This window comes from Sus scrofa, chromosome 17 (assembly GCF_054392235.1).
Source record: "Sus scrofa isolate SSC_HxYL_T2T_F1_AM1 chromosome 17, Sscrofa_HxYL_maternal_Yorkshire_Landrace_v2.0, whole genome shotgun sequence".
Classification (NCBI taxonomy): domain Eukaryota; kingdom Metazoa; phylum Chordata; class Mammalia; order Artiodactyla; family Suidae; genus Sus; species Sus scrofa.
Window position 1 is genome coordinate 63,042,618 of NC_139399.1, and position 288,358 is coordinate 63,330,975.

The following is a 288,358-nucleotide window of genomic DNA, read 5'->3' on the forward strand; positions in this document are numbered from 1 at the left end:
GTGCCATTTATTTACTGTATATCACAGAAGATGGAGAGTGTTGATAGATAGTTTCTGTATAAAGGAGGTCAATGTGAAGAATTAAATGATTCTTATAGAGTCTGCCTTTCCACTGGTTTCCCGTTCTTCTTCTAAGATCTCAGCAGAACTTTCATTGACCCCCGTTGGCAAGATCATTGCTGTCAGGCTCAAGGCCGGTGTAGACAGAATTTACTGGCAAAGCACCTGAAAGTTCTCTGGATTCTAGAACTGACCTTGAACTAGGTTCTCCTTCCTCTGACCTTATAGTCCCCGCGTGCCGTTCCCCCAATTCTGTCCACCCCGTAACTAACATTATAAACTCCCTCCTGCTTGGATGTCTTGTTGTATGGCCCTCTGGGCAGTCACAGGCTTATTCACCCCGAGGGAAGCAGCTGCTGCCAGCAGTTCCCCAGGAAGCTCTGGGAGACGGTGGCCCCGTGAGACCGGGAAGGCAGGAGAGGTGCAAAGTGTGCCTTGAAGGGCAGCTGCCACTGTGGGCAGCTGGGGCTCGATTCTGCCCGGAGCTGGGGAGATTGTACAGAACACAACCCAGGGTTGTCCCCGAGAAGCCAGGAGAGAGAGGTATTGTTGGAGGCTGTCCCCCCGAGAGAATCCCTTCCCTGGTCCTTCTGCTCTGTCTCGTGTGCAGTTAGCACCCATCCTGGCCACAGAAGTCCATCAGGCAGAGAAGACAGTCAGTTGCAGGTGTGGACCGCAGTCGCCTTCACTGGCCGGGGTGCCGGTGCCATGGGTGGGGCGTGAGCAGCAACTGCTCAGGCCCTTTCTGTCATCACCTTCCTTCATCTTCCCAGTGACTATATGAGCTTGGTCGTATTGCCACCCTTTTACAGAAAAGCAAATCAAGGCGGGATGAAAGTCATCTGCGCAAGCGTAGCAGTCGAGACTCAGATTTAAGAATGTCTGATTCCTGGAGTTCCCGTCATGGCGCAGCGGAAACGAATCCAACTTGGAACCATGAGGTTGCCGGTTCGATCCCTGGCCTCGCTCAGTGGGTTAAGGATCTGGCGTTGCCGTGAACTGTGGTGTAGGTCGCAGATGCGGCTCGGATCTGGCGTTGCTGTGGCTGTGGTGTAGGCCAGAGGCGACAGCTCCAATTAGACCCCTAGCCTGGGAACCTCTTTATACTGTGGGTGCGGCCCTAAAAAGACAAGAGACCAAAAAAAAAAAAAAAAATTACCATTTATATATATATGTATATATGTATATATTCACACATAATTATTAAAGTGAACACATGTAATAATAAAAAACTTTATTGTTAATGAAATAAAATTAAATGGTTAATTTATATTAAAAAAAAAAAACCAGGCATTTCTGTTGTGGCTCAGTGGGCCAAGAGCCTGACTAGTATCCATGAAGATGTGGGTTTGATCCCTAGCCTCGCTCAGTGGGTTAAGGATCCTGCATTGCTGCAAGCTGCAGCATGGGTTATAGATGGGGTTCGGATCCTGCATTGCTCTGGCTGTGGCATAGGCTGGCAGCTGCAGCTCTGATCGGGCCCCTAACCCAGGAACTTCTATATGCCATAGGTGTGGCCATAAAAATTTTTTTAAAAGTCAAATTAAATAAAGACATGATCCTCCTGTGTCCCCGTTTTGCCTGGACCTTAGGCCAGAATAGCTGGGACTGAAAGCTTGGGCTTTGGGGTCGGATTCATCTGTGGTTCAGCAGTCTAGCCAGTCCCTTCCCTTTCTGTCTCCCTTTGAAGCCCTTACACACAGCAGTCAAATTTCTTCTTCTTCTTTTTTTTTTTTTTTTTTTTTTTAGGGCCGCACCCTAGTCATATGGAAGTTCCCAGGTTAGAGGTTGAATGGGAGTTGCAGCTGCTGGCCTAGGCCACAGCCACAGCAATGCCAGATCCTTAACCCACTGAGTGAGGCCAGGGATGGAACCTACATCCTCATGGATACTTGTCGGCATCTGAACCCCCTGAGCCGCAAGGGGAACTCCCATCATCTTTATTTCCACCTTTCCGATCCTGGCAGATGCCCTGCCTGACCCATTTCCCATTTCTCACTCGCCAATGCGTCAGTAGTCGCAGCACCCCCCTGACCGTGAGCACATCTAAGGTTGTCACTGGAGTTGAGATCAGCCCAGGGATGTTCGTACCCAACCCACGTAAGTCGTATAGAGACGTTTCTGGTTGGTTTTTCTGTGAGCGACTTCCTCCCTCAGCAGAGCTGAGCTAATTTGTTTGATCCTGTCCTCAACTGCACCCGTCAATAATTAAGTTATCCCCCAGAATTTTGCATCTTTGGATTCTCTTTTTAATTCCTAGAGGGAGACGGCATTTAATGAAACAGTCAAATACAAGTCACTTGTCCTTCAAAGTTGCATTTCAAAGAGACTTTGAATGAGTGTCTGCAAGACCGCCAAGACAAATGAGGTACTTGGGGAGATGCGGTGATCGGATTCGGCTCCTCGGATTCTACATAATGCATTTAGCTTCCCGCACAACAAAATACAAGTTGAAAAATAAATGCAGCTTCCCTTGTGAGAGGTGAGGTGACTATTTTTGTTCCATCAAGGCTTTCTGTGACTATTAAAATCATAGTTGTATTTGTCAAGACAAGCTATGTTGTGCTGGAGTAACAAACACACCCCATTCCAAACCTCAGTGACTGGAGTTCCCGCTGTAGCGCAACGGAAACGGCAGTGTCTCAGCAGCACCAGGACCCAAGTTCAATCCCCAGCCTGGCAAAGGGGGTTAAAGGATCTGGCGTTGCCACAGATGCAGCTTAGGTCGCCACGGCAGCTCAGATCTGATCCCTGGCCTGGGAACTCCATATGCCACAGGGAGGCCTAAAAAGAAAAAATTAAAAAAAAAAAACACCTGAAAAACCTAAAAGGCAACAACCATAAAACCCTCAAAGCTGGGTGACTTAACATGATACAAAGTTGTGTGTTACCCATTTCATAGTCGAATGCTCGTGAGGCAGGATTCCTGCTTCTGGATCGTAGGGTTGCAAGGTTGCTGGGCTGAGGCAGAGCAGGAGGGAGAGGGAGGGGGCACATGGCTCTGAACCGCACTGGCCTGGAGGCTGAATTCATCACTTACGCTTATGCCCCAACCCATCTGCAGGGACCGTGTCTTAGGCTTGAATAAGATCATGCATCCTGCTTTGGGGGACAAGGGTGGAAGCAGGGACACTAGCTACGAAGCTGTTGAAAGTGATGAAGGCAGATACAGTGGTGTTAGAAGCCTTGCCTGCGGTCAGTGCCCCGGAATGTTCTCGGTTGGTGGACTGCCCTCACCAGGAACGTCACTCATCTCTGCCCAAGATAATAGTAATTGTCCTTGTCCTTTGGCCTCACTTCCTGCCTCTTTCCCCTAACCCATTTCCCAGCATTTGACTTGGGCTGTATATTTATATCCCTGACCGGGAGCTGCCTTTGACCATCTCCAGAACACGTCTTAGTTTGCCTCTGCCAAGTGACTTGGGTACATGTCCCACAGTTAAATATGATGCCACAGATACGCTGTGCTTCAAATCTGCGCTGTACACACGCATCATGGGATTCATGTCACTGAACACGTACGACTGTAATTTCAGCACCATATGTTTACATATCATATCGGAAAGTCAAGCTGTTATCATCTTTGTGATAGCTCAAAATGATCTGGCGTTAAGTCAGGCCTCCCACATGTTTCTGGTATTAAAACTTTCTTGGGATGATCCCGTATTTCAATCTCCACCAGGAAGGACTGCTGCCGTGGCCTGCTGGGCACTGGAAATGGGAGAGTGACGTGTTTATCTGTCTATGTCCTGCTCCCGAAGCAGCGAGCATTGTCTTTTAGCTGGACACCCTGTGAAGGGTCAGCTTTTTTATTTTATTTTTTTATTTTTAATTTTTTTGTCTTTTTGCCATTTCTTGGGCCTCTCCCGCGGCATGTGAAGGTTCCCAGGCTAGGGGTCGAATCAGAGCTGTAACTGCCGTCCTACAGAGCCACAGCAACGCAGGATCTGAGCCTCGTCTGCAACCTACACCACAGCTGACGGCAACGCCGGATCCTTAACCCACTGAGAAAGGTCAGGGATCGAACCCGAAACCTCATGGTTCCTAGTCGGATTTGTTAACCACTGAGCCACGACGGGAACTCCATGGTTCGGCTTTTTTAGCACAGAGAACCAAACCAACAGTTACAACAAGTGATTAAATACAGCACGGGGGTGCCAGCCATGGGTCAGTTCATCACAGCGGAGGCACTAGGGAAGACAGCTTTACAATCATGCAAAGAAAACATTAGTCTGAGAATAAGGAGACCAGGATTCTGGCTCCTACTGTGCAGCAAGTGACTCTGTGACTGCTTCTCTCTGATCCTCCATTTGCTCATTCATTTGACATGGGGAGAAATCTGGGAAATTCTAAAGACCCTTTTACCACTAAAATGCTGTTATTATATACAATTCACAAAACCTCTTGGGAGATTAGCCAGCTCCTCTGAATGCATCCAAAAATAAAGAGATGGAATTGCTTTGGATGAGATGTTATACAGCCGCTAAAAAAGGGGTTTTAAAAGAATGATGACATGGATCACTGTGTAGGAAAAAAATTGCCAAAACACTATGATCCCAACTTTTTTTAAAACAGAAAATATATGTGGGCAGGAAAAGAGGGACAAAAATTTTAGCAGTACTTATTTCTGGATGATTAACTTATGGATGATTCTTATTTTAGTCTTAAAAATTTTTCTGTATTTTTCAAAATTTCTAAAACCTGTCACACATTCTCCGATTCCTTCTTATTGCCTCTCAGATTTGAATCTTTGTCACATGTTCAAACCTGGACGTCATATGTGCAGACCAAAGCTCCTTCTCCCTCTTTACATCATATATCTGTAAAATCCTCATGAAATTAAATTCATAAATAATATAACCTAACTATCCACACAAGATAAATGCATTGATTTAGCTAAAATGAGGGAGAAGTAAAAAAGCAAAGTAGGAGTTCCCGTCGTGGTGCAATGGTTAACGAATCCGACTAGGAACCATGAGGTTGCGGGTTCGATCCCTGCCCTTGCTCAGTGGGTTAATGATCCGGCGTTGCCGTGAGCTGTGGTGTAGGTTGCAGACGCGGCTCGGATCCCGTGTTGCTGTGGCTCTGGCATAGGCTGGTGGCTACACCTCCAATTAGACCCCTAGCCTGGGAACCTCCATATGCTGCGGGAGCGGCCCAAGAAATGGCAAAAAGACAAAAAGACAAAAAAAAAAAAAAAAAAAAAAAAAAAAGCAAAGTAAATAATGCTAAAAATAGCATGCATCGAAAAATATAAATGCTTGAATTAAATACCCTAGAAATCACAGTGAAATCTCTTGACACTTGTATCATAGGTGGAAGCATCATAGAATTGGCAGCTTCCAATATAAGTTGATTCAGGTGTGGGTACAGCAGTTCAAGTACCATGATCTTCATGATTATCAGGGATAGATAGGATTTTGCAAAAGAGCAAAAGTTAGTAAGTTTCCACCAAAGCAGAGTACAGGCCTCTCTTGATGGACACAGTAGTTTTATATTTGGGAAAGTCACTGAAGATTAGAATCCCACAAAAATACTTTGTATTCCTATGTAGATAAAGTTTAGGTGAGTTTTTGTTTGTTTGTTTGTTTTTGTCTTTTTAGGGCTGCACCCTTGGCAAATGGAATTTCTCAGGCTAGGGGTTGAATCAGAGCTGCAGCTGCCAGCCTGCACCATAGCCACCGAAACTTGAGATCTGAGCCGCATCTGTGCCCTACATCACAGCTCACGGACACACTGGACCCTTAACCCACTGAGCGAGGCCAGGGATCGAACTTGAGTCATCAAGGATACTAGTTGGGTTTGTTCCCACTGAGCCACGACGGGAACTCTTAACGTTTGGGTTCTAATCTCAATTCATTGTAAGTGGGTTTTTCATTTGTGTGGCATTAGAAAGTTAGGCAAAAGCTAAGACAGTTCATCCTTGGGCAAGACTGTCTTAGGCATTGCAAGATACTTGCATCTCCAGCCACCTCCTGTCTTCACTAAATGCTTAGAGAACTCCCATTAGTAGACAACTAAGAAATGCCCCCATGTATTTCCACAGTTTTCTTCGGAAAAGTACCAGTGCTTTTCGTGTTGGCACAGAAAGTTCAAACCCAGGTTGGAGTTCCCACCAAATATGTCTCTGTTTGACCTGATATGTGCCTTTCACACATATACAGAGATATTCAGGCACTCTGAACCCCTGGCTTCATTAAAAAGGCATATACATGAGGTGTGGTGTAAACTCAGACATGTCCAAATAAAATTGTAATTCTCAAAAAAAAAAAAAAAAAAGAATCCCTGTTGTAGCCCGGTTTTGCATTTGCACATGTGCAGCTTCAACTCTTACCATGGTCCACTCATCTCCTAAGTCAACTCCTTGTTCCCTGGGTACAGCACGCCAGCTCACGCCTCTGTATGTACTGGTTCCTCTTTCTGGAGGGTTCCGTGTCCTTAGCTTCCTGCCAGAATGCCTTCTCATTTCATCAAATCTGAAATGGCTTTGATGCACCATTATTTGTGCCACCAGGAAAGGAGAAAAATGCTGCCAAGAAATCTATGGCATGTGTGTGGAATGTTAAGATGCATCCCAATTTCTGGGATGGAAAATGTGAACAAAAATGTACCTTAGAAGGGTGAGATCTGGTCTTTACCAGTCAAAGTCAGGCTGCCTGAGGGAGGCTGTGTGCCTGAGAAACCACGATCCAGCTTCAGAGCCAGTGACCCAGCTCAAACGCTGGCTCCACCACTTAGAGCAGTGGGGTCCCCCGCCTCTATCTTCATCCTTACACTGAGGCTGGTGAGTAGGTTCTTGGAGAGTGAACAGGATAGTTCATGGAAGGCACCAAGCTTAGTGTCTGGCCCAAGAGTGAGTCCTCAGTGATTGCTGTGCATTGTTACCAGTAAGGGGCAGTTGTAATATCACCTCCCCTGTGAATTTGTCCTGGGTTCTCTGAGTCAGAAGTATCTCTTCCTATTTGGGAAGGTCTTGAGAATTTTGAATCCCCCGTGCACTATAGGCCCAACCTTACTCGCCAGGAAGCAGTTCACCAGGGTCCCTAGAAATCTTCAAGACGCCTTTGGAAGAGAATATTGACATTTGTGTGTATGTGCATGTGTGTGTGTGTGTGTATACACACACACACACACTCATGCACAATGACACCCCCAAAGGAGAGGTACCTTCTTCAATTTCTCGAAATAGTGGCTAACATTTACTCACTGTTGACTCTGGGCCAGGTCCGCTGCGAGCACTTTCCAGTCATGACCTTCAATCCTTGTGACAATCCTTTGAAGTGGGCAAAGCCTATTCCTAACTCGCAGAGGGAGAAACGACAGATTAGCTCACGCAGCTGATGGAACAGAGCGGGGCTGTCATTCCAGCGTGTCTGATTCCAGAGCCCCCCAGTCTGAACCTCTGCGTTACCTTGGACTCATCAAATCAGTCTCAGAACCGAGTCTCTAGCCAGCTGGCTTGTCTTTCAAGTTGGTGTGTCTTCTCCCCCCGTCGCCCCACTGAGAAGGTTTACTTTATCATCCTTCACACTCAAGGGGATTTTAGATACAACAATATTTGATCATTTTTCAGCAGCTTCTTATGGCTGCACAAAGCTGTGTTTGAAAGGAAAGCAGATTTTCTCTCTGTAATTTTAGTCCCAAGTAGTGAGGCAGGTAGAGAAGAGACAGGGAGAGGAGGTGGGATTGTGTTAAGGCGCCAAGCCCCGCACTGTTTGGGGATGAATTTCTGAAAAGAAACGTGAACTAGCACTCTGATAAAGCGAGCATGTGGCTTTATTGCAATAGACATGTGGTTCCTCCAGATAAACAACCGAGCTCTGGTTTCTCTCGGAGGAGCAATACAAGAGTGTAGTTTTACATTCGATGGCTCAAAGTCAGGAAACCAAATGCTCGATTTTTGTGGGGGCTTTGTGGATTCAGCCCCTCTCATCTCTCCGCTCCCCAGTGAGGCATGGTCCTGAAAACAGAGCAAAGATGATGACAATTGCAACCAATAGCTTAGTAAGTAGGCAGGTCATTTTCCCTTTGAAAAGATGGAATTGCAAATTTGCCAACTCATTTTTTTTTCCCCCCCAAGGCAGTGAAAGCAGAACTATGTGTTAAGAAATGCATGGAGCTGCCAGAACCCTGCTGAGCAGCCCCCAACATCTGGAATTCAAACTGTTACAAATGTGGGGAGTAAGAAAGCTATTCTCCTGCTGTTCCAGGCAGATAAAGTCATGCTCATTAAGGCTTAGAGTGATGTCCAGGGGTTTACTCTGACTGTGAGAATGCCTAGCATCTTGTAGAAGTCTTGCCTCATGTTAGTGAAATCTCATAAAAGAACACCAGATGCTGTCTAAAATAGGGGCGATGTTTTCCTCTGAATGTACTTTCTCAATTAAAGGTACTTTTATTTAAACACACAGTCATTTGATATACAATAACTGTTTGCTTACCCCGTACTCAACCAAACAAAAATTTGATTGATCCAACAATTTTTTTCGTCATGATGAGTCTGTTGTCTTAAAATATCTTTACATTTCCTTTCAGTCATGAAAGAAAGCTTAAATTCTGTCGAGTGTATATTTAGTATTTTGCGCATATATTTGAATTGCTTCATATGCTTTAACTATTTAAGTCCAGGATGGCAAATGCTCCCTTCAAGCACACTGATGGCCTTAGCCCTGCCCAGGTGCCAGTGACATCACCCTTAATAGATGGTGAAGCTCTTGGCTCCAGATCTCTGGTCTGGCCTTATCATCCAAGCCGCTGCTAAAAACTAGACCACACTGATGCTAAAATATGGAAGAACATTTATCTGCCATTAAATTCGCTGACAAGATTTTGCAAAAGGAATATTCATGGAGTTCCTGTTGTGGCTCGTTGGGTTAAGAACCTGACTAGTGTCCGTGAAGATGCAGGTTCAATTCCAAGCCTTGTTCAGAGGGTTAAGGATCCAGCATTGCCACGAGCTGTGGCATAGGTCACAGGTGTGGCTCAGGTCTGGTGTTGCTGTGGCTATGGTGTAGGCCAGCAGCTGCAGCTCCGATTCGGCATCTAGCCTGGGAACTTCCATATGCCACAGGTATGGTCCTAAAAAGAAAAGAAACAAAAAAAAGGGAAGAAAAGAAAAGAAAATTCAGTTAAGAGCTAGATAAACTTGATTCTGTTGACCGTATGGGAAATTGTATTGCATGGATTGCATTTCAATATGTTCTCCCTATGTCTTTTATATGATATTAGGTATTTTCTTCCGTGTATGTAAAACTGAGCAAAAGTATGCAGGCTGCTGGTGAACGTAGGCTATGTCAGTAACATAAAGTAAAAATGTACATATTTGAAAGGGTTAAAAATGCAATTAAAGGAGTTTCTGCTGTGGCACAATGGGTTAAGGACTTGGCATTGCTGCAGCCATGGCTTAGATCGAAGCTGTGGTTCAGATTTTATATGGTTTCCTTCATGTGCCATGGGTGCGACTGAAAACAAAGAGAAAAAAGCAATTAAGTTAACTTGGTGTAATATGTACAATATAATAATAATATATAATAAATATTCTATGTATCTATTATATAGACATTATATATATATATAAGCAAGAGACTTTATCATAATTAGCGATAGTAGCCAACAAGTAGGAAATATATGTTCCATTTAGGCAACCACATGTCTTATTATTTTTAATGGACTATAAATATTATAAAATGCACTGATCTGAAGAGTAAAATTCAGTACATATATTCATATAACCCACAAACCTATTAATTTATCAAAATGTGGGCTCTTTCTGTCACTTCAAAAATTTCCCTGTGCCCTTTCCCAGGCACTCCCACTTCTGTCTGCAAAGAGCATTCACTATCTGAATTCCATCACCATAGATGAGTCTTGCCTATTCTAGAACTTTGTATTAATAGAATCATACAATAGGTACTCTTCGTGTCTGGGTTTTTTTTCACTTAGAAAAAAAATTAGATTAATACATTCGATTGCATGTAGCAATAGTCTGTTCCTTTTTCATTGCTGAATAGTAGTCTATGCATTGGTTTATCTGTTTCCGTACTGATATATGTTTGGATTGTGTCCAAATATCTATATATCTATATCTATATCAAACATATATTTGCATTGTGTCCAGTAGTTTAGGATTATTATAAAGTTGTTATGCAAACATTGATGCAAGTCTCTTTGTGAATTCATGTTTTCCTTTCTCTTGGATAAGCATATAGGATTAGAATCAGTAGGTCGTACAGTAGAGGTACATGTACATTTATATGAGATTTGCAGGCAGGTTTCCAAAATGTTGAACTACTTTCCCATCTTTTTTTTTTTTTTTTGGTCTTTTTGCCTTTTCTAGGGCTGTACCTGAGGCATATGGAGGTTCCCAGGCTAAGGGTCGAATCGGAGCTGTAGCTGCCGGCCTACGCCAGAGCCCCAGCAACTTGGGATCCAAGCCTCGTCTGCGACCTACACCCCAGCTCACAGCAATGCTGGATCCTTAACCCACGGAGCAAGGGCAGGGATCGAACCCGCAACTTCATGGTTCCTAGTCGGATTCATTAACCACTGCACCACTTTCCCATCTTACTGCTAATGTTTGAGACTTCTAGATGTTCCTCATCCTTGCTACTGGCTTGATCATGTCCATCCTTTTAGTTTTTAGCCATTCTAGTGGCTATATAGTCATATCTGCCTGTGTTTATAATTTGTATTTCTCTGATGACTATTGATAATGAGCAGTTTTTTATGTGCTTATTGCCATTTGCCTATTTTGCTTTGTAAAAGGCTGATAAAGAGTTTTTCACCTTTAAATCAGGCCGATTGGCTTGCAGGACTCCAGTTGGATACTGGATGCAAGTCTATTGTCAGATATAACATTGACAGATATCTTCTCCCAGTCTGTGCCTTCCCTATTCTTATTCTTTATATTAGCTTTTAATGAATGGAAGTTTTCCATTTTGAAGAAGCCTAACTTAGGATTTCTGTATCTGGCCATAAAAATTTTGGCCTCTACCCCAGGTTATTTTCTGTGTCCTAAGAAATTTTTGCCTCCCTCCAGGATGCAAAGATATTCTTCTGTGTTTTCTTCTTAAACATTTATAGTTTTATTTCTCATGTATAGGTTAAGACCCATCATGATTTTTTGGTTAATTTTCATCTATGGTATGAAGTAAAGATTAAAGTTATATTAGATATTCCAATCACCATTTTTGAAAACACTCTTTTGGGGGGGGCGCACACCCGAGGCATATGGAAGTTCCCAGGCTAGGGGTCAAATCTGAGCTGTAGCTGCTGGCCTATACCACAGCCACAGAAACATCAGATCTGAGCCGCATCTGCGACCTACACCACAGCTCATGGCAATGCCAGATGCTTAACCCACTGAGTGAGGCCAGGGATCGAACACACATTCTCATGGGTCCCAGTCAGCTTCATTAACTGCTCAGCCACGATGGGAACTCCCCACTTTCTGTTTTTTAATGATTTGCCTTGTACCTTTGCAAAAGTCGTTTGACCATACATGTACAGATCTCTTTATGGAATTGCTATTCTGTTCCAATGATCTACCAGACTATTTTTATGCAAATACTACACTTAATTTAGTTGGGTTTTTTTTTTTTTCATATAAATTATATGAAGAACCACAACATGGAACATCTTAAACTGACATTGAATTTAGTTGACGACTAAGTATGTTTTGCAAGAACTGGATGTTGAGCATGGGCTCTTTTTTTCTTTTTTTTGTCTTTTGTCATTTTAGGGCCGCAGCTGCAGCATATGGAAGTTCCCAGGCTAGGGGTTTAATCGGAGCTATAGCTGCCGGCCTAAGCCAGAGCCACAGCAACGCCAGATCTGAGCCACGTCTTCGATTTGCACCACAGCTCATGGCAACGCCAGATCCTTAGCCCACTGAGCAAGGTCAGGGATCGAACCTGAAACTTCACGGTTCCTAGTCGGATTTGTTTCCACTGTGCCACGACGGGAACTCCTAATTTAGTTTTAAAATGAGTCTTATAAGACCAGAGAGTGCCCATCTTCCAGCTTGATTTTTTTCCCCCAAATTTTATTTCTCATGTTAGCAATGGAGAATTGGGAAATAAAATGTAGAATAACAATGCCAGGTACAAGAACATCAAAAAGCATAAAATACCTAAGGATAAAGTTAATGGCAAATATGCAAGACTTGTACACAAAACGATGCTGAGAGAAATTAAAGAGCATCTAAGTAAGAAAAGGCATGACATGTTCATGGACAGAAAGACTAAAAGTAGTTACGATGAACATTCTCCAAAATTGATCTGTAAGTTAAATGCAATCCCTACCAAAGTTCCACCAGAGGAGTTGCCGTTGTGGTTCAGCAGAATCAAATCTGACTAGCATCCATGGATGCAGGTTCGATCCCTGGCCTCGCTCAGTGGGTTAAGGATCCCACATTGCTGTGAGCTGTAGTATAGGCCAGCAGCTGCAGCTCCATTTCGACCCCTAGCCTGGGAACCTCCATATGCTGTGGGTGCAGCCTTAAGAAGACCAAAAAAAAAAAAAAAAAAAAAAATTCCAGCAGAATTTTGGGGGATAGAAATTGACGATCTGATTAGAAAAGTCACCTGGAAATACAAAGAACCTGGAAAAGCCAAAACAATCGGCTGCTCATTCCCTGGATCCCATGGAATCTGAGGCTGAGCCTCCCTGCTGGATGGTGCTGCTGGCTGGACTCCATGTTCAGGGAGGGCAAGAGGCAGGGTCCATAGTTGCACCACAGGCCGTGCTCTGTGATCGGGTGAGGGCACAGGCCGGGCCTTACAATTAGATAAGCTGCTGGTTGTGAGCTGCTCTTGGGCATGTTTGCTGGCTGGGCTGCCTGGGCAAGACAGGCTCCAGCTACCTCCTGCGGTTGGGTGGGGCTCGAGACTCTATTCCACGGTAGGTGGCATCACTGTCCTGGCTCTCGTTTTGGGTGGGGCTGTAGGCTCTGCTCTGAGTCTGGGCTGGTCTCGGCCTGGGTGCAGCCTCAGATTATGATCAGCAACTGGGCAGGGCCAGAGAGTGGGCCTCGCAGGGAGTGCCCTGCAGCACTGGGGGACTAGGTGTTGCCCTTGGCCTCTCTTTTCCCAAAGGGGGAAGCGGTAGCCCAAGGGGGCCCCTCCAGGTGTGATGCTCTGCTAGCCTTGGGGGCGGGGTGCAGTGTGGTCAGAGTGTAGCTGTTCCTTTTAGCCTTGTGTTGTGTTTCCTGTCGGTCTCTGTGGTCCAGACAGTACGTTAGCCTCATCCTCAGGTTCTGGGATCTGCGCAATGGTGTCTTGTGTATGGATAGTTACTAGTTGGTCTTCTTATGAGGGGGGCTAAAGTCAGGACCAACCTGTGTCACCATCTTAGTGACATCACCTCAATAGCATCCTTCTATAAATGTCACATCTTTTCCATAGACTAAATTAATGTTTTGACAATTTCATTAGGCAAAGCTTTAGGCATTATTTTGTTATACTACCTAATAATCTGATGAAAAAGGAAGATCATAAAATTTGGAGTTCCCGTTGTGGCGCAGCAGAAATGAATCCGACTAGGAACCATGAGGTTGAAGGTTTGATCCCTGGCCTCGCTCAGTGGGTTAAGGATCTGGCGTTGCCGTGAGCTGTGGTGTAGGTCACAGACGTGGTTTGGATCTGGCGTTGCTGTGGCTCTGGTGTAGGCCGGCGGCTGTAGCTCTGATTGGACCCCTAACCTGGGAACCTCCATGTGCCGTGGGTACAGCCCTAAAAAGACCAAAAAAAAAAAAAAAAACGGAAAATTTCATTTCCAGGTCACAGATGAGGAATCTGAAACACAGAAAGTAACTTCTGCAGAATGACTGCAGGTTACAATGTATGAATGTATTTCTATATGGCTTAACTTTTTAAAAAAGAATGTAGGTCATTACCAAATGTTCATACATGGAGGCTTCATATAAGAAAGTTCAATTTTAAGGATGTCCACGATTACAATAGTATAAGAAAAAAGTACAGTTTATAAATACTAGAATATAGAGGGTAAAATTATGATTATATTCACATTCATTCTTTCTTTTCCTAAAAATCCAAGGGAAGGAAATTAAAGTAAGTTAGTTCCAGACAAGGCCCATCAGATGCATTTGCAGAAAATCGGTAGCTTTTCCATGTGCTAAAAATCAGCGGTTCAGAAATAATGATGCAGTATAAGATCCCATTCACCGTAATAAAAATTTTTAATTAATTAATCGATTAATTTACACACACACACACAAACCCCTGGGAATAAATGTTTTTAAATGCAGGACCAAATTTTTAAAAAAGCAAAACTTTTTGGAGACACATAAAATGAAACAGGAATAAGGAAGAGTCTTGGTTATTGAATGATGCAAATTCAACGGAGGAAATACTTAGCTGGAAAAGGCAACTCATGAGAACCTGAGCTGCAGTCTGCTTAGCGTCTCGGGGCGATTCACTCAGCAGCGTCCCGGGTAAGGAGGCCCGGCTCTGCAAGGTCGTTAATAGGAACGAGGTCAGAAGAAGATGGGCAATAGGGAGCGTGGAAGGGGTGCGACTCGCAGGGTACCTTAGCCTTTTTCTCAGTCTCTCTCAAGGGGTGACCTTCTTCGTGGATGAAGACTGCACGTGTGAAACACTTTTTCTCCCATGGAAACAGGAGAAACTGCAGCTCTGGCCTCTAAGATACTGTTGAAGCTGTGTTTTTATGCTCACAAATAGGAGATGATCAGTCTCACGCTCAGCCGCCGAAGTTGTCGCCGCTGCTGCCGTTGCGCTGGAGTGCGTCGGTTTCATCACTGGACCAGTTCCTTCGGTTTTTCTCCTAAGTGTTCTGTTGGACCGAGATTCCGTCGCAGTAGTGTGAACACAGCTTCTACTCACAGCAGCCCTGGGACAGGAGCAGAGACCAGCAGCCCTGCTCTTTCTCTTGGCTTTGAACAGAAGCAGGGCTATTTTTAAACCTAAAGTGAGGAAAATGGCAAGTCCAGCTCCGCCTCAAAACAGCAGGCACCTGCAGCTGTTATGATTTTGGGGGGTCTAAGAAGGACAAAGCACCGCGTCTTTGTTTTTCATCATTCTGGACGTTTTATTTCACAGAGTTCTGACTGTGGTACGCTGTCCACTGAGGCTTACTGTCCTCCCCAGCTCAGAGGCGCGGAGGGGTCAACATCAAATATTACAGGTTCTGCCAGGAGGAAGTATTTGATGTGTTGCTGGCAGGACGGCCTCTATCAAAACCCCCTCCAGTCTGCTGTGGTATCGCCACAGATCCTAAGGAAAGGAATGAGCATGACTGTCCCAATAAAACTTTATGTCAGCTTCTTATCATTGACATGTCACATTCTCCTTTTGATTTTTTTTGGCCGACTGTTTAAACTGTAAAAAGCAAACAAAACAAACAAACAAAAACCCCCATGTTTAATGACTCACCTCCTGCGCCGTATGAGGTGGAAACCCAGATTTAGCTCACAAGCCCTTGTCTGCCAGTCCCAGGATGGTGGCATCCACTGATCAGCCTTTTGACAAAAACTATTGTGGCGGCTGCGTATGGTAGAACATAAGTTGTCAGAAGCCGGGCACGGGCGTTAGACCAGCGTTATCGCCTTGCTGTGCCCCACCTCCCAAAGTCAGTTACTTAAACTTTCTACCCTCGGTTTCCTCATCGGTAAAGTGGGGATGTTAATAGCACTAACTAACTTGTTTATTTTGTTTGTTTTCTTAATGAATTCTATTACATTTACGGGTGTACAACAATCATCACAACCAAACCCTACAGCATGTCCATCCCAAACCCTCAGCACATCCCCACACCCCCCCAGCCTGTCTCCTTTGGAAACCATAAGTTTTTCAAAGTCTGTGAGTCAGTATCTGTTCTGCAAAGAAGTTCATTCTCTCCTTTTTTCAGATTCCACATGTCAGTGACAGCATTTGATGTTGGTGTCTCATTGTCTGACTGACTTCACTTAGCATGATAACTTCTAGGTCCATCCATGTTGCTAAAAATGCCAGTATTTCATTCCTTTTAATGGCTGAGTAATATTCCATTGTGTATATGTACCCCATCTTCTTGATCCACTCCTCTGTCAATGAACATTTAGGTTGTTTCCATGTCTTGGCTATTGCAAACAGCACTACCTGACTTGTAGGATTGTTGTAAAGATTCAGTAATACAGGTAGGAAACAGCACAGTGCCTGGAATGTGGGGGAGGTTATTCAGTGGACGCCTGCATGTTGAAATTGGGTGGGAAGGAGGCATGAAGGAGATCACGTGGACCAAACTTGGACTGTGATGCCCACCAGGTCAGGTGGTGACTGGAATAAATTCATCCACTATGTGCAGATTGTTTTGTGAGAGTGGCGTATGCATCCTACGGCTATTTCCCACACACCCAGCCTAGCCAGCTTTAGCTAGAGGGTCACTGGCTTTGGGGCGGGGGGGCTTGGAAACAGAGGACCCTACACTTGTGGGTGAATTCTGTTTTCCTTGTTAGGTTGATAAGCATCATCTGGGCTTTATCAGCTCATCAAAGGGGTACACAAAGGAGGGAAGGTCACGGCTGACTACAAATACTCAAGGACTCTGTGAAATGCTGCAGCCTCATCTGGCTGCTTAATAGCCTCTCAGAGCTTTTGCACTACAGCTCTTGACTCACATCCTTGAAGCCGGGCTGGCCATTTGTTTGCTTAGAGCTGCAAAGCAAGGGAGCTTAATCATTCGCCTACACTCCAACTCCAACAAACAGACATGTGCAAGGCCATAGAGGCGCCAAAAGGAGGCTAAAACTGGTATTTGAGCCAAAAGGAGGCTAAAACTGGTATTTGAGCCAAAGAGGGATAGACTGATGGGGGCCTTTAAGAAGCTCTCTTCAGAAGCTGCCCTGTGGCATAGTGGGTTAAGGATCCTGCACTGTCATTGCTTTGGCATGGGTTCGATCCCTAGCCTGGGAACTTCCCCATGCTGTGGGTACAGCCAAAATGCAAAAGAAGAGAAAAAAAAAAAGTAGCAGCAGCAGCAGCTAAGAAGCTCTCTCCAATGTGATTTGCCAAGGAATGCCTCTCAAGGATGGTGTGCCGTAGAGTTTCCAGCAGGGCAAATGGGCACAGGAACTAAGCTGGAGTATCTCAGCTCTCGGAGTTCCCGTCGTGGTGCAGTGGTTAACGTATCCGACTAAGAACCATGAGGTTGCGGGTTCGGTCCCTGCCCTTGCTCAGTGGGTTAACAATCCAGCGTTGCCGTGAGCTGTGGTGTAGGTTGCAGACGCGGCTCGGATCCCGCGTTGCTGTGGCTCTGGCGTAGGCTGGTGGCTACAGCTCCGATTCGACCCCTAGCCTGGGAACCTCCATATGCCGTGGGAGCGGCCCAAAGAAATAGCAAAAAAAAAAAAAAAGACAAAAAAAAAAAGAATCTCAGCTCTCAAGGTCAGCCTCTACCTGCAGAATTGCTGGAATTTCCTCTCCAAATTGCTCACTCAGGATCCCAGGGGCTCACTGGGGTCTCCCACCCTCCCCATGAATGACTTTGGCTGTTGTGCTTTGGAAGTAATTCTCAGCTGCCAAAAGGTGTTTCTGCTATTAAAGTTCCTAGGAGCTCCTTTTGGCTCCGCAAGCTAAGGATCCAGTGTTGTCTCTGCTGCAGCTCGGGTGGCGCGGGTTCGATCCTCGGCCTGAGAACTTCCACGTGCCACAGGTGCAGCCAAAAAAAAAAAAAAAAAAAAATGTTCATGGCAGTTTGGGTCATAGAGGATGGCTTTAGCTGCCTTTTAGATTTTTCCCCATGAAGTTGTATGTTTTGCCGTGGGTGCGCCCTCTTTCATTTCAGTGGGCATGGGTTGCTGTCTGTGGGGTGGTGGGTGGTGGGCACCTCCTGCCGCGGGGGACGAGCCTCACAATTGTGCTTCAGCTCAGTCCTCACAAACACGAGGGAACAGACTCCCAGACTTGCTTCCACGTGATCACCATGGAGACGCCAAGATACCCTGGGAGGCCGTGGGGCTCTCCGGAGAACTTCCGGGAGGAGGAGTCCCTCTCCTCCAGAGTCAATGACAAAAGAGCTGCTATAAATACTACCAAAATTGTTTTGTGATCTTTAGCTAGGTTAGCTCAAGGCTGCAAATTGAATGTTTGGCAAATTGATTTTCGGTGTATGAACCTGACGTGGTCCCCTTTCCCCGCTTCTGGCATTGACTGTTTCCTCTGTCATTCTGGGTGCTGCTCCTCCCGCTAAAACTCTTCTGTCCGACTTGGTATCCTGCGAGGTCTTTCTGTTCCACTCCAGGAGCTGTCACATGAAAGCAAGAAAGAGTCCCCTTTCCGACTGTCATACCCTTGTGATGATTCCTTTCGGAAAATGATTCCTTTCGGCGCGTGGTCCCCGCTTACAAGTATTGTGAAACAGCCGCAGCCCTCTGGAAGCACACACAGCCCGAGGAGGACAGAAGATTGGCTTTCCTAATTCATGCAGTTCTTCCCAGACCTGGCTTTTCCCACTCTCAGAATTTTGTGGTACATGTGTCTGAGGCCTTTGACCAAAACATTTCCCTTTTTCTGCTGGAGAAGTCCTGCAAACCAAAGGCATTCTCGACTTCTCCCTGTTTGCAAATCTACTTTTTTTTCTCCAGCCATCATTTTGGGGGGTTTCAACAGGCATGCGAGGCTGTAAATACAGATGGAAGTCAGAAGATGGGTTAACTATAGGTGAGAGTGAACGTGTGGACACGCTGGGTAAAAGCAGAAGTCGGACCTAGGGAGAAGGCGAGCGTTCAAATCGGGACTGGAAATATTTCTCAGAAATTGAATTTTGCAGCTATGGGCGTTTCACTAAACCGATAAAGGGGTGCAAATCATCTAGCTCAGGGATCATCAGACTTTTCCAGTGAAGGACCAGCCAGCAAATATTTTAGAGTCCACATAGTCTCTGTTCCATTTACTCTACGCCGCTGTTGCAGCAGAAAAGCAGCCACAGACAACACATACATAGGTGGGTGTGGCTACGTTCCAATTAAAGTTCATGTGCAAAAATAGGTCTAGGCCAGATTTGGTCCATAGACCATACTTTGCTGATGCCTGATCTATTTTATTTCATAGAAAGCTGAAGATACTTGTTTTACCCCACAGTCTGAAAAGAAAATGTCTACCTTTAGCATCTATCTACTCTCTTATTTCTTGGACACCCCACAGCTTATAGAAGTTCCCTGGCCAGATAGGTCCTGCTGTGGCTCAGCAGGAGCCAGACTAGGCTCCATGAGGATGTGGGTTCAATCCCTGGCCTCAGTCATTGGGTTAAGGATCCCGAGTTGCCGTGAGCTGTGGTGTAGTTCACAGAAAAAGCTTGGATCCCACGTTGCTGTGGCTGTAGTGTAGGCCAGCAGCTATAGCTCTGATCTGACCCCTAGCCTAGGAACTTTAGGGAAGTTCTTAGGGAAGTGCAGCCCTAGAAAGCAAAAAAAAAAAAGGAAAAAGTTTCTGGGCCAGGGATTGAACCCCCATCCCACCTCGACCCAAGCTGCTGCCATCAGTTCCTGAATCCACTGCGCCATAGCAGGAATGCCGGTATCTGTCTACTCTTAAATTTGCTCAGTAGCCTACGTCATCTTTGGGTCTTTGAACACCGTCTTTTAAAGGGACTCAGCTCATTACACTGTTTTGAAATTGGCACATTTGCCTTGCTTCTCCTCCACATGCAACCCTTCCATCTTTCTAAGAACTGCCAACACTCCTAAGACAGATTCTTTAATTAACACCTCGCTAAGGAACTAGTCAACTTTCTCTTTGAAAAAAAATTGCAGCAGTGGCATTAAGAACTCTTAGCTGGGGGAGCGAATGTTAGAAAGATTAAAACTTTTAGTTGCACCAGTAATGATGTGTGGCCTTCATTATGGGATTGGCACTCCTAAACCTTTGTCCCTTAGAGGAGAAGGGTATTAGCATCCCCACTATAAAGGTGAGGGAACAGACTTTTGAACATCTTAAGTGATGTGTGTGTAGTCCCCATACAGGCCTGGACAAAAAGTCCAAGAGCTTAGAGGTCATGACCATTGTGGAGGTGGCTTTGGATGTCCCTGAAAAAGCAAATCAACAGCTCACCTCACTTTCTAAATGGATAAGTAAAGGGTTGACCTCACTGACCTTGACATCCCTTCACATATCCTTGTCTGAGATACTATGCAGTCATTCAAAAAATAAGCGTGGAGTTCCTGTTGTGGCCCAGCAGAGATGAATCCAACGAGGAACTGTGAGGTTGTGGGTTCAATCCCTGGCCTCAATCAATGGGTTAAGGATCCGGCGTTGCCGTGAGCTGTGGTGTGGGTCACAGACCCTCGGCTGTGGTGTAGGCAGGCAGCCACAGCTCTGATTTGACCCCTAGCCTGGGAACCTCCATATGCCACGGGTGCGGCCGTAAAAAGCCAAGAAAAAAAAAAATGCCAAACATTGCTAAACGCTGGTGACACATATTTTTCCAAAGCATTTTCTTTGTACAAATTAGAAACTGTTATTTCTTATAGAATACAGGATATACTTGCCTACTCTTTAAAGAAAAGAACAATTATTATAAGGACAAAAATATTATTAAAACATACTGTGGGTGACTGGGCTTGACTGTAACCCTTAACTCTTGTACGTAGCAATGTAGTCATAAAAATCTCCTGAATTTTGCATAAGGGATTTCACTTATGAGGAGAAAGCCACGGAGCTCCTGTTGTGGCTCAGCAGGTTAAGAACCTGACTAGTATCCATGAGAATGTGGGTTTGATCGCTGGCCTCGCTCAGTGGGTTAAGGATCCAGGGTTGCCTCAAGCTGTGGTGTAGGTCGCAGATGAGGCTTGAATGCTGCGTTGCTGTGGCTATGGGGCAGGCCGGCAGTGGTAGCTCCAATTCAACCCCTAGCCTGGGAACTTCCATGTGGCTCAGGTGTAGCCTTCAAAAGAAAAAAATAAAATCAAAGGAGAATGATATGGAAGCACTGCAAATATTTAATTTAAATGTGAACGTTGAAAACAAAATTCCAGCTAATGCCAAAACCAAGCTTGACTACGATCGTGAGCAGGAAGCAATAAAAAAATACACAGACGTATGTGCCCTAGAGCCAGTCTGCACAGGGGTTTTATGAGGCCAAGCACCAGAGACCAACTATGGCAAATGTAAACCACGGAGAATCTATTAGGACATTGTGGGGCCGTAGAATGGGCAGCCTCGCAGACTTGGAAGGACACGGATACACCAGGCTTGGGAATGACCCGGAACCTAGGATTCAGGAGCGCCAGCACCGTCTTATATCCAGAATGACCTGGTTGAAGAGGCCAGCGGCAATGTCTTCTCTCTTTTTATCAGTTATTAAAATTAAAATCCTGGGAGGGAGTGCCCAGTAGTGGAGGTTTATTCACCAGCACATCTCTTTTTCATGCCCGGAAAAGAAAATACTTTCCTCATCCCAGCTTCCCTAGGAAAAGGTAACCCTTAGGCTTATCCTACATACAAATGGGGAGAGAGGACACCCCCCGCCCCTTCCAAAAAAAAACCAAAAAAAAAAAAAAAAAAACACCCAGAGATATAATGGGCAGGCAAAAAGTAGAGTGAACCCTATGAAGAATATTACCTTAAAAGATCCAGTTTATAAATGAGTTCATGCCCAATTCTTGGATTTATTCAGACAAATACCAGAGTTTATTAGCAAAGGAGAACCAGCTTATTCCACGTGGCCACGTCTGATCTTAGACAATTAGCTTTTCTGCTTCCAAATTATTCCTAAAATGCAAATTGGATTTCTCATTTCTCTGTCCCAAACAGTAGTGAGGTATAATTATGTGCTATTAAACACCTGTTAAATTAAAAGGAGATGGGTGGCAGAAACAGGGAATGCAGGGTAGTTGAAGGTGGCTGTTGTGAGGGTGTGAAATTGGTTTTTACTCTACGAAACCCCCGTCAGAACTGGGGGTTTAGGCCTCAATTCCAGGAGAGCACAATTAGACAGATGCGAGGTAGAATTAGGCATTGTTGTTCTCTGCACTGCACTTGCCTCTCTGATCGTGGATGCTCTTAATGCTCTGCAATTGACGTACTCTCTGACCACGACTCAAGAACTTTCTTTACTGCTTCTCCCTCTAGGTAGTAGTCTTCCTTTCATTTGACATTTGATGCGTGCCTACTGTGTGTGAAGGGCCAGGCTCACCCTGGGGCAGATCGGGGATGAGAAGTTCATGGTTTCAGTACTAGAGAAGTATGGAAGTCTGGTTGGGGAAACAGATGTGCTAAATGTTATGATGCAAACGAGGTGTTTGTGATGCATACACTAGGTGTGTATTAGGTGCTCTGGAAACAGAATAAGCTCAGAGCCCAATTGGGGATTCCAACATAGCATCAAACATGCTCCCCCCCAAAAAGGGACAGGGGTTTCTAAAATATGATCCCCTGACCAGTGGCATATGCCTCACCTGGGAACTTTTATAAATGCAAAATCTGGGTCCTTCTCTAGGCGTACTGACTTAGAAACTCTGGGGATGGGGCCCAGCAGTCAGTGTTCCAGTCAGCCCTCCATGTGAGTTAATTCTGATGTGTCTCAAGTTTGAGCTCTGGCTTTCCTAGTAGACCAGTGGATCTCGATTCTGGCTGCACATTAGAATTGCCTGGGAACCTTTTAAATTCTTTATGCTCAAACTAAATCAACTCTGAAGGATTGAGACATGTGCCTCTCTATGTTATGTACATACATATATATTTTTTAAAATGTCCAAGTGATTCAAATGCTAGATCAAATTTTGTTACATTCGACCTTCAATTATTGAGTATCGTCTAAGTGACAAATCAGTAAGTTGAGAACAGATGTGAACACAAAAAGGAAAGAAGAGAAAGAATATGCCTGTTGAATATTGCATTCCAGACAACGAACAAGGGGCTAGAAATACAAAGAAAGAAAAAAAGGAAATAATAAAGGAAAAGAAAGGAGTTCCCATTGTCGCTCAGCAGGTTAAGAACCCAACCAGCATCCATGAGGATGTGGGTTTGATCCCTGGCCTGACTCAGTGGGTTGAGTATCCTGCATGGTTGCAAGCTGCAGCTTAGGTTGCAAACGTGGCTTGGATCCGGCATTGCTGTGGCTGTGGTGTAGGCCAGCAGCTGCAGCTCCAATTCAGCCCCTAGCCTGGGAACTTCCATATGCTGCCAGTGCAGCCCTGAAAAGCTAAATAAATAAGTAAAATAAAATAAAATAAAAAGATACATTAGCTATTTAATAAAAGGAAAAGAGAACTAGGGGGGCAAGAAAAAGCATTAGTGAACCATGGGCCAGACAATCTTATTACCTCATTTAGTTCCCATGATAACCCTTCCAGGAGGCTGACATTAGGCCCATTTTAAAGATGTGAAAACCGCAGAATTGCCTGGAGGCTCAGAGGGTTAAGAATCCAGTGTTGCCCCTGCTGTGGCTCGGGGTTTGATCCCTGGCTAGGGAACTTCTGCCTGCTGCATGCACGGCCAAAAAAGAGAGAGAAAGTTGAAATTCAAAACCACTGAGTCATTTCTCCAGGCTGTGAGATGAGTAAGCAGCAGAGTCCATAACTGAACCCAAGTTATCCACCTTCTAGTTCCCAGGCCCTTCTTTGCTCATGGAAAGGGGGTGGACAGGCACCTGGCTCCAGCCAGACATCCTGCTATCAATTCCCAGCCCTTTGTTTCACAACTGTGTAACCATCAGCAAATGACTCAGCCTTTTTCTGCCTCGGTTTCCTTCTCTGTAAACTGGGGACACTAAAGGCACACAGATTCCTGTAATGTCAGAGGAAGTGACAGAAATAAACCTTTAGAACAGCAGCTGTTTAAAGACAAAAAAAAAAAAAAAAAAAAAGGAGTTCCCATTGTTGCTCAGCAGGTTGCCAACCCGACTAGAATCCATGAGGATGGGAGTTTGATCCCTGGACCCGCTCAGTGGGTTAAGGATCCTGCATTGTGCAGCTGTGGTGTAGATCTCAAACGAGGCATGAATCCCATGTTGCTATGGCTGTGGTGTAGGCCGGCAGGTACAGCTGATTCATCCCCTAGTCTGGGAACCTCCATATGCCAAGGCTGTGGCCCTAAAAATACAAACTCCCCCCAAAACAGCATCTGTCTTGATGTATTTGGTAGGCTAATAAATATGATTTTAAAAATCACGGACTGTTAAACAGGCCCCTGCCGTCGTAAAATCATTCAGTAAAAGACATAAATAAAGCAAATAAGTTGACTACAATGCGACTACTTTCATACAAGTACAAAAAACGTAAGATGAAATAGGAGTTCCCGTCGTGGCACAGTGCTTAACGAATCTGACTAGGAACCATGAGGTTGCAGGTTCGATCCCTGCCCTTGCTCAGTGGGTTAAGGATCCGGCATTGCCATGAGCTGTGGTGTAGGTCGCAGACGAGGCTCAGATCCTGCTTTGCTGCGGCTCTGGTGTAGGCTGGTGGCTATAGCTCCGATTCGACCCCTAGCCTGGGAAACTCCATATGCTGTGGGAGCAGCCCAAGAAATAGCAAAAAAAAAAAAAAAAAAAAAAAGACTGAATATGAAATAACAGTTGTGTATACTGCCATTAAAATTTAGGAGTTCCCTTGTGGCACAGTAGGTTAAGGATCCAGCATTATCACTGTGGTGGCTTGGATTGCTGCTGTTGCACAGGTTTGATCCCTGGCCTGGAAACTTCCCCATGCTGCAGGCACAGCCCCCGCCCCCCAAAAACTGAAGTATAACTCTTGACCTGGAAATCCCATTTTTGTGAATCTTCCTCAAGAGAAGGAGGAGGAGAGTAGAAAGGAATTAAAAAAAAAAAAAACAAACAAACAGAAAAATCTTTGGGAACAAAATAACGTGAATGTCCCCCAATTACGGGATAGTTGAATAAGGTGTGGTATATCCATAAAGAGATCACTATATAGTTATTTAAAAAGTTAGATTTCTCCATATATACTTACAAATACTTCCATATAATATTACTAACCAAAAAAATCGAGTTGTAGTATATATTATGCAGTATGAGTCCATTTAGAAAATAAACTGAAGTCTACATCAGTTTTTATGCATTTATAGAAGCATTAAAAAAAAGATGAGGGTCTCTCATCATGTGGACACACAGTACCAAAAAGTTTGTCTCCCAAAAGGGAGTTCTCACCCATCCCTGATCTCAGACTTCCAGCCTCCAGAACTGAGAAAAATAAATTTCTGTTATTTATAAACAAAAAACCCCCAAACAAACAAACAAACAAAGGTGCAGAAGGGCCATACCAATTTTGTTTACTTCAGGGTTTGGAGCTAGATGATTTGATGGAGGTTGCTAGCTTCTTGTCCATTTGTTTTGGGGTTTTTTTGCTTGTTTGTTTTTTGTTTTCAGTCATACCTGCAGCATGAGAATGTTCTTGGGCCAGGAATCGAACCCCTGACATCGCAGTGACCTGAGCCACAGCTGAGCCGCAGCAGTGATAATGCTGGATCCTTAACCTGCTGAGCCACCAGGGAACTCCTCATTCATTTGTTCTTGTTTCTGTTTATTAAATCAGTAAAGGAAAATTAGTGCTTGAGGTCGAGCTGAAATTTTGATATGTTTAACTCTGTCTCTTCCATTGGGTTAAGAAGTTCTGTAGGGCAGGGATCCCATACAGTCCTCTTCCAACCTGCAGGCACAGTGCAGGTGAGGGCACAGGGTTAATGGGAAATCCTGGGTGTTGGGTTGAGCCGCACTGTCGACAGATCTCTGAGCAGAGAGGTGATTCAAGACGTGGAGGGAGAGGGTTTGCTTGGTAATCGCCGCCATGACCAGTAGGTTTAGTTTCATTTTCTACTTCCAGGTCTTAAAGACCCAGTGATGAGAGAGAAAAATCAGTCTAGTCCGGGATTATTTAGGTTGCGTGGGTGAGGACCCTGGGCCAAACGAATCCCGCGGTTTGTGGAATGAGATCTTCACTTGCACCACATCGTGATCTGGGTCAGCCCATCCTTTTCCACCCTGGGAAATTACGGAGATAAACCAAGAGAAGACACGAGTGTCCTTGGATTCCTTAGAAATAAGCTGGTGCCCATTACGCAGCTTGCAAATAACGTGCTGTGATTGAATCAATCAAGTGTTGGGATTCAGCTGAAATCAGAGCTCAGGGACTTCCAAAAACATATTCACTTGCATCTTCCCACTACAAAAGCATCTTGCGGTACCTACGCTTTGGCAAAGACGTGCTGGCCCCCCCTCAGTCATGGTCACCTGATGATTTGATCCATAATGGACTAGAGTGACGATGACATGAGTAACTTATTCCAGGGCGATGAAGCGTGCTTAAAATTTATCACCTCTGTCCCAGCAACTGATACAGGCAAGCTCCTTTTGTAACACGTTGACAGCATTTCAGAGGTAATAGATTGGCCCGCTTCACTTAGCACGCAAGCGGTGTTGATCATTGGCCACTTGCAGGTAGGCTTTTTCTTCCCTTGTCCTCATGGTCCCAAGAATGTGGGTGATTTAAGGAGAGACAGGCTTCTGGGGTTCCTCTTCACCCTCACAGGCTCTGTAGCTTGTCCACCGCTGGGACCTGGACGACTGTACACAGCTATCAGGTTTGATTTTCCACAGATGGTGCTTTGGCCATGCTGGCAAAAAGTTATCTTCTGCGTGCTGAATCAATAGTCCAATCTGGCCTCCTGGCAAAGTTGACTTCAACCTACAGCAGAAATTCAGCAACAACCAAAAAAAAAAAAAAAGCAAATAAAATAAATAGAATTGAACTGGAAAAACTACTACTTCTAAACTTACATGTTTCTTTTGAATGGCTACCAAGAATATAACCAGAAGGAAAATCGACAAGAGTTGATCTCCCTTTCTTTACCTTTTTCCTTTCTCTTTCTTTTTTCTTTTCTTTTTTTTTTTTTGGCTACACCCCAAAATTCCTGGTAGATCTTTCCAGATCTTTTTTTTTTTTTTTTTTTGTCTTTTCTAAGGCCTCACCTGCAGCACATGGAGGTTCCCAGGCTAGGCGCTGCCAGCCTACACCAGAGCCACAGCAACACGGGATCCGAGCCACATCTGCAACCTACACTGCAGCTCATGGCAACGCCGGATCCTTAATCCAGTGAGCGAGGCCAGGGATTGAACCTGCAACCTCATGGTTCCTAGTCGGATTTGTTAACCACTGAGCCACAATGAAAACTCCCTCCAGATCTTTCCTAAAAGGCTAATTTCTTAATAGATCTTCCTGAAAAGTCCCTTGGCTCTGTCTGAATGCTGTGGAAATCCTTCTCTAATGTGAGCATTGCCTGGCCTATTCCAGGATTCCAAAAGTTGGGCCAGTGATGATCAGACAACCATGTTTTATATTTGTCGGTCGGCTGACAGTTCTCAAAGACAAAAAAATATGACTCAAACTATTTTCAGTAATAATTTACCAGCTGATGTAACAGAAAAGTTCAGGCCTAGCTAAATTCAGGTGCTTAGACTTTGTCGTTAGCAATCAATCTGTAGCTCTTTGGTTTATTCTATTTTGGCTTTTGTCAGGCACTTGATTTGTCATCGCAGAATGGCCTTGAGCATTTCTAGATATCCATCCTATTGCAATATCAATGCCACCATAGAAAGAATTTCCTCTTTTTGTAATGATTTCATCAAAAATCTTGAAGTTGTGTCTTATTGGTCCGGCTCATGTACATTCCTGAATCGAGGGTGGTAGCCAGGTAACAGAGATGTTCTGATTGGACGTGCCTTGGTTGTGTGATGAGTCGAGTCCATCCCACCTAAACCGTAAGGGCTAAATTGAGGAAGATTTCCTTCCAATGGGCAGAAGATGAGCTATTACTAAAGAGCAGAGAATGGGCGGTGGGCTGTAAAAACCACCCAACCAACAAACCGAAATATCCATCTACTGGGAATGGAGCTGGAAAGACCACTGACGTCAAAAATCACTCACATCCTCAACCTTTTCTCTACTGGGGCCTCTAGTAGAATAACTGGACTACGACCACTGTACCAAGCCTTGGAAGGTCCATTATTAAGCCGCTTTCCTATCCCATGCCATCTCCCATCCAACGCCTCCCTTCCAAAGAGGTGCATACAGTTCAACTCAGGATGCATCTTACATTGAACGTTGCTACAAGGTCTTTGCATTTTATGCTTGATGACAACACGGAAAGTTTCCGGGGATTCCCGTATTCTAAAGGAAAAAAGAACTTCCAGGGTTCACATGAGGCATTTTGAAACTGGATGGGGTTGTTTAAAGGGAGCTTGGGTATAAGAGCGCTTACATTTTTAAACACCAAATGGAAACGAGGAGAAATGCGGGCGTTAAATTTTAATGTTACGGAAATGGGCTCTGTCAGGAGGTCTAGGGCTGTTCAGCTTGTAGAGGAATGTGAGTGCATTCAGCCTTTAAATTCCGCCTAAAGGCCACAGGGACCATTTTACCTCAGTGACTGTTGAAACTAAAGAGGAAATAGTTTAAGTTCCAGAAGGAAAACTGCAGCTGGAAGTTCTGCCTTCCCTTCCCCATAGAGATTCTATATTGCGAACCTCAGAAACCAAAGGGTTTATTCCAAAGACTTGTGCCCATGCCACGGAGCTGGAATTTTAATCCCGTCTCTCTCTCGGGAGGTGAATACAAAAGTAGAAAAGGTTTGAAAAAGATGAAAAGACCGAATGAGTATCGGAGAAGAAGGTGACCCTAGAATTGAATACCTTGGCTCATCTTCTAATTAAATAAGGATCCAGATGTATGCTTCCTGTCAATGAGGACATTTCAAAGAGAGATGCCTCTCCTGGAAAGGTGGGTAGAGTTTAAGAAATCATCTGTGTTGTGCAGGTGCTTTGCTGGGGGATAAGCATCTTTGCAATACGTGGTGGCTGGGACAACTGGATATCCGCATGCAAAGAATGACATCGCGGGGGTTCTCTGGTGGCTCAGTGGGTTAAAGCTCTGACATTGTCACTGCTGTGGTGAGGGCTGGATCCCTGGTCAGGGAACTTCCACATGCCAGTGGTATGGGCAAAAAAAAAAAAAAAAAAAGTGAGGTTGTACCTCTGCCTCTCACCATACACAAAAATTAACTCAAAATGGATCATAGGCGTAAATGTAAGAGATACAATTATAAAACCTAGAAGAAAAAATATATGAATGAATAAATCTTAATGACGTTGGGTTAGGCAAAAACCTTCCTAAATATGACAACAAAAATACAAGCACTTGGGGTTCCTGTTGTGGCTCAGAGGGTTAAGAACCCAACATGGTATCGATGAGGATGCAGGTTCAATCCCTGGACTAGATCAGCGGGTTAAGGATCCAGTGTTACTGCAAGCTGCGGTGTAGGTCACAGATGTGGCTAGGATCCAGCATTGCTGTGGCTGCAGCATAGCTGGCAACTGCAGCTCCAATTCAACCCCTCGCCTGAGAATTTCCATATGCCGCAGGGGGGAAAAATATATATATATATATATTTTTGTCTTTTTGTCTTTTCTAGGGCTGCACCCGTGGCATATGGAGGTTCCCAGGCTAGGGGTCTAATCAGAGCTGTAGCTGCTGGTCCACACCACAGCCACAGCCACAGCAACTCAGGATCCGAGTTGAGTCTGCAACCTACACCCAAGCTCACAGCAACGCCAGATCCTTAACCCACTGAGCAAGGCCAGGGATCGAACCTGCAACCTCAGGGTTACTAGTCGGATTCGTTAACTACTGAGCCACGATGGGAACTCCAAGGAAAAAAAGTTTTTAAAAATTACAAGCACTGAAAGAATAATGGATAAATTGGACCTCGTCAAAGTTACTTTTTTTTTTCCTTTTTTTTGCTGTTGAGGGCCACACCAGTGGCACATGGAAGTTCCCAGCCTAGAGGTCGAATTGACCTACAGCTGCTAGCCTACACCACAGCCACAGCAACTTGGGATCCGAGCTTCATCTGAGACCTGCACTGCAGCTCACGGCAACGCCGGATCCTTAACCCACTGAGCATGGCCGGAATCCAACTTGCATCCTCATGGATACTAGTTGGGTTCGTAACCTGCTGAGCCGCAACAGGAACTCCAAAATTAATAACTTTCATGCTTCAAAGGATCTCATCAAGGAAGTGAAATGACAACCCAAATAATGGGAGAAACAGGAGAAAATCATTTATCTAATAAGAAATGTATCTAGAATATATAACAAGCTCCTACAACTTAATAATTTAAAATGTTTTTTTAAGCGGCAAAGAATCTAACATGGACGTTTTCTCCAGAGATACACAAATCAATGGCTCAACATCATGAGCCATCAGAGAAATACAAATAAAGACCACAATGAGATACCACCTCACACCCAGTAGAATGGCGAGAATCAAAAAGATAGACAATGAGGAGTTCCTATCGTGGCTCAGTGGAAATGAATCCGACTAGGAACCATGAGTTTGAGGGTTCAATCTCTGGCCTTGCTCAGTGGGTTAAGGATCTGGTGTTGCTGTGGGCTGTTGTGTAGGTCGCAGATGTGGCTCAGATCCTGCATTGCTGTGGCTGTGGTGTAGGCCGGCAGCTACAGCTCTGATACCACCCCTAGCCTGGGAACCTCCATATGCCGTGGGTATGGCCCTGAAAAGCAAAAAAAAGAAAGAACAATGAGTATTGGCTGAGATATGGAGAAATTGGAACTCTGGAGGGAATGTAAAATGCTGCACCACTGTGGGAAAATATGGAAATTCCTCAAAAGTTTAAGCATAAAGATAACCTATCGCCTGGCAATTCTATATGTGGAGAAATGAAAACAAATATCCATATAAAATATATGTGTATATAAAAACCTGTACACAAATGTTCACAGCAGCATTAATTGTAGCATCCCCAAATTGGAAACAAGTCAAAAGTCCATCAGCTGATGAAGAGATCAATAAATTATTTATTGTGGTACATACATAGGATGGAGTATTATTCAGCCTTAAAAAGGAATGAATACAGATAAAATGTGGACATAAGCCACACTGCAAAGGAACCTTAAAAAACATCATACCAAGTGAAAGAAGCCAAAGAAGACCACATGTCTCATGATCCCATGTATACGAGTTGCCCCAAATCGGTAGTTCTACAGAGGCAGAAATTAGATTATTGGTTTCTTAGAGGCTGGGGGGATTAAGGGAAGGTGGAGGGCGATTCCAAGGAGTAAGGAGTTTCTTTTTGCAGTGATGAAAATGTTCAAGAGTAAAATCCCCTGCATTATGCATTTCAAGTGGCTGGATTTTATGATATGTGAATTATTTCTCGATAAGCTATGACATTAAATAGATCGGCAGCAGTGACGGCCAAATGTTCACGTTTGTTAAATCTGGATTTGTGGTGTGTTACACTGGTCCTCGATGATACTGTTCGGAATGTTTGTACTATTTCAAATACAATCACAAGAGAAACTTGGCAGAGATACACGGAGTGGGGCTTGCTGAGCTGTGAGAGAAGTACCAGGCTTCATTCAGAGTGGGAAAGGAAAGTACAGACCTTTGGCTGGTCAAAGAATGGTGTAGCTTGAGTTGCTTGGCAGCGTTAAAAGAGATGGTTGCAGGTGATGGGTTTGGGGGCAGGAGGAAAGAGGTCGGGAGGCCGGTTAAGGGGCTGCTCTTGCCTAGAGGAAAGCTTTGCTGGCTTGAACCAGGATGGTGGCCATGGTGATGGCAAGGGTTAGAGAGTCTGGGAACAAATGCTTGGGAACAAATGAGTCCCTCGAATTCATCTTAGAGTCAAGTACACATCTTGGAAAAATGACCGACCGAGGCGGCAAAGGTGACTGAGCATGACGAGCCTTAACGTGGCTCAGCAGGGTTAGGCGCTGGAGCCTGCTGTGTGTACGGGTTTTGTTAGTTTCCTGTGGATGCCTTAACAAATGGCTACACACCTGCTAGCTTTGCACAACGCGTATTTACTATCTTCCATTTATGGAGACCTGAAGGCATAACTAGGTCTTTCCGGACTAGAAATCAAGGTGTTGGCAAGGCTCTGTCCCTTCTGGAAGGTCTAGGGGAGACTCTCTCTCCCTCCAGCATCTACTGGCCCCCTCTGGCCCGGGTCTCATGGCCTCCTCCTGCTTCAAAGACATCCAGGGCCTGTCAGGTCTTCCTCATAATGCATCACTCTTGACACGGACTCTCTTCCCTCCCTCTTTCCCTTATTAATACCCTTGTGACTCCACTGGGGCATCTGGACTGTCCAGGATTCCCTCTCCATCTCATGGTCAGCAATTATCGACCTTAATTCCACTTGCAACTTTCATTCTCGCTTGCCCAAGAACGTGTAACGTAGTCACTCTTCTCTGCCATGTGCAGATGTTATCCTAGCTATGGTAGGAAATGGAAACAGGAAAGACAGGCTCTGTCTTTAAGGACCAAGGTGGAGTAACAAGAAATTTACATCATGGGGAAATCAGGACCAAATCTAAACATCACGCATAAGTTTGACAAAGGAAATATAGCAGGATAGTCAGGGTGGGCTCCCTGTAGGAGGCTGGTCTTGGTGTGGATCTTTGAAGGTGGAGTGGGGTGTCAGTACACACTAGATAAGATTTTTTTTTTTTTTGTCTTTTTGATATTTCTTGGGCCGCTCCCGCGGCATATGGAGGTTCCCAGTCTAGGGGTCCAATCGGAGCTGTAGCCACCGGCCTACGCCAGAGCCACAGCAACGCGGGATCCGAGCCGCGTCTGCAACCTACACCACAGCTCAGGGCAACGCCGGATCGTTAACCCACTGAGCAAGGGCAGGGATCGAACCCGCAACCTCATGGTTCTTAGTCGGATTCGTTAACCACTGCGCCACGATGGGAACTCCCTAGATAAGATTTTGTATTAAGTTTAGGGGAAAAAGAATCTCAAAGAAATGAATTGACTTACATATTGCACTTTTCTTAACTGCAACACTGGTTTTGAATACAAACATAGCAAAATACTCGGAATACAGTAGGTGCCCACCATGACGAAGGATTTTATCCTTGGACCACTATAGCTTTCTTTCATCAGAGCTCTGTACTTTAGTCGACAAAACACTTTCCTAAATAAATTATTAAAACCAAGTATATTCAAAAGCTGAATAAATAGAAGACATGTTATAGGATTGAATGCCAGTGTTAGAAAAAATCGAATAAAGAGGTTTGTATTTTCGAGACAGATGACATGAATATTAAACCAAAACATGATTATCACGTCTAAATGAATGCCCTAATTTCATTAAAAACTTTGCATATTGACATTATTCACTCATTAAATTCTAAATCGTTTTTGAAACAAAATAGGGCATAAGTAATTAAAAATATTTCATGCGACAGAGCTTTATTGGGCATCTACGTGCCAAATACTCTGTTAATTCTGGAGATTAAGAAAACACGAGACATAATTGCTCTCCTCAAATTTTTCGTAACTTTAACACATTTTCGATTCACACAGTGGTTAATAGCTCTATCACTTACTAGCTTAGTGATCTTGGGCAAGTTAGTTAATGTTTTTGTGTCTGTTTCCACTCTCCTGTGAGTGTGTGTGTGCGTGTGTATTCTGTTTTACTGTGGTCAATTTCAACCATACACAGAAGTACAGAGAATTGTCTCTCGACCCCCCCATGCATCTATCAGCCCGATTCAGCAATTTTCAACCAATGGATCCAATCTATTTTTTTGGTCTAAATGTCCTTCTTTTGCCCCCTACCTCTTAACTATTAGATTATTTTGAAATCCGTCCTGAATATCATTCTTTTCAGCTATCAGCACTTCCTCAGATACCTCCACATTTTAATGTAGCCATAACACCATCATTACACACACAAAAAATAATAATTATTTAATTTTATAAACTAGCCAGTTGGTATTCAAATGTTTCATATGTATTTTCTTTTTTTCTTTTCTTTTCTTTTCTTTTCTTTTTTTTTTTTTTTGTCTTTTTGCCGTTTCTTGGGCCGCTTCCCCGGCATATGGAGGTTCCCAGGCTAGGGGTCTAATCGGAGTTGTAGCCGCCAGCCTACGCCAGAGCCACAGCAATGTGGGATCCGAGCCGTGTCTGTGACCTACACCGCAGCTCACGGCAACACTGGATCCTTAACTCACTGAGCAAGGGCAGGGATCGAACCGCAACCTCATGGTTCCTAGTCAGATTCGGTAACCACTGCGCCACGACGGGAACTCCTGTATTTTCTTTTCAGATAATTTTTTCTCCAAATCAGGATCCAAAGTCCACACATGGCTTTGATTGCTATTTCTTTTTTTTTTTTTTTTTTTTTTTTTTTGCCTATTTCCACATGGCATATGGAAATTCCCAGGGAGCTGCAGCTGCCAGCCTACACCACAGCTACCGCCACTCGGGATCTGAACTGCCTCTGCAGTTTACACCAGAGCTCATGGCAATGCCAGCTCCTCAACCCCCTGAGCAAGGCCAGGGATGGAACCCAAGTCCTCATGGATACTAGTTGGAGTCATCGCTCTGCACAGTGACGGGTCCTCCCTGTCTTCCAGCTGGCGAGTTCACCCTCACTTCTTCCTTTCTCTTGCTACTGATTGGCTGGAGAAGCTAGGCGGCTCTGTAACATTGCTTTTGTGGATCCCGTGAATTGCTTCCTGTGGTGTCCTTTAAGAGGTCATTCTGTCATTGGATGCTTTTGCGAGCGGAGTGGAGTTCTCCCTCCCCAACCCAAGAATACAGCTGGGAGGGGCTGCTGCCTTGCACATCCCACAGGAAGCACAGAATGTCTGGTGCTCTCGGCGTGAGAGTCGTGATCAACGCATCCATGGTAGTTTCTTATCAGCCTTTCACCTGTTGGCATGAGCCATCCTTGGCACATTATTTCAGTGGGCTTCGCAAGCGGCAAATTGTCTTATCTGATCAGTCCTTCTACCTGCCTTACCTGGAATTCCTCTGGGCTGAACACGTTCCCTGATCTCGTGTATGGTCACACTGAGAGGCAGTCCATGCAGGCCTGGTAGGAAGGATGCTTGATTGTTTTCCCCCTGTGTTTACCAGCGTCCCACAGAGACAACCAACAAGGCTTTCTTGTTCTGTTTGATCATTTTTAGTATTGTTATGAATATATTTTTCTTCTATTTGTTTTTCCGCCCATTGTCTTTCTTTTTTTCCTTTATTTTTTTTTTGGCGGGTGTGTCTTTTTAGGGCCATACCCACAGCATGTGGAGGTTCCCAGGCTAGGGGTCAAATCGGAACTATAGCTGCCAGCCTACGCCACAGCCACAGCCACGCCAGATCTGAGCTGTGTCTGCGACCTATACCACAGCTCATGGCAACGCCAGATCCTCAACCCACTGAACGAGGCCAGGGATGGGACCCACATCCTCATGGATATTCGTTGGGTTCCTTTCCACTGCACCACAACGTGAACTCCATCCTGAGTCCTTTTGACATAATTTCAAGAGCCTTTTACAGCTTTCTTGGTTTCTTGCACAAGATGTTCCTAAGTCCTCATGTACTTCTCCTGTCCCAGACCTGGAATCTGCCACTTCTCCAAAGAGCCCTGGATCTTAGCATCTAAAGAGCACAGTCTGGGGTGCTGGGATTCCTTAATCACACCAGGCTGGTCTTTGTCTCTTGGCCTTTCTGTGGACAGAGATAGGATATATGATTAATCATATGCATGCAAATGATATATGTGCAAATCATATATATGCAGGTGATAACATTCTGACATATATGTATTTATAAACATGATGAAAATGAAAGAAAAGAGGTAAATTGTGAAAAGTTATTTCTTAAGAAAAAAATAAACTATGACTTTATACTGCTATTATCCATTTAAATTTATGGTTACAAGATTTTTGCTTAATTTCTTGGATTTTGTATTTGAATATCTTTCGTTTTTATGCTGAAAAATCCTGGTTCCTACTGATAGTAACATAATTGCCTCTCTGCTTTAATTTTAATCGTGTTTATAAATACATGTATGTGTCAGAATATTATCATTTGCATATATGTGATTTGCATGTGTATCAGGTGCATGTATATGATTAATCATGTATATGTTTATCTGTGTGTGTCTGAGAGAAAAATAATACTCCTATTATTAAAACAGTTTTGCCCTTATAATGTATCCCACTAAGGATATACTGTCAAATTACTATGTTTTAAAGTCACTTAAAACAACTTCTGTCTGTTTGGTTAAGCCACCAATCAATACTTATTAAGTTGCTTTATTTTATTTTTGCTTTCATTATAGGGGGTTGCTTTTTTTTAAAAGAATTTGTTTGATTTTCATTTTATAACTATGTAAAAGTTAAATCAATAAATCGTATCCAGAGAATTTTAGCTTTAATCCCTGCCCCCTCAACCTGTTTTCTCCTTTGCTTTATGGATAAACTTTTCTTTTTAACATTTCTGGTTTATCCTCCCATTGTTTATTTATAATATAAGCAAATGTGTATATATACTAGTGTAATGCTCATTTCTTAGATAAAACATAGAAAGTATATGTCCTATTTTATCCCTTGCTATTTCCACTTAACAATACATTCTGGAAACCACTCCACAGCAGCCTATTACTGTTGAGAGATTCCTTATTTTTTCCAACAGTCACCTTGTCTTCCATAGTGTCATGCATGTTCTATTGCTTCTGAAATCAAGACTCTGCAGATGGACATTTGTGGTGTTTCCTGATCTTCTCCTGTTTCAAAAGAGGCTGAAAGTGATAACCTGGTGCGTGTGGGAGTTTTGTTTTTTGCGTTGTTGGCTTCCTCCGGTTTTAGTTTCTGCTGGCATATCTTTATCCCTAGAAGAGGAAGTCCTAGATCAGAGAGGATGCTGTGTGTCCTCCATTGCTAAATACCACTCATTACTTTGTTTTCCTACCAGCAGTGTACAGATGTGCCTCTTGCCCCACGGCTACACCAACACTTTTTTTTTTTTGTCACCCTAATAGATGAATGAAAGTGATGACTTCCCAGCAAAATGTCGCATGGTGAGAGGTGACTCAGGCAAACCGTAGAGCTTCCCTGACACCCGACTCTACTAATAATTCACAATAAAATAAAATGAGTAGAAGCAGAAACCCCACCTGCTTCTCTGGAGGGACCCCAAACTACCAGATGCAGCTTCCCAAAACTATTCCTCTCACCTCCACTGGGATGGATGTGTGTCAGGGTCAGAGCAAGAAGAATAGCGACCATGTGTGTGCCCAGAGGAAGCTATCTCAAGTTTGGGGCTTCTTGGCTTTTAGAGTCTGTTAGGGATGCACAGACTGTCTGTGTGACTCAGCTTCCACTTTCCAGCCTTCCTTGCGCCCCACAATAGTAAATTCCAGGAGTTTGTTTTTGACAAGCAAATTCAGCTAACCAGCTGTATCCTGGTAAAACTGTTAGTCTAAAAAGCAGTCTGCTGGAGGTAAATCCAAGAAGAGGCGAAGGAGCCCTAAGTCTATTGTGTTCCTCACGTTATCTTGGCCATTTTCTCCTGAGTCAAGGTTGAGCACCCTGACTTCTGTTTATGATCTATTTGCATTTTCTCCTATGAACCATCTATTCATAGTCATTGCTTATTTTTCTAATAATGTACATAGTTGAACTTTTTTTTTTTTTAAGAAACTCTGTAGATCTTAGGGTATAAGTTGAAAACTTCTTTTTTCCCCCCCGTTTTGTAATTTATATTTTTACTTTGCTCACAGTACAAAAAGTTTCTTTTTAAGTAGTCAAATTAATCAGTCTTTTTCCTATTGTATCTGGATTTTGGATTATCATAAGGAAAACTTTCTGCCAACTCAAGTTAGAGAGATTAATCTTTTTTCTTTTTAATTTTTTTTTTGTTTTTAGGGCTGCACCTGTGAGGTGCATGGAAGTTCCCAGGCTGGGGGCTGAATCAGAGCTGTAGCTGCTGGTCTACACCACAGCCACAGCCACAGCAGACCCGAGCCACATCAGCCACCTACACCACAGCTCACGGCAACGCCAGATCCTTTAACCCACTGAGCGAGGCCAGGGACCAAGACCACGTCCCCATGGATAATAGTTTGGTTCTTTACTGCTGAGCCACAACTGGAACTCCCAATGTTTTTTTCTAATATCTGTATTGTTGCTTTTTTGTTACCATTTTTTTTTTTTTTTACTGTCTTTGACCATTTGGAAATAATTATTGTGCGGCATGTGCGGATTATACTCAATTTTCTGTTTTTCTTTATAGCAGTCTAGTTATTTGAACAGCATGTATTAGAATGTCCATCTTTACCCGTTTGAGTTGCAATTTTGAATTTACTGCATACTAAATTTGCCTATACAGTTGGGTCTATTTCTAAATGATCCTTCTGATCCATTGTTCTTTATGTCCATTCATACACCAGTATCATCGCATCATTTTAATTTTAGAGGCTTTCTCTGTGTGTCATCATCTGGTCGGGCTAGCTGTTCTCACTGCACCATTATTCTTCCTTTTTAGGGTTTTCTTGCCTTTTCTTGCTTCTTTGTTCTGCTTTATGATACACTTGTCTTGCTCAAAAAGGTGCTTTTGTCTTTTTACTAGGATAATGTTGAATTTATAAATTAAGTTGCTGAGAATTGTCATTTTTATGATGCCGTATCTTCCGATGATGCTGTGTTTCCTTTTGTTCATATTAATTTGCGTGTTCCTTGGGAGTATTTTAGAGTTTTCTTCATAGCTCTTGAGCATTTTTGTTACCCTCACACCTAGCTATTTTATTCATAACATTCGTTTTTATTTCCCTTTTCTTCCATTATTCTACAGTTTATGGTCTTATATATCTATGTAAAGGCTCTTGGTGTTAGTAAGTTGGTTTTACATCTACTGCTTTAGCAGATGATCTTATTATCTGCAGTATTTCCTGCAGATTTGTTTAGGTTTTCCAGATAAATAAATATGTCATGACAAAATAGGGACAGCTTCACTCTTTTTCCCCCTACTTTTTGTACGTCTAATTACCTTTTGTTGTTGTTGTTGCGCCATGGTTCCTTACATTGTAAGATGAAATAGAAATTGTATATGCCTCGTGCTTTTGTTGTGTTATTAAATGACACAGAATGCATAAAATGATTGGAGCAGTGCCTGAAATGTAATAAAACCACAATCAATATCATTATTATACAATTTGTTATTAAATTACATTTATGTGTGCACACACACACACGCACATCCATGCATTTGATGAAACATTTCAGGGTTAAGCAGTTCTTTCTAAGAGCAAGCAATTACACATCCGCCATTTGGAGTTAGGTGAGTTAAAATCACTTTCTGAGAGATCAGTATTTGCAAAACTTTGATCATATGTCACCTTCACAGCTTTTGCCATAATATGTGTATCATACCACTCCTCTTTAGTATTTTTCTTTAATTTTTTAAAATTATTTTTATTTCTTCCATTTTAGTTGGTTTTAGTATTTTTCTTTAAATGGGAAAATTTTTTTTCTTTTAAATATATATGTAAATAAATTCATATTCCATATAATGCATCTTTATCTCTAGATCACATATAGTAAAGGCATGTTGTTTTGTTTTGTTTTGCAGTTTAACACCTGACTGAATTTCTTTTTTGTTTGTTTGTTTTTATTTCTTTTTAGGGCCGAACCCTCTGTGGCATATGGAAGTTCCTAGGCTAGGGGAGGAATCAGAGCTGCAGCTGCCGGCCCACACCACAGCCACAGCAATGTGAGAGCCGAGCCACATCTGCAACCTACACCGCAGCTCATGGCAATGCCATATCCTTAACCCACTGAGCAAAGCCAGGGATGGAACCTGCATCCTCATGGATACTAGTCAGATTCATTTCTCTGAGCCACAAAGGGAACTCCTTGACTGCATTTCATATCCCACATTTCCGGAAACATTAATGAATTTCAGCTTTAGACAGGAGTTCTCTTTTTACCACCTTAGGCAGCAGACAAGCTTATTTTTAAAGACCTCTTGAGTAGGTTTAATAATCTCCCTTTATTACAGCTAGACTATTAAACTCTGAAACCATGAGCTCTTTGGTCTGATCCACTGATCCCCGCGTGTTCTGGAATCATTTATTCATTCACTCACTTATTCCATCTCTTTCTTCCTCTCCTGCTCTGGGGCTGAGATGGGACTTGTCACGGTAGGTTTTTCTGCTATGGTTTACAGTTAATGTGCATCCTATGGGAAAAATGGCAGAATTGGGAACTTGGTGTCCCTTCTAGAAAGCTCATCAAAAAATAAAGAATCACATTGGTTTTCTGCAGCTACTTGTGATTTTAAGAGCTCCTTCCTCAGGTATTTGATTTTGTTGCTGGGCCACGTCCTCATTCACACATTCCCCCCCCCCCCCCCCCGCTTCTGGAAGTTTCCCTATAGAATGCTTTTGAGTCATGAGGTTTTGAACATTTGCGGTGGGAAGTGCTGATGCTATCACAATATAATTAGAAATTTAGAAATATGGGGTGAAATCCAGCTAGGGTATATTTGGCTTTCGTTAGATCTGCAACTTATATAACCAGCAATAACTCAGTCCCAAATGCTAAATGTTGCCTATAATTAGAAAGGCCCACTTTTATAATTGATGGTTAAAATGACTGTAACTGGTACTTAATGGGCTCACTGTTGGTATTCTTATAATCAAGAATGTGTAGGCAACCTGTTTACGTGTTTCAAAGTCTCACAAAAATTGTTTCTTTAAGAAAATAAGGTCACTTGATAAAAGCGTGATCCTCTTTTGTTCTACTTTGTTAAGTGACACAGTTTGTAAGTTTTCAAAGTGCCATCTGCGTTCTATAATTAGAGCCGTGTGTTTTTCTTCCAAACATTTGTCAAATTAAGGATCCCAAGGTCTCAAACATAACTTTTCACAGCATGTGCATAATGCTGGAAGCTTCTGTATATACCCGTTCAAGATGAGGATAGGCTAGTAACAGGAAAAACAAGATTAAAAAAAAAAAATAGCTAGACTTGGGGTAAAAAATCTGTGCATTAAATCACATGGCTCAATAATTTACTAGCTTGGGGAGGTCTCGGAATTTCTCTGGCCCTCTGTGTCTCCCCTGAAAAATGGGGGTAACTAGGAAGAGACGTGTCTTAAAGGGAGGAAGGTTCTGCTCAACAAACCCTTTCTGAGTGTGCATCGCATGTCAGGGTGAAACCAAAAAAAAAGGATGAAGGCCTGCCTTTCAGGAGTTTGGAGTCTGTTCTGCAAGGCAGGAGCACAGGGGTAATTACGACGTAATCTAGCGGGGGAGAGGGTCAGAGTGAACGTGGTGAAAGGGACCAGAATTTAACTAGATGATCGTTTCTTCATTCATTCCTCCCTTCGCCAAATGTTGGTTGAGTTCTTCTGATGCGCCAGAGACAGAGGATACAGCAGTCTCACCCTTGAACGAGACAGCGCCTGCCTTTTCATTTCGTGAGCCGCGTGTGTGGGAATGAGAACTGAGCAGGGAAAGCAAAGAGAGAAGGAGATTGGGGTAGGAGACGCGGTGCGCCGCTGTTTTAGATGTGCTGCCTGGAGGGGCCTCGGTGAGAAGACGATGCAGAAGCCAGGACCAGTGGGAGGCGGGGGACAAACCGTGTGGGCCCCGGACGTGAGACCGCAGGCCTGGAGGTGGGGTGTCCTGCGGGAGCAGCCAGGAATGGAACACAGGTATAGTAGGGTCTTATAGGCCGTGGCGAGGATTTCAGATTTTACTGTGTGTAATGGGACCACGAGGTGATTTTAGGCAAAGTGTGATATGATCTGACTTAAGTATTTTGTTTTAGTTTATGTACTTTTTAAATTAGAGTATAGTCGATTGACAGTGCCGCGGCCATTTCTGCTGTACAGCATGGTGACCCAGTCATACCTGCATATATATATGTTCTTTCCTCATACTGTCTTCCGTCATGGTCTGTCCCAAGAGACTGGATAGAGTTCCCTGTGCTGGACAGCGGGACCTCATTGCTCATCCATTCTAAGTGTAATCGTTTGCATCTAGCAACCCCAAACTTCCCGTCCATCCCACTCCCTCCCCGCCTCCCCCGTGGCAACTACATGACTTACGTGTTTGAAAACGATCCCTCTGGCTGGTGTGTGAGGCAAGAGGATGAGCAGGGAGAGGAGGTGAGAAAGCTGGACAGACGGCAGATGCTAGGTCTCCCAAAGGAGGCCGTGGTTTCACAGCAGGGTGCAATGCCACGGCCTGGCCGGGAGAGGCGACAGGGAGCTGGGGAAAGACTGAGCCATCCCTCCCCCTGTGGAAACGGGGGATGGAAGAGACCCGCTCGGTCTGTAGAAAAGCAGTGCTCCCGAAGGAGAGGAAGAGCGGGTTGATTCCAAGGACTAGAGAGTGGGGGTGGTGAGGAGGTAGGTGGAGGAACTAGAGGGGAGTCAGGTAGCCGTGTAACGCCCCCCCCGCCAAATCGCAAGGGTATGGAAGGGAGCGAAGTGGAATTTTCCAGTCACTGGTAGGTGGATGAAAAACCGTTGTGCAAGGAGGGCTGGCCAGAGGGGCTTCGATTTCTCAGTAACAATAACATAGAGCTGGGATGCAATAGCTAATCGAAACTGGTGGCGACACTGGTGGTCCTGTCTTTGTGTAACGCTAAGGAAGGGAGTTGGCAACGGCAACCTCTTGGTGATTGCTAATTAGCAACCGTTCATTTACAAATTTTCTTACTAGGAGTAAATCCTTCCATGTGTTAATCCCTCTTCTAGAAACTGATTACCTCAGAAAGTTAAGGATATGTGCAGATGTTAACTACAAATATGCAGAGTGCAGCGTTATTAATAATATTTACTTCTTGGAATCCAAATGTCCAGTATAGGAGTTCCCGTCGTGGTGCAGCGCAAATGAATCCGACGAGGAACCATGAGGTTGAGGGTTCGATCCCTGGCCTCGCTCAGTGGGTTAAGGATCTGGCGTTGCTGTGAGCTGTGGTGTAGTTGCAGACGTGGCTCGGATCCTTTGTTGCTGTGGCTCTGGTGTAGGCTGGCAGCTACAGCTCTGATTCGACCCCTAGCCTGGGAATCTCCATATGCCTAAAAAGACAAAAAAAAAAAAAAAAAAAGTCTGGTATATACTGTTAGAGTATGTACTCACAATAGGATGTTATATATACCTTTGCAAGGATGTTGCACAAGGATATGTGATAATATGAGCAATACACATGCTACATTGTTAAGTGAACAAAGCATGTAAAAAACAATTGTTCCGTATTATGCCATTTGTAGATGGAGCGTCTTTATTTTCTAAGATTTCTTTATTTGAACTTTGTGGTTCAGGAAAAAATAAACATTGTTGTCGTAAAAAAAAAAAAAGTATCGATTAATCAACTACTTCAAAAAACAGTCCTTGCTTGAATATCCCTCCATGCTCCATGTCAGTGTCCCTGGCACTGGGGGTCTAGTCGGTACCGAGTTGATTTGGGGATATTATAAATATTTGAAAATGGTCAGAAAAGGGATCAAAGCTGTTTACTGGTTATTGTAAACAATAAAAGAAGCTTCTACTCCTCACCCGTTTCAGTCCCGGAACAAGATGCTAGGTATCTTCTGTCTTGGATGATGTGTGTGGTTTTTGATGAACAGGTTGCTAAGGGAGTCCTCTGGGACCTGGCTCATCTAAGGGCTCCACACTGTTCCCGTATCAGGGACGTGCAGAGGCGTGGGGACGAGTCTCGAGGTGAGGGCAGAACAGGATGGATGCAAAGCCCGCGGTGGCAGCCTTGCCTTGTGAGGAGGCTGGAGATCTTCCGAGTCACGCTGGACTTCCCTTCCCTCTTCCCTCCGGAGAAGTGGTGTAATGTGAGACTTAGACTTAAGAGCCCAGCTCTGGAGTCAGACTTCAAATTCTTTTTTTTTGTCTTTTTGTCTTTTGTCTTTTGTTGTTGTTGTTGTTGCTATTTCTTGGGCCGCTCCCGCGGCATATGGAGGTTCCCAGGCCAGGGGTTGAATCGGAGCTGTAGCCACCGGCCTACGCCAGAGCCACAGCAACGCGGGATCCGAGCCGCGTCTGCGACCTACACCACAGCTCACGGCAACGCCGGATCGTTAACCCACTGAGCAAGGGCAGGGACCGAACCCGCAACCTCATGGTTCCTAGTCGGATTCGTTAACCACTGCGCCACGACGGGAACTCCCAGACTTCAAATTCTTATCAGTCAGATGCCCTTGGGCTGTTACTGTCTTCAGTCATCTATAAAGGGGGAGTAAAAATATTTAGCTGTTTTCTAGGATGGATGTGAGTTTTCAACGAGATGGAACGTGTCAGGTGCTGAGAACAGGACAAGGCACATACTACGGTCCAGTTGTGCGTTAGGTACCATCTCCACCCAGCCCCGACCCCACCGATACCGTCATCCACATCACCCACCACCCCCCAGCAGCAGCAGCATCCTGTCGTCCTGTCAGTGGTGTTAAGTGATAACGCTGGCTTTCAACATGGACTCTTCTAAGTGATTTTCATTGTTGGATATATTTTTAAATTGCCTTTAAGCTTATCAGGTGTATCATGATCTCTGGTATTCTAGTAGCATTTGTGGTCTCGTATAACTTTACCATTCAACATTTAGCATTCCCTCACCATTATCAGTGGTAAAAATGGATTATAATTTTACCTGCTACCTTATTCTATTTTCATCTTTTTAGGAAAAAACCCTGATTTTGGATGTTTAATCCTTCAGAGAACTTGAAAATAGACTGATAAGGATATATGGATTGAAGGTAAATGAGTCCATATCAAGAATTTTATCTTCCATCTCTGAACCTGTGTATAATCTTGTATGTCTGTCCTTTAAAACTAAAGGAAGGTGATGCTTATATTACTTTATTACGGCAGAAGTTGCCTACCCAGTTTTTCATATTGCTTGTAAACCAGCGTGTAGTTTCATTATTTTGCTCTCAGCAGCCAAAGCTTGAATGCTGCTGCGAAGTTGTGAAAGACCTCGCCAGATTTTCCCTCAGATATTCTGGCTATGTATTATTTGCACTTAATATTTGGTAAGAATCAAGCCTAAAATACGCTTCTATGGGACATCATGATGTTTAAAAGTCCTTCCCACCCCCAAAATGCCATTTTCAAACGATAAGGAAAATACACTTTCTCAAAAAAGTCATTTATCCCAAAGTCAACAAAATAAAACATGTTTTTCTACATATTTTGTGGGTTTTTCTCAGCCTACCATGATGCCCTTCGATCCTTACGATGTTTTAGCTTCCACAAGGACCTGAGTCCTGGTGGGCACAGTTGTCAAGGGAATGTTTTTGATTAAAAACAACCTGTCTCCAGGATATTCTCTGCAAAATTCATGAGAGCTACCTTTAAAGCTGAAAGAATCCCCTCCATATAGTATTTGCAAAAAAAGTTAAGATATAAATATTGTTTATAAGCCACTGAACTTTCCCCAAAAGACACAGATTTGAAAAAGGATTGAAGATTGTTATTTTGTATGGCGCATTCCTCTCTTGAGACATTAAATAACTGTAGACTTTGGCTTCTTTAAAATCCTGATGATATAAACATAACATTCACTCATTCACTTACTCATTCATTCAACAAAAGAGCTAGATGCGAGGTGCTCCTTTTGGTGCAAAGGTTATAGCAACTAACAAGGTAGAACTCACAACCTGATGGAGCGAGGAAAACAAAAATTAAATGCCTAAGTAAACAAACATGATAATAATAGGAAGTTCTATGAAAACAGAAGAAATAATGGAATAGACAGAATCTTGATAGAGTGATAAGAGGGTCTTTCCAAAGAAGTATGTCTTCGTGCAGATCTGAATAATGAACAGTCGTGAGCTACATACAGATCCGTAGAGAAAGCATTCCTTAAAGCAGTAACAGCAGGTGAAGGTGCCCAAATATTGGAATGAACTTGAATTGTTCAAGGAGCACAGTGAAAAATGGAGATTGATGAACTGGGCTAGAAAAGTGCACAGAGATGGAAAGATGTAAGGTCTTAGAAATCCCAGGTGGGATTTGGTGTGTGATTCTAGTCTATTGGAGAGCTTGGGAGCAGGAACTTCCCAACTTGATTTCTGGTTTCTAAAATGCTCTTCTGGCTGCTTCGTAGAAGATGAAACAGGGTGAGAGGACAAGCAGGGAAACTGGTTCAGGGACTGTTGTTGTTACATAGGAAAGAGAGTGTGGCACTGGGTGTGGGAGGAAGCCATGGAGATTGTTTGCTTACAGTGAGTTACATGTGGCATTTGTGCTTCAAGAATATTAAAACTAACATTTTGAAAAGGTACTGTTATTCTTCTGATTTCTCAGGTGATAAAATTGGAGCTCAGAGAGGTTAAAAAAGGCACACATAGTCATATAGTTGGAAAATGGCAGACTCTGCATTGAGTTGGTCAAATTTCAAAGACTATGCTCTTGAGTGCTGTAATAGCATGACTTCAGGGAAGAAGTTGCTTTAGTTGTTCAGGGGAAGAAATGATGGGAGTGAAGGCCATAGTCTGAGGATGCAGGATTCACCAAGGGGACCGTTTTGATCCATCAGGCTGTTGACAGCTGTGAAGGGTCCCTTGCAAGTGCAGTTTGCTACATGCGGGCAGGAGACATGAGGTTCTTGGGTCAGAGACAAAGGACTTGAGCTTCATGCGTGGCTTGGCTCCCATGGCCCTCTACGTCCCATGGGAGGTGGGGGGAGAGAGGGGCCCAAGAGGGTTTGCATTACAACCAAGGAACCTGCTTTTTGTCTGGGAGAGATGTTACCTATCCCTCAAGGTTGCTTGCTGTCAATAGAGCCCTAAAAAGTGATCTGGGTAAAGAGCTTTCAGGGCCTCACATTGTTGGCACACCCAGCAAGAATAGGCAGGAAATGCTGAGGGCCCATGGCAGCTGACTACTCCCCCACCCCTCCTGGGCCTACAGCTTTCCCAGTGGGAACAGAGTCATCTTTGTAAGAGCCACTTCTTCAGGACTGATGCAGGAATTTGTCCCAAAATTTAACCCTCATACTATTTTAGCAAGATCTGAAAGATGCATAAAACATCAGAGTATCACTGTGAGAATTTTGAATGCTTTGGGCTGCAAGTAAGGGAATATTCACTTTTCAGGATCTAAAGGAGGGTTTCACTTTCTCACATAAAATGAAGTTTAGGCAGGAGTGCCCCTTCTGTCTCAGTGGGTTCAGAATGCAAGTAGTATCCATGAGGATGCAGGTTCAATCCCAGGCCTTGCCCAGTGGGTAAAGGATCTAGCATTGCTACAAGCTGCAGTGTAGGTCACAGAGGCGGCTTGAATCTGCTGTGGCTGTGGCTGTAGCCAGTGGCTGCAGCTCCAATTCAACATCTAGCCCAAGAACTTCCATGCACTGCAGGTGCAGCCCTAAAAAGCCAAAAAGAAAGAAAAGAAAAAAGACGTTCGGGCAAGAGGTGATTTGCTGATAATGGTTCAGTGAGTCAGCAGTATCAAGGCCCCAGGTCAGCAGCCCTGCAATTTTCTAAACTTTCCACTTGGTTATAAGACACACCTGACTCACCGGAACAGGCTGTCCTTACCCACTTGTTTCTATAGTAAGAGTAGTTCTTGTCTAATGCCATTGTCCTATCAGGGATGGAGGCTCACTTTTTCAGGGGCCCCCAGGGGATTTCTGCTGAGATCTCATTGGCCACACCCAGGTCCCATGACTGCCCATGGTTTGGGGCCGGATGATCTCTTTCCCAAGGGGCCTCTCCCAGACATTTTGAATAAGACTGAGGTTCTGTCACTGAAGCATAAAGGAGTTTTGAGCCTTTGGGTTGGCCCACTTGTACACCAGTTACTTTCAGGCCTTTAGACAAGGGCTCCAGGCAAGAAGGATGAAGCGGAATCCCATAATCACTGGGCGGTTCCCCAGGGCTAATAATGAGGAGAGAGTTTGCCAGCCTGCTTTGGCAGTGGATGCAGAGCCTGCCAATTAATTTGGCAAAGAACTCCACTTCAGTGAACTTTAAATAACGAGCACAAACGGGGACAAATGGGAATTATTTTCTAATCTGACTCAAGCCTTGCATATTCCTGAGTCACTGAATAGAGCGAGGAGTAGGTCTCCTTGGCACATGCTGCCAGCGGGCCGAAAGCAGAAGGGGACAGAGAGAAGGCTGTTCGGATGCCTGGAACCTGTCACAAAAAAATCCCAAGCAAGCAAAATGAATGCTACGTTTCTCGGTGGGTAACACGGCCCAGGATTCAGCACGGTCTGTTTGCAGGTTTAGTCAGCTTATTTCCCCCCCTTGTAATAACGGTCACCATATTGACAGTAATTTGCAGGTTTGTAAGTTCTGCATATGTTCCCACTGAAATAATCCTCTTTTGCTGCCCTGAGACCTTGTTCAAGAAATATCTGAGCTAAGCAAAAATAATAGATAAAGAATGATGTTAAAGCCATGCATTAATCAGAAAACGTCTTCGGGAATTTCTTCAGGCTTTTGCACGTAAAGTGCTGCACCCCTGAAATGACGATGGCACCGCTAGGAGATTTATTGCTGTGAACTGGAACCATAATCACAGGATATTTTTCACTGAGAATTATTTTACACTAGTAGGTCTGTAATATATTTTTTAAAGGTTTTAAAAATAACTTCTTGGTTTTTTTTTTTTTTAACTAGAAAAACAGCACATTTATCACACAAAGAGTTTATGATTGTAATTTATTAGCAGTCTTAAGTGTACGGGAACTGTGAATGTTTTTATATGGACAGCTCTGTGCGTGTGTGGGGTGGGGGTGTGTGTGTGTGTGTGTGTGTGTGTGTGTGGAGGAAATCTTAAAGTGACATCAAGGAGGGGTGGTGTAGATCACTGGTTCAAATACTGGCCCAGGAGTTCCCAATGTGGCACAACAGGATCGGCAGTGTCTCTGGAGCCCTGGGACACGGGTTCGATCCCTGCCACAGTTGCAGATCGGATCTGATCCATAGCCTGGGAACTCCATATGCCGCGGAGTGGCCCAAAAATTATAATAATAATGATAAATATAAATAAAAATGAAAACAACGTAGTGATTAAAAATAGAAAAAAGGCATTTACTTAAGAAAATAATACACGAGTGCTATGAATAGCACTAGCAACAATGATAACGATGGTAACGATACTAGCTAATAGCTACTGTGTGAGAGGCGCTGTGTAAGTACCTCCATGTAGTCTCTCATTGGCTATTATTAATATAAGTAATTATGGAGGCTCATTAGAATAAGATGTAGTGCTATGTGCCTAGCACACTCCTTGTTTTTTTTTTGTTTTTTTTTTTTTGCGAGGCCAGGGATCGAACCCGCAACCTCATGGTTTCTAATTGGATTCATTAACCACTGAGCCACGATGGGAACTCCAGTTATTTCATTTTCGAGGCAGTGCCAAGGTGTTCTGGGCAAAAAATTTTCAAAGTATATCCTACCCTGCCAGAATTCACAAAACACATAACAGCAAAGGATCTCTTGTCTAGATTCTTTTGAATGAGACCCACATGTTTGCATGTAGATTTGGATATTTCTGGCTCAGATCTCGAAAGTGTCAACATTTGCACAACAGACTTCTTCAAGAACGTTTGGGGAGGAAAGTTATGCCACCTGCTGCGATTCCAAATCAGCTCCTCATCACCCAGTCGGTGGCTTCCTTTTCCGGGTCTGGCACACAGCACCCCTGAGCATCACCCAAGGACACCCAGCGCTCAGTGCAGGAAAAGTTCTGATGGGCTTTCTGTGCCTCCCGGTCTCCACAGAGAGATGAAGCCCTCCCTGCTGACTGTTGAATAATGAACACAGAAACCCGGCTGCCACCGTTCATTCTTTCATTCATTTACTCACTCATCCATTCTCCAGAGAGCCCCCAGAGACACCTATGAGAGAGTGAAGCAGATCACAAACATTCTGAAATGTTTAAAAGCTTCAGCAGTTTCTCATGCATCTGAAGGAAACGCTTGTCCCCTTACCTTAGCCCGTGAGACCTGGCCTGATCCACCTTACCTGGCTCTGTCTCCTTTTGAGTGAGCATCCCTGTCTCCCTGCTTCAGTCCTCCCATCTCACTGCCTTTCATCGAAGGAGCCAAGCAGAGACAGCTCAGAGGCTTTGCTCTGCCCGGCATGCTCTGCTCTGCCTTTGCCACGACTGGCTCAGTTCAAACATTCCATTCCAGCCAGGCTTTTCTTATCAACTCTACTTAAAGGAATTCTCCCTTCCGCAGTGTCTGAAACAGGGCCAAACGTGGGATAGGTGCTAGTCGTTAATTAATGTAAATCATGTGAAGGATCCTTCTACCATGTGCAGATTGCTCTCTTTTAAAGAAAATGGGGAGATGTATAATTAAACTCAGGTAGGACTCATGAGATAGCAGGTGATCTCTTGGAAGAAAGAGATTAATAGTAATGCTAGCATTTGGAGCGGTGCGCTCCAGTTTAAAGAGCTTCAGGAGCCGGGCAGGTAAACAGTATGTGAAGTCAACCTAATTTTAAGAAAAAGAGAAAGGGTGAGAGCTGTAGCCCAACTCAAGCACCATACCTCACCTGAGATAATTCAAATACAATTAAAATATAAAAACAAAAACTGTAGACTTTGTCACTCTTTCAGCTGCCTGGTTTCTAATCCTTTAAAGTTTTTTGCATTTATTTTTATTGATTTATTTTGGCTGCACCTGAAGCATATGGAAGTTCTCAGGCCAGGGATTGAACCTGAGCCACAGTTTAACCTATGCCACACCTTAAGCCACTGTGCCATAGCAGGAACTCGCTGGTTTTTAATCCTTGCTGCACTGTTTACTCTGCTAAATGCTTCGCTACATACTCTGCGTGTATTCTTTCACTTGATATCACCACAGCTCAGTGAAAGAGGTCCTGTTATTGACATCATTTGTATCGGTGGCTTTTGATATCTGCTGGTTCTGCATCTGTGGATTCAACCAACGGGGCCGAAACTATTCAGAGGAGAACAGGTGCGTTCAGGGTGGTGTGGCTACGGGCAGAGCTGAAAACTATTCAGAGCAACAACAACAAAATTCCAGAAAGCTGCAAGAAGCAAACTTTGAATTTGCCACACCCCGAAAACTATTTACATAACATTTACATTATATGAGGTATTACAGGGAATCTAGAGATGACGAAACATATACAGGAAGGTGCATGGGGGTTATATGCAATGACTACAGGACCATTTCATATAAGGGACTTAAGCATCCCTGGGTGTTGGCATCCATGGGGGTCCTGGAAGCAATCCCCTGAAGATGCTGAGGGACTACAGTAAATGAGCTTTCCTGAACAGGGCAGACTTTTTCTGTGAAAGGCCCGATAGTAAATATTTTAGGCCTGGTGGGCTATCTGGTCTCTGTGGCTGTTGCTCAGCTCTGCTGTTGGAGCTCAGAAACAACCACATAAACAAAAGCATAGGGCAGTGTTCCAATAAAACTTTTTTTATAAGAACAAGCAGCAGGCCGGATTTAGCTGGCTAGAGTTTGCCAGCCTCTCTTATGGAGGGCACATAATTTTGCTTGCATTTAAATTAGCTAAGTGGCCACTAGGGTTTGAACTCAGGTTGTCCTGATGTCCAAATGTTAGATGCCGAGTACTGTGTTTCCTGCCTCTGCTTACTGCTGGCTTATCCAATAGGTCCAGGCCACCACAGTTCTCAATAACTATAACCCACATTTACTGACCGTTTACTACATGCCAGGAATTTATGTATATATTTAATGATTGAATCCTTATGGTGTTGATGGAAGAAGCTGTTACTGAACTCAGTTTGGGCTGGTTGCCACTCAAAAGCCAATAATTCAAGAGACAGGTGTCAGTAGAAAGGAAAGATGCTTTAATGAGAAAAGCTGGCACTCTGGGGAGCAGGTGGACTCAAGTCCAAAGACCAGCTCCGAAGATCCTGCTCATCCATGGCCGCTTTTAAAGTGAAAAATGAGAGGTAGGGAGAATCTCAGTGAATCATCAAGGCAGGAGAGGGGCCTTCATCATTCTCCGTTGCATGCAGACTGGCTGACTCTCACTTAAAAAAAAAAAAGTATCGAAGTATATATAGTTGATTTATTATTTTTCTTTCTCTGGCCACACTTGTGGTATCTGGAAGTTCCCGGCCTAGGGTTTGAATCAGAGCTGCTGCTAAAGGCCTACACCACAGCCACAGCTACGTCACACCTGCAACCTGCACTGCAGCTTGGAGCCATGCCAGATCCTTAACCCACCAAGGGAGCCCAGGAATGGAACCTGCACCCTCGTGGATACTAGTCAGATTCTTAACTCACTAAGCCACAAAGGGAACTCCTCCACTCTCACTTCTGATGTTATCTTGCCCAGGCGATCTGCCTGCAGGATTGCTAAAGGGGCTTTTGGGAGCGGAGAGCTAGCCATCCTTTACCGCATTCCTCATTCTTCCTCCTTTTTATTCAACAGGTTAGACAAGACATGGTGTACATCAGGGAAGCATAAGTCAGGAGTTAGTTTAAACTGCCTCTTTCTTCCTTCCTTCCCTCCTTTCTTTCTTTCTTGGTTTTTTATCTTTTGGGAGCCACACCTGAGGCATCTGGAGGTTCCCAGGCTAGGGGTCCAATCAGAGTTATAGCCGCCAACCTACACCACAACCACAACCACAGCAACGCCAGATCCGAGCCGTGACTGCAACCTACACCACAGCTCATGGCAACGCCGGATCCTTAACCCACTGAGCAAGGCCAGGGATCGAACCCGCAATTTCATGCTTCCTAGTTGGATTCGGTTCCGCTGCGCCATGACGGGAACTCCTGATCTTATTTCTATAAAAAGGTTCTTTCAAGATGAGAGGGGGATGGAAATGGACCAACAGGGAAAGGGCAAAAGAGCTGCTTGCAAAGCTCGCTCAATATCCAAAACAAAAAGCTTAATTTCTTGCTTGTTCAGGAGACAGAACTGTTCTGGTTAAGCCTTTCTTTGAATAAGCAGAGAAAAAGCTGACCTTTTGACAGTTTGGAGAAGTGTGGACTCCAGGATTGGTGGGCTTTCAGAGGCAGAGTTGAGGGTGGCTTGCCAGCTTCTCCAGGTCCCTTTAGTGGCCTGAGGCTGCTGAGAAAACCCTGGGTGGGAGTGGGCGGGAGGGAGCAGCATAGATTAGGGTCAAAGTACCGTCAGCATTTTTCTCTCTTTAATTTGCATATTAAGGACTTTTTAGAGTTCCCATTGTGGCTCTGCGATAAGGAACCCGACTAGTATCCCTAAGGACTCAGGCTCGATCCCTGGCCTTGCTCAGTGGTCAGGGATCCCAGTTGCCATGAGCTGTGGTGTAGGTCACAGACATGGCCCGGAGGTGGAACTGCTGAGGCTGTGGCTGTGGCAGCTACAGCTCTCATGTGACCCCTGAGCCTGGAAACTTCCATATGCCATGGGTGCGGCCCTAAAAAGCAAGCAAACAAATACCAGCGGTGCTATAAGGAGGTTCGCATTACCTTCAACCTGACGGAGGGATGGAGCTCAGGCGCTTACGTCTGGTCAACAGTACAGCCAGGATTTTAAAACGGAATATTCTGTGTCTTAAAATTTTTTTAAAAAATTTTATTGAAGCGTGTAGTTGATTTACAATGTGTTCCTTTCTGCTGTACAGCAACGTGGTTCAGCCCTGTGTATACACACACCCATTCCTGTAAAGGTTATCGCAGAATATTGAGTCGGTTTCCCAGTGCTGGACAGCAGGTCCCTGTTGGCCATCCGTTCCATGTGCAAAAGTGTGCATTTGCCAGTCCCCAACCCCCCATCCATCCCTCTCCCCTCCCCCCATCCTCTTTGGTACATTTGTTTTCAAAGTCAGTGAATCTGTTTCTGTTTTGTGACTAAATTCATTTGTTTAGCTTTTTAAAAAATTCCACCTATCAGTGATCTCATACATATGTCTTTCTCCATCTGATTCACTTGAAAAGCATCCCTCTTCTGCCTCTCATGTCATGTGTTTGCTTTCTTCTTTTTTTTATTACTCAATAAGTTTATTACATTAATAGTTGTACAATGATCATCACAATCCAATTTTATAGGATTTCCGTCCCAAAGCCCCAGCCATCCCCCCCACCCCCCAACCTGTCTCCTTTGGAAACCATAAGTTTTTCAAAGTCTGTGAGTCAGTATCTGTTCTGCAAAGAAGTTCATTCTGTCCTTTTTTCAGATTCCACATGTCAGTGACAGCATTTGATGTTGGTGTCTCATTGTCTGACTGCCTTCACTTAGCAGGATACCTTCTAGATCCATCCATGTTGCTAATCATGTGTTTGCTTTTGATGGGACTCACGAGTCGATTACTTGCAGACATTGAAATTCATTCCTGGTTTGATTCTCTATACATGTTATTCCTTTTAGCGCATCCTTTATCCTCATCTCTGTTCCCCCTTTTAGGTAACAAATGGCCACTTAAAAAAGACTCTCCACGTGACCAAGTTCCTTGATGTGAAATGCAGTGCCATTAAAGGTAATTGTTCCTAATATTTTAACTTTTAACCAAAAAGTCAGGCTTGCTTTGGCCGAAAGGTTAATAAGCAGAAATCTTGAGTTCACAGTTCATCAGGACGGAGAAATGATGACATGAAAGATAATGCAAAATTATAGCCTAGTTTATTTAACCTCACTGGGTTTGTTCTGGACTCTTAGACCAACCTTGCGAAAGGTTAAATGGAAAATTAAGGAAAAGACAAGTTTATCTCTCTGCAAATTGATGTTTCACCTTCTACAACTTTGAGGACACAGTAGCCAAGGCCAACATTTATGGCAGAACTGGGAGAATTATGACTAGAGGGTTGCAATTGTTTGCTACTTGACTGCAGGCTGACTCAGGGGCAGAAGACTTAGTGCTGTTTTCATCAATAAATTAGATGCAAAATCCCGAGAGTTGGGTTGGGCGGAGCTTATCCGTGTGTACACATTTCCTAGGGCTGCTGTACTCCAGTACCCCAACCAGTCCCAGAAATGTATTGTCTCATAGTTCTGGAGACCAGAAGTCTGAAATCAAGTTACTGAAACCTCTAGGGCGGAGTCTCCTGTGGCTTCTTGTAGCTTTTCGTGTTTGCCAGCCATCTCCAGCCATTGCATGGCTTAGAGATGCTTCACTGTAATCTCTGCCTCTGTGGTCACAGAGCTTTACCCTCGTGTGTCACTGAGTCTCTTCTCCTTTTCTTGTAAAGCCACCAGTCCTGGAGTTCCCAGGTGGCACAGCAGGTTAAGGATCCAGCGTTGTCACTGCTGTGGCTCAGGTTGCTGCTGTGGTGCAACATCGATCCCTGGCCTGGGAATTTCCACGTGCACCAGGCACGGCCAAAAATAAAATAAAAGAGCCGCCAGTCCTATTGGGTTAAGAGCCCACCCTACTTTATTTGGACTCATCTTCACTAATTACACCTGCGGTGACCTTATCTCCAAATAAGGTCAGGTCCTGAGATACTGGGGGTTAGAATTTAACATCTTTTGGGGGGGCACAATTCAGCCCATAACACTAGCTTCCTGTGTTCTTGTTTGTTTTATGATGTTAACATTACCGTCTTCAGGAGTTCTCATGTGGCTCAGAGGGCTAAGAACCCGACATAGTGTCTGTGAGGACACGGGTTCAATCCGTGGCCTCGCTCAGTGAATTAAGGATCCAGCATGGCCGTGAGCTGTGGTCACAAAAGCAGATCTGGCCTTGCTATGGCTGTGGTGTAGGCTGGCAGCTGCAGCTCTGATTGGACCCCTAGCCTGGGAACCTCCATATGTTGCAGGATTGGCCCTAAAATGGGGGGGGGGGTTTACCTTCTTGATGGGAGTGCTAAAGGGAAGATAATGAAATTCAGGTTTTTTGAGGAAAAAGTCCTTTGTGGTTATTAAACAGATCACTGCCAAATTGATCCAGAAGATGAGGGCACATATGCAGGACAGCCTTCATGGAATCTACAATTCTTTGGTTACACACCCAGCCAACTTCCTTTTCACAGGAGCTAAGCTTCCCGTGGCGTATTTTTACGAGAATAATAAATAACTTCAAAATAAGTGAGATCGACACAAAAGGATGATAATTTCTGACCTAGATGTGATTCTGCAGCAAGTCTCAGAAATTGCTTTTTTTTTTTTTTTATTTATAAACAGGACATTTCTTAAGAGAAAACCAGTTTCTCCCCAGAGACACAAAGAAGTGTTTCTTCTCTTTGTTCTGGAAGAAAAGGAAGTTTTCACTGGCACAGGCCATCTATATTTGGCTTTTTCACTGAATTCATAGAAAAGAATGTCAGTTCAGACAGTAATTTTATCAAGATTGCAGGAAGTTCTCTCAGGCCGCTCAAGAAGTGAAGTTCGCATGAAATGGGCAAAAGCTCCCATCGTCTTGTTTTGGGCTTATTTGCTCATTTACTTATTTATTTAACAAATTACAGAGCCTACTAGACACTCGCAGTGCAGAGACGGAGGTGTCTTTGCACTGGAGGTGTCTGGAGGTGCAAAGATGTGTAACTTGTGGTCCCTGCTCTCCGAGAACCCATAGGTGAAGGGAGAAAACATGTCAGGAAATAGCCAAATATGGTAAGTCCCCTTGAAGAGGTGTTTCCCAAATGCTGTGGATGCTAGTGGTGCCACGGAAAGAAAGGAAGGAAGGTTTTCCCGAGGCAGACAAAAGCAAAAGCAGGGAGTGTGATTGTGCAAAGGCTGAGGGGTGTAGGTCCCACTTTATTTCCTCTGTGTGGCTGGGGTGTGGAGTGTGAGGTGTGTGTGTAGAGAGCCAGACAGTGGGAGAGGACGTCTGATTGGTCAGCCCGAAGAATTTGAACTCTGTCATCATAGAGTAATAGTTTTTTCATTTCCTTAGTACCAATGTTTTAACTTGACCTCAGCATGTTATAGAAAATTTAAGGTATAGAAAAGTATGGAGTTCCCTGGTGGTGCAGTGGGTTAAGGATCTGGCATTGTCACTGCTGTGGCTTGGGTCACTGCTATGATGTGGGTTCAGTTCCTGGCCTGGGAACTTGCACAAGCTGCGTGTGCAGCCAAAAAAAAAAAAAAAAAAGTGTAGAAAAGATTAAAATCGCCTTTAATCTCAATATCTAGAGATAAAGCTTTTTGTGTGTTCTATGTATATCTTTTGGTTTTTTAAATAATTAAGTTCAATATAATGTATTTGAATTTTAGTTTATTGTAATGTTGAAGTGGGTATGGTTTTTGTCTCTCTCTCTCTTTCTCTTTTTCCACCTGACATTATATTGTGGACTTAGTCCTGAAAGAGGTTTAACTCTGGCAGTAAGAAGAGATTCTAGAATAATATCAAGGTAGCAGATGTCAAAAACTTGAACTCTTTCTAGTCCTAGCTGCAGAACTGATTCAGTCTTGACATATTTCAACTCATCATGTGATTCACAGAAGTAAAGTAAACGGGAGTTTCCACTGTGGCTCAGCAAGTTAAGAACCTGACTCGTATCCATGAAGATGGGGTTCGATCCCCGGTCTCGCTCAGTGGATTAAGGATCCGGTGTTGCTGTGACCTGTGGTGTAGGTAACAGATGTGGCTCAGATCTGGCATCGCTGTGGCTAATATTCAGTCCCTAGCCCGGGAACTTCTAAATGCCACAGGTGTGGCTATAAAAAAAAAAAAAACAAGAGAAAAGAAAGTAAATGGCTGAAATTTTTATGAAGGGGAATTTTGAGCAATAATGAAAAAAGTCTTGAAAAAGAAGGTGTACATGAAGAAAAATGGCAGGTATTACGCAGTACATTTATGTTCTAAAAATAATCATTTCTCTTTATTTAACCTTATGGTCTGAGTATGCTAACTATGTAATGCTTTAAGCCCGAGACTTCCATCAACTGCAGCCTTACAAGACACATAAGCTTTGCGGACAACATTACAACAATCTCAAATAGTCTGTCTGGAGAACAACACTTAGATCAAAATAGCAGCACACATCAGATTTTTTTTTTTAATTTATCCTTGGAACTTAAGCTTAGTATACCACTCGAAGGGATCCACGTAGGCTCAATGGGCATGAAATGAAATAACTGCGCGGGAATGTGGGCTTGTCCGACGTCTCCCGGGCTTCGTCTGACTCTCAAATGATGTGATGCTTTTAATGTGAAAAGTCAGTAGTTTGTTGCATTTCACTGATATTCGATAACATCTACGAATTCTGCTAAACCAGAGAGTTCACAGCTACAGACAATCCGAATGATGTTCTAAAATTTTGCTTTACGTTGGAGGCTGTCAGGTATATTTTTTTACTTTGCCACGTCAAAACCAACAACATTCATCTATGATGAAACTTTCTCTCTTCAAGGATAAAGAAAAAGAGCACGTATCTAGAGGGAAGATTCAAATAATCTATAAGGAGCCAAAAATCAGGCTAACTCCAACGTTCTCTTCTGGGAGAGGGAGAGTTAGACAGCCCTGGCCATTATTGAAGGATAATTTTCAGGAAGAGCTAAAATCATGGCTTACACACAGATATCAAAATGAACATGTGTATTAAAGGTTTTTTTTTAACTCCTGTGAGGGACTGAGGCTGATGGTATAACTGGTTCAAAGAGAAAGTCAAAACAGCACAAATTTATCTGGAGTAAAGGAATGTTGAGATGAATTGCAAGCAAAGGCTTGTGATGGAACATGATGGAGGATAATGTGAAAAAAAGAATGTATGGCTCGGTCACTTTGCTGTGCAGCAGAAATTGACAGAACATTATAAATCAACTGTAATAAAAAAAAAATTTAGGAGTTCCCATGGTGGCGCAGCAAAAAACAAATCTGACTAGGAACCATGAGGTTTCCGGTTCAATCCCTGGCCTCCCTCGGTGGATTAAGGATCCGGCGTTGCTGTGGCTGTGGTACAGGCTGGTGGCTACAGCTCTGATTGGACCCCTAGCCTAGGAACCTCCATATGCAGCAGGTATGGCCCCCCCAAAAAAAACAAAGCTGAGAAAGGAGTAAAGATAGTTTGAACCTCTATGAGATAAGACGAACTCGGTATATCTCTCAGTTATCTTTGATGTACAGAGATTTACAGAGTTGTTACAGAGCTTAAAGTCAAGGAGCAGAGCTGGGTTCTGATAGCTCAGAGGGTGTGCAATAGACATGAGTTGTCTTCCACTGAAGCACTTTAAAAAAAAAATTCTTATGGCTTCACAACAGGCACATGAAAAAATGCTCAACATCACCAGTTATTAGAGAAATGCAAATCAAAACTACCATGAGGTACCACCTCACACTGGTCAGAATGGCCATGATTATTAAAAAGTCTACAAATAGCAAATGCCAGGAGTTCCCATCATGGCTCAGTGGTTAACGAATCCAACTAGGAACCATGAGGTTGCGAGTTCAATCCCTGGCCTTGCTCAGTGGATTAGGAATCCAGCATTACCGTGAGCTGTGGTGTAGGTCACAGACGCGGCTCAGATCCTGCATTGCTGTGGCTCTGGCGTAGGCCAGCGGCTACAGCTCCAATTGGACCCCTAGCCTGGGAACCTCCATATGCCACGGGAGCGGCCCAAGAAATGGCAAAAAGACAAAAAAAAAAAAAAAAAAAAAAAAAAGGCAAATGCTCAGGATAGGGTAGGTGGAGAAAAGGGAACCCTCCTACACTATTGGTGAGAATGTAAATTGGTACAACCACTATGGAAAACAGTATGGTGGTACCTCAGAAAACTAAATAAAGAACTACCATATGACCCAGTAATCCCACTGCTAGGCACATATCCAGACCAAACTTCCATTCAAAAACATATGTTCATTGCAGCAGTATTCACAATAGCCAAGACATGGAAACAACCTCAATGTCCATTGACAGATGAATGAATTAAGAAGATGTGGTATACATACACAAAGGAATACTACTCAGCCACAAAAAAGAATAAAATAATGCCATTTGTAGCAACATGGATGAAACTAGAAACTTTCATACTAAATGAGGTAAGTCAGAAAGAGAAAGATAAATACCATATGATATCACATATCTGGAATCTAATATACGGCACAAAAGAGCCTATCTGCGTGAAGAAACAAACTCATGCACTTGGAGAATAGACTTGCGGTTGCCGAAGGGGAGGGGGAGGGAGTGGGATGGACGGGGAGTTTGGGGGTAGTAGATGCAAACTATTGCATTTGGAGTCCATAAGCCATGAGATCCTCTTGTTTAGCACAGGGAACTATATCCAATTACTTGTGATGGAACATGATGGAGGATAATGTGAGAAAAAGAATGTGTATATGTGTAACTGGGCCACTTTGCTAAACAGAAATTGACAGAGCATTGTAAATCAACTCTAATAAAAATTTTTAAGAAACAATAAAAGTACTTACTCATTTCCTTAAGCTGCTTTCTAGCCATTTCTAAGCATCCGCCAGCTGGTGTGCATGAGCATGAGAGTAGGGGCTGCTTTTTTATTCCTCTTTTCAGCCTCCGTGCCTGCAAAGTATTTTGCTCTGAGAAAGACGAAAGAGACATCACTGGCTGGCAGCAATGGCTGCCCTGACGTCTTCCACCTCATCCTCTGCTTAGTTCCAGAAACAAACCAGGTTTCTCCAAAGAGATAAATCATGATGCCCTTTGACGCTTCACAGGCATTGAGCAGCAGCTGAGGAGTGGGATGGACTGGGAGTTCTGGGTTAATAGATACAAACTGTTTCTTTTAGAAGGGGTAGTCAATGAGCCTGCTGAATAGATAGCACAGGGAACTATGTCCAATCCTTTGTGATGGAACATGATGAAAGCTAACATGAGAAAGAGAGTGTGTATAGATGTATGATCGGGTCGCTTTGCTGTACAGCAGAAATTGACAGAACAATGTAAATCAACTCTAATAAAAATTTTTTTAGGAGTTCCCAACATGGCGCAGCGGAAATGCATCCGACTAGGAACCATGAGGTTGCAGGTTCGATCCCCGGCCTCGCTCAGTGGGTTAAGGATCCAGCATTGCCGTGAGTTGTGGCGTAGGTCGCAGACATGGGTTGAATCTGGCATTGCTGTGGCTGTGGCTGTGGCTGGCACTGTAGCTCTGGCCTGGGAATCTCCACATACTGTGGGTGTGGCTCTAAAAGGCAAAATAAACAAATAAAATAATAAAATAAAATAAATAAAAATTTAAAAAATAAAATTAAAATTAAAAAAGAATTCTTGTGGCCGCACTTGTGACATGTGGAAGTTCCCAACCAGGGGTTGAAGCTGAGCCGAAGCTGTGACTGACACCACAGCTGTGCAGGGCTGGACCCTTTAACCCACTGTGCTGGGCTGGGGATTGAACCTGAACCTCCACAGCAACCCAAGTCACTGCAGTTGGATTCTTAACCCACTGTGCCATAGCAGGAACTCCTGAATCACTTTTTTTTTTTTAAGTGCCATAATGCCAGTCTACTTCTCATCGCCCTATTATCTTCTGTTTCTCACCCTGCCAGTCTTTCTACAGTACTAAAACCCAGAATTAAATGAAGTGATGTCTACAGATTTAGGAGTCAAAAAAGATTAAAAAAAACCCAAAAATCTAAGCCAAACAATCACTATCACTGTTAAAGGGCATTGGACAGACACTTTCCCACTGCAGTGTAAGTTCCATTAACTCGGTAACTTCAGCTGTTTTCTGCTTGTGGGGATAATCCTATTTTGCCCATGGCATATGGAGGTTCCTGGGCCAGGGATCAAACTCATGCCACAGCAGTGCTCCAAGCATGTCAGTGACCACACTGGATCCTTAACCTGCTGTGCCACAAAGGGACTTCTCGATCCTATTTTTTGAGGCCTGACCCTTTCATCATGAGTAGAGTCCTCTTTAAAAAGAAAAATGTATATAAAATTATGAAAATATATTTAGAGATACGGCAAATATTTACTTAGAATGAGAAAATAAATCACGAAATAAATAATAAATCATTAAATAGCATGACGATTTTAAATGTGATTTTAAGAACCCACACAAGCAGTTCCCATTGTAGTGCAGTGGAAACGAATCCAACTAGTATCCATGAGGATGCAGGTTTGATCCCTGGCTTTCCTCAGTGGGTTAAGGATATGGCGTTGCTGTGAGCTTGGTGTAGGTCAGCAGCTACAGGTCTGATTTGACCCCTAGCCTAGAATTCCATATGCTGCAGGTATGGTCTTAAACAAACAAACAAACAAAATTTTTAAAAAAGGAGAAAAAAACACCCCACAAAACCCTGCACTTGTCACAAAGTCAAGAAAAATAGTGTATATATATATATATATATATATATATATATATATAATTATTATTTTTTTTTTTTGTCTTTTTGCCTTTTCTAGGGCCGCTCCCGTGGCATATGGAGGTTCCCAGGCTAGAGGTCTAATCAGAGCTGTAGCCGCCAGCCTATACCAGAGCCACAGCAACTCAGGGTCCAAGCCGCGTCTGTGACCTACACCACAGCTCACAGCAACGCTGGATCCTTAATCCACGGAGCGAGGCCAGGGCTTGAACCCGCAGCCTCATGGTTCCTAGTCGGATTCGTTAACCACTGCGCCACGACGGGAACTCCAGTATAATTTTTTAATTAACTGATTCATACCTCTGTAGTCTCCTTTCCCTGCATTTTTTTGCAGGTGTCCCTTTTGATCATTCTTTCTTTCATGTGACAGAAATTTCACGATATTATTTCCTAGAGGGCAAATTGCAAGATCAGCCAGTCTTTTACTGTGGTTGGTTATTTCTGTCTGGGGAGCAGTTTTGTGTGCTGTTCTGTGTGGATTCACATTAGGACAAGATGTGGTCAGAGGAGCTGAGATGTGATTTAATATGCTGCTACTCAATTTGTACACTATGAATTCAAGAATTCTGAAATTCTCATAATTCCCGTCAAAAGAGGAATGAAAGTGTATGGTGCATGTGTCATTATTTGTGCTATATATTTTTTCCTTTTTAAATTTTTTTTATTTTTATTTCTTGTCTTTTTGCTATTTCTTGGGCTGCTCCCGCGGCATATGGAGGTTCCCAGGCTAGGGGTCCAATCGGAGCTGTAGCCGCCGGCCTACGCCAGAGCCACAGCAAGGCGGGATCCGAGCCGTGTCTGCGACCTACACCACAGCTCACGGCAACACTGAATCCTTAACCCACTGAGGGAGACCAGGGATCGAACTCGCAACCTCATAGTTCCTGGTCGGATTCGTTAACCTCTGAGCCACGACGGGAACTCCTTGTGCTATATCTTTAAGTAGCTTCTCACTGTTTGAGACCTTTGGTGTTAGGATTTGCCTCACACTGACACCTGACTCGGAACATTCCAGGCCTTTTTTCTCTTCCACAGTCCATATTCTTGTGAACTCAGGGCCATGTCTGTTTTGTGCTACTTCTGTCTTTGCACTTTTACCAGGAGAGTTAACCCTGGAGGCACTGGGAATTTTTCAAGAAACAATTCCTACTCCAGAACTGTTCTCAAAAACATAATTGAGTACATCAATGGCTGTGAATCACACACGTATATACCAGCAAAACCAAAGTCAGTTTCTTCTAAATTCATCTTTCCCTCAGATGCAAAAAAATATTCCCCACCACTCTAATACCCTTACTAAAAGGGAAATGTCACGAGCTGGGATTTGGTGGGAAGGGAAGCAGCAGTCTAAGTTAATTATACGGGAGTTCCCGTCGTGGCGCAGTGGTTAACGAATCCGACTAGGAACCATGAGGTTGCGGGTTCGGTCCCTGCCCTTGCTCAGTGGGTTAAGGGTCCGGCGTTGCCGTGAGCTGTGGTGTGGGTCACAGACGCGGCTCGGATCCCGCGTTGCTGTGGCTCTGGCATAGGCCAATGGCTACAGCTCCGATTGGACCCCTAGCCTGGGAACCTCCATATGCCGCGGAAGCTGCCCAATAAATAGCAAAAAGACCAAAAGAAATAAAAATAAATAAATTAATTAATTATACGTAAACTTATTCTCTCACAATTTACGGAAACACAAAAACATGCCTCGGAGTGAACATGTTACTAGTTACCTTCCTCCTTTCTTCCTGTAGCCCCAGTATCCTGCCCATTACGCAGACTGTCATAGGCGTTTAATGAGTCCATGTGTAGTGATTAAATTGGTGCTTGATGAGCAACGTGAAAGGAAGGATATGTTTATGTAAGGATTCTTTGGTACCCTCAAGGGATGCTTGTACATACAGAAAATACTCTTCAGAATTATTTTATTAAAAAAGGATTCAATTTATTAAAGTTACAGTTGTAGAGGAAAACCTAGCTCTCTTTCTTAGGCTTTAAGCATAGCTCAGAAATCTATTATTTTGTTTTTAAACCCAGCAGATATTGGCAATCACTTTTAAGTGATCTTTGACAAGTATTTATTTCCCTTTCCAAGGTTAAACACCTCATATATTTATATATATATAGTCTTTTTAGGGCCACACCCACAGCACATGGAGGTTCCCAGGCTAAGGGTCAAATTGGAGCTGCAGCTGCCAGCCTGCACCACCGCTATAGCAACGAAGGATCTGAGCTACATCTGCAACCTACACCACAGCTCACAGCAACGCCGGATCCTTAACCCACTGAGAGAGGCCAGGGATCAAATCTGCACCCTCATGGATACTAGTCAGGTTTGTTACTGCTGAGTCCTGAAGGTAACTCCCCTCAAATATTTCAAACAGCTTTTATAAATTTAACATATTTGCTTTCTCTAAGTTCCCCAAGAGACTGAGTTAATAAAAGCAACTCTCGGATAGTCATCCAGTCTTTTTCATTTGCTAATGTTTAAACTTATAAAAATTTAAAGTTTTTGGAAGTTCCCGTCGTGGCGCAGTGGTTAACGAATCTGACTAGGAACCATGAGGTTGCGGGTTCAGTCCCTGCCCTTGCTCAGTGGGTTAACGATCCGGCGTTGCCGTGAGCTGTGGTGTAGGTTGCAGACGCGGCTCGGATCCCGCGTTGCTGTGGCTCTGGCGTAGGCCGGTGGCTACAGCTCCGATTCGACCCCTAGCCTGGGAACCTCTGTATGCCGTGGGAGCGGCCCAAGAAATAGCAACAACAACAACAAAAGACAAAAGACAAAAAAAAAGAAAAAAAAAATTTTAAGTTTTTATTTTCTGGAAATGTTCCAAATGCATTTGTATACAATGAGTACAAATTCAATATTTACAGAAGAATATTAATACTACGATTTTATTACTCTCAAATTTTTATACTTAAAGTATAAGAATTGTATTCATATTTAAGGAATATAGTTATCATTTCAGTTAACTGGATTTATTCATATTTAAGGAATATAGTTATCATTTCAGTTAAGTGGATTTATTCATATTCAGAAGTTACATCCAGGAGACTGCCTGGAATTTTAGTGACTGCCCTGCTGAGACTCACTGAGATCTATTTTATAGTCTCTGTGTTTTATATTTTATATGTCTCTATAACTCCAGGACATGATCAGTTTGCCTGCTTCCCCAAATTCAAGTTATACATATTTGCTAATTCATGTATCTATTCACAGATTCTGTAACTTTCACCCAAATCATTGATTTGATTAACTTTCGCTTCTTTTTTCCCATATCTTGAAGCACATTGCATTGATTTTTGTAACCTCAGACTTAGGAATTTGCTGGAATTTTAAATGTACGTAAATATAATTTGTACCCCAGGATAAAGGCTTGTCAGTTTGATGACCTCATTTTTAAAATATATATTCTCAAACTCATGTAACTAAAGAGATGTTGATAATGATAGCCAAAAGAATTTTTTGAGCTTCATGTGGCCTCTGTCAGATTTGCATTTCAACTCATGAGGTCATTCTACTGGCAGGAGAATGTAGGTCCTCTTTCTAAAAATAAAACCAAAGACACCCTTCTGTTCATCAAAAGAATGGATCATAGAATTTCAGAGAAGGAAAACGACAGTATAAAAAACTGTCAGTGATCAAGAAACGGCCACGTAATAATAGGGCTTAAATGTGGTAGTAATAGTAAATTTCAAAAATAATTTTTGCACAAGTAGCTTCAGAAAAAAATAAGCAATAGATCCATGGATTGAAAATCTCACATTCTGTATAATAGATGCTGGAAGAGGTGGGATGGAGCTGTTATAAAGCCACACATGCTAAAATTTCCATCGTGGATGTTTATAAATTTATAAAATCTGGAGTTCCCGTCGTGGCGCAGTGGTTAACGAATCCGACTAGGAACCATGAGGTTGCGGGTTCGGTCCCTGCCCTTGCTCAGTGGGTTAACGATCCGGCGTTGCCGTGAGCTGTGGTGTAGGTTGCAGACGCGGCTCGGATCCCGCGTTGCTGTGGCTCTGGTGTAGGCCGGTGGCTACAGCTCCGATTCGACCCCTAGCCTGGGAACCTCCATATGCCGCGGGAGCGGCCCAAGAAATAGCAACAACAACAACAACAACAACAAAGACAAAGACAAAAGACAAAAAAAATAAATAAAATAAATTTATAAAATCTAATACAAATGTCAAAAATAATTTTCAAAAGAGCATGTGTAATGTAAAATCATCATTTTTATTGCAATTCCATTTTATGTCCCGATACATGAGCAAAAACTAGGGAAGGGGGGTCAGGTTTAGGCAAAATGAAAACAGCTTCCATTTTTATCTTCCCCAAAGATTTGGACTTCAAAAGTTTTTTGACAGAAACATGAAAACTACATGCATAGAATTATAAAATTAACTGCTTTGGGAATACAAATAAGATAGGGTTGACGGTTGACTCCCCGAAGAGATCATCAAACTGACTTGCAGTTCAAGCAAAGCCAAGTTTACTGCTTACTGCAGTTGGAGTGGGCAGAGTCTTAGTAACATCTCTAAAGGGAAAGCCCAAGATAGTGTCCTATCCATGAGGTTTTTGTGATCTAAGTGAAGGTACACCTTTCAATGCAAGGACCTGATTGGGATTTGGCGAAGTTTGTGGGATCGTAGTTGAGGACTGATGAATGCGGAGAGGTCAAAGTTTGAATGGAGACTTTAATGAATAAACAATAATTTCCCAAATCCACTTGAGCAATCTGTTCTTTAATAGCAAGAAGGGAGTTTTGTTCTTTGTACTGAAGGGAACAAAGTGAATGGTCTGTTGTTCAGATAAATGCATTTTCAGCAGGTTCCTGAAGGAAACAATAAAGTTATTGCAACTTCATTTTTCTGGGCAAGACTTTCCTGGCGTAATAGAGTAAGTAAGCTGTGTTGATGTCGATGGTATCAGTTGTCAGAGACATTGTTTTAACAGCCTTGTTAAAAATTAAAAAGAAAACGTAGCTTGTATAGGCAAAGGGAGGAAACATGAATAAGAAAATGAACATAAACTCAGAAAACCGAAATTAAGAAGAAAACCATAAAATTAGGTTGTGATGATCATTGTGCGACTATATAATAAAATTCACTGAATTGAAAAAGACCAAACATCCCAATAAATGCTACTGATGAAAGTGGATTCAACTATGTTGGGGAAAGATACATTCATTCCTGCAGTGGCTCAGGGGTAGCGAACCCTACTAGTGTCCGTGAGGGTGTGGGTTCAATCCCCGGCCCCGCTCAGTGGGTTAAAGATCTAGCATTGCCGTGAGCTGTGGTGTAGTTCACAGATGTGGCTCAGATCTGGCATTGCTGTGGCTGTGGCCAGCAGCTCCAGCTCCGATTTGACCCCTACCCTGGGAACTTCCATATGCCACGGAACAGACCTAAAAAGACCAAAAAAAAAAAAAACAACACAGAGACATTCAATTATATATTAATTGACTAACCTACTTTAAAATGAGATGTAAAGATTAGAAATAAAGGATGGCCAGTGATGTCTCAGGCCAACGGAGAAACACTGGGGGAGTATGTTAATGCCTGAATTCAGAATTCAAAATAAAAAGTATGAACGTTGTGAAAGAAATTCATCTTATTTTGGTATCACACAGCTCTGCACACATATGGTCATGTGTCCTCATGCATAAAATAAAAAGGCATCAAAATACATAAATCAACTGTTGAAGAGAGAGAATATAGAGGGAAGAAGAATGAAGGGTGAGTGTGTGATTTGGGGTTAAGACAGCAAGAGAGGTTGGTAATTGAGAGAGTGAGCTCAGGTCTGGGGTGGGGGGGATGGGGCCGGGGTGGTTTGGAGGGGAAAGATGAAGATAAGTTTGGAGGGGGGGGCTGTGAAAAGAGTCAGGAGAAGGACCCCCCACCTCCACTCCAAGTAAAAGTGATAATGCAAAGGTCAAAGGGAGGTCATTTTGAATATGAATAAGAGCTGTGTGGTCCAAGGAAAGAAAGTATATGCAAAAGTTCAGAAACCCTGAGAAACCCACCATACGCAGACTGTTACAGATCTCAAGGGCCAGCGAAATGCACATTCCGGTCACCAACGGGGCTGCACATGTCTGGGAGTAGACCGAAGAACTAGGATCTTGAAGGTAACATGAATCCAGAGATGTGGCATCTGTGACCTTGGCACGTCACCTTTGACCTTGGCACATTCCCTGGTCTGCCATCCAGCAGCCTTAACATAGAGTTCACCAGGACTCCAAGCATAGCCAAGAAGACCCCGTCTGTCAGCCAGTGCTCCCTGCCTTGGGAACCGTGTTTGCACACCCAAAACAGGGACCCCCCCCCCCAATTGAATTTGAATGTTAATGACAGCAGTTTTGTTTTAGTTGGTGGTTTCAGGAATCTCAGCACCCAGTCTCAGCACCTTCCTTAACTAAGGTGATGCTCATCTTACTAAATTCTGTGCCTCCTGGAAGCCAAAAAGTTGACATTTGAGTTAAACAAGTTCAACAGAATCAAAACTTCAGTATTAAGGGAGTTCACTTTGTGGCTCAGCGGATAACTAGGATCCATGAGGATGTGGGTTCCATCCCTGGCTTCGCTTAGTGAGTTAAGGATCTGGCATTGTCCTGAGCTGTTGTGTAGGTCACAGGTGCAGCTCAGATCCAGCGTGGCTGTGGCTGTGGCATAGGCTGGCAGCTGTAGCTCTGATTCAACCCCGAGGCTGAGAACTTCCAAATGCCTCAGGTGCATCCCTAAAAAGCAAAAAAAAAAAAAAAAAAAAAAAAAAGCCAAAAACAAAAAGCAAAACCCCACAGTACCAACACTTTGTTACTAAAACATTTAGTTTTTTGCTAATCTACTTATAAAATTTAAAAGAATTTGGCCTGTTTAAGTGAAAGTTTCATAACTATGAAACAAAACAAAAGGTAAATGAGGAACTTATTTATTTATTTTTTATTTTTGTCTTTTTCTTGAGCTGCTCCCGCAGCATATGGAGGTTCCTAGGCTAAGGGTCGAATGGGAGCTGTAGCCACTGGCCTACGCCAGAGCCATAGCAATGCTGGATCTGAGTCACATCTGCAACCTACCCCACAGCTCATGGCAACGCCGGATCCTTAACCCACTGAGCAAGGCCAGGGATGGAACCCACAACCTCATGGTTCCTAGCCGGATTCATTAACCACTGCGCCACAACGGGAACTCCTCCAAAGAACTGATTTAGGCTTAGATTTACTCAAGATTTGACTTAATCATGATTTAGGCTTAGACTTACTGAGCATTGAGTTTAAGAAAATTTTAGGCTCACAGTATTTACCTATTTTAAATTCATAAAAATTATTTGCTTTGGGGAAGATTCTATGTGCTAAGGTAGGCAGTTGAGATCAATAAGAAGGAAATCAAGTATATTAAATTTATAAATACAGTTTAAAATATTAAAAGATATTTAAGTTTGAAAATGAATCAAATGTCATTCAGAACCTCCTTAGAAGTGAAATCACATTTTGCAAAACCAGTGAACACAATACAGTTGTTTTTAGTGGTTGAAGCTAAAAGGAATAACCAATTTTAAAAAACATTTTATTTTGAAGTACAGATCTACATGAAATTACAAAAATAGTACAGAGGGGTCACCTTCACCCAGTTTCTCCCATTTTTTTCAAACAACTAGGTTTTTAAATTTGTAAATAAAAAACAATATTAACAAAATAAAAAGCAAAAATCTGAATTTCTTCTTTTTTTCTATTTTTACGGCCATACCTGCAACATGTGGAGGTTCCCAAGCTAGGAGTTGAATCCGAGCTGCAGCTGCTGGCCTACACCACAGCCACAGCAACACAGGATCTGAGCTGCATCTGTGACCTACACCACAGCTCATGGCAACGCTGGATCCTTAACCCACTGAGTGAGGCCAGGGATTGAACCCACCGCCTCACTGACACTATGTCAGGTTCTTAACCGGCTGAGCCAGAATGGGCACTCCTGAATAATATTTTTTCTATAAACGTATGCTCACGCACAGGCGCGAGCGCGCGCGCTCTCTCTCTCTCTCTCTCTCTCTCTCTCTCTCTCTCTCTCTCTCTCCCCTGTTCAGGACACTGAAAAACTAACAACGATGGTTCAGATTGGGAGTTCCTGCTTTGGGTCAGCAGGATTGGCAACCCCTTGGGAGCCCTGTGCCACAGGTTCAATCCCTGGCCCAGCACAGTGGGTTAAAGGATCTGGCATTGCCAGTGCTGCAGGACAGGTCACAACTGTGGCTCGGATCTGATCCCATGTGCCTCGGGGTGGCCAACAATGAAACAAAACAAAAGAAAACCAACAGTTCAGATTTGAATGCACTGAATTTGAGATGTCCTGCGGGCATGTAGGGACAGCTGCTCAATAAACAGCATAGAGGTTGGGTGGGTGCTCTGCCCTGTCCGGAGTTCCCAGCCTTCCATCCCCACACTCACTGGCTCTGAGACCTTGAACAAGTTTCCTAACTCTGTATCTCATCGTTCTCACTGGGGCACGGTGGGTAGTGGCAACACTGCCTGCCACACCGGGTTGCCGGGTGGAGGTAGATCTGTGAGCCAGGATACAGCGAGCTCCCGGGTTGTGCTTGGGCACCGTATGTTCTCTACATTGCAGGCTACTCTTCCGGTATGTGTGGTCATGGACCTTGGGAGAGAGGCTGCAGGTCAGACGTGGGCTTGGGGAGCACATACTTATAGTTGGCAGTGGAATGTGTGTCTGATGAAGAAATAAGAGAGGACTTCACTGAACCCCAAGGGAGGTCAGCATTTAAGGTAGAGCCAAAGGACAGGAGCCTGAAAAAAACAATGAAACCAAAACACCAAGATGCAGCTGGCTTAGATGAAGGAGGAAAAAGGGTATGAAACTCTAATCACTAGGGGATGGGTACAGGCGTAAAGTTAACTATCCTGAAACTGAACGACGAGACCTTGTAGTTGAAGCAGAAAGAGGGCTAGTGCAGTGGTGTCCACATGAAAATGAGTGAATTGGATCCCAACCTCCCAAGGCGTCTTTCTCTCCCAATAAAATCATCACTCACAATGAAATGAAGACAAATATGAAAAGCAAAACTTGAAAACTGGAAGGACATACGGAGGATGAATGACTTCAGCATACGGAAGGAGTTTTTGAGACATGAAAATGACTCACCCTCAAAAGAAATGATCCATAATTTGACTCTGACATGAATTTCATTTCATTGAAAATGAAAACTTCTGTTTATTAAAAGATGCCGTGAAGAAAAATAAAAGACCACCCCAAGCCAGAAGACTTTTTTTTGTCTTTTGTCTTTTTAGCGCTGCACTGCAGCCTATGGAGGTTCCCATAATAGGGGTCGAATCAGAGCTGTAGCTACCGGCCTACACCACAGCCACAGCCACGCCAGATCCAAGCCATGTCTGCGACCTACACCGCAGCTCACGGCAACACTGGATCCTTAACCCACTGAGCGAGGCCAGGAATTGAACCCGCAACCTCATGGTTCCTAGTCGGACGCATTTCCACTGCGCCACAATGGGAACTCCCAGAAGACTTTTGTATCACTTGCAACTGACAAAACATTGTTATCTGGAATACATTAACAAAAAACTCCTACAAGTAACAACAACAAAACAAGTGGGCAAAAGATGTCAACAAACACTGCACAGAATATAAAACATGTGTAACTGGGTCACCATGCTGTACAGTAGAAGAATATATATATACATAAATAAATGATCAATAAATAAATACATTTTGAAAAAAAAAAAGTGAACATGTGACAGTGCTCAACCCCTTTGTCATCGGAAAAATGAGCGTTAAGAAAGATCCCATGTTGCTATCCACAGGGAGGAGCTTTCTAGCCAGAGGAGGTGCTTGTCAAGCAATAGCAAGAAGGCCAGGGTGGGCCTAGAAAAAAACCATTATTTTTCTTAATCTCTGCAGTAATTTTCCATGATTGATATTGCTTGTTGCCAAATTACAGCTGAAAAAACTGGGTACAGGCAAGATGAAGGAATCTGTTTAGATCAGAGTTTCCCCACCTGCGCGCTGTTGGCCTTTGGACAGGAGGGTTCTTTGTTGTGAGGTTGTCCTGTGCCTTCTGGGAGGTTTTGTAGCACCCCGGGCCTCTCCCCAGTCTAAACAGGGAGCTCCCCACCCTCTCCAGTTGGGAGAACCCAAACAAGTATCTCCTGGGTGACAGAATCGCCCCAGTGGAGAACCACTGGTTCAGAGGCCGTGAGGAGTGGGGCGGGAATTCAAACCAAATCTGTTAAGACTCCAAAGGCTGTGGTTGTTGATGGGTTTTACTTGTTGTTTTTACTGGTTCAGATCTCTTTCTCTCATGTACAGTCCCTTTCTGCATAGGTCTAGCTTGAGCACTGTCCACTCATGTCTAGTTGCATTGATTTAATGCAGTTCAGTAAGGCAGGGGTCTTTAGCTACAAATGGCTCACCTTGGAGGAAGATACATGTGAGACGATGCTGCAGATGTTATTTTAGTTCAACATTTTGGGACAGGTGTCACATCAAATAATGGCCTGCCTTCGTTCATTCACTCATTCATTTATTCAGCAATGCCGAGCGTTCTACTAGGTACCGAGTGAGGCTCACAGTGGACGAGTCGGGACGGTCCCCACTCGAGCTCAGTCTAACGGGAGACAGAGCACAGAGAGGAGGCAAGTCAGTACATCATACAACAGGTTATTTCAATCCATGGTACATGTTTGGAAAACAAAACCCAAAAAAAACAGAGTTTGATGGGGGCAAGTGACTTGGTTGGAAGAAGGGAGCTAATTTGAAGTCAGGTATCCAGGAAGGCTTCTCAGAGGAGGTGACACAAGCTGAAACCTAAGGGACAGGAAATCTGAAGGAAGGGTGTGTGGCAGAGAGGAATAAGCGGACGTTAAGATGCTAAGAGGGGAGTGGTCTGATGTATTTTGGGAAGGAAGGAAGGCCTTTGTGGATGGTGGTGGGTGAGCAGAGGCAGGAACCAGATGGCTTCAGGGAGGTGGATGATGACTCGGGTTTATCTGACCTTGTAAGGCCAATGGATTTTTTTTCTCTGAGCAAATGGAACTTGATCTTGGTGAAAGCCACTTCAAAAGGAAGACCAAGTACTGTCTTTCTCAGAGCTAAAATACTAATGCAGTGACCTGCGTGCTCTTGCTCCCACCATTCATAGTTATATGTTGGCTGTCATTTAAATGGACCAATGTGAGGCTTAGCATTTGAAGCTTACAAGGGAGATCAAAGAAATATTCAACATATATTAGTTTAGTTTTTATTCTCGCTGCAGAGCTTCAGCAAAGCAGACTTTTTTATTGCCCTGGCTCCTTAGAAGGTCTGTTGAGTATTTGATTTCATTAAGAAGAGCCCACGAGCATCTGTATTCTCTAAGAATTCTGATATTGAGCATCAAAGGCTGTCAGTGACTTTAGGTATTTTTTTTTTAAGAAAGATATTATTACTATGATGATCTTATTTCATATTTTAGGCATGACGATTTAATATCTATTGCTTGTAATGGGATAAAATAGAAATAATTTAAATGTCCATCACTGGAGAAAGGCGAAATGCATTGTGTTATTGTCGTATGTTGGAATACGATCCAGTCATTTAATGATTAGATCTGAGTGAATCACCTGGACTGGTCTCCACAGGAAGAGTTGAAGGAAAAGGTAGGTTGTAGTAAAATTGGTGTAGAAAGTACGTTTTCTACACCAATGTATTGAGATATAATTGAGATATAATGTATCTCAATTATGTATTGAGATATAATTGAGATATAATTGACAGCTAACATTGTATCCGTTTAAGGTACACGTCTGTTGGTTTGATACATGTATACATGGCAAAATAATGACCACAGATAGTGATGGTTGAGATAGGAGGGGCATGCGGAAACTTGGGGGGGTGGGTTTTGTTCATTATCTTGATTTTGGTGACGATTTCACAGGTGTATACGTTTGTCCAAACTTATGAAATTTGACACTTTCTATATGCACACTGGAGGAATGTCAATTATACCTTAATAAAGCTATTAAAATTATTCTGGTTGGCCATTGGCACAAAAAGTTAAGTTGGTAGTCATTCTTCCTCCTGATGAGGGCATCAAGTGGCAGCGTACCTAAAAAGTAGTGGCATCTTAGGCTTTATCGCCTACGTCAATAAATGCCTTTCATCTGAGAGTCCAGTGGCTGAGCTTTGTGCTCTTTTCAGCTAAAAACATGCTAACTGAAGAGGTCTCCTTGTGGCTCAGAACCCAACATAGTGTCTGTGAGGATGCGGGTTCAATCCCTGGCCCCCCTCAGTGGGTTAAGGGTCCCGTATTGCTGCAAACTGCATTGCAAGGTGTTGCCATGGCTGTGGTGTAGGCCTGCAGCTGCAGCTCTGATTCAACCCCTAGACCGGGAACTTCCGCATGCTGTAGGTGCTGTAGGTAAAAAGAAAAAAAGAAAAACAAACAAAACGTGCTAACTGATATAATTTGGAAATACTAGAAGGAGATAATGTTGGAAAGACTGTGAATTTGGCTTTGGCCATGTTAAGATTATTAGGCTAGTGAGAGGACCAGTTGTCCCTGGTAGCTTCCTAGCTACATCTTCTCAGCTTTTCTGATCCCTTCCCCACCCCAGCAGCCCTTCTGCCTTTGCTGTAGATGCCTGCCCTTAGCCCCGCTCATGGCTGCCTTGAGTAAAACCTGCATTTCTCCACTTTCCCTTCTCTTTGTGAGGCCAAGGTCATGTGGCTAGGCTCTGGCCAATGAGATACAAGTGGCATTGATGTGAGCAGCTAATTACCGTCATCCATCTAAGAAAGGAGTTCCTAAAATTGCAAATGGATCTGCCTGTCATATTTTATTGTCAATGCATCTGGGTTCTTGCTGCCTTATGATTCATCGACACAGACACTATGTTTTCAAAATAAAAACCTCCCAGACACAATTTAGTTGTATTTTACGACAGATGTGAAAATGCTGCTGCTTTGGTTGCCAATGCTGCCGGTTGCTCATCCCTGTTCTCACGCAGGCTCCTTCTGTGTCCCTGGACAAGTCCTTTATTCTTTCTGCTTCGGGTCCTTCAGCCTTGAAATGTGGATGCTATTACAGGGCTTGGGGTACCGCGAGGACTAATTAACATTGGCAGAACCCTTTGAACTCAAGACTGCCCTCTTTGTGCATTTTATCAAGGGACGTCAGCAGACCATACCAATAAGGCTGGTCCCATTTATCTCTGTTTTCCAGATCAGGTTATGAGGCAGGAGAAATTAAAGGCTCGCCAGTCACTCAGTGCACTAGGGGAGGGGCCCTGAGGAGAACTCCGAAACGTGGACTTCTAATCTCTTGCAACAACTGCTGGCTATGGGCTTCGCTTTGGCAAAGCGCTCTGTCAATGGCAGCTGCCACTATCATCTAGTGACTTCTCTCTGGTCTTTTCCCCTTGTGTTGGTTGGTCTGGCTCTTCCTGGGTGGGCTTTGCGTTGAGCTGCAGAGAGGAGGGCTCTTCTCATCAGAAACGAAACTTGAATATCAGGGAGACGCCTAGCGATCACAAGACTCCAAAATTTGTATCCAAGTCAAGTTCACAAGAGGTTTTTGTTCACTTTGGTGTCCTTGGTTCTAAAACGTAGCATGTGAGGTCCAACTGTTAAAAAAAAGTCCATTTGTTAAAAAAAAAAAATTGCATTTGGAATTTATTTAAAAGCAAAACACACAGGAGAGAAATAACACCTTCACTCCTTCACTTCTGCCCGTAAATAACCACTGCTAATATTTTAGTGTAGATACAGTCTACCTGGTATGTATATATGTACATGTATATACGTATATATGGGTATACTTTTTTAAAAAGAGGGTCACATTGCATAGATCATTTACAATCAATGTATAAGAAGCCCTTTTATCTCCTCTGGCCCCATCACCCTCTACCTGCTTCTCATTCTTCCAGCTCCAGTCACCTTGACTTTCTTTCTGCTCTAAATGTACCACGTGCTCTCCTGTCTGGGACACCTGCACACAGCCTACTCCCCTCCTGCATCCTCTCCCTACCCTCAACCAGGTAATATCACCTTCTCCTTCCCCTCTCAGCTCCCTGATTTCTCTATCCCCCATCTTCCACAGGGGTCAGGTCCAATCTCTTGTCCTAACATCATGTCCCTGTCTTTTGTGCGTAATTTGACAAATTTGAATATTTTCTTAACGTCTTGTGATCCCCTTGGACTGTCACCTCCGCGAGGGTAGAGTCTGGTCTCTTTCTATCCGCTCCCCTGACTCCTCAATGCCTGGCAAGCCTGGCTCGTATGTAATATTTGGTGAACAAACACATAAGAAGGGGCCTCTTTTACATCCATTTTAAGGGTTGTCATATGGATTTGGAGCAGAATGATAAAGTGTGACCTTTCCCTCTGACTCAGTTTCAGCGGAAGCATCACAAGCCCAGGATAAGTGTGGGGGGTGTGCATTAAAAAAAAAAAAAAAAAAATTCCAAAGCAAGGTTCTGGGCCATCTGTGCAGAAATTACAAAAAAAAAAAAAAAAAAAAAAAAAAAAAAGTAGTTCAAAACCATTTTGTTTGCATTAGCTGATCTAAATAGGCCTAAGTGGACATTGTGGATAAAGCAGTTAGAGAAGGAAGGGTCCCTGGCAGAGAGACATTCTGGGATCTTCTGCGTGTTGTGGGTGTGGCCAAAGAAAATTAAAAGAGAATATTTCCATCAAGAGGAGCTTCTGGAAGGGCAAAGGGAGCCCAATGGAGGCCTGGAGCACTGGAATGAGGGAGGGAGTAAAGAAGAGCCAGACTGGGAAGGGATTGAAGGTGCGTCCTCAACAAGTGTGTCTCTAACGAGTTCCCGAAAGCTCCAGGAGAGGAGGAGCAACTGTTATGTGCACATCTTTCTCTACCGGCAGCCCAGAGGGCCTCCATCCCAAGGCAAACCTTGGAGCACCAGGACTCTGTGTTCCAGCCTCTTCTTTTCCCCTGGACTCCAGTCCTGGGGGTCTTGGAAGCCTGTAGTTATTCCATGGAAGGGGAGGCAGAGCGAAACATCAGTGAAGACTCTGTTCCCAACCCCCACCCCACCCAGGCCTGAACTGGGCTAAGTGATAAACCCTAAATTGAAAGGTCTTGGCATGACATGGTTACAAAGCTGAAATGGACTCTTTATTACCCAGGTACAGGTCAAAAAGGCCAGAGGATTTCTGGAGATTTCATTCAGGCTTGGAGAAAGCACTTCTCAAGAAGCAAAGTTTAGTGGGGAATGATTACCTCTCGGCAATCCTAGCTTCTTTGGAAATTCGGCTATATGTATATGCACACTTTTCCATGTTAAAAAATGCATTTTATATATATATATATAATTATTTTATAAATATGTATATATAAATAAATACATATATAAATATGTATTTATGTATTATATATATAAATATGTACATAAGCATAAACCACACTGCAGTGCATATTCTTATAACTAAATATTTCCGCCTTTGGATACATTTCTAGAACTGGAATTGTCAAGGACCTAGGGTAAAGCAATTATCAAAGTTTTGAATTTTTAACAGATATCATTACTTAAGCTACAAAACAAGTATATCAGTTGATAGCAATTTATCTTCTCATTGGAAGCTTCATTTCTCTTTACCTGGGTAAAGGTTCTTAGAGCTAGGTTTTTATATGGTCTCACAATTTCCAGTCCAATCCTTTCTCACCAGTTTTTCCTGCTGCACCTGTGGCATGTGGAAGTTCCTGGGCCAAGAATGGAACCCATACCACAGCAGTGACACGAGCTACAGCAGTGACACCACTGGATCCTTAACCTACTGAGCCACAAGGGAACTCCACTTTTTATTCATCAGACAGAATAATATTTTAAAAATATAAACCAGCAGCCCTTTCACGATTCTCCCTTTTGGGTAGGATGCAGTCCCACTGCTGCCGCCGTGAGGACGAGGGTTGGGCTGTCTTGTCCTTTCTCTGGGACTCCTCTTCCCACCACTCCCAGGAGGAAGAAGGATGCTGAACTTGAGACGCACTCTCCTCTCAGCTCCTTGACCTTGTCCAGCTCTTTCCTGCATCCTGGCTTTTTAGGTGCACTTCGCTCTGGCTGGAATGCCCTTCCCCTGACATTTCACACAGCTGCTGCTGCTTCTCTTCCCGTCTTGGCTTCAAAGCCACATCCTCAGAGAAGACCTCTCTGACTCTCTTACTTAAAGGAGGGCTGCTGGTGAGCTCCTACGTGGACCGCCACTCGTTCCCTAGCACCATCTGCAGCTGTCCACATCGTGTGCTTACTTGTCTATTTGTTCTCTTATATCCTTCTGGGGTATAAGCTCCAGGAGGACATGGACTTGTGTGTGTGAGAGAGAGAGAGAGAGAAAGAGAGAGAGAGAGCTTAACGTGGACGCCGTCCACTCGCAGCAGATGCTCAGTCAGTATCTGTCCAGTTCAAGAAGGAAGCAGGGCCAAGCGGTGCATAACTGAAGCAGACCTGCTCCCAGGCCTTCTTCCACCTGATTTTGGTGTCATCGCCCACGCCATCTTTCTTGAGCTGGTTAAGAGCTGGTGATGGGAACCGGCCACAGAGCACACAACCTCTCTCCTCAGCCACGGCCTGATCCTTCTCATTCTCGCCGTCTCACCTTGCCAGAGGAAAGACTGCATATGCTTCTGTGACACTCCCACGGAGAGCAGCAGGCGACAGGGCCAAAGCTCAAGTTATTTTTGGTAAAGATTTGGACAAGTGCCATTTCTATCTCTGCCCTGATCCTTTGTGGTACTTGGTGAAAATACAACCTCCTTTGATGAAGCTTGGGCACCTGAAAACTTACGGAAGCTTCTGGATTGCCTGTTCTAAAGCACTAAATAATAATAATAGTAACAGGCTGAATGGAATGCAGAGGGCAAGGCATGAGTTGTTCATGTTTCAAGCTAGAGTGGACGTCTGCTCTGAGCATCCTGGACTCAGCAACCTTTAGGTTAATGCCTGCCTCTGCCATGCTCTGGTTATAAAGTTCTAGTCAGTGCATGAATCGTTTTATTTCAGAACAATAAGATGTCCAAGTAAGAGAAGCGTACTCTAAGATGTATTCCGTTTTAAACTGACACGCCTTTCATTTTTATTATTACACTTGTGGAATTCCCATTGTGGCGCAGCGGAAACAAAGCTGACTAGTGTCCATGAGGATGCAGATTCGATCCCTGGCTTCACTCAGGGGGTCAGGGATCCGGAGTTGCTGTGAGCTGTGGTGTCGGTCACAGACACGGCTCGGAGCCTGTGTTGCTGTGTCTGTGGCGTAGGCTGGCAGCTGTAGCTCAGATGTGACCCCTAGCCGGGGAACTTGGATATATGGCCTTTCTTTCTTTAGTTTATAATCAAGATAGAGTTTATGGACTGAAGGTTTTTCTCTCCCCGCCCTGTTCATACATCGAAGCCCTACCCCTCAGTGTGATGGTGTTTGGAGGTGGGCCCTTTGGGAGGTGATTAGATATAGATGAGGTCATGAGGGTGGGGACCTCGTGAATAAAATTAGCGCCCTTATAAGAAGAGAAAGAGACCAGAGCCCTCTCTTTCTCTCTGGTATGTGAGGGCATAGCAAGGAGGCTCCCTGCAGAAGTGGAATCTGCAGGCACTTGATCTTGGGCTTCCCTGCTTCTAAAGCTGTGGGAAATAAGCCTCTGTTGTTTAAGCCACTCAGTCTGTGTATTTTGTTACAGCAGCCTGAGCTGGCTCAGGAAGACAGTAGTATCAGGGTCAGGACTGGAGGGGACAAGAAGCTCTTAGAAAGGATGCTTAAGGAGCACTCACTCTCAGCATCTTGCAAATGGAGGTTCAGCACTCAAGCAGCCCTGCCAGTGAGTGCCTCCTTAAGTCTGGCACTGTTAGTGCCCCACTTGCCTCACCCTAGTCCTAGCCCTGGGAAGCCTGCTCTTTATAACCCAAATCAACTGGGCTCAAATAAACCAGACAAAACAGAAAGAAGAGATCATATCCCTGAGCCATGGAAGAGGTAGTTCTGGCTTCAGGAATGACTCTCTCTCTAGCTCTGTGTTGAATCTCATTTTCTCCTTTCTTAGCTCTATTCTTCAGGAGACTCACATTTTGGAAACAATACCGCCAGGTAGCTGCATATCTCAGCCTTTTCATCTCTTCACCCCGGGGAAGATTTGATTGGATCTTCTAGGTCACATGCCCATCTCTGTGCCAGTTCCCATGTCCAAGGATGGTATGTGTTGATTGGCTGGACTTGATCCCGTGTCCAGCTCTATGGAGGGTGAGATAGTGGCTGTCTCCCTCTACTCCTCCAGAATCGTTCAGAGTTGAGAGGGTAGTGATTCCCAAATGACAGAGATTAGACTGGATTAGACCTGAGCTCACAGTCACCTTTGCCTATAGCTTTATGGGAAAATGCCATGAACATTTTGGGAATTTTCTCAAGTAATCTGTGCCTAAAAGGTGTGTCTGTATACCAATTCATTGAGATTCTTGAGGCTTCAGATTGCCTCCAGGGTGCCTTCAACAGGACTCTTTTGATTGCAAATGACAGAATACCTCAGTCTGAGCTAGTTTAAGCAAAAAGGGGAATTTATTTACTGTGCGTAATTAAACAGTCCAAGAGTGGCCCCAGTAAGAGAGAAGATGCCCGTTGACCCAGCCAATACTGATGCAATTTTGTTCTTTGAGAAATAGAGCCAGGCCAGAATGGAGACTACATCCCCCATTGACCCTTGACCACAGATGTGGCCATGGGACAATGACAACACACTGGTCAGTGGAACACAAGAGAAAGAGAGGTTTGAAATATCTGGATGAAATTTATCTTTGGAGGCTGTTTTCCCTCCATGCTCTCTTCTCCCATCCTAGGAAGTAGCAGTTAACTACCCAAGGATGGAAACCGTGTCCAGAGCCGACCACCAGCTTGAGTCCCTGGATGACTTTATGGGACTGAGGTTCCCATCTGCCCACCTGAATTGTTTCGTGAGATATTAACAAACCTAAGTCATTGCATTTTGGAGTCCTATTGTTACCCCAGCTTCGATGTATTAGACAGTTAGACACAACTGGGCAGGGGAAGGGCTCCTTGCTGTTGCTGAGCTTCCACATCTTCTTGACACAGATGGCCCTGCAGGTTGGCAAGTAGGTGGCCTGGCACTGCCCACCATGCAAATATCCACTCTACTGAATTTATCATTTGAGGTCTGTTATACCAGTTTCACCTATATAACATATTAGGTTCCTGGGGTGCTGGATAGAGGGATTCAAACAGTACTATCAGGATTTGGTTTGCTTCCTTTTTATTTAAAAAAAGAGCTTTTTTTTTGGCCTGGCCCATGGTATGTGATTGAACCTGCACCACAGCAGTGACCATGCCAGATCCCTAACCCACTGAACCCCCCGGGGAACTCCTGGTTTGCTTCTCTATCTCTTGGCTCTGCTTCTTCTGTGTGGCCTCCATTCCCAAAACTCCTGGGCTGCATCCATCCACTGGCAGACTCCACTTCAGCCAATGACAGTGTGAACCTTTGCCCTGATATTCAGCAAAAGTCATGTAATTAACTCTTAATTCATCAACTTAGGTCATGTGTCTGGGTGTAAACCAATCAGTACCTTTGAGGGAAAGCAGGGTACAAGACTGGGAGCAGGGGATAAGTGTAGCCCAAGTGAAAATGGTGATCACTATTGGAACCATCATTGGACTTTGCATGCTAAGGAAACAGACAGAAATGGATACTACATACAAATAGGAAGTTCTAAGTATTAAAAATTGAGTTAAAAATAGGGATTGAAATGATTTTTGTGTCAGACTTATCTCCAGTGAAACAATTTTGTGTGATTGGGTATCTGTTTGGCAACGCATGGTTGTGCAAGTTGTGCACTGTGCAACTCTATAAGCACTACTGACATTGTGTATCTTTGTGAATTACTCCTTTCCCCTTCTGCAACAGTTGTGTAGAGCACATTTTGGACAAGCATAAGTGGCTGTCTGTCCTTGAACAGCATATCACAGTTTGTGTATTTTGCAGGTGTATCAGTTTGACTTCACCCAAAACAAGCAAAACCATACATTGGATTTCATCTTGCAAATAAATAAGAAAATCACTGGTTTCTTCACATCTAGTCTGATATTTTCTAGTTTGATTCTAGTTTCCTCACTTTTCACTTCTAGCTTAATTATTTATGGATGTTGATAAAATTCAACATTAGCTATCAGGGGGTGGATTTCTTAGTCAATTTCTTTCAGTAATTATTTCTGTTATCTCGAGCCATTCGCTTCAGACGCCTTATGCCTAAATTCCTTTATTCTTTGCTTCTATGATACTGTGTGTTAGTCTATGAACGATGTGTTGGCTAAATGCCTTCCATGTCTATTTCATGGCAACCATGGACAGTAATTTTTTTAAAGGTCTAAGCCTTCAAAAAGAACTCTTCAAATGATTTTTTTTGTATCATTTCATCCTCTGTTGGTGAGAGATTTAAACTTAAAACATCATTTACAGTCAGTGACAATAGGATGACAGAGCTAATGGTTTACTATATAACAAGAAAGAGTTCTCCCTGCCAGAAGATTTGCTTTTGATTGTCCCAGTGTAGCCTCAGTTCCCCTATGGCACATTCTTGAGTGATTCTCTTCTTGAACTGACACCCATCAAACCAAAGTGAGAAAAGCTCATGTTGCCAAGGGAGAAAGGAAAGATTCATATAATCTTAGAGATGAAAAGCCTTCAGATGTCATTGGGTCAAAGAATCTACTAAATAAATGATTCTTCTCAGTAGCGCCGAGTCCCCAGCCTTGGTTTGGTCACCTCCGGTGCACAAGAACTGTGAAATTTCTGATGCCGTCTTGGCCTTTGTGGATAGTGCCGTTGGTTAGAAAGGGCTTCCTTGGGAACAGCCAGTAACGTCCCTCCCCATGGCATGTGCTCTTCAGAAGGGGCGTGGGACAGTGTTTACCAGGAGCTGGTGTCAGTCAACACACCTCCCTTCCTGCAGGACCTGAGACAAGTCTCTTAACTCTTCTGAGCTTCAGTTTTTATGAAAGGTGGATGATGGTACCTATCTCGTGATTCCCTTTACAGGATTAGCACAATGCCTAATGCCTGATGCCACTCTACGTTAGCTGTTCTCAATTCAAACATGTTTCAGGGGCAGGTGCCTGTAAAATCCAGTGTCTTATTCTCTAGGCAGTATCCTGCAATGGCTGTGAACAGGAGCTCTATTGCTAGGCTAGGAAGGCATAAATATGATCCTGGTATTCGCATAAGGTGGGGGTGTACTTTATAGGGTACCGGGGAGTTTAAATGAGCCCACGCAAAGGGCCTAGAGGATGCCTGACACCAAGGATGTCTTCACCACCTGCGCTGGGGTAAGGTTTGGGGGTACACTTGTTAATGAGGTGAAGGGTCGGCCCTGGGAAACTCGCATTCAGGCGGGAAAGACAGGCTCAGACAAGGAAAATGTGGCAAATGATATCATCGGAGAGCTGGGTCCAGGATGCCAAGGAAACCCAAGGAAGCGCAGCTTAAGCCAGGGCAATATCCCTCCCCTCATATGCCAAGGTCAAGGCAAACCTTGGCAACACCGCCCCCCTAGACACACGCACCACAGTGGTCAAAGCCAGTCCTTCTCAGGGAAGAGATGGGGCGAAGGGAGAGGCGAGGTAGGCGGCGGCTGGGAAAAAAAGTGAAATTTCCTCTCCATCTAAAATAAGCCCGGAGCAAGAAGAGATTGAGCCTCATCTCGGCGGGTGTGGGCGAGCTGCGGGGGGCGGGCAGGAGCAAGTCGGGGTCCCGGACGAGAGGAGGGGTCGGAAGGGGAGGCGGGTCGGGCCAGGTGGGTGGGGAAGGGGGGAGGGGGCGCGCATTTCCGTGTGTCTGCCGGCGGGTGGCACCGCCGGGCACCCGGGCCGCGCGGCTCCTCCTCCTCGCCCTCCTCCACCCCCACCCCTTCCTCCTTCTCTTCTTCCTCCTCCTCCTTCTCCTCCCGGGCCCCCGGGAGGAGGCTGGTCAGGATCCCTGAGCAGCCGCCGCTCCTCCTCCTGGCAGGCTGGCAGATGAGTCAGCTGACGCCGGCGCTCCAGCCTCGCCTCGCGGCGCTGCGCGCTCTCTGCGCTCCCCCAAAGTGGCTGCAAGCCGGCCGCCCACTTTCAGGCTTTGGGGGACGCAGAAAGTGATGTGCGCCTTCTGAAGCCCCGCCGGGGCCGCCGCGGTCGCCGCTTCACCTCGTCCACTTTCTCCTCCCCCACCCCAAAGCCTTCTCTCGCCCCTGCCCTCCGCCCTCCCCTGCAGCCGCTTAGGGTGCGTGCGCTTGGGTGAGGGGGGTCACCGGCTGTCCGGGATGGCTTCCAATTTTAATGACATAGTGAAGCAAGGGTACGTGAGGATCCGGAGCAGACGCCTAGGGGTAAGTATCGATCCTTTTTTTCCCCCCTCCCTACTGTTCGCCGGTTCAATTGTCTTTATCCTTAGCCAGCATCCCCGAGGGTGGAAGGAGATTCCAGGCAGCGCGCTGGGGAATCGCGCTGTGGTTTCTCAGCCGAAACCCACATCTGCTGGGGCTGCCCCTCTAAGGCCGGGTCTAGGTGTGTAATGAATCTATCTTTATCTCTCGGATGACTTGGCTTTCTGATGGTGGCCGCGTGTTCGGCTTCAGTAGCCACTGGAGCCCATCTAATGGAAATAAATATTTCTCGGTAGCCATGGGAGTTGGAGCTGAGAAACCCAGGAGGGGGTGCTGAGCCTGCCGGGTGCCCCTCTTCCCATTCGCTGCCAACTTAACTTTTCCAGGGGATGGATCGACTGGCTGAGAAAGGGCAGACGCTCTCAGTGTGAATAGCCCCGTGACCCTCTGACCCCAAGGGGAGGTTTCCGCCAAGTTGAAAGGGTTTCGGACTCCGGGGTCCTGGACAGTGACCCAGCCCCCGCCCAGGTGTTGGCAGAGGCGCGTTGTGGTTTTGTTGCTGGAATACGCACTGGCTGCCCGCTGGAAGATTATTTAGGGCGGAACATAATCCCTGGCACTGAGCGAGTGCTCCCTCCCTAAATAGGTACTAAAAGGAAGCATGAATGAAGCGGAAGGTACTTGTAGGGCGCAGAGTTGGCACGAGGATGGCTCCTCTCTTAAAACCCCCTCCCTTTTGCTCCTTGTCCCTTTTGCACTTTCACTGATCGACTTCAGAAAGAACTCACCCTAATTCTGGGGTGGGGGTGGGGGGGAACCCTGGAATGATTCTTTTTGTTGTTGAAATTTCAGACTCTTTTCTCTTTGCCTTATGTCAAGTGCTGTTGCTGTGTGTGTTTAGTGTGTGTGTGATTTGTTTATTTGGGCGAGGGAGTGAGGGAAGGAAAGTTTACTTTTGGAATGTCTGAAAAAATATCAGCAGGGATGAGGAATGGCCACAGTGGGAGTAGAGTTATAGTGATAAAGTGATTGTCTTTCTTTACAAATATATGTCACCCGCACCTTTCTCTTATTTGCTCTTTGGGCTTTTTGTGTGCCAGATAATTTTACTGAAAACTAAAAGAAAATTCTCTGTGTTAAACAGCTAGAGAGGAAAACCTGCTGGTGGGAAAAGTCTGTATTTATTAAAAACTCCTGCCTGTTTTGTTTTGGTCCTCCCCCCCCCCCGCCCCCCCACCCCCCGGCTGCCTTGGTACCATGTTTTAGCAACTATGCCCTGTGTTATTGTGAATATATAAATATATAATTAGGGAGACCTATAACAGAATGAACCAATCCCTATTAACCCTGAGTTTCCTTGGTTTTCTTTTACGTTATGTAAATATTCTCATCAATAGGAACAACTATTGCTTAACCTAGTGACTGTCATGCAAAGGGCAAGAAATAGTAAGAATTTTGTATTTTGGATAACCTATGGGCCAGCCAAGTGTTACCGTTTTAAAAGGAGCATTGAAAAACACCGTTCTAATTTTAGATTTACTCCATCATGTCAGTTGAGGAAATTGGTAAGAGACATCCATTCTTGTGCTAGAGAGCATTCCAATAGAAAGAGGGCATGAATTATTAATGCACAAAATGTGAATTATTCATAAGGATCAGAGTTGATGCCAAATTGTGACACATGGTGATTTATTTGAAAGACTGGTTACCATAACTCTCTAGTTTATAGTAATTGAGATTATTTTTCTATATTTTTACAGCTGACACAATATAGTCCTATGTGTGTGCCAATGTTTATGGACAGATATTTGAAGCAAAAGGAAAGAAAATATAGTTTACTTTGCATTCCTTTTATATTTTACAGCATTTTGGATGCCAACCAGCAGTGTACTTTCCCAACTTTCCCAGGATTTATTCATTTTGTCTGTATTAACACTTGAATAGGTTTTCGACCATCTCTCAAATGATGGTTATTGCTCATGGAGAGAAAAGGTCAAAACTATAATCATCCAAATCTGGTTTTATTTGTTGTTAAGATTGGTTTTATCACCAGTTAATTTTCAAAAAGTGTTCTAATCTATATTATGTCTGCTAATATGTAATGCATAAACTGAGGAAGCTGATGACGTAGTGGTCAGAAAACACAGCAAAGTGAAGTTCCAGTGGAGGCCTCAAGAGGAAGGCTTCAAGGAACTTACACAGGGACGACCCCCACTCCAAAGTAAGAAATGTCAGCGGCATTCTAGGCTGCGGATAGCCTGGAACATCATGTGCCATGTGTAAGTCTCAAAGAGTGGTTGGCCATTACGTTTGGTACACAGCAGGCACTCAGTAAGTGCGCATCATCTATGGACTGAACTACACAGTGAATGCCTAACTTTGCAATTCAGAAGCCTCTTAAGGGACTAATATAACAGGATGGTTTTATTAATGGACTCCAGACAAGTGTCTGCGGATTAGAACCATGTTTGGGAGGGTTTATAATTAAACAAGAAAATAATATGTCATGGTAAGCAGTTGCTGTGCGAGGGCGTACCCCTCAGATTTGGAAAAAGAAGAAAAGGGAACAAATTCTCCTTCTGTTACTCATTAGCTCTATGACCCTTGACCTCTTGGCCTCATTTTTCCTGTCTGTACAGTGAACGCTATTTAATGATTATGAGTATTGTATGAGATAATCTCTGTCAAAATGCAAGGAAAACATATCATGCTGATTCTGATAGTATTGTTTCTTTGGTATAATCAAGGGTGAGTTAGGATCGGTGGAAGGATATAAGAGTTATTGATTTCATTAATCCTTCTGTCTAGAAATGTCCAAAATCATAAACATTTATGCAGTTCTAGGATATTTTCACTGGATGAAATTTTTACACATTATAGACATTTAAGTGATTTTCCAACGGGCCATGAAAAATTCTAAGGCCGTAGCCCTTCAGATGGGTTGCAGATACGTGATCACCTTTAGTTGAGATCCTAAACGATGTAAGTGATTAAATAATCAGACTTGCTTTTTTCTCCGTAAACATCTAAAAGCGTAATGAAATTCTGCTCATTTAACTTAAAAGTCTCAGTGTCTTCACAGGTTCATTCTCCAGCTTCATCTCCAGTGGTCCATGGAGGTCTTGAGCTGTGCCCTGGGTGCAGTATTTGTTCAAGAATGTCGATGTTACTATTTGGGGGGCTGTGGAGGGGGAAAGGCGAACAGCTGCCTACAGTTATCTGACAAATCCACAAAAGGCACTCAAAATGTATTGTTAGAAGAAGTGGATCTGGCAGTTTGCACTTCATTAACCTGACTGTGTGGCTTAGATGGCATATTGTATAACTGTTTCTCACTTGGTTTCTTCCTTTGCAGTGGAGAAAATTTCCCTATCAGTAATTGCTATGGCTCGTCCACTAGGCAAGTCTCGGTTTAAATTCACAGCTATTCACTTTATCGCCGTGCAGTCCCCCCTCGATTACTTGCCTTTAAATATCATCTCTCTGCTCTTGTCTACCAAGACCCTCTTCTCCCGGCGAGCCCGCATCCTCATCTGTGCATTTTATGTGTTGGTTGCCTCTATCGCCAGCTAGAACCTCTCTGTCTTTTGTTATTATTATTTTTATGCTCTTCTTCAAAACATTATTTTTCATCATGGTCTATCCCGAGAGATTGGATATAGTTTCCTGGGCACTGTACAGTCGGACCTCATCACTTGTCCATTCTAAATGTAAGAGTTTGCATCTATTCACCCCAAACTCCCAGTCCATCCCACTTTCTTCCTGCTCCCGCTTGGCAGCCACAGGTCTCTTCTGTATGTCAGTGAGTCTGTTTCTGTTTTGTAGCTAGATTCATTTGTGTCATATTTTAGATTTCACATATCAGTGATTTCATATGGGATTTGTCCTTCTCTTTTGGATTTCACTTAGTATGATAATCTCTAGTTACGTCCATGCACTGTCTTTTAATTAGAGCCGAATCCCAGTGCCTGGAACAGTTTCCAGCTTGGAGAAGCACTTGATGAAGACTTACTGAATGAATGAAGGATGAATGAATGAGCGAATCCATCCTTGTGTACTGGTTTAAGACCATGGCCTTGGACATTTTGGTGGCCGGTTATGTGATTATTGGTGCGTTATTTAGCATTGATAAGGCACAGGCTTCTGTAAAAATAGGGAGACTCACAACAGCCACCTACAAAGTGATCTTCATAAAAGGCTTAACACAATATTTGATGCACTGGAAACCCAATTAATGTTTCTTCCTGCTCTCCGTCTTACTATTAGGGCTATTAGATTATGATAATGCTCTGGGTGGTTGTTATTCTAACCTCTCCTACTTCAATAGGCCTCATCCTCAAAGAACTTGCTGTTCATTTAGAAAAACAAACTTAGTATCTATGAAATAATTAGTATACAAGACCCCTAAGGTTATGGGAGAGATATTTGCCTTCTTCTGATTTTTCATGATCTCTAGATAAATGGCAAAGATATCAAGAGAAACTCATCTCCATGTAACTTTGTTATTGTTTGGTTTGCTTTTTTTCTGGGGCCACACCTGCAGCATATGGAAGTTCTCAGACTAGGGGTCGCATCAGACCTGCAGCCTCCAGCCACTGCCACAGCCACAGCAACACCGGATTTGAGCCGCAACTGTGACATACCCCACAGCTTGCTGCATCTGTAACCCACTGGATGAGGCCAGGGATCGAACCCTCATCCTCATGGATACCAGTTGGGTTCTTAACCTGCTGAGCCACAATGGGAACTCCCCATGTAACTTTGGTTTGAGCAAGCCCACCAGAGCAGGACATAACTCTGTGAGTTTGGGGATCTTTTTCTTGGGTGGCAGAGAATAGATATGTAAAATGTTTAATTCGTGGCCACATTTTAGGCAGACGTATTTTCTTATGCCTTTGCTTCTCTGTTTCCCTTGACCCACTATGCCAGAGTGGTTTAATATTTCATTTAGGGTTCTTGGATTTAGAGATGATCAGGCATCTGCGCATTTTTTTAGGGTGCCATGGCAAAGTTAGGTTTGTAACATCAAAATTTTAGGAATAAAATAAATTCATCATATACTCTCAGTCCATGAGTGTGTATAGACATGCACATGCGAACACAGGCAGCCGTTCAGTAAGACGCGTGAAGCCCTCTTCTCCTTCCTTCCTCGAGGGAAAAAGACTTTGGGGGTAACTTCCAGTAGTGACATTTATGGTCAGTAGACTGAATACAGGTGCCTGAGTCAGGTCTACTCAGTGTGTTAGCCCCATTTGAATCAGCTTCCCTGGTTTCCGTGTCAGAAATGCTTTCCAGCTGGTGTTTTAGTCATCTTTATTCAATGGTCCTTATGGAGGGTATGGTTAATTATGCATAAAGCCAACCTTTAATCATCATCCCCAAACTGATTTAGGCAAAGAATGGCCAATTTAGTGATTTTTGTGTGTAGACATAAACCACATTACTGATGTGATTTTTCCCACATCTGCCAGGATAGGTTTTTTTTTTTTTTTTACGATATTCATTAAGTGGCTAGAGATATTTATTTTTTAAGGAGCTTTGTGGTTTTTGTGAGTGTGTGGAGGGGTCATTATCTTTGGCATTTTAAGAATTAAGTTTTCATTCAGGATATATTTGCTTTCATTTATTTTATCATGCATCAGATATATATTAAGTTGAATACTCGTGTTAAGAAGCTCAGAGAAAACCACCTTAAATAAGACAAGTATAGTCAACAACCTCAAGGAATTGACAGTCTATTTTTGGACTTGTATTGTTAACACAAGATTAATATATTCACAATAGTTAAGGATGAATTAGTTTGAGTAACAGCTCAAATATTGAAGTGAAAAGACATCTGCAGATACTTCCCTGTTTCATTTTTGTGAAATGAAGAAGGGGAAATTGGATTTTCTTCTTACTCTGGAATTTGATTCCAGTCTGATGGAAATAAAATCTTTGGAAATTCTAAGCCAGGAAGAGATTATGAAGTCTTCCTCCCACAAACCCCTGTTCTATGAAATTCAAGATGAAATTGGGAGTTTAGAAATGCCACAGATACATGGCTTCAATATAGCTTATTTCTAGAATGCAGATGTGTATAGTTTGGATAAGTACCCGGAAGCAGCTGGGGGGCTGTGTTTGCTTTATGAGTGTTTTAGAACAAAGGCTTAGGCCTTTGTTGACGCCCTGTGTCTCAGAGAATGTAACTGTTGGCTGTATTTTTCAGTGGAACCCTTAAATGGTCTCTGGAGAGAGGAGGCAAATGATTTTTTTCTGGTGATGCTTCATAGCTTTTATGAGATTCTTAGAGAGATCCAGACTTCAGTATCCCGAGCGCTCTCACCTCCCACCCTCTACAATTTTCAAAAAGGTTAAGAACCACTGTCTCATGTTCTTAAATTAAATGTTTAAATTTTAGATAAAAGTAGGTGTGAGGTGTAAGAAATAATTCAGAGAGATGCCCCACACCCTTTACACAGTTTCCCCCAATGGTGCCATCTTTCACATCCATAGTCAAGTATCGCAACCAGGATACTGATATTGATGCTATCAAGGCACAGAACATCCCCCACCACAAGGTCCTGCGTATTTTTCTTTTGTAGCTGCCCCTCTGCCCCCCACAGCCCTAAAGCCCTGACAACTACCAATCTGTTTTTCATTTCTGTAGTTATATCATTTCAAAAATATTATATAAACTGAACCATATAGAATGTAACATTTTTTTAACTCAGCGTAATTCCCTGGAATTGTCATGAGTAATGTGGGTATCAATGGTTCATTCCTTTTTATTGCTAGGGATTATTCTATGGTGTGAATATGCCATAGTTTGTTTAGCCATTCAACTATCGAAGGCCTTTTGGAGGTGGTTTCCAGTGTTAGGCTGTTATGAATAAGGCCGGTATAAATACGGGGTACAGGTTTTTGTGTGAATGTAAGTTTTCATACCTCTAGGAAATGCCCAGGAATACAATTGCCATTGTTGTATTAGTAGTTGCGTGTTTTTCACAGTGGTTGTACCATTTTACATTCATGCCAGTGAGGCATGAATGATTCGGTTTCTCTGCAGCCTTGCCAGCATTTGGTGTTGTCCCCAGTTTTTGCTGTCTGTTTGGGCTTAGACGTTCTGATTGTGTGTGTGTTGGTATCTCCTTGTGATGTTGAGTATTATTTTGTGTTCTGATTTGCCTTCTGTACATACATTCTGGTAACTTGCCTATTCATGTATTTTGCCCAGTTTCTAATTGGATTGCTTGTTTTTTAACCTTTGAGTTTTGAGAGTTTTTTGTATATCTTAGCTACTAAGCCTTTTCAGACATGTGATTTTCACATATTTTCTTTGAGTATGCACTTAGCTTTTTAAAAATCCTTTTCACAAGGTCTATCACAGAGCAAAAATTTTAAATTTTGGTGAAGTACAATTTATCAGTTTTTAAATTTTTTTCCTCTTGTCACTAATGCTTTGTCCAGCCCAAGATCCTTGGTTGTTTTGTTTTGTTTTGTTTTTTTGTTTTTGTTTTTTGTCCTTTTAGGACTGCACCCACGGCACATGGAAGTTCCCAGGCCAGGGGTCAAATCAGAGCTGTAGCTGCTGGCCTATACCACAGCCACAGCAACGAAGGATCTGAATCATGTCTGTGCCCTACACCACAGCTCACGGCAATGCCAGATCCTTAACCCATTGAGCAGGGCCAGGGATTGAACCCAGATCCTCATGGATGTTGTCAGGTTCATTACTGCTGAACCGCAGTGGGAACTCCTTCCCTGCTTTTGTGGCCTAAATATTTTATGGTTTTACCTTTTACATTTAAGTACGTGATCCGTTTTGAGTCAGTTTTTAAATATGGTGTGCATTTTAGGTGTAGGTTCATTTTCTGCCTATGAATGTCCAGTTGCTCCAGGACCATTTGTTGAAAAGGCTGTCTTTTCTCTATGGAGCATATTTACATGTATCCATTCCTAAGTCCTCAATTCTCTTGCATTGTTTTGTGTGCCTCCACTGTGCAGTGATGTGTCTGTCCATGTAAGTCTTGAGATAGGGTAGACTCCCACTTTATTTTCTTTTTCAAAATTGTTTTAGATGTTTTAGGTCCTTTGTTTTTGATATGCATTTTAGAGTAGTCTTGATTGTAACTACTATGAATCTTGCTGGGTTCCTTCCTTCCTGCCATTATTTTTAACGTGGTGGACATAACATACATTTGGGACTCACACTTTAGTTTGGATCTCAACTTGACTTTGGATCTCAACTTGGCCACTTACTGACTTTGAAGCCTTGGGGAAATAGCTTACTCTTGCTGAAATTTAGCTTCCTCGTGTACAAAAATGAGGGTACTAATATGCTTCTCATAAAAATATCAGACTCAAATTCTTTATTTTTATTTTGATTTTTTTGCTTTTTGGGGCCACACCCACTGCATATGGAAGTTCCCAGGCTAGGGGTCAAATTGCAGCTGCAGCTGCCAGCCTACAGCAACACAGGATCTGAGCCATGTCTTCAGCCTACACTGTAGCTCACGGCAATGCCAGATCCTTAACCCACTGAGTGAGGCCAGGGATCAAACCTGCATCTTCATGGATGCTAGTTGGACTTGCTACTGCTGAGCCCCAACGGGAACTTCCAATATCAAACTCTTAATCCTGTGCCTAAAGCATAGTAGGAACTTTGTGAAAGGCTGTAATGTTGATCTTTATTTTTAACTGCCAAGAGATTGAGTTGATATTTGCTGTTCATTGTTTGTAAGAACCATACATAAACTGGTTGAAATTAACTCATTCATATCACTCAGTAGACGAGCCATGGCTTTGGTAATGAAAAACAGGTAGCATTGTACATTCCTCTCGCTATTAGCTTGAGTGATTCATTTTTATAACATCAAGTTTATTTAGGAGCCACTGATGAAACGCTAAATGAGAAAGTATGAATATGTTAGCCCAAATGGCAGGCCTTTGATTAAAAGAGTGATAATTATGCTTTTGCTTATTAACTCTACAAGTGCTCCTCAAATGTGAAAATCATGTGTTTTTTTAAACTTTAAAAAAAAGCTGAAGTATAGTTTGTTTATAATGTTGTGTTAGTTTCAGGTGTTCAGCAGAGCATCCTGTGTCTTGAGAAACCCTTTGAGAGCCATAAACAACATTGAACCATAAAATGAGTTCTGATTCAACTTAGCTCAAAGAGCTGTGGGCTAGTAGGCCTTTTCATAGAGAGAAAAACCATACTTAGGTGCCAACTTCAATGGTAACTTATTTTATTGTATTCATTAACATTCTGAGGTATTACATTCTACATTTGCCTTCACGTGATACTGGTTTTCCCTTAAGACAAGAATATGTAGTGTCCTCTTTATATAAATTTAATTTAAACAGTGAATTTTTTTAAAATAGATCATTAAGTCCCAGTGCAGGTGTTAGTTGGCAAAAGCTGGAGGTAGGTGTTGAGAACTCAGATGCAGCACAAATCCAAATGGTGGCACAGCATGACTGAAGTTGGGAAACTCAGCATGATTGGACTTTTAAGTAAGTTCTGTAAAAATGTCTTTCCTTGCTATTGCCATATGGCTTGATTTTATCCAAGTATCTTACAAACCGATCCTAAGAAAAAAATATCCCATGTACTCAATAGCGTCTCCTTAAGGGATGTCTATCTGCTCTCGCCAAGGGTGTCTGTGTCCCCTCTCCCCCCATAAAACCTACAAGCTTCTGGCCAATTTGCCTAAGATTTTACCCTCTCTTCCCTTGATTAATTTATACAATGAATACTTTAGCGGTTAATGGAAAGAGAAATTAGCCTGTCTTATGAATGGACTACTAGCTCAAGTTAAATTAAAACACTAGTTGTGCTCAGAGCTTTTCCGCGACACAGATTACACTGTTGAGGAAAGTCCTTGAAGTCGTGAAATGCATTTTATTATGTTACCACTGCACATGAACGCAATGAAAGAGAATTCCTTTTAGAAAACTTTAAGAAAACATACGTTTTGAATCCCCTAGCGAAAGAATTCATCGACGCTTCCTACAAACAATTTCTTCAGATTTCCAAGTTCCTGTTTACCAAAATGCAGATATTTTAGCTAACGTGACAAAGAACCACCGTTTGAACTTGGCTTGGATTCCACCAACAGTGGATGTTTTGAAATAATAGGGCAACATTGTTTCATGACAAACTGGATATCGTGAAACTAGACGAGTCCTCAGCATCCATTAATTCCTATGCAAAAAACTGCATAAAGTGAGAGGTATGAAAGGAACATTTCCCAGGGATTTTCGGCCCCAGAGGGGGGGATTCTTAATCCCTTGGAATCCATCTTCTCTATTAATAGATGATCTTTTCTCTGTTTTTTTTTTTTTTTTTTTCCTGGCTGCCTCTCTCTTGGTGTCCAGATTTCAGCTTTATAGTTCCTGCCTCAGACCAACCTACTCTCATCATCACGTGTCCCTCCAACACATTGCCTTAATTTAAGAGTATGCATATGCTTTTTTAAAGATTAATTTTCCTATTTTTGTGCCAGATATATGTTTCTTTGTGGGGTATGTCTTCTCCCACTAGGATCTAAGTTCTGTGAGATCAAAGACCTTGGCTGTCTCATTCACCGCTGTTCCCCCGGCTCTTAACCTGTTATAAATTCTTACTCTCCACAGATTGAATGATTTTGCTACAGGTCAGAATAATAGAATGGGACATTCAAATATGAGAAGACACGTAGAAAACTGGGACTGAGTCCCACTTGACTTTGTTGTAGATTCTATTCTTGAGTGTTAGGATGTTCTAGAATTTCTCGTCATTGCTAAGAGTGTGTAACCTGCATATTTAGCATCAGGGAATTTAGCACTTAACACTGGAAGTTTGGATTGGCCCCGTTAACACAAAATTAGATTTGATTTTTTTGGGGGGAATAGGTAGCATATATACGGGGTACAAAATTCAAAGGTACCGCATTTCTACATTGAACAGTTGGATTCTTTTCATCCTTGTCTCTAGGAATCATCTGGTTCCCATCCCCAGAAACAACCCCTGTGGATCGTTCATTCCAGAATAGTCTGTGTATAAAATAGTGTATGTGTGCATGTGCATGATATGTAATTATATACTCATCCTGAATCACGTTTTTCTTATTTGGCATCATGCTAAATGCATCTTTTTTTTTTTTGTCTTTTGAGGGCCGCACTGGCGGCATATGGAGGTTCCCAGGCTAGGGGTCTAATCAGAGCTGTAGCCACCAGCCTACACCACAGCCACAGAAACACCAGATCCGAGCCACGTCTGCAACCTACACCACAGCTCACGGCAACACTGGATCCTTAAACCACTGATCGAGGCCAGGGATCGAACCCACAACCTCACGGTTCCAAGTCGTATTCGTATCCACTATGCCGCGATGGGAACTCCTTATCATCTTTTTTATAAGCATCTTATCATGCTTTTCAATATTTGGACAGAATTCTTGTGTATGGATGTATTTACTATATTTATTTGCTTATTAGTCATTCTTCCTTTCCTTTCTTCCTTTTATTCATTATTAAATAGGTGCAAGAAGTAGGTGTTTTTTATGTCCATTTTATTATTTTTTTTTATTTTTAATTTTTTTGTCTTTTTGCCATTTCTTGGGCCGCTCCCGCGGCATATGGAGGTTCCCAGGCTAGGGGTCGAATTGGAGCTGTAGCCACCGGCCTACGCCAGAGCCACAGTAACGCAGGATCCGAGCCGCGTCTGCGACCTACACCACAGCTCACGGCAACGCCGGATCTTTAACCCACTGAGCAAGGGCAGGGACCGAACCCGCAACCTCATGGTTCCTAGTCGGATTCGTTAACCACTGCGCCACGACGGGAACTCCTATGTCCATTTTAAAGATCATGAGACTGAGTCAACTGTGATGCTGTTTTTGTCCAAGTCATACAGCTGATACGTGGCAGAGTTTAAATTTGAGTTCAAAGTGCTTTCTCTCTTGTGGAACATTGGAGTAGTTCTTTTTTCCCTGTTACAGACAGTGCTGCAGACACCCTCATCTGGGTGAGTAAGTTCCTAGAAGTGAACTTATTATCCAAAGCATATTCACGTGTAAATGGTTTTTTTTTGTTTTTTGTTTTTTTTGTTTTTTTGCTTTTTAGGGCCACACCTGCGGCATATGAAGGTTCCCAGGCTAGGGGTCAAATTGGAGCTACAGCTGCCGACCCACACCACAGCCACAGCAACGCGAGATATGAGTTGTGTCTGCAACCTACAGCACAATTCACGGCAACCCTGGATCCTTAACCCACTGAGCGAGGCCAGGGATTGAACCTGAAACCTCATGGTTCCTAGTCAGATTCGTTTCTGCTGCGCTGCAATGGGAACTCTTCACATGTAAAATTGTACCAAAGTCGCTGTGGAGGATGTGCCCAGCAGTCTAGAAGGACACCCCTTTTCTCTCACCTTTCCAAAGTGTGCTTTGAGAGCTTTTTCAAGATTTTCCTAATCCAGTAGGTTAAAAAATGGAGCCATTTGTACACAGATTTTCTCAAATATGAGGCAGCGTTCTTGGCCATTTTATAATTAGAATCTTTTCAGTTTTGCAGTCTTTTTTTCTTTTAAGAGTGACGTTTACTCAGAGTTCCGGTCGTAGCTCAGCAGAAATGAATCTGACTCGTTTCCATGAGGACACAGGTTCGATCCCTGGCCTCGCTCAGTGGGTTAAGGATCTGGCATTGCCACGACCTATGGTGTAGGTCACAGACGTGGCTCAGATCCCATGTTGCTGCGGCTGTGGTTTAGGCTGGCAGCTGTAGCTCTAGTTCGATCCCTAGCCTGGGAATCTCCATATGCCATGGGTGTGGCCCTAAAAAGCAAAAAAAAAAAAAAAGACATTTACTCAAAAAAGAGTTATTAAATAAGAGTTTAGAAACACAGAAAAAAATAACATTTTCTTAGAAAAGCACTTTCCTGGAAAATGCAATGTCAAAATCTTTGACCTAGAAGATGTGATAAATCATATGCTAGCTTGATTATGTTTGTTATTTTTATTCTAAAAATACAGTAATGAGGAGTTCCCGTCGTGGCGCAGTGGTTAACGAATCTGACTAGGAACCATGAGGTTGCGGGTTCAGTCCCTGCCCTTGCTCAGTGGGTTAACAATCTGGCGTTGCCGTAAGCTGTGGTGTAGGTTGTAGACGCGGCTCGGATCCCGCGTTGCTGTGGCTCTGGCGTAGGCCGGTGGCTACAGCTCCGATTCGACCCCTAGCCTGGGAACCTCCATATGCCGCGGGAGCGGCTCAAGAAATAGCAACAACAACAACAACAACAAAAATCTCAAAACCAAAAAAAAATAAATAAATAAATTTTAAAAAATTAAAAAAATAAAAATACAGTAATGAAACTGAAAATTTGATTAAAATGTATTGGGTGAAAAGGTTTTTTTGTTTGTTTGTTTGTTTTTTGCCTCACCCATGGCATGCAGAAGTTCCCAGGTCAGGGACTGAACTTGGGCCACAGCAGTGACCTGAGCCGCAGCAGTGACAACACTGGATCCTTAACCCACTGAGCCACAGGGGAACTCCAAAAGATATGTTTATTGAATCAAACAAATATATGGTAACTTCTGTTGCCTAACCAATATTTTGATTAACTCGCTTGGTCTTAAAGATGCTTCAGGTGGGTCTAGCTGGGAAGGGGGATGATCCAATAGTGTCTTGCCCCATATCAGGTGCTCAGTGAACCTTACGATAAAGGAATGAAACCCTTTTTCACATTCAGTTATGAATGAGACAGTGACCCTAGCCTCTCATAAATCCCAAGACATTCCAAGACTTCTGTGGAATTCTGCAGGGTGATGTTTCTTGGCAGCCCTTGGGCAGTCAGTCCTCAGCACAGGCCAAACATGTGGTGAAGCGAAACCTGGCTGGAATGAGAATGGCTTGATTTTTACCCCGTCCTGCTGCTGGCCATCTGCTGTGACCAAAGCCCGTCACTGAACTTCTCACACCTCAGCATCCATCGCAGCCAAACAGAGACGTAGACATCTGACCTCCGTCTCTCACCACCTGTCCAGCCCTGAGCCAGACGCACGAGAGTGGATGTGAAGAGCATGCCAGGCGCACAGAGGGGTCCACCGAGGCCCAGGTTGATCTCCCCAGTGCCCCACTCTCGGCCTCCTGAGTGGGAAATGGCAGCCAGAACTTTGAATGTCACTGTGCTGCTGCGACTTATGTCAGACCACAAAACAAGAACAGAAAACTTGAACATTTTTTATTTTTTATTTTATTTTATTTATTTTATTTATTTTGGCTTTTTAGGGATGCACCCATGGCATATGGAAGTTCCCAGGTTAGGGGTCAAATCCGAGCTCCAGCTGCTAGCCTACACCACAGCCACAGCAACGCCAGATCCGAGCTGGGTCTGCGACCTACAGCACAGCTCACAGCAACGCCGGATCCTTAACCCACTGAGCGAGGCCAGGGATCGAACCCACATTCTCATGGATCCTAGTCGGATTTGTTTCTGCTGCACCACAATGGGAACTCCAAACATTTTTTAAATGTATTGTTTATGTTGGGTTCCAAAAGGCAGTGTTGACTTTCTGGCAAAAAAGGAAAGAGAAATGAAGAAAAGAAGATGACTTTTACAAAAATTCTTTTAAAGTTTCTCGTGTTTTACATTGCGTGTACATGGTAAAGAAAACAGTGCAGAAAAGAGTAGAATGAAGAGGAAGTTTCCCTCCCACCCACGCTTGCCTCTGTTTCTAGGCAGATGCTTGATGTTTGTATGCAGATGTTTATATATAGGTATATATAGAAATGCACGTGTTTGGGAGTTCCCGCTGTGGCTCAGCGGGTGAAGGACCCGATGTTGTCTCTGTGAGGATGCAGCTTCAATCCCTGGCCTGGCTCAATGGATTAAGGATCCAGCATTTCCACAAGCGGTACTGTAGGTCACAGGTGCGGCTTGGATCGGGTGTTGCCATACCTGTGGTGTAGGCTGCAGCAGCAGCTTCGATTCGATCCTTAGCCTGGAAACCTCCATATGCTGCAGGTGAGGTAATAAAAAGGAAAAAAAATGCGTGTGTTTGTGTACAATTGTTTTTTGCACATACGGGTTCATATTATTTGGTACTCTTCTTTTATGTTGGGATCCCTTTTAGACGTTTTTAATGGATGTCCAAGATTCACTTATGCGGCTGTTCCAAGATTTCTTTAATTAGTTCACACTAATCATGCACATTTAATATAATTTCTAGTTTTTGATGATTAAACAGTGAAGCAGTAAACATCCTTGAGAATACACTTATGCATACATGATACTATATTTCTAACATAAAATCTAAAAAGGACCTTGCTCTTACAAAATTGCATATATTTACAATTTTGGTAAATAGATCTACTTTGCCTTCAGAAAGGTTGTCCCAGGGGCTCGGGAATACTTGTTCCTGCCAGTCTTAACTGGGGCATGTTTAACCCTGTGTGTGTGTTTGTGTAACTTTAAAAAAAAAAAATATTTATTTATTTAGGTCTTTTTTTAGGACTGCACCCACCCCCTGAGGCATATGGAGGTTCCCAGGCTTGGGGTCCAAGGGGAGCAGCTGTCACTACCGCCACAGCCATGCCAGATCCAAGCTGCGTCCGAGATCTACACCACAGCTTATGGCAACATGGGATCCTGAACCCACTGAGAGAGGCCAGGGATCGAACCTTCGTCCTCATGGATGCTAGTCAGATTCGTTTCCACTGAGCCCCGACGGGAACTCCTGGGTGTGCGTACCTTTTGAAGGGTGTTTTCCTGCCTCTGTTCCCTGGCTCAGTCCCCTACTCCGCAAATGTATTTTACTTACAACAAATTGATCACCTAAAAATCTAGTCCAGTCCTATCCTACCTGTATTTTCAAACTCTCGAATCCTTCTCTTGCATATGAATATTCTGCCGTGTACTGAAGACACTGATGTGATCTAGGCTCTGCCCTGTCTCCTCCCAGCCAAACCAATGCTCCAACCAAACCTCCCTACTCCGCTTCCCCCAGGGGCCAAGCTCTCTTTGCTCGGTTACTGCCCTGACACATGCTTTTGCACTGACTGGAAATGTCTTGCTCGTTTACTCTCTCTACTTCCATTTCATCCTGGAAATCTCAGCCGGCATGTTAGTGATTTGGAAATGGCTTTCTCAGCGCCATCCCACTTGTAAAGGGCGAGAGAAGCCAGTCGCCACGGGTGTGTCTTTAAATTTAAATGAATTCAAATTGAATCAAATTAAAAAAATTCAGCTCCTCCATTGCACCGGCTACTTTCCGAGGCTCGGTAGTGATGCTTTGTTAGTGGCTCCCGTGTTGGGTTGGGCAGTGCGGATGCAGAGTATTTCCATCCTATTCGAGAGTTCTGTTGGTCAGCAAGTACCCTCATTTCTTCATAACAATCATGGCTGTTTAAAAATATGTGATTGAGGAGTTCCCATCATGGCTCAGCAGTGAACGAACCCAACTAGCATCCATTAGGATGTGGGTTCGATCCCTGGCCTCGCTCAGTGGGTTAAGGATCCGGCATTGCTGCGAACGGTGGTGTAGATCGCAGACACGGCTCAGATCCCACATTGCTGTAGCTGTGGTGTAGACCAGCTGCTACAGCTCCGATCGGACCCCTAGCCCGGGAACCTCCGTATGCCATGGGTGCGGCCTTAAAAAGACACACAAAAAAAGAGAAAATAAGATAAAAATATGTGAGCATGTGATTTGATGATTTTACCCTCATGAATCTGTGAGCTTCACAAGGGTATGGCTTGTTCTTCCTTCTTGCTTTTCTCATATAGTAGGGGTTCAATAACTGTTTGTTGGATGAATGAATGAATGAATGATGAGTGAAATAAAGAATTCCTCTAAACTCTTAACTTTATTGCTGTGTCTTTTTGGTCAACAGGCCTTCTGGGAAGGGCTGGGCACGCCATGCTTCTGTCTAAGTCTCTTTCAACATTCCAGTTAGACACCTCAGCAGGACCTTCATTCCTTCAACACTGTCCTCTGGGAGAATTTTCTCTCATTGGGCTTGACTTTTCAGCATCCACTGCCCAACTGTGACAAGGTTGACAGGGCTTGGCCTGGGCCAGTGGACTGGGCCTTGTGTTCTTCTAGATCTCTGCCCATTTCTTCCAAGACTGAGGCCTTTCTTCCTCCAACTGGGCGTGCTGGGGGTATCATAGATGGACAGCTTTCAGCGGAGCTCTGCGCTGATGCTGGAGGGAGCTACCTGGCCAAAGCCAAGCCCTGTCCTGGGGCACAGCCTGCTGCCTTCAATGCCTGTCCCGGTTTGACAACTCTGCCGGCATCCGCGGTCCTGGGAGGGGCTGGGGGATCTTCAGAGAGCGTTGTCGAGAGTGTATCACAGCCCACCTGCATCCCTGGTTACTGCCTGGGTGTTGCTTTTGAGAACCTTCTCCTTGACACTTTCCGAATGCAGATCTCCTTCTTCGAATCTGCTTCCTGCCAGACTCAGCTTGCGCAGCAACCTGACTTGTAACCGAACATCTGCAGCCTGAGCTCAGCCTTCCAAAGAGGGAGCTGAAACCTTTGCGAGAATGTGATTGGTTTGATTTGCTGGCCCATGGGCTCTCCCTGTATTTTACCCAGCGTTCTCAAAGCCAGATTGGTTCCATAGTTTACTTTTCATAAAATGAGTTTGATGGCCTCTTTCATTTCTTTCTTTTTTTTTTAATAGTTTTTTTTATTTTCCCACTGTACAGCAAGGGGGTCAGGTTATCCTTACATGTATACATTACAATTACATTTTTCCCCCCACCTTTTGTTCTGTTGCAACATGAGTATCTAGACAAAGTTCTCAATGCTATTCAGCAGGATCTCCTTGTAAATCTATTCTAGATTGTGTCTGATAAGCCCAAGCTCCCGATCCCTCCCACTCTCTCCCCCTCTCATCAGGCAGCCACAAGTCTCTTCTCCAAGTCCATGATTTTCTTTTCTGAGGAGATGCTCATTTGTGCTGGATATTAGATTCCAGTTATAAGTGATATCATATGGTATTTGTCTTTGTCTTTCTGGCTCATTTCACTCAGGATGAGATTCTCTAGTTCCATCCATGTTGCTGCAAATGGCCTTATGTCATTCTTTTTTATGGCTGAGTAGTATTCCATTGTGTATATATACCACATCTTCCGAATCCAATCCTCTGTCGATGGACATTTGGGTTGTTTCCATGTCCTGGCTATTGTGAATATTGCTGCAATGAACATGCGGGTGCATGTGTCTCTTTTAAGTAGAGTTTTGTCCGGATAGATGCCCAAGAGTGGGATTGCGGGGTCATATGGAAGTTCTATGTATAGATTTCTAAGGTATCTCCAAACTGTTCTCCATAGTGGCTGTACCAGTTGACATTCCCACCAACAGTGCAGGAGGGTTCCCTTTTCTCCACACCCCCTCCAGCACTTGTTATTTGTGGATTTATTAATGATGGCCATTCTGACTGGTGTGAGGTGATATCTCATGGTAGTTTTGATTTGCATTTCTCTTATAATCAGCGATATTGAGCATTTTTTCATGTGTTTATTGGCCGTCTGTATATCTTCTTTGGAGAAATGTCTATTCAGGTCTTTTGCCCATTTTTCCATTGATTGATTGGGTTTTTTGCTGTTGGGTTGTATAAGTTGTTTATATATTCTAGAGATTAAGCCTTCGTCAGTTGCATCATTTGAAACTGTTTTCTCCCATTCTGTAAGTTGTCTTTTTCTTTTCTTTTGGGGGCCTCTTTCATTTCTTATGTTGTTAAAATGCACCAGTCTCTTCAGGGACTCATTGAGTGAATGAATTAGGAGAATACTGTAACTGGTTCATTACATAGAATTTGGACTTGGTAAATTATCAATATCAACCCTGGTTTTCTCTGGGAGGAAGAAGCTCCAGAAAAACAGTAGGCACGATTTATAGACATATGATGTTAGCTTTGCTTGCTTGAAGGGCCTGATCACAGCTCTTTTTCCTGAGTAGCTGTGTATACCATCCCTAAAAGGAGAATTCTGGTTAGAGCTTGTTGTAGCCAAAGGGAAGGACTATCCTTTTGCCTGTGGGTTTGACTCCACTTTTGCCCTGAAGGGTGTTGCCCATCAAGTAGCCCACGCACTGATTGGATATTTTCCCCTGTCAATTTCATTGGGCAACTGCGAATTTCGGAAGAACATTTGTAAAATAAAATGGAGTTCCAGAAGATATCCTGACGAGCAGATGTTTCGAGATTGTTAATAAAGATTTAGAAAGAAGTACAATTCTCCAGTCTGCCGGACTGCCTCTTAATGAGATTGACAGTTTTACACGTAGAACTGAAAAAGTTCTTTCTCGTACAGAAAGAAATTTCTTAAGCGAGATCCATTTGAGAGAGATGGATTCAGGATCAAGTGGTGTGAAGCAGATGGGACATTTTACTGGGCTTTGACTTGGAAGCTTATTTTTCAGAGATAGATAAAGTTGGATATTTCAAAGATGGAAAAAAAAATCATTTTGTTAGACTAATTTCTCTCATATTAACTCAAAGCATGGGTCAGCTTTCTACCAGCTAAGGTCACGTATGCCAGGGAATTTTTAATCATGATTTTAGATAGGCATTAGGCCCAGGAAGTTAGAAATGCGCAGCTTTTCATTTTATCTTGGAAAGGCTCAAATGGAGAAAGGCATTGACATATTAGTTAGAGAAATGACTAACAAGGAGAATGTAGGGGTTATTGAAAGAATATTGCTAACTATTCTCTGGCTTAGCTATGCATACAAGGAAAGATTATATTAAACTTAAGGGATAACATATAAAAGAATAATATCACTTCAAGTTTTGAAACCAAGGGAACGAGAAGGGGGCCAGAATAATTAGACATTTGCTGTTAACTCATTTGATTCTTCTATTTTACTGATGAGGAGACTAAAGCTAGGAGAAATTTTATGGCTTCTTCAAGGCCCTGGCCCCTCAGAAATCATATAGATAGATAGATAGATAGATAGATAGATAGATAGATAGATATAGATATATACATTGTCTTTTTAGGGCCACACCCATGGCATATGGAGGTTCCCAGGCTAGGGATCCAATCGGAGCTGCAGCTGCTGGCCTATGCCACAGCCACAGCAGCTCAGGATCTTAGCTGTTCTTAAACATATACCACAGCTCACAGCAACGCCAGATCCTTAACCCACCGAGTGAGGCCAGGGATTGAACCTACGTCCTCATGGATACTAGTCGGGCTTGTTACTGCTGAGCCACGACAGGAACTCCCAGAAATCGTATTTTTCAGCTGTGAAATCTACAACCTAGAACTGTCCTAATATATTGTGAAATGTGAAAAAAAAAAAAGCAAATGGCAGGGGAAAAAAATGAATTTTGGCACAGATGTGTGCACATAAATATTCCTACAGGGGCGTAGAAAAATGAGGAAAGGAATAGCTTCTGGTCCTAACTCTTGCCAAGTAATTGCTTTCCTTTAAGAAGTGGGACATTGGAGGTAAAGTGAGGTGGGTGACCATTTGCTTTTTAAATGTTTTGCTTTTTATCGGTTTGTTTATTTTTACGAGGCGCATTCACACCTTTTGTAGTACAGTAAAAAATAGTATCATGATGCTAATTGGCCACAGACAGAGGAACGCGTCTGGAAGAGAAGAACTTCTTTTTAATGAACTCATTTTATTACTTATTTACTTACTTACTTACTTATTTATTTGCTTTTCTACGGCTGCACCTGTGGCATATGGAGGTTGCCAGGCTAGGGGTCGAATTGGAGCTGTAGACGCCAGCCTACGCCAGAGCCATAGCAACGCAGGATCCGAGCCACGTCTGCGACCTACACCACAGCTCTCCCAGTGTCGGATCCTTAACCCACTGAGCAAGGCCAGGGATTGAACCTTCAGCCTCATGGTTCCTAGTCGGATTCATTAACCACTGCGCCACAGTGGGAACTCCTATTTTTATTTATTTATTTTGTTATTATTATTTTGGCTTTCTAGGGCTGCACTAGTGGCATATGGAGGTTCCCAGGCTAGGGGTCTAATCGGAACTGTAGCTGCTGGCCTACACCACAGCCACAGCAACGCCAGGTCTGAGCCGTGTCTGCAGCCTACACCAGAGCTCACAGCAATGCCAGATCCTTAACCCACCGAGCGAGGCCAGGGATCGAACCTGCCACCTCATGGTTCCTAGCTAGATTCGTTTCCACTGCGCCACGACAGGAACTCCTTTAGTGAACTCATTTTACTGAAAATATATTGAAAATTCATTTTCTGCATGACAAATACCCTCTTGTCCTTAAAGACATCATCCAGTAACATCAGTGACCTGTTCTCTTGTGTATCTCTTGGGACTTGGGACAGCAAGAGATTATGTTCATTCATAGGTAAAGTCGTCACATATGGCTTTCACTTATATTTTCTTTTTCAGGAGAGGAAACTAGGCTCCATGATTTTCTGCATCTGGGCATAATTATTATGGCTTTGTCCAAAACACTAAGACATCCTCACAATTCGAATTAAGTGTATTTTCTTTCTTTCCTTCTTTTATGGCTGCACCTGTAGCATAAGGAAGTTCTCAGGCTAGGGGTTGAATCGGAGCACAGCCGTTGGCCTATGCCACAGCCACAGCAATGCGGGATCCGAGCCTCGTCTGCAACCTACACCACTGCTCAGGGCAATGCCGGATCCTTAACCTACTGAGGGAGGCCAGGGATCCAACCCGAATCCTCATGGATGCTAGTTGGGGTCTTAAGTCTCTAAGCCACAGTGGGAGCTCCAAAGTATATATTCTTTCAGTGATCCCTGTCAATGGTGTTTTAATCAGGGGCATTGTGCGCTCAGAGTTTGAGCAGCATCCTTCTCAGGGTCATAAATTAGAGGATTAAATGATCTTTTTCCATATCGTATTTAGTTTATCAGGGGAACAACAACAACTCTGGAGTGTGTCAAGAGAGAAAGATGGGATTTTGGTTCCTTTACTCAAATATTTCAACCTGGCAGCTTCAGCAATGGGAGATTGTGCTCAGATTGGACAGTTGGGAGAAGGAAGTTGGGTCTGAGTTTCAGAACAAATCAAGCTGGTGTGGAATTTCAATTTGTCTTGATAATTTGTTCTCTTCCAACGTTCTGTGTCATTTTGCAGTTGTTGACGTTTGCTTTTAGGTAGCAAAATACATCTAGTATTTAAGAGCCATAGTCTGGGTGAGTGGTATAAATGTTTAACTAAAATACTTTGTTTCAGACAGTCAGTGTCATGCCAGGAAGGGGAGAATCGTGTCCTCTGGTTTTATAAAGGTTTGTTTCCAAAAGCTAGTATTTTTATAGGTTTTGGCTCCTCAGCCAAATAAAGATTTTTCTGTGGAAGAATAAAGACGTCTCATTACCATGTCAGTGTGGTTGGTTGTAATTTGGATGTAGAAATGCAGAAATATTGACGGAAATTACCGGGAGCTCTATGAATCGGGTTACTGAATTTGGACCTAGCAATAGTAGGATACTTAATAGCTGATGCCATTAGGACTTAGTGACAGTAAGACACTTAATGATATAGTTGGCGTCAGTAGGCAACATACAGGGGAATTAGTTACTACTTGTGACCCCAATTTATAGATAAATGAAATAAGGGTCAGAGCAGTGACGTAGCTTTTTCGGGGGCGTATGGCCAAGCAAGATGGGTGTTGAGCTGGGGCATATTTAATTAACTTGTAATTTAACTCTTGGAACATTTAATCGTTGGTGTTCCTCCCTTTGGAGGAAGAGTGAAGAGTCTTAAATGCCATGCTCGATTCTCTGCATCCATCCTCGTTTTGAGTCTCTCTTCCCACACTAAGACATGTGCTATTAGCTTCATTTAAAGGTTCAGGGAGTTTCCGTCGTGGCTCAGTGGAAGCGAATCTGACTAGTGTCCATGGGGGTGCAGGTTTGATCCTTGGCCTTACTCAGTGGGTTAAGGATCCGGCCTTGCCATGAGCTGTGGCATAGGTCATAGATGTGGCTCAGACCTGGTATTGCTGTGGCTGTGGCGTAGGCCAGTGGCTATGGCTCCGATTCGACCCCTAGCCTGGGAACTTCCATGTGCTACAGGTGCAGCCCTAAAGAATAAAAAAATACATACATACATACATACATAAAGTTTCAGGAAACTCAGGATCAAAGAAGTTAGAAGTTGTCCAGAATCCCAGAAATGGTAAATGACTGAGCAGAATTGGAACTCATATCTGTGGTACTGCTCTTCCTGCTGACATAGCAGGGAGATTCTATATGTGGACTCTTTGGAAGAATTTTTATAACCAAGATCATCTCACTCAATGTAGTAAACTGAATTTGAACACTGGACACAAAAGAATCAGAAAGACCACAGTCGATGTCAATAAATGTTTTTCCTCCTTTTGTTGTTATAGTTTTGCTAGGTTTTTTTTTTTTTTTTTTTTTTTTTTTTTTTTGGTCTTTTTGCCATTTATTGGGCCACTCTTGTGGCATATGAAGTTCCCAGGCTAGGGGTCTATTCAGAGCTGTAGCCACCGGCCTACGCCAGAGCCACGGCAACGCGGGATCCAAGCCGCGTCTGCAACCCACACCACAGCTCACGGCAACGCTGGATCTTTAACCCACTGAGCAAGGCCAGGGATTGAACCCGCAACTTCATGGTTCCTAGTCGGATTCGTTAACCACTGTGCCACTATGGGAACTCCCCCAAATTTTTTTCCAGTGATAAAATTATAGAAACCAAACACCCCAATCCAAAGTTGTCATTTTAGGCAGTTCCTGTTGTGGTTCAGCAGACTGAGGACCCGACATTGTCTCTCTGAGGATGCAGGTTCCATCCCTAGTCTTGCTCAGTAGGTTAAGGATCTGGTGGTGGCATGGCTGTGGCGTAGGCTGACAGCTGCAGCTCCGATTCCACCTCTGGCCTGGGAACTTCCATATGCCGCAGGTGCAGCCCTAAAAACAAAACAAAACAAGTTGTTATTTTATATGTCTTTCTAGTTCCCATCTATCTTCTAAAATTTTACCTGGTTGCAATTATATATTTACAGTATCATATCCTGTGTACATTGATGAATGTATTTTGTTATATTGTAAACATTTCCCCAAATAGTTACATAATCTTTCAAAGCATAATTTTAAAGTCTATGAAACTCTGTTGAGTAGGTACATAATTTATTTGATCGTTAAAACAGTTAAACTGTTTCTAATTCAAATAATGCTCAGGCTTAACACGTTGACTGTTTTGGATTATTCCCTAATAATCAGTGTGATTATGAGGCTGGAGAGTTTGCATATTTTTTGTGATCCTTGATATACATGTGAATTAACTTCCCTAAGGGCCACAGAAATTTACATGCTGTCAGCAACGTGTGAGGGGACGAAGATCAGATTTTAAGATGAGAAATCTCGCAGCCTGCTGCAGAGGAAGCCGCTGTTCTATTTGTTTTGCAGTCGTCTCTTCAGGGTTGTACAACTTGGCTCAGGATCGCAAAGTAATAAAGTCGCACCTACAGTCTTCGGTGTATGTTCCCACCTGTAGCATGAAGATATATACAGTGTTTTGTGACTTCCATAATTTGGACACTCTGTAAATTCTTTAGCTCAGGAATTTCAATATAACCAGAGACAAATTAAATACGCTCTTTGCGATGGTGCACGATGCTGTCTGCAGCCCACTAATAACTGCTGCCAAGTGAGTTCAGTGACTCTTTTGGCTTCGAATGTTCCCAAACTAGAGAGAGGGCCCATGATATATCTGTTTCTGGACTTTGAGCAAATTTTAGAAACTCGGTTCATACTCTGAATGTGACTTACTTGTTATCCTTGCTGACAGCGGAGAGCACTGGATCGGGTTCGGTGGCTTATGCCCTTTATTAATTAGACGTCATCAGTACAGCGGTCTGCGTCTTTTGTGAAGCTGGGAACGTTCATACCCACATTAGCAGTCGAGACCTGTTTAATAATCATTACCTCCAGCTGACCGGCACATTCTCCTCGACTCATTCGGAAGGATTGAGACGACACAGGGACTGTCTTTCCCCCTGGGAGGTTCCACGTCCTTTCCTTTCCCAGTACGGCTGCCTCCATCCTTCTCGCGGTTTAAGGATTGTGTGGCGGTGAAGGGAGGGGGTGCTCTCCTCTCCTTTGCTGCTGCTTCAGCGAGGGTGGTGGCAAAGGGGGAGGACGGTGTGGTGGACGGGAGGGAAGCGAGCCCGACCACATGGGATCGTATCACCTGTAGACCCAGCTCGTCAGCGACCCGTCACGCATCAGGGACAAAGCGTACCTGCATCACAGGCTTGTTGGCTTTGGAGATAGTGGGAGAGAAAGGAGCACAGCCTGGCTCCGATCTCAGAGGAACTGGTGGCCATCCTGGTACTCACTCAGGAGTGTTGGGTGTCTGGAGAAACCTCATGACTTTGAGTCTCTGGGGGACCTCCTTGTAAGTGTGGTTGGAAGGAGCCAGTGGCTGGCTTCTCAAGGAGATGCTTGCATTTCCTCTTTGTCCCATTGGTGTTCCCCAGGTCTCTCTTGGCATCCTTGAATTTGCCCCCTCCCCCACCCCTGATGACATTGGTTCTCATTGGTTCCGCAGTTGACCAGCCAAGTGATCTCGATTAAGGCACTTGAAGCTCCTGATAAATAGGTATATTCCACTTCCCCAATCACTGGGCAGTTGTGAGATTTAAATCAGAGGTTGGCAAATAGCGACCCATGGGCCAAATATGCCCTTTTCTCCCCATTTTTCAAATACACTTTTATCAGAACACTGCCTTGTCCATGTGTTTACGTATTTTCTATGGCTGCTTTCACAGAACTCTGCAGGGTTCAGTGGTTGTGGCAGACACTGTGTGGCCCACAGAGCATAAGATATTTAATGAATACGTGCACTGACTCCTGGATTAAATAAGTTCATACATGTAGTTTCAACTCACAAATGCTTAATGGTTACTACGTTGAGGTGTTGGGCATACAAGAGCAAAGATATGCAGACAAAAATCCCTGTCCTCGTGGAGCCTAGAGTCCAGGGAATGAGTTAGACAACAAAGCAAAAAAAAAAAAAAGAAAAAGAGGTAAACTGTATGCCCAGTGGTGATCAGTGCTATGGAGGGGAAAATCAGGACAGAAAGAGAAAGAGTGTGTGTGTGTGTGTGTGCTCGCGCGCGTGCGTGTGTGCATGCTTGCGTGTGTATGGGGTGAATTGCAATTTCGATTGGGGTGATCAGGGAGCCCTCACCGAGAGAGTGACTGGAAGAGGGCGAGGAATGCAGCCATGTGGACACCTGGAAGGAATGTTCCAGGTAAGGGGAACAGCAACACAAAAGGACGAAAGCTCTGAGGTGGGAGTGTGTTGGGAGTGTTTGGGGAGCAGCAGGGAGGCCAGGGTGCCTGAAGCAGAGTGAGCAGTAGGAGACAAGAGTGGCAGATAAGGTCAGTGGGGTTGGACTTCCTCAGCCAGCGTGCAGATGCTGAATTTGGTTTTGAGCATGAGGCGAGGCGTTGAATGGTGGCGAACTCTGGAGTGACATGCATTGGGCTACAGTTTCTTTTTATTTATTTTTCTTGTATTTTTTTTTCATGTTTAAAGTTTTATTGGGGTGGTGTAGTTGATTTACAAGGTTGTAATCATTTCTGGGGTACAACAAAGTGAATCAGTGATACATATATACACATCCATTCTCTTTCAGATTCTTTTCCCAGATATATTATCACAGAATATTGGTAGAGTTCTCTGTGCTATACAGCAGGTCCCCATTGCCCGGTCATTGTATATGCCTCAGTGTGCATATGCCAATCCCAAACCCCCAGCCCATCTCCCTCACCCCCACCCCCACTGCCTGTCCTTATTGGGAACCATATGTTTTTCAAAGTCTGTGAGTCTGGGTTACACTTTAAAAGCGTCTCTCCGGCTGCCTGCAGAGGCTACAAGCAAGTGCCAAAAATTCATATGGTGGCTATTGCAGTGCTCAGGGCTCTTGGACCGAGACTACAGCTGTGGAGGTGTGAGAAGCAGTCGGGTTCTGGATCTATTGTAAAAATAACAATAAGAGGATTTCCTAGCAGATTGGAAATGCAGTGGGAAAGAAAAAAAGTCAGGGATGACTTCAATACTTTGATTGGGTCAACTGGAGGAATGAGATTATCATTAGCTGAATGTGGGAAAATGGGCAGCAGGAGAGCAGGTTTGGGAGCAAAGATTCAGAATTCAGAATTCAGCATGTTAATTTTGAGATGTCTATTAGACATCCAGGTGGGAATGTAAAATGCTTAGAACAGTGCCTGCCGCATAGTAAACAGTCAGTAAATGTTCATTGTTAACATATAAACCTACTATATGCCAGCACTAGAAAACAACAGTGAATGAGTTCCCATCCTTGTCTTCATGGTCCTGGCTGAAGAGACAGACATCCTCGGAGTTTGTATGTGAGATCGATGGTCTGGGGCATTGCAGCTTTGGGCAAATCACACAGAGTCTCCCTGGGTCCAAATCATTTCTGTGCAATTAGCCCCTTGCAGCTTACTTAACCTCTCCATATCCCTGTCCTCTTCTATAAAAGAGAGACATCAACTTTATTTTTAGATTGCATCTAAGTGCTCCATCAACATTACCTTAGTGTAACAGATGCTGTAAAAATCGTGCATTCATTTCACAAATATTTCTTGAGTGTTCACCATGTGTCAGGAGCTTGGATGGCATTGATGGTGTAGTGTGAATAAGATAGATGAAGACCCTGCCTTTAAAGAGATCCTGGGAACACTGGGCTGAGGACAGACGCAAATAAATGAAAATGGAAGTTAAGCTAAAAATTACGTGGAAAATTAAAATGAAGATATCCTAGAGCTACACTGTCCAATAGAAATATAATGTGAAGGTACATTAATAAACAGTCAAATGACACAAGTGCAATTAACTTTAATAATATATTTTATTTAATCCAGTACATCCAAAACGATATCATTTCAACATGCCGTAAATGTAAAAATTATTAATATATTTTACATTCTTTTTTCTACCAAAGTCTTCAAAATGTGGCCTTTGATTTATTAGAACACATTTCCATTTGGTCTAGCTACATGTCAAGTGCTTGAAAGCTTCTTGAGGCTGATGGCTGCCATATTGGACCACATAGGTTTTAGAGTGACTGATGTTTCCTTTAGATTGCGTGGTCAGGGACAGCTGAGACCTGTGACAAGAAGAATCCAGCCATGCAGAGATGTGTGGGAAGTCCTAGAGTGTAGAAGATAGAACTAGGCAAAGAGCCTAGGTCAAGAATGGGATTCCAGTGGTAACTAAGAACAGATCAATAAGAATCGTGTGGCCAGAGCCCAGAGGACAAAGGGGATATCATATGAGGTTGGAGAGCTACATGGGGCCAGATCTTGTTGGTAGAGTCGGTGGTGAGATTCCATTTATAGTGGATGAAGTCTAAGTGTGTTGAAATCAATGAAAAGGTTTAAGTAAGAAGTGACATGATTAAGCTGCCACTGGGTGCTATGATGAAAGATGAAAATGGAAAGTGAAGAGTCAAGAGTGGAAGCAGAACAGAAGGCTGCCCTTGGAGAATGGAAGCCATTGGAGATCTCTCCAGTCAGCTTTGGAGGGTCCAGGATGGCTTGGAGGAAGCATATCATAAAGGACACTTGTCCAGGCAAAGCTGGGCTGACATGGGATTGTAAGACACAGAGGGTGTGTCAGACCCATAGTCTTCAAGCCTGTTTGAGTACATAAATCACTCAATTAAAAACAGCAGCTCCTAGTATTTTAATAGCCATACCTTATACATGTGCCATACTATCAATTCATATGCTATTACATTTTAGAAAACCTTTTCGTTCTTTTTTTTTGTCTTTTTGTCTTTTTAGGTCCACACCTGAGGCACATGGAGGTTCCCACGCTAGGGTCTAATCAGAACTGTACCTGCTGGTCTACACCACAGCCACAGCACCACCAGATCCAAGCTGTGTCTGTGACCTACACCACAGCTCATGGCAACACCAGATCCATAACCCACTGAGTGAGGCCAGGGATCGAACCTGTGTCCTCATGGGTACTGTTAGATTTGTTTCCCCTGAGCCATGATGGGAAGTCCTAGAAATACTTTTCTTATTTATTCCAGACACACGTAAGTAAATAAAAGTTTGAAAATCTTTTCCTTGACTTAACTGTGCCCTGGTTTGAAAATGACTGTTCTGGGCCCAGGCAAATGCACAGGCAGAGGCCTGAAGATGTAACAAAGCCCGATGCACGTGGGGAATGGCAGCAACTCAGCCCATCTGGAGGGACGAGTGTAAGATGGGAGTGAGCGGGGTGGTGAGGGAGTGTTCAGAGCTGTTTCTGGAGACTATGCAAAGGCTAGATCACGAAGAGCTTCCAGGCTGTGGGGACCATTTTGATTGATATCTAAATACCTGTATGGTGGGAGGCCCCTGGTGGGTTTTAGGCTTGACAGCATTTTGGTAAGCACTATCCATTCATTGTCTCATCTCATTTGTTTCTAATATGTGCAACGCAAGGACAAAGGGAAGGGTTTATGGCAACGTGGTGACAAGAACATTTATTATTAATTAGAATATTCTCCTTTCTCTCTTCTCCACTTTCTCTGATTACATTCTGTAAGTTGAACTCATGCTGGTAAAGACCACAGCTTTGATCACAGCGAGAAATTTCATTCCAGGACAGACCGCTCACCAGCTCACACTGACCCCCACCTCTGTGGCTCCAGAAGAAAAATGCTGCCTAGGAGCTAATGCAGTAAAAACTGTCCCGTTATACTGAGGCATAGAAGTGTCCATCGGAAGCTTTAGAACAAGGATATGCACCCTTTAAAAAAATTGCTGATTTAGGAGTTTCCGTCGTGGCACAGCGGAAACCAATCTGACTAGGAACCATGAGGTTGTGGGTTCGATCCCTGGCCTCGCTTAGCGGGTTAAGGATCGGGCGTTGCTGTGAGCTGTGGTGTAGGTCGCAGACACCGCCCGGATCTGACGTGGCTGTGGCTGTGGTGTATGCCAGCAGCTGTAGCTCCTATTCAACCCCTAGCCTGGGAATTTCCATATGCTGCGGGTATGGCCCTAAAAAGACAAAAGACAAAATAAAAAAAAAAATACTGATGTACGTTTCCTTTTATTTTCATTCTTTGCTTACCCAAAACTTCCTGGAAATGATTTTACAATAAGAAACAGAGCTATTCCTTTTTCTTCACTGGCAGCTTCTCTTTTCTGTCTTCCTTGATTAGGCAGGCTGGCGTGAAAGGGGCTGTTTCTCTATCCACAAATGCTTGGTAATTAATAGTCACACTTTATGCTTAATCCTAAAATATATATACACGAAATAACATTTTCTAGAAAGCCTATTTTAAACTTTGTCCTTGTGCAATTTTTAGCTTCTGATAGAAAGAGAGAATAAGCCCTTTCCTGTTGTTTCTAGTCATGGTGAAGAGAGAGGTGTTTGATGGCTAATCTCTTTAAACCACAGCCAGAGATGTATACTCAGAAATGCACTTTATAATAATGACTAATTGGAAAAATGGACAGTGCTCTTGGAACACTGAGAGAAACCGTAGCATCCGGAAGGGTTTCAAAGCGGATTCAGCACAGTCAGCCGTGGCTTGTTTTAAGTGGGGGCATTTCTCTGTCCTGATCTGCAGGACTCCAGTTACCCCAGCCCCCTTCTGCTTCGCCCTAGTTCACGTCCACTGCCCCGGGTTGTGCTGGATGGAAAGGCTGCCTGGCTTCGTGCAGTCCCCGGGCCTGAATTACTCTCCTGTTCAGCCCCTGGGAGCAGACCTCTTCTACGGGCTCATCCTCTTGATTTTACTCCCAGCCTTCTGGAGTTGAACGAGCAGCTGGTTATACTGGGAACGGGCCAGAGGGCTCAGCAAGGCTGGCCTAATCAACACTGGCCATGGTATCCATGTCACAACACAGAATAATAGTATTTGTGTCTAAGGACAACCAGCGCCGTTGGACTCCAACACCAATAATAGCATCAGTCATAGCTACCATTTAATGGGTATTTTTCTTTTTTTTTTAACTTGACATATAATCGATTTATAATATTGTATTAGTTTCAGTGTACAGTAAAGTGATTTGGTTATATACATATATATTTTTTCAGATTATTTCCCATCGTAGGTTGTTACACCATATTGAATAGAGTTCCCTGTGCTATACAGTAAATCCTTGTTGTTTATCTGTTTTATATGTAATAGTTTGTTAAATCCATACTCCTGGAGTTCCCGTCGTGGCTCAGTGGTTAACGAACCCGACTAGCACCCATGAGGACATAGATTCAATTCCTGGCCTCGATCAGTGGATCTGGCATTGCCGTGAGCTGTGGTGTAGGTCACAGACATGGCTCAGATCCAGCATTGCTGTGGCTCTGGTGTAGGCTAGCAGCTTTATAACTCCAGTTCGACCCCTAGCCTGGGAACCTCCATATGCCATGGATGTGGCCCTAAAAAGACACACACACACACACACACACAAATCTGTACTCCTAATATCCCTTCCCACGTTTTTTCCACTTTGATAACCCCAAGTTTGTTTTCTATGTCTGTCGATCTGTTGCTGTTTTGTATATATTAGACCTCACATATAAGTGATATAATATTTGTCTTTCTCTGACTTATTTCACTAAGTGTAATATTCTCTAGGTCCATCCATGTTGCCGCAAATGGCAATAATTTGGGTTTTTTTCATGGCCGAGTAATATTCCATTGCGTATATGTACCACATCTTAAGCCACTCATCTGTTGATGGACAGCAGTTGGGTTGTTTCCATGTCTTGGCTATTGTAAATAATGCTTCCATGCACATTGGAATGTGTGTGTCTTTTTGAATTAGAGTTCTTGTTTTTTATGGGTATGTACCCAGAAGTGGGATTGCTAGATTATATGTAGTGCTATTTTTACTTTTTTAAGGAGCCGTCATACTCTGCTCTATAGTGGCTGCACCAATTCACATTCCCACCAACAGTGTAGGAAGGTTCCCTTTTATCTACACCCTCCTTAACATTTATTATTTGTACACTTTTTGTTTTTGTTGTTTTTACGGCCACACAGGGGCATATGGATGTTCCCGGGCCAGGGGTTGAAATCAGAGCTGCAGCTGCCAGCCTACACCATAGCTACAGCAACGCGGGATCTGAGCCATGTCTGTGACCTATACCACAGCTCGTGGCAATGCTGGATCCTTAGCCCGCTGAGGTCAGGGATCGAACCTGCATCCTCATGGATCCTAGTTGGGTTTGTTACTGCTGAGCCATGACAGGAACTTCTTGTAGACTTTTTGATAATAGCATTCTGACCAGTGTGAGGTGATAACTTCATTGTGGTTTTGATTTGCATTCATGAGTATTTTCTGTGTCCAGTGCTAAGCTAAGCATTTTCATGTAGGTTTTCATGAAGCCTTGCCATGACCTTAGGTGCTAAGTGGCGTGACTCTGGAGGATGAGAGTTCTTTTTCTGAAGTCACACATTTCCTGGTTATGAAAGCTGTGTGGACCCACTTCCTTGCTATGTGACTTTTTGCGAATGGTTTCATTCCCAGAGGCTATTTCTCCATCTTTAAAATGAGGATAACAGTAGTAACAACTGTTGAAAACAGCCATATTTTAGCAGATTCTATAGTGCCTGGTACATAGTAGGTGCTTAATAAAAGTTAATTGTTGACTTTACTTGGCTAACGAGGATGTATGTTTTTTTTGGCTGCCCTCATTGCATGCAGAAGTTCCCTGGCCTTGATCAAACCCAAGCCACAGCAGCGACAATGCTGTATCCTTAACTGCTAGGCCATCGGGGAACTCCTCTAACAAAAACATTTAGGTATAGAGAGGTGAAATAACATAACTTGTCATGTTATATCCCCTGGCCTTACCAAAAGATGAAGCCACAAAAAGTAGCATAGAAAAATGACAGGTGGAGGATAACTTTAAAACATTGTTTTACCAATATGCTCCTGGGTTATTCATAGTTCTATGGGGAATTTAACAACCTTCCTCTTGGTTCTGATCAACTGTTGACCAAGATTAGGGACAGGTTCATAGCTGGGGTTTTTATCAGTTATGCAAATGGCAGAAAATCCAATTAAAAGGAAGGCATTGGCTCATAAGATTCAAAGGCCCAGGAGTGCATCTCTCTAGAGGGATGGGTTGTCACAGGAGGCCAAATGACATTGAACTGATTCTCTCTTGAGGTTCCAGGATGACTGCAGCAATTCCAAAGCTCATAGCCTTTCAGATTCTCGACCACTGAGAGAGAGAGTTGCCTTTTGCTCTCCTAACAGTGGAAGAAACATTCTGAGCCTGGCTCTCACTGGCCAGAATTAGGTCATAGGGCCATTGTTGAACAAATCATGTGACCAAGATGCTGGGGCTGCTGGTTGGTTGGTTAAGGCTGACTAAGCAGGTTGCTCTCTTGAACCTGGGGATGGGTCTACCTTCCACATACCAAGAGAGCAGAGACAGTTTCACCAAGGGAATTTGGATGCTGCTTGCTGGTGGGAGTGAACTGATGCCAAGTGACAAAAGAGGAAGAAATCCACTAGACTACTCAGTACACAGTGAGTAGACTCATCTATGACATACAGTCTAGTTCTTTATTTTTCTTCCCTGTTCTTTCCAGAATTATACTTATTCAGGGAATGAGGGGGGAAAAAAAAAGATTTATCACCCTGAAGGGAAAACAGCCAAGTGTAGTGCAACATTTAATATTTTTTTTGCCAGTCCCCTGAATATTGTAGCACCTCAGTTATACTCAGACCATTATGATGTTTAATGGTAATTAGCAGAAATTCAAAAGGAACTGACCGGCCTGGACAATTATGGTTTATAGAAAAATAGGAGTCATGAATGTCATCATTGCATGCATCAATTTGGGAAGTTGATTCTGCCATTTATATACTGTTTACTTCATAATGGTAATAGCAGCTGATGAAATCTATACCTACTAATTCTTTACCTTTGGGATAGTGAGGGTGTAAAAGTGGGTTTGATGAGAAAGTGGCATTTTTAATAGTTTTCTTTCATGTTGAAATCCTGCACTTTGCTTTACTATTTCAAAAAATGCACAGCTTTAAAAAAGAAATGTGGGAGTTCCCGTTGTGGCTCAGTCGTTAACGAATCTGACTAGGAACTATGAGGGTGCAGGTTTGATCCCTGGCCTTGCTCAGTGGGTTAAGGATCCAGCGTTACCGTGAGCTGTGGTGTAGGTTGCAGATCTGGCTTGGATCCTGCATTGCTGTGGCTCTGGCATAGGCCGGCAGCTATGGCTCCAATTTAACCCCTAGCCTGGGAACCTCCATATGCCATGGGAGTGGCCCAAGAAATGGCAAAAAATAATAATAATAAAAAATAATAAATAAATAAATAAAATATTAAAAAAATAAAAAAGAAATGTGAAGGATAAACTCCATTTTAGTGATATAGACTTGATTTTGGCCTCAGTCATTGTATAGTTATTGTAACATGGTTCTGGAAAAGGCAGTCAGGAGGGGATCTGCAGTTGGAAGTGGAAGAACAGGATGTAAAGTGATAAAGGAAGGAGAGAGGAGCAAGAACAAGCTTTTGTGCAGTGCCGAGCATGTTTCAGAACTTTTGCATCAACTATTTGTTTCTCATAACAAGCCTGTGATGTAGGTTTGTTTCCTAGACCTGGCTGCACATCTAATTGGTACCCTCTTCTCCCTCTTATTTACTAACAGATCCCAGTTATTTGGGGTCCTGATATACCCAGCTAAACTAACCACACTTTTTGGCTTTTTGCCTGGGGCTCAGTCACCAGATGGAGCCAAGGGTAAAACCTTTTCATAAGGGGCAGAGTCAGTTGGGAACTTGTCTCTTGCTTTTTTTCTCAGAGTAACAAGGTGACATTACTGGAGGTTGAGCAGCCACCATGGGACGAGGAGCTAACAGCCACAGTACTTGATTTTCTGTTACATTCAGGGGAATGCAATTCCCAATAAGTAAAACAATAGTAATAGGAGCTTATTGAGCTTTCACTGAGTGTGTGCTGTCTGCCAGGCACTGTGCCAAATGCTTATATTCATGATTCCATTTACCTTACCCTATGACCCCTACTGCAACCATAGAGTGAGTGAGGAAACTGAAGCTTAGCGATTGTAGTTACTTGTCCTTGAGTGGCTAAGTGTGAACACAGGTCTATTCCACAGCAAAGCTTCTTAAGAAGATTTGTAAACTTTTTATAATGTGCTCCTGTTACATTGGTAAGCAAAATGTAATGGAATGATAAGCTAAACAAATCAGCAAAAACTCTGCCTCCTAGGGCATGTTCAGACCTATACTCAATTTCAGAAAAAACATGGACGTCCTATATTCCACTTGACAAAGTAAAGAACAGAGAAGTCAGTTAAATTCCTTTGTCCCAAATCTTACAACTGGTCAGCATCTGTCTTTAGCCAAGAATGGTCTCTAGAATTTGGGAAATCTAATCCCAGTCCTTACCACTGCTTAACTCGTTATGGACTAATACACTAGCAGTGGAAATTAACTGAACTGCTCCTTTTTGTTGTTCATCATGACCAGTTTATCACTGATGACCTTGTGGGTCTGTCCTTTTCACCTGCGTATCAGGGACAAGCGAGAGAGATGGCTCAACATAGAGGAAATTCATGCTTTGGTTTCAGAAACGTATGTTCACATCCCATCCTTGCCACTTCACTTTGTAATTGAGTTACCCAGCCTCAGAACAGCAGGGCTATAAAGTGGGAATAACCGTGAGACCTAGCCAAGAGGACTGTTGGGAGAATTATGGGAATGAACAGGTCATTGATGACCTAGTAAACATTAAGTCTAGGTGACTGTCACATTGGAAGTACTAAAGAATGAACTGTGATTGTTGAAGACATTATTCCAGAAAGTCTCAAAGGCTCTTGGAGCAGCAAGTTGCTGCATAAGTCAGTGAAGAAGGCTGGGTAGAGATTATAGTAAAATTGCACCTGCCCTGCTTCAGTGAAGCAGTCATTTCTCATTTTCAGCCTAGGGAACTGGCTTTGTCAGTTCTTTCAATTTTTAAGCAAAAAAAAAAAAAAATTCAATTCTGTGAGAAATTTGATCATAACATATTAGCTTATTTATATATTTTTAAATGCTCTGTGAGGAGAAAAAAAAAAAAACCCTCCATCTCTATGTGCAGGCTGCCATTTTGCCACCACGTCATTCAGCAAGCCATGGAGAGGTTAATGGTATTTCAGAGGTGAGTCACAGAAACGACTGGCGAATGAGACGTTCCAAGGAAGATAAAAGATACTGAGATTGTGAATGTTGGAGAAGAGTGGGCTGTGGGTTGGCTAATTAATCGTTTCCAAATACAGCAAGGGGTTTTAAACAGCTGATGTTGACTAATTATCTTTTAGAGAGTAGTACAAAAAGAACATGGATTCATTTGAAAGGAGAATCGTTATGAATGAATCTGAGAAAGGTGTTCTGGTTCTTAGGACCTAGCCAGTTTTAGATAGAACAGGAGAAAAAGCTATGGACCCTTATTTTGTAAAGACTTGTAAACAATAGGACAGGTTGTCAGAGGGATTTGTTTGTAGGGTTTGAATGTCTCCCCCACCCCCACCCCCCAATCTGGAATTCTGAGGCTGCGATGACTCATTCTGAAGGGACTCAATAGCCAAAGCCACCCGTTGGCACTCATTTCACTGCAAGGTGCAATTCAAGGGAAGAACTGCTAAGTCCTTAGGGATTTGGGGTTCCGATGGCTCGCAGGAGTCTTCTGCTCCTCCTGTGCCCTAACTGCTCCAGTTCCTGCACAGGCACTTTGCATAGAGGGCTCCTTTGGGGGTTAGAGAAGTGACGTTGCCCCAGGGGAGGTCACATCTTCCAGCTTGACGTTTGCCAACTTGACACTTTCCCCCTCTTTCGTTATTCTGAATAATTTTGCAAAGCCCTCCTCGTTCCAGTACTGTATCGAGCGTGAGAATTCGCCTTTTCCACTTGTCAGAAGATGTCAAGAGTTTCCCGGACTCTATGGTCGTGCTTCAGTTTGCAAACAGAAGAGGAATTCCAAGGATTCCAGAAATGGCAGTACAGCTCTTTTACTCACTTTAGTTCAGGTGTGCGTTTAAGAATTCGAAGCTTAACAGGGTCTTAAATATTCTCTTTCCTTTTGCTGAAGTATTTCAAGTTATTTTAAATATATGGAGGGTTGCCTAGTAACCACAGCTTCACTATCTGTGTAAGAGAGGTGTGCTCTCTCTCTCTCTCTCTCTCTCTTTGCTGCAAAAGGGCCATCAGGGAAGAGTAATGGGACATGGGGTTCATCAAGAAGTGAATGAAAAATGAGGTATCTTTTGGGGGTTTGGGATCACATAAAACTGTATTGGAGGGAACATGTAATACTAGTTTCATGTCTGAGGCAATGAACAAGTTCAAGGGAATCATCTACTTTATCTTTGCTTCTGCTGAATAGTTCGAGTGAAGTGCATTGTAGGGAGTTGAATTAGGAAAATATTCTCTTTTCCTCTCATCTCTCCCTTCCTCTTTCTCTTTCTTTCTCCTTCTCCTCCTCCTTCTCAAGTGTATTGGTCTGCTTGGGCTTCACACTAGAATACTGCAGCCTGGGTGACTTAAACAGTAGACCCTTACATTCTCACAGTTTTGGAGGCCAAGTTCAAGATCCAGGACTCCCTTTGCTTGTGGATGGGCTTCTGCTATGTCCTCCCTTTGCTTGTGGATGTGTCTTCTGAGTTCACAGGGAGAGAGGGATCTTTGGGTGTTGCTTCCAATCCAGTTGGATCTGGGCCCCATCCTATGACCTCATTTAACCTTCATCATCTCCTTGAAGGCGCTGTCTCCAAACAGAGTCACATCGGGGATTGGGGCTTCAGCATCTGAATTTGGGGAGGACACAGTTCCGTCCATAAAAAAATAGTGTAGAGAATCTTAGGGTTCTGTGGACTTGACTTTAGGCTTTGGGATATGGGTTAGTTATAACTATTTTATTTTCTTTTTTTTGTTTGTTTTTCCATCTTTTCTAGGGCCACACCTGCGGCATGTGGAGGTTCCCAGGCTAGGGGTCCAATCGGAGCTGTAGCTAATTTTCCCTCAATGCTGAGCCAGCATTGTCACTGCAGTTTGGGTCATGGCTGTGGCGTGAGTTTGATCTCTGGCCCGGGAACTTCTACATGCCCAGGCGTGGGCCAAAAAAAAAAAAAAAAAAAAAAAAATTCTACCTAATGGATGCCTCCTCCTTCTGTCTTGGGAACATACGCTGTTGTAACGCTTTATTATTCACTTTAATTGTGTGAATTATGCATAGGACATTCTCATGTAGGAAGTTAAACTATTACAAATAAACGTCAGGGCTAATGTCTCTTGGCAATATTTTCCTGCCTTTAATTCCTTACCAAAGGTTGTCAATCTGCCTAATATTATTACATATGGTTTCTAGGCATTTTCATAAGTAAGTACATCCCTAGAAATAGAATTATTAAGTACATGTCTTTTGTGTAATAAACGATATCCTATAGTGAGTATACTGCAAGATGTTTTATTTACTTACCTAGAAAGGAACACATGTGCATAAATAGAGGTATAGTAGGATGACTATTGCGTCGTGGCTTATAGCGGTATACTTTTTTTTTTTTTGTCTTTTTGCCTTTTCTAGGACCGCTCCCATGGCACATGGAGGTTCCCAGGCTAGGGGTCAAATCGGAGCTGTAGCCGCCAGCCCACGCCAGAGCCACAGCAATGCAGGATCCGAGCCGCGTCTGCGACCTACACCACAGCTCACGGCAACGCCGGATCCTTAACCCACTGAGCGAGGCCAGGGATCAAACCCGCAACCTCATGGTTCCTATTCGGATTCATTAACCACTGCACCACGACAGGAACTCCTATAGCGGTATACATTTAAAACAGCACATAGATCCATTAATAGAGGAGTGGCCAAGTAACTGTGAGTTATGCATTATGTAGAATTCTGCGCAGTTTAAAAGAACAAAGCAGATATAGAATGAAATACACACACCTATACTGACATGGAAAGATCTTCTCTGGACTCTTTGCATCTTATCCATGTTTCCATCAAATTATTTATGACACAATACTGAAATTGTTGGCACGTGGTCCTCCTGTATGAGACTGGGAGCATCCGGAGCTCAGGCCTTGAAATTTTCATTCTTGTCTTCCTGATCTACCTTGGTTCAGGGTGGGCTTTCAATATAGTTGTTGAACAGGTGAAAAAAATGTTAAATGAATGACCAAGTGAATGTGCGGTACTGAAACAGCAAAGGAGGAACGAATACATAAACATGTTTTTAAGAATTGAAAAGAATTAAGTCCCAAGGATTCTCATATATAATGAGTTCTATTTGGATTCAATTTTCAGAAGTAGAGATTAATACCAGAAACATTTGTCCAAAATTATACTTAAAAAAAAAACAAAATTTGAGGCGTTGGCGTCGTGGTGCAGCGGAAACAAATCCAACTAAGAACCATGAGGTTGCAGGTTCGATTCCTGGCCTTGCTTAGTGGGTTAAGGATCTGGCATTGCCGTGAGCTGTGGTGTAGGTCTCAGATGCGGCTCAGATCCTGCATTGCTGTGGCTGTGGTGCGGGCAGGCGGCTTCAGCTCCGATTGGACCTGTAGCCTGGGAACCTCCATGTGCCAAGGGTGCAGCCCTAAAAAGACAAAAGACCAAGACAAATTTTAATGGTACATATGTTACTTTCCCATTGCTGTAGTAACAAATTATCACAATGTAGTGGTGTAAAAGAGCACACATTTAGTAAGAACACACATTTAGTTTCTTACAATTCTGGAGGTCAGAAGTCTGAATTGAGCCTTCTGCGGCTAAAATCAAGATGCCAGCAGGGCTGTTTCTTCTGGACACCTTAAGGAAAATCGTTTCCTTGCCTTTCCCAGATTCTAGAAGCGACTTGCCCTTTTGGACTCATAGCCGCTTCCTTCATCTTCAAAGTCCATCCCTCCAGCCTGTTTCTAGCCTTACAGCCCCTTTTTCTGATTTGCCCTCTTGCCTGTCTCTTATAAGGACACAGGTGACTACATCGCACCCATCCAGTACTGCAGGGTCATTTCTCTAGTTCAAAATTCTTAGCTTAGGAGTTCCCGTCGTGGCTCAGTGGTTGATGAATCCGACTAGGAACCATGAGGTTGCAGGTTTGATCCCTGGTCTGGCTCAGTGGGTTGGGGATCAGGCGTTGCCGTGAGCTGTGGTGTAGGTCGCAGACGCCGCCGGATCCCGAGCTGCTGTGGCTGTGGTGCAGGCCAGTGGCTGTAGCTCCAGTTAGACCCCCTAGCCTGGGAACCTCCGTATGCCGTGGGTGCAGCCCTAGAGAAGGCAAAAAGACAAAAAACAAAAACAAGAACAAAATTCTTAGCTAATCACATCTGCAAAGTATCTTTGCCAACTAAGGTAGCAGATCCTGGGCATTAGAATGTGGACATCTTTAGGGGGACTCTGTGTGTGTGTGTGTGTGTGTGTGTGTGTCTGCCATAGTATATCTTGTTGCTATTGATTCCTGACTCTCTTATTTTGAAATCTTATAAAGGGGGCCCTCCTACCAATGTCACTTCAGATGCAAATTACAGCGTGTTGAGCTTGGGCTCTCTTTGGCTTAATCCATTTCAGAAAGTTAATCTGTTTACCAAGGAGAGAAATCGGTTCTCATGTAGCCCATGGAAAGAGGCATCGCTCAACCAAAGAGAGCATGGATTCTGTACCTCCCAAGGAGACAGGAGCTACTCAGAAATGTATGCTCTTAAGACAGAGAAGTCAAATGGCTGGCAATCAGCCAGCTTTGTCAGGGGATGGCGGAGATGTCTAGAATGTGCTTTCATGCAGTTCTGTGATGCGGGAATGGGGTAATGCATTAGCTGACAGCAATTCCTGACACAGTCCATCTCTTGCTAGCTCTCATTCCTTGTGCCTCTTAACGTGGACATGGGAAGCAAAAAGAAAGGTATGTATAATAGTAAAATGTTAACCTGTAGTGTGGCACGTACCCTTAGGTGAAAGCTAGGCAGCATTCCAGGATCTGGCTCCCATATTCTCATTTCCCTGCGTGTAATTCCTTAAGTGGGCAGACATGTGTCTGGTTATATAACCCTGTTATAGTGGGAAGAAGAGCTGTATTTAAATATGCATGTGGAGAACCCATTGTCAGCTTCAGATACATACTTAATTACTGTAAGGGGGGAAAAAAAAAAAACCAACCCAGGAATTCAAATATGAGGGAGAGGCTGATTTTATTCAAATCAGGGTTTAATTCAGTCTAAAAAGAACTGAGCAGTGTTGTTGAAATGATTGCCTCTTAGGAGACAGTATGTGTATATATATCTATATCTATAGCCCTGCTTTATTTAAAGAGGCTGTTAGAGCAGATGGAAAGACATAAGTAAGAGAAGAAAATCATTTAAATTTAACCCTTTGGAAATACTCCAGCTTTGGGGACACTGTACTGCCCTTGGCTCTGGTAGAGTATGCTGTTGTGTCTGCGCTGTATTGTCCTCTTCTAACATCCTGGGCTAAGAGCTTTATCGGGTCCCTCCCTGTGATGAGATGGGACTCCGACTCAGATGGCTTGGCTCCGGATGTGTGTTCTACAGGCGCCGCTCACTCTTCAGGTTTAGTAATTTGCCTGACAGCTCACAGAATCCAGGAAAACCCTTTCCTTGCATCTATCAGATTATCATAAACGACACCCTTCAGGAACAGCCAAAGGAAGAGATGCCTGGGGCAAGGTATGAGAAGAGGACTCTATGGAGCTCCCGGGGCCCTTGGGAAGGTCCTGCCACCCTCCCAGCACCTTGACATGTTGGCCAGTTCTAGAGCTCTTTGAGCCCTACCATTGGGGGTTTCTAAGGAGGATTCATTATATAGGCATGTTTGATGAATTCATTGGCCATTGGTGATTGAACTCAATCTCCAGCCTCTTCCCCTTCCCCAGAGGTGGGGGGGGTGGTGCAGCTGAGAGTTCCAACCCTCTCATCACACACTTGGTTCCTCTGACCCATCAGAGTTACTTCATTAGAATGCATTTAGGTATGGTCGAAAGAAGTCAGTTATGAATAAGAAAAGATGCTTCTAAACACCTCTGTCTTTCCCATCACTCAGGAAATTCCACAAGTTTTAGGAGCTCTGTGCCAGGAACCAGAGACAGAAACAAAACACAGGTTTCTTCTTATTCCCCACCTGCTAGCTTACTTCCTACTTACTGTGCTTAGATGTTTGTCTGCCTGCACCTGCTGGGCTGAAACCCCACTGCCACTCGCTACTCTTGTCGGGTTTTGTGCCTGTTTTTATTCAGCACCCAGAACAGTGCCTGGCACCCCATAGACAATCCGTACTTATTGAATGAGTTACTTAATTGAATTAAATTGAACATTAGTTAATCCAGTGGTTCATGGAAGGAGACCGGCGATAGATGCAGAGATGAGGAAACACATGCTCCGTGGGACTCAGCACCCAAGAGAGAGAGGGAGAGAGAACAAAGTGATTTTCTAAAGAGCTTTCTAGTTTGAATTTCAGTCCTTCCTGACCCCCTGACACTGTTTTCTTTCTTTCCCTTGGTAAGTTCTTGAGCTTTGCCTTTGCCTGAAAATAACTCCCCTCATTTTAAGGCATGGTTTCAATGGGTTTTCCATTTGTTGAAACCCAAAGTACCTTTGCCAATGCAACTCTTTTTTTGCTTTTTAGGGCCATACCTGCAGCATATGGAGGTTCCCAGGTTAGGGGTAGAATCAAAGCTACAGCTGCTGGCCTACACCACAGCCACAGCAACGGGGGATCATAGCCGCATCTGCGACCTACACCATGGCTCATGGCAACGCCAGATCCTTAACCCACTGAACGAGGCTAACGATTGAACCTGCATCCTCATGGATACTAGTTGGGTTCAGTAACCCCTGGGCCATGAAGGGAACTCCCAGGCAACTCTTTATAGAAATAGAGTAACAGCAATGTGCGTGGCACATAATAGATGCTCAATAAATATTTTGTAAAGAATGATTGATGACTAAAAGGGGAAAGGCCTATATTTCTTATGGACCAGAGGGAGAAGGCCTCCATACATCTACTTGCCAGTAGTGTGGTGCTGAAATCAGAAACCCAATAAGCACTTGCAAAGGAGACACCAACCATGGCCTCTTGGAAAGGCACTTAATTTTAAAATTCCAATAAAAATGTTACAGGGATTAATTCAATAGTTGTCTTTAAGGTCAGCCTCAGGGATCAGATTTGCTCTGGTTGCAGAACAGGAGCACTGAGTCGCCGTCCTGCTAGTCTGCTGCATACCAGGCTTGAAAACTGGTGCGGGCCCAAGGGCTGTGCAACAGGGTTAGCCATGCTTCACCCCCTTACCTCTCAGCTGTGCCCCTCTGCTCCTTCCGGGTCCAGCCCAACTTGAGTGCCCTCCTTTCAAGGTGGTGGAGGGCTGAGGGGAGGAGAGCAGTGTCGTGGGAGGGAGGAGAAAGGATTGTGAAAAGGAAGTTTAGGATTGAAGAAGCGTTGATGCTAAAGCAGAAAGAAGAGAAGGGGCAGCTTTGCTGCAGGTAAAGGTGCCACTTGGAGTTTTCGTCTCTGTGTCCCTTTGTTCTCGTGTATCAGTCTGGTCTGCTTGCAGACATAGGCAATGATGCGCAGGTGATGGTCCCCAGCAGATGCAGTGAAAATGAACAGGACTTACCTTTTGAAACTCCTACAGCAACCAGAAACCCACATTCTGCTTTTCTGATCACGTGATCCCCTCGAATGATCTGATTTTCAGGATATCCATCACGGTAACTAACACTGATACAGAACCTGGTATGCTCTCTGCACCTGCCCGCCCGCCGCAGCTGTGCTGTGGGGGCAGTGAGGGTGTTGGTTGGTTTTCTTCATTCTTCAGCAGGGGAATCTAAGACTCGGGGGCAGGGGGCAGAGAATTTATGTGCCGGAGATCACCCTTTAGAAGGAGGGCGGGTTTCCAGCCCCACACGCTGTGATTCTAAAGCAAATTTACAACACACGTCATTTCTCGACATTCTGCTATTTCCCCTCTGCTGCCTTGTTTTATCTTTCTTAATAACTCATTTTCATTAAGATAATTAGCATGCTGTCGAGCTTGCCGCTGAAGTTTATCTCTCTCAGATTAAAAATCAGACCCTAAAAAGAGAATGAAAAAGACAGCTTTTGGCCCCTCACTCTATAGCTTATAATTTGTGGGGGCTTGGCTGCAATTCGTTTTCAGCCAGAGGTCAGCCCTTTGGAGAGCCGTCGGCAGTGGTCACTGCCGGGAGGAAGAGTCAAGTTCTTGCTGTGCTCACGTGTGAAATATTCTAAGTGGCACTGAACAGCCAGGTTATTTCTAGTGGGTCTAATGATGGCTGTCCCTGCCTGAAAAGGAAGTGTTTTCCCCCGAGGGTGGAAGATTGACTAATGAACCCCTGAGCACAGGCAGAAGGTAGAATCCCGCTCTCCGGGTTGCTTAGATGCCTTTTGTATGGGCCATCCCGTTCACTGTGGGATGCAGAGAAATATTACAGAGATCGATGGAATTTCACCAAACAAGCCAGAATGAATTCTCTTTTGGCCTCAAGCATTCCAATTCTTATTTCATTTTCATTCAGCTGTTGTTGAATGTTTTCATGCAAGGAATAAGTCCTTTTAGAAAAATAACATTCCTTGAGACGCACCAAAGAGCAGGTGACGTGTTATGTTTTTGTTAGTTGCATTGTTTTATCTCTTCAGGGCTTGTAATCATGGTGGGACCCCTTTGGCTACAGGTGAGAGGGACTGTGGAAAAACCTGGGTGCTGATCTGGTTTCAGGATGTCAAAGACTGTTAATTCACCTTTGGGGAATTACTTCATCTGTGACAAGGAGATGATTATAACAGTGGCCTTGTTGGAGGAGTTAAATAAGCCTACGTTGATAAAGAAACCCAGAGTTTAGGCTCCCATTAAATATTGGCCCTTCCCATCTATGTGAAAGTAAGTTCCTTAAAAATCATGCTGCCTATTTTTACAACTTCAAAACTACTATTGTAATAATTTAGGCAGTAATAAAAAGATAATAATTTAGGCAGTCCTTTCATCTTTCCTGAAATTGTAGAGGGGGCTTTGGTAACGCTTCTAACCCTTGCCGTTTGGTGATTCGATTTATTTGAAGATTTGCCTGCCGATTTGGGGCCAAACACGAAGAACTGAATCACTGTTTTGTTTTCAGTGTGTGCGCATGAGTGTGCGATTTTTTTTCACACCAGTGCACTCCAGCTACAGGCTGCATTGTTTCCTTGCTGCTCTACCCACTTGCCCTCAATAAGGTGTACTTTTAAAATAGGGCCACTTCTCGCAGTTACAGTCCGCTCTTGAGAAGCCTGCGGAAAAACCAAGCCAATGATTTTTTTTAAAAAACCATTTCCCCACATTCCTCTCTTTTTAGGTGTGTTGAGGTCAGATTTCAGAATTGCCAACCTGACAGTTTTCTCCTCCTTCTCCTCTTAAGTTTGGATAAAGAGAGGCTGTTTGAAAAACCCTCTGCTGTCTGAGAGGCGTTCCTTTCTCTGCTTTGTAAAGGGCGAGGCCCCAAAGCTGGGACCCCGACAGCCTGGCGCCAGGATTCATGGAGTTCTAACTGGTGAATATTCAGGAAAGAAATGAATTTGTTCCCTTTGATCCAGAGCTGGCTGCCGGCTAGAGGGGGGCCGGGGGGCCACCTGGGAAGGGAGAGAAAATGTAGAGGTTGTCGATTTGGGTATTGAGAACGTTAGAAATAATGATTTGCTCTTGAGGATTCGAACTTTGTTGCTGCAGACTTGTGGCTTGATGAGCAACCAAGTGAAGATTTGGCACAAACCAAGTACACTTGGTAAACACACACACATAATTTGAAAATACCAAAAAAGAAAAGATGTCCAAAGGCTGGATACTTCTTGAGCCACATAATTAAACTGTGTTTTTCTGCAACATATGGAGCGAGTCTATTTTCCAATAATAGATATCTCTTCGTACACATGGCTGTGTTTGAACTCCCAGAGAAAACTGTAGGGCTGCCTGTTATCAGAACGCAGCCTTTCCCCCCCACTTGCTTTGAGAACACCAGTGTGAAAGGCAAATGCAGTTTCTTATTCAGAGGCAGAGATGTTTTAAAATCAGTTGCTTATCACAAACACGTAATGTGTATGAAATAAGGAGATTTTATTTATTGGAGACGATGTTTATTAAGGTGCAGTTTGCCTGGTCTTGTATTTTACTGAGAAATGGTTCAAAATAGTTGTGGTTTCTGGGTAGGTCTGATAAGGACGCTGAAATAATTGTGCTTTCAGCAGAAAGGGCAATCTTGAGCATTTCCGTGGTTAATTTTTCTCTAAAATGGAGAGCTTCAGTAACTTGCCTGAAAACATGAATTTCGTCTTTGAATGATATATGACATGTGTTTTACCTAAACAATTGCCATTGTAAGTCCAATGGCAAAATTGAGGCTCTGTGGTTCAGAAGCTGCCTTCTTGGGGGGAATAGCAGCTTTGAACATTCTTTAAAAGTTTATTTTACTCTCTGACAATTAGTGTGGTTCGAGGAAGGAAGGTACATTTTCAGTGTATATTCCTGTGCTTAGAATTTCACGGAGCTTCTTTGCACTTGCAATTCCCTGGGCGGCTCCAAGATGAACAGCCCCGAGCTCCCTTCCTCTCACAGAACCTATGTTGTCATGGCATCCACGGCTAAATTCACATCCAAGAGCAGACCTCTCACGTTGGTGGTATTAGATGGTCTCCACCCCAGCACTGGCTATGGGGGCTGCTCATCCCAGAGGGCTTTTTGTTAGTTCCCCACATGGCAGCTGGGAATGCTTATCTATGAAGGAAATAAAACTCAGCGTCCTGGGAAGACAGAACTAAGTAGCAATAGATTTTTTTTTCTTCCCAGAAAAAAGAAGGCATTTGAAAAAAGAATTGAACCAAGTGGCCAAGGGGAAGGGGTACAGGGGAACAATTTGAAACTTTGAGATACACCGTCATGGGGCAGAGTTGCAGTGGGAAGCTACACATCCACTCAAAAGAAAGAGGGCCGTGCGTGTGGAAGTGCAAAGGTGCCTGTGATTTGTCTTCAAGGGGAACAGTGGAGGAGAAAGTGGTGGCATATAACACTTAGTGTGATCTTTATTACAAAACACACAAGTGCTCAAATGTAAATGGAATGGTAGACTGACCCATACAGATTTATCTTCCTGATAGGGATGGAGTAGGCACAGGTAGTTGTAGAAGTTGCAATAAGGGACCAGAGATAGCGAGGGAAACCCAGGGAACTTTGGGAGACCACCGTAAGTCAATAACGGCTCAAGAGCCCCATCAGAACAAGGCAGGCTTGCTTGACCGGTGGAGGCGCGAGATATGCCTCAGGTTATTGGGTGGCGGAATGGGGTGCATTCAGATTCAGACCTGGGGCAGGAGTTTGAGGATTTGCTGATTTGAATAAGTACCATGTCCAGATCCCAAGGGAGGAGCTACGACTTGAAGAAGGAGAAAGAGGTAGTCTTTTCTGACCCCCGCTCCCTTTGGGTGAAAAAAACTGTAGCCCACGGAATCCTGGGGCAGAGCTTCCTTGCCTGCCCGCTCACGTCTCTCACAAGCGTCCTATCTTAATAGATCTACTTCTTGTCTATCGCCTTGCCTCTCCCTGACTTCTGTCTGTGCAGAGGCATAAAGAACCTGAACCTCAGTCAATCCAGACACTGGGTGAGTGATTCTAATTTAAAACTGTGGGTTCAAGCCCCAATCTGGGTTTAGATGGGGTTCAAGTCCTGGCATTTGGATTCAAGCCCCAATCTGGGTTTAGGCTGGGTTCAAGTCCTGGCACGTGGGTTCAAGTCCCCATCTGGATTCTGGCGAGGTTCAGGCATTAGTGCTGTCAGTTTCATTCCTGTATCTGAAAACTCAGCATCATGGTAGTTTACTAAGAGGAAGTTTAGTTTTCTTTCCTAGAAAAGAAGTCAGAGTGTGTGTGATTGTTCCATAGTCATCAGGAGACCCGGCTTCATCAGTGTGTCTACACCACCGTTCTACTTGTGATTTCCTGCCTAAAGGTGACCTTACAGTCCAGGGTGGCTACTGGCGCTCCATGCATCATATCTCTTCCAGGCCAGAAAAAGGAAGAAAGGCCAGAAATGCAAAATAATTTTGATGCTTCCATTTTAGAAGCCTTCCTGGAAAACCAACACAAAACTTCTCCGTCTTCAGTCAGTATTTAATCACCTGGCTTTACCTAGAAGCTTAGAAAATGCAGTCCCTTGGGTGACACATATTTCCAGGATTTTGTTACTATTGAATGGGAGAGAATGGTGATTGGAGCAGCAACGCGCTAGAACGGCCAAGTAAAAACCTCCTCTCCTTTCTTATCGATGGCTTACGATAAGCATTTTTTATTTAAACAGTAAAAACAAAACAAAACAAAAAACCCTATGAGAATTGCATGTTTTCCAGAAGAGGAAATAAAACATAAAGGGGTATGTGGTGACCCATCAGTCCACGATGAGCAGCAGGATAGAAATGAGGAGCCCCCGTCTAATGACTGGCATCCATGAGGACGCGGGTTCGATCCTCAGCCACTCTCAGTGGGTTAAGGACCCGCCGTTGCCAGGAGCTGTGGTGTAGGTCGCAGACGCAGTTCAGATCCTGTATTGCTGTAGCTGCGGTGTAGGCCGGATGCCTGGGAACTTCCGTATGCTGCGCGTGCGCCTTAAAAAGACAAAATCAATAAATAAATGGTCGTTCTCCGTCTTGTCGGACCTCTCTGTTAATGTTAGAGCATCTTGGTGTGTTTGAACGGATCCTCTGTCAAGGCCCAGTGCGGGGCCCCAAACCGTGTCAGATGAAAGGCTGTTTGGATTTCAGCTCAGGAGAGATATCCTCATTTTCTTATCTGTATTAAACCTGTTTTCGGAGATAGAATTCTCATGACAAGTACAAATTCTTAGCTGCCACTTAGCCTCCTAATAGCTGCTCCAGCTTTTGGATGTTCAAGGCAGGAGACGTAATTACACAGTTGGCCTTTGAACAACACAGGTTTGAACCGCACTGGTTCACTTACATGCAGGTTTTTTGTTTTTTTATTGTTATTGTTTGTTTTTTTTTTGTTTGTTTGTTTTTAAATGAATGTACTAGGGTATTGCACGATCCACAGCTGCTTGAAGCCATGGATACAGAAGGGAGGATTTGGAAGGCTGATTGTGAAATTAGACTTAGATTTTTGATTGAAAGGAGGGCCGGTGTCCCTGATCCCAGAGTTGTTCAAGGGTCAGTTGTCACAGTGAGATGTTGGGGACTGAACGCTGTAGTGAGGCAGCATTGTCTAATGGACAAGAATATGGGTTCTTGGACCAGAGTGGCTCTTTATTTCTCCTCTAAATATTCCTCACCTCCATTTCTCCCCTCTAACGTGGTAAGAAAAAGAGTTCCTCTCTAAATCATGGAAGAATTTAAGAAGAGAAAGCCGATGAATAAATGCTCGAGGTCAAGATGATGCTGTTTCTGTTGCTGGCACACTGTGTGTCAGGAATTCTGTAATCATTTTGAATTTTTCCCCCAAACCCTGCAGGTCTACAAGGATAATACTTATTTTTTTTAACAGCAGCTTTATTGAGATCATATTTCCCATATCATAAAATTCAGCCTTGTGAAAAATGTACAAATTAGTGGTTTTTAACACATTCACAAGGTTGTGTAAATGTCACCATGATCCAGGTGTGGAACACTTTGACCACTCCATAAAGAAGTCTCCAGTTCCTGCTGTGGCTCAGCGGGTGAAGACTCTGACTGCAGCAGCTCGCGTCACTGCAGAGGTTTGGGTTTGATCCCCAGCCTGCATTGGTGGATTAAAGGATCCAGTGTTGCCACAGCTGCGGTAGGGGCTGCAGCTATGGCTTGGATTCAGTCCCTGGCCTGGGAACTTCCATATACCATGGATGAGGCCATGAAATTTGTTAAGGAAGGAAGGAAGGAAGGAAAGGAAGGAAGGAAGGAAGGAAGGAAGGAAGGAAGGAAGGAAGGAAGGAAGGAAGGAAGGAAGGAAGGAAGGAAGAAGGAAGGAAAGAAAGAAAGAAAGAAAGAAAGAAAGAAAGAAAGAAAGAAAGAAAGAAAGAAAGAAGAAAAAGAAGGAAAGGAAAGAAAGAATACCTACTCATTAGCAGTTCCTCCCAGCAACCCCACCCCCCACCCCCAATCCCTGGTAACCACTAATCTACTTTTTATCGCTATGGATTTACCTCTTTGGGACATTTCGAATAAATGGAATTCTACAATATGTGGTCTTTTTGTGTCTGGCGTCTTTCACTTAGTATAATGTTTCCAAGGTTTGTCCATGTTGTAGCAGGTAGCAGAATTGCATTCTTTTTCATGGCTGAATACCATTCCATTGTATAGATATACCACATTTTATCTCTTCTTCAGTTTGGTGAACACTCGGGTTGTATCCACCTTTTGACTCTTTTGAATAACGTTGCTGTGAACATTTGCGCACCAGTATTTGTGTGGACATGTGCTTTAATTTCTTCTAAGTTTTCATTTTGCTTTTTCACTGGGCGATCTTTCTTGGGGGAGACCAGTTCATTTTGATGGATTCAGAGTGGCCTCAGTTTTCTTAACTTCATAGTATTTTATAACATTCTTGTTTTGCTCTACCAGTCCCCTAATGAAAGATATTTTTGTTGTTTCCAATCTTCCCAGCACTACAATGAATACTCTTACTTAGCTATGATTTCACACAGGAAACTATATAAGGGTAGGCTGAATTTTCACAAGTGGAATTGCTGGGTCAAAGGGTATGTACATTTTGGGGAAAGATCTTGCCAAATAGCCTTCCAGGGAGATTCTCCAAACACATTCCCATCTGTTATGAAGACCCTGGGGAAGCATTTCTGTCTGAACCTAGTGTAAAGAATTGTGACTTTCCTTAGCAATTGGTTTGTTTTTATTCTTACAGAGAAAGTGACTCATAACTCATCAGGTTTGTGTTATATTACTTGCTTAGAGCCAGTTTTGTGGTCCAGCATTAATAAATATATGCAGTTGTATTATGGATTTTTATGTCAGTGTTTTCATTTTTTTTTTTTTTTCCCATCTTGTGGGACTGGAAAAGCATGACATTGGATCTTATCATTCTCGTTCAGATGAGTCTTGGGTCAGCTCAAGTCAAGTCTAGCTATAGGTCCTCAGAACTCCAAAAGAGTGAAACTGTAACAGAACCTGGCTTATTGGGCAGGGAAGCTATTAAATTTGGGGTGAGTTTGAGTAGAATCTACTGTAGATACAACACCTAAGGATAAATAGATATTACAGGGGAAAGAAGTCATCGGCTTTGCTTCATTTCCTAATGCACCAGGGTGAGAATACCATTCCAGGGTCTTGTTATACCCCGTAGCCTCACACAGCTGTCTCCTGGCCCAGAGTACACGGAAGATGAAAGCTGAGACTTTTACCTCCACATATTACTATTGGAGACAAAATCTTAGGGGAGTCGGTTTCCTATTAGTTTCTAGGGGAAAAGCTCCCCTTTTCTTCATACTCTTTGTAGAAGCAAGGGCACTTCCAGTTAAACTTAGAGACACATTTCTAAGAAAGTGAAATATAAATGCTATTGGCTCTACCGACAGTCTTATTTATTGTTTTTTATTTTATTTTTACGGAAGTAGAGTTGATTTATAATGTGTTAGTTTCAGGTGTACTAGCAATTTGGGGTTTTTTGGCAGATTATATTGCACTGAAAGTTATTACAAACTATTGGATATAATTCAATGTATTTATTCTTTAAGTTAGACATTTGTTCATTTCTTCATTCCATTTGGGAATGGTTTTGATATGTGTTCACCATGATCCAATAATTAGAGTGGTGTATAAAGCAGGCACTGCCCCTCACAGAACTTAATAGTCGAGAGAGAGGAGGGCAATTACCTTTAAGTAGAGGTTTTGTTTGTTTGTTTGTTTTTTGTTTTTTGTTTCTGTTTTTGTTTTGTGGCTGTGCCCATGGCATGAAGTTCCCTGGGTTAGGGAACAAACCAGTACCATGGCATCAACGTAAGTTACTGCAGTGACAATGCTGGATCCTTAACCCACTGCACCACAGTGGACTCTAAGTAGGATTGGTCCATGATGGTGAAAGGTTAGGGTGTTCTGTGTATAAGAGGGGCCTCTGGCAGTTCATTTACATAGCATTTGTTTACTGAGTTCCTCCAATATGGCAAGCACCGTGCTAGAGCTGAGAATAAAGCAGCGAGGAATACAGACAAATATTCTTTACTCATGTCCATTGCATTCTAGTAAGAGTGTCATTTATTAAAGATTTATCATGTGCCAGGCATTGTTCCAAAGTGTTTTAAATATAGTCACTCGTTGGATCCTCTTGAAGGCCCAGTGGAGTAGGTGCTAGGACAGTTATCCCATGAGGTACAGAGAAGTGAATAGTTTACCCAAGACCACTCAGCGTGTGTACAATTTAGAATCAACACTTGAGTCTGGGCAGGTTAGCGTGAGGCTGTGCTTCTGGCTTTGGTTGCATAGGCTTCTTAGTTGGGCCTGTGTGTGTATTGGCTTGAGGAGGGGTGACAGGAAGTGACGTTTTTCTAGAGGCACGGCCATGACCCATGGAAGATAAGGATCCAGGTGGAAGGGTGGAAAGTTGGAAAATTGATCCTCGTGGAGGCAGTCCACCCAGGTGCAAGAAAGAAGGTGGGGGTGGTTTGGGCAAAGAAAGGAGCCTGGTGATGGGGAAGGTTGTAGGGTACGTGCCCCGCTTGGCAGAAAACTCCTGGGCCACCTGTACCCTTGAGACTTCAGGTCCCCGAATTGTCGCTGTCCACAGCCTTTGCTGTGCTGCTTTTCTCTCCGTTGCCAGTTTTCCTCTTGTTTGCTCTGTTTGGACTGGGGACGACGTCTCTAGCCAGGCTTACATTTGGGCAGGAAGCCAGGAGTTTCAGAGACCTGTGGTCTTGTGGTCTAAATGAAAGCTCCTCAGGCTTTGTCCACTTCTCCTGGCCCAGAACTAATGACCGTCCCCTGATTTCAAAACTTCTTTGAAGTTGGAAACATCTTGTCCTGGGACTACAGGCAAGTCTCGGCTTGTTGAGATCTGTTTTTTTCTTTCTTTCTTTCTTTCTTTTTTTTTTTTTTTTTTTTTTTTTTTTTTGCCCTTTTGCCTTTTTCTAGAGCTGCACCCGCGGCATATGGAGGTTCCCAGGCTAGGGGTCCAATCGGAGCTGTAGCCGCCGGCCTGCACCAGAGCCACAGCAATGCAGGATCCGAGCCGTGTCTGTGACCTACACCACAGCTCACAGCAACACCGGATCCTTAACCCACTGAGCAAGGTCAGGGATCGAACCCGCAACCTCGTGGTTCCTAGTGGGATTCATTAACCACTGAGCCACAACGGGAACTCCCTGTTGGGATCTGTTTCTGCCTGTCCCCAAAGCGTCCTCTCACATTAACAGAAATGTCCACTCACCTTGATGTTGGGTTTCCAACATGACAAATACTTGGTGTTACTGCATTTTACAATTCTTTGAGTGTACCTTGCCTCATCAAATAGACTTAACTTAGTCATTAGTCTTTTTTATTTTATTTGCTAAAAAAAAAAAAATGTTCTCTTGGCCACACCTGTGGCATATGACGGAAGTTCCATGACCAGGGATCGAACCTGTGCCACAGCAGCAACCCAAACTGGAGCAGTGACGACACTGGATCCTTAATCCACTACACCACAAGGTAGCTCTTGTAGACTGTTTATGTAGCAAAAGGCCATTTTACAGTATTTTAGTAATCTGAGATTCAGACATTTTTTCTCTCCTTTCTTTTTTTTTTTTTTTTTTGGTCCTCTTAGGGCTGCACCCACGGCAGCATATGGAGGTTCCCAGGCTAGGGGTCTAATTGGAAATGTAGCTGCCAGCCTACACCACAGCCACAGCAATGCCAGATCCAAGCCGTGTCTGCAATCTACACCACAGCTCATGGCAACGCCAGATCCTTAACCCACTGAGCAAGGCCAGGGATCGAACCTGCAACCTCATGGTTCCTAATTAGATTTGTTTCTGATGTGCCACAATTGGAATGCGAAGACATTTTTTTCTTAACCTGTTGTAATTAAATTAATATGAATAACAATAATAAAATAATCCAACATGAAATCAGGAACAGAATGTGTAAAGAATAAAATAATAAGTAACTTTCATTTACTAAGTATTGCAGACCTTACACACAAAATGTACTTTTATTACCACTTAACAGATGAAAACACTGAAGCTCAAAGTGGTAAGTTTTTTACTCAAAATCTAATAAGAGTACTGATCATGTTTTTATTAAACTTTATTTTACCGAGGCTTCTTGTTTTTAGAGCTTAAAGTATAACTATCTCTGAGTTCCTGTCATGGCTCAGTGGTTAACAAATTCGACTAGGAACCATGAGATTGCGGTTCGATCCCTGGCCTTGCTCAGTGGGTTAAGGATCCGGCGTTGCCGTGAGCTGTGGTGTAGGTCACAGACGTGGCTCGGATCCCGAGTTGTTGTGGCTCTGGTGTAGGCCAGTGGCTACAGCTCTGATTGGACCCCTAGCCTGGGAACCTCCATATGCTGTGGGAGCGGCCCAAGAAATGGCAAAAAGGCACACACACACACACAAATATATATATATAACTATCTAAATATTACATTTATGGTCTAACAAACAATATTATTTTGATCATTGTTTATTATTTGATTTATTCCACAAAATAAGTACTTTTTTCCAGTTTTGTTTTTGTTTTTGTTTTTTGTCCGTCACATACAGTGGCTTGATGTGGGATCTCCTTTCCCAGACCAGGCTTTGAACGTGGCCACAGCAGTGAAAGTGTGAACTCCTAACTTCTAGACCACCAGGGAACTCCCAAATTTTTACATGTTTTTCTAAAAAAATGTCAAGAATTCAAAGAGGAGAATCATATCTTTGGATTGATTTTGTAATTTTAGAAAAAAGAGGTCCCCCAAACGCTGTTTACGAGCAGCAATGTCTGTGGACAACAACTGGGTTGTCACCTCTCCTTTGATTTTCATCTCCTTTTTTTTTTTTGTCTTTTTGCCTTTTCTAGGGCCGCTCTCACGGCACGTGGAGGTTCCCAGGCTAGGGGTCGAATCGGAGCTGCAGCCGCCGGCCTATGCCAGAGCCACAGCAACTCGGGATCCGAGCCACGTCTGTGACCTACACCACAGCTCACGGCAACGCCGGATCCTTAACCCACTGAGCAAGGCCAGGGATCGAACCGCAATCTCATGGTTCCTAGTCGAATTTGTTAACTATTGAGCCATGAGGGGAATTCCTCATCTCCTTTTTGACTCTTAGTCTTGTGTGACTTGATTGCCAGGAGTAAATTCAATCACTTAAGAACCAATTCAAAAATGTAAATGGCCAATGTGACTGGACCTCTAATTATCCAAAGTGGACGGTTGAAGACTCACTTCTGTCCAGCACTGGCAATCTGAGCTCAGCATGTAGAGCATGTAAATCAGACCTGATTTCAAGTGTTGACTCCATAAAATAGTAGCTAATATATTAGTGTGATCTATAGCCTCTTAGTGTGACCTCGATCGCATTGCCGAAATCTCTGAGCCTTCGTCTTTTCATCTGTATAACGGAGACATTAATAGGTCCTAGTTCACCAGGCCTGGGTGACCCTTCAATGAGAAAATGCTGGTGGACTATTCAGCCTGTGAAGTCAGTGCTTACTGAAGGGTGGTGATGGTGATATGTTATAAATAGTTCATGTAGTGATAGTATTTAATACCACTCATCCTCCTAAACCAAACCAAAACAAACAGAAAAAACCAACCAACCAATCCTGAACATGCTGTCAATTTCACAACTCTTCACAACAAGAATAATTTCCGAGGAGTTCCCGTCGTGGCGCAGTGGTTAACGAACCAACTAGGAACCACGAAGTAGCGGGTTCGATCCCTGGCCTTGCTCAGTGGGTTAAGGATCCGGCGTTGCCGTGAGCTGTGGTGTGGGTCGCAGACGCGGCTCGGATCCCGAGTTGCTGGGGCTCTGGCGTAGGCTGGTGGCTACAGCTGCAATTGGATCCCTAGCCTGGGAACCTCCATGTGCCGCGGGAGCGGCCCAAGAAATGGCAAAAAGACAAAAAAATAAAAAGAATAATTTCCAAAACTCTGTTTCTTTGTTGTAAATTACCTGTGAAAATCTCCCAAGCCCCCCAGGTTTCCTTCTCTTGAATCCCTGGCTTAGCATTTCTCACATGACGACTCTTCCTCATCCTCCTGCCCCTTGTGGCAACATCTGATCCTTGTGGCTTTTTTCTTCTCTTTTTTCTTTCTTTTTTTTTTTTTTTTTTTTTTTTTTTTAAAGACTGCTTTCTCAACCATGGAATTCTTTTCTCTTCCTTTCTTTGAGAGTGACATTCTAATTTTCGGTACTGAGCCCTCTCACAGAATGACTCTTACTCAGGACTGTGCCCCAACACTGTGGGGTGTGGAGGAATGAGCCTTGCTGAAATGTGTCCTTCTGAAATCATTACCGTGGCTCAATCTCTGCAGTATTTTTTTTTTTAATGAAAACTGCCTAATTTGGAATTTTCATATTTAGATTTTTTTGGGGGGGGGGGCATAGCAGATAGATGTCTTTCCAATTTGGTGAGAGCCTGTTTCTAATTGTAGGAAAATATTTGCTTAAAGTTAGTAGGGAAGCATCGTCCTCTTAAGTTCTGTGGGTTTAGAACAAAACCCATGGATGTTTGAAAACATCGATGTGACACATGGGCCCCAGAGCCTTTCTTTATGGTACAGAAAATAGCATTTTGTGGAATGCACTTTTTATGTGGTTATGTAATTGTTTCCTTTATTTTTTATGGCCACACCCATGGCATATGGCAGTTCCCAGGCCAGGGACTGAATCTGAGCTGCAGCTGTAACCTATGCCGCAACAAAGTGCTTCAACCCCCTGTGCTGGGCTGGGGACCCAAGCTGCTGCAGTCAGATTCTTGACCCACCGTGCCACAACAGGAGCTCCTATGGTTGTTTCTTTTGAAAGAATGCCTTTCAGTATCATTCGAATGTGTGCGCGCTGCATGTCCTGTGTTTTGTCTTTCCTTTTTTAATTTTATTACTATTTTATTTATTTATTTTTTATTTATTTTTTGCTTTTTAGGGCTTTACCCGCAGCATATGGAAGTTCCCGGGCTAGGGGTTGAATCGGAGCTGTAGCTGCCGGCCTACCCCACAGCCACAGTAACATCGGATCTGAGCTGCATCTGTGACCTACACCGCAGCGCATGGCAATGCCAGATCCTTAACCCACTGAGCGAGGCCAGGGATCAAACCCTTCATGGATCCTAGTCAGGTTCGTTACCACAGAGCCACAACAGAACTGGTGTTCTCTCTTTTTTTTTTTTTGGGGGGGGGGGGTCTTTGGTAAGGCTTTTTTGGAAATGTCAGGTGCATTCTGAGATACTTGATATCCAAGGTCATCATTTATGAAATTGTGGAAGGCTCATGAGTTCTGTGTATGGCTTTTCCCATTCTTGTATTGCTCATTTGTTATTCCACTCAGTCATTAAAGAAAAAAGCAAAGGAGTTCCTGTCATGGTGCAGTGGAAACAAACCCGACTAGGATCCAGGGTCAATCCCTGGCCTCACTCAGTGGGTCAAGGATCCGGCATTGCCATGAGCTGTGGTGTAGGTCACAGACACGCTTAGATCCCGTGTGGCTGTGGCTGTGGTGTAGGCCAGCAGCTGCAGCTCTGATTCAACCCCTAGCCTGGAAACTTTCATATGCTGCGGCTTGACCCTAAAAAGCAAAAAAAAAAAAAAAAAAAAAAAGAAAGAAAGAAAGAAAAAGTGAAACCTGTGCTCTCCTAGGCCCTGAGAATTGAAGGCGAACAAGATAAAATGTGGTGGTCTTTTGCATTCTAGGGAGGAAGGTAAAACAGAAACGTGCAAACCAATCAATGAGTGAGATCGTTTCAGACATTGATTTGAAGTTAGAGGGGCTGGGTGGGGAATACTTCAGACTTGGTGGGAAGATTTTGCAAGAAGTGACATCGTGGTAGATTGTGAGTGTGTCCGTGGCCTCAGTTACTTCCATGACCTTTATCCTGAAACTTGACTGCTCCTGTCTGCCCTGAGTCTGGGCTTAACCCACTGAGATGACGTATTAGCAAATTTGACACAAGCAGAGGCTTATAAAAGCATTTTATGCAGAGGCTATGAAAAAACATTTACCTCCTGCTTTTGGGGTGAGTGCATAGAAATGTCTTTCCCTGATCCTCTTGCTAAGTACAACTGCAAACTCTGGACTTTGTATAGAAATCAAACTAAGATGACTCTGGAAGATGGAGAGAAGTCAGACTGGCTACAGACCTCAGGTTCGGAGGAGCAACGTCGTGGTGATATTTCCGAGTTTTCTTTTTTCGTTCTTTCTTTTCCTTTTTTTTCTTTTGCTTTTTATGGCTACACCCCTGACATGTGGAAGTTCCCAGGCTAGAATTCCAATTGGAGCTGCAGCTGCCAGCCTATACCACAGCTTACAGCAACACCGGATCCTCAACCCAATGATTGAAGCCAGGGATTGAACCTGCATCCTCACGGATACTCGTTGGGTTTGTTGCCACTGAGCCACAACGGGAACTCCCTCTCTGGGTTTTTTTTTTGTTTGTTTCATATATCTCAGAATTGGAGCTAAAGAAGTCAGCAACTCAGAAATGCCAATAGGTACAGAGAGAAAAAGCCCAAACAAAAACTCCTTTTCTGGTCAAAGGACCAGGAAATGAGGCAGCTGAGCAACAAAGAAACATTTCAGAAAATAACTGTTCTAATATCAGCCAGACACCATGGAATAAACTCTGCCCCGGATACCCTCCATGCCAGCAAAGCCTGAGTAAGGAGTCCAGTCCCCACTCTTATGAGACTCTGTAGGTGAGGAAAATATCTTCCTCTACCCTCTTAGGTGCAGTGCCTTGGCATTGTGAATTAAATTGACAAAAGGCATACAAATTTTATGGCTATCTTCATATCCACGGAAACTAAACAGAAAGAGAAGTGACAATTCAAAGGAGCGGTTAGGCTCAGAAATTTTTTTTGTCGCTCCACTTCCTAAAAGTGCTTTATGCACCCCCACTCAGGTTTGGGTTCTGCTCACTTTCCTTCCAAGTAGTGCCTGGATTCATGACTTCTTTCTGTCCCTTCGGTTGCTTTTATTTCTCTCTCTCTCTCATTTCTCCCCCCTCTCCAAGTATTAAAAAAAAAAAAAAAAAAAAGGAAAGAAAAGAAAGGAAAAAACCCAAAACAACCCAGATCACTGTCATGAAACTGTTTGGCCATTACTTATGTTGCCTTGACTTCTGATAATCCCTGTGCCCTGGAGGTCTCATGTGTTACCAAAGCTGTTTAAAGCATCCTCTCTACAGGGAGTGTTACTCTGGGAATCTTATGTATCCTTTTAACAGGGGTTGTAAATTGTGGAGCAATGACAAGGGAAAGGGAGTTTGAGCAGCTAGAGGTGGTGAATTACAGGGAGGCAAGAGGAACTGTCCTGTAGATAAGGGTGTTTAGTGTGGTTTGCTCTACAGACTCATCTGGGTACCATCTCTTGTCTTCCTGGTAGAAGAGGGAAACCCCGTAACACATAAAAGTTCATGTCACTTAAAAAAAAGTGTTCTCCCCCTTTCTGCCTTGCTTTTAGGCAGAAAGGGGATCACAGAGAGATTCTCCTGGATCTGCTGTTGCTCAGTTGCCTGAAGCTCCAAATAATCGTTATGCCAATGAAGCACCATTTGGGGTGATGTATTCTGATCCCCTCCAACTGTTCACGGTACTTCACCACATGCAGGTGGTGTCTGTGAAGGTCAAGAGGGAGCCAGGACTTTTTTTTCCCCCCTCTTATTACTTTTTATTGTAGTTTTAGTACCTAGCTGAGAAACTCTAAACACCATAGTATGGTTTAACATGATTTTCAAAATTATATCTATTACTGCTCTGTATTTTTTTTTATTTTATTTTCCCACTGTACAGCAAGGGGATCAAATTATCCTTACATGTATACATTACAATTACATTTTTTTCCCCACCCTTTGTTCTGTTGCAACATGAGTATGTAGACAAAGTTCTCAATGCTATTCAGAAGGATCTCCTTGTAAATCTATTCTAAATTGTGTCTGATAAGCCCAAGCTCCCGATCCCTCCCACTCCCTCCCCCTCCCATCAGGCAGCCACAAGTCTCTTCTCCAAGTCCATGATTTTCTTTTCTGAGGAGATGTTCATTTGTGCTGGATATTAGATTTCAGTTATAAGTGATATCATATGGTATTTGTCAGGACTTTCATCTTGGCCAGTTGGTAATGAGCGCTCCGTGGTGTCAGTGGAGCCTGTGTTGGGAAGGCTTCCATTCCATTCCATTCGGAGGTAATGAGGCGTTTGTCCCTCTCCCCCCTGAGGAGGTGGCAGAGGGGGCTTGGTGGAGAATGGGACTTTGGCCAATGCCCAGTGGTGATGAGACCACCCCCATTGCCGTGTCAGTGGAGGTCACATGAGGAGACAGAGCTCCCACCCCCAACCCATCAGTAATGGAGGGCCCCCTCTGCTAGGGACCATTTTTCTGCTTGCTCCTTTGGACGTGGGCTCACTCCATGAAAATAAGCCCCAGCCGGCCATCTGGAGAATCCCAGATCAGGTGGTGCAGGGCTACGTCATCCCGGGCAAATTCCAGACATTCCCTGCCCTGCGCCTGGACTGCTCACCAGGGAGGGAGCCCAGCCCCAGTTAACGGAGCCAGGTCAGATCAGCAGAACTGCCTGGTCCCCTGTCATGGACATGAGACGTGAAAGATGGTGGTTCTTTTAAGCTGCTCAGCTTTGGGTTAATTTGTTAGGCAACAACAGCTACTGACAGAGAAATTTCACCAGAGACCTGCGGGATGAGAAGGAGGGAGGCAGCCGTGTGAACAGCCAGGGGATGAGAGCGCCCGTGCATTTTCTCCTCCCTGCTCCAAGAAGAATGTGACATTTCAGAGGCTGGCTTGCCCTGAGGGAAGCAGGAAGAGCTGGGAGATGAGGTCTGACATGTAGGCATGGGTCTGAGTGTCTAGAGCCAGGCTGTGAAATCGGAACGTCGTGCTGGTGATTTGGGTTTGGTGATTACGCCAAGACGATTCTGGAAGCCACGATGGCATCGTGTCTTTTTTAACCTCACTGGATACTTAGTCGGCGCACACTGCCAAACGGCAGTGTTCTGCAAAGGCAGTCCGAAATCCCTCTCACCACATGCTAGGTGCCATGCTCAGGGCTCCGGGACTTAATTATCTGCCTCCGCACATGAGAAAGCGAACTCTGTGGACCTCGCTTCCTACCCTGCCATTTCTTCAGTGCTTGGAACAAGGCTTAGCATTTAGTAGATGCTCAGTAAATATTTCTGAAATTTAATGAGTAGATGAAAGAACTGAAATCTGTGCTGTCCTTGGTTGTAGGCAAGTCACCGCCTGTTTGGAGGTATGAGCTGCTGACCTCTCTGAAGTCCTTCCCAAGCAATATGAGCCCTTTCAATGCAGTAATTCATTCCATGCTCCCAAGAGGCCTCTAGGGAAGATAGTGTTAATTAATTTATTCTATAAGTACAATAAAATCTTACATGTAGGCTTGTAGGTACAATATACGCATAACTGACTGTTCACCATGTTTAATGATACAGTGTTTTGATCAACTTAGATGTGCAATAGGCATGAGAGGCTCCTTAGGTCCATCTCCAAATTCCACATCCTCCGCACAAATCCTGGTCCTCTTTCTTCCAGGCTTGCTTGCTCAGTCAGTGGAAACGCCATCCTTCCACTTGCTTGAGGTGAAAATCTTGGAATCACCCCTGACTCTTTCTGTAGCCTCATCCTTACATCCAGTCTCATCAGTGAACCTTTTTAGCTTTACTTTCAAAACACATCCAGGTGGGGACCCCTCTTCACCCCCTTCCCCACTTTCATCCTGGCCCCAGGCGTCATCACCTCCCCTGGGATTTATCAAGGCACCAGCCTCCTAACTCGTTTCCCTGAATCTGCCTTTAGCACCTGCAGTGTCCTCAACATGGATTGGATTCCCTTCCTTCCATTTAGAACCCTGCATCTCACTGCCCGTCTCGTGCAGAGAAGACGCCAGCGTCTTTACAGATGGACCCTTAAGACTGCTCACCATCACCATCTCAGTTCTCTGAACTCTGATGGCCTCCTCATTCTTCCTTCACCAGGCCTGTCTCTGTCTCAAGCCCCATTTGCTGCTGCTTCTGCCTACAACCCTCTCCCCCCCCCCCAACCCCCTTTCTCTTTTAGGTCTTTGCTCCGATGCCACTTTCTTTTTGAGAGCTTCTCCCATTACCCCTTTTAAATCGAAATACCTGCCACTGGCAATTCTACGCTCCTGGCTCCTGGCTTGTTTTCCTTCCTGGCACCATGTGATGTATTACCTGTGTACTCTTAAGGCACACAGACACGCACAGGTATGTGTGCGTACATTTCTCATCATCTTTTTTTTATTAGTGATTTTTAGTTTTTTCCATTATAGTTGGTTTACAGTGTTCTGCCAATTTTCTACTGTCCAGCAAAGTGACCCAGGCACATCATGTCTCGTCACCTTATTGATCGTCTGTAAGCCCAGGGAAGGCAGCAGTTTCCTTTATTTTGTGTACAGCCCTATCCTTAGTCCCTAACCAGTGCCTGAGACGTGGTGGGCACCCAGTAAATATTTGTGGAGTGAATTAACGAGTGACGTCAGCTCCCCAGTTTTTTGCTTGAGTTGAAAATCTTGGAATCACCCCTGACTCTTTCCTTAGCCTCATCCTTACATCAGTCTCATCGGTGAATCTTTTTGGCTTTACTTTCAAAGCCTATCCAGACGGGACCCCTCTTTGGTTTGAACAGCAGGTTCATCCAGTAGTTAAGATGCTGCAGTGTTTCTTTAGAGTAATTTGGTTTTTTTTTCTATAAAGCTGCTTGAAAATAGAAGCTAAATAAAGACATACAACTGTGTATGAGGCAGTTCTCCTGTTTCTTACTTCTCTTCCTCCTACTTTGTAGATTTGGGGGACAGAAAGGAATTGGGGAGAGATGGGAAGGAGCCATCACTTTCCCCGTTTTCTGTTCACTCTCTCCACTGGTCAGCTTTGTCTGACAAGGGAAGAGTTTCCTGTGTGTGGCCGATAGTGATTCCATGAGAATTTTTCCAGATAACCGTGTGTTGGTGTTTGACTATTACTGAAAAGTGTATGTTTAGCACAAGATGTATACAGTTATAAGTGAAGAGTATAGAAATGAAGAAATAAGCAAAATAAGGCAAAAAGGTAGATGGGGGCTAGTTTCTGCAGGTTCTGGAATATCTTGCCAAGACTTTGGTTTTTACCCCGAAGGCAACAGGCAGCCACAGAAATACTTTAAACAGTGGATTGATACAGTCAGATGAGTGTTTTAAAGATCACCCAGACGTACTGCAGAAAATGGGCAGAAAAGCGGGAAGAATGAAAGGAGGGAAACTTTGAAATGCAAGAGGTGGTGGCTTCAGTGAGGGTGGTGGTCCCTGCGGGGGAAAATAAGAAAGATACTCCAGGTTGAGCCGGAGAGTGAAATACGCAGGACGCAGTGATTGATGGATTGTGTTAAAAAATAATTCTCAAAAACAGTTAACATCGTGACATGCAAATGTAGAAAGAGCCTGCATTTCAGATTCTCCTTAGCTCATTACTTGAGAGAACCACGCAGACTCCAAAGAACCCGTGGGTTTATATGCCCACCATAGGGCAATGAATGTTTCAAAGGAGGCAAACCAGCTTCAGGACAGCGGGAGAAGGAAATCAGTGGACCATCTACGGAATGGGATCGAATGTGTGTCTTTATGGACTAGACCTATTGTGCATTTCTATCAGTAATCTGCAATTTAGAGTTGTGGAATAGCTCCCACAGAATCAAAAGCAGATAAGCCTGGAAATTCATGCTAAAGAATACACAGTTTGCCACTGAAGCAGACAGACGTTTTCCCCTGTCCTTGTGAGTGTGGAAGTGTGTGTGTCAGTGTGTGTATATGTGTGTGTGTGAGAATGATGGGGAGGTGGGGAAGGGTGGAAATCTAGCTCTCACTCCCTTCGTATGAACAACTGAGCCCGATTTACTGAATGAGGATATATACTGCAGTAGACAAAGAGTAAAAGATTAAAAACCAGGGACAACCTACTTTTGTCTCTTAAATCTTTAAAAGATTAAAGATTAAAAAGCAGGGACCACCTCCTTTTTGACTTAATAACTTACTAATAGTATTTTCTACAGTGTAAATATTATTTTACCACCTCATTTTTAATGATGGCAGTTTCCATTTACAGATATGCCATGATTAATTAAGCCAGTCCCTGGAACATTTAGAGTGCTTTTAGTTTTCATGCTGAAGAACCCTGTTCCCATATGTTTGCATATTGCTGTAATTATTTTCTTGGGGGGGAGGAAGTTACTAGAAATAGTATTTCCAGGTCAAATGCTAGGCATAATTTCGCCCCAGGAAGGTTGTGCTAATTTGCTTCACCATCAGCAAAGGCTTGACATAGTTAATGTATGCCTTGTGGATGCTTTTGAAGTATTTTTAATCCTCTGTCTACAAATGTTATTTTATGATTAATTATCTTGGTTTTGCTGGTATTTTTCTTTGCAGTGAATTTAAAATGTACCTTGCTCCCCACTGTGCAACCTTCTCCAAATTAGCCTTTCCTTCCCTTACAAACGAAAGGCATGTATATATAACTGATAGACGTAGAGTTATGTTGTTTACTCATTAAAAAGATTTTTTTCCCTCGTGAAATACATAATTCTGAACCAGCTCATTATTTTAGGAGGAGGAGCTGGTAGCAGCCCACTAGTTACAATTCCATGATGCCAAAGAACCACTTCTTTTACACCCTTCACCTGTCACCTTCTGAAATCCCATAACGACAGAGTCATGCATAAGAGTAGGAACTTATAACCATCTTGGTCTCAGAGGTCATCCGCGTCAACGTTCTGATACTGCGGAAGGATTATTTGTAGACAATGGCAGACAGGATGGAGGGCGTTATCCAGCGTCCTTTCGTCGGTTGGGCTGTCCTTGGATTGTGGTATTTCATCAGTCTCAGTAACAGAGGAGCCCAGGATTCTGGGAGGGCAGCTGGTAACTGTGGTCATGCGTTATGGGCCAAAGTGGACAGCCGGGTGCTCTTAGAGAAGTGACTGGTCTGCCCCTGGGGGCTGACTGCACCTGCCAGCAGGGAGCCAGTTCACCAGGACATTGGTTTACTGCAGCTATAGCTAATTAATAACAAGAAGCCGAAGGATAGAGAGGGAAGAAAAACTAAGAACTTGCATGAGACACTTACCATATAGTTAGAAATACTGAGCACCTTTGAATTTCTGGACTTCAGTCAAGGATACTGAATGCTTTGTCGCTTAAAGAGTGTCAAATTCTTTTTAACGAAAACATGTCTTATAAACTTCTAGGATACCTAGCCATCCTGGAGGAGGGTGTGCGGCTCCCATTGCAGGAATACTTCATTAAAAACTATCACTCTTGGTGATAGTTGGTGCCAGGGAACTTAAAATCACAAATGCAAATGTCACACCGAAATAGCTAGACGATAAAGTCGTCGTCCAGATGAAAGAGCATATGGTTACCACTAGACGTCTCTTTTTAGATTATGATAAGGATGAAAATCAACTTCTTACAGACGGCTCGACCCTCAGCAGAAGGCTGTGCATCTCCAGGAGACCAACTTTTCTTGGAAAATCCTGGGGTAACGGTTAAGAGCTTGTTCTCCAGGATCAAGCAGACCATGCTTGGAATCCTGGCTTGTTTCTGCAGGAGTTTCATGCCCTTGAATAATACTTGGTGAGTGACCTCACTAAGGCCATAGTTCCTCTTAAAATAGGGACAATAGCAGCACCTGCTTTATAGGGCTGTTGGGAGGGTTGAGATGATGCCGAAAAAGGGTTGAGAATTCCGCATGCACACAGGGATCAGCCAGTGCTAGGTGGTGGTATTAACACCCTGGACACAAAGAATATTTGCTTTGTTTTGGAGAGTAGGGAAAAACCGGGTTAGAGTGTGAGAAATGAGGCTAATTTAGCCTTATACAGCTGAGGATATATCTTTCGCCTTAGAGAAAATGCTTTGAGGAGAGAGCAAGGGATGTGATTACAGGAAGGGGATGCTGGCAAAATGGAAAATGGTCCTAACGTACCTTCCCCTCCCACCACAGTGCACTTTTCCTGCATAGAATAAAATAACTAGAAAAAGCTAATTGTATTGCAAGGTAAAGATGGGATGTTGATATCTCCTCCTGGGAAGGGGCCCTTTAGGACAGCATCTGCATTCCCTGTAGAGCAGTGGGTTCCCCACAGTGGACGGGGAGATGGGGAACGTGTGGACACGGTGGAGGGCGTGGGACAGTATTAAGTCACCCTTCTACCAGATCTGATTGAAGTTCAGTTTGGCTTGTGGGAAGATAGGGACCATACAGGGATTCTCACCTGGGGAGTGTTTCCTCTCCTCTTGCCCCGAGGAGGGAGCTGTCAAACAGATTTTCATCTTCATCGCAAGCTGACCCGAGCTTAAACAGTTGAGAAGCACTACCAAAGACCGGAAGTTGGCACCTTGCAGTCTGTGGACCACATCGGTCCACTGCCTGATTTTCTAAAATACATTTTTATTGGAAGATAACCACACCATCCATTTACATATATCCTGCGGTTCCTTTCATGCTACAACTGCAGAGTTCAGGAGTTGCAACAAGGGTCTATGGCCTTTAAAATATTTACTATCTGGTCCTTTCCAGGAAGAAGTTTGCTGACTCTTGCAGTAAAGACCCAAATGGTCACATCTTACTTATTTTTCTGCTTTTCTTGAGCTTAAATAAAGGTGGCATCTCATTTTCCTTTTTTTTTTTTTTTTTTTTTTTTTTGTCTTTTTGCTATTTCTTGGGCCGCTCCCGCGGCATATGGAGGTTCCCAGGCTAGGGGTCCAATCGGAGCTATAGCCACCAGCCTACGCCAGAGCCACAGCAACGCGGGATCCGAGCCGCGTCTGTAACCTACACCACAGCTCACGGCAACGCCGGATCGTTAACCCACTGAGCAAGGGCAGGGATCGAACCCGCAACCTCATGGTTCCTAGTCGGATTCGTTAACCACTGCGCCACGACGGGAACTCCTCATTTTCCTTTTAACAGGAATTTTGGGGTCAACATTTTGCATTCTGTTATCTTCCTAAGATGCATCCTGTTGCAGTTGAGTGTGTGACTCTGCTGTTGAAGACATTGTGATGGGCTGCTAATAAAAGTAGGAACTCCAGGCAAATTCTGAATTCTTTCAGCTGTTCCCTGGCCCTGGAAATCTTGGTGACTTTACCAGACTATTCTTTGTTAGGAAAAGCAGTGAGTAAAAATGTCAGGGATCTGAAACCGAGAGAGCTCAGTAGTTGCTAAGGGAGTCAAGTTTTAAAGAAACGGAAGACAGTGGGAAGAAGAGAAATCATATATGGGTTGGTGACAATTTAGTGCTGAACATCAGGTATCATAAAACTACCACTGCCAACAATGAAACACACACCAAAGGAGATTTTTCATGTAACTGCTGCATCTGGTATAAATGCACCCAGGTTGTCAAAACCGTGTGATGTTCCTATCTGCTTGAGCTTGAGTGTGTGTGTGGGGACTGACTTGTTCAGGTCCAGGACATTGAAGATATTCATACAGCCTCATATCCTTCAGTTCTGAACTCTCAGAGCAGCGTGCATTCACCTATAGCAGTAGGTCTGCCTTTGCTCCGCAGGGGACATTTGGCAATGTCTGGAGACTGTTTTGGTTGTCAGCTGGGTAGGAGGAGCTTGTTACTGGCATTCAGTTGGTAGAGGACAAGCATGCCCCTAATTATCCGACAGTGCCCAAGACAGCCCTACCCTTCCCACTACCAAAAATGACCTTGTCTGAAATGCCAGTAGTGCCCAGAAGGCAAGACCCTGATGCATAAGAGGTGAGGCTTTTCAATGTGAAAAGCATTCTGTCCTCACATTCCCTAACAGCAAAATTTTCTTTAGAATTACCTCCTCTTCTGCCGGAGGCCAGCTCTGGCCGCCAGGGAGTGTACACTTTCCCGAAGAAGATGGACGGCGTTGGCGAATGTACATGCGGAGGCAGCCTCTTTGTCCCTTCTTTCAGGGCGCTGGACTGCTCACATTTTATTGGCATAAGTGGTTGATTATATAGACAGCTTTTTGCTACAGATTACATCACAGTGTTAAAAGTACATTGGTTAACTGTTACATGGTATAACAGCTATACATCATGTTTTAAGATCTTTGTTTTAACTAAACTTACTGGGTACAATTTAGGGGCTATTAGGTACAATACTTCATGTTGTAAGATCTCTATCTTAACTATACTTAGCGAGTACAATTTAAGGGCAATTAGGTACAACACATCAGGTGGGAAGGAGGAGACTCAGTACAAATCATCCCATGGCCAGCCAGTCTTTACAATTTGAAGAGGTCACAGACACAAGAATTTGGCATTCACGATTCTTGTTTTTAGACTACTGCTTGTCTTTAAAGCATTATGGCAGGGAGACAGTATAAGAAAATATAACTGGCTATCACTTAAAAGCTTTTAAAATCAAGGACAAAACTCACAGCTAAGTTTCTTGGATAATATATGGCTAACTTTTATGGACCTCATTAAAATCCTAACTCTAAAGTTTACTATATAACTAGTTAATAGATAAACACTATGTTTTAACTAAGTTGGACTTAAATAGGGGAACGTCCTTCAGGATGAAATTCTTATTATATTATTGTTGTAACTTTGTTAAATTACAAATCACCACAGGAAAATAAGAATGGGAAATAAAAATAATAAGTAAATAATCAGGAAAGACAGAGGAAGACTGAATAGCAAGTGAATAACAGAAAAGACTAAGTTATCCATGGAACAATCCCCACTCAGCAACACAAAATGGAAATTATTTCCTGGGAAATTTAGTTTTCCACCTATGTCAGCAGGCAAGCCTTACTGTCTTCTGGGGCCTGTCCTTGGAATTGCACCGTGCAGGCAGGCATCCCCTTGTTTAGGAACCTGCCCTCGGAATTGTACCATTCAGACAGGCCCCTTTTCCTGATTAGGAGCTTGTCCTTGGAATTGCACCGTTCAGGCAGGCCTCTTTTTCTGATTAGGAGACTGCCCTCGGAATTGCACCGTTCAGGCAAGCTCCCTTCCTCAGCTTCTTGTATCTTCCGGGCTCCCTGCACTCTTCATGTTCAGTGAAACTACACTTTGCTATTATGGTTAGGATAAAAATTTCCTCTTTTATTTATTTGTTTGTTTTCCCCCTTTTTTTTTTGGCTGCATCTGCGGCATATGGAAGTTCCCTGGGCCACAGATTGAATCTGAGCTGCAGCTACAACCTACGCAGCAATGCTGCAGCCATGCTGGATCCTTAACCCACTCTGCTGGGCCAGGGATAGAACCAGCAATGCCAGAGAGATGACACCAGATCATTACCCCACTGTGCCTCAGTGGGAACACCAAAGTTTCCTCTTTAAAAAAAAAAAAAAAGTTAAAAAGTCAATTGTAAACTAACAGGTAACTAAAAGCACTGATAGATGGTCATGTGTTATGTCAAATATGATGGAGATGGTTGAATGAATGAATTTTGGAGGGGAAAAAAAACCCTGCCTTATGCTATTAAGCAAATGAGATTTTTCTCCAATTCTGGTCCTTGTAACCATGACATTGTTACTCCAACAGGTCCCCTCATGTTCCCATGTTCAGTGAGCCCTATTTCACTTCTAACCAATACTGAAATATTGAAAGGTTTTAATGGTGCCAGGTGGCTTTTGTGTTCTTAGGACCGAGAGGATAAGGCAATTGAAATTGGGAGTTTATTGTAGCCGAGCCAACTTGACTTTCATCTGCAGTGTGTCTCTCAAGCTGGGAGACCCTCTCACAGTGATCTACGTCAAAGGCCCCTGCATTCTTCGTTGGAACCACTGGACTCAGAGGCCCTCATTTGGAGACAAGCACTGGGTTGTCTGAAAGTCCTTATGAATATTCATGGCATCGGTGAGCAAATTTGCCTGGCCCCACCCCAAGAGGTTCCCCTGCAGCAGACCTTGGCTAATCTCTAGGAATCTGCATAATTAACAATCATCTTGAGTGAGGTTGAACCAACTCTGAGCCTCATGAACTCCCTTTTCACAACCCAAGTTTCTATTTTCCTTAGCTCCTCATGAGCCAAGGTGTTTTAATCTGTTCCATGGTGACTTCCAAGCCAATAGTTAAGTGCGATGTTGCGGGTGAATTTAGACAATAGCACTCTTGCAGTTATTTGATTAGAACATTGCGCTTTTGCTCTTCCTACTTAATGAAACAAAAGAAAAGCAAAAATCCCCTCGGTGCGATACAGATGAATCAAAGATGAAAATCATTCCACATGTGGAAGTTGAGGAGTCTTTAGCTTGCATTCCACAGAGTTTAGACAGAAGCCAAATACTGATTTGACTGTGATGAAAATGAAGATGTTTCTTTTTTAAATTTAGAAATGCTATCATGCAAGATTGGGTCTAAAAATTAAGGCATACTTAAGAAATATACAGTATGTTCTTCAGTGAAAATATTTCCCCCCCACAGTTGGCATATATCTTGCATACCTTTAGTGTGCTGTTTCTAACACATTTTCAGGGCCATGTGCAAAAGAAAGGGATTGCTAATGATCGGATGATACTGAGAAACTTCCTTTCCCCATCCTTCTTTGAACAATCAGAGTGACAGTCGTTTCCACTGTAATTACAGTCTTCTCTCTGAGGGTCAGGTTTTAAAAGAGCCAGCAAAGATGTTGGTAAGACTTCTGTTTGCCAAGCATAGCCCTGAAAATGTTAATTTTCATGGCTGACTCTCCATCCTGAAAGGATTTTTTTACATGAGCTCTTACCAATGGCTCTTGTTGCTTGGCTTCCTAAAGTTACCTAGCCTGATGGTTAGTTAGACTTAAATCTGATGGCCAAACAGGGAACTAGAGAAGAAGCTTGGTAACTGTTACCAGATAAGGCTGTAATGTTTAAGATCTTGGTTAAATAGCTCTGCATTTTTCTGTTAAAAATGTTTAAGCATTTTAGAGAGTTCCTGTTGTGCCTCAGTGGTAACAAACCTGACAAGTATCCATGAGGATGCAGGTTCAATCCCTGGCCCTGCTTAGTGGGTTAAGGATCTGGCATTGCCATGAGCTGTGGTGTAGGTTGCAGATGCAGTTTGGATCTGGTGTTGCTATGGCTGTGGCATAGGCTGGCAGCTGCAGCTCTGGTTAGACCCCTACCTTGAGAACTTCCATATACTTCGGGTACGGCTCTTAAAAAAAAAAAGGAAAACCGTTTTATTTTAAGGTAATTATACGTAGATACTTGGTTGTAAGAAATACTACACAAAGTCCCTGTACCCTTTACCCAATATCCCTGGTGGTAACATCTTTGAAACTATAATGCAACATTGTAACCAAGATAATGATGTTAATAGAGTCAAGATACAGGCCTGTTTCATCACTGCAGGGAAGCAAACGTGTGTTGCCTTATGTGGACACACTCTCTTCCCTTCTGGTTCCTCCTCACACATCCCTAACCCCTGATACCAACTAATCTATTTTCTCTTCCTATAGTTTTGTCATTTTAATAATGCTATTAATGTAGTCATAGAGTTTGTAACCTTTGGGGCTTGGCTCCTCCCCCCACCCCCAAGCATCATTCTCTGAGGGCTCATTCGAATTGTTTTTAGATCTGAGTGGAATTCTATGATATGCATGTTCCCCAAATTGTTTAGCCTTTTACCCCTTGGAGAACTAGCATGGATTGTTTCCAGTTTTGCACTGACACAAATCCAGCTCCTGTGAACATTCATGTTCACATTTTTTTTTGTATGTGTGGGAAGCTTGCATTTCTCTAGGATAGATTCCTAAATGTGCAACTTCGGTCATGTGTTGCTTGTCTAGCTTTTTAAGAAACTGCCCAACTGTGTTTCAGAGCTGTGCCATGTGACATTCCCACCACCCGTGTATACGTGATCCGGTTTCTCTGCATCCTTGTCAACATTAGTAGTGGTATTATTATCAATATTTTTAATTTCAGCCAGTCCGATAGGTGTGTAGTGATTTTTCATTGTGGTTTGAATTTTTATTTCCCCGACAGCTAAATGAGGTTGGACATTCTGTCATGTGCTTCCTGATCACCTGTATGTTCTCTTTGGTGAAATGTCTGTTTATGTCTTTGGCCCATTGTGTAACTGGACTGTTTGATTCTTTACTTTCGAGATCTGAGGCCTCTTTATATATTCTAAATACTAATCCTTTGCCAGATACTGGTTTGCAAATATTTTTTTTCCCAGCTTATCTTTTCATTCATTTCACATAGTGAAAGTTTTAAATTTGATGAGGCCCAATAATGGCAAGTTTTTCTTTTATGGATTACGCTTTGTGTATGAGGTCTAAGGACTCTGTCCAGACCGTGGTCACAAACATTCTCTCTGTTTTGTCCCTAAGCCTTTGTAGTTTTTTACAATATTTACGTCCATTTCGAGTTGATTTTTGCATAAGATAAGCATTTTAGGTTAAGGTATTTGTTTATTCCTTAAGGAGGTCCAGTCATTCAACCACCATTTATGTAAACGGCTACACTTCCTCCATTGAATTGCTTTTCCACTTTGTTTGTCCCTTGATAAGTTCAGTGACTATGAAAGATGAAAGCCAGTAGAATAGATTTTAACGATACTATTTTACCGATACCTCTGGATATGTAAGAAATAACAGGAGACTCTTTTCCTTTAACTTACAGTGTTAATTTTTAATAAACAAAACAAAAACTAACAAACAAAAAATAAAAACCCATTCTGGACAACCCAGGGAAATAAAACCACTGTGAATATTTTGGTATATTTTCTTTGTCTTCTATGCATTTTCATTCTAGTGAGTATTATGACATAAAGTTTTACATTCTGTTTCCCCTGTGAACACCTTCCCATGTCATTAGAAATATCTTCTGAAACTTGTTTCAAATGAACTGCCTATGTTAGCCTATAGATAACATGTGTATTATTGATGTAGCACACTTTATGATATGTTATGCATACTATTTATATTACTGTATTTTATTCTGACTGCCTGTGTTATCTTAAATATGTACATCAGCTATATTCTAGGTGTGTATTATAATACCATATTTTGTACTCCATATTTACTATATTTCTGTGTACCTATTTATTATAAACCACCTATGTTATCCTGTAGATGGGTAATATATATCCCACTATATATTTCAGGACTACTGTAATTTACTTTGTCATTCCTTATTGTGGAAGATTTAGTAGTTTCTAACGTTCATTATTATAAATAATACAGCTAACATATCATTATACATCCAGTCGGTCAGACACATACGTAACCCTCGGTGTTCAGAGCTAGACTTCAGAGTAGAGGGGGTTTCATTTTTTCACCTCTCCAAACGAAGCAATTAATGAATGTTCAGTTTGTGAGTCAGAAGACGGAAACAGTATAGTCCGTGTGGCAGACAAGTAGTAGCAAACCTGAATCCCTCATCCATCTGCCACTGACTCATGCCGTGGTAGGAGGCATTTTAAATTGAGTCTCGTGTGAGTTCCGATTCTTTAAGGGTCTTTGTACTTGGTGTCAAATGGTCTTCAGAGGTCGCCAGAAGAGTTTGGGAGTGCCACTCAGAACTTTGCCATCAGTGATCTTTATTATTAATTTAAGCCTCTTGAATTTTTTTAGGCTTAAAACCTTTTTTTGTGCCTTAGGAGAAGGTCGGTTTTCATATGTCCATTAGCTCTTTGCATTTTCTTCCTTGGCTTTATTACAATTTTTGCGTCTAGTGTTGTTTCCGTTAGTTATTCCAATTATGGTCGTTTTGGTTGCTTTGAGCAGAACCCCTTTCAAGCTCAATTAAGAATTGTCTTAACTACAAATGTAATAAATTCATTGAGTAATAAAAAAAAAAAAAGAGTTGTTTTGATGGGGCTTTCCCATTGTGGCTCAGCAGAGATGAACCCAACTAGGATCCATGAGGATGCGGGTTCGATCCCTGGCCCCACTCGGGTTAAGGATCTGGTGTTGCCGCGAGTATGGCGGAGGTCACAGATGTGGCTTAGATCTAGTGTTGCTGTGGCTGTGGTGTAGGCCGGCACCTGTAGCTCACATTAGACCCCTTGCCTGGCAACTTCCATATGCCACACCTGCAGCCCTAAAAAGCAAACAAACAAACAAAAAACCAAAAGAATTGCCTCGATGCGATGGTGACGGTGATGGGTTCGAAAGATACAGATGACTTCCAAGAAAACCAGAGGAAGGGCTGGATCACAAAGTCAGCAGCTGACAGATGACTAAGGACTAAAAGGTCTCATGTGCCCAGAGCAGAAATTTTCAGTTCTCTAAACCACTTTCCGCTGCTTATTAACTCGATCTCAGTGTATAACCCACCAGTGTCAACCTCTCAACTCGGACTACACCTCAGCCTGGCAAAAAGCTTTGAGCCTCCAGGCTGGATTTTCTGGTGGAGAATCTGGCTGGTGTCTCACAGCCATTCATTAGCTGGTCTAGTGTCTAGCCCACTCCTGACCATCAGTTATGAGGAATGTCAGGTGACACCTTGGGCCTATCTCTTCCTAGGACTTCCAGTGAACTCTTTGGCGCACATCAGGTCCGTGGTTTCCATACATAATGGCTTTTTAAATCAGCATGTGCTGTGGATGCCTGTATTATTTATGCTGATTTGAGCCTTTTATCTCTGGGACTTTTTCTGAAATGGTCTTATTGATATTGTTATCAAAGCAAAGAGACATTCACCTCCAAATACTTATTGTCTTTGGAGTCCAGTGATTTTTCTGAATGACATGAAACACCCGTTGTAGAAACAGTTTGGGGTTTTTAAATTTTATTTTCCCAAAGCAACATCACATGTATGGCTTATGAATATTTTACAGGCGAAAACATCAAAAAGGAAACTTAAATGTAAATGTCACTAATATCTGAGTCAGCGGTGATGCTGAGTGCCATCTTTGTATTTCCTTCCAGATTTATCAGCGATGCTGGTTAGTATTCAAGAAGGCTTCAAGCAAAGGTCCGAAAAGACTGGAGAAATTTTCTGACGAGCGTGCTGCATATTTTAGGTGTTATCATAAGGTAAGACTTGATTGTTGCAGCTGTCCAGAAATCTGTTCATATCTAAGAAACTCAAATTCATTGAGGATGAAGACATGTCTTGCTTTTTTAACAAAGGTACTAGAAAATACTTTTTCCAAGGGTGAAGCATCTCTAAACCAGTATGTACTTGCTAAGTATTTAAAATAATTGATTAATGTGAAGTCCCTCTTCTGATTCCTACTATTTGTGATGGTTTTTCCAATCTCTAGTGTAGAAATTACCATGCTGTGCACAGTAGGCTCTTTTCCTAACACTGAAGCCTCTTGAGGGTGAGGGTTGGCTCTTAGATGTCTATCACAGTGTCTGACGCAGAATAGGCCCTCACTCAATGCTTGGAATGTGGGGTGAGGAAGGAAGGGAAGAAGCTGGAAAGAGGTGAATCCATTCGCAGACATTTAGCGAGGTGAGGGAACGTGAGTAAACTTTCCTTTGGAGTAAATTCTCCAAAAGTGGTGAGTTAACAACATCTTGCTGGGCCTGGGTTTATTCAGTGATGAACAGCAGTAGAGCAAGCTGTGTTCCTTCTCAGTTTAGAGCCATAAAGAGTACATTGTGTGTTATTGGTGCATCAATACAGATACAATGGGGGGAAGAGGGCAAAGCAAGGCTTTGAGATGAAATAGGAAAAGGAGTCAAGAGTAGCGTCTTCGTGCGTTTGGTTTCCCCACTATCTGGTAATAAAGTTCTACCCTCTGGGGTCAGCCCCACCTCCAGCCTTCCTTCTAGCCAGAATATTCAGGTATACTTTGCAAGTCCAGATTGTCCTCTAGTACGTACCATCCCTGTGCCACCTGTTACCATGCATCTACATTTTTGGTCCTCGGGAAGGAATGGTTGCGTGTCAGTTACTCAGGAGCAGTGGTCCATGAAGCCAGGGATAGACAGCATAACTCGGAGCCCTTGCAAATAGTCTTGAGACCGTCTCTCTATTTCTAAAACACCTGTAACTATTGCTGTCCAGTCACTTTGGATCAGATGGGTCATGTCCCCGTTTTCCCCATGCATACCCAGCATCTTTTCAAATAACAAGGTGGAGATCAATGATACAGGAATGACTGGCTTCATTTTTTTACTTGAAAAGTCTTGCCTTCCAGTGGAGCTCGAAATGCCCAAAGGGGTGATTGTGTATCTACAGGACAAGGACAGAGTGGCTTCCATTCTCCCCTTCGTTACCTGGCACTGATTCCTCCCTTCCACCACCAAACCCTGGTGACTAGACTGTCTCCTGTGGTAGAAAGCATCCATTCCTCATTCCTTCGTGTTGTTCCTCACGGGGTCCTGCAGAGGCTTCATCTCCTGGGTGACCAGAACGTGTGGTTATGCATCAGCTCTTCTCCTGAGAACCCCTGGCAGTCTGTCACTCATAGTCTCCATCAGCCCAAGGTTACATGTCTCTGTCCTCCCAGCCCCACATTCATAAGCTGAAACCTAATCCCCAGTATGATAATGTTAGGAGGTGGGGCCTTTGGGAGCTGCTGAGGTCCTGCGAGTGGAGCCCTCACGAATGAAACCAGTGCCCTCGTCAAAGGGACCCCCGAGGCCGCCCTCCTCTCTTCTGCCGTGTGAGGCACAGCATCTGTGAACCAGGCCATGCGTCCTCCCCAGACCCTGAATCGGCCAGGGCCCCCACCTTGGTCTCCAGGACGCTGAGACATACGTTCCTGTTGTTTCTGAGCCACCTGGTCTGTAGGAATTTTGTTACAACAGCCAGAATGGACAACATCAGACTCTTGTTCTATCTGCTCAGCGTGTGTGGCCGCTGATGTTGATCCTGGATTTGGTAGAGTGGTGCACGTGGTTGGAAATACTCTTCCTAAAGCCCTCGCCCTACCTTTCTGAATGTAGAGCAGTGAGTAGGCCGTGCTCTGCCTACAGACCTAGATATACCTAAGAGAAGAAAGACGCGACCCTTGCGAGGAGGGTTTTAGAGCCGCTCCCCCCGCCCCCCGTGCAGGCCAAGGGCAGATAGTGTTGGCCCCCGGTTCACTGTGCAGAGAGAGCCTGAACACGTCTCACGACCTCTCTTGCTGGCGCTGTGGTCCAAGCCAGCGAGCTGCCTAATTCTCAGCCCTCCCTTCGAACCACTTGTATCACATCGTGATTCTCTCGCTCAGGCCCCTCAGCCAGGTCCTTAGAAGGGCCTGTACAGTCACGTGACCTGACACCCCGGGGCCTGTGTAATCCCATCTGCTGAGGGTCCGCGGTCCCACTTTATTCTTCTACAGGACCCCGGCCTCCTTGCTCCCCAAAGACCATTCCTACCAGGCACATTCCCACCTTCCAGCGTGTTCTTCCCTTTCCTCGGAAGGCTCTCCCTGCCAGTATCCACTTGGCTCACTGCCTTACTTTGTTCAGGTCCTCGTTCAAATTCTTCCTCTAAGTGAGGCCATTCATGGAATCCTTGGACCCCTCCCTCCTCGTGTCCCTGTATTTTTCTCTTTGGCATTTATCGCTTCATACATATTGACTTCCTTGTTTTGTGTGGTTTTCCTGACAATACCGTCGTCAATTAAGGTCCACAAAGGCAGAGACTTTTGCAGGGATGTGGTCCTGCGTCTGCTCGTTATCAGTGCCTAACGCATAGCAGACACTTTCTAGGCTGTGGATTGAAAAGCAGTGAGTATTATCAATAGAGAATGTGGAATACCTGTGGCTGTCTTCGGGCCTTTTTTTTTTTTTTTTTGGCCACATCTGCAGCATATGGAAGTTCCTGGACCAGGGCTCGAATCCCAGCCACAGCTGCAGCTGGAACTGCTACAGAGGCAACGCCCCCTCCCGAACACCCCCCGCTTCCCACTGTAGTGGCAACTCCAGGTCATACTTTTATTAAGCTTATCAGACCGCTTGTCCTTGAGACCCCTGAACCCTGGGAAGAAATGCTGTCTTGGAGGAAATGGGGTGTGGTGATGACGGCAGAGAAAGCCAGGCCTGGGAAGTTTTACGCGGACGGAGGCATAGGCATGACCAAAGTGGGCTGAAAAGATCCCTCTTGAACGGAAAAGAAGTAAGGGGAGGTCGAGGACAAACGTGCCCTGTTTCCCAGACGTCTACCTGCCAGCTTTGGAATTTAATATGCAAATCTTTGGAGAATGTGGTGAGCCCACATTCTCTTTCATCTGTAATAATCATTAACCAAAGTTCAAAGCGTTCGAACGGAAGAATTATCTCCATTAAGCCTCCAAGCCCTTGATGAGTTCCTGTAACTGATTCATCCGCCTTACCCTTTTAGATCTGATACATTCAGTATTCATCTCTTGGGGGCCTAAAAAAAGCAGGAGTAACTCTGAGATACGCATTTTTTTTTATCTAAAGGCTGTGTAATTTATGAATCTTGATAATACAACACCTAGGGTTATAAGTAGCACACCGTGACCAGATTGCTGAGTTTATCTGAATATAAATAAGGCAGTTTCCAAAAGAAATGAAGAACTGTACGTTATGGCATTTGGTCATGACAGAGATGGTGTGGTGTCCAGATACCTATCGCTCCTGTAGGAAATCTATAGTGTTTATGGGAACACAATGCTTCTTTAGTTTCACGTTTAAAGATGTTATTGTGGGAAGCAGGTCAGTCTTGCATATCTGATTCTTTTTAGAGGTTTTTTAAAACAGGAAATTGACTGTAGAATTTTAAAACGTGGTGCTGTCCTCACTGACAGGGTAGCTACAGGTGCTGTCATACAAACATTGGAAAATAAATATATGAATAATGCATGCAGAACAATTCATTTTTCATTTCTTTACTTCTTCCAGGAGGCACCCCTCTAGCACCCACAGCTGTCAGAGACGGCTGTGAATTTGATTTACTGTAATTGCAACAATATTAAGACTCCAGTGACTTTATTTTTTATTTATCTACTTTCCAGTTTTATTGAGAAATAATCGACATACATCACTCTGTGCGTCCGCGGTGTAGGACTCCAGCAACTTTATAGTTCCTGACCTTCTTGTGAAACATAAGTTTATTGTTTTCATTCAGCAAATTGAAGTTGCTCAGAAGTTTCTATGCATACGTCTACTTTCTTGAGATGAATAATAAGTGGGAAGAAATCCAAGTGGAAGGACCATCATCTTTTGTTTTTGAGACCTAGGCAAATATTGTGGCTAGAATTGGGGAAATTTGCTTTCTTTTTTCCTTCCTTTCTTTCTTTTTTTCCCTCCCTTTTTTTTTTTTTTAGTTAACCTCATTTTTTCTATTTGTTTATTTATTGAAGTATGGTTGATTTATCTTATGATGTTAGTTTCAGGTGCACAACGTAGTGGTTCAGTACTTTTGCAGATCATGCTGCACTATAGGCTGCTACAAGGTAATGGCTACACTTCCCTTTGCTGTATCCTTGCTGCTTATCTCTTTTATGGATAGTAGTTTACATTCGTTAATCCCATACCCCTAGTCTGTCCCTCCCCCCTTTCTGCTCCCCTTTGGTAACCACAAGTTTAATTTCTATATCTATGAGTCTTCTGTTTTGCAAAGACATTCATTTGAATTAATTTTTAGATTCCACATATAAGTGATCTTACATAGTATTTGTCTTTTTCTGTCTGACTTATTTCACTAAGCATGATCATCTCTAGATCCATCCTAGAGTATTGGCAGTATTTCATTCTTTTTTATGGATGCGTAATAGTCCATTGTACATATGTACCACATGTTCTTTTGTTTGTTTGTTTGTTTGTTTTGGCTTTTGTCTTCTGTCTTTTTTGGGCTGCACCCGCGGCATATGGAGGTTCCCAGGCCAGGGGTCTAGTCAGAGCTGTTGCTGCCAGCCTAGGCCAGAGCCACAGCAATGCCAGATCCGAGCTTTGTCTGTGACCTACACCACAGCTCACAGCAATGCTGGATCCTTAACCCACTGATCAAAGCCAGGGATCGAACCCGAAACCTCATGGTTCCTAGTCGGATTCGTTTCCGCTGTGCCACGACGGGAACTCCTATACCACATATTCTTAATCCAGTTGTCTGTTGATGGGCACTTGGGGGGCTTCCATAACTTGGCTACTGCAATTACCACTGCTGTCACATTGGGGTGCCAGGTATCTTTTCAAATTAGTGTTTTCAGTTGAGAAGCCTGCTCTCTCATCTGGCTTTGGCATTTTATGTGTCTTGCAAGTTGCTTGACTTCTGTGTAAAGCTAACCTCCAAGGCAAGTCACGTCATAGCATCTCCATCATCACACGGGGCTGAGCTTGCAGGATTCAGGTCACCTTGGGCCAGAAGGATGGTTCCAACAAATTTTCTAGTAGCGATGTTTCCCAAAATTTGTGCTAGAGGTGTGGCAGTGGAGACCTTTGGAAGGACCAGAGTTCTGTGGTCACAGAAGTTTGGGAATCGCAGTATTTCCATCCCCATTCTTGAGACTCATAGTCCACTGTAGCTCACACAGGCTTTGAGATGTCCTGTGGCCAGGAAACCTAAATAACTTTGAGTTATCATTTACAAAAAAAATTAGACCCTGGAACTATCATTTAAAACAAAATTGCATGTTCCACAGAACAAATTAGTTCGGAAGAACGCAGTTTGTGATATGCTGCTTTTTTGTGTTACTTTGTTTATTAAATGTCCGTGTGGCCCCCTGTTATTTCCACAGGGAACAGCTAGGGATGATCCTTCCTGCTTCACTGAAATCCTGGCTTTAGCTTGTGTGTTAAATGCATCAGTGTTTATGAATGTATCTGAAAATGAAAGGCCCTCTCGCTGCAAGAAATAATTGCCATCATTACTTTTGCTCTTCTGCCGCACCCCTTTTGGCTTGTTTGTTCTGTCCTTTTAGCCTTCCTTAGGGGACCAGGTCATGCTTCGATCTCCAAAGCCCAGTTCCTTACTCTTCCTTTACTCTTGGTTTCTGCAAACATAGGATTCCATCTTCCTCACGCTGAGTCAATGTCCTGAAATTTATTTCTCTGGAATTTGAGATTTCGTTTTTAAATTGAGCTATAATGGACATACAACATTATATTAGTTTCAGGTGTACAACATAATGATTCTATATTTTTGTACATTGCAAAATGATCACCACAATAAATCTAGTTGATGTTTATCAGCTACAAAGCTATAGAATTTTTTTATTGTGAAGAGGGCTTTTAAAATTTACTGTTAGCAGTTTTCAAATATGTGATACGGTCTGATGAACGATAGTCGCTGTGGTGTACATTACAGCCCCATGATTTATTGATTTAATAATTACGAGTTGGTACCTGTTGAGTCACCTCACCCATTTTGCCTGCTGCCCTCCTACCTCCAGGCCCCCTACTTCTCTCTCTTTCTGGCATCCACTGGTGGGTTCTGTGTATCTACGAGCTTGTTACTTTGTTTCGTTTTTTTAGATTCCACATATAAGTAGATCACAGGGTATTTGCCTTTCTCCCTCTGACCTGTTTCCCTTACCATAATGCCTTCAAGGTCCATCCATCCAACTTACCTTTTGTGTGTGGGTCTCATAACTTTTTCCAGTGGCTCATACCTTTTCACCCAGCTTCCTTCTCTAAACTATTTCCTCTTCTGATGGGCCGTCTCCAATACAGCTTTTCAAAATCTTAAAATATGTCATAGCCACGTCTTTCATTACTCAAGCACCCACTGTGGAGTCATCCTTTCCTTGTGCAAGAAACATCCCCCCCGGCCCCATTCTGGAAGTTGCCTTCACTTATGCCAATGAAGACATGACTCTTCACATCTCCATCAATTAAATTATAGCTTATTCCTCTGATACTTTTCTCAAATGGTGAATGCTTCCATCCTACATTTCTAAGACATAGATAGAGTGGATAGAAGGGGTAACTGTATTCCCAAAACCACATTTTTTTTTTTTTTTTGGCTGTTTCTCCAGGTGGGGAAGTTCCGGGGCTGGGGATCATGCCTGCACCACAGCAGTGGCAACACCGGATTCTTAACCTGCTACGCTACCCAGAAACTCCTCCAAACCAGGTTGTCAATGAGCTAAGCGCTTTTTACTAATCAAGAGGGAACAGGGGTGCATCAGTGTGCCCAAGGCGCCTGAAACATACTCAGAGCTGCATTGACCATCTGCCTACCCACTCTCGGTTCCTTTCTGAGCTTCTTCCCTGTCACCGTACACACCAGCATCCATGCTCTTACCCAGGCAGGGGCCGGGAAGTCGTCCACGAGTCATGCTCAGCCTTATCCCCTCACCGGTTTGCTCTGCCCGCGCCCGGATACCCGCCCTTCCTGGGCCCCATGGCAGAATCTCTGCTGGGGCCTCACCTCCCGAGACTCTTCCCAGCCCATCCGGAGTTAGTCCACTTCCTGGGCCCTTTCTACGGGGATGCACTGGTCACACCGGCAGCAGCGACGTGTCTCCAAGTTGGTGGCAGACTTGTCTGGTTGATTCTGTATTCTTTTTCATTGACTATGCATCCTAGTCTCTTGATTAATCTACTGATCCTCAGTGCTGGGTCCATTATTGCTTCCACTTATTCTTTTTTCTAATATATATATGATGATTTTTATTTTTTTCAGTTATAGCTGGTTTGCAGTGTTCTGTCAATTTTCTACTGTACAGCATGGTGACCCAGTTACACATACATGTACACATTCTTTTTCTCACATCGTCATGCTCCATCATAAGTGACCAGCCATAGTTCCGAGAGCTACACAGCAGGATCTCATTGCTAATCCATTCCACAGGCAGGAGTCTGTATCTGTTAACCCCAAGCTCCCCAACCACCCCATGCCCTTCCTCTCACTTACTCCTTTTTTTAAGAGGTTGTTTTAACTAGTCTAGAGCCTTCCTGTGAAACTTTAAATGAAGCTTGTCCGTGTTTACCGAAAACCCTTGTTGGGATTTTGAAAACTATGTGAAGCCTATAGAGCAAACGGCGAGAGAGCTGACATTTTCTCCATGTCGTCTTTCAACGCATAAACATGGTCACTCTGTTCATTTGAATTTTTAAAGTGTCTTTCAGCAGCATTTTGTAATGTTCATCCTCCATATTCTGTACGTGTTTTATTAAGTTTATACACGATTATTTCACTTAATTTGGATTAAATTTTTTTTTTTTTTTTAGTCTTTTTGCTATTTCTTGGGCTGCTCCTGTGGCATGTGGAGGTTCCCAGGCTAGGGGTCGAATCCAAGCTGTAGCTGCCGGCCTACGCCAGAGCCACAGCAACGCGGGATCCGAGCCTCGTCTGTGACCTACACCACAGCTCACGGCAACACCGGAATTTGGATTAAATTTAAAGTCCTTTTGAGTTAAACGCTTAACTTGAGTAAACTAGTCATTTTTGGCCTACATGCTGACAACACAGTCACCTCATTTAAATTATTTTTCCTGCAATAATTTGATGAATCCGTTTTGGAAAGAATTTCAGGTTTTTGACGATTTGTGAAAATGTAATCTTTTAAGTTGGTCACCGTTTTCTATTTATTTATTTTTATTTATTTTTTATTGTTTGTCTTTTTAGGGCCGCATCTGTAGCATATGGAGGTTCCCAGGCTAGGGGCTGAATTGGAGCTATAGCTGCCAGCCTACACCACAGCCACAGCGATGCAGGATCTGAGCCTTGTCTGCGACCTACACCACAGCTCACAGCAACACTGGATCCTTAACCCACTGAGCGAGGCCAGGGATTGAACCTTCGTCCTCATGGATACTAGTCAGATTCGTTTCCACTGAGCCACGTCGGGAACGCCACAGTTACTGGTTTTTAGTTTGTTTGACTCAGTTATGGCATTCTTTGAAACACACATGCACATAGGGAAATAAGACCAAACAAAGACAAATTTAGCTACAAAGTTCATTGGCTGTAAATGCTTCCCCGCCCCCATTCTTGTGTATTTCTTACATGAATTTCTTAAAAGCCTGCATCTCCAGGACTTGATCTATGTGCATTTCACATTTGTTCATGTGGAAACACTGGACTACAGTCCAGATAGGCACAGAAGTTCTCTGTAAATAACATCAAAAGGAAAAGGGTGGGTTTTCTCAAGTTGGTGAAAAATTAGGCAAATGGCTGTCGGTATGGGGGGATTATAGGATACCGTTGGTCAGGTGGGTTACTGTGCAAGAGGTTGTGTTGACCAAGTATGATGAAATTACAGACATCATAAGTGTTCCTTGTCATAAGTGTAAACAGTTCTGAAGTGTATGCAGTAAAAGGACAGAAGATAATCTTACCTGGGACCCTAGTCCCATCCTCAGAAAGAAAAATACTAATAGATGGATGTGCACTTTCCACTCTGTGGTTATGCAAATAGAAACATAGTCTCACAAACATGTAGACCACGTTTTAAACTTTAAAAATGGAGTAATGCGTTATATACTGGCGTATTTCAGGAGGCCTTAAATACAGATGTCCCCAGGACACTTTGATAAGCCTATAGTCTTCGCACAACTTTTAGTAGCAACTTCTTTCACATTCAAAATACTCTTCTTTCTGAAGTAAAATAAATGGTTACATTAATTATACCCTTTCATGCTTTGACGATACTTTTGAGTCAATAATTAGTGACTGCATGTCGTTAATGTAACAGCTCCAGAGTTTCTTTCATACTGATACACCACAAATCTGTTTAAAAATACCCAAATTGATGGACAGAGGGGTTTCTACTTTTTTTTTTTACTTATGGAAGTTCAGTTATGGTGAACACTTGTGCATCTGGATTATGCACAAGATTATGTTTATGCTGATCTTTTTGGAAGGAAAATCTCAGACATGAGTCGGGCGGCTCGTATCCGGGAACGTTAACATTTTTTGAAGCTATTGCCAAATTGTCTCCATCTAAGGTATCCAAAATCACACACCTGCTGACCGCTTATGATTCCATTCTCTCTGTAAATTTCAGCTGCAGATGTTTCAGAGTAAGTACCTTTTGGGTGTGTGTGTGTGTGGCTTTTTATTTTTAACGAAGACATGATGAACAGATTATTCTAGTTAGTTCACATGCACAAATAAAGCTCCACTCTTCAAGGGAGCCAGTCCAAATTTATACCTCAGACAGGTGCTAGTCCAATTTATTTTAAGTGACCAAAGGGCATGTAGATATTTTTGGAAAGAGTGAAGCCGTCTCCCTGGGGGCTGGGATGTAACTGTCTAGACTGGTTTTTCTTAAGAAACCTTTTGTAAAATGTTTGCTTAAACTGCTGTGTTCCGGGTCCTGAGGGGAGACTTGTGGACAGAAATATTTTGTGCTGACAACTTCTGTTTAGAACTAGGGATGTCTCTCTTTGTCTGTCCCTGCTTACTGAAACTGCATCTTAAAACCATTGGTACTTTTTAAGGAAAGACAGTATGAAAACATTAAAAGATTTGGAAATACATTCTCAGAAACCTTTTGCAAAATTTTAGTAGAAATGTTTTGTAGAGCTTTTTAGAGTGCCCTGAACATTTCAGCAGATAATAATAATGTGATAACAATAATATTATAATTGATTGTTTTATTAATACTGTAGTTGAGAAAACATTATAGACCCAGAAATGGATCGCTTTTACATTACTTTTATTTTCAAAGACAACCTACAAAGGTAAAGGAGTGTATGCCTCTTCATTTTCCGTAGATAATGGCTTTATTTATTTATTTTTAGAATGAAATAATTTCAAGCTTCTACAGAGCTTCTCAATTTGCATATACAAAGTGAATTGCTCACTTAATTCATTCAGTCCCATAAGGGGAAAATAATTAGGATACAGCCTACAAAAGCAAGGCAGAAAATTGCCTTTTAGGTAGCGGTCTCCATTTCACTCTGTAAACATCAATAAATCATCATCTGTAAATTACCATCAGCAAAAGGAGAAACATTGGAAATCAAATCCTTGTTTCCCTAAATGGCTGTTGACTTCGCAACACACCGGGCACGTACTTAATAGTCCCACACAATGCTGACTAATTGCATAATTCTGACAGGAATATACCAGTTCCTCAAGGGAATGTACTTTTAAAAATCCAATTGTATTAATCTTTCCTTGAAACACCAGGAGAAATTGCAGCAGTTTCTCCATCTAGTTACAGAATAATCCATTTGGAAAATTGAATTGTGTAATTTGTAATTGTTTTCCAAGTTGCGAATGCAAACCTATATCAATAGCAAATTAAACTTTTAAAGTCTGGCCACTTTGTTAATCGCTGGCTGTTAAACATTTATTTCAATGAATACTATCATTTAGGACAAATAAGACATCTGGAATATGGCTTTAAACAGCCAAATCACTTTGGCGGTCCTTTTTTGGGAATTCCTAATTGGATGGCATACTTAAAGATTTATCAGAAATTTAGGAGAATGTTGAATTTTTCTTTCCTTTGAGGGAGCCCTGGTACTTTGGATTTTTGATACTCAGAGAACTAGAAAATAAGAACTGCCTTATAATTAAGTAGCTCTTAAATCTTTCCCTGTTTTTTCATTCCTCTCGTTCTAACCTAAGCTAAAGTCGCAGCCGTTTATTCCCTGGTTGTCTCCTGGCTTCTCTAGACATTATTTCTACCCTCTCATCATACTCCCTTCCTCTCCCATGGTGAAGGCTGCCACGTTTGACCAAGCCAGCCTTGCATCTCAACTCCAGGGGGTGCCATTCTCACCAACTCTCTACGTGAATGGCAGTTTCTGGTTGCATGATGCATCACCCTGTTCATTCTCTACTAGAACAGAGTTTTTTTGACTTCTGCACTGTTCACACTTTGGTGGTGAGGCTGTCCTGTTCATCGTAGCACGTTTGGCAGCATCTCCGACCCCTACCCAGTAAGATGCCAATAGCATCTCCCGGTTTTGGCAATCAAAAATATCTCTGGACTTTGCTGAATGTTTTCCCCTGGGGAAAAGTGGGGTGTAGTATCTCCCCCAGAGGGAGAACCACTAGGCTCTAGAATAATCTTTCTAATGTATGACCATTCCATTTATCTAGTTTAAATTTTTAATACATGCTCTGCAGCCTTCAGGAGTCACACTAAACTCCTGATGGCAGCACACCAGGCCTTTGAGGATCTGCCCTGGTCCAGCTGCTCCAGCTTCATGCTTTTTCTGTTCCCCACTGCCATCACTCTTCCACAGGCTTTTATATCAAATTGCAGTTTCATGACTGTGCATATGTAGGTTTTGTGGTGGTTGTGGTTATTTTGGTCTGGAAATTCATCCTTTCTGCCTTTACCTCCTAAACCCTTGCTCATCTTTCATGACTTACCTTAGGACTAACAATGCCTAACTCAGGAATGATGGCCCCTCTGATTCTTTTCTGTATATTCCTTGGGTGGCATTTGGCAACCGGTGTAGTAAAGAGTGGTCAGGTTATCAGCGTTCAAATCCCAGCTCTGCTGTTTGCCAACTGAGTGAACAAATTCCCCTTTGTAGACCTCAACACTCTTCTGTGTGCGACAGGAATATCATAGTGCCAGCCACTCCAAAAGGTGAACAATTAAAGAACGTAATCAGTATGAAGTGGTTAGAACCCAGGATCTGGCAGATAATTAAGAGTCTGCCTGTTTGGAGTCAAATCCTGCCTCTGCCACTGGTCAGGAATTGTCCCACCCCTGGCATGTTAATGACATGACTGCACCTCAGCCTCCTTGTCTTTACAGTTGGGGGTGATGATGGAGACGTGGGGCTTTCACCTGACATGTGCTGACTGTGCCTTTGCTGTGTGAGGCACAGTGCCTGGCACTGGAGATGGAGCAGAGGACAAAGCAGGTGACTCTCTGCTTCTACTCTAATGGGGAAGAGACCGACCTGAAGCAAATACATAAGTACAATGTGGAGTGTGTTCATGTGACTGATAAATGCTAAGCAGGAAGTTCAAGCAGGGAAGAGGGACAGGAACATGGAATGAGAGCATTGCTCAGAAGAGAATGTGAGAGTTGCTGAAGATGAGGCTGGCATGAGCCTTCTGCTTCCGGAGGAAGAGTCTTCCAGGCGAAGGAAGAGCAAGCCCAAGTGTTCTTGGCTGGTGGGACTGAAAAGACCACCCACGTGAAACGGACTTCATCTGGGCTTAATTTTAAAACGATAAGGAAAACAGTAAAAGGTGCACTGCCTTTATTTCAGCAGAGTTATGTCTCTTCAAGGTAATGACCTCCGGCATCGCTGTAGGCTGCATCTGCAGAGAGGTGTGTAGGAGGAACACCTACAGTCAGTTCCAAAGACCTGTCCACGGGGTAAGCGGGAGCTGTGTGGGGACGTCAGTGTGCAGCTTTATTTCTTCCAGCTATTGGAAAGAAATTGGTTTCTCTTAGCAGAACACAGCACATGTGGGAGGAACACACGTGGTTGGAATAGATCTTGAGAAAAGGGAATCGAAGTTTGTTCAGAATGAGTTTCAGGCTGTGCCGTCCAACATAATCACACGCCAGCGCCAAAAAGCACGCCGCCAACCAAGGTAGCCTTCTGTCATTTTCTGCATTGATCCAGGAAAGGCGAGTTGGACCGCCTTCACCATCTGCCTAGAGTCTCTATTGAAGGAAAGATGCTTCAGTGTAGGGGGAAGACTGGAAGGCCCCCATAACATGGCATGCACCTGCCACCAAAAGGCTGCAGAAGCAAAGAGTTGCCGACATCCCTTCTCAACAGACTCTAGAACTGAAACCACCATAGATCAGTGTGTTCACCTGTGCATGGTTTGCTTCAGAGTCTAAGGAATTACAGTTAGAACTTGCAGTTGTGATAACAGCTAGCTGGCTGTTCTGCTGAAATGCTGGTGAAGAGACTGATGATGGTGTGAAGTCACAAATGACTTGGTTCCCTTCCTGAGTGGCTCCCCAGTGTGTACACCAGCTCACCCCTTGACACATCTGAATCATACACTGAGGATGCAGGTGTACAGTGGGTACTGATCATCAGCTAAACATGCCGAGTTAGGTAGCTGAACTTGCTCACTGATTAAATGCAGTGGTCCACATTTTTGAAATGAATGGATAATCATAGTGATTCTAGTAATGTTCATGGTTTGTGTTTCCAGATGAGTTTAATAAAAGCAGTTTGGTGGCACGAACAGTAAAAGCATCCTTTGGAACCAGAGACTCATACTGAGTGAAGTAAGTCAGAAAGAGAGGGACAAATACCATATGATATCACTTATATCTGGAATCTAATACATGGCGCAAATGAACCTTTCCACAGAAAAGAAACTCATGAACTTGGAGAACAGACTTGTGGTTAGCCAGGGGGAGGGGGAGGGAGTGGGTTGGATGGGGAGCTTGGGGTTAACAGATGCAGACTATTGCCTTTGGAATGGATTAGCAATGAGATCCTGCTGTGTAGCCCTGGGAACTATGTCTAGCCACCTATGATGGAGCATGATAATGTGAGAAAAAAGAATATATACATGTATGTGTAACTGGGTCACCATGCTGTACAGTAGAAAAAAAAAATAATGTGTTGGGGAAATAAAAAAAATTTTTTTAAAGTATCTTTAATATTTATATTGACTTGTGGTACATACAACAGAATATTACTCCACCATCAACAAGGACAAAATAATGCTCTTTGAAGTAAGTCAGAAAGAGAAAGACAAGTACCATATTATATCACTTATATGTGGAATCCAAAATACGGCACAAATGAACCTGTCTAAAAAACAAAAACAGACTCTCAGGCATAGAGAACAGACTTGTGGTTGCCAAGGGGGAGGGGAGAGGCAGTGGGATGGATGGGGATTTGGGGTTTAATACATGCAAACTATTACATTTAGAATGGATAAGCAATGAGGTCCTACTGCACAGCACAGGGAACTATATCCAGTGTCTTGGGATAGACCATGATGGAAGATAATATGAAAAAGGCAATGTAAATGTGTAAATACACACACACACACATATGACTGAGTCACTTTGCTGTACAGCAGAGATGGACACAGCATTGCAAATCAACTATGCTCTAATAAAATTTTTTTTTGGTCTTTTGTCATTTTCGGGCCATGCCTGAAGCACATGGAGGTTCCCAGGTTAGGGGTCGAATCGGAGCTGTAGCTGCCAGCCTACACCACAGCCACAGCAACGTGAGATCCGAGCCGTGTCTGTGACCTCCACCACAGCTCATGGCAATGCTGGATCCTTAACCCACTGAGTAAGGCCAAGGATCGAACCCGCATCCTCATGGATACTAGTCGGGTTCGTTAACCACTGAGCCACGACAGGAACTCCTAAAATTTTTTAAAAATTATCTTTGCTCTGGCAATCATAGATATATGGGCTTAGGTTGACAAACCAGATGGATTAAAAAGAATAGTATTTTGATGCAGATGATGTTAAGATGATTCTCTGAATTGTGATTGGGGAGCAGGATAGTCACATGATGCCAGTGTATCACTCAGCATGAATGAATCACAGACGTGATACTGGGTCAGGGAATCCAAACACAGAGAAAAACATATGATATAACTCTGTGTATATAAAGTTTTCTAAAAGGGAGACCTAACCAACGGTGTTGGAGTTGAGTAGTGGTTTTATTTATGGTCCGTGCTGGACCCAGGAAGGGGGGGGTTATTGACCGAAGTGTTTTCTGAGTCAGTCTGGGTGGTGGCAGTGCAGGTGGTTACACCTGTAAAGACTCACTGGACTGTAGTCTTGAGCTCTCAGTCTTTTCCTGTGTGTGATTGACCCACAGGACCTGATACTGAGATTCCAGGGCTTGTCCCTAGAGTGGTAGCTTGCGATACAAACCATGATGCCATGTGTACCCACATAAAGGCAAGTGGTTTTTGAAAAGCTGAGTTTTCTTCAACATTTTAAGCTCTAATTAGGAAAGATGAGTTTAGTTCAGACTGTCTTCTTTTGAGTCAACAAGTGTTAACTTATTTTTACTTAGGAATTAAGATGTGCGTTTCTTTTTTTTTTCAAGATAATGGTTTAAAACTTGCAGAAATATCTTTTAATATGTTTTCAAACTGTTTGCATTTTTAGTTTTATTCATTTGTTCATTTATTCAGACAGTCGTGTATGCAGTCACTTACTTTTAGCAGTTTTTAAGGAGCACATATTATGGAGCGTATGGTTAGAAATAACCTAAGTGTGTAGAAGTTGGAAGTTCTAGCTTTGAGTGTGGTTCCCCCTTCCATTCTACCTGAGAAATCATAGTTAAGTTACTTCTCTGGTTCTCATGATTCATCCTTGTAATGGGCTTAGTAACAGTACCAAGGATGTTCTGTCATCCTGAGAATTTATATTACATTGTAGCCATTCACCATCTTGTGGTTGATTGATGTGTGTGGGCTTTCTTCTTGAGAAGTGGACTTAGACCTGACCTTAGACTTAGACTTCATTTCCTTGTTTAATTAGACTAGTTCTACTTCTTTATAATGATGACACTGGGTAAGGTTTCCTTTGGGGAAAAAACAAAATAACCAAATGATTCAACTACTAAGATACAGCGGATAGCCAGTGTTCTAGTGGATTTTTATGTATTCGACTAGGAAATCTGGTCTATTTTTCACAAGAAGTGATATTGCTGTGTACCATGAGGTTTGAGAGGAAAACTCTATGAAACTTCTTGGCCAAAAGGAAATCAAACAGAGGGTGGATTAGCCAACTTCTGCTGTGGCAACAATTCCAAAATTTTAGTAGCTTATGGCAACTCATTTTTTTTAATTTAAAAATTTTTATTAAAGTATAGTTGAGTTACAGTGTTGTGCCAATTTATGCTGTACAGCAAAGTGACCCAGTCATTCATATATGTGTGTGTGTGTGTGTGTGTGTGTGTATGTGTGTATATATATATATAGTCTTTTTCTCATATCATCTTCCATCATGTTCTGTCCCAAGACACTGGATATAGTTCCCTGTGCTGTACAGTAGGACCTCATTGCTTATTCATTTTAAATATAATAGTTTGCATCTACTAACCCTGAACCCCCAGTCCATCCCACTTGCTCCCTCATCTCCCTTGGCAACCACAAGTCTATAGCAACTCATCTTTATCTCCCACCCTTGTTGCATGATGGGTCTGGGTTGGCTGTGGTTGTATTGAGCACAGCTGGATTAATTTGACTCGGTTAAAGCTCATCTGTCTGTATCTTCAGAGATCCAGGAAGAAGGGGAGGGTGTTGTTATTGTGGTAGAGGGCTGAAGCTCAAAGAGAAAAGGAACTGACTTACACCCACGTTTAAAGCATCTTCCTGGGCATGGCACACCAGCTCACATTGTGTCTGCCAAAGCAAGTTGACGACCAAGTCCAAACGTCTCAGGAAAGAGTCATGAGGGCCAAGAGGGAATGGATGATTTGAACAAATAATTCAGTCTAGAAAATGAAGGTTGCTGGTGTGGTACAGCATTTGCCTTTGGGCTGATTTTAAACACCTCCAAATTCTTTCTTTTTTTTTTTTTTTTTTGTCTTTTTGCCATTTCTGGGGCCGCTCCTGCATCATATGGAGGTTCCCAGGCTAGGGGTCCAATTGGAGCTGTAGCCGCCAGCCTATGCCAGAGCCACAGCAACGCAGGATCCGAGCCGCATCTGCAACCTACACCACAGCTCATGGCAACGCCGGATCCTTAACCCACTGAGCAAGGCCAGGGACCGAACCCGCAACCTCATGGTTCCTAGTCGGATTCGTCAACCACTGCGCCACGACAGGAACTCCGACACCTCCAAATTCTAAAAGGAGAATTTTTGCCAAGTCTCATCTTTACCTAATCTTTCCAACCTTCATGCTTAGAAACATACATTCGGCATCAGGGAAACTCCTATTTAGTATTCATTATCTTTTACCAGCAGAATTTTCAAGGAGCCACGATCTTTGGCGAATTTTGAATTAGTCCAAGGATTAAGTTGGCCTCAGTATGTACAAAATCAGATTAAGCCTGATTCCAACCTGGGCTTTGGAAAATAAACACCCAATTTCTAAACTAACTCAAGCATTTCAAAGGTCCTAATATTAAAATGTTCAGTAAGCTGTACAGATGTTTCTAGTCCTTCTTTGGCAGATTTTAGCTCCATTTCAAGAGAGAAATCTCTGGAGAGAATAAGCTTAAAGATATCCTGGAAAAGGAAAAGGAAGTTTAGAGCCTGAGAGATCACAGATGAATTTAAAGAGTAACCCAGACAGGTAGCAGCCCAGAAAATAAACACAAGTTATTTCGATTGTCCAACTTGGTCAACTCTTATTTCAGCATGAAGGGGAAAATAGAATAGAATGGAATAGAATAAAATAAAATAAAATGGTGGCTCAACGTATTTAAACTCTATTTACATACCATTTTGAATCACAGAATTCGACTTCTTTTTCTTTTCTGTTAACGATCAAATCCCTCTGTCAGTAATGATGATTGGTAACTGGATCTCACTTTAGACCTCTTTTGGGAACTGTTCTTTTGACCTTTTCATCGCAATTCTGAGACATCTTTCAGATTTGGGTCGTGAGGCTTGACATGCTTTGCTGTCTTTCCCATTTAGGAAATGCAGTCGTGAAATGAGCAAAAAAGGCAAAAAGAAAACAAATGGTCCTATTCAGATGGGTGACCTTTAGGATATGAAGCAGGAACCAGATCTTTACCAGGTTTCTATTGAAATCTGTTGTCAGGCTTCTGCTAAGCACATGGGAATTGTTTGGGGTCACTGTATGACCTTTAGGTCAATTGGTTATAGGGTGGTAGACGCAGTGGGAAATGAAATGAAAGTCAGTTTCATAATGGTGGTATTAAATTAGGAATCGTAGATTTATGGTGTTTGTCCTAATTTTTAGTCATTTATTGATAACTGTCACAGTATCACCTCTACTCTTATTTACTTAGTATTTTGCTTGAAATCAGCTCACTTCTTTGTTTAAATTCACTATAAGAGGACATTTTATTACTACCATCAATGGAAAACCGCTATTACTTGCCATAATCAGAAATTAACATAAAAAGTACAAGGGAAAGAAAATGATTTATTTCAAATTTGTTTGTTTGTTTGTTTGATTGATTGATTGATTGATGGGTGGCGGTGTTGTTTTGGCTGCACCCTCTCAGCATGCAGAAGTTTCTGGGCCAGGGATCAAATCCACACCACAGCAGTGACCTAAGCCACAGCAATGATAACTCTGGATCCTTAACCCACTAGGCCACCAAGGAACTCCAGAAAATAATATTTTTTTAAGGCTGAAGAGTATCCCATTGTACCTATATACCACATCTTCATTCATCCGTCAATGGACATTTAGGTTGTTTCCATATCTTGGCAACTGTAAACAATGCTGCCATAAACACAACAGTGTAAATATCCCTATGAAATCCTGTTTTCATTTTCTTTGAATATATACCCCAAAGTGGGGTTGCTGGACCACATGGTAGTTTCATTTTTTTAATTTTAAGGAACCGCTATACTGTTTTCTGTAGCAGCTGCATCATTTTACATTCCTACTGACAACACACAAGCCTGCCTTATCTTATCCCTTGTGAACAGAACAGTACTTGACATGGAGCAAATGATAAATGATAAAAATGAGTACATGAATGAATGAGTAAATACATAGTAGATAAACAATGAATTAAACATTTTGAGGAATGGGGGTTCCCGTTGTAGCACAGCGGAAATGAATCTGACTAGTATCCATGAGGACACAGGTTTGATCCCTGGCCTCGCTCAGAAGGTTAAGGATCCGGCATTGCTGTGAGCTGTGGTGTAGGTCGCAGATGTGGCTCGGATCTGGTGTTGCTGTGGCTGTGGTGCAGACCCGTGGCTGCAGCTCTGAGTTGACCCCTAGCCTGGGAACCTCCATATGCCATGGGGGTGGCCCTAAAAAGACAAAAAAACAAAAACAAAAACCCCAATTTGGTGAACCAATGAATGCAAGGAAGATTCTTGAAGGGGGAGTGTGGTTCTCCTGCAATTGTGTTTCAGTGGTTCCCTCCTTGATGCTGTTATACCTTGAAACAATTTTTTTTTTTACATTTAATCCGTGAATCTCTACACAAAGCATCATTCATGTAAAGTTTAGGGTCTCTTGCCCTGTGAAAGAGTAGTAAAATTTATCATTTTAGAGACTCAGGAGGGAGTTTTCCTTAAAAGTCTTGAATTTATCAGGAAAAGACAATAACTTAGTTACTGAAGGTGGACTGACATTACTGATGCACAGGGTTCTGAAAGCTCGTCCTCTTTGAGATAATGCTGGGCTTCCAACACAGTCACTTTTGCTGGTCAGTTACACTTAAGTCAACCCCGTTTAAAATACTGCTCATATTAAATGAAAATCTGAGACCTTATCAAAGTCTATGTTTGCTTCAAAAGTCATTATTTAGGAGTAAATTATTTCTTGGTAAAGGAAATGTTAAAAAAAAATAATAACCTGCTTCCGTTTTCTCATTTGCTAAATGGAGTGATGGTGAAAATAACTCATAGACATTTTGATGCATTTTATGAAAATATATCTGCAAATGTTAATTCTCATGCTTATCACTTCAGCGTATATTTTGAGGAAGATTCCATTATGAATTCGAGCAGATTGCAGTTCTTTTGACAATAAGGCATGTGCACATGCCTCTGTGTGTGTGTGTGTTTGTGTGCATGCTCCCTGAGATGTAGTTCTGAGTTGGGGACAGACGCTGTTGCTTTAGAGCCTGATCATCCTTCCACACATAAAACAACCCTGCCTGCTCTGGGGACAGTCACCTCCCCTGAGCGGGGGTGCTGGCTTTCTTAGTATCAACCAATTTCCAAAACGGATGATTGTGTTCTGACTCATACAATTCTCTTTACATTTCCTGACCATTTCAGGTGACTTATTCCTTCTTCTTTTCCCTGAATGGATATGTAATGAAATGACACATTTCAAGGTCATTGCTGTGCTTGAGGCTGCGGTGAACTACTCTTATGTAATATCTCAGCAGAGGGTCAGGGCAAAACCTAGGGCACTCAGGCTCTCCTTCCACCCCCGTGAAAAAAGAGGTCCTCAAATAGGAGATGACCTTCGAAGTTAAAGATGCTGTGTTGAATTTTTGCAGAATTAATCATTATTAGTGTTTCAAATGGTGAAGAACACAAGCTTTGGGGTTGGTGTACCTCATTCAGAACTGTGTTCTGCCACTCTGTGTGAACTTGGGCACGTGAGTTTAACCTTTCTCATCCACAGTTCCTTCATCTGGAAAATACTGATAGTAATAGCCATCTCACAGGAGTTAAATGAAGATCAAATAAGACCTTCTAGAGACAAGTGCTAATCGTAGTGGGCATACGTGTATGGTGTGGGCTCAATAAATCGTTGACTCTCACATGATGTTCATTGATTCTGCTCATCAGTACGTCGTTGATAAATGAGTCACATCTAACTCGGAGCTGGAGAGATAAATGGATCATGTACAACAACGGATAATAGAATACAGCATCGTGTAGCATGTATGGGAAGGAACATTCAGAAAGAGGGAACAATTAATTCACACCGAGGTTAGGGTTAACCCTAACCCTAACCCTTTCCCAGAGGAAGTGAACTTGTCTTTGGGCTGCTATAACAAAAATACATAAATGGGGTGGCTTATAAACGACAGAAATGTATTGCCTACCGTTCTGGAGGCTGAGAAGTCCAAGGTCAAGGCACAGGCAGACTCAGTGTCTGGTGAGAACTCGCTTATTCAACAAAGGCATCTTTTTTGCTGTGTCATCGCATAGCAGAAGGGTTGAGGGACCTCTCATGGTGTCTCTTATCAGAGCCCCAATCCCATGCGCAGGGGCTCCACCCTCATGACCTCATCACCTCCTAAAAGCTCCACCTCTTAATAGCATCCCCTTGGGGGTAAGATTTCAACAGATGACTTGGGGGAGGGTCTTAACATCTGGTCCATAGCCCCCGTTAGGGTAATTTATGCCAAGAAATTCACATCATCCTGTAAAGAGAGCCAGTGGAGGTTGAGAAGCAGGGAAAGGATATAATCAGGTTAGTGCGTGCATGGAGGATACTTACTTCTCTCCTTCACCTACTTCCTGAGCCGGGTGTTTATTGAATTTAGAACCACAGATGGGAGAAATGGCCTGACTTTACCAACAGCAAAGATTGATGGAAGGCACATTCTTTAGTCTAACACAAAAGAGACAGACTAAGGGGAGGTTAAACTTGTCAGTGTGAAAGAGTTATTTATCTTGTCAATGCTCTGTCTTCCCCGAAGCTGCCTACCCCTTCTCTCTGGCAGGACCCAATTGTCACACCCCTGGGATGCAGGGGATCTGGGGGGATGTCGCTGAAAGAGGGATGACCATTTTGGCAACACAATAAGCCAGAACCCTTTGTGGGAGTTTTAGCAAAGAGCTAAAGGGATCAAGAGATTGTGGAAGAGAGGAAGGTGAGGGGGAAGGCTAGTGGGCAAAGCTTTCCCCCCCTGATAGGAACAAGGTGGTCCGTGGTGCCATGCAGTGTTCTCAGACCCTAAAACAGTGGCCCCATAACCCTGGAGAAGTTGAGAGTCAGAGACGCAGGAGCACATTTCACAAATCAACTCTCTGTGTTGGAATAGTCGTCTCGAACCTCAAGTTCAAGTTGACCCCAACATGAATGCCTTGAGTAGAGGGTATTTTTGGAGACTCTGACCCTCCACCTCTGATTATCAATGAGTGAGATAGGTGAGTTGTGGATTGGACCACCGTTTCCCATTCTCGTCCCCAGGGCCCGTGTGTTTACAATGCTTGCGCTGGAAGTCCTCTGACTGGAGGGGTATTTGAGAGTCTGTCCACGCCCACATGGAGGGTGGAGATAGACCTGAAGACTATGGAGAAAGCAGAATCTTTGGGGGGGATAAAAAACTAAATAAAACAAGCTTCTAAGTCTATGAAGTTTTGAGCCTATGCCACTTAGTATGCTTCAAAAAAACATCTAAAAAGGGGGAGTTTCCACTATGGCACAATGGGATCAGAGGCGTCTCTGCAGCGCCAGGACGCAGGTTCGATCCCCTGCCAGGCAGGGTGGGTTAAAAGTTCCGGCAGCTGCCTCTGCTGTGGTGTAGGTCACAACTGCTGTGGCTTGGATCTGATCCCTGACCCGGGACCTCCATATGCCATGGGGTGGTCAAAAAAGAAAAATAAAATCTAAAAAAGGGAGCTCAGGCATTAACCTTCCTTGCTAGGTAGGAAGGATGACACTGAACTATTTCACAACCTTTGAATCCACACTCTTCCGTCACGCTGTGCGCACCTAGGATGTGCCTTCTGCCTGCCGTGTCTCCCCTCTGTCTGATGGCGTTGACGGGGGAAGCTTTCTTTGGAGAGCATCACTAAACTCGCAACTGTTCATTCTTGCAGGTTACAGAGCTCAACAATGTGAAGAATGTAGCCCGGTTGCCAAAGAGCACCAAGAAACACGCCGTAGGGATTTATTTCAATGACGATACCTCCAAGACCTTTGCTTGTGACTCAGGTTTGTTGGCGGCCGGGGAGCTTTGGCTTTTTGCTTTTGAGCGGGTGCTGGGCCTGTGCACTAATCTTTGGACGTTCCCGTAGATCTTGAGGCTGATGAATGGTGCAAAGTGCTCCAGATGGAGTGTGTAGGAACACGAATCAATGACATCAGCCTCGGAGAACCCGACTTACTGGCTACTGGGGTGGAGAGAGAACAGAGTGGTATGTAAAGAAAATTCTCTCCTTTGCTCTCTTTTCAAAGTGTTTTTGTCCCCACATGATGAGCATCGGACATCTTCATCCTGTACAATTTTGGAAGGTATAAAAAGGTATAAAGGCAGAAATAAAAATAGCCTTTTATTTCACTTAAAACCTGTGTTAGCATTTCAGTGTGTTTCTTTTCTTAACATGTTTTCAATGCGTAATATGAATGTATCTACATTAATAATTCTAGCTAGAAATCATGGAGACTCTGCTACACGTGTGTCAGTTTCTGTGCAAGATACATTAAGTCATTTAATTTCCCCAGCAGCACTATAAGTACTGTTACTTCCCCATTTTACAGATGAGGAAATTGAAGCTTAAAAGAGCAAATACCTAGTGTTCCAATACCTTGTGTTTGAGTCCAGACTATACTCTTCAGCCTGTATTTATAGCATACAGATTTTACAGTGCATTTTTTTGTCTTACTTTTTTCACTTAAAAATTTTTATTGAACGCTTTCCCCTGTTTTTAATAGAATCCAAACTTCATGAATGTTTCATCAAGTTTAAACCCACCTAAATCTGGGATTTTTTTTTTTTAACGGAAACACTTGAGCCAACTGTTTGAGCCTGGGAATACACCACTATAAATAATGATGACCAAAATATTCATGAACACTTCAAGAGCCATCAATATTGGTTTGCAGTATGTGCTTGGAGGCGAGGAATCGTTTCTTTGTCTCCAAACAACCGAGCCTTGTGGTGGGATAGATTGGATCTCAGAGTTCTGCTCTAGCTCTTGTGTTGCTCTGTGAGGATACAGCACAATGGAAGAGGCTGTGGGTCCCCTGGCTTCTTAGGAACATGGCCAAGGTGGACTTGGACTGACCCTTTCCATGAAGTCCCATTGCAGTTGTTAGTAAAAAAAAAAAGTCCCTCCCTCCCGATTGGAACTATGTCTTCATGACACATGTACAGTCTGCACCTATGCCACGTCCACCTTGTCTGCCCTAATCCGTCTCCAGGGAAGTGTTATTGATGAAGTTTTAGGAGTGCCCGCTAAGGCAGAGGCGTCTCCTATAGACTTGGATACTGAGCTGCAGAGAAGTTGCCAGGGTCGTTCAGTCGAGCCCCAGGCTCCTCCCTTGATAGTTCATTCAATCAGGCTGCTCCCGGGGCCGAAAGGCACCCCTGTAGGGCTTCACAGACAAGTGCACATGGAATCGAACATAAAGAGGAAAACATGCCAGGTTTTGATGCTTTTTTTAGAGTGCCCAGATCAGCGCTTATTTTTCACATTTTGTGTTTGTGAAGCTATATTCGGACTGAATTCAAGAATTGGCTGTGCCTGGGAGTTAGTTCCCTTTCTGGTACCACATTTCTATGCCTCAGTTTCCTCTCCTGTCAAATAAGAATAAGAAAACTTCTGGAATACAACTGCTAGGGGTTATAATGGAACTCAGCTCTGTCTGAAGGCACTTTGCAAGATTAATTGTATGACTTCAATGAACTGTCACTAAAGCAATCATTTGTAGCCCTTTGCTCTTCTTTTTTAGAACTTCAAAGCAAAAAAAAAAAAAAGGTTACTAGTCTCACATTTTGCTTATGATGATAGTCTTTCTTACATGTTCCAGAAATCCAGAAATCTCTATGGGGAAATTTGCTCCACAGAGTATACTTTTAAAGTAATGGATACTAGAAAGCAGCAAATATTTGGTTCTTGAGAGTTTGAAATAATTCAGTCTGATAAACAGATGCATGAGTATATCCATGGGCACAATTTAGACACTCCTATTTACTAAACTTAACTAAAACCTATGAGAATTCGAATGACTTCCTTACTACAAAACAATTAATTTGGAATAGAGTTGACATTGTTAGTGCCACACTGTTTTCTCCGATGTAGGTAATCTACCATGATGACAGTTAGATGAAAATGAGTTTGCTATAGTAATAATGTGTTTCTTCATATTTCATGTAAAATTTTGATTCTAGAGTTTCCCAAATTAATGAATTTTCTATAAACGGAGCAGAAATACCATGGCTGTATCTGTGGGGATGAAAATTTGGTTGCAGTAATAAGTCAGATAGCTTATTCAGAATAATCTTGGTTAAATTTTAACAGTCATCCAAATAAGCAAATGAATATTTCTTTCCAGAATTTGTTAAAGAGAGGTCGCTGTTAAAACTAGTTGAGATATATCCACTGGAATTTTTCCAAACTGTTGGTCAATTAAGTGCATTGTATTGGTTTTATTTAAATAATTTGGGATAGAGTTGTATTCCTGTAGTTAAAATGAAAATTATAAATTGGTTAGTATAACTTTAATGTCATTAAACTATGCAGTGATTATTTTGCACCTGCATCTTTTGTGAACAAAAGTGTGGGTGTGATTAATACAGATTTGGCAGGGAAAAAAAAAATTGTTTTTAAGGGTTTCATTGCTTTAGTCTTTTACTGGCATGCACATTTTTATTATGCAAATTTCGAAATGCTGACATTGACCTTGGCTCATGTAAATAGCGTTGCACGCATGCCGACAACCAGACTGTATTGTTATTATGTTATTTGATATGGTTTTCATTAAAAAAAATCATTTTCTCAAACTGTTCATTTATGAGAAAGGTTTATCTTCCTGACTATGCAACCAAAGCCTAGAAATAGGAGCTTGAATTATTTTGAAATGCCTCTTTGTTCCTACAATGTCTTTGATGTTTTATTCCTGGGGATTTTAGACTAACCTTTTGTTTTTCTCCCAGAGAGATTCAATGTGTATTTGATGCCATCCCCTAACTTAGATGTACATGGCGAATGTGCCTTGCAGATTACATATGAGCACATCTGTCTTTGGGACGTCCAGAATCCCAGAGTCAAACTCATCTCTTGGCCGCTAAGCGCCCTGCGGCGGTATGGACGAGATGCTGCTTGGTTCACTTTTGAGGCAGGGAGGTGAGTTTCAGGACTGTTTTCCTACATTTTTTCCCCCAGGTTCATGTCACGCGAGGTCTGGGTTTACCTGTGCGATTCGCCATGAAGCACACTTCAGGGAGTGCCTGGAGCTCTGACTGTACAACGCTGGGTGTGTTGTCAATGCTCTCGTGTATCCAGCATGGCTTTTTCTTTCCCAGGGTGGGGGATGCTAGCATTTCATGAGTGTGATATGAATTGTCATTACACGGTTTGAGGCTGTACCACAAATAAGTCGAACTAGGTACAAGTGCTAAAAACGTGCTCTTTATGGGATCATGCTGAACAGAAGCCAACTTCTTGGTTTTTGGAAAACTTCCGTATTGATTTTTTATTTTTTTTTTTTTGTCTTTTTAGGGCTGCACCTGCGGCATATGGAGGTTCCCAGTCTAGGGGTCGAATTGGAACTGTAGCTGCTGGTCTATACCACAGCCACAACAACACCAGATCTGAGCCAAGTCTGTGACCTACATCACAGCTCATGGCAATGCCGGATCCTTAACCCACTGAGCGAGGCCAGGGATTGAACCCACGTCCTCATGGGTACTAGTCAGATTTGTTCCCACTGAGCCGTGATGGGAACTCCATAATATCGATAGAGATGTTTTTTCACTGAACAGACTATGGTAGATTATCAAAAGGAGAGGCCAGTGATATTTTTCAAGTTACAGTTTATTGAATTCCATCTACTTATCTCACAGTGTAATGACCGACATGAATATTGGAAGAGGGTAATTCTACAGCTTGCTTATTGCAATACCCAAGAAGCACTTTAGAGGCTTTTCTGTTCTCGAAATTAATTTTGGCGTGAAGATGGTGCCAGTAACATTGGGGTTAATCATTAGCTACAAAGAGCTTAGTCTAATTAGTATCTCATTTTTCACCTTTCCTCCCTCAGAATGTAGGCTTTTTTTGGAAACACTGCAGGTAAAAGTTTGTATTTTAGAATTTTAAATGCCTACATTTTAAGAACTACAGATTCTTCTGTAGATGGCCTGATGTAAAAGTTGAAAAAAAAAATCAACTTGTAACTTAAAAAACATTTTTTTTTGTTTTGCTTTGTAAAAGTAGAAAGTTCTTCCTGCCAAGAATATACTTGATATAATAAGGGTAATAACAGAAATATTAAAACACCGAAGACTCTACTTCAGGTGACTATATCACCATATGCTCCACTGAAATTAATCTGTTTACTCCGTTATAAACAAAGCCCAATTATGTAAAATTCACTTTTCAGACATATGACCAACTCAGTGCCCTTACATCTGTCATAGAAAGTGTTTAAATCATTCTCTCCCATACAGCTCTTCTCTGGTCTATTTAAATTCTAAGCACCTGGAAATTGAGAGGTTATAAACGCATCAGTGAATTTCCCAGCGACTCCAAGGTCCTCACATAGTGAATAAAACTTTAATGTTTAGAGCAGTGTCCTGCTTGTGTCAGAATTTCTTACTTATTATCCTTATGGGAAAATCTCTATAGAAAATGAAAAATTTGGAAGGATGGAGATATTTCCTTGTTTGGGTCTCAGAAATTATTTATGTGTTAATTGTAACCAGTAAAATCTGGGTATGAAGAATGTTTTATAGCAGAAAATTAGATTTTAATATTGACTGTATTCCGCCTATCTTTCCCTGCTCTCATTTCATATTGATGTGCAGGAGAATTCGTCATTAATCAGGATGTTTGGGGCCGCTTTGGGGCAGCGTTTATTCCAATATTCCTGAGGTTGATTTGTTCTTTGATTCACTCTCTATTGCAGGAAATAGGAATAGGAACATAGTATGTGTAGCTTTTTAGTAAACCTTTGTAATATCTCCTGGTGACGCGGAACCTTTTTGGGAATTATCTCAATCTTCCATGTTTTAAAGCGACTCCTAGCTTGCAAAGGTTTCACTTATTCCTGTTGAAATCTAGTAGAGCTGCTACGGATCCAGGAGATTATTTTTAAAGCCTTGATATTTCTCCAAAGTATGATAGGAAACCATAAAGATTTTTAAGCAGGTTTGTGTGTGTGTGTGTGTGTGTGTGTGTGTGTGTGTGTTGTGTAACCATGTTCATATTTTTTCAGTAATAGGGTAGCGCTGGCAGTTTTGGATGTGGGGAGATATGGAAGCAGCAGAGGTAAAAGAAAGAGTGGACGAAAAGCATGGGTATATTGGAGACATAAATTTTAGAAATATTCCAATGGGCTTTGACCAAAAGCCATCAAGTGCTGACTGGGAAAACAGAAGGGTTTCAGTCCGTGGCTTTGGTCTCTTTATGGTCTGATCTTTAGGGTATTTGGTTGGAAATCCAGCAGCTGGATTCCCGGAACACCCACCATCCGTAGCACTCAGTGTCGTGCCTCAGATATTGTAGGGATTTCGAATATCGATTTTGAATAGCGCTCCTCTTCAGTGGTCCTCGCTTTGTGGGGCTGGTGCACGCTCGAGATGGAATGAATGATCAGAAGGAAAAGTATCTCGGGAATGTAGTCTTAGAATCTTACTCATTTCTCAAGTAGCATGACGGGTGGTGCAAGGGGCACTGGTTTGGGAGCCAGAGAGACCCTGTGATCTGATCTGTCTTCTTTATTAGACCTTGGACACAGTGTTTCACTTGCCTTGTAAGTTTATCTAAGTAATAACTTCCTCCAGGCGTGGTTGTTGGTAAAAGCAACAATGCACATAAATGACCTGGGAGGGGCTGTTCTCCTCTCTTAATTAGTATCTTTGAGGTTTTATTATAATTACTTGTGGAGCAGGACTGGGTTTTGCAGGATCCACCCAGTGTTAAATGCAAGGTAAACTAACTATTTTATATTTTGCCCGAAACTCAAATATAAAGATGAATTTTTATAGGCACCATCAAGACGCTCAGGATAATAAGCGCATTCGTGTTCCCCCAAGTGTGACGCTTTCATATCTGCCTTGCTTTATTAGTGAAGATAATTTTTTCCTTGGTTATTTTTGGGTGTGTTCAAAACAAGGCAGTTTCACATTATCTAAGATAATTTTCTCCCTGGCTCACATCGATAGATGAACAGGAGTTAAGTCTTTTCAGGCACGTAGTTTTCACGTATCCAACATGTTTCTGCAAAGATTTCACAACATTCCCCTTTGAAAAACAGGGACTCTCCCCAGAGGCCTTGGGTGGACTTCTGCTGACTTTCAGCCTCTGTTAGAGTTGGGGCCGAGTGACATTCCTATGGAATGGCCCTATTTCCCTGCACCAGGATTGACGCTGTGGCACGTGCAATAAACTGGGAGTTGGAGGAAGTGAAATGAAATGATGGTTCGATCACATACGGACTGTGGAATCCCCGAGCGAATGACCTCACTCTCTGAGCTTCCTTTGGCCACCTGGAAAATGGGTATAATATATTGTCTCTCGTAAGATGGCCGTGAAGATTCACTAAAGGTGCATATACAACCAGGTGGCTGAATGCCTGACACATGGCAGGCAGTCGTGTCCACCCAGACTCACAAAAGCAGAAGAGGACTTCGCTGGCTTTCAGAACCCACCGTCCAGGGGAGCAGGGTTGCCTTCAGGTTTGGGTTGATTCAGACTCCAAAAGATGAGCCCAGGCTTCACCGGTCAGACCTGTTCCTTCTAGATGGCTTCACTCTGGCTCCACCTGGGGCTTCCGGGAGCCTTGAGAGTGTCTCACACTCTCAGCCAATAGAAGAGAGAGAGGTTCCTCCTGTATGTTGACCATTTTACGTTCGCTATGGACCAGGCCCTGCGGAGTCTATGGAAAGCACTTATGGAACAAATAGAAGGGGGTGGTTCCTCCAAAGCAGGAGGGGGGTCCTGGCATCATCAGGAGGCATGTGCGCTTTCTTTAGAAAACCAAACAAAAGGTGTCCCCTGCAGTCTGTAATAAATGCTTAAAACGAATGGGGTGAGACAGCTCTTTGACCCTAATGAGCAAGCTCACTGATGATGCTACCGAGCTGCAGGACAGTGGTTCTCAGCCAGGGGCGATTCTGCTCCCGAGGGACATTGGGCAGTGTCTGGAGACATTTGGGGTTGTCACAACATATGCTGTGACAGAACAATCCCCCACGACAAAGCATGATCAGATCTCGTTATCCAGGTGAAAACCTCTGCTCTTGTGGGCACATCAACCATCGAAAATAATGGCTAACATTTATTGAGAGCTTACTACACAAAAGTCACTGTACTAAGCATTTTACAACCATTATCTCACTGAAGCTGTTTGTCGGTCGCATAAACTAGGGAATATTATTATCTTCATCTAAAGGCATGAGACCTGTAAGTGGTGGATTCTAGCGGGCACACAAGTTTCCTTCCAAACCCATAGATTTCTAAGAAGGCTGTGTATCACCATTCTACTAGGTGAGTCTAGTCTTTTTTTTTTTTTTTTTTTTTTTAAATGGCCACACTTGCGGCATATGGAGGTTCCCAGGCTAGGGGTTGAATTGGAGCTGCAGCTGCTGGCCTACACCACAGCCACAACCAAGTGGGATCCAAGCCGCATCTGCAGCTTATACCATAGCTCGCAGCAACGATCTTTATTTAACCCACTGAGGGAAGCCAGGGATTGAACCTGCATCCTCATGGATACTAGTCAGGCTTGTTATTGCTGAGCCACGATGGGAACTCCCAAGCCTAATTTTTAATTAACTTTTCAGAGCTAAGGAGGAGAAGGCGTGCTGCATAACCAGTGCTTCCTAAAACGATTTTGGATGTGCATTCACCGATGCCTTGTCTTAATTTACTTTAGTTTGGGGGCCTCCTCGCCTACATGGCATTTCTCCCCCTCTTCCCCAATATGGGCAAACCTGACTATGCAACTTTTTTTTTTTTTGCTTGAGGAAATCCAGAATTGAAATGTTATGGTCCAGGTCTCTTGCCCTTCTTAATCAGTGGAAATTGATAAGCAGCCAGACAGGAAAATTTAGGCAAGGCTTTATTGAAGCCCCTGCCACAGCAGAGGGGGAAGTGAAAACAAACAACAGGTTCCCCTGCTTGCTGGCTGGGTGGGGAGTGGGGTGGGCGGCAAGCTGGTCCCTTCTACAGGGCAAGGGGAGGGGGAGGTTCAAGGTCAGAGGGGGGCTGGCTTAGGGGGGTTGCCCACCCCTTTGGTGGTGCTGTGTGCAGAGGGCAAGAGTAGTACCCTGCATCTACTCCTGGCTCTTCAGGAGTGGCAGTGGGGTTTTTACTTTTTTCCGTATCTTCTTGCCCATAATTTCCTGCTGCCATGTCCACAGTTATTTTTTGGTCCTTTGTAATTTCTTTGTATTTTGTTGCTGGAAGAGATGTTGTCTAGGTGTGAGCATTGCAGCCACTACAGGAGAGCATCTCAGGTCCTAGGTCCCAGCCTATCCCACAAATATAAGTCTTTAATAACATGCAGTTGCATAATTACGTGCCACTCATTGTCCTTGGAGATAAAGATCAATTAGCTTATGGGGGGAGCAGAAGACATATTGCTTATTTTGAGTTTTTTCCTAGTTTTTGTTTCTTTCCACTTCAAAGCCCTTAAACTTCAGTGAAGCACATCAGATTGGCAGGGGCGCTAACGTTTTATGGGAAGATCCAGTTGACATTGAAGTTCTAACTGTGGCAGCATCCCCCATGGACCTAATCTTGAAGCATTATTGTTTGAAGCAAGGTGGCAGGTGTCCAGTAAGCTGCCCTGTGAGTTTCACCACTGGCTGCTGAGTTCACCTGCTTCAGTGTCAGGCTCTGCCTCACCTCCTGATGGATTTAAATGAATACCCTGGGTTTAGCACCTGCAGGAGTGACATTTGGCAGAACGTGGAGAATAAGTACCACACATGAGCGCCTCTCTTTACCAGCCGGAGAATGTCTCTCCTGCGCTTCTGACATCGTTTTAAGAGAAACTTTTGGATGTGCCAAGCGTCTGTGAAAATTGACACTGCAGATACAGATTCTCTTCCTTCGATGGAGCGCACAGATTGGCGCACGCATTTTTTTTTTTGGATGTAAAGGCATCAGAACAGTCTTGGAAATGAAGTCGTCTGCGTCTAGGTTAGATCACTCTAAAAACATGTCTAATGGGTGAAATGACTTTTCACTGGAGAGGAAGTGTGTATTCTCCTCTAATTGATGGGTTTACACGTCAAAGGACCATTACGCTGAAGTCAGTCGCTGGATAGTCTCCACGTGCCTTCTTGATTCTAAGCTACTTCATAATCCCTCGTTTCTAAATGTTTTATAGAGCATATACTCATTAAAGGAATGAGAACAAATTAACACACAAAATGCACTCCGCTCTCCCTACTGTGTTGAACTGAGAAATCTGAATACAGATGTGCTGGATCTCCCCACAGCTTGGCTCAGAAGAAATGGAATGCTCTCCTTTTGAAAGAAAACAGAAACTGCCGTTGTGCCACTCACATGGGCATTCCTCCTTCATTAGCATTTATCTAAAAGCAATTTTAAGGTAACACGCATTATAAAATACTCCATGAGCGGAGGTGTGTGTCCAATCCGAGAGTCCCCTTTCTCCTCCCCAGAGGAAGCTTTTTAACCATCGTCTTAAAAGATCCTTCATTATTGCCTGTTCTTGGCCAGACACCAGGCTAGGTGTGGGGGTGTGAACACAGACAAGCCAAGGCCATCATAAGAGCTTGGCTCGGTACCCTCTACCTCTGAGCTTCTGTGGGCTTTGCACGTGAAATCCCTTAAGGAAAGGATGCCTTTCTTGTGACCTTTGGATAAAGAAATTAGACAAGTGTCAACGCCTCCTGCCTTGCAGCCACGTTTTTAGAAAACTCTTAATGGGTATGTCTTATTTCATTCCCCCCCCCCAGCTTTGTTGCGTTATAAATGGCATCTAACATTTAAGTTTAAGGTGTGCAAGGTGATGATTTGATACATGGGTTTATTGCACAATGCTTACCACAATAAGGTTAGTTAATACCTCCATCATCTCACATAATCGCCCTTTTGGGGGGTGAGAACATTTAAAATCTCCTCTCTTAGTAACTTTCAGGTATAGAATGCAGTATTTTTACTTGTAGTCCCCATGCTCTACGTTAGATTCCCTAGAACTTTTTCATCTTCTAACTGGAAGTCTGTATCCTTAGACCAGCATCTCCCCTTTTCTCTCACCCCAACCCCTGGTAACCACCTTTCTGCTGCCCGTTTCTGTGAGGTTAGCTTTTTTAGATTCCACTTATCAGTGAGTGAGGTCAGGCAGTGTTTGTCTTTCTTTACCTGTGACCTGTTTCACCGAGCCTGATGCCCTCAAGTCCCATCCACGTTGTCACAAGTGGCAGGGGGCGTCTTCTTTTTTACATTCTAATAATATTCTATCGTGTAGATGTAGACACACCCTCCCCACATTTTCTTTATCCATTCGTCCAGCACTGGACTCTAAGGTTGTCTCCATGGTGAATGATGCTACAGCGAACGGGGATGCAGATATCTCTTTGAGATAAGGATTTCATTTCCTTTTGGTGTATGCCCAGAAGTAGAATTGCTGGACCATCTGGCAGTTCCGCTTTGAATTTTTCCAAGACCCTCCATACGCCGTTTTTCAGTGGCTGCACCAGCCGACATCCCCACCAACACCACGCACGGAGTTTCCTTTCTCTACATCCTTGCCATCACTCGTTGGCGTTTACCGTTTTCATCGTAGCCACCCTCACAAGCATGAGGTGATATTTCATCGTGGTTTTGATTTCCCTGCTGGCTAGTGGCTTTGGGCATCTTTTCCTATACATGTTGGCAGTGCGACCATTTCGTTAGAGGTGATGGCCCACTAGGGTATGGGACCGCTTTATATGTGACGGTACCTCCGAACCCTAGGAAAGGACTAGTCCAAATGAATGAGACCTTCTTTCATCACATATTCTCTGCGTGCACCCTAAGAGGTTGGGGTGGTTCTAAGCACTGCGGATGCAGCAGTAAATAAAACATACCTTGTTCTCTCTTTCTTTTTTTTTCTTTTTTTCTTTTTGGGGCTGCACCCACGGCATATGGAGGTTCCCAGGCTAGGGATTGAATCAGAGCTACAGCTGCCAGCCTATGCCACAGCCACGCCAGATCCTTAACCCCCTGAGGGAGGCCAGGGATTGAACCTGCAACCTCATGGTTCCTAGTCGGATTTGTTTCCGCTGCTCCACACGGGAACTCCATACCTTGTTCTCTTGTTCTGAGACTTACTCTCTAGAGGAGAGGGGAATACAAGCGATAACATACATTTAAAAAAGTAAAAGAGATGTTAGAATGTCTAAGTCCTACAGTGAAAAATAAAGATGTTTGAAAGAAAGTGCTGAAGGAAAAGTGCCTTTTTTTTCCTTTTCTTTTCTTTTTTTTTTTTTTTTTTTTTTTTTTTTGGAGAGGTGCAGTTTTAGGTAAGGTGAGCAGAGCTGGCTTTGCCGAGGCAGTGATGAGTGAGGGAGTGAGGCCTGGAAGAGGGGGAGAGTGAGCCTGTAGGAATCTGGAGGAAGAGCATCCCCGCCAGACGTAGGAAGACGGGAGACGTTGCTGAAGGGGAAGCACACCTGGAGTGCGTAAGGCAGAGGCCAGAGCCGAATAACTGAGAGGCAAACAGTGGATAATAGCGGTGGAGATGCAGTGGGGTCCGGCCATGTGGGGTTTGAAGGCTGCTGGAAAGAATCAGCTTCTGATCTTACACAGGAGCCCCTGGGGGCTCTGTAGAGTTGAACCACTACAAAGTTTGAAGCAACAGTCCCCAAGACCCTTCTCACTTCTGACACCAGTTGAAAGTTCATTGGTCCCCACACCAGCTCTGGTTTCATAATTTGCTAGAAGGACTCCCCGGATTCACTGAACACCGTGACACTCCTGGTTTATTGCAGAGAAGGATACAGAGGAACATTAGCCAAGAGAGGAAGCGCGTGGCATGGGGACCAGAGAAGTAGGTGACCTGGAGCTTCTGTTACCCTTTCCCTTTGGGACTAGGATGGCGTGACTTGTTACCTTCCTCGTCTCAGTGTGTGATAGTATGCACCGAGTACTGCCAGCCAGGGACGCGCCCTGAGCCATGGCCTTCAGAGGTTTTGCTGGGGCTTGTCACATGCATGATGATTGATTGATTCACTGGCGGCCACGTAGATGAGCTCAGTTACCTGGTCCACGGATACCACGCCACCCAAGCCACACTCTAAGTCCTGCTGCTACTCTTAGCCTAGCCAAGAACCCCAGGCAAACCAAGATGGCCTCCCAGGAGCCCAGGGCAAAGGCCAGATGTTTCCTTAACCTGCTGAACCATGAGGATAACTCCCATGTCTGTTGCAGTCCATGGCAGAGCTACTGGCTTCGGATATGGATTTGATGGTTCCATTTACAACACTTTTGTTTAAGAATTGATTAAAAATATTAAATAGGTGACACAGAGGTTTGACAAACAAATGGCCAATGTCCACAGGGCTGTCTCCTGCTCAGAAGCCTGGGAGGCACACTCTGGGGGGGCCCTCATGTCCCCCATGGATTCTGTGTCTCACCCTCTTGGTCACAGCAGAGGCTGGGCAGACAGTCTCAGCTGACAGCCAAGATCGGCCTGGTCTGCAGCCAAAACACCACACATGCACGTGCACACACACGCGCACACAGATACACGGCACCTACAGAGTTACCTCCACCCCCCAACCCCCATCTCCAGTTGAGATCATCCAGGCAGCGATGCCCGTGATTGGAACAGGTAGGACAGGGCTTCCTCTTCACCCCAACCTGAGTGCGGTCTGCAGGGAGCCACCCTCCCCGCTGGACCCAGACGCTGCCTGGGTGTGCAACCTCCTGACCATGTAAGCCCCCGTCACGTGCTCCCTCATGCCCTTGGTTTAGGTCTACTTCAGAGATTCTCAACCAGGGGCATTTTGCCACAGTGGCAACTCCCTGTCGAGAAATCTGGTTGACAGTTACTATTCACTATATTTATTTTCCTAGTGGTGACACAGGCCTAGGGCCGTTACGTAACGCGTACGAGTCGCAAAAGCTGGGAAGGGGCAATCCTCGCCAGGCGGTCTGGAGCCAAGTCTGTACCTTTGCCAAGCCTCCGGTGTGTTACGGCTTTTATTAGTGTGTATGTAGTAAGCCTCTATTAATGCTGCCTGAAGACAAATTTATTGTGCACGTGAGTGGATGAATGTACTTTCTGAGTTCTCAGGTTTCTTATGGATTCTCCACCGATTGCGTAGTCCGTGGTTAGGAGTGGCAGGCATATCATTAAGGCAAAGTATTTGTTAAGAAATTCAAAACTAGGGGTTCCCATCGTGGCTCAGGGGTTAACAAATCTGACTAGGAACCATGAGGTTGCAGGTTCAATCCCCGGCCTCGCCTAGTGGGTTAAGGATCCGGTGTTGCTGTGTGCTGTGGTGTAGGTCGCAGACGCGGCTCAGATCCCACATTGCTGTGGCTGTGGTGTAGGCCGGCGGAACCTCTATATGCTGCAGGTACGGCCCTAAAAAGACAAAAAGATGAAAAAAAAAGAGGAGTTCCCGTCTTGGCGCAGTGGTTAACGAATCTGACTAGGAACCATGAGGTTGCCGGTTCGATCCCTGGCCTTGCTCAGTGGATTAACAATCCGGTGTTGCCGTGAGCTGTGGTGTAGGTCGCAGACGCAGCTCGGATCCCGCGTTGCTGTGGCTCTGGCCTAGGCCGGCGGCTACAGCTCCGATTGGACCCCTAGCCTGGGAACCTCCATATGCTGTGGAAGCGGCCCTAGAAAAGGCAAAAAGACAAAAAGACAAAAAAAAAAAAAAAAAAGAAAGAAAAAAAGAAAAAAAGAAATTCAAAACTAGAAGTACATCTATATGGTCACAGTGTTTTTATGTTTGAATTCTTATCTTCACACAAGACACAGGAGAGGCCCAGCTTCAACTCAGTATTTTACTTTCTCTGGGTTTCCATCCACGGGTTTCTATTAGTGTAAGGCCATCAGGAAAGAGTCCCGAGGCACTGGGGACGGCTTTGGATGCTGTCTGTCTGCAGAGTCCAAGGTGAAGGTCAGTTGGTAAAGAGAAGGAAAGGCATGGGGACCGTTAAGAGTCGAGCCTTGAGTGTTTGCACGTCTGCGCTGGAGGAACCGTTAGAACATGTTTGCTCTGCGTTGTGTTCTCTCCGGAGAGACGGAGCAGACCTCGCATTAGTTTACATAAGACCATTATCTCTTCGATATGCTTTTCTCTTTGCTTCCTTCCCTTTCCCTTTTTTTCCTTTTTCGTTTTCTTTTCCCATTTCTTCTTACTTGCCGTGGGAAGGTGGCCCATTGTGTTGTTTAGCCCACGGCCTCTAGGAACGTTTTTAATGGCTTGTAAAGCTGCTTATGAGACAGTACCAAACAAACCTCTTGGGTTGGGGTGGTGGTGAATGAGATAAAAGAGCTCGTGGGTAGAGGTTAGAAGAGGCCGTTTGGAAGAGCATCTGAGGTCAATTTTTGTTCATTATCCACACTTTCTGGGTCATGCTGTCCCACTGAAGGGCATATGCCTTTCAACAGTATGGGTGAAAGTCCCAACAATGCAAAGGCCTAATTGCTGTTCTAGTTAAAGCTCTTTAGTGCATTTTTGTTGCTTTAATGCAAACTGGTAGCTTCCCGGCTAGATCTGGTCAAGAAAGGCACTTTGGGCCCCATAACTTAAAAAATGGAAGAAGTTGCCAACATTAAAAATTCAGGTTATTTACTTTTCTAAACACTTTTAAATTATAGTTGATTTACCGTGTTGTGCCAGTTTCTGCTGTACAGCAAAGTGACCCAGTCATACACAGTCATACATATATATCCATTCCCTTTCTCTTTTTTTTGTCTTTTTTTTTTTTTTTTTTTTGTCATTTTGCCCTTTCTAGGGCCACAACCGCAGCATATGGAGGTTCCCAGGCTAGGCGTCCAATCGGAGCTGTAGCCACTGGCCTACACCAGAGCCACAGCAACGCGGGATCTGAGCCTCATCTGCGACCTACACCATAGTTCACGGCAACGCCGGATCTTCAACCCACTGAGCAAGGCCAGGGATCGAACCGGCAACCTCATGGTTCCTAGTCGAATTCGTTAACCACTGAGCCACGACGGGAACTCCCCCATTCCCTTTCTTATGTTATCATCTGTCATGGTCTATCCCAAGACACTGGATATAGTTCCCTGTGCTGTACAGTAGAACCTCATTGCTTATCCATTCTGAATGTAATAGTTTGTATCTACTAACCCCAGACTCCCCCTCCATCCCACTCCCTCTCCCCTCCTCCTTGGCCACCACAAGCCTATTTTCTGTGATTGTGCATCTTTTTCTGTTATGTAGATAGGTTCATTTGTGCCCTATTTTATATGCCACATATGAGTGGTATCAATATGATATTTGCTTTTCTATTTCTGACCTACTTCACTTAGTATCATAATCTCTAGTTGCAAAAAAAAAAAAAATCAAGTTATTTTATATCAAAGTCAGGATGTCTGGTTTCTCTTAAATAATCAGAGGTGTGGCTACACTGGGCTCACATTTCCTCATGTGAATGCCTGACCAGTCCTGACTGGTGGCTCTTGTCCATTTGCTGCACTCCCTCTGGGTGACTCTGTAGTGTTGTAGGAGGTCCGAGCCTCTTTATCCGATCATGTTCTTTGTATGAAAAGCCCCAATGGCATTTAAGGTTGTGACTCTCTATCCTTTCTGCAGGTGTGTGTGTGTGTGATTATGTTTCAGGTCCTTAGGTAGAGGCAAGGGAAGTCCATATACTTTTGATTTCTTTTTTTTGATCACAATAATTATTTAGATTTTCAAATGTCATCAAAGGATGGTTGTGGATTCACTATTTTAATCAAAAGCAGATATTGGGTACAAGAGTGATTTTCAAAGAGTGGGTCTCACCAGTTGGGTCATAGTATAAATTAAGCACTTCACCACTGGTATTGCAAAATAGAATAGAATATTATCCGTGGGATACACCGATAATAGACAAACGATAGCTAGATGATACATAGATTGACAGGTATACTGGGTCACAGTCTAATCTGTGTTAGTGTGGGTCGCAGTGAGAAAAACTTTGAAGGTCGCTAGACGGTCAAATGTGAGAAACACAGTTGCAGGGTTTGCCATGAATGAGTCATCCTCCAAGTGTTTGTGTGAGTCACAGGTGCCTTCATCCTTTCCGGAACCAAGGTTGGCATCTATGTAAGTAAATAAACAATGACCTCTGCCTTAAAGGAAACAAAAGGCTGCTTCTTCCTCTTAAAGAATTGATTGAGGTTACTTCCTTCTCTTAACAAATCATATTTTCATATTTGATGGGGAAAAAAAAAAGAGTTGTGAAAAACATAAGACCTTGCGGAATTAGGTACCAAGTGATAGAGTCTAATTTGTATGGGGTATCAAATGCAGAAGGCATAGCACCGAGGGCTGAAGTATTTTAGGAAGACTCAGGAATGGAAACGGGACTCGAGTAAAAATGCTTTGAATTTTATTTTCAGTTCGTCATTGGATTAGAGCAACTTAATCATTAAACTCACAAGATCAGCCCCATAAACTAGTTCTTTATATTAGCTTGTTGTAAACGCCTTCTAGTTCTCCTTTTTCTTCCTCTTCCATAGTCCACGTTAGTGAAATTCAAGCTAAGCAGGTTTTGACCAATTAACATGCACTAAGCTATATATACTGTAAACTGCCATATGGCCATGCTGTTGGGCCAACTGTGGAAAATTGGATAAGGATAAATCTTCCTTTTTTTTTTTTTTAACCGTATTCATTGCATAGAGTGGAATAGAGAGCATAACTGTAGGTTGGGTTGAGAGTTAGTTTGGTTTCCAGGCTGTGTTAAAAAGTTCTTTAGCTGTGGGCTTCTAGATGTGAGCCAAACCCAGGCATTAGGGCCAGTATTCAGTTTTCCAGCAAGAGAAAATTGAGGTGGAAGGAGTGGAATTGTGTCTTAGAATAATTAAGTAATAGTCCTAGTTGTAAATAATTAATAATGAAATATTGTTTTAAACATGCAAAAACAACCTCTGAGTTTACTGTTGATATACGTACATATCAAAATTGAAACTGTATAGCAGAGGGAACTCTACCCAGGCTTCTGTGATGGTCTGTCTGGGAAAAGAATCTGAAAAGGAACGGACGTGTGTGTACGCGTGTAACTGAATCACTTTGTTGTACAGCAGAAATCATCACCACACTGTAAATCAACTACCTTCAATAAAACTTTGAAAAATAAATTTAAGAAAACAAAATCAGAACTTTCAAAATTACCCATTATGGTATGATTTTGTCCAAGGTCTTTAAAAATGTTTAGAGTAATTCAGTATATTTGCTAATTATATATGCCCACTATGTGTATATCTGTACACAATACACACACACACACACAGAGCAGTAAAATACATTTATTTGGCTCTTGCCTAACTATGTATACCAACCCTCCCTTTTAATGACATTCATTTCTGTTTTTTAACAGTCTGAGGTGAAAGTGTGCCCCCTCTTAATCTTTCACATTAAGTGCAAAACCTGTATCCCTTTCCTTGAGTAACTTCTCTTTATGTCCTGCACATTCATTCTGCGCAGCGATGGTCATTAAAAAAAATTCTTAGCTGCCTTTGGCTCACCTCCCTGAGTGAAAGCCGGAGTAACATTTGATCTGTGGTTTTGGAAATGAAATCATTCCTCAAGACGTGGTCTGTGAGGAAAGTTAGCACAGAATCCGAGACTCACAGACTCCTTTTTTGGCCTCTGAGCTGCGGGGCACAGATTCTGCTGCGTCTCTGATTCATGGACGGTCCTGGGCAGCTGCACTCAATCTTCTCCAAGAGTGGTGTGGGGGGCAGGGGGGGTTTACGGAGGCTCGAGAAACAGCTTTTTTCTTTTTTTTTTTTTTTGTCTTTTTGTCTTTTTGTTGTTGTTGTTATTATTTCTTGGGCCGCTCCTGTGGCATATGGAGATTCCCAGGCTGGGGGTCGAATCAGAGCTGCAGCCGCCGGCCTACGCCAGAGCCACAGCAACTCGGGATCCGAGCCGCGTCTGCAACCTACACCACAGCTCACGGCAACGCCGGATCGTTAACCCACTGAGCAAGGGCAGGGACCGAACCCGCAACCTCATGGTTCCTAGTCAGATTCGTTAACCACTGCGCCACGACGGGAACTCCGAGAAACAGCTTTTTTCTTAAGCTTCATGGCCAAGACCGCTGGGCACCATGTTGGCTTAGAGTGTTGGGTTCCCCACCCATGTGCATAACCACCCACGGGACATTCTGCTTCTCGTTAATGTTGTTCAGTGCATGCGAACAAGAATCCCAATCTGCTATGAAATGAAGGAACCCAGTCCCAGGGAGTCTTCCAGGCCCTCGGTGCGCTGAACTCCTAGGAGCTGATGTTCAGAGGCTGTCTTTATTTTCACAGGATGTGTGAGACTGGTGAAGGGCTGTTTATCTTTCAAACGCGAGACGGGGAGGCCATCTACCAGAAGGTCCACTCTGCTGCCTTGGCCATAGCTGAGCAGCACGAGCGCTTGCTGCAGAGCGTGAAAAATTCAATGGTACGTTTGGAATTTCTTGCTTATGACCCAGTGTTTGCCGCTGGAGAATGCGGTCTTGGAATCTGTGTGCTGAAAATGTGGTCCGTGTTTTGGGGGGCAGAGGGCTTACTCCTAGATGCAGCACTGCATTACTTGGATTAAATGCCATCCTTGGAAAGCTGGATGTGGCCAAATGGTAACACTGTGGCCGCACGCCCCTCATCATTCATTTCCCCACTTTTGTGCCTCAGTTGTTGCATGTACGTGTCTTAATCAGTGTGAGCACCTTGACTGGGTGATGTATAAAAAATAGACATTTATTAATTTCTCCCCGGGAGTCCAAGGTCAACAACCAAAAAACCCAGTAATGCGTTGGGGGACAAAGAAAACCTATCCGTAAGACTCCATCCTGCCCCCAGCGCATCCTCTAGGGGATAAACCTTCACAGTCATCAATGTAGAAAGACACCACAAGCACAAAGATGCACGAGCAACACAAACGCTGTCTCAGAAAACCTCCTCTGTTCAGTGCACGGTGCCAAGGACTGTGCACTCTACAGAGAATTATGGTTCCTGAGTCTTCTTTTAAGAACAATAAATTTACAAAATCTGAAATGGCATGCAAGAGTTGAATAATGCAAATCGTGCATTATGGCTGCAAATACACACATAGAGATTCGTATCTGGAAAGAAATCTGCAAACCCAAAAGGAGCTGGGTTGGCATGGTAAGGTTAGGGCTAATTTGAAAATATGATTTAACCAAGTAGGGAGGTTGGATTTAAAGAAGGGGAAAAGCATGCCAGTCGTATAATCTATTCCCCAAACAGCCCCAGGTGGCTCCCAAATGACCTGTGCGTGCAGTGCTCTGGGATTTTGGAGTGCTGCACGCAAGGGTCAGCAAAACCTTCAGTAAAGGGTGAGATGGAAAATGTTTTAGGCTCTGAGGACTGAGATGGCCTCTGTTGCAACTCCTTAGCTCTGCTGTTGTGGAGCAAAAGTTACATAGGTAATGTGGAATCAAGTGGATACGGCTGTGTTTGAAAAGAAACTATATTAATGGATACTGAAATTCAAATTTCATGTAATTTTTATGTATCATGAAATATTCTCCTGATTTTCCTGTAACCATTTAAAAATATTCTTTCTGAACTGATAGAGTCTTGCTATCCATTTCTCCACATGCTTCCTGATTCTGAATATTGCAGTAGAGATAGGCAAATTCATAAATGGACAGATGGATGGATAGATAGATAGATAGATAGATAGATAAAAAGAAAGATAGATTAGATCGAGAGTTGAATTCAAGAATTCCCACCGTGGCTCAGCAGAAACAAACCTGACTAGTATCCATGAGGACACGGGTTCAATCCCCGGCCTTGCTCAGTGGGTTAAGGATCCAGCATTGCCGTGAGCTGTGGTGTAGGTTGCAGACGCGGTTTGGATCTGGCGTTGCTGTGGTTACAGCTCTGATTTGACTCCTAGCCTGGAAACTTCCATATGCTGCGAGTGCAGCCCTAAAAAGACAAAAAAAAAAAAAAAAAAGTAGCATTCAAGACATTCAAGACATTTTGAACTTAAAGGCCAACTTGTCATTGCATTCAAGTTGTGAAGTCACACACACATTCCATTAGATGCCTTTAAAGTCTGAAGAAGTTGTGTTCCCCCCCCTCCAAGATTACCGCTTTGTAAAGCCATCAATTAGCATAAATTGTTATGTACTTGGAAGGCAGGTTCGACACACACGCTTTTCCATTTACAACCTCCTCATTATTTCCACTAAAAATTAATCAGGAATATGAGTAATTCCTTCAGATCATCCCTTGGCAAATGTAACTGGAATATAATGTTGTTTGCTTTTAATTTACTGTATGCTTAACAAGCTCTGCAAAATGAATGTGATTTTTAAAGTAAAAACATCCTGTTTTAGATGGAAATGAGTAAGCTTCAAAACCGGATCTGAATCTCCAAGGCAGTTAAAGTGGGGATTGTGAAATGCTTACAAATCAACATCCTTGAATCAGTCTTGGATTAGAGGAGAAAAGAGATACTGGGCTACAATGAAATGCGGGAAGGTGACCCAACTGGCCTTAAGTTTTCTGGTCACTGAGGGTGGAGCCACACAGAGTAGCTCTGTTCTCAACTAGGAGTTGTCTTTATGTAACTCCCGGCTTCCCTGAGATGCTCAAGGCTGTAAGTAGAGAAAGATGGTGAAGCTAACCTCATTATTAGGAATCCCTAACCTGCTCTTCGCTGCCACTGCTGTAAAGCTCTCAAGACAGCCTCTTCACTGGGGCACCCATGACAGTTTGCAATTGCAGCCTTGGGTGCGTTGGTTTGGATCTGACTTATGACCCTGAAGCCCAGAAGTCATAAAGAAGAGACTTGTGGGTCAGATAATAATAATAATTTTTTTGGTTATCATTATTGCTATTAGTGTGGTAGGCTAGAACACATCTTCAGCCATGGAACCTGTAGACATTACCTTAGATGGAAAAAGGGGCTTCGCAGATGGGGTTACGGGAAAGTCTTGAGATGGGATATTATGCTGGATGGGCCAGGTGGACCCAGTGTCATCACAGGGTCCTTGTAAGAAGGCAGCAGGAGGCGTCAGAGCCAGACGGAAAGTGATCTGACAATAGAAATAGAGGGACAGAGATTTGAAAAGTCTGCCCTGATGATTTTGAAGGTAGAAGGAGATGCGTCCCAAAGGATGTAGAAACTGGACAAATACAAGGAAATGGATTCTCCCCTGGGGCCTCCAAGAGGAACCAGCCTGGCAGACACCTTGACTTGAACCCAGTGAATCTGATTTTAGACTCTGACCTCCAGAGCCACAGGAGAATAACTTTGTGTTGTTTCAAGCCCCCAAGTTGTGGTAATTTGTTACGATAACCACAGGTAACTCGGGTAGTCAAGCTGTATCATGTCTTTACTCTGTAACAGAATATTGTAAGGGCTTTGTGTGTCCTTTCCAACCCGCACAGTGACCTTTGGATTAAGGCCCAGCTCCCCCAGCGTGGAAGTAGTGGGGCTCAAATTTGGAGCAGGTGTGCTGGGATAACCCCCCTCTTGAGGCTTTATCGCAGAATCCAGCCCCCAGACGTGTTTTGTCTGCCCTGCGTGAGATCAGCTCACTGCCGTTCTAAAAATTCGTGGCTCGTGGCTGACGTTGAAAAGTTAAGAGGTTTCACGTAAAATTCAGATTCCTGTATCTTGAAAAGTGCCCTGTGTGGCAACCATCAGAAACGCTTGGTGGCATCTCCCTTCTTCAGGTAGAATAGGGATCTTCATTTCTCCACAGTCTCCACCACTCTCTATTGTCACTCAGCAGGTGGCCCTTCTCTGGGCATTTGCTACCCATGCTGTGACCAATTGCTATCCTGCCTGTGTTACCACCTGTATCAGTTTTCTCTTGCTGGGTAACAAAGTGCCACACACTCTGCACCGTAAAACAATACACATTGATTATCTCATAGTTGTTGCGGGTCGGGAGTGTTTGAGTGGCTTTCTGGAACCCCCAGCTTCAGGTTCTCCCGAGGCTGAGATGCTCCAGTCTGATCTGAAGGTTAGTCTGGGGAAGGACCCACTCTCCAGGTCACGGTGGTTATTGGTGGAATCTAGTTCCTTGGGGCTGTAGTTCCAAGGACCTCAGTTTCTTGTTCGCTATTAGGTGGAGGCCACCCTTAGCCCCAGAGGGCTCCCTTGCTTGGTTCCTTGCCACCGATGGGCCTTCTCCACCCAGCCACTTGCTTTATCAAAGCCAGCACAAAAGCCTGCCCTTGTAGAATGGGGGCCACAGTCCTGGGCACCCTAGCCATGACCGTGACATCCCGTCACCCTGTCATGGGCTTTTGATTGGAAGTAAGTCACAGCCAGGGGAGGGGACCACAAGGGTGTGCACCTCTGCAGGGGACACCGTGGGTGCCACTTTGGTATCTGTCCCCACACATTGCAAACTTCTGGAATCGTGTTTATTTAGTGCTTTGATTTTCCTTGAGGTTTCACCCAAGAGAAAGCGTGACGTATGTTTCCAGCCCGAGGGGGTTTGGCTAATATAACCATTGACTTATGATTTATGTGCCAGGCTCTTCATAACAACAGCCGCTCATCAAGCCACGTGACTTGCTCCTTCTCAAATCCTCACGGTAGCTCTATGAGCTAGATTCATGCATTTGTTCTCATGCATTTGTTCATTCAGAAAGGTTTATTGAGGACTTAATATGCTCTGTTACGTGATCGAGGATATAGCGCTAATGGGCAGGAGAAACCCGCTCCCTTGGGTCTTATAATTCAAGGGAGTGTTATTCATGACCCTTGACCTGGAAGGAGTCACTGCCCAGCTCTTATAGATTAAAAAAAAAAAAATCGATGCTGACGGTGGCTAAGTCCCTTGAGCCCTGGTGCTCATCGCTGTTGGAGCCCAGAAGGCAGGCTCCTCTCATCTGGCTCCTAAACCTCGGCCCCTGCCCACAAGACTTTACTCCCGAGAAGGGTTTTAAAGGCTTTGTGTTTCTCTTACATCCTCCCTGAGCACTGCCAGTGTTTTCAAATGGTCCTGAACATCAGAGCACCTTTCACAAATACATACCAACTTGGAGTATATCTAAAAAAGAAACAGACCTGGCGTTCCCATCATGGCTCAGCGGTTAGCAAACCCGACTAGCATCCATGAGGACATGGGTTCAATCCCTGGCCTCGCTCAGTGGGTTCAGGATTCGGCGTTGCTGTGAGCTGTGGTGTAGGTCGCAGACGTGGCTTGGATCCCGTGTTGCTGTGGCTGTGGTGTAGGCAGCTATGTAGCCCTGATTGGACCCCTAGCCTGGGAACCTCCTTATGCCTCGAGTCCAGCCCTAAAAAGACAAAAAGACCAAAAACTAACAAACACACAACTGCTTTTCACAAGAAATCCCATAGCTTTTGGTAACACTCTCACGTCTCCTCATTCTTCCTCCACCTCCTGACTTTTTTTTTTTCTTCTGTCTTTCATTTTAGGCCGCCCTGAGGCGTATGAGCTCCCAGGCCAGGGATCAGATCTGAGCCACAGTCGAGACCTAAGCCACAGCTGTGACAATGATGGATCCTTAACACACTGTGCCGGGCTGGGGATCGAACTTGTGTCCCAGCTCTTCCAAGATGCCCCAGATCCCATTGAGCCACAGCGGGAACTCCCCCGCCTCCTCACTTTTTCAATTCCGTGTGCTATTTATTATTCATTCTAAAGAGGACATACAAGAGGGCCAGCGGACCTGAGGAATGAGGAAGGGCCGAGTGTTGGATGAGCTGGGACGGCAGGAACTGGTCTGCTTGCAAGCTGCCAGCGGCCTCTCTGGAGGAGCTGCAGGGAAACTCCGCTGGGACTGTTTGGGACTCCCTGAGCCACAAGCTATTTTTGCCACCTTGGAGATCAGTGTGTATGACAGAGTCTAATTTTGGAACAAGGAGTGGCAGTGTGGGATGTGCCTCATTCCACAGCCGGGGCCTGTCATTTTTAGACGTTCTTTCCAGGCTAGAGTGACAAAGTGGAGAATGACAGCAATTTCACAGGCTCCCCCGGGGGCTCCACCCGGGGCGACATTGGGGCCCCAGGGTGACGTCTAGTCTCCCTCAGCCTCTGCAGCCCTGATTCTGCACCCAGGTTTGAGAGTGGAACCTGAGCTGTTTCTGTGTCCCCTTCTCTTGTTTGTTTAATTGAGAGATTTACTTCCAGATTTGGTTTCGCTAATAAAATTTGTTAATGCATGTGTCAAGTTCAAGTGGAACGCTTCTACAATTCTGGAAATCAAAGTAATTTATATTCACCCTAATTTAAAAAGCAATTGTTTCCACTTTTTTTTTTTTTATGTAGAGGGCATTAAAGAAAGCACAGAATCAATTTCACTACTACTCAGACACTTAAAAAGACCCTTGCCTGCTGGGATTTGATGTGTATAAACACTCTTCTCACCACCTGGTCCCCATTCCTCCACCCACAGAGCAATCAGTTTTTACCTCTACTGATTGGGCTAAGCTACATTTTTTTTTTTTTTTAAGTGTATTACTTAAAGCAGTCACCGCCTTTTTTTTTTTTTTTTTTTCGTTCCTGAAAAAAAATATAAACCCCTTTTATATCCTGGCATACTAATTGTAATTCAACAATCTTTTATTGAAACACCTATCTACTGCTTGCAAAGTAGATCTTGGAGAGAACTTAATGTGTAAAAAAAAAAAATCTTTTGTCTTTTTGAAGGAGCTTGAAATTCCGGTAAGAAGTTATGATTTAAACCCCTCCAAACATGCAACAGTATCATGAGTCTTGTATTTCAGCTTAATGTGGTCTCTTTGGAGGGCAGTTTGTCCCTGTTGATCAAAACTGAATGCATACCTGCCTTTACTCAACAACAACTTCTAGGGGTTTAAAAACACACGAGCAGGAGCAACGATGATGTGGACGCATGCTCGTGGAGTGAGTCACTCCTTTTTTCTTACATTCTGCTGTTCGACACATATTTTCTGAGTCCCTCTGTCCATGAAGTGCTGGGGAGATGACTGAAGAAGATGAAGTTCCCATTTAGGGGGAGCTTGTGTGTTGTGATAGAAAAAACTAGAAACAGTGTCAGTGTCCACCCAAAGGGAATAATTTGATACCTTGTGCTGTAAAAGGAATGAAACGATTCCGCTAAATAGGGTCACCCTCAGTAGTATCAAAGGTGTGTGAGGCGCATGAATGAGGCAGAGGCAGGGCAGGGGGCAGAGTCCCACACACACACTCACTCACGCGCACACACACACACACACACACACACACACACATGCTTTGTAAACTCAGAAGGTGAACATCCAGCAGGATCCAAATATTCCAGGTAGTCCTGGGGGGCAGGACTGTGGTTTGAGGGTTCTGGGAGGGGGCTTTAATATTTCACTGTCTGTCTGTCTCTTCCGTCCATGTTTCTGAAAAACCATGGCTATGTAATTGTATTTATAGGAACAGAAACAGTAGTTGAGCTTGCAGCATAGGGCAAACAATGGATACATGGGTGAGGAAGAGGAAGAGGACGTGCCTTCCACTGGAAGGCATAAAAAACACATAAGAAATAATGGCTCAGTGGGTTCAGAACCTGACTAGTATCCATGAGGATGTGGGTTCAATCCCTGGCCTTGCTCAGTGGGTTAAGGATCAGTGTTGCCACTAGCTGCAGTGTAGGTTGCAAATAGATGTGGCTTACATCTGGCGTGGCTGTGGCTGTGGTTTAGGCCAGCAGCTGTAGCTCCGATTCAGTCCCTAGCCTGGGACCTTCCCTATGCTGTGGGTGGAGCCATACAAAAGAAAAAAGAAAGAAAGAAAGAATGGTTTTTAAAAGCTTGGTAGGGAAGTTTTCAGGTGCTGTAAATGGGGTGGGGTCATCTTTGCAGAGAAGGTTGTGACTGAGCAGAGTTTTCGGATGAACAGGAGTTAGCTACGTGCTACAGCTGCAGCTGCTGGTGATGACAGTGACTCTGACAGTCATTGAAAACCTACTATGTGCTAGGTACTCTGCCGAGCATCATACATGTATTAACTTTAATCTTCAATGTGAGTCCACTGACATGGGCGCTGCCACCCCATTTTTATAATTAAGGAGTTTGAGGTGTGGACACACAGCTAGAAATGATGGAGCCAAGATTCAGATCCAGGTGTTGCTGCCTCCAGTGTCCACAGTGCTGTACTTCCTCGGCTAAAATTAAATTAATGAAATCAGAAGTCATAATAAACACTCTTGGCGAATTCATTAGAAATTAAAAGAGGCTAAGTGTTGTTAAGCTATGTTTACTCATAGAGAATTAAGACAGGCTAAACCCTTTAGGCAGAATAGATGCAGATAGAACTCAGGCTTCCACCTTAAATTTGCTCTGACTTTTGTTTCTGTATATTTGGGGAGGGGAATGTCATGTTCTGAGTCTCTTAAAAAACCTAATTCAGTGGTATCTTGTAATGGTCCTTTCAGTTGACTTGTAATGGTCCTTTTCAGTTGACTACTTTATACCATTTCTCTCCAGAGCTATAAGGTCTTGTCACCTTGCCGTGGTCATAATTTAGCTGATGGCTGTGCCTCTCAGGAAAAGGAGACAAACCAGATGTTGCTCTCAGGTTATAGCTTTGTTTATAAATTCTGACACTCATCTTAATGTTTAATACGGTGGCTCCCTACGTAGGCAATAAACTGAGTACACGATGATGGCAAGACCGCAGGTCATGGTATGAGTTTAAGATGTTCACATGTGAGCAGAGGGTGCAACGGGTTGACCAGATGGGCTTGATAAGCAACACAGTTTTGCCAGTATCGATCATGGCAAAGAGGAGAGAGGAATGGGGACAGGGACTGAGAGATGAATTGTGTCAATTCAATGCCACTTGAAATCGATTTTGAGATGTTAGGGAATAAGTGATTTATCCATCTCCACCAAGAAGTGGCAAACATTTTCTGAAAAGGGCCAGTTGCCAAGGATTTTAGGCTTTTAGGAGCCACATATGGCTGCTGCTGCTTCTGTTTTTCTTCCTTCCCTTCTCCCCACCCCTCTGCTGATTCTCCCTCCTCTTCTTCCATTCTTAGTCTGGGCCGTACAACAGAGGCTGCCAGGATTTGGCCTGCACTGACCCCCGTGCTACACCCTGGCTCTTAGGCATTAGATACAAATGCACTCATTTAACCAATCTCTCCCCTCCAAGCCATGTGGATTCACTTTTTCTCCTAGGAGTTCGTCAAAGGAAAAAGCAATACTTCCAAATACCTAGCACTAAAATCAGAGGCCACTTGTGATCTTAACCAGAGTCAATCATTTTTAGAGACACCAGAGACATCCTTCAATACAGGTCGCAGCTTTTGTTTCCCCCAGCAGACACGTGCTTTGCCTCACTCGTATGGCTATTTTTTCTTATAATATTAAAGTGTTGGATGTGGCCAGCATCGGACAACCGGAGTACCTCATGGAGAGGGCATTTGGTGGTGGTACCAGGATGGGAAGTGGTCATCAGTGATGGAAGTTTCAATATTTGGCGGGGGTGGGGGATAGATCCAACCAATTGCTTCTGCAGAACTGGAAATTGACCATGTGGTAGGTTCCTGCTCAAATATTCACTGACCAGTCCAGGTATGAGATACAAATCCTCCTCCATTATGTAAGTAGCAAGCAGGAGGGATAAAGTTATCTACTAGCTTGGCTTCAGGCAGCAGAAACCCTTAGGTGGATGTCTCAGATGGCCAGAGCAGGGAGAAGGAGCTAAGGTCACCAACGACGGTAGGGCAGGTGTCATGAGCTGGCACGTGCAGACCACTCTTGTCTGGCCTGCCAGGTATCGGCCCAGATCACATTTTCTAAAGATTAACTTAGTTCCCAATGTTTAAAGTGGAAGCTTTCACAGAGTTCTGTCTTTTGAGAAAATGAGACTGTCTGGCAACAGTGTGGCTGCTTGGGTCAAAATTGAATAGCGGCTACCATTTTGAGATACTGACGGTTCTTCTGTGTTTTGTAGATCTTACTTCCTGTGGTCAATAATCATTTCTAACACCTTCATGACACATTTAGACATTCACGTTTGCAACCCTGGTTTAGGGGAGACCACTCATACCTCTTGTCCTTCGTATTTTTTGCCAAGACATTTGTTTTCCTGATATCTTTTTATGGAAGATTGTAGCTGTTTCTCTGGCTCCTACTGGGGAAAATATCAGGGTGGATATGCATCCAGTATCTTATGATGGAAAATGCAAAACATATGTAGGCACGAGTGTGCTTGGTGACAAAAACCAGCTGTGCAGTCTGCATTTCTCGGGTCAATAAGGCAAGCATTACATGGTAAGCTTTTAAAGGCTCTGTTATGGATAATCAGAAGTGTGACCATAGGAATTTTTTCCCAAGCTTGGGACACTTTTGAGAGTCAAGTCTGATTGGCTATGTCATCAGCAGGCCTGGTTCAAAAGGAAAACACAGGGTCCTTTGTTCAAAAATCATCAAGGTTTTCAAGACGTTGACACCAGAACATCAGAGCAAGCATGGGTTTGTGTGACTGCACAGCTATATGCCTTTGAAGCTGCTCTTGATCAAGAGTTATGCCTGATATCAGATGTAAGCAGGGCATAGCCAGGAAAACCGGACTGTATACTCACCCTTAACCGGTGGTTCTCGGTGAAGCACCTCCCAGGAATCATTTGGCCACAACTGGAAACTTTTTGGGTTGTCAGTACTGAGTGGGAGACAGGAGGTGGCATGCTACTAAATACCCTCTAATGCACAGGACGATATAATCCAAAGATAACCTGGCCCCAAAGGTCAGTTGCAGAAGGTCGAGGATTCTGCTCTAAAGATAGAGTAGGCTCTGCTTGAAGCCTGGGCAAGAATTTGATGGCTCAGAATGTCCAGGATTGAATGTCACTTCTAAGCTATTGTGCAGCTTGGCCTCCTTTTGCTCTGTGTACTTCTTATGTCATCTGTGGGTGACAGTGACAGCGTTTATGCCCCGAAGTGTTGCCCATGGGAGGCGCTTAGGAGGGACATAAGATGTGACAGGTGTGAGCCATTAGGATTCCTCTGTGTTCACGCAGACTGGCATGGGAAGAGCTGCGAGAAAGAGAGTCCCCTTGAAGCAGTGGGGATACAAACAGGTCACATCAGGAGTTTGGGTGCTGAGGCTGAGCACTGTTGTTTGTTGTATCCATTAAGACCTGGATAGTGTGAGCAAGCTTGTCGGCATCAGACTGAGAGGCAAGGCTCCTGCCTTGTGCGTGGGGCTCGGCAGGCTGAGGTTCGAAGCAGGACCTTGTAAATATGCACAGAGTTAGGTAAAACTCTTTGCAAATGTGCAAAGTGCCCCAGAGCAAAGCACAGCACACCCAGGTGCAGGCCATTCTGCACCCAGCCCACCACTCCACTCAGTGTCCTTTCCCTCCCTGGACCTGGGTCCAGCGAGCATGGGGCATCTTGCCCCTAAAGCACCTGCTTCTGTTGAGTGTGAGCTACTGAGTTTAAACGTTCATTCTGACCCTAGGGGCATTCTGCCTTTGCACGGACTTTAAAAATGGTCCTCCATGTAAGTGGCTGCTCCACTCAAGACTGTGCACCTTCAGAGGGGAGGGGACAAGGCCCCCGTGTGTCTGCAAAAATCTCAGGGCCAAGCACAGAATTTACTGAACTTTTTTTGAATGAACAAAATAGGAGTTGAATAGACAATTTTATGCGCATGAAGAAAAAAAGTGAAGCCAGAATACCAAATCGCCTTCCCTCCCAGTGCCAAAACAAGGCCCAGATTCCAAGCAAGCCTGCTTTGAGAGGCCGTGGAACACAGTTCTGAGGTTATCAATTTCCATGTCCGGGTGGGGAGAGGGTTTCCTCAGGAAGAAGGCAGAAAAAGTTACCAGAAGCAAAGGGAGGAATGATTCTGTTACGTGCATATGGCTGAGAACTCAGATGGCTCTGAATAAATGGATGCAAATCACTTTCATTCCCCATGAAAATAACCATTTGAGTGCATCTGGTGCTCAGCAAAATGCCGCATTTGGAAATTTGGCCCCAAATGGTGGATTCCACTAACAGTCTGCTTTATCAAAGCTGCAGGCGACAAGGGAGGCATTGTTTCAGCCAAAGTTCTGCTCCCTAAGGCGCGTCTCTGCTGCATTTTCTTTTTACTTAGCAGGGAAACTGTCTTTCTCTCCTGCTCACTTTTAGTTTCTTTCTCTCTCTCCTTTTTTTTTTTTTTTTTTTTTGGCGGGGGCGGGGGGGGGTGAGGGGGAGTGGTTAACGTTCCAGGAGTAAGCCTCTGCGCGCTCTATTTCCGTCACAGCTCAGTAATATTCTGTGAGATCTCGGTAACATGGTGGTGATGGGAATAGCCGCCACTTTCACTCCCAATGTCAGAACAAGGGAGAGGAGTTGGAGAAAGTGAAGATAGCTCCTCTTTGGCTGGTTCCTGCCAAACATCTGCCAAAGCTGGAATCAGGATTATGCAGCCCTGGAGAACGGGTTTCATTAGAAAGCCAGGGATGACTGCCTGATGGGCAGCTCATTGGGGTGCACTTGAGAGACACCCCTGGGATGGGGTCCAAGGACTGGGAGAATCACTGGCAGGTTCTATTCTTTGAGATATGGTGAGCGGTCCCATCTCGTCCAACCAACTGCCATTTCTCTAAGCTTCGGAAGTAAATCCAGGTGCCTTTTATCCCTCTGAACCATGAGCCCATCCCTTGAGGTCTCATGACATCCTCAGTGTTTTCTGTGCAAATACACACGATTCTGATGTGAGCTTTAGCTCTGATAAGAGGCCAGATCTTAAAACCTGGCTGGGCGTTTTTACCAGCTCTGTCCTTGGCCAGGCCACTTCACCACTGTTAGGATTTGTTCCCCTCCTGGGAAGGAGGAAGGTGAATTTGTACACACCTTCCCAGGTGGGACAGCTCCTGAGATTTCCTGATGTCGTGTCTGGTGCTACTCAATATGAGTCCACCTGAGCCGTTATCATGATTGACGTTAAGAAAGGATAAGAGGGCAAGAGGATGGAAGATGATAGGCGTTTCCCCTTCACCCGATAATTCTCTTATTGCGTGCATCAGGTCAGCCAGCATGCCCATCAGTGATTCCATCATGCAGCCACTTTTTATTAAGCGCCTGCTGTGTGCCACCATGGGACTCACGCCAGGCACTAGGTATATGAGCATTGACCAGGAATCTTCTCCCTCCTGGAACGAAGAGCTCTGCTCACGAGACAGTCTGCTGTCTTTTGTAGAGGAAGGGGCGCCGTCGTGCAGGCAGATGGTGGTATGACCCAGGTCAGGCTTTCCACGAGCTCTCTGGCCATTTACTAGCAAATCTTGGGGACGGAGGAACTGTATTCTATTCATGTGTTAAGGTTCCAGTCCCCAGCGGCGTGCGTGGCTTATAAATGATGCCCAGAGTCTCTAAGTGCGTGGAATGAATGAGTGAATGAACCCAAGGACACCACGTGCAGAGTTCCCTGAAAGGAGCGAGGGAGAGCAGGGCTGCGGGCAGGGAGAGTGTAAGCAGAAACCTGAGTTTGGAGGCTTTGTCTGCTTGAGGGATAAAGTTAGAACAACGAGCCGTTGCGTCTGGCCCTGCACTGAGTGTCTGCATGCTTGATTTTGTTTAATTTTTCACAACTATCCTTGGAAGTCAGGATTGGTTTTTGAATCCTATTTAATTTATTTTTACAGAAACAGATTATGGACAATTTAACTAGCTGTAGGAGCTCCCATCATGGCTCAGTGGTTGACGAATCCAACTGGGAACCATGAGGTTGCGGGTTCGATCCCTGGCCTGGCTCAGAGGGTGGGGGATCTGGCATTGCCGTGAGCTGTAGTGTAGGTTGCAGACACGGCTCGGATCCCACGTTGCTGTGACTGTGGTGTAGGCCGGCAGCTACAGCTCCGATTACACCCCTAACCTGGGAACCTCCATATGTCGTGGGAGTGGCCCTAGAAATGGCAAAAAGACAAATAAAATAAATTAAATAAATAAAATAAAATAAAATAAATAACTAGCTGCAAAGTTTTGACCATTTAGATGACGATTGGTGCTTGTTCCTTTTATTATTTGCTGGCATGCCTCTCTTTCCCTTCAGGAGCCACTCCTAAATCTTGACAGTTTGTACTTATCTTTCCATGTTTTACTTGGTACCCATATCATCCTGTGCAGAAATCTGTATCTACACACACACACACACACACACACACACACACACACAGGTGGGTAGACACACACGTAGGTACCTACACAAGACAAGGGTCTTCGGGGGTCATTGTTGATCTTACACAATTGTGATCTTATGACACATTTGAAAAACTACACCCCTGGTTTGCTGTTTCCAAAGTCACTATCTCATGGGGATGGTTTAAAGTCATGTCACTTAGGTCTGGTTCAGGGGGTGGCAAACTACAGCAGATGTGCCTGTTTCCATAAGTACAGTTTTCTTGAAATGCAACAATGCCTGTCTATCCTTGTATTGTTTTGGCTGCTTTCACATGGAAACAGAAGCGGTGCTTAGTTGGCACAGTGGAGACTGAATGGCCTACAAAGCCAAAGCCATGTCATATCTGGCCCCTGGCAGAAAAGTTTGCCAGCCTTGTTTTCCTTCATTCTATGGAATGCAAATTGGCATTTCTAATTTTACTGGTGATGTTATTAGGTCCATCTCACAGAGGGGGAGACTGAGGCCCCATGGCTCGCAGTCATTAAGTAAGGAGCCAGGACAGGAACCTAGAGTCCAGGATGTGTGGTCATGGGAACTGAAAGGAAGGAGGAAGTTTGGGAGACTTGGTGGAGTAGAAGAGAGAGGCCATCTAGGGCCTGCGTATGTGTGGGGGGCCCGGGTGATGAGCCATGGGAAAGGGGGACTCGGGGACCCGCTTCTCTACCTTCAGCAGGCATCAGAGTCACCTGAGAGGCCCACAAAGCCACAGATGAATGGGCTGGGTGAGGCATTGGAATCTGAATGTCTAATAAGTTCTCAGGGGCTGTTGATGCTGGTCCAGGGGCCATAGTTTGAGACCTCTTGCTCCGAAGTGACTCTGAGAGTCTGGCTCCCGGGTCCCTGGAGGAAAGAGCACGAGAGCAAAAGGGAGCACAGTAGGGACCTCCTGCTCTGATGCCCTTTACACGCACGAAAATCCGCAGGAAGACTCCTACCGACCATTCAGTGAACATGCATTATACTGAGAATGCAAGTGTCACTGTGGGCGTTATTCCCCTCCAGTCTAATTACACGGGACCTTAGCAGGGTTTTTTGTTTTTTTTTCTTTAAGGGCTGCACACATGGCATATGGAAGGTTCCCAGGCTGGGGTTCCCAAGGTGATCACAGCCACAGTCACAGCAACGTCAAATCCGAGCTGCATCTGCAACCTACAGCACAGCTCACGAGAACACAGGATCCTCAACCCACAGAGCGAGGCCAGGGATCGAACCCGAGTCCTCATGGATACTAGTCAAGTTCATGACTGCTGAGCTATGACAGGAGCTCCCTTAACCAGTCTTTACATGTATCTCAGCAGAACATGTTCGCAGGGTTTCATGGGTTTATGGAAGCAAGAACATGTTGTTAAGCTCTCTCAGAAGCTTCAAAGGAAAAAGCTAGAAATTTCTAAGCAATCATTCTTCCTGTAACAGACCTGGGAGCTCACCTGTCCAGCAGGTGAGGGAAAGGTGGACACCAGGGCTGCTGGCCAGACCTCTGTATACCTTGAGACTGATTTACCTCCTCTCATCAACCCAAAGTGACTACTAAACCTGCCCCACAATGATGCCAAAACTTGTTCAACAGCATTTGCGTCTCAGTTCCAGAGGATTTGGTTACCGCCACTTAGCATAGCAATTAGCATTTTAAGCAGCTCGTATTGATTAAATGAACCTGCCTCATCCAGCGGAAAGAACCCCAAAGAATGCAGCACATGTAGTTATCTCAATGAATTATTCCCAGCACCAAACCGTGCAAGATATAGTTGCCAGAAACTCAACAAGGGTGTAAACCTCAGAAATAATAGATTTGTTGAACCGGGTAAATAGATCTCATGCTGCATAAACACATGCTTGATTTGCATGTCTTTTTAAAGAAAGTATATATGTATGTGCGACCGGGTCATCTTGCTGTGCAGTAGAAAATCGACAGAACACTATAAACCAGCTATGATGGAAAAAATAAAAATCGTTGAAAAAAAAAAGGTATTGTCTAGGACTACTGTTCTCTTTTAAGAGAGACCTTAGGTCTGGCTTTTGTAGGAAGAAAACTCACATGTTTAGGATTCGGTTCAAAACATGTTTACTCTTCATGAGATATATGCAGTACTTCTCTCTGGTGAGAAATTTGCGATTCTGTTGAAGCCTCTTTGAGAACTCTCTTCTAGTCTCCTTTTAATTTCCCCCTTGTTTTCGTTTTCCGGTAAATGCCATCTGTTGATGATCAAGGGGGTTAGGGCTGGAAGGGAAGGGTTGATGAAACTACAGTGCGGGAAGTGGGAAGATATTCCCTCTCCCCCCGAGAGCCTGTTCTTGGAGGAGTGAGGGGTACTTAGATATATTCCCCGGGGGCCTTATTCATAGTTTGAACATTCTCCCATAGTGCCTGGAATGGGATGCAGTGGAGGGAAGGGGCTGTGTTCCTTTTGAGGTTTCAGAAGAAGGCTCTGGGGTTAAAGATGCGATTTGCACGTGATGTAAAATGCAAATTGTGCTGAAGCACGTACCGTATGACACAAGTCTCTTTCCCTTGCTTAATCATCTCAGATCCCCACTTGACTTTCTCAGAGGCAAATCCTTTATCAGATTCTTTTGCATCCTTCCAGAATGTCATATCACTTAATAGCTGTAAAACATGTCTCTTTGTGAATCAGTTCATTCACGTTATGGGGACCGACTTTGTGTCAGACCCTGCTCTAGGAAGCAGGAGCAGAGCAGAGAATCAGAAAGGGGCCTTGTCTTCACTGAGTCTGCTCCATTTTTAGGGGGGATGAGACAGCCATCCGTTGGTAATAAACTTAAATCTGTATCCAAGGTCGGGGGTGCTGAGAAGGAGACGGCCGTGTAAAGGCGGAGAGGATGAAGGAGGTTTGTTGCTCTGATAAGGTGATGCTCTGGCAGAGAGAGGAGGGAGGGAAGAGGTGAGCCCTGAAGATGTCTAAGGGTCAGTTGCGCCAGGCGGCGTGGACTGTAAGTGCAAAGGCCCTGAGGCAGCTCTGTGCTTTGTATGGTCATGTACATGGCCATGACTCTGAAGCAGATTAAATGAGAGAAGGGGGAGGAGGTGGTGTCAGAAGTAAGTAGGAACCAGGTCCCACCTGACTTTGCAGTTGTGCCCAAGACTGGATTTTGCAAGGGGTGAATTGGGAAGTCATGGGAGGGGTTGGAGAAGAGGTGAGATGTGCTGCCTTTGCTTTTGAAAGGGGTCCTCTGGTAGCTGTTTGGGAAAGACTGGGGGGTGAGCCAGCTGAGGGTACACGTAAGAGGCAGAGTTTGGGGCTATTTCAGTTACCAAGGCATTCAAGCGAGTGCTGGTGCTGTGGACCAGGATGGTGGGAGGGAGGGGGTGAAAAGTGGATTCTGGTTGCATTTTGAACCACAGGATTTGCTGGTGGATGAAGCCTGTTGCAGGAGAGAGAGCACACAAGATGGTCCCAAAGCTTTCTTCTTTTCCTTCTTTAAGCAGAGCAACGGGTTGAACGGAAGAACCATTTGCTTAGAAGGGGAGGAGGTTTCCGGGAGTGGGGCGTGAGAAATGATGGCTCGGGCTCGTACATGTCCAGTGAGCAGTGCCTCCTGGACAGCTAGGTGAAGGTGGGAAGTGGGCTATTAAACACAGGGCTCTGAGGTTTAGGGGAGAGATTGGAGCTAGAATCGCATTTGAGAATCATCAGCGTGTGGATAGATGGGATTTAAACCCATCCCAGTGATGCGCTTTCCCCCGAACATGCATAGGTAAGTAATTGCAGCCCTTTGATTTGAGAATCGTTTCATATCCTTTCATAAAGATCCACCTTTTTCTTTTTAATGACTGACAGGTTAGTCTGTGGCATAGATGTGCAGTAAAGTGAAGCTAAGACGGCTTTGGTTAAGAATAAAAACAAAATTACCAACTCATCCACTTTCCTGATGTTAGTAACATTTGCAAGTAATTTCTGAGTCAGTCTAAAATCCAGTTTGACGTGTAAATTAAAATTAAATTTTAAAATTCATTTAAAAGCTGGTCTGTTGGTGTAGTTGTCGATGAAGTGGGTCTCAGGATAAAAACTGTGGTTGGCAGGGAAAAATGGTATAAAGGAGATTGGGTCACAGTTTAATTCTGTTATCTTATCGGGTAAATTTGAAACGGTTGAGGGAGTTCCTGTTGTGGAGCAGCGGAAACGAATCTGACTAGGAACTATGAGGTTGTGGGTTCGATGCCTGGCCCCGCTCAGTGGATTAAGGATCCGGCGTTGCCGTGAGCTGGGGTGTAGGTCGCAGACGCGGTTCCGATCTAGTGTTACTGTTGCTGTAGCCAGCGGCTACAGCTCTGATTCCACCCTAGCCTGGGAACTTCCATGTGCTGCCGGTGCAGCCCTAAAAAGCAAAAAAAGAAAGAAAAAAATGGTTGGGGAAATGCCAAGTAAAGTATGGTCCAGCCAAAGGGCAGGCAGCAGTGCAGGGATGAAAATGCCAGTGTCCAAGATGGCACTATTTAGGAACCTTAGGATATGCGCATAAAATATTAAAGAAAAAAAAAGACAGTACATTAGTATATACACTATGCGGCAGTTTGAGTTAAATATGCATCATGTGTGCACCTTTTTTAAAAAAAGACCAAAGGAAAACATTAACATGCTAAACGTTCCCTTTGTTTCTTTGCTTTGGGTTTTCCTAAGTGATGGGTGTAGGGCTTATTTCAAATCCTCCCCTATTCTGTTTATATTTCCAGAACATAACAAAAATATATCCATATACCAAGAGACTAAGAATACAGTTTTTTACAACTTTTTAAAAGTAGATAGGCCTTCCCTCGTGGTGCGGCAGGTTAAGGATCCAGCATTGTCACTGCAGCGGTTTGGGTCGCTGTTGTGGCGGGGCTTCAGTCCCTGGCCAGGAACTTCCAAAGTGCGGGAGGAAAGAAGGAAGGAAGAAAAGAAAGGAAGGCAGGCAGGCAAGGTAATGAATATCACAAAAATATAGACCGAAGGAAGGAAGGAAGGAAGGAAAGAAAGAAAAAGAAAGAAAGAAAGAAAGAAAGAAAGAAAGAAAGAAAGAAAGAAAGAAAGAAAGAAAGAAAGAAAGAAAGAAAGAAAGAAAGGAGAAAGAAAGAAAGTGGGTAATAAATATCACTGGGACGTCAACCTCCCCTCCTTTTAGGTGCCAGCCAAATAGCACCAGATCCAAAGGCAGAGCGCCCTTGGAGACTGTAAACGCCCAGGGGAGGGGGTGGGCCTGGGTGGGGGGAACCTTTGGTCTTGGGGGAGGGGAACCCTAGAGCTTCCTAGATTTTCTCCTGCTCCTACACTTGTTCTGTATCTGTAGTAAGAGCTTCCTTCATGCTTGTTCATTGAATACCAGCTGGGATCAGGTGATGAAATATATTCTAGGTATATTCCTTTATTTGATTTGATGTGTGGCTTTGTTGCTGGTGGTGGTGTTCCCCGAAACTTTTTAAAATGTCTGCCCTTGCGCCAGAAACACAGGCCAGTATCAAATATTTAGGTTTAGAGAGAAAACGGGAGTGTTCCTATTAGGACGTGGTTCAGAACTCTTCTTAAAGACAGTCTTTGGGCCGATAGAGGGCTAATTATAAATACTACCAGCATTTCTGAGCCCCACAATGAGTCATGTGTGTTCTTGGAATTATCTGCCAAGGAGGCACTATTTGTCTTTTTTATTGACAGGATATTAAGGACTAAAGGAGATTAAATAACTAGCCTAGAGCCATGCAATTATTAGTGGCAGATTCCAGACTTTAACCTCAGTTTTCTGATTCCGGAATCGGGACGTGATATTACCACAGGGGAAAACGTTTTTCCCCAGTGATTGGTCAATGGTGATAAGTTATGCGGGGCAGGGGGTTTCAGTGTGTGGTCCCTGGACCCTTATGCTCTGAATCCTGGGGAGAAAAGAAAATCCCCCATCCACAGTGGGGGTGGGGGCCAGGAACCTGCATTTTCATGAGCCCTCCCGATGATTCTTGCTTGCTAAAGTTGGAGAGCTTGGAAGACTGCTGACCCAGGGTCTGGAAAGCATAGGGAGAGGTGTATTTCCACATTCGCTTTTCACAGGAGATTGAATAAGCGAGACAGGAAGGTTTAGTTCAGGAAGCAGGTATAGAATGTCGGTGGACTGGGGTGATGTCACCGAGACAGCTGAGTTTCAGTGGAACCAGAGAAAGAGATCTTGAAATGCTGGGGTCTTTTCAAACCTAGCCTTACTTTTCCTCTCTTGGACGGAATTGTCCCTTCTGATTCAGCTTTGCCCACATGCTGTGCTTAAAATATCCAGAGGAAAATAAGTGGGTTTATATATACTTCCTTAAACTGAGGCTACTACCCAAATGGGATGTGCTTGAAGTCTTTCAAGTCGAGCAGACTCTCGGCGTCCACGTAGCTCTGACTCATGGCACAATCTTAGTGTCAAAACTGGGTCCTTATTCAGTGACTTGAAGGCTCAGGTGGAATGTGTGGACAATTACGAGGTGATATGCAGGTGCAGGTGGCCATGGGCAGAGACCCTGCTTGAGTTATTTTAAGGAGCAGCCCCTCCGTCCATTAAGAGTCTGATGAGAAGGGAGGTAGGTCTTGAAGTTCCGATCTGTGTGCTGCGGTGGTGACCGGTGCTTCTTTCTCAGCGGATCCCGAAGAACGTCACAAACATCGCCTGTGAGCATGCTGATGACTGATTGGAGCTGCAAACAGTCCCCTCCCCGAGGGCGGTTCGGTTTTGCCAAAGATGTTGCTTTGTTGTCAAAACAGAGGGATGCCGGAGAAGGACGAGAGGGGTGGTGGTGTGGTTAAGGCTCCCCACGGCTCTGCCCTCCTGGTCCCAGACTCATGAAAGTGCAGGAGCCACCCAGGAGTGTCGGGTGAACCGAATGAAGAGCAGAAAGCAGAACCGGGGTTGGCGGTGGAGAGGACCGTGGTTCTTCTGTTCTTGCCGACGCGCTATGTATCGTGATCACCCAGGATGTCTTCTCTCCCAAGAGGGTTGATGCGATTTGCCCGCTACGATGACGGAAGGGCCTTGACAGTCCGCGCTTCTCCTGCTGTGACCATCAGGAGCTTTTTAGAAGGATCCTGTCTGTGTTAGTGATGATAACAATGAAGGATCAGGCTTTGACCAGTTATCACTCAAATCTGTGTTACCTTCCCTGTGGCTGCCTGACCGGAAGTAGCCACCCACTAACTTATTACAGGACATTATGCTTTAAAAAAATGGTCCACAAAACAGACTCATATCTGATTTTTTTTTTTTTTTTTTGAGAATAGCTTCATTGAGCTGTAATTCACATACCATACAATACACTCTTTAAAGATTTAGTGGTGTTCACATACTCACGGAATTGCAAAACCATCACTGCAGTCACCTCCAGAACATTTTCATCACCCCCTAAAGAATCCCATCTCCTGTAGCCGTCATCCACCCAGCTTCCGGCAACCATGCATCTCCTTTCTGGGCAATCTGCCTGTTCTGGGCAGTACATGTGAGTGGTCCCTTGCCACTGGCTTCCTTCGCTCAGCGCCGTGTTTTCAGATTCATCCGGGTTGTAGCCTGTGTCGGGACTTCATTTCTGTTTTATGGCAGTCTGATTCTTCTTCTTTGTTTAGTTTTACTATCTCCTTAGGAAGGCAAGTTCCATGAGAAAGGAGATGGGGAGGCTTACACTCGGGGAGGCCGTGTCCCACGTCACACACAGTCCATCTGGAGGACAGCTCCTTGGTCAGCTTCTCTACCAGCAGCACCATGCTTGGTGTGTCTTTGAAACCCCACCAGTTACATCCATTGATGGGTGATTTCAGGCCACTGGGCAGCTCCCTCCGGCTGGCTTGGGGGACCTCCGTGCATCCCTGTTGTACAGGGGAACGTTTGAGCGCTGGAGGACAAGACGGCAGTTGTTTGACTTTCTCGAAGCTTTGTCTTTCTCTCCTGGTGGGATCTTGAGCTCACCCCGCGGGTAGAAGGAATGGATGTGCAGCGCCAAACTCCCCCGCGGGCGGACTGTCCTGACCCACTGCGCACGCGCACACCAGCCCGTCTTTCCCCGCAGCCCTGCGTCTGCTCATCACTCGAATGGCAGAGCAGAGAGACAAAAGTCTTCTTTTTCGCTGTAGCCGCCGAGAACCACGTTAATTCCACCTGGACCCAGAGGTTCCTCGGCAGGAATGCCACTCTGGCCTAACGGTGCTTCTTATTTACTGGGTTATTTCCTGCTACCAGGGCAAGGGCTGGGTTCCTTTGTTCATCCGTCCGTCCATCCATCCATCCATCCTGTATTTGTTAAGCCTCTGGAGGCCCCAGTTAGTTGCTGGGGATACAGAGATCAACGATCGAATCCCAACTTTCTTGGAGCTCACAGTCTACAGGAGGAGAGGGCTGGTTTAGCTGCTACCACGAAACAGTGAAACGTAGAGAAAGAGCAGGACCGTGGGGTGTCTGGCAGGGGCACCTGCGGTCCTTACGGGCAGAGACATCAGGAGGTGATTCCTGCGCTGACTCCTGAGGGAGGGAGGTGTTAGCCAGGTGAGGAGTGGGGGGAGCCCTCGGGGTTAGGAATCATTCCCAGTGGCATTCACAATGGCGTGGACAGGTGAGGGTGGACATTCCGGGGATGTGGCTTGGGCCAGGCCATAGTGTGGCATGAGACGGGAGGGGTAGCAAGATTGGAGGATAAGAATTACTTCTGGTAGTTACCTGGTGGCTCCGCAGGTTAAAGATCCGGCGTTGTTACTGCAGTGGCAAGGGTTCAATCCCTGGCCCGGGAACTTCTGCATGCCAGCCCCCCCCTCCCCCCCTCCCCCCCCCCCCCCCCCCGCCAAAATAAAAAGGGAGGGGGAATTACTTCCAGGACTCTTTTCCACTAGACTCTTCACCAAATGATTTCCTAAGTCTACTCAGTCTTAGAGAATTCAGACATTCTTGCCTTGCTCAATAAGAAGTCTTTTCTCAGCATTTTTCTCCAAAGACAATTAAAATGCCCCTTTCATAAAATTAGATATTCTTTCAAAGGTTTGAGGAAAAAACAGAGAACCAGGCTTTGTAATGTTCTCTATGCAACATGACATTGGTGTCCTTTTATTTTTGTTCCTAAATAAGCTTTCTAAAAGTACAGTCAAATCACGCGGAATTATAGTCTCCGTATATCATGAGTAGTTTGAAGTGACGGCTGTTTCCAAATATTTTCTTTATATTAAAATTTGTATTATATTAAATGTAATCCCTTTATATTAGGGAAATCAAATAATCAGCACCTTGAAAATTCAGTTCTTTTCCTCTCTTTATTTTCTCTTCTTCCATATTAACGGGGTTGAATGCCACCAGAAGTCACTAGTACATAGTTTTTTTTTTCTTTCTTTTTTTTTTTTTGGTTTGTTTGCTTTGGGCTTTAGCTCTTAAACATTGAGACTTTCATTTCTACAGGAATAGAGAAAGAGTTACAGAACTTTTCTACTAGCTTTCATTTTCAGTTTTTGGCCTTTTTGATCTAACAGGACATGTTCAGGAAAAAAAAAAAAAAGTCCACAAGAAACCTAGTGCTATGTAATTCTGCTTGGGGACACAGTTTGGTAGCTGTGCTGTTGTGATCAAGAATTCAGCCCATCACATGCAAATGCAAGATGTGTCAATTCAAACTGTCTGTGGGAAAAATGGTTAGAATCCTTTTTTTTTGAAGTCATTAACTGCAATGAGTTTTGGTCTCCAGGGTGTGACTCCTCATGTTATTTTGGCTTTATTGAGGAAACATATCAATATGCCTGGAACCACTATGTTAATGAGTTGTGCAGAGTGGAAAGTTTTTGTTTTTTGTTTTTAACCTTCATATGGGCTTTGCAGTTTATATTCATCCTTATAATATCCTCCATTTTTTCCTGTTCCTGGTTTGCGCTAGGCAGGTGCTAAGCAAGTGTCATCTCACTGAACCCGAGCAGGTAAATATTTAATGCCAGCTTTCCTCTTAGGAGCAATTAAACTGGCGTTCCACGGGAAACGGTGGTCTGCAGCGCACTGTTTGCTTAATGATACAATAAGTGAAGAATGTTTCCTTTTTGGCTGAAACGAATCTGCCTTCCTCTGGTTTGCAGTCGCTAAGGATTCTGTTGTGTCTCTGCAGTTAACCGGGTCCTGAGTGATGGAGACATGTTCACCCCCTGTTATCCATGATTGCAAACTGCATCCTAATGCGCATCCTTGTACAAATCCATGTCTTTCGGGGCAGGTTTTTATAAGACTGGGGTGGGTTATTCGATATCCAGGCAGCTCCAGGAAATCCGTCATTGCAAACTGGGTCACTTCTCGTGTTATGGCCCATGAATGTCACACTTGGATCTAGACAGGGGCTCAGGTGAGAGGGTGGCTGGAGGGCGGCCTCCCGTCTCACACCCACTGCTCTTCAGGCCTGTGTTGTCCCCATTTGTCTGCTGTTCACCTGCTGCTCATCTTCCTAAGTTGTCTTCTCTCTTAACCTCCCCCCAAGATGGCCAGATAGACCATCCATCACCCCCTCAGGACCTGGAGCCTCATGCTGTGTCCTCAGCGGCTCTTAGACGTCTGGACCCTGAAGCCACAACTCCCCCCCTCCCCCCGCCATCCTGGATGAGGGTTGGGTGCTTGTAGGAGCGGGCAAGGCTTGTTTTCTTGTGCTGGTGATGGACACCCACCTCAGATCAGCTGCAACTGAACAGAAGTGGTCAGCTGTTGTGAATGAGACATCCTGGGCTGGTTCTGGGTTCAAGTGGGGTCCAAGGTCTCCGGGGAGCTTGTCAAGACCCCCTCCTCCCCTGTCGTCTTGACTGTCTTCTTCGGAATACTGTCCACTGACCAGCTTGTTCTCGCTCCCCTTTGTTCCGAGATAGGTTCTGGACCTGTCTCCTGTCTTCCCAGCAGCCCCACCAGAAACCTCAGATACTCAGTTCAATAGGTGTCTGCTTTTTTATTTTAAACGATTTTTATTTTTTTCCTTTATAGTTGGTTTACAGTGTTCTGTCAATTTCTACTGTACAGCAAAGTGACCCAGTCACACACACACACACGCACACCCATGTATACACATTCTTTTTCTCACATTATCCTCCATCATGTTCCATCACAAGTGATTAGAGATAGTTCCCTGTGCTGGACAGCAGGACCTCATTGCTTATTCACTCCAAATGCAATAGTTGGCACCTACTAACCCCAAACTCCCCGTCCATCCCACTCTGCGCCAGGCAATAATCTAGACCCTGAGATTCAGCCGTGAGTAAAACAGGCCAGACCCCCTGGTACCTCTGCTGATTCTCTCTGCCAAAAACATTCTAATAAATGTCCCCGGAGATTGTATCTCATTGGCCTGGCTCAGGTCACCAGGCCACCCCTAGAATCCGTGGGGAGGTCAGCCTCACCGTGACGAGAGGGGCTGAGCGGAGGTGGAGGGGGCGTCCCCCGAGGAACATCCATGCACTGTGGCCAAGCGGGTGAGAATGGATGCTACGGAGTCAGCGGGACCCCCAGGAGTCCACCTGCCGGCACATAGGCATCCGCCTGCCGGCCGGCTCCCAATTCACAGCCCCGCCGGGGTCCCTGGGTCGGGCCTGCGGTTGCTGACGGATGCTCTCCCTTCCCTCCGACACAGCTGCAGATGAAGATGAGCGAACGGGCTGCCTCGCTGAGCACCATGGTGCCACTGCCCCGCAGCGCCTACTGGCAGCACATCACGCGGCAGCACAGCACCGGGCAGCTCTACCGCCTGCAGGGTAAGCAGGGGCTGACTCTGTGTGTGTGTGTGTGTGTGTGTGTGTGTGTGTGTGTGTGTGTGTGTGTTGGGGGGTGCTGACTGCGTGTGTATTCGGGGGGTGCTGACTGTGTGTGTATGGGGGGTGCTGACTGTGTTGGGGGGGTGCCGACTCTGTGGGGGAGGTTCTGGGTGTGTTTGTGCATGGGGGATGCTGTGTGTGTGTGGGGGTGCTGACTGTGTGCAGGGTGGGGGAAGGGGAGCCCCAGGGAGGGGGCTCAGCCCCTCACCCCCACTGTGGCACACCCGGCAGGCTTTCCCCCAGGGCCTGGCTGCTCATCAAAGTCTCACTCCTGGGGTTCCCATTGTGGCTTAGGGGGTTACGAACCCACCCAGTATCTGTGAGGACACAGATTCAAACTCTGGCCTCGGTCAGTGGGTTAAGGATCCAGTGTTGCCTTGAGCTGTGGTGTAGGTCACAGATGTGGCTCGTTCTGGTGTTGCTGTGGCTGTGGTATAGGCTGGTGGCTACATCTCTGATTTGACTGCTAGCCTGGGAATTTCCATATGCTGCAGGTGTGGCCCCCAAAAACAAACATACAAAAAAGAGTAAAAAAATAAAAGTCTCACTCCCTGGTCACTTAACTCTGACCCAGTGTCTGGGGGGAAAATTGCTTAAAATGCAGATTCTTGGGCCCTCAAGCCCAGAGATTTTTAAGGTGTCGGAAGTGGCTGAGCAACCTGCCCTTAAAACGACCCACACGGGGTCTGGGCGCGAGGTCAGGGTCCAGCTTGGAGAAATAGTCCAGCGGGCTGATGACCGAGCACTCAGCACTCCTTGGGAACGTGGTGCTAGAAATGCAGGTGGTCCAGGCCCCTCTGCAGACCGCGGGAGTCAGGGCCCCGGAGGGTGTGTGTTCACCAGCCCCCAGGTGATGCCCAGGACACACACGCTCAGGACCCACGCTCTCCTGGAAAGAAAATGGACTGGGTGGGGGCGCAGCATCCTGGGCTCTAGTTTGCCCTGATGCTAAGCCAATCCTAAGGAGCCCCCCTTCCAGAAAAGCGATCTCTAAGCAGGGTATCCAGTGGCTCCTGGGGGAACAGCAGGAACAATGAGAACATTCTTCAAAGCATTTTCTTATCCTTTCAGAGGCGCCTTTGCATGTTTTATGGGACATAAGAATACCTTGTGTGGATATAACTCCTAAATAAACAAACAGGCCTATGTGGCAGATTCTTGCTGAGGAACTTTTTGCTGATGGGGAGGGAGCAAGACCCCAAACGCTGAAGAATATTTGCTAGCTCGTATCTAGTTCCCATTCAGAAACTTGCTGAGTAAATGAAAGACCACAGGAAACCATGGCTGTGGCCATAAATACCTGCTCTCTGGACCTTAGTCACCAGCCTTTCCTCCAGCCCTTGCTGCTGGTCAGAGAGTGTTTCCAGTGCTTTCTCCCTAGAATTTTGTGCCTTCCTCCCCTTTCAAGGTAACACTGTCATCTCCAGATCTTGCCTCCAATGCTCTCCCCAGCTCCAAGGTCACCCTCCCAGGCCACATTATAACTGGCAGGCGAGGTGTGTCAGGTCACGAGTACCCATAAAATGAAGATGCCGCACTCTCTTTTATAGCCTCCACCACACTTCATTTGCATATTTATTTGTGTGACTGGTTGACCCAGGACTGGCTCTTCCAAGAAGCAACAGTGCCAAGGAGGGCAGGAGGCCTGTCTTTTTTTAAAATCCTCATCATTTTGCCCCCTGTGGAGCGCCTTGTATGGAGTAGCCATTCCATGAATATTTGTTGAACAACTGCATAATGTTAAGAGTGCGTGAAAGGTACTCACATTCCTGTCTTTATGACTCTAGGCTCTGTTCACTAGTGGGGAGCCTGCTATTTTGTCGATGCTCAAAAATAGGTCCTGAACACTCAAGTCCTGAGTAACTGCTTTGATAATTGATAAAGAAACTTACCTTCCTTGGACATATCTGCTCAGAGAGGGAGTTAGGTTAGATCAGGTTGTCACAAATTCATCGGTTTCATGTCAGAACGAATTCAGAATCTTTTTGCAGTATTTGGCATATATCATCACAGTTTTTGTCATATACCTATCGCTTATACTATTAATCAGATTTCTTCAGTCTTTTCTACTTAAATGCATTTATTTCTTAAAATATGTTTTACTGCCTTTGTAGTGTTATAACAACTGCCTGTAAGTTTTCTAGTACCCAATAAGATCAGCTTATGTACAAATACATCTAATAATTATTGCAGGTTTAAAAGAAGCATGTGTATGGATGCATACTCATACGAAGCGATGGAATTGCTTTGTAACTTGGCTTTCTCTACAAACCCAAATAGTTTTTACAAAAAAGCTATGTCTTCTCAGATTCTATGTGTCTGCAATACAAAAGAAATCTGAGAATCAAAGTGATATGGGCTTCATAGAGAGGAAATGGGTAAATGGCCTTAATTTCTAATAGACATCCTGGCAATGTGAGAATAGTCAACTTGTATTGCAGTTGATGAATCACAGGGTTCCCCCAAAATACCGCATTTGCAAAGATGCCACCAAGAGGGAGGACATCCTGCATATTTAGAATGTGGTGCAGTTTCAGAGTTTATTAGCAAAAATCCCAGAACAGAGTTCCTGTCGTGGCACAGTGGTTAACGAATCCGACTAGGAACCATGAGGTTGTGGGTTCGATCCCTGGCTTCGCTCAGTGGGTTAAGGATCCGGTGTTGCCGTGAGCTGCAGTGTAGGTCGCAGATGTGGCTTGGATCCTGCGTTGCTGTGGCTCTGGCATAGGCCGGCGGCTACAGCTCCGATTGGATACCTAGCCTGGGAACCTCCATATGCTGCGGGAGCAGCCCTAGAAAAGGCAAAAAGACCAAAAAAAAAAAAAAAAAAAAATCCCAGAACTTAAATATCCACAGGACTATCTGGACATAGACAATGCCCTATGAAGACCACACTCATTTTTGCAGAGTCCTTATTTTAACTGATCTAACGCTATCCTTCACCAAAACAAGTAGGCACAAGAAAGGATTTTAAGGCCCAGGGTCTTATCGGGGCCCTGATGGTGTAATAATATTTTTTAAATCTTCTTAAGTTTAAAGGAGATGTTTTAGATGCTGTTGCCATGCTGTTTGTATGCTCCTTGGACTTCCAAGACTACCTCTGACAAGGCCGACATCTGCTTGCTCTGAAGAAAAGAACTCTGTTTTTTTTTCTATCATATAGACAGTTTTTTTCAACCACAACGACCAAAATTGCAAATTTACCTGCATGCAAAAAGCCCATCTTGTGGTTGGAAAACCATCCATAGCTGACGGGTCTGGGATTGATCATCAAAGATGAGTAATCCATGACTTCCAAAACGCAGGAGTAATAACATTCCCTCCCGGAGTGGAGCAGAGCAACACGAGACAGCCCCACAAAGAAACAAATCACGCTCTTTGCAACGTTTCTGTTGTTTTTGTCAAAAATAGCAAGCCACACACCAAACAACTCATCAGACTTGAATGTGGGTTTCTTTGATAAGCCTTGACATCTAGATTTATTATTTTTCTAATCAATACTCGAGAGTGATGAGATTCAGGCAGACCTCAGAGATATTGCAGGTTCGGTTCCAGACCACTGCAATGAAGCACATACTGCAGTATAGCGAGTCACGTGAATTTTTTGGCTTCCCAGTGAACAAAAAAGTTATGTTTGCACTCTCCTGTAGTCTAGTAAGTACGCAGTCGCGTTCTGTCTGAAAAGATGTACATAACGTACAATTGTACAAAGACTTACAATTAAAAAATACTTTATTGCTAAAAATGCTAACCATTCTTTGAGGCTTTAGCAGGTTGTAAAAATCACATCAAATATATAATAACAAATATAATAACAATAGACCAGTTTGAAATATTGCGAGAATTATCAGAATGTGACACAGAGACACGAAGTGAGCAAAAGACTCACTTCGAAAAGACTCACCCTTTGGAAAAAGGGTGCCAATGGGACCTGCTCGATGCAGGGTTGCCACAGACGTTCACTTTGTAAAAAATGCAGGACCTGTGAAGTGCGATAAAGCGAAGCCGAGTAAAACGATTCTTGTGCCTGCATTATTGTACCATTAAGTTCAAGTTTATAGGTATAGCTCTTCCGAATGAACACAGAGGTGGTACTCACCAAACAGTCGTTTGAAGGCAGTGATAACTTGACTTCTAATGAAGTAAATGCCTGAGATCATGGGCAAAAAAGGCCAGAGAATTCCCGACGATGATGGATGATCCGATCTTGCGATTGGTAATTTTTTCAGAGTTTTGAAGATGATAATTAAAGTTATTATTCGTTGCCCCTTGTCATGTGATAAGACCTTCATGGGACACAAGTTTCCAACCGCATTCTTACATTTTTCCTGCTTGGACTGCATGCCGACACTCCATGAAATGTTCTAGTATCTTGGAATGTTTCTGCGCAAGAGGAGGGCACTGTAATTGCTCCTCCTGCTTCCTCTTCTTCTTTTGTTTGCTTGTGTTTTGTACCAGCAATTTCATCAAATTATTTGTTTTCACCTGTGTTTGTTCCCTGTGTAGGAATTAATGCAATGTATTTTATTTTGATGTTTAATTTGTACCAGTGTTTACTGGTAACTTCTCGCCAGCTTGTTCTCTATAGATTTGTCCATATTTATTCTATCTAGTGGATTGCTTTTTAGTCACCAGTGGTCATTGAAACACGCTGCCAACATGTGCTCTACGTGTGGTGTGGGACTCAATTTACCTATAAATTTGATAGATTAAAAAAAATTATTCACAGACCACCTAAAATTATCTTGCTTATCAGAGGTGGTCATTTACACAGCAGGTGAATACGTCAAGTTCATCTGTGCCACCTGCCTTCCTGCTTCCCTTCAGCCTCCTCCAAGAAAAAAAGTGAAATTGGGAAAAATGAATAATATCATGGCCCCGTGTGTGTCACACAGTGAGATTACACTGTGCAAAATTTCTTCTTCTTTTCCTGGTATTTATGAGCTTTAATCCCTCTGGCCAGTTCACCTATCCTGATGTATTTCAGGATGACTTTTCCCGACAGATCTGGAGACGAATCTAGGAAGTGATACAGACCCTTATTTATCCAGTGGGTTTGAGAAAAATTTTTCTCTCCAAATTTAATCCCAGCCCGCCACCTGCTGGTTTATTTTGGAATTACCATTTTATTATTGCTGGTTTTGGCAGGGAGAGGAAGCTGCTGGTTTTGACACACACCCAGTACTCTAGGATGTATTTCATCCACCTTCACTGCTTTTCCCACCCCATTTTCCAGTTTTCAAAACTACTCTGCTTAGGTATAGACAGAATCAACGAGAGAAGGAGGTTTATCATGGACACCGAGAAGAAATTTATGAAACAGAAACATGCAACACTAGGCTGAGCATTTCGTTCCCAGGATTCTTTTGAGGATTCATTACTTAAAAGAACCACAGAGTCATCTTTTCCCAGTTGTGTTCTGTGTTGTCCTAATGCTCGTTGATAGCACTCTCCTCCAAAAAGAGTCTTGTGGGCCAGTAAGTTTGGGGCAAAACCACTACGTGTTAAATTATCCTTTAGGAGATTCAGAAAGCAAATCAGTGTTTTCAAGGCTCTGAGATGTCCTGCAATAAAGGACATGTTTAATCTTGTTTAAACAAGAGCTCTGCAAATTTATTTGAACATGTAATGTTTCCTTTCTAGTAACATATCACTAGTGAAGTGCCAGAGTTATTCCTTACAAGATATATTCAATGCATATTTTTATAAAAGCTGCCTTTTCCAAAGGACCTGTTGTGTTCCAGGCTTTGCACTGGGAACTTAACGTATGTTATCTTATCCACCCGAGCGTGTTTTCTTCCCATGTGCAGCTAAGAGACAGAATTTAAAGGGTTAGTAATGTGTCTAAGATCACCTGTCTAGTGAGGAGTTGAGGTTTTCATCTGTTTATCGTTGGCTCATTCATTTATTTGGTAAAGGTTAATTGAACATCTACTTTATGCCAAACACTGTGCTAGGTGATGGGCTTATATCATTGATCAGTTGTGACTTTAGATAATTTCGGGAACTCCAAAGAGTGGCCTCAGATGTTTGTGTCACTCTATGGGGCATCGTCTGTGTTACCTTATGTGGCTCACCTGGCAACAGTTTGCGTTGGCAAGCGTGGGGCCCTCTTCGTTTCAATAATGGCAGAAACTGAGACCTTTGGAGGTCAAGTACTTATTCAAGGTGACATAGCCAGTGGGTGGAGAGCCTGACATGAGAACGCCGGAGTGTACTGACTCCTGGTCCAGGGCTATTTCTTGATCGTATGTTCTTGCCTTTGGAAGGAGATTCTGCCCCCATGGGGGTTCCCAAGGCAGATGCCATGTGATGGGAATAACTCCTCCAGAGGGCTGGTTCCAGGCCACGCAATTTACGTTTTTGCTTTGAGGATACTAGATGCTTGGAGCATTAACAGTCCTAACGTTTGGAGAAGTTGACACTCGTTCTGCAATGTTAACTCTAACACAGCCACCTACATTGTATGTGCAGCCAGATAAGAGAGACGTCATAGATTAAAGCTGAGCAAATGTGAAAAGATGATAAATAAAACCCGTGTCTCAAGCTCTCAGGTCTCTAGGGGCCAGGAGGACAGGCTAGGAGCAGAATACAGCAGGTAGAGGAGGGAGGGGTCCCCGGTCAGTGGCAGGAAGAGAGCAGACCCTTTAAGGAAGTCTGCAGCTGTTTAAAATATTGACCAGCCATTGCAAACGTTTTATGCCCTGCACAGGCCAGAGAACAGGGCTGGGCCCAGAGGGGGTCCCCCGGCCAGTACCAGCCTGCGACCTTTGTGTCAACTGCAAAAATGTAAGAAAATCTTTCACTCCATCTTCTGGCTTTAAGCTTAAAAATAGCCTTCCAACCAAGCCGGGAAGACTCACTTAACCAGCGTGATAGAAGCTGCTGGTGTTTTCATTTCGACTTGACCCCAAAGGGAAGCTGTTCGTCACTTTCTCGAAAACTCTTAGAGTCTGAGGAGTGACTGTTGAAGGTGCAGGGGGAGCTTTGCACGAGACTGAAGATTTGGATTTTGCATTGATGCTGTTTCTATGCTGTGGGCTTCCTGCAGGGGATTTGATCAAACTGTAATAAAGATTTGCCTGGATTTTTACTTGTAGGACTCAAACCCATTAAAGCATTCTCTCTGTGTAATTGCGTGTGTGTGTGTGTGTGTGTGTGTGTGTGTGTGTGTGTGTGTGTTGGAAACAGATTACAGTTTGTGTTTGAAATGGCTTGGAGCCTGGAAGAAATGATTTCTAGCGATTCGAGATATTTTAATATTCACATTTCTCTAATAATGATCACTGCTGTTGCACACCAGTGACTGTATGTTCAGAGATATAATTTTCTTACAGTGTGATTTGAAGCTTGCATAGATCTGAGTCCACAGTTTCTTACATCAAAAAGCACTAGACTGGGGTGTGACGGAGGCCAGGGCTGTCGGTATTAAGGAGATAGAGCATCCACAGGTCCTGGGAACCTTTTTGCTGAGTTGGGCGTTTGCTGAGGGGACGGACCTGCTCCCCTGGCCGTGGGCCCATCCGCCTGTGTGTTAGGCTGGCCTGATGCACGTGCTTGGTTTCAGGAATGCTGTGCTCACGTAGGTTTTGCTCTGCGAGCTTCTGAGAGCTCTTGACACAGTCTGCAGAGTAAATTCCTTCGCGTGTGGTAACCCTGGGCCAGCAGATGGCAGTAAAACTTTTTGTTTTTGTAAAATCAAGCGCTCTGCCGGGTCGGCACCCTGGCCTCCTGGCCACATCCAACCTGCTGGCCGTTGTTGTTCTCAAGGTTTGATTGGAACATCCTCTCATTCCTTACCTACGAACTGGGTGCGTTTGTGCTACTGGGAGCGGAGTTAAGTAGTTACTCTGAGACCGTGCTGTCTGTAAAATCTAAAATATCATAGAGAAATTTTGCAGCCCCTATCTTATGTCACAAAGGAGGCCACCAGTGGCCCTGTGTGTTGCCTTCCTGACTTCTTCACTTTTCTTGGTTTGAAACTTAAACCTGAAATAATAAAGGCTAAATGGATTTGGAGAAGTCCTCTGTCTGAGGTTCCCTGGTGGCTTAGCAGTTAAGGATCCAGCATTGTCACTGTTGTGGCTCATTCCCTGGACTGGGAACTTTCGAATCCCATGGGCGTGTTCCCCCCCCAAAAAAAGAAAAAGTCCTTGGTTATAGCAAGATTTCCTAGGTATAAATATAATATCGTCTTATTTTCAGTCAGGTTTCCAAAGAGTGTCCTCGCCAAAAGAGGCCACTGTCCTTTGATTCTATCTCATTTCCCCTAAATATTCTGGGTATGGGAGTTGATGAAGATGACATGTTAAGGGTATTTCCTTAAGTGACCATCGCTCAAGGCAAAGGCTTCATGCACATAAGACGTGAATGATGTCACCTCTCATGACGCTCATTTGCATATCCCCACGAGTGGCCTCAGGTGGTGGTGGGGGGGATCCTGTGTCTTATGTCACCTATTTCTGTTATAGAGAAACTTGCGATTAGCTTCTCTGGTTTCCTGAATTATAACTGCCGGTTTAAAATTCTTTTTTGGAAAAGATGTCACCAGCCCTCTGAAGCTTCATCGAACAGAGACTTTTCCCACCTACCCATCTGAGCACTGACTGAACTGGCCAGAATTGTTGTGACACGCTTGAGATGTGTCAGCCACAGATCCACCCGGGAGGTCAAAGGATGACCCCGAGGGAAGCGAGGAAGATGCTCCACGTCCTGGCCGACTGTGTGGTCCTTGGGAAATTGCAATACTCTCCTTGTCTTTTTCTTCCCCCCCTCCTTTTTCATAAACAAAAAACCCTTAGCTTAATTGAAACCTGCTCTATAGATAACGACATTTGGTTCCCTCTTCTTCGACAGCTGGACAGAAAGGAGGTGATGCCGCAAAATGTTTTTCTATTGTCGGTATCCCTGCCCTTTGCGCTTCTCTGACTCTGTCCTTTTGCGGATTCTTGTGATTTTTCTGAGTGTTTCCATTGTATGACCGTCCTGACAATAAATTGGCTCTTCATTATTGGTTATTTGTGTGCGCCGTATCCCTCAGTTAGTGACATGGTTCTGCTTTACTGGTGGCAGTCTTGTTTTACCATGTTCCCCATTAGTTAATTCAGTGCTTTGACTCAATATGACCTATTATGTTCAGAAATCCCTTTTCTACCACCCTTTAGTATTCTTTACAGGTGACAGTTTCTCTCTCACCCCATCTCCCCCCTCCCTCCCCTTTTTCAAAAGCCCTTGTTTTGTTCGGTGTACCTCCCTAAAAGATTTTAAAATAAAAGATCATTCTTCACCCGTATGGTTCTGGGATGCTGCCTCTGTCGTCTTCTCTCTCACTCCAGTGTTTCTGAAGCTGAGGAAATCGCTCCCTTAAGAGCCCTGAGCGAGGTTGGGCATCGAGTTTGCCAGCATCCAGCCATTCATGCGTTTGTTCACCTGTTCGTTCAGCTGGTCGCTGCCGAGCAGCTGCGAGTCCCACGTCCTGAGCTTCACAGAGTCCGGGGATGTAGAGATAAAAAGACACAGGCTCTGTCACCAAGGACCTTAAGTGCAAAGGAGGGTGACAAGGACATAAAGACACAATCCACTACAGAGTGACAGCTGCTAAACTGGCCCCCAGAGGTGCTGTAAAGAGACAGTCACTGCAATTGCCAGGTGGGAATTGAGTTGTGTGAACGTCTGAGGCTAGAGTTACTATAAAGCTGCATGAGAGCAGGGCTGCTGTCTGTCTCCATCACGCCTCTCTTCCTAGTCACGTTGCCGGATAAAATGTAAACTTGAATTTCAGATACACCAGGAATAATTTTTTTAGTATAAGTGAATTGCATGGGACATCATTATACTTTAAATTGTCCATTGTATATCTTAGATTCAAATTTGACTGGAGGGTCTATGTTTTTTTCCCTGCTAACTTTGGCCATCCTACTTCCTGGGCCCTAGATCTGTGCCTGACATATAGCTCATGTTTGAGAAATACGTATTGAATGAGTGGGTAGCCAAATCCTGTCCTTGGGCTAGAATTCTTTCTGCAAAGGGAGGCGAATTAATGCAGATTGTTGTGTTCTCAGTGCCAGGCTCGGGGCTGAACCCTTTCAAAATGATGATATTCCCCAAGGAAATACTATCCTGTATTGTCTAGGAAAAAACATAATGATAATTTTGCGAAGTCCCAAGAAAGGGCCATTAAAAGGTTCGGTTTCATTTGTGCTTCTTCCAAAAAGGGCATCGTTTCCCAAAATAGAGATTGGCTGGCGAAACCCCAAAGGCCCCGCTAAAATCCCACCCGCATCTGAGTTAGTTGGGACTTCCCAGGACACGGCTGGTTGGGAGTGTATTTCTCTCAGGGGTGAGACCTATAGGGGGAGGCAGGATTCCTTTTAGCTAAGAATTAGTTAGCGGGCTGGGGATGGAGACATGGCTTCCTGCTGGATGCACCTGTGCCCCGTGTGCTCTGCAGGCCCCTTCACATCCTTTCAGCGCATCCTGCCTCTCCCAGGGGTGTTCCTATTCGTCTTCTAAATATTGGGATCCCCCCTCCCACAGTTGAGGATGTGCTCACTGTTCCTTGTCCTGACTCGATCTGGCTCTTCGGTCCTTTTTTTTTTCCTCCTCTAAAACCAGCTCATGAGAGCGTCTCCCTGGTGCCCAGGGCCTTGGCCGTCTGCATGGGGGATTAAGTTGAAGAAGCAGATAGAAGAAATGGAATTAAAGAAATAACGATAATTTTAATGAAGTCAAAATCGCTTCAGCAAATCCACAGCTAATAAGTATATGAGGAAGTGTTGCTGAATGTAGTTAACTATAAGCCAGGGCCTCTTTTAGGACTTCTCAAAAAAAGGAAACCTCGTGACAAAAAAAAAGAGAGCTCTATTAGATTATCCTAATGGTTTATGTCTATTGTATTATCTTACTTAATGCCCCTTAGTTAACCTTACGACCGTTCCGTGAGGTAAGTATAATTACTCATTTAACAAATGAGAAACTGAGCCGTCAGGAGCTGACATCTCAAACGATGCCTAAGACTTCTTAGCGCTGTTAAAAGGTAAGATGAGGCAGATTAAAAGAATTTATTTGTCTTCCTTCACTTAGTGTGTGTTTGATTTATTTCACTTAAGAGAAAGACAAATACCATATGATAGCACGTATACCTGGAATCTAATATACAGCAGGAATGAACCTGTCTACCGAAAAGAAACAAACTCATGGGCCTGGAGACAGATCAAGGCGGAGGAGGAGGGAGTGGGGTGGACTGGGAGTGTCTCAGCTCTTACCTTTAGAACGGTGGACATCGAGGTCCTGCTGTGTAGCGCAGGGACCTGTATCCAATCGCTTGTGATAGAACATGATAGAAGATGCTATGGGAGAAAGAATGTCTATATAGGTATGACTGGGTCCCTTTGCTGTGCCGCAGGAATTGGTACAATGTCATAAATTGACTATCATAAAGTTTTTTTAAAAAAAGATATCAAAAGAAAAACAAGAATTTATCGGAGCATCCATCCTTCAGACCAGGCTGTGCCAAACCAAAGGCAGTTACAAGTGCTCCACGGTCAGGAGCTGGGGGGAGGATTTTATAGAAGAACCTGGAAGCAAAGCAAGGCAATTGTTTGACTGAGAAGTGGCACCTCATCTGGGAAAGGCTGGTGGGCTGTTTGGGGTGGGCTGTTCTTAAGTTTCATTTTCCTGGATCCAGTGCATTGACCTGGGCTTATGTTTCGCTTTGCTCACCATGTAGGCTACCAAGGGTTTGGGGCCATCCCAGTCTAATGGCCCCCTGTTTAGGTAAGTATGGGACAGCTAAGAAAGGATGGATTCCTGTTTGCACCTGGGCCATCTGATTCCAGAGCCTTCTGTGTCCCTGACACCTGCTTCCTGAGGGGGCAGCAGGCTTTTTCTTAAAGGGACCAGCATAGGCGTGCTTTAGACTAAGACGGTTCTGTAGTGTCACTGTTGCTATTGTGTTGCAAAAATAGCCACAGACCGTAAGGCTTCAAGGAGGTTAAACTTTATTTACAAAAACAAGTAGCCAGCTGGACTTAACCACTTGCCAACCTGTTTTCTAGCTCCTAAGACTCCCCAGTATTATCTTTTATCAGTTTCAGGGTTTTGGGAGAAACGATGAGAAATGGAAACACTTTAATCTCTGGCCATCCATAAGAGAAATCCTGATTCGAAGTGATTTTGAATTTTCTTCTTCTAATCCCTAACCCCCCGTGTGAGAGGGGGGAAAGTTTCAAAGCGGCGGTGGACTTGGACACAATCTGAACGGAGTTCCCAAGCACTCAGGCCAGCGTCGTAAATACGCTGAAATCCGGAGCTTAAACTGCAGAATGCTACTTAGACATGGTTGTTGTTTCTGCTTTAATTATATTCTGAGGAAAGTGACTTTTTTTTTTGGCTGAAGGTGTGATGAGGCTAGGGGAGGCAATTTCGTCTTTGCATGTGAATTTCAGCCTGCGCTAAAAAGAACTTTTACCCAATTTAAGACAGAATAATACAGTAATTATTAAAATGCTTTCCAGGTAAGAGTGCTTGGGATTCTGTGATTCCTTCGTTCATTTACCACATATTTATTGCGTCTCGACTCCGGGTATTCCAGGCTGTGTGGCAGTTGCTGGAAGGACAGTGTGAATACGACAAGCAGTATCCGTGCCTTCACAGAACCGAATCCACAGGCTCCAAGCCATTAAGTCAATTGTTGAGGAAATAGGAAAAAACCAAGGAGAACATACATTTATATAAAGAGGGATTTTATGATTTTTTTGGGGGGTGGACAATCTTAACCTTTGAGAAGGGGGCTGCTGTACCAACTATGAGCAAAATGTTTTCCCTTTTAAAAAAAATTTTTTTTTTCCTTTTCTAGGGCCGCACCCGCAGCATATGGAGGTTCCCAGGCTAGGGGTGCAACAGAGGTATAGCCTCTGGCCTACGCCAGAGCCACAGCAACTTGGGATCTGAGCCTCTTCTGCGATCTACACCACAGCTCAGGCAATGCTGGATCCTTAACCCACTGAGCGAGGTCAGGGATGGAACCTGTGTCCTCATGAATACTAGGCAGATTTCCACTGCGCCACAACGGGGGCTCCCTGTTTCCCCTTTTAGTCCCGGAAGAAATACATCCCTTTTGAGCTTTCCATTGGGACAACAAACTCGAAATGTTCCATTCGTATGAAATTTTAAGTTCTTTTGGTTAAATATTGGAGGTAAGGCCGCTCATCTTCTGATGAAAGGTAACCCTGGCTGATTTCAAAGCGGGCTTATTGGCTCAACCTATGGGGATTTGAACCGGGCAAGACAGGACCAGGTGATCATAATTTGCCTACATTTGTGCGAAATAGGATAGCCTCGCCCACATTCTACTTTCTGAGCTGGTAGTTATCAAGTGTTGGCCAAAGATGCTCATTCAGCGCATCTGGGGTGGAGCCATATTTTCAATCAGCATCTCGAGATAATTCCAACACAGGTGGTTTAAATCCCACTTTAAGAAACCTTGGGACGCTAGACGTGGAGAGAGTTTCCATCGCGGAGATTTGGCACCTGGGGGCCGTGGGTAAGGTGCTCTTAAACCAGGCCAGACGCCTTCGGGAAGAACTCAACAGGAGGAGCGGGGTCGCGGGACCGCAGGTACCAGTGTGTTTCCGCGCGTGGCTTTCACACAGGAAGGGGCGCTGTGCTGTGACTACAGCTCGGGCAGCGAGGTCCCGCGTGGCCCCCAGGGGCACTGTCAGGGCCTCTGCAATAGTTTCTTTGTTGCCATAACAACTAATGAGACTCAGTTTGACCTTCTTTGTTTCTCTGAGATGCCTGACGTGCAAGGGCTTGTCGCACGGGCATTTTTAATAGGCAGAAGCCAGCCAGGAGCTGCCTGGGAAAGCAAAGATTGCAAAAGTGGTGCAGGGTGAGGGGGGACGCTAGCGTCCAGTCGCTGTGGTTAATGGACCCGTGCAGCCACTGGTCAGCAGCTCCCACCCCAGCCGGTGGCCTTGCCTCCTTATTGTGACCGCAAAGTGATTATCTTTGGCCTTTGGTAAGGATGCAGTCCCCTCTCCTGAGAAGCAGAGCTTGCTTGGGTGGATTTAAAGCTATCAGAGGAGGGTAAGGATTGGTGTTTTGGCTCTGAGTTTTGGCAGACTACGGCTGCGCCTCTTCGTGTGTCTCTGTCGTGCTTCTGTGTTGTGATTGCTTCTTTACACTGGAAACCCTAGGAGGCCGAGGACCAGCTTGAATCATTCGCTTTTCAGTAGGCAGCACCCCTCCTGTGGCCGACCGAATGAAGCACACACAAAAGGCTTCTGCAGGAAGGGTCTGTGAACTCTGGTGGAGGCCGGCCCGACTCCCTGCTTTTGTCAATAAAGTTTTATTGGGACACATGTATTACCAATGGCTGGATTTGTGCCACAAGTGCAGAGGTGAGCAGTGGTGCCAGGGGCCACGTGCCCCCTCCAGGAAAGGTTTGCCGAGTCCTGTTCCCTGTGCTCCCTGCCCTCAAAAAGCCACTGCTCATCTAGGCTCACTGGTATTGCAAGCATCTCAAACTCGTGTCCTCCATGGGAGGCCCCCCTCTGGGCAGGGGTCACTCTTTCTGCAGATCTTTTGCCTAGAAATATCTTATGTTCCTCCACTCTTGCAAAATCAACACTTCCTACAGACACCAGTTAAACTCCAGGCTCTGAGTTGCTTCCTGAGACCCCCAGCCCAGTTAGGAGCTTTGAAAGGACTCAGAAGGGCTCCTGTGTAGCGCTAATTATCTCTCATAATGGCATTTTCACATGCTTATTGGATTGACTGCCTTCTCCGTGCTTCTCAAGCTCCCTGGGGGCAGGTGCTGTGTCTAACTGGCTAAGTTTTGTACCCCCAGCACCAAATGAAACACCTCGTTCACTTAGCAGGTGTTCAATAAATGTTCATTTCGTAAAGAAATGGGAAGTGAGACAGCTAACAAATACGTCGTTAAATCACAGTCTTAGGCAATATAGGCTCTACCTCAGGTGAGCAGTATAGAGGAATGCCAGGGAGCCCTCGCTTTTCTGGAACTCCTGTGTGGGCCAAGCATAATCCCGACACCATCCCTGTGAGAGAGATGACTCCAGAGTCCCCTCATTTTACTGCTACACATGTGGTTCCCAAACTGTGTGCCGAGGTACCCCAGGGTGCCCTGGGGAATTCACAGAGACGCTGTGGGATATATTACGTTTTTGCAGGAAACGAGGATGTTGAGTATCCTTGGGAGCTACTGTCTGGAGGCTGCTGGGTTTCAACATTAGATCACGTTAAATTCATTTCTATGATATCGATTTTTGTGACGCTGGGTTCCCGGTGATAAAAAGCAAAGGTACGATGGGAAAATCAGTGTGGACAAGGAAGTGAGGCGGCCTTGGGGTCCCGTCTGATTTCCAGAATTGAACTTCCAGTGCCCAACAGACACACACATCCCCTTAGCAAGTAACTGTGCTTAGTTAAAAATCAAATGTAAAATATATTTTTCTTTTAAGTGTATTTTTTAACGGCTCCTAATTTGTTAGGACATCATAAATGGCTTGGACCAAATAACTAGTACTGGTAGGTATAACTAGTACTGCTAGGTGTCTCTTGGTGCAAGCCTATTATGGAAAACTGACTGAGAACCCAAGCGCCCTGTGCAGAGAGGAAATGGGAGCAGCTCTTGCTCCCTGCTCCCAGCCGCCCCCAGGGGCAGGCTCTCAGGTTTAAGTCTTTGGCCCCCCCATGTCTGGTACCCACAGCAGGGCTGGTTTCATGGGCGCAGCCCGTACGGTCACATAGGACTCCACGCTCACAAGACCTCCCATTTGGTTTAAAGCTCTGCTGCTTCATCCTGAAATCCTTAATACATGTATCTTTGAACTGGTGTTTGTTAAGTCCGACGGGGATGATGGGGCAGGAAGGTGAGCAGAAGTGGTGCCTGCAGTGCGTGTCCACTTGCTGTCCCTTGGTGTCTCATTTGCATTCATCATGCCCCGTGAACACAGAATTCCAGAGGCCCCGAGATGCCTGGGGGTCCAGGGATCCCCAGAGCAAGTACAACGCAAGTTCCCCTCCATCACGGAGTCAGCAGGAGCCCTGACAGCCCGCGAGGCTCGCTCGCTGAGTAAGGACTGGCTCCAAATGGGCGAAGGAGGCAGTGGGGCTCTCGGGAAACACAACCAACCAGCTGAGCCTGTGACATCCTTTCTCGGGCAGGGCCCTTCCTTGCGTGACTAGAAGGAGAGCAGCGATGGACAACCTACCTGCCTCTTCCCTTCGGTCCTTATTCATCCGAAAGCCGGAGGGGTTGGCCTGTCCTCCTGTCAAGAAGGGATGTAAAAACCGTTGTGTGGGTTCTGTGCCGCTTTCCTCCTGTTCCGACCAGAACAGGATGCACGTGCACTTACGAGCTGCGCAAGGTGTGTGACTCTGGCAGCTCAGCCTGTGAATTAAATGCTCTCATAGGACCATTTACAATGAACATAGCCGGGGGGAAAAAAAAAAAAAAAAAGCGTTCCTGTTGTGGTGCAGCAGGAACAGACCTCATGCATATCCCTGAGAATGCAAGTTCGATTCCTGGCCTCGCTCAGTGGGTTAAGGATCCGGCGTGGCCGTGCGGCTGTGGCGTGGGCTGCAGTCCCGGCTCAGATCCCGCCCTCCCACGGCTGTGGTGTAGACTGGCAGCTGTAGCTCCACTTTGAGCCTTAGCCTGGGAACGGCCATATGCTGCCGGTGCAGCCCTAAAAAGACTAAAATCAATCAATCAATCAATCAAATGGATATAGCGTGATGTGAAGATGGCCACTAAAATTTGGGCTAATATAAAATTTTGGCTTTTCTTATGACATTAATAGCAGATAAGAAACACAATGACCGAGAATAAGAAAGGACACCGCTTTACACTGCCGGTCTGTGAATGGCACGTCTTTCTTGCTTTGCGAACCCCGAGGCCGGTGCTTGAGTTGCGCACGGGGTCTCCCCGGTCCTGTGGCCAATCCCGTGCACGAAGTGCTGGACGCGAAGGGGAGCTGAGTGGGCTGAGGATACGGTTCCAGGTGACTTCTGCCGCCTCTCTCCTGCTTCCACGTGTGGCTTCCAGCCCAGACGACTGCTTGCCTTTCAAACCTTCCAGTCCAGTCATTTATAATAATTGACCTCGACTGAAGCCACGCTACGCAGTTCCTATTTTAAGCAAATGTCCCAAGCCAGTCACAGTGGCTGCCCAGAGCTAAATACTGTGGAATTATTTTCCTCATCACTGAACTCCTTTTAAAGTCGTACCTTCAGAACAAAGAAAGAAAGAGGAGCATTTGGTTATCAAAGGAAGCCAGCCCCCAAATTTACTCCCCGTTAGCTGTCATGCAAATTTCCAGCCAGAGGCCTGGCTGGATGGCTTTGAAGATAAAGATCACAGTGCAGCCCTAGAAAGGCTTCAATGGGGTTTCTGATGATCCTCTGATTTGCCAGGAGAAGGAAGAAAGGAGCAGAGAACAATAGGAGGGACCTGCTCTGAAGGCACAAAAGCCCAGTGTCTAATTCTGGGCCTCTCCTTGCCTGGAGGAAATGTCAGTTAACAGCCAAGGGGTCGGAGGGGCCCAGACAGAATTTCCCCACTGAGCCGATCCGTGAGAGCTCAGTTCAAGCTCCTGGTTTGGGGAGGGGGGAAGTCTTCTCCTTAAGGGAAGGGTTGGTAAATATTACGTCAAACCAGTTTTTTACTTTGCAGACGTCTAAGAAATTCACATGCAGTCAACCCAAGGTCATAACCCCGGGCCGGCTCGAGAAGGCAGAGTTTTTATTGCAACAGGTCTGAACGTTGTAAATCAACTCTGATGAAAACAGTTTTAAAAAATCACGGAAAAAGTTTTCTGAGAAAAAAACAAATAAAAAAACCCAGTTTGGCTGGGGGTGGTTGTTTTTGCACCAGTAGCTTTTTCAGAGGTTGGTGAAGGAAGGTCTCCTCATTTTCTAACTGGCCATAGGATAGTTGACTGCAATGCCTTTGTACCAAATGTCTAGAGACACGCAAATGATTCTTAGCCAGGAGCTGCCCAAACAGTGGGGTGGTGGGAGGAGTGAGGCCCTGTGTTGGCAGGTGTTTCCCCTGGAGGTGTGGTGACTTCCTTGAAGCAGCTGGGCAGTCAGTCATCTAGCAGCAAAGTGCAGCGAAGGTTCTAGTGGGAGGTGCAGCCCTTCCACCACTGTCAACCCAACAGAGAACAAGTTAGGAAGGCAAAGCCACGGAGGGGCCGTTTTGCCAGATGAAGGCCAGATGAAGGCTCTGGGGCAAATAGGAGTCTTCCCCCCTCATCCTGAAAAGGTGGGAATGTGTACCACGCCTCTTGCGAGTTCCTATAATCTTTACACACCCCGTCATGCACCAAGAGAAACCACTTCCAACATCCATTCTGCAAAGCTTCTGGTGTGACCCGATGTAGAGACAGTTGACAGAGTTTGGTGAATGTGTTTTTTTGTTTGGTTTTTGGTTTTCTTTCTTTCTTTTCAGGTCCATTTACAACTCTGAGAATGTAGATTTCCAATTAGGGTATTGCAAGTATTACACATGTCGTTTAAAAGAAATACATATCACCTTCTTTGCTATCTGTATTATTTTAAATTATAGCGACTCCAGGAGTTCCTGAAATTTAGGAGAACTCTTTTCCCAGGAAGGTCTTCCAGGGTTGGGGTTCCAAGGACCCCACTTTTGGAACTGAGGTGGTGGGAGGAGGGAATTTTGACCTGGGAGGGCTCTCGGTTATTGTGTAGTTATGGTACTCTGTATAAGTCACCCGACCTCTCTGTGTTCTGATTCCTGAAGTAGAGGTAACAGCAAAAATAACTTTTTAAAATGCCTTGCCATCTACTATAAAAGAGAGAGCAAGAACTTGAAAAGCTTCAGAAATAGCTGGACTGCAGAGCTGATTCAAAATCCTCCTCTATCAAATAAGAGCAACAATTCTTCCATCCATTTGATTAAGACCAAATGAAGTCCACAGGTCTGAAAATTCTTTGGAAATGGTAAAAAAATAAATAAAATAAAATAAATAAAACTAATTCACCTGTGAGCTGCTCTTAGAGTCACTGCCGAATGTCCCCTGGGGGGCAAAACCAGTAACAACCAGTTGAAACCAGTAAAAGAAAGCGCAGATAAAATGTCTACTGGGATTCTTTCCTCCTGCAGGCTGAGCGAGCACATGGGCCTCAGCTCATGCGGCCAGACGTCCTCAGAGGATCTGTGACACAGTCCTGACAAGAGCTGGGGTTTCAGAGCCAGGCTGCCTGGGCTCAGGTCCACCTCGGCCGCTTCTCACTGTAAATCCTCAGATTGGCGATAGAAACAGTTTGCCTCTACTTGTAAAGCAGGAGTAACAGCAGTCCCTTCTTCTTAGAGTTCTTAGGAGGACAAAGTAACACAGGTAATGTGTCTGGGGCAGCACCATCACGCCATAAATGTTGGTTTTTGTTAATGACGGCGGCGTTCTTTTTTTTTTTTTTTTTTTTTTTGGCTTTTGTCTTTTTAGGGCTGCACCCATGGCATATGGAGGTTCCCAGGCTAGGGGTCTAATCGGAGCTGTTGCTGCTGGTCTATACCAGAGCCACAGCAACACAGGATCCGAGCCGCATTTGCGACCTACACCACAGCTCACGGCAATGCCAGGGAGCAAGGCCAGGAGTCGAACCCGCAACCTCGTGGTTCCTAGTCGGATTCGTTTCTGCTGCGCCATTGACGGGAACTCCGATGATGTTACTTTCAGCCTATGCTAAGCCAGGGCTGCATGGGCCTCGTACCCGCCGTGGCCAGCTCTTCCTGGCTGGCCTGGACTTGCCTGGTGTCAGGACAGAACGCCCCATGTCCAGGGAAGCCCCCGAGTCCCGGGCAAACCCTGGCAGTTGGTCACCCTATTCATACCCAGCAGAGCAGCTGAATATTTTGTTGATTCCTGTTCACGGTTTGGGTCACAAACACCGTGTACATTAATTACCGAGAACGGAGCTCTGCAGCCAGGGCCAGGGTTCAGTGTATCTCACCGTCCAGCCGGAGAGGTGCCGATAAGCTGAATTTTGGATCACGTGGCAGGATCACAGAGCAGCATTTTCCGCAACGGTTTATGGTGCAGACAGCAGTGTGTTGAGTGAGAGGATAGCACTTGAGATAAAAAGGAGCAAGCAGATAAGACTCAGCCAGGCAGAAGTAGATGCAAATGACACACCTACTTTTACTGGCCTGAAAAAACAGCTCTAGTGTCTTGTGGTAGAAATAAGACATTTACACAAATAAATGCGGCCTGGGGAGGTGGCCACTGCAGACACATTGGCAAATCGACAGTCTGACATTGTGTCTGTCTTGCTCAGGTGCTATAGCCAAGGGCAGAGCGGCCTGGATTATCTCATTCTGGTGAAAACCAAAGAATGTTCCAGGCTTCTGCGAGGCTGAAACTTTCCTGACCTAGGTAGTATTTTCACAGATTAAGTCATGCCCTGGGACCAGGAGTCATTTTCTTTTATAGGAATTATGGCTGTTGGAGCAGACCCTGCTGATAGCCCACTCAAGGTCCATTTTCTTTCCTCCATACCAACATTTTCACTTATGAACAACTCTGATTTTCTTGGAGGGGAAGCAGTGATTCTACTTGAAAATACTTACTTTTCTAGATTCTCCGGGATGTCCTGGGACTCAATCCTAGCCTGCAGAAGGCTTCCTTTCCCCTATAAAACAAAACTTCTAAGGCAAAGGCTTTTATACCTCATCCTTGGCACCTGCCTCTTCATCTTGCCTGGAATGTAGATGAGATGGCTGGAGGTGGAGAAGCCATCTTGCTTCCATGAGGAGCAAAGACCCTTGGTGAGGACTTCAGAGAGGAAGCTAGAAGGAGGAGCATCCTGTATGACTCCCCATGAGTAGCTATACCGGGGCTGCCCTTTATATGAAAAATTCCCACTTGGCGAAATTCCCAGTGTGGCTCAGTGGTTAGCAAACCCGACTAGCATCCATGAGGATGCGGGTTTGATCCGTGGCCTCGCTCAGTGGGTTAAGAATCTAGTGTTGCCTTGAGCTGTGTTGTAGGTCAAAGACGAGGCTGTTGTAGGTCAAAGACGAGGCTCAGATCTGGCACTGCTGTGGCTGTGGTGTAGGCAGGCAGCTATAGCTCTGATCAAACCCCTAGCCTGGGAACCTCCATATGCCTTGGATGCAGCCCTAAAAAGACATAAAAAGACCAAAAGAGAAAAAAAGAGAAAAATTTCCCCTTGAATAAGCCACTCTAGGTGGCATGCATAGCCAACCATAATCCTAATTGAGCTCGTAGGTATTTGTGTCAACAGTGTTTGGCAAATGTTGGGAGCATCCAAACCTTGCAGGAACGTGGCCTCCCGGTAACATTTTTGTGGGTGCAATGCTTCTAGTTTCTGGAGTTTTTCCATGATACCGTCCATTAGACACAGTAGGTGCACTGCCTGGGACTCGCCATTCTTTCAGAGGCCCATAACAATATTTTCCTTTCTTTTAAAACCAGAAGGAAAATCTAACACGGATTATATTGGCCTTGATATAAACTAGTCACATAATGTAGTTTTTAACACCATTTTATGGAGGAAGAGGCTCCTGACAGCAAAAGTATTTATGGGCCCATGAAAGTCATTATGTGGCCTGAGATACTGCCTTATCTTCAAAGGGAGTGGGTCTCACTGCTTCCGGATAATTTTTCTTTCCCAAATCGGCCTTCTTTGGATATAGGAACGTGCCCACATTCAGCAGAGGAAACAAAGGTCCCTGGGAAGGGTTCCGTGTGCAACAGAAGTGGGTTTGAATCCCAGGGTGACGTTAGGCAAATTTCTTAATTTCCCCGGGTATCAGTTTTCCAACATGGATTTCTGTATTTATTCCACAGTGATTTGAAGGCCCACAGCGTAGCAGGTGCCAACTGCACGGAACTTATCTTCTGGAGGAGGATAGGAATTGACGTGCAGGGCGTTCAAAACTGGACCCTCCATTCCGTTTTTAATTCCCGTGGCTGTGGGCTCCAAGCTTCCTGCACAGTCCGCTGGGATCTTTGCTGTTGCTGGGCGGAACATCGGGCTTGGGAAAGTGGCTCTGTCTACCTTTTGCAAAAGAACAATGGTTTTCACTTGAATTTAATTAAGGCCCAGTGCTTCTTTCCATCCTTACCGTGGTGTCCCAGCATCTCTCCTCTGATGATGTTCTCCTGGAGAAGTGTCTGTAAAACTCATTCGCTAAGCACAGCAATCAGACAGCGGGGTAGGGTAGGATAATTCAGAGACCCACTTAACCATCTTTCACTGGAGGAAGCTGTCAGAATTTCAGACCTGGCTTATTTTTTTGTTGTAGGGATTTTTTTTTTTCTTTTGTCTTATAACTCCCTTACAGATCCGTCTGTGGGGGAAAAAAAGCAATTGGTTATTAGAAAAATGTGTATTTCCCCATTATAATACACTGCGCCACATCAGAGCACACTGAAGAGTCTGTAGTACGTTCTGAAAGTGCCAAACGTAATTTGTATGCAAATATCTCATGCAAAGGATTACTTTTATCTTTTTCAATTGCAGGCAGAAAAACACACCAAGTGAATCTGAGACAAACATAGGCTAGATCCTGCTGTGATTAAAAAACCACCCTAATGCAAAGCTGCCTGTAGAGAAGAAGAGGAAATTTCTCTTGTATTAACTTATTCAGATTCTGTGTAAGACGTAGCAGTGCCGCTTTCCTCCAGGACACAGAGCTTCCCTCTTCTATCAAATGTGTCTAATCGCAGCCTGTTTGCTCCCTGTCTGGTCCCAAAGAGGCACCAGAGAGAAACTGTGTGCCAACGTATTCCATGTGGGGCAGAGATAATCCCATGGAAGCCTTGCTGGCGTGTACCAACCTAACACAATAATTGCCAAATCGCCGCTCCCCCATCCTGTGAGAGGCCACAGCGTCGGGTATATTCTCAGGGGGCCTTTTCTTATCCGGCCTGTGATCAGATGATGCCTAGCCTGTGCCTAGCCATGCAGGGGGCACTTGATTTAAGAGATGGAAGCTGTAAACATACCCAGCACATTATTCAACTCTGTATACAAATAATTCAGGGAAGCTAAGACGGCCCAAAGCCCCCAAATCCACTCCCCGTGGTGTCTTCCGTTTCATCTCTTCTCAATGAACATTTGCTTAAAGCTGAACTTCTCCAGGGGAGCAGGGAAGAATAATTTACTGAGTAATCATATTCTCCCAGTCCAAGAAAAAAAAAAAAAAAAAAGCCAGAGTAAAACACACCCCCACCCCCACCCCACACCCATACATTCATTTACGTATTGACTCCTCAAATGTGACTAACCTCGGTGTGTGCCCAGCAGCATGTTAGATGCCAGGCAATACAAAGAACTCAGACACCGAAGTGACTTCTCCAGCAGCTTCGCCCCGTGTGGGAGAGCTGGAGAGGACAGAGGTGCAAGGTCAGTGTCCCCGACTGTCCCCTCTCTGGAGCACATGCTGGAAGCCTGCCTGTCTCATCTCCTTGTGCAGAAGCCTCTGCTGCAGCCATGGCACAGGCCCCTCACTGCACTTCCCTGCTAGAGCGAGGATGCCAGGCTCCTGATGGCCGTGCACTGGTTCCCTCCTTCTGCCACGCAACACGTGTTAATACTAAGTGTTATTATGTGCTTGAGACACTGGAGACAGTGGTGAGCAAAGGGGTCCGTGCCCTCCCGGTGTTTAGAGTCTAGTTCAGGGAAGCAGAGCAGGTTGTTTTGGTTATGCCAGCTGTTGCCAGCCGCGGCTGAGAAGGCCACGCAGGGATGGGTGTAGGGAGTCCCAGCTGCGGCCTTGTAGCTTTAAGTAGGGTGGGTAAGGAAGGTCACGGTAAGAAGATAATTTTGAGAAGGACCGAGGCTCAGAGCATCTGGGGGCGTTCTAAGAAGCTGTAAGGCTGGGATGTCTGAGGCACCGTAAGTGGGGACAGGTTTTGCTGGAGAAGAGTGAGTTTGTTGGGGGAGCCAGGGAAGGGCAGGTCAGGGTGCCAAGGACCGTCCAGGTTGGGGGATGGCCCGGGAGGAAAGTACAGATGGCAGCTTGTTTGTCCTTGACGAGGTCCAGACTTACAGAGCAGGTGGCAGATGGCATACTGTGGAAGACGTCGGCTTCCAGCTCTTAATCGTGGAAGGGTTTCTACTTGCTGCTAAAAGCTTTTGTGCCAGTCAGCTCATCTCTGGTGTCCAGTGGAAGCTCCTTGCCCTCACCCCTGTGTGCATGCACGTGTGCACGTTTCCATCGCGGCGTGGAAAGAGCCACATCCCTCTTGACCTGGTAGATTGAGTCAAGTGCTGGAAGGTACACTTTCCCAGCGCAGATGGAAAATACAAAGGGCCTATCGCATCCCTCAGGCACCATAAATGAGTGGCCTGACGGGGACTGTCTGATGTACCCAAGGAGGCCACTGTCATCGCATCCATACACGACAACTGCCTTCACTTCTGTATCCATGGCTGCCATGCCAATCCATCACACATTTTTTCCCGACAAGCTCGGCGGAAAGGCCAGAGTCCTCAGAATGGCCTTCAAAACGTCCTATGCAACGAGCCATGCCAACATCCCCTGCCCCCGGGGTTTTTTTATTTCTTTACCATGCTGGCCCCTGGTCCTCCTGAACCAACCCCTCCCCTGCTGCCACGCTCAGGCCTGGGTCTCTGCACTGTCTGGTCCCTCTGCCTCACTGCTCTTCCGCCAGCAATGCCCATCCCTGATTTCGCTTACTTTTGTCAAGATCTTTGCTCGAGTGACTCCTTCCCAACCTCATATCCTGACCGCTCTAATTAAAAACGACTCCTGGAGTTCCTGTCATGGCGCAGTGGTTAACGAATCCGACTGGGAACCATGAGATTGCGGGTTCAGTCCCTGCCCTTGCTCAGTGGGTTAACGATCCGGCGTTGCCGTGAGCTGTGGTGTAGGTTGCAGACTCGGCTCGGATCCCGCGTTGCTGTGGCTCTGGTGTAGGCCGGTGGCTACAGCTCCGATTAGACCCCTAGCCTGGGAACCTCCACATGCTGCGGGAGCGGCCCAAGAAATAGCAAAAAACAAAACAACAACAAAAAAAAACGACTCCTGCCTCCCGCCCCCAGCCACTCCCATGATGCCCAGTACTCTACAGGCTCTGCCTGTTCTCCTGAAAGCACCTACCTTTGAACACGTCACAAAATTGAATTCCTTTTTTATGATTTTGGCTTATTGTCTTCCCCCTACAACTTCCAGGAGGGCAAAGATTCTTTGCTCACTGATTCATGCTAAGCCCAGGAGAGGGCTTGAGCCATGGGCAGTACTCCGTGCATAGCTGCTGAATGGATGATGTGCCCCTAAGTGGGAAAGAGAGACATAGTGCGCCATTGTAAATAACACCATAATTGGGATAAATTACGAATTTATGTATGTTTATTTACAAAGCTATAGTATATGTGTGTGACTAGTGAACGTACACATGTATAATGCGTGTATGTAGATACACACACACTCAACTCACAGAGGGTGGAAATGCCAAACAGCCTAAATATTAAGCATTCAGGTCTGGATCTGGGGTAAATTTGAATGTCTTTTGGTGAATGTCAGTTTATATTGTCTGATTTATGCAGGCACTACATAACGCTTTTATAATCTGGGAAGAAAATCCACGAAGTCTATAAACGATAGGTTCTTCATTTTCTTTCTGGGGTGTTTGCTCTGACTGATCTTCGCCAAGCTGGATGGCTGAAACAGAGAGTGAAGTTGGCTTCCCTGAGAATGTTAATTGCGTTTCTGCTGCTCGTCTCCATGACGGAGTCCGGCAGGTGGGGTCTGCAGGGCTCCGTAGGGCCCCCAGTTCTGGGTACCTTCAGTCAGTGAGGCTAGAGCTGCTCTTTTAAGCAGCAACATGATTGAGTTCGGCAGCGTCTTCCCATATGGAAACCCCTGTGCGTGGCAGACTAGATAATTATTAGTTTGCTCCTAACACCCTTTCAGCTGAAAACCCCACAATTCAATTTGCCTGCAATTATAAAAACTCTAGTTTTGTGTTGTCGTTCATATAAAAGCTTTCTGTTTTATTTTCTTATCTAAAAATCCAAACAAGTGCATTGTTGAAAATACCAAAGTGTGTAAGAGTAAAGTAAAGAAGAAAAAAATAGTGAGCTGTAATCCCACCTACTGCATATGACCACTTTTTTTTGCTCTTTAGGGCTGCATGTATGGCATATGGAGGTTCCCAGGCTAGGGGCTGAATTGGAGCTACAGCTGCTGGCCGACACCACAGCCATGGTAATGCCAGATCTGAGCCTCGTCTGCAGCCTACACCACAACTCACAGCAATGCTGGATCCTTAACCCACTGAGCGAGGCCAGGGATCAATCCAGCATCCTCATGGATACTAGTCAGAATACTTACTGCTGAGCCACAACAGGAACTCTCTGTAGAGTCCATTTTTATTTTAAAAATCACAGCTATTTTTTAAAGAGTTGATTTTTTAATTTTACTCAAAATGATATGCTAAGAATTTTGGGATCATGAAAGAAACTTAAAACATACTTTTCATTGGTTTCATTATATTCCAATATATTAATTTTCCACAAATTAATTATTGCTCTTCACGTGAGCATTTAAGTTGGTTCCAAACAGTTTCTCATTATTCATGATGATGTAATGAACATCCATGAATATTCATCTTCAGCTGTGAATCCTAGAGGTGGAACCACTGAGTCAAGAGTGCATGTCACCCTGGTCATTTTCAAAAATAGCTGAACAAAGTTGCTCTCTCTCAACTGTCTTTTTGCTATGTCTGTTTGACTGTGTCCTTGCTATGAATGAATATTAAGCGAAACAAACATTTGTGGCTGAAAATTAGTCATGGCATGCCCCTTGCAGGTCCCAGAACTGAGCAGGTGACAGCATGTAGGGCCTTTCATGGAACCTGCCCACCTGCTGCCCTGGAGGAGTGAGAATTCTGTACCTACTGATGACTCACTTTGGAGTGGCAAAGAGCACTTGTGGGCAGAAGTACCCACATCCTTTCTTCTGTAAGGGATGTAGTTGCATGTAGCCTAACTTCCTGTTCCCCTGGAAACTTGATGCCACGTAGGCTAACTTCCTGTTCCCCTGGAAACTTGATGATGCCACGTAGGCTAACTTCCTGTTCCCCTGGAAACTTGATGATGCCACGTAGGCTAACTTCCTGTTCCCCTGGAAACCTGATGAAGATGCCCTGCCAGCTGTGTCACCAGGGCACACCGGGTAGGGGAGCATGCCCACTGGGTGGAGTACCCCGTGGGCCTGGCAGCAGCCCCGCGTGGACCATGTGGTGTGAGAAGACATGACTTAGGGTGCCCCTGGGAGTGATGGCTCTTGTCACAGGGCATGTCCCTTGCATGGAACCTGTGCCCCCACAGAAGAGGAAGGCGTTCTGCTGCCCTTCTGGCGGCTCTGTTTCCTGGCTCGCATCCCCCCCACCCTCCGAGGGGTTAAGTGTGGTCAGCGGTTATCGTAGGCCTCCGAATATCTAGTTAAGCCCCAAACCATGACCCTGCTAGTGTTATAGCCTCAGAGTCACGGAGACCTAGATCCCAAACCTATATCCCCCTCATCCCCCCATAAACTCACTCAGCTGGACTCAATCCCTTGAAACCCAGTATCCTTCCGTATAAAACAGGGAGGTTAGCAGTACACATCCCCTAGGTATTAGAAGGATAGAATAAAATACTGGATGAAAAGAATCTGACGCCAAATTAAGATGTTTGCACACAGCACGGAGTTCCCCTTGTGATGAAGGGGAAATGAACCTTGAGGAACCATGAGGTTGCGGGTTCGATCCCTGGCCTCACTCGGGGGGTTAAGGATCTGGCCTTGCCTGTGAGCTATGGTGTGGGTTGCAGACACGGCTGGAATCCAGCATTGTATGGCTGTGGTGTAGGTCCGCAGCTGTAGCTCCGGTTCAGGGGCTAGCCTGGAACTCTCCATGTGCCCTGGGTGTGGCCCTCAGAAACAAACAAACAAACAAAAAGATGTATTCACAGAGCAGTACGTGGTGTTATGGTCATTGATAAAACTTAACATTATGCACCTGCTGTTCTGGTCGGGGCTGGCTCCATGGATGTGTGACCCACGCCCAGGAGTCCCCTGCTTGGTGTAATGCCTGGCGGTGGGCTTCCCGAAATTCCTAGTAATCCCTGAACACGGGGCCTGTGCTCGATTTTTGTCACCAGCTACGTCGCTGGTTCTGATTACAGGATAAGATGTGCCTAATGTGCGAACACACTTTTACAGAATCCCGACCATGTGCTTCCTGGGCTCCCTGAGAAGCTGAGGGGGGGCTAGGGGGGGAGGGGGAAGGACGGGCGATGGGTCACGTGATGTGCTCCGCCGGCTGCCTTACTCCTCCCCGCAGCTCAGCAGGGGCAGTAACCTCCTTAACCCGTTTTATCCGTGGGAAACTTGAGGGGCGTAGAATTTCAGCCACCCTTGGCCCCTGGGCTGGCGGCACTGCCTTCGGCGGCTCTGCAGATGGGGAAGGTGAGGGGCTCGTGCAGGTCTGCACGCAGCCACCGTTGCCCACAGGCTCCTCGCCGCCTGTGCCTAGTGGCGGTGGGGTCCCCGCGGGGGAAGCCTCTCCCGGGGGCTGCAGGGTTCACTAGAAACACGGTAAGCGCTCCGCATCACAGGCTCTGGAGACTTTTTTTTTTTTTTTTTAAACAAATAAAACCCCTGCACGCCCATGGAATGGCAAAGAATGGTTTCAGCTTTGCTCCTGCGAAGCTCTGAACGGTGCAGGATAACGGGACAGCTCCAGGCGCTCAGCGGGAGGGTCTCCCTGTGATATTTTCATGTCCTCCTTAACTTTCACGAGGACAGCCGGGTCTCCTGTGGCGCTGAGGCCTCATGATGTGTTCCCGTGGCCACTGCTCCCAGAGCCCTCTTTGGAGTCTTGACTGGTGTCAAACTTCGCTTATCAGCACGTCATCATTCCTGCCTCTCAGAGCCAGGGGAGTGTGGCTTAAGAGTGTGGGGATCCCCTGCCCAAGCGCCCAGTTCTGGGCCTTCCCCACTTTGCTTGCTCTTCTGCTCTTCTTGGAAGGAATCTTCAAGAACGCTCACTCCTGGAGTCCCCATCATGGCTCAGGGGTTAATGAATCCAACTAGGAACCATGAGGTTGCCGGTTCAATCCCTGGCCTTGCTCAGTGGGTTAAGGATCTGGCGTGGCAGGGAGCTGTGGTATAGGCTGGCAGCTACAGCTCTGATTAGACCCCTAGCCTGGGAACCTCCATATGCCCCGGGTGCGGCCCTAGAAAAGGCAAAAAGACAAAATAAAATAAAATTAAAAAAAGAAGGCTCACTCTTGACCTTCAGCATCTCCAGCTTCACCTGACCTTGTTTAAATCATTCTTGTTGCTTCCTTGACTCAGGTCGCCTCCTCGACCTGTCCACTGGCTCCGGAGCCCTCGGCATGGTCCCTGTGCTCCTCATTAGTGACTTCAGTTGCCTTTTGGGACCTTTTACTACCTGGGGTTCCTGTCAGACATGGACCAAGACAAGGGACCGTGTCTGCCTTGTTCATCTCTGAATTCTCTGCCTTTCCAACAACAGCTGGGGAAGCGTCAACCTTCCTAGAAGGATCTCTTTGGCAAAGTCCAGCCATGTACATGAAAGTCTGAAATAGTCTACAAGACCTGGGCCCCCCTGAGGTTATGCATGTTAAAAGGCCACAGAGCTCAGGACGTAAAACCCCCTCTCAGTGCTTTCATACATCAAACACCTCCATCTCCACTATGACGCGGCCAAGGGTGGTTCAGGCACCATTTGGATGCCTCCAGTGGTGGTGAGCTCGCTACCTACTTGAGTTGAGGCAGCCTAATGCATTGGAAGGTGGATCAGTGGGTGGAAGGTTTCACTCACTGAATGGTTTTTATTGGAGGCTGTCCCTGTGTCAGGCCGTTTGCGGGGGAAACAAGGGCAGGCAAAACCAAGCCTCTATCCTCCAAGAGTTATAAGGGAGAAGGTAGATAATATTCACGTAAACAATTAACATGCCAGGTATAATTATTGCTACGGAAGAAGAAAAGCAGGGTAGACGGCAGGCATGGGAGGGAAAGGCTATTCTAAACAGACTGGGCAAGAAAGACCTTCCTGAGACCTGCGTACATTGAGGGAGGGAGACATGAGAAGCTTTGAGGGAACAGGCTCTTCAGGTAGAAGGACCAGCAAGAGCAAAGGCCCTGGGGCAGGAAGAGGGCCAGGGGTCAGCTGCTGTAGGCCTTGAAGGTCAACATAAGCATATAATTTGGCCCCAGGTTTGATGGAGAGCCAGTAAAGGGCTTGAGAAGGGCAGTGAAGTGGTCCTGTTTTAAAAGGACCCCTCTTTGGTGATGAGATTTTTAGGGAAGAAGGGAAGTGGCGTGGAGATCAATAAGGAGGTGACTGGTCTTCAGGTTCCTTGGGCAGGTTTGTCTCCCAACCAGGCCAGGATCACAGCTCTGCTGCTCTCACCTGGAAAAGTGTATTTCTCCACGGGAGATGCAGATGTCCCTGGTCCTAGCACTGCTTTCTATTGGCATGACAGAGGGATGCATGAGTCTGGTGCAAAGTCTGGTACCTGGGGTAGGTTTCCACATAGCTCCTTCCCTGGCCAGACTGTATATTAGGCGTGCATCTCCGTCCACAACACAAGAAGCCCAGATATTACATTTCCAAATTTCTTTCCCATTAGATTCAATTCCTGTTTGGGACCTGTCTAGCTGGATTGGTGGGAGAATCTATCTCAGCTACTATCAGGGCTCCTTCCTCACCTGGGTTGTGCAAAGGTCCTGGGGTCTTTTGCTGATGTACTAGGAAGGGGTGGCTGGTTATCTCTGAAATACCCTCTGCTTCACTTTGTCCTTTGAAGTCCAATAGCTCTACTGATTCTGTGCTCTAGTTAGGGAATAGAAATTTGGGGCAACACTGGAAGTTTCTGTTTGAGACAAATGATGTGGAGGTGGTACTCATTAAAAAGGGGACATAGTTTAAGTCAAAGGAATTAATCTCTAACTGTGGGGTTTTGTTCACTTAAACTCAATCAGCATAATATTAATATCCATTTTGGAAAGACAGCATATATATACATACATTTGTCTTCTCTTCCTTAAACATTGAGTTCACAGCACTCCAGTGCTGATTAAGACATTGATCTATACTCCGGCTCCATGCATCTTAGCAGAGGAGGAAGTCACAAGAAGCAGAGTTCTACTGCAGGAACAGCAGGTGGTGACTGTGATTTGAGCAAAGATATGCTTCTTATTGCTGGAATCATAGCCAACCAGGGCTGTCAGAGCGACCTTGGGCCTGGGATGTTAAATTCTCTGGGTAAATTATATAGAAATGAGAATCGTATTTCCCTTATTGTGAAATAATGATAAAAAAATCTTTATTGACCAATACTTATTTGAAGGCTTACTAAATATGAGACCTTCCCTGTTCTCCTGGAGCTTACACTCCAACAAGTGAGATAAATAAGAAAAAAAAAATCAGATGGTAATAGTTTCCATGAAAAAAATCCCAGTCCATCAGTGGAGAAAGGAGAAGGGGTTTTTGCTTGTGTGTTGTGGGGAGGGGAGTGAGATGAAATCTTGAATGTTCCAGGCAGCAGCCACGCAGAAGCAGAAGCCTGGAATAGCAGTGTGCTTGGGATTTTTAACAATTAATCCTTATGGAGAATGAATTTATGTAACACACAGATGAGTAAAGAAAAAGAAAAATGGCTGTGGCAAAGTCTCATGATTTCTTCCAGATGCTTCCACTGATGGTCACCTATGTCTTGAGAAACAAAACATGCTCTAGAATTTAAGGCTTTTTGTGGAAACACGGTGGTGGGAGTTGGCACAGCACCTGGATCCTGGGCTTGGGGGCTGTTTCATTAGGGACAGAACAAGGCAGAAGGAGCCTGGATCCCAGATGCAGTGGGATTCCTGGGTCAGTGGTGAGGTGCCTCTGCTCAGAGCTGTTACTGGGGAGAGAAGTAGATGATTCCAGCCTCATTGCAGCCAGGGCTCCTTGGACTTCGTTATGCATGCACCTGCTGCCCTTCCTATAGCTCCAGCCCTGCTATCGTGGGACTGTGCTGAAATGCACTGGAGAGAGAGCAAAGCAGTCTGGCTCTTGGAATTTGGTGCTTTCAGCCTAGTGGGGAAGAAAAGATTTGGAGAGTTATTTATTTCTTTTTTTCATTCTTTCTTTCTTCTTTTTGGGGCCGCACCTGTAGCACATGGAAGTTCTCAGGCTGGGGATCGAATTGGAGCTGCAGCTTCCAGCCTAAACCACAGCCACAGCAATGCCAGATCCAGGCAGCCTACACTGTAACTTGCTATAATACTAGATTTTTAACCCACTAAGCGAGGCCAGGGATTGAACCTGTATCCCACGAATACTAGGAGGGTTCTTAACCCATTGAGCCACAACAGGAACTCCTGAAGAGTTATGTCATGGGGAACATACCACAGGCGAGCCTGACGAAGGCTGGAAGTCAAGAGGAGGATGGAATGATGGCTAGATATCCTATTGCAGGGATTAGTAGCCAGTTGTCTGCTTATACTAATAAAGTTTTATTGGCACACAGCCATGCCTACCTGTTTCCGTGTTATCTATGGCTACTTTTGTGCAGCAGAACTAGGTTGCTGTGGCAGGGACTGCATGGCCCGCAAAACCGTATCTGTATTTCGTATGTGGCCCTTTAAAGAAAAATTGATTTACCAGTCTCTGATCTATAGGCAAAGGGAGAGAAAAGCATGGGCAGGGCTGAGTAGGGAGAGCATTTCCGACTGAGCAAAAACCTGGTGGGAGGACTACAGCATCTTCTGGAAAATCAGGGACCAGCAAATTCCATTCTCCCAAAGGGCCAGACAAATAACAGGCATAAATGAAACTGGTTGTATGTTTCTGTATTATACAGGCAAGATTCCAAAGAAATATGCTTGCTGCCATTTGTGTTTTGAATATATGCTCTGCCTGGGCTAATGCTTATCTCCCCCTTTTAATAGAGACATGGGCTTAAAAAATCTCTCACATATAATAAGAATCTCAGAGCCAGCATAATGATAAATGGCAACTGAAATCAGACGTGGTATTCATGGTACATTAGAGTCTGCTGGGGACTTTGGAAAAAAAAAAAACAAAACAGAAACATGCCTCCTTCCTGTGGACCCAGCTCCCATAGACATTAAGATTTTTCTGAAAATAAATTCTAGAAATTCAAATTTTTGTGTGAAATTTCCCAATGTTGAAACAGTGGGTTTTGTTGTGTTTTCACAACGTGAATGTCAACAGGCAGCCTCTCTCCAGGCGGGGTTGTCTCTGTGTCCTCCAGTGGAAGACCTTGGCATAGATGTTTAAGAGATAGAAGGGCTCAGACCTTAGCTGAGGAGAAACTTCAAACAGCTCAGCAGCAATGAGCAGAGTATTTTATCAAGTTGTGTATCTTGTGGCACAAAAGTGCACCAGGAGGAGGGAGGAGGGAGAGCTCCGCGGTGGTTGGCACGGTCTCGTCTCGGTGGACCCTTGGAGAAGCTGGGTAGCTACCAGGCATTACATAATGGATACAATCTGAGTAAATACTAGCAAGGGGAGCTGGAGGACCCGGAAAACCGCAACCAGAGAAAGTGAGAGTTACAGAAGAACACAGAAAGATTTGTAAGAGATTTGGTCTTCTGGGAACAAGTCATATACAATTGACTCTATGAGGTCAGCAAGCAGTTTGAAATCTGTGTTCCTTCTATTACCCACCGTCCCTCCGGTTCTGCCAGCTGCTAACCTTTGCGGTCAGGTTCGGGTGTAATTGTGTCTCTGGGTTGCTTCCGAAATTGCTGGTGGCGATTTGGTGATTTCCCACCAGGGGGCGGTGTTCTCCTTTGGAAAAAAGAAAGAGCCAAAGAAGGACCTTTTCGTTGAAGAATGTCTTTTGGGTTCTCAGATCCCTGCCTAAGCCTGGGTTTATAGCTCATAAAGTAAAAACAGCTTACACGGTTTCCTTTTTTATTTATCTTATGGCACTTTCCATAGATCCCGCCACGCCAAGCCCGTAATATTTATTTCTGCAGCAATTACTATGCATCTGTATTATTCTAGGCATTTTCTCTGGAAGCAGAGCCACAAAAGAGAGAGAGCAGAACAGAAGCACACGTGCATAGGCAGTTGGAGAACTTTCTTGAGGGCGGGAGGAGAAAAAATAAGTTGTGTCTTCTGCCCCAGCTTTCCAAGATGTGTAGATTTATTTATTTATTGACTTTTACATTTTTATGGTCATAAAATATACATAATATAAATTTACCATCTCAACCTTTTTTTTATTATTTCCCCACAGTTTTTTTTCCTACTGTACAGCATAGTGACCCAGTTACACATACATGTATACATTCTTTTTTCTCGCATTATCATGCTCCGTCATAAGTGACTAGACATAGCTCTCAGTGCTACACAGCAGGATCGCCTTGCGAATCCACTCCAAAAGCAAGATACGTGGATTTAGACAGAAGATCTGCTTGCCCAAAGTTAAGAAATAGAATATGAAACTATTTCTAAAAGAACTTTTGCTCAGCCTCTCCGGAGCATTTCAGGACCAGAGTACCCGACCAGAGGTGAATGGGCCCCTCTGAGCGATGGTTAGCAAGGGGCAAATAGCAGAGCTGCGGGGGATTGGGGGAGGGGGAGGCGGGAGGTAGGGGTGGGGGCAGGGTTAGATTTTGTTCACTTATTTCTTGGGCCCCAGAGACGGCACTCTGTGTAGATTTCCTCCATCCTCACATGACAGTGTTGAATCGGGACCGTTCACCGGAAGGAGTGCACGATCAGCCATCACTGCGAGGAAGCAGCTGGATTCACTGTAGCGGGTTCAGGATCCAGTGAACTAGGAAATGCCTGGGGGTGCTGGTCTGAGGCCAGACCTACCAAGTGCTGGGCAACTGTTACCACTTTTCCTTTGGGGTCGGGACAGTGCATTAAAACAATCAATCAATTTATTCTACTCAGGCTCCCTTTGTTCTTCTTCTGCTCCAGGCGCTGGGGTCACTGAGTCTTCCGCTTCCCTGGCTTCTGTCTCTTTCCTCCCCTTTGTGCAGTTCCGCTTCTCACACTTGTACGTTCAGAACCTGCCTCTCTTCTTCTGCCGTCAAGGAACCCCTCCTTCCTCTTTCTGGTGCATTTCTTTCCCTTCCTGGCTGCCCTCTCTCCACCCGCCCCCCTCTTCTTCTCTGATTTGTGGAAAGGGGATGCTGTGCTTTTGTTGTCTGCAAATCTGCTGGGTCTCCTGATATGAAAAATGAGTAAAGCCTCTCCCTTTGCTCCACAAAATCATGTCTCTTTGGGGTGGGCTAGACCCTGGCTGGGGTGGAGTGAGGTGGGAAACTGGGGGAAGAGCAAGAGATACAGACTAGGAGACTGGCTTTCAGCATCAGGCTCTGCAGAAGCACTGCCTGTGGCCTGCCCGCTAGTCCTCGTCCTTCGGGGAAGTTACATTAGGGCCCGGGGCAGTGGGGTGTGTGTGGGGGGGTGGCTGTGACCGGCTCCTCTTGGCCGTATTCTGCCCTGTGAACTTCAGCTATGGCCACCGGACTGTAGCATTTATAATGGACTTGGTCTGCAGGGCTTCATCCCCTTGCAGGTAGCGGGCTGAGGTTGACCTCTAGGCTCGAGCTTTCCTAGGGGTTCTAGCTTCCGGAGGTTTCAGCCAGCCCGCCCAGAGAGACCTCGAGCCCTAAAACCAGGAGCCCCAAACCATTACAAAGGAGCATGCGGTCACGCAGCTCCACTTGCTTCTCCTCACTGGGCCCCAGCCTCAGCCGCAGCTCTGAGAACTCACTTGGCAACAATCTGGCGTCTAACCCCTACCCCCCACTTCCACAGGCTGTGCTGAGAGGGTCCCCTTGCTGGTGGCTCTCGTCTGAGTTGCCCGTTCCTGACCATGACGTTTCCCAGGACTTGGGTTCCAGGGCACGAGATCACCTGTATGCAGTGTGTTGGGCACGGGCTGGCCCTCTTAGCAGGGGGATGGGTGATCTGCCATCCCCAGATCCTTCCTGGCTCAAAGCTCTGTGATTGGCATCAATCTGGTCCAAGGGGGTCAGACCAGCCTCATTTCATCAGCAAACATGTGAGAGCCTCCTAGCACGGTTCTGGTTATGGAAGTTCGAAGATGAAGCTCAGAGTTCCCACTTTCGCCGAGCATTTATTAGAATGGCGTAAATCTGGGCAATAAATGCTACGTAAACACTGGGTCACATGACACAAAGGCTGGGCGGGAAAACTAAGGGGTGGGGGGAGTCAGGGAAACCTGTGTGTTAGAGGTGGTGTCTGGCCAGGAGCCGAGGGAGTAAGCCAGGCGGTGACCAGGGAAGGGCATGCCAGGCAGAGGGAACAGCATGTGCAAAGGCCCTGAGGTGGGGTGGGAGGAATGTGTCAGAGGACCAGCAAAGACGCCAGCCTGGCTCCGATAAAGTAAGAAGAAAATGGTAGAAAAAGAGGTTGGTGAGATTTGGGGGCTGGACTTTGCAGACATAGGGCTTTGCAGGCCCTGGCTTTTGAATTTCACTTTGAGTGAACTGGGGTTTTGAGCAGAGGTGTTATCTCTTATGACTTCCCATTTCAAAAGGCTGGTTCATTTCCCTTATTTTCCTAGAGGGGACTATGGTATGTGTGCATGTGTGAAAAGTTGGGTGTAAATATATGTACGTGTGTAGCTATATATGTGTGTGTGTGTGCATAGAGTTACAGGTATTTATGCTATACATATAATTTGAAAGTAATTGAAGTCTATGTCTACGAAGCCCTTTTCCACTAAATCTCTGCTGCTCGCAGGCCCCTGCCCTTCAATTCATTTATCTCTGAAAGGAGAACACTCACTGTGGAAGAGAAAACAGAAGCTCAGAAGCCCCTGGAAGGTTGTGACACAGTCCATGTGTTCCCTGGGGACATGTGAGCAGAGTGTGGTGAGCTGCACCCTTTTGTAAGCGGCAGCCAGATGTTCGCATTGGTGGGGACGGGTTGATGAGAAACAGGACACAGCAAGGGAGGGGATTTCTAAGATGACCTTGATCCGTGTATGGCTCTGCAGAAGGCACTGGAAAAGCTCACGTCATTATCACACAGAACACTTACTTCTCCACAAATGTAAAATGACTCAAGAATCTTCTGGTGTCAATCAAGGACGGTGTGTATTTTGAGAAGAATACAGGAGAATAAAAGAGTGATTGACAGTGAGGACGCAGGGTGTTTCAGCTTGTGTATGGGTGTGGGTGTGATGTTTTTCATACGGAGATTTCTCAAAAAATAGCTCTTATTGAAAATACTCAGATTCTCCCACAACTAAAGTCATCTGCTTTTGTGTCCAGGTAAAAGTCTGTGGAGCGTATTTTGTCTAAATTGAGGATCTGCTTGGGTCTCCTTGGCCACAAGTTCTCAGGCTTGGCTGCAATCCTAGGTGCTGTCCCATGATTAGCCTCTGAATGGGTCATCGACGGAAGTTAATTAACTGACTGATGATATTGGAGTCATCCGAATATTTTTTTTTCCCGCCCTGCTATGCGGGGGAAATTTTAGGAGCCTTTCTTTGAAATCGTCTAGGGGTTGAACTAGAAATAAGTTTGTCTGAATTCAGATGTTTTCTAATCAGACTCACGTAGCAGGACGGTTTTCTGTTTTCTCCCTAACGTGACTGGAATTGACAACATACAGGGTATTGGTCAAACAAAGTCTCTATGGCGATACTACACGTAAACCATCTTTTTGGCCAACTCAGGGAGAAAACCATGCCAGTCTTTGCCCAGCCGTGGTCTCCCATGCCGTGGCCCACACTGTAGCCATGGGTGCTTAAATGACTAAGTTCCTAAAAGGTCTTCTGTAGTTGTCACCTCATCGTGAGTTCCTCTTGTTCACGAGGTCCGTGTTCCAGGACACCCATGTCCCCCTGTCCTCTCATTTCCTCAGAGCACCCACGCTGCCACGAGGTTCATCTCAGAGCCCCTCACACGCTGTGTCTTCTACCCTTATAAGAGTCCCTCCCACCCCACCCCGTCGGAGCTCACGGACACAGTCCTGTCTCAGAGATGCCATCTCTGACCACCTCCTCCACCCAGCCTGCAGGGTGCAAGAGGGCACCAGAACCCATCACAGCTGGAATCAAGTAACTAACTAATTGGCTAAGTTTTGCTCCTCCAATAGAATATTTTGGTTTAAAATGGTGTTGCTGAGCTATACATCGTGTGTTATAAATGCACTCACTTTAGCGAGTGCATAGCGAGGTGCAGCTCTCCCCCAACCCATTTTTAGAACATTGCCTTCGCCCTGCAAATGTCCCTTGTGCCATTTCCACTTTGACCCCATCCCCCCCCCCCCAAGCCCAGGGACCTCCAGGGAAGTACGAGTCAACTTTCTGTCTCCCTGGATCTGCCAGTTTGGGGCACTGAGCTCAGACAGAATCACACAGCAGCTGGTGGTTTGCACCTGGCCCTTTACACGTGACATATTGCTTTCACGTTCAAGGTGCTTCCGTGTTGTGACCAGTATCAGAAGTTTCTCCTCCACTAGAATGTAATCCCAGTGGGGGCAGGAACCTGGCATGTTTGTCCAATTCCTGAACATTGATGGGGTGGCACCCCTAAGACGTGCAGCATGCTGAGGCTGTGCCTATGAAGAGGCAGTACCCACCCCTCCAAGGGTTCCACAGTCCTATTTGGAAGACAGATTAGAAAACATGTAACCTGATAAATGCTCAGACACTTGCAAGTTGCGATAAATGTTATAATGAAACAAAGGGAGGAGAGCATAGTAGTTGGGGGTTTGCATTAGCTGGGAGGAGGTGGAGCCTGTTGAGTGTGCATCAAATATTTATTTAAAGGAATGCTGATAAATGAAGAATGACCTAAGCTTCCAAAAGATAACAAACTGTCTACAATTATCATTTTATTTTATTTTTACACGGATCAGAGTCACTATTCTTCATTGCTTTGGCAGGGGCAGAGATCTGGTGGGTGATCTCACATGGGTCCCGGGACCATGAGTCTGAGCCAGAGAGAATGTACAGTCGGGGGCCACAGGGGGGGTGGACAGGAGATGACATCATCATAGCAGGGCCTGTCCGATGTGCAAAATGGCTTGGGGGTGCGGTAGAAATGCTCAGCTCTGCTCTGCCCGAAACTTACTCTGTGCCTTTGGCCCAACCACTTAACCCAGCAAGAATCACTATAGATAGAACGTGCTGAACAATTTCCAGATGTTCTTTCTAAGTCTTTTACGTAAGTTATGTGATCCTCACACGAAGCCCGCATAGTGGTCATGTCTATTATTATTAAGTAATAATATTAATAAATTATTAATACTATTATTAATAATTTATTTATAATAGTATTAATAAATAATAACCATAACAATGCCAATGACTATTGTTAACATGTTTACTATTCTAATTGTACGCTTATAATCGTTATATCATCATTATAACGCCACACACTGTCCTCAGCACTCTTGTTATTCCTCATGTAATTTTCACAGCAACCCCAGGAGGTAAGCACTACTGCATCCAGTAGATTGTAAACTTCGCGAAGCTCCGCACACGGGGATTCGTTTGCTCAATCTTCAGGGTACCTCCTACCCCGGCAGAGTGTTTGGAAGATATCTCTTGATTCAAACTGAATCAATGACTCCCTTCTTTACAGACAAGGAAGCCACGCCACACACTGTACCTAATACAGTCCAGCCTCCGTATCCATGGATTCTGCGCTCGTGGGATCAACCAACCCAGAATCAGATCTGCAGTTGGTTGAATCTGTGGATGCGGAGCCCACGGATATGGGGGGTGGGGGTGAGCCCCCTGCACTGCAGCATTTCATACCTACGGGACTTGAGCATCTGTGGACTGTGGCATGTCTAAATGTTCTGGAGCCAATGCCCTGTGGATACTGAGGGAGGGAGGCTGTATTTCTCCCAATGCCATGAAGGCTATAGGTGATTACAAATCTAGGAACCGGAATCTAAAGGCCATGCACTCAACTTTGCTCTGTGTACTGGGTTTTTGGTTTCCTCTCCTGGAGAAGGCCACCGTTGTCTGTGCTGGGCTCTTAGGTCCTTTCTGACTCTGGATTTCTACATCAAACCATGTCACAGCCTTGTGTGGTCGAATTCTATCCCTACAGGTTGGGGAGGAACCAAGGGGAGACAGCTTTAGGAATGAAAGTCTCCAATGCAGGAAACAGCAGCGGTGGTCTGAGTTCTTCCCAGTATGTGAACGGGGCAGTAAATAGAGAAGCAACGGCTGCACCATCTATGCAGCTGCCAAACTGGAACAGCATGTGAGCTGTCGTCACCCAACCTGTCACACATCCAGCCCCACCGTGGGACCCAGGACCAGCGGGGTGTGACAGTCCTAGCAAGCCCTGTGGATAAGGAAGAGGTCTGGCTGGATACTCCCAGGGTTGGCATTTCTTGTGGGTTTTTTTTTTTTTTAATTTAAAAACACTAGTCATAACAATTAAATAAATAAAACATGGTTATCACAAATACTGGCGTAAAACAACTAGCGTCTTCAGATGACTGCCACTCAAAATCAAAGAATTCTGTGAGTCTGCTGGTAAACACCCAGCAGCATCTGACTCCAAGGAGAGTCTGTCTTCAGCTGCAGGGCAAATGTTGATAACGTTGGCAGCTCTAGATTGTGTGCTAAAGGTTGACAGTGGAGAAATGCAAAAACACAAAACAGACTGGCAGCCGTCTTGGAAGGTGGGCCTCAAAAGATGCCTGGCGAGAGGCCTGGTTTGGAAGGAATTTGCTGAGATGAAGGGTGAGCCCACCCACTCAAGATCTCCTTGTATTATATTATCCTGTTTTGTTTTCTCTACAGTTACTGTTCTTACCTAATAGGATTTTGTTCATTGGTTTATTCAATTGTCTGGGTCCTCCTACAGCTAAATTAACTAGTTGCCTCCAGTGCCTAGAACCATGTATATTATGGATGTTGAAATACCAGTTGTAAGAGTGAGTGATATAGGAGAAATACTTCCATGCTCTGCCTCCCCTCACCATCCACGCACACCCCCCCCGCCCCCGCTTCTACCCCAGCCGGATAACCAATATCATCAGCATAGAGTATATCCTCTCAGATACTTCTCTGTTCGGTAGAAACATATTCACTTTTCCTTAATAGTGACATATTACCCATGTTATTCTGGGTCCCCTTTTAAAAGGAATTCATCACGGACATTCTTCCAAGTCAATAGATGTTGATGACTTATTGATTTTTAACCTACTAGTCCATAAAATGGATTAACTACAAGTTATTTACCCATCCCACTATTGAGATGTATTCACATTATATTCATTTTTTTCCATTATAAGTAATGCTGCCACAAATATCCTTGAACATACAACCCCACGGGCTTCTTTGTACTTCATTTCTGTAGGATAAAGTTCCTAAGAACATTTGTACTAGTTTCCTCTTGCTGTTTAACAAAGGGCCATAGATGTCACAACTTGAAACAACAAACATCTGTTACCTCCCAGTTTGCGACAGGCGTGGTGTGGCCGGGTCCACTCCTCAGGGTATCATAAGGTTGCAGCTCAGGTGTCTTCTGGGCTGTGTAACTGTGGTCCCTAGTTGCTTGCTGACTATTGGCCCAGGGCCCCTCTCAGCTCAGAGGGGCTCCTACAGTTCCTGCCCCGTGGCTCTTTCCTTGAAGAGTTGACAGCATGGATATTGCTTCTCCAAGGCAAGCAGGACAAACTCGTCCTCCAGTCGTTACGACAGAGCCGGGCACAACACTGTCATTGTGGATTTGATATCTCGTCATATTTTCCATATTCTGTTGATTAGAAGCAAGTCACATGACCTGCCTCTTCCCTTCAGGATGAAGGCTATGACTTGTTGCAGGGTCACCTAGGATGTGCCTGCTAGGTTAAATGATTGGGTATAATTAAATATCACAGGACGATGCCAAATTACATGGCTCAGTGGCTGTTGACTTCCTCTTCTTCCCAGCAATATAGGAGGCTTCTTGTTCCCCAGCTTCCTTGGCTGGTTTTCTAATTCGTCCATCTCTCTAGTTTAGAGAGACGTAAGAGTTTTAATTGTTGAGTTTTACTTGTTTTACATATAGGATCATGTGTTTGCTACCCTAAAAGTCACAAGTGAATGGATTTGAACGTAGACTAGCACTGAGGAGGTCAAGAGACAGATATGGTTTGATTTAAGCTCAGCAATGGATAGGCTATGTGGCTGTGGGTTTGTTGCTGTTTTTTTGTTTTTTTGTTTTTTCTTTTTAGGGCCGCACCTGCGGCATACGGAAGTTCCCAGGTTAGGGGTCCAATCGGAGCTACAGCTGCCAGCCTGCACCACAGCCACAGCAATGCCAGATCCGAACTGCATCTGTGACCTACACCGCAGCTCATGGCAACGCCGGATCCTTACCCCACTGAGCGAGGCCAAGGATCAAACCTGCAACCTCACGGTTCCTAGTCGGATTCGTTTCTGCTGCGCCATGATGGGAATGCCTCTGTTTTCTTTTCTGCTAAAGGGGATGAATATAATACCCGCCTCATTTACGACGTGTGGTGATGTAATGGAACACTATATGTAAGTTACTGTACCTGGTGTCTGGCAAATAGCTTTAAGTTTACCGAATCCTTCCTATGATTATTGGTCCCTCATCATCATCATCGGCAGCCGCATCTTCAGCATCATTAAAAACATGCAGGTAACACCTTCTTGACCAGCATTGTGTGTCCTAGCTCTGAGTGGCTCCGCTCTCACACATCTAATGATGAGGTCTGTGCACTGGCAGGTACGACTGTTGCCGGGATTGTGTCCCTTAAATGGAAATGGACCTGGGAAGACGTGTGCGGTGTTTCTCAGACGGGTCTTGAAGTACTTTCGTATTCAGTGACATGCGGAGCCCTTCTTGCCGTGAAAGGATCTTGAATTTCTGAGCACACACTGAGCACGGTTCCTCCATTTCCATTTTTTTCTAACTCAATTTTCCCCCTTCTCTGATGATAATCCCTCAGAGTCCCCGAAGGGATTTTTCAGTGAGTTCGTGGAACCATCTTGCTTATTAATCATCTGGAGTAAATGCCTTCGACTGAATCTGAGAAGAGGCGAGAGCCTAATGTAGTGGGGTTGGCCTTTTTCAGTCTTTTGACAATTTACGATTCACTGATTTGGGTTTTATACAGGCAGGTGGTGAAGACGGCAAAAGAAGAAATATGTTTCTTTTTGGTGGGGTAGGCGCATCCGAAGCATATGGAGGTTCCCAGGCTAGGGGTCGAATCAGAGCCGCAGCTTCGGGCCTACACCACAGCCACAGCAATGCGGGATCCAAGCCTCATCTGGGACCTACACCACAGCTCAGGGCAACGCTGGATCCTTAACCCACTGAGCAAGGCCGGGGATCGAACCTTCATCCTCATGGATGCTAGTCAGAGTCGTTTCCACTGAGCCACGGTGGGAACTCCAAGAAATATATTTCTTTATTTCCCTCTTTATATATGGGTTAATCAATCAATCAACCTATCTACCTATCTACCTACCTACCTATCTATCTATCTAAAGAGAGAGAGATTGAGGAGACCACAGGTTGAATTCATCTTGGCCTTTTGAAATCTTGCTTCTCGATAATTTTACAACTGTATTAATGAGAAGCATAACTACGCAGAATGGTGGCAGGCCATGTTTAAAGAGAGAAGACCTTTGCCTGGTTTATAATTCAAAACCTCAGCTACACGTTCAGGCCTTGATTCAGATCCACTCAAATTTGGCTCCTAGATCTGCTCTCAGCTCCCCCACCTTTAAGAAGTCACTCTACAGTTTGGAGGCACAGGGTCATAATTCACTAGAGGAGATGACGAATACTCAGCCCCTAAGTCCACAACTTCAAGGAACTCAGGTGTCCCTGGCAGAGAAATCCTGTGACATGGAGCCAGAGAGGGCTCAGGGGAGAAGGACAATTATCATGGGATTATTTCAGGGAGGGTTGTCAGAGGAGGTTAAAAATCAGAGGCAGAACCTGCTTGTTAAGATTGTTCTGGGGCTCACTGGGCACCCCAAATCTAGACCAGAACCTGACACATAGGCTCAGAATGCCTGCTCCTAATTTTTACGCCTTTTCATAATTAATGACCCAAGTCCATTCACAGAGCCTTTAACACTTGAATTTTGGAACTGGGAGAAGCAGGCTTAGGGACAGGGAGAGATGAATGTGTGGGCCAAACCCTAAGAAGTCAGGGGTGGGAAACTGGATTTCCACGACTGGGCAGCACGAGCCCAATCAAATCCCAGCATCTTCCCATCCTCTCTGAGACCAGAGGGAAAGAACATTTTGTGTGTGTGTGTCTTGCACACGTGTGTTCCTGCATCATCAGAGGGGGGAGTTGCAATAGCCCTAGGTCTCTGCTTTTAAAATATCCTCGCCTTTATCACCGATTTCTTGAGAAACTGAGGTCCTGTTCTCGGGGCCAACCACCTCAACCCTTCCTTGGTTGGGGGCATTTTCCTCTGCTATAGTCTATGCTTTATTTGTGGGGCATGATCTCAAGCAGCTGTAGGCAATGCAAATTGCATTTAGACCAGGTTTGGGGCGGAGCAGGCCTGTTACTTCAGCCATTTGTTTCTCAAATGGATTATTTCATTTACTTGTTTACACAGTGAAACAAAATCAATCCAAAGTCTTTTCTCCCCGGGACACGTGACTGTCCAATCCCAGAGGAAAGGTGCTTACATCATGTGATCCGTTGCTTCAAGTGGGACCGAGCATTTAATTACAGTTTAATTATCTTTGCGGATGTGGAGTTTGGTGCTGATTCAGTTGGTTGGTGGGCAGCTGTAGCATCTGGGTTTCCTGCTGTTTTTTTTGAGAGCGAACTTCTTTGTAACACAATCAGATTTGCCAGTTCTAGCTTCCCAAGCCCCATCAACTGAGAATTCCATTGCTTTTAAATTGCAAGGTTTTTGTTATCACCACAACTGTGAAGCAGACAGCCAAAATCAAAACAAAAAGGAATACCACCAAACGAGGAGGACTGAGTCCTGGCTTTGGTCTGGCCCAGGTTACAGAGGCTGCAACTTTCCAAGGATCACTTGTGACCTCACGTCCTTATCTATGACGTCATATGCAATTTTTATTTGCAACTTCCAGAGTATGATGGTCGACAAAAGTTTGAGTGTGGCTTCTATTGCATCTTTGCTGCAGAGGTGTCTGAAATAGTTAATGTCTGTCTTTTTCCTCACACAGACAAAGGGAGTAAAAACTGTATGCGGAGAAAACGACGCAAGAATATAAGCATTGTGTAGATGACTTCGGAGTCTGCCTGCATCTGGCTAATAGGATAACAAAACCAGTTATCAGAGAAAAGAGCCAAAGAAGAAGATGTCGTTTTGCAGATCCTGGGCTCCATTTCTGTTTGTAATTCCAGCTTGGTGCACACTTTAAAGCCCAACCGAGCCATCAGGGGAGAATCAACTCCATGCAAGAAAGTTTTGGCTCTTGTTTGTCAGCTGTCACCAGATGTAAAGGTGGAGGAGCGAAAGCTGAGCTTGTCACTTAAACTTCTGCGACGAGGGGATCATAAATTGGAGGCAGGGACCAAAAGCAAAGAGACCTCAACAAATTCTCAAGACTCAGGAGAGACTTTTTAGGACCAGAGGGCCTAGGAAGATGCATCAGCTTGTAATGACAGGAGATATTTTGCTGGCAAAATTTTCTTTTCCTGCCTTCAGCTTCCAGACTTGGCAATTGTGTTTCCCAGGAAGCTGCCTGGTTTGCCTCTGCTGGGTTACATTGCGTGACTTTGCCCAGAGAATTAAGGCCCAGGTGGCAGTTTTTATGTGGCAGTAGGTAGCTCTTACCTGTGACAACGTTCATTTCCCATTCTATCATTTGCACAAGCCTACCTCCAGCTTCTTCATCTTGGTACCCATTTGACAGTTGCTCAAATAAAAAATGAAAGGGTAGGACCCATGGAAACACTTCAATACATGAGATAAAAACCAGGAGTCTCTGTTCTCTCCCCTCACATGCTTTGCACTTTCACTAGAAAAATCTGGGTGTTGCCTGAAGAAGCAGGAGTCCTTTTTTTTTTTTTTTTTTACTGAGTGCTGACTGTGACAGTCAGGTAAGGGATTAACATTGTCTCATGCCTGCCTGGTAATATTTCATCTTCGCTATTTCCTGTGAGGCTTGCACAACTAAACCATATGGGCAGATATATTAGTGTCCTGTGGCCACTGTAACAGATCACCACAAATTCAGTGACTTAAAAACAACACAGATTTATCATTATAGGTTCTCGAAGTGAGACATCTTAAAATCGGTGTGTGAGCAGGGCCCAGCTCCTTCCGGATGCTCTAGAGAAGAAGCAGCTTCTTGCCTTTTCTGGCTTCTAGAACCCACCTGCCCTCCTTGGCTCATTAAAAGCCACTTCCTCCATCTTCCAAGGCAGTAGCCTAAGCGTCTTCAAATCTTTCTCTGGCCTGTGCTCTGGGGCACAGCTGGATAACCCAGGGTCTCAAGATCAGTCAGTCCCAAGAGCCATTTAACTCTATCCCATCGAGTCCCTTCTGCTACAGAAGGTAACAAAGTCCCAGGTTCTGGGGATCAGGACGGGGACATCTTCACTTGTCACGATGGAGCCGAGCAAACCAGGGCAACAGGCGTGAGGTTTATGAAAAGAGGAGCAAAGCTCATTTCCGAGGCTGTCTCTGGGCACAACAGTCTAGTCCATAAACTTTGCAAAAATTTCTGGAACTGTGCGGGATTATTCTAAAACGAGGACGTCTCAGTCCGAAGATATATTTTCCCCTGGGGCACAATCTGCAAAGTTCAGGGTCCAGTTTCACAGCCTTTCAACTCAAATCACTTTTTCAAAGTTGGCTTAAATTAGAAACAGGGGAGTTCCCGCCATGTCCCAGCGGGAGCAAACCCATGAGGGTACGGGTTCGATCCTTGGCCCTGCTCAGTGGGTTAAGAGTCCGGCGTTACTGTGAGCTGTGGTGTAGGTCTCGGATGCTGCTCGGATCCTGGGTTGCTGTGGCTGTGGTGTCGGTCGGCAGCTTAGGGCTCTGATTTGACCCCCTAGCCTGGGAATTTCCATATGCTGCAGAGGTGGCCCTCAAAAGACAAAAACAACAAAAAAACCTAGAAACCGGTATCTGAGGACGTTAACTCCAGATGCCTGGGTCATTGGAAACTTCGTTTGGTGCAGATGCAGCCTTCATTTGGAGGCATTATCACCGGCCTACTTTTCCTCCTACCTCTTAAGATAGTCCACTGCTTTGAGTTCTTTGCTCCCAGTTCCTGGCTCTATCAGGCTCGAGAGGCTGTGACTGACCTCATTATTTCTTCAGCCTCTTGTTACTACAATGTCTACATCTTCAGGAAGCCTCATGCTGGATCTGGAGAATGTCTTCCTGAAAAGCACAGAGATGCTTCAGAGCCTGAGTCCTGGAGTGGTACTGCGGGGGGAATGCGGCCGGCTTCCAGCTTTATCCGCAGACGGTGCCTTTGCGCAGATGGTTTAACTCTAGCTATGCTTCCTTTTCTTCCCTCTCAATCATGCCGATGGGGCTGACCCCACCGCATTCGTGCTGTAAGATGTACGGACCGAAGGAGATGTTTCTGTTACATGCAGGAGGCTCGGCAAACACGGACTCTCCCGATGTCCCTGAAAACCGTGGCCTTACCACCTAGCAGACACCTTTCTCAGTGAATGCTTCTTTTATTTTTTCTTTTAAAATACAGTCTAAGACGGAAAATATAAACATATATGTGTATGTCTATGTGTGTACGTATACGTGTGTGTGTGTGTGTGTGTATAAATATTCCTTTCTTCTGGTTTCTTTAAAGCCACCTTTTATGGTCATTAGGTCGTATAAAGTCCTTTTTACCTCCTTATTCATGTCCTTGCTGCCTTCTCTCCTTGATTTCGGTGAATAATTTCAGTCTCTGCCAGGTCCACTTCCCTTCCTCTTGCAGTGAATGATTTCTGCACGTGTGTCCCTGTAGCCTCTGTCACCCTACAGCAATCTCCCTCTGTTTCCCTTCATACCAGAATCAGACTCCTTACACAGTGAAAATAATAAATAATTCTAAGGCAGAGGGAGCAGTGTGGACTCCCTTCCAGTTTTACATGCATTTCCAAGTTTATCATCAACTCAGCAAGCTGGGAATTGGCATGACTTGTGAAGACCTGCACTCGCGTATGTTTGTGGGGTGAGTGCGATAGGCAGAGGTTGCGTTCCTATGAACTCCGCTCCTTGTTTCACGCCTGGGAATGTGTTACGTCACATGGTTAAGGGGACTTTGTGGATGTAATTAAGGTTGCTAATCAATCGACCCTGAAATAGGGAGATTACTCTTGGATTGTCAGGGTGGGTCTGATGCTCTGATGTAATCCCATGAGTCTTCACAGCAAAGCTTTCCCCTGCGTGAGGGCAGAAGAGGAACTCAGAGAGATTGGAAGCAGCAGGAGGGCGAGGTGCACTCTTTCTGGTTTTGAAGATGAAAGGCGGAGGCTATGAGCCTAGGAATGTGGGACTCCTGTGGAAGCTGAGAATTTTTCCTGGCTAATAGCCAGCAAGGAGTGGGGCCCCCAGTCATACAGCCACATGGAAGTCAGCTCTGCCAGCAGAAGCTGAAGGAGTTTGGAGGACAGTGCTCCCCCAGAGCCTCCAGATAAGATCTCAGACTGGCTGAACCCTCCCTCCAGCCTGGGGAGACCCTGGGCAGAGAAGCCAGTAGAGGCTGTCCAGATTCTGACCGACAACTCGGTGGGATGATAAATACATGATGCTTTGAGCCATTAAGTGTGCAGTCGCTTGTTACAGCAGTGATGCAAAACTGATTCAGGGGATTACTGAGAATGGCTGTCTAAAGCGAAAATTATCCCACATACACCATCGGTGATGGCCTAGCTTTCACTTATGACTCTGGAGTAACTATAATAGTTACATGTTTCCCTAATGTCTTTCCAATTGAATGTCTCATTTCCCCAAGTTATTGGCCACTTACCTCTTTAATTAAGCCAGTGGTGCCTAGAAAGCATGGTGTAAAAGTGACAGTACCAGGGATCTATCTTGGTGAACCTGAGCGGCTGCTTTTCCTTTTTCCTTTTAAAGGGCACTTTTTCTTTTTAACCCTTTTTCCAAATATAGGAGCCACAATCAAGTGTATTCCCATAAACATAGAAAGAGAAAATGAATGGAAGAGAAAATACTAAAGAAGAGGGGTGGTTAGCCACTGGGGAGGATGGACAGCAGAATTTGGAGCATGACTTCATTTTCACCCCATTTCCTCCCTTCGCTGCCTGTATCATGATAGGCGAGCACTCTTGTTGCCTCTGTTTCTTTGGCTGTAAAGTGTGTAGCAAAATGCTTTCCATATTGTTTGAAGCTGATTTGTGGGCGAGCGTGTTGTGGACTGAACTCTCTCCCCCGCCCAGTTCATAGGTTGAGGCCCTCCTGCCCCCCACTGTGACTGTGCTTGGCAATGGGGCCTTTGAGGAGGTAATTAAACAGGACCCTCACTCATCCAACAGAGCTGGTGTCCATATAAGAGCAGTAAGGGACGCCAGGAGTGGGTGCACACAGAGCAAAGGCCATGGGGGGACAGAGCACCTACAAGCCAAGGAAAGGGGTCTCTTCTGAAGCCAAACCTCCTGGGGTGCTGATCCTGGACATCTAGCTTCTCAACTGTGAGAAGATAAATGCGTTGCTGAAGCCACCCCACCTCTCATACGTTGCTATGGTGACTCTAGCCCACCCACACAATCCCTAATCCCATTTTCATGTTTTAGCTTGTTTCATCTTCCTCAAGCCTCCTCGAAGAGTGTTCTCTTTTTACCGCCACTTTAGAGACAGGTTAACTGAGGCTCCGAGGGAAAGCCCCACACAACTCCTGGGCCTCCTGGAAATCAGCAGCCCTGGGCTGAACCGCTGCGTATTTAAGCTCCCGCGGGCGGGGGTTGTGAACGGAAATCCCTGCAGGGCTGGGCAGCTAAAGGGGTGAAGTCTGAGCTAGTGGCAGACAGGAGACAACACACTTGAATAGAGGCAGACACCATCCGCTCCCAGCTGAGTATCACCTCTTGGGAAGGCAGGCACTAGTTTGCACTCTCCTTTAATTTTTCAAAAGAAGCTGAAAAATATGGATTTTCACATGGAAGTTTCTCATATTTACAGCTACCTATTATAACCAGTGTATAGTAATATCATACCTATCATGATGCCTGTCAAACGAACCGACTTCCAAGAGGGAAATGGCCCACAAGAAACCACTTTGTAACCTCTGGAACACTTTTGTTCTTGTTCCAAGGTCTAGTGGGTGACCTGGATGGCAGGTGAGGTCAAAACACACCCAAATAATAGATATCATCCACAAACCATGAGTTTGTGAAATTTCAGGTAACCTGGTTTATTTTAAGAGAATACCTTGGCAGAGTCTTTTTCAGAGCCTGGCTCATGACAAGTATCCAATAGGTATATAGTCCATAGGTGAATCATAGAAATTTTAATAGGACTGTAGACAGATAATTCAGGAGACACAGCGATGAAGATATAGAGAGTTCGGTAGCTCCATTGGAAGGTAAACTTTGAGTAAGTAAATCATCAACTCCAGCTTGATTTTTGTCAGTTATCTTATTATTCTAAAATAATTTTTTTCAGGAGTTCCCATTGTGGCTCAGTGGTAACGAACCCAATTAGTATCCATGGGAATGTGGGTTCAATCCCTGGCCTTGCTCAGTGGGTTAAGGATCTGGCGTTGCCATGAGCTGTGGTGTAGGTCACAGAAGTGGCTCGGATCCTGCATGGCTGTGGCTGTGGCATAGGCCGGCAGGTATAGCTCTGATTCGACCCCTCGCCTGGGAACCTCCATTTGCCGCGGGTGCAGCCCTAAAAAAAAAAAAAGCAAAAAAAGGAATTGATTGAGAGTTCAGCCCATCATAACCCTTGCTATTGATGTGTGAGTATCTACCCTGCAGTAAGCAGTGTGCCAGGTGTCAGTGACTTGGGGATGAACAAGGCAAATTCGATGTCCACTCCCACGTAGCTGACGGTCTGGCAATGAAGGATGCGTGCCTAGCTTCCCAATCACAGTGCATCTTATACGAAGATTTCATTTGTAGTATCTTGATTAATTGAGGTTTTATGGTTTATGCATGGAAGAGTTCCCATCTTAATTACAATGTCCAGAGGACTTCTGTGTATTTCAGACCCGGCTCCTGAAATTGAATCATTGAAATGGGTTCTTGTATATGCACCTGCAAGTGAGGGCCATTTTCTGTAACTAATTCACCTAAGCTCTGTTTGTTTTCCCATCCTATCCTCAAAAGAACTCTGTGTGGTGTAGATTTGTACACTTCATTTACAGGAAAGTAATAAAAACTCAAGTATCTCGAAGTTACTCACCTGTTAAACGGTTTTATTAATCAAGAAGCTTTAGAGGCACATGGGAGGGACATATTCTCAATCTGGATATGAGAAAATAAAAAGGAATTTGTTAGTTTGTGAAACTGAAAACTCAGAAATAGACGCAGAGACAGTGTTACTGTTACTACACAGTTGTCTTGCTCTGTTTCTTGGTTCTTCTGAATTAGCTTGACTCGCCACGTACATTGTATCAGAAGCTCCAATATCCCTCCCAGCCTCTCTGCGTGTCTAGAATAGAGAGAGACTATTTTCCAGTAGTCTCCTGACAAGTCTTAGGATTCAGTCCTGTTGGAGTGGAATGCCAACGCCTGAACCAGTGGCAGGGATGCAATATGCTGATGTGGAAGATGGCATTCCCCAAAAGTAACCACAACGGTAATTGGGCGGTATGCTCTTCTGGAACCTTGCCCCTCTCGACTGAAAAATACAGTCCATTCCTCTTTTCCTAGAATTCGGGTGGGTTTTCCTGGTTGTCTTCAATGAAGAAAATGTCATGGGAGGGATGCGGCAGAACTTCCAAGGTGAGATCTTAAAAAGGGAGAATGCTTTCACTTGGGTCTCTGACTCAAGACATGCATCATTGAAACGCCCACCACACTGCAAGGAAGCCTAGACCACCTGGAGGGGCTCCATGTGGGTATTCTGGGCAGCAGAGTTAAGATCTCAGCTAGCAGTAGGCATCAAGGACCAGACGTAAACCTTCAGATGATTCCGGCCCCTGCCTTCAAACTGCCCCCCGATGACAATGGGTGGAGCAGAGGAGAGCGACTCTGCCCAAATTGTGCACCTGTGGGCAAACAGGAAGGCTGCTGTCATCTTAAGCCACTAAATTTGGGGAGGAGTTGTTACACAACCATGGTAACTGATTGTCTCTGATTGTATGACCACCTGTGGAACTGGAGTTGGGAACGTGCAAGGGGAGAAAGGACCCGACACTTCTGCAGGGACAGAGACTAACAGAAAAGCTGTTGATATAACAAAAAGGATGATGGAGATGAGCAAACGCAGTGGATGCTCTTTACAGTGCTAAGGAAAGGCTTTAAATACTGTCCTCACAATGCATGCTCATTTTGCTTCATGAGGATTTTTTTTTTTTTTTCTTCCCCAGGAGCTGCCCATAGTCTAGTTGGGGCAGAATGTAGGCATAAATTACAACGTAACACGAAAGGTGGTTATCCTTCCACTAGAGCAGGTAATTGAAGATTGGCTGCATTCAGCAGCATGCATCCTGTTTTCCATATCACAGCCTAGGAATGGTACAGTCCGGTAGGACTGGGGGTGGCCCTGGAGATGTGATTCCTTTGCCCTAGTGTCTATCTGGGGACTGAGAGTGCCAAGTCATAGTTCATACTTTCATTACTTATGTAAGTTTTCCTATCAAAAACAGCAATCTGGGGGCAGAAGGCAAATGGCAAATTGTAATTGAATTATGTTGAGCGTATTTTGTAAATTGTTTTACATTTTCATGTTGTATTTTCCCCCTGGAATTGGTCTCCAAGCATCCAGGGTAGAGAAAACACATGTTGCTCACATGAATTTCACAGGAGCTTAGGGAAGAAGCGTCTACCACAGCATGCTGACACATTAATAATTTGTTATGAGGTCCCAAATGGGAATATGCTTCAGAAATGCCTTCTGATGGCTGCACAATGGCAGAATAATTTAGAAATATAATCAATCATTTACTATTCCATTTACTGACGGCAAGGTGCATTAACACATTTTAGGGAAATTAAAATTCTTCCCAAGTTCTAACTGGCTATCAGTTGTCTTGCCAGTGTTCAAGTGAGAAAATATACCTGGGGAATATTTTTACATATTAAGTGGAATAATTGGTTTCCTTCTTCAAACCATGCCATGCAGATTTGCGCCTTCATCTTCCCCATTTCCAACCAAGTTGTCTTTGTACAAAACCAACTGTATTATGTCACTCGCTTAAAAAAAACCAAAACAAAGAAAACTAAGTAAAACGTGGGTTCTCTCTTGCATAAAGCTTCTTCGAAGACCTACACAGCTTTTTGTGTCTTAACCCCACCCCACCTACTAACCTTGTCTCCTTTTATTGTTGTTCAAACTTCTTACTGTTCCAGAAACACTGGGGTATCTCAGTTATTTGTCATCTTGCAAATTCTTCTTTCAGAGGTACTTTCTCTTCATTATCCACCACTATTCCGTTTCCTAGACACAATTTAATACATTTCTCTTACTTCCTCTAAATTTCAACAGCACATGCATACAAATGTATTTTAATTATTTTGTTTATATTTAAACCACCAATTAAACTGGGACCTTTTGGACAACTAGATCAGATCTAATTCCTCTTCGTGTATTCAATACCCCATTTAGTGCATAAATTATAATTTTGATGGATAGATGGATGGATGGACAGATGACACATTGACCAAGTGAAGGTCTGCTTATCTATCTTTTTTGCCAGTACAGCACTGTCTTGAATAGTCTAGCTTTATAGTAAACCTGAAGTCAGATAATATAAGTTCTTTTGTTATTTTTCAAGACTTCTTTGGATAGTTTTGTGAAATTCCATGTAAATTTTGCCAGCAGCTTCTCAACTGCACACACACACACACAAGCTTACTAGGATTTTGATTGGGATTGTTGTGATATTGTGGAGTCATTCCACCCATAATAGTGGCATATCTACTCATTTATTTAGCTCTTCTTCGATTTCTCAGTAATCTTTTGTAGCTTTTAATGTAGAAGGCTTGCATCATATCACCCTGCCTCTTTGATTTCAGTTCCTTTTGATGTTGATTCATGTAGCCCTTTTCTTCTTTCCTTTCTGTCTTTCTCTCCATCTTCCATCCAGCAGATATATTTAAGCTGTGAAGCTCAGCATGCACATAATGTCAAAGAACCTAAACAGGGGCCCCCAATAAATGCAAATCTTTGTAATTAAAAAAAAAACTTGTTATATTGACCCGAGTCTGTTTACTGTTTACTACTAATGAATGTAGATGGGATTTCTGAGAAACACTTGGTAGCAAAGTTGTTCTTTGGTTAAAAAAAAATCTGTGTAAACATGGCATCAAGATTTCTCACCTTGAGCTCTGCTCCTAATGATTTTAGATCTGACTCCATTTCAAACTTGGGTCATTCTAAATGTTAAGTGTAAACATATGAGATTATAGTTTGTGACAGTCAAAAGCTGTCAAATACCAGCCATTTCATATTTTCAACTACATTTTGCTATATGTACCTTTTGTTAAATGTATTACATACCAACTTAATAGCAGACACATTTGATAAACCGTAGAAGGAAGCTTTGTCATTCTTTCTTTTTGGATGTCGCGTAAGACAGATGGGACCCTCCTCAGATGGGCAACTGGGTGACTCCTTTTCTCAGGAATGACTTGAGAATCTGGATTAATTTCTCCTCAAATGTCTTCTTTCTTCTTCACTAGAAAACAGATATGCAATCTGGAAGAAGTCTCTTAGCAGAATGCATTTTCTCTTGTTCTTATACTAAGAGATAAAGATTGTATTTCTAACAAATTATGTTTTGATTTTGAAAATTTCCACTGACTAACACAGCCAATCCTGAGCAGACATTTCCCCTACATTTTTTACCTCTTGAGGATATAGAACTTTAGTGAATTGTACATGTGATTCAAACATGTTGCAACTTCTAATAAATAACATCAGTCCCTTCATAGAAGGAAGGGGCTGGACTTCACTTTTGAACGAGGGATTTCTGCTTCTCAGACTATGAGTGCAACCCAGGAGTGGTTTCATACTCTGACTGGTCTCTCAATCTCCTACTCCATCCATCAGAGGTCTGAGATCAGGCTGGAACTAGGGGCTGGGTGAATAGCAGAAATTAATTTGTGGACACTGCAATTTGAATTTAGTGTGGTTTTCTTGTATCATGCAATGTTATTCTACTTTTGATTTTTTTCCAACCATTTAAAAATATTTAAAAAATACTGGGTTTTGAGCCTCATAAAAATATATACTGGACTAGACCTGGCCTATGGGCCACAGTTTGTTGATCCTGAAATAAGACATTGCTTAGTCACCTTAAACGTATGATGATTCTCTACTGTTGAATAAAATATAGTAACATCCTGAACAACTTGGAGATATGACAAAGGAACCACTGTTGTCCATCCGCACAGATGGTACGGGCTGAGTGATGGATCAAATTTGTATAACTGGGTCACTTTGCTGTACAGCAGAAATTGACAGAGCATTGTAAATCAACTATAATAAAAAATTTAAAATTTGGAGGCAGACACATATACTAATTTTCTGAAAGGTGGTGAATTGTCACTTCTGGGAACCATAGAGCAGAATGCTTGAGCTTAATCACTGGGATATATTGGAACACGTTATTAAACAAGCAGGCACACTAAGAATTGATTACTCCCTAGTGTGAGTTAACAAAGATAAATATCAAACTTAAATTGGTAGATCAAATGATTAAAATAGATGAATGGCATAGATGGAGAATATAGTGAAGGTTCAGAAAAATATTTGGCAACCCTCAAAATATACTACCAGGCAAGATGAAGAAATAGGTTAAATGATAACACAATTATATAGAGTTGTGATTACTTTCACAAGGGCCAATGTGAGGTAATTGATTAGTTCATACTGAGTTGACTATATAAGATAATCCTGTTATCCTCTGTTCCTAAAGGCTAAATTGGACACCTAAACACCAGCTCAGCATTCAAATTGCCTTGTGCCTGAATGTCAACTTGATTTCTTAAGCCGTGCTTCTCACATTTTCAAATGACCCAAGGTTAGCAACATCTTCCAATGGGGTCACATTGAAAAAATACCTCAGTTCATGAAATGACAAGTTCAAGCCTAAAAAACAACAACATGGAACAGGTATAAAAGTGAAAGCTCAATTAGGTTGAAACAAACCCCTTATAACAGGTATAGATGGCAGAATGCTTAGCATAGCTGTTTTTATTCCTTTTTGCAGTATGTGTGTGTGTGTTTGTGTGTGTGCCTGTCTGTTTTATTTTTCAGAAGAAAAAAGATGAGAAGAGGTTTTAATTAATCATAAACTCAGTCATGTTTTTAACATTTCTGCAGAAAGATGTGTGCTGTGTGTCTCTTTTTTCTTTCCAACTCCTTGGGTTGCAATTCAGGAAAATTAGGAAGTAAAGGAAGCACTGGGCTCATTTGTGTGGTTTCAGAATTTTCCTCATCAAGAATAATAACTTGGAAACATTCTTGGTAACTATTTTGTCCATTGAGGTTGTATTTTGGACAGTTTGATTGGGTCCAGTTTTTACAATTTACCAGTTGCTCGTAATAGCCATCTGCTTTCTTAAGTGTTTGGTTGATTTCGTTTTTGATCCAACTGTATATTAAAGGTACCAGACCACCGATGTAGGAGGCAACATGTCTTGGCAACGAATGATGTGCAGATGATGGCAAGACTGTCGAGAAACACAGGATCTTGTAGTGGAGTTTCTAGTAATTCACTTTGTAGCATTGTGCACATTATTCAAGCTTTCTGAAGATAAGGGCTTCCGTTTCTTTATCAGAAATATGTACGTCACTGAGAATGAGGTGGAGGTGTCACCCTCCCTAAATCCATGACCATATTTTTTCTTTCTAAGCCTCCATGTCCTCAGCTCCTGATCAGGGCTCCTAAACTCCTCTTGTGATTTCCTGAGTGATGGAGGGAATAAGAGTATCTTACATGGAACTTCTCAAATTCTTGGAATTTTCTGGATGATAGGAGCATCTTTTGTTTTAAGGAGATGACTTCTAGAGAGATTCAGGCTGGGACTGTTCACCAGAAAGCCTTGGCATGATTAGAAGCTTGGAACTTTCAGCCCCACCCCTTCTCCCTCTAGGGAGGGGAGGGGCTAGAACCTGAGTTAATTATCAATTATACTACGTGATGAAGCCTTTATAAAAACTCCTAAAATGCGGGGTTCAGAGAGCTCCCAGGTGGGTGAACACATCCACATGCCAAGAGGGTGATGCACCCCAACTTCACAGGGAGAGAAAGTCCTGTGCTCAGGACCCTCCTGGATCTTGCCCTATGTATACTTTCATATGGCTGTTCCATCTGTATCCTTTAAAATAAACTGGTCAACATAAATAAGGGTTTCCCTGAGTTTTGTGAGCTGTTATAGCAAATTACTGAACCAGAGGAGGGGGTCATAGGAACTCCTGATTTATAGTCAGTCTGTCAAATGCAATTAACATCTGAAGTGGGGACAATCTTTGGGGATTAAACACTTAAATTGTGGGATCTGACGCTAACTCAAGATGGATAACATCAGAATTTAATTGAATTGTCGGACACCCAGCTGGTGTTGGAGAATTGGCCAATGAAGGGAAAAAAAACAGAAGTAGTATGAATAGAAATAGAAATAGAAATGAGAACAGCTGTTTTCTTTTTTAGCCTCAGAAACTTTCTCAACATAGGTAATGACTCGGAATCAGATAGATTTGACATGGATTTTGAAGAGTATTTGTCATGCCTGGATGAGATGTTTTGTAGAGCTTCTTTCCACCTGGGTCTGTAGATGATTTCCAAACCTGGGGCTTTGGCTATTGTATCATTGCTCTTTTGTTTTTTGCCATTCCTCCACATGTCACTCATCTTAAATATTACACAGCAGGGAGTTCCCGTCGTGGCGCAGTGGTTAACGAATCTGACTAGGAACCATGAGGTTGCAGGTTCGGTCCCTGCCCTTGCTCAGTGGGTTAACGATCCGGCGTTGCTGTGAGCTGTGGTGTAGGTTGCAGATGCGGCTCAGATCCCGCGTTGCTGTGGCTCTGGCGTAGGCCAGTGGCTACAGCTCCGATTCAACCCCTAGCCTGGGAACCTCCATATGCCGCGGGAGCAGCCCAAGAAATAGCAACAACAACAACAATAATGCCGAGGGAGCGGCCCAAGAAATAGCAACAACAATAACAACAACAACAAAAGACAAAAAAAATATATATATATATTACACAGCAAATCCATATAATTTGTCAACACTTTAATATTATTTTAAATAGTTCTCTACAATGGAAAAAATAAAAATCATTAAAATAAACATTAAATACTTCTGAACTTATGAGCCTAAGCTTTGGGAATTTGCAAAAATTAGTCCCTCTGAGTCTTATTTTGTAACAGCTATTCTAAATCTGAAGGCTATCTATAAAGTTGTTGTCATTAGCGCTTTATGAAAATCTGAATTGCAGAATTCCTCCTCCCAAAAGATGTTATAAATTCAATCAGTTTATCCACAGGATGAAGATAATTCTGTTATTTTAGAAGGATGCATTGGAACATTAATTTCCCAGTCTAACTTCACACCAACCTTCTGTCCAATATTCAATATCTCTGCAATTCAATATGGCAGCCACTTGTTAATTTCAACTGCAATAGAATGTGAGTTTCTAATTTGGAGACATGTAAATAACACTTAATAATAACCCTACTGACCACCTTGCCACTTTGCATCCATAACCTTTGCCCAGAACTTGGGCTCTCAGTGTATTTCCTTTCGCCTTGGGCCTCTCTGTTCCTCTCCTTCCCCCCTCCGCCCTTTTTGTGTTCCTTTTGCTTTGCATTCACAGAAGCTGCTCCGCAGCGTATATCGCTGTGGTGCACTCATGGATGTGAAGGCATATGCTATGGCTGTCTGCCCAGATGTAGGCAGATGTCTGTGTGTATACTATACAAGGGGCGTTTAGCAATATTTTGAAATTATACAGTAGCTTTGATTTTTGTTCTCTGTCCTATTCTAAAGAGGATTTCCCTTCTCCATTTATCAGGTTACTGGAAGCCTTTCCTTCCTCCCCAGCAGACCCCTTGCTCTTGCCAGACACAATGGAATAAGGTGCATGCCTTGTCTCCATATGTGCCTAGAAACTGGTGCTGGAGGGCAGGCCCAATGCCATTCTTTTTTTTTTTTTTTTTTCTTTCTCTTTTATGAATTTTATTTTTATTTCTCTACAGTTTTTTTTTTTTACATTTTTAAAGTATAGTTGATTTGCGAAGTTGTGCCAAAGTCTTTTGAACAGCAAAGTGACCCAATCATATATATGTGTGTGTGTGTGTGTGTGTGTGTGTGTGTGTATATATATATATATATATATACACATTTCCTTTCTCATTGGATCTTTCATAATGGTCTATCCCAAGAGACTAGATATAGTTCCCTGTGCTCTACAGTAGGATCTCATTACTTATTTTTATTTATTTTAATATTTATTTATTTTTTTTCTTTTTTGGGCCGCACCTGCAGCATATGGAAGTTCTCAGGCTAGGGGTCAAATTGGAGCAGTACCTGCCAGCCCATGCCACAGACACAGCAATGTGGGATCCTTACCCACTCACTGAGGTCAGGGATAGAACCTGCATCCTCAGGGATACGAGTTGGATTTGTCTCTGCCACGGCACAACAGGAACTCCATATTTTTATTTTTAAAAAATCTGAACAGTCTTTGCCCCATGTCATTCTTCATTTTAATCTGTTTAAGGCTTTCCCAAATAAAATGTCATTAGCATCATCTCTAGATAACAAAACCAATGCTCTAGGTCCAAGGAGGTGCCGAAATGAAGCAGAGAGATGAGGTAATCAGGCATGCAGTCCAGGCTGTGGGAAATACTGCAAGGGCACCCCATTCTTAAGAAAACTAAGTGTTCACTTGGGATGCTCATGAGAATCAAGTTTTTCTTCTTGACTATCTACCCCGCACCTCCCTGGTCACTCCCCAAATATCACCTTCCTCCGCAAAGTCCAGTTAGGTTTTAATGTGAAGGCATAAACTGTACCACACACAACACCCCCTCCGCTAATCAGACGACCCATATATTATATTTACTAAGGGCTTAGAATTTCTTCCTTGGGAAGAAGTCTGCTTGATGCCCAAGTCATCTTTTACAATTTAGACACACAGTGGAAAGATTTACAATGTATTTTCTTTTTGACTCCTTCCAGCTGCCGGGGAGCTAACATTCATCTTCTGCTTCCTTTAATAGAATCTGACTTGTGACATCATGCTCTGAAAGACTGCCGTTTAATGGGTGTTTTCTCTCTAGCACATACATTATGTAGAGACTCTAGGGTTTCATTTTTATTTTTTAAGTCTGTAGAAGAGGCAACTTCTTTAGGGAGTCTCCTTCTCCCAGGGACTCTAGCAATGCCACGGAAGCATTCTCACTGGGTTGAAGGGCATCATAAATAAATATCCTCCCATAATATATTTGTAGGGCTCAGCTGGTACAGGAATGGGTGGTCCTGCCAGCTGCGTGCAACCCTGGGAAGCCAGTGACATTCATCTCCACTAAGGGAATATTGCCTATTCATTTTTAAGGAAGGTAACCTTGATCCTAAGATTTTTGGAATGGTGGGATCAGTTGAAGCCCTCTGCCCCAAATATTACCTTGCACGAGAGAATATAGCATGATGAGAACTCCTCAAGGGGAATGTAGAAACACTGTCTATTTGGGGAGGGGGGCAGAGATGATCCTTAGGCTGACTTAATGTGTGAAGCATGGATGACTCAATGCTTGGGGAGCGGGGTGCTGGCTTTGTACTAGAAAGATGGGGATCTTGACCTCACGTGGCTTCAAAGAAGTCAAGGTGACTATTACAGGGAACTTTTAATGGCACTTCTAATGCCGAAACCCGTTCTATTTCATGTTATCACTTTTGCTCCATCTTGTTTCTAAAAAGGGTATGTCAGTGCAATAACTGAGGAAGATCCAACATCTGCATAAAATAGGGAACCTATTAGATTGATTAAGACTTTTTCAACCTCAATAGAAAGAAACCAACCCAAATTTACTTTAGCAAACAGCTGAAAAGTCTGAGGATGATGCTGGTTTCGGGCATGTGGCTAGGTTTGGGATTGGCATGATGTCAATAGGATTTTCTTCCTCTCCAACTCTTGTTGCTTCATTCAGGGGAATTGATGCTATGGTTAGGTCCATGTGACGTACCATGCCTCACACTCCTCCATTCCTGCCTCTCTCCCAGTGATGCTAAATTGGCTGCAGCACAACCTCTTGGATTAAAGTCTAGCCGAAACAGAAAGCTCCATTCCACCCATTCCTACAGAATTCCCGAGGTCCACTCTGATTGGGTTATTTCCTGAACCTACTACAAGGCCTGGAGAATGTGGTGGGTG

General features: G+C 44.3%; 1 protein-coding gene and 1 long non-coding RNA gene across 3 annotated transcripts; both read left to right on the plus strand.

Moving 5' to 3' along the window:
• The first annotated feature begins 84,071 nt into the window (after positions 1 to 84,071).
• On the plus strand, positions 84,072 to 236,117 carry DOK5 (docking protein 5). 2 transcript variants are annotated; one of them, XM_085002635.1, is made up of 8 exons: positions 84,072 to 84,396; positions 159,399 to 159,506; positions 182,661 to 182,775; positions 182,859 to 182,978; positions 185,785 to 185,909; positions 201,250 to 201,385; positions 226,645 to 226,765; positions 235,367 to 236,117. In XM_085002635.1, the coding sequence occupies exons 4-8, from the start codon at positions 182,919 to 182,921 to the stop codon at positions 235,429 to 235,431; spliced, it is 507 nt and encodes a 168-aa protein (XP_084858761.1). In that variant the 5' UTR covers positions 84,072 to 84,396; positions 159,399 to 159,506; positions 182,661 to 182,775; positions 182,859 to 182,918; the 3' UTR covers positions 235,432 to 236,117. The 2 variants fall into 2 exon arrangements, with proteins under 2 accessions (XP_084858761.1, NP_001116579.1); NM_001123107.1 differs by having other exon boundaries at positions 84,331 to 84,396; positions 185,720 to 185,909; positions 235,367 to 235,431.
• Positions 236,118 to 240,318: 4,201 nt separating this feature from the next.
• Positions 240,319 to 274,902, plus strand: LOC110257366 (uncharacterized). Its single transcript, XR_014832640.1, has 2 exons — positions 240,319 to 240,442; positions 272,043 to 274,902. It is a non-coding gene; the product is annotated as an uncharacterized LOC110257366 (long non-coding RNA).
• The last annotated feature ends 13,456 nt before the right edge of the window (positions 274,903 to 288,358 follow it).

Bases quoted from the DNA above. Each gene is read 5' to 3' on its own strand.
- DOK5 (NM_001123107.1), top strand. From the start codon at position 84,331: ATGGCTTCCAATTTTAATGACATAGTGAAGCAAGGGTACGTGAGGATC. The intron at 182,979-185,719 runs GTATGTAAAGAA...TTTTTCTCCCAG, and splicing joins GGTGGAGAGAGAACAGAGTG to AGAGATTCAATGTGTATTTG. The intron at 226,766-235,366 runs GTAAGCAGGGGC...TTTTTGGAAAAG, and splicing joins GCAGCTCTACCGCCTGCAGG to ATGTCACCAGCCCTCTGAAG.